At 45.1% G+C, this 288,358-nt stretch overlaps 4 protein-coding genes across 15 annotated transcripts; 2 read left to right on the forward strand and 2 right to left on the reverse strand.

The window, feature by feature from the left end:
* Positions 1-2,360: 2,360 nt before the first annotated feature.
* Positions 2,361-7,454, reverse strand: DBI (diazepam binding inhibitor, acyl-CoA binding protein). Its single transcript, XM_007169270.3, has 4 exons — positions 7,301-7,454; positions 6,145-6,262; positions 4,028-4,090; positions 2,361-2,650 (listed from the first exon to the last, which is right to left on the reverse strand). Exons 1-4 carry the CDS (start codon positions 7,307-7,309, stop codon positions 2,577-2,579), a joined length of 264 nt encoding a protein of 87 aa, XP_007169332.2. The 5' UTR covers positions 7,310-7,454; the 3' UTR covers positions 2,361-2,576.
* Positions 7,455-7,506: 52 nt separating this feature from the next.
* C8H2orf76 (chromosome 8 C2orf76 homolog) lies at positions 7,507-91,508 on the forward strand. 5 transcript variants are annotated; one of them, XM_007169263.2, is made up of 7 exons: positions 7,507-7,575; positions 35,781-35,849; positions 38,731-38,875; positions 64,870-64,920; positions 76,768-76,805; positions 83,709-83,790; positions 91,331-91,508. In XM_007169263.2, the coding sequence occupies exons 3-7, from the start codon at positions 38,743-38,745 to the stop codon at positions 91,405-91,407; spliced, it is 381 nt and encodes a 126-aa protein (XP_007169325.1). In that variant the 5' UTR covers positions 7,507-7,575; positions 35,781-35,849; positions 38,731-38,742; the 3' UTR covers positions 91,408-91,508. The 5 variants fall into 5 exon arrangements, with proteins under 5 accessions (XP_007169325.1, XP_007169331.1, XP_007169329.1 ...); XM_007169269.2 differs by having other exon boundaries at positions 7,571-7,627; XM_007169267.2 differs by lacking the exon at positions 7,507-7,575 and adding an exon at positions 7,833-7,988.
* STEAP3 (STEAP3 metalloreductase) lies at positions 80,470-177,486 on the reverse strand. 7 transcript variants are annotated; one of them, XM_007169261.2, is made up of 6 exons: positions 177,384-177,486; positions 148,619-149,118; positions 146,384-146,911; positions 141,080-141,244; positions 94,509-94,577; positions 80,470-80,570 (listed from the first exon to the last, which is right to left on the reverse strand). In XM_007169261.2, the coding sequence occupies exons 1-5, from the start codon at positions 177,481-177,483 to the stop codon at positions 94,551-94,553; spliced, it is 1,320 nt and encodes a 439-aa protein (XP_007169323.1). In that variant the 5' UTR covers positions 177,484-177,486; the 3' UTR covers positions 80,470-80,570; positions 94,509-94,550. The 7 variants fall into 7 exon arrangements, with proteins under 7 accessions (XP_007169323.1, XP_007169322.1, XP_007169324.1 ...); XM_007169260.2 differs by lacking the exon at positions 80,470-80,570 and having other exon boundaries at positions 94,114-94,577; XM_007169262.2 differs by lacking the exons at positions 80,470-80,570; positions 94,509-94,577 and adding an exon at positions 114,249-114,352.
* A 74,588-nt stretch (positions 177,487-252,074) lies between these two features.
* On the forward strand, positions 252,075-253,992 carry C1QL2 (complement C1q like 2). Of its 2 annotated transcripts, XM_057551629.1 has the most exons (3): positions 252,075-252,471; positions 252,511-252,758; positions 253,362-253,992. In XM_057551629.1, exons 1-3 carry the CDS (start codon positions 252,075-252,077, stop codon positions 253,539-253,541), a joined length of 825 nt encoding a protein of 274 aa, XP_057407612.1. In that variant the 3' UTR covers positions 253,542-253,992. The 2 variants fall into 2 exon arrangements, with proteins under 2 accessions (XP_057407612.1, XP_007169343.2); XM_007169281.2 differs by having other exon boundaries at positions 252,075-252,758.
* The last annotated feature ends 34,366 nt before the right edge of the window (positions 253,993-288,358 follow it).

A 288,358-nucleotide genomic window follows, 5' to 3' on the forward strand; every position in this document is an offset into this window, starting at 1 on the left:
GAGAAAGGCCTTCCCCGGCCAGAGGGCCCTGGGTTTGGATCACCTGAGTCTTCATTTCCTCATTTGAATAATGGACATGGTAACCCCCGTGACACAACTAAGGAGGTGTAGTCCCCACCTCAAGACACCATGGATGAAATTCAGAACTGAAGCAAAGGGACCGAGAGGGAGCCTGGCTCTGCAGGTCCTCCGCAAAGGACGGCCATCGATTAGAGGCCAAGCCAGTGATGGGCAGGGGGGCCTTGGGTCCGCCTTTTCACTCCAGTGTTTCTCTCCAATCGGCATCCGCTGGAGAAGAGATACGAGTCATCACAGTACAGTCTTAGCGCAGTGTAACTAACTGCAGGGGGCCAGGCTGCGCTACCTTCATCAGGGCTTCCTTGAGCTCAGGCCCACTCTTCTGGGATTCATGTTACAGTGAGGCAGTGACATGCAGCCTGAGCACAGGTCCTGGCTGCTTTTCACAAGCTGGAAATAGGGCAGGATACTAGGCAGGTGCTTTTCTTATCCACACCCTCTCCAGCGTTACCAAAGGAGCGGTAATTTGCTCTTGGGCTAGGTCCCTGACTCTGATAGATATTGCAAGGGACGTTGCCAGGGACAAAAATTGGTTTGAAGGAGGGCGAGAGAGAAATTCCTGATAAAGTGCTACACACTGGGGGATAAAGTGCTACACACTGGGGCACCTACTCTATGCCAGGAGCTTCTCACAACCCCTGGGTGGGTGCACTAGGCCCCACCCTGGACCAGGTCTGTTTGGACAAGCACCATACCTTGGCCTCTATTTAGGACTGTTCTTCCTTTGGTTTACTCCTGAAACAGCCAATAACCGAGCAAAGATGATCCAAATATGGGTACAGGCGAGTGGCTCTGACTCCTTACTGCCTCCCTTGGGGCTCATAGATGCCCATGAGTTGGGTGGTCCTGGCAGCCTGGGTGGAGGGGAGCCAGGTGGGAGAGGACTGTGGGCTCCCTGCCTCATATGCCCTCAGTCACATCCACGCCCAAGAACTGGCGCTGCACAAATGGCACTGCTATTCAGGATGTCACCTCACCTGGGCCGCACGTCTGGGTTTTGGACCTTGACCTCACTGCTTTGTTGGAGTGACCTTCCCGTCTACATCTGAGCTGTGGGGCTTAGCTGTCCATGGGCAGCCTGGGCTGGAAGAGGACGATTAGCTACTCTCAATAATTACTGATACAGACTGACCGTCTGAATGCCTTTGACCATGTCGACTCTCCGGCAGCTCCCCATCACCTACGGTCAAATTCTGTACTTTTTAACTTCGTTACCAACTTTCCACTAGCTAGTCCCATTCGGCGTTGATGGCCTGCTGTACACCAGCCCCACCAGACGCCTGTCCTCCCTGCTGCTCCTGTGTCTCCCACCACAGCACTGCTCATACCTGTGAGGCCACCTTGGATGGTACAGGTATCTGGACCAGGGAGAGCTGCACTTGAACGCTGGTTCTGAGTTTCTTTACCAGCTGAGTGACCCTGGCCAAGTTACTGTAATGCTCGGGTCTCACTGTCGAGCAAGGCTGAACTATGTCTAAAACCAGGGTACAGGCTTGGGAGGGGAGAACTAAGAGCTTCCTGGCCTCAGAGAGCCTCTCTTTAATTCCTCTCGGCCTTAGCATGCTCACCTGCAAAATGGAAACATGAGTGCTTCCCCTGGAGGACTGTGGAAGTGACTGACGGGGAACATGGGGCAAGGAGGGTCTGACAGCTGTCTCCTTTTCTTCCTTCTTACTACGCAACCACCTGCATCCTCCAAAGTCAAGCTCCAGCCTTTCTTCTCCGCAACCTTAACCCCTTGCCCTTCCTAGGTCCTGACTGCCCTTCTCCCTGCTAAGCCCTCGCTTTCCCCACTTGTTTTTTTGCCCACCCAGCTGCCTGTGGCCAAGCTTCCACAGGGACTCTGGGAATGCTCCCCGCAGATGCACATTTCACCCTGACCGGGGCTTCCACCCTTGCTTGTTTGCTCTGCAACCATGGACTGTTGGACCTCAGACAGACCTGACACTCATCAACCCTGCCTTCCTCCGAGCTTGCGGCCAGCAATGCTCCTGACAGAGGGCTGGCAGTAGCTGCAAACTGACGTCTCAGCGTGCCTGATCAGCGTGGCTGGAGTTGAGGGAAGGAGGCGGGAAAGGCCACTTCTATAATCCTTTTCCTCCACACGAGAGGTGAGCACATGCCAGGTCTGAACAGGTGGGAGCGCCTGCCCACCCTCCAGCAGAGCATAGCGGAGGGTGAGAAGGGTAAGCGCAAACACTTCCAGATGAAATTGTTGGAAAAAGTGAGGAAGAGAGATCGCAACAGAGTACATCATTTCAAGAACCCAGGTCATCAAAGACTTAAAGTAACAAACATACTTTTAATTGACCTATTGATAAAAATGACTCAGCGGGGATCAGTAACCATTTCAGCCCCTACTCTGTTAGTGTCATATCCTGGGCTATTTTGAGCAACTGGGTTAACTAGTTATTTATTAACTTCATCCACAGTATTAGAAAAACAAGGTATTAGATCAGTTTAGGTGAAATGTGTGGCTGGCAGCCAAACCCAGTCCCTTACATTCCATATTTTTTCTTTAGTTCTTCTACTTTGTCGACATAAGCTTTCATGGCATCTTCCTTGGAAGTCCCTGTAAGGCATCAACAAGATTATTTGTCAGAGAGGCAGCATGGTAGAAAGGCAGCAGACTTTAGAGCCCTGGTTTAATGCTCTGAGGCTCAATTTCTCACCTGTGAAGGGGGTGGTGGTTCTACTACCTGCACCTCACAGACCTGGCCAGGATCTGACTTGAAGTCCTCGAGGAGCCTGGTCCACAGGGAACGCTCCATAAAGCACTGAGCCCATAATGTGTGTGCAGCTGTCCAGGGCCTGTCACTGGCCTGCTGGCCACGTGAGTCCCCCTACTGTCGTGTCAAGCCTAACATGGGGAGCTGCAGTGACTATTGGTCCTGCTGACTCTCACAACTGGCTTTGACCTATCACCTATTTCTCTGCCTGGCTCTTATCTCCCAGAGCTGTTAAGCTGCCAGGGAAAAAACAAAGGCAGGCACCCTCTTCTCCCCAGAGAGAAGCTATGAGAAAAGTCTTGAGAACTCTGAGCACAGCAGCTGGCTCTCGGAGGGGAATATAGAGGACACTGGAGATATCCCTCAGAGACAGTGGTGCCCAGAGTCCTGGATTCTACGCTGAAGGAGAGATACTCACTGGGAATCAGAGTGTGTTCTGGAGCAATGGCAAGTACATGGGGCCTGAGAATGGTATGGAAATGCCCAATGAGAATGGACAGTCAGACGGGCATTCCTCTTCCAGTTACTTGCAAATCCTAGGAGTGTATTTTTTGTATTCTGGCCCCTTTTGAATTCAAGTGTTTCTCATTTGCAGGAAGACAGAGGGCTTATTCAGAAACAAGCTAGCTAGGGCACAAAAGCTGGCAGGCACTTTGGTGCCAACTTTTGGGTCCTACTGCTGTAGGTGGCACGTGATTAAGTCAGAGCTGGGATATTTCTTGGCTGCTGTTGCTTAGCGTATGATAGCTCCATTCACCGAGGCTACAACGTGCCAGCAGCTTGCCGGGCGTTAGTTCATTCCTTTTTGTAGGTGCCTTTCTGGCTGGAAGGGAACCGGGGAGGGCTGCTTGGGCTAGAGGGTCACTGCCTGGCCTTGTGGGGGAGAGGGAGGTTTGGACAGGAAACCACCCCTCATTCTGAATACATATAAAGGCCAAGCCAACTCAGTCACCTCCCAGTCTGTTAGTGGCCTGGTCCCCAGCCCCTCCTCTCTCCAGATGATACCATGACTCAGAGATGGTGTTGTTGGAAAAGGCATAAATGGTTATTAGAAGAGTAAGTAGGTGGCCCAGTTATTTTTCCATTCTGGCCCCGGTCAGACTGGCTCCCCAGCATGTACCTCATCCACTGTGTTCTCTCTCCTCACCCCTTACATTCCTTAATGAAGAGTGTTTCATTACTGGGCTTCCCGAATGAGGGAAACACATTAGAACAATTACCTTTCAGCTCACTCCAGGCATCCCACTTGGCCTTGCCTTTGAGGTCCAACATTCCAGGCCGTTCTTAAACAAGAGAGGGAAAGACATGAGACCTGCTGCAAGTTCTAACAAGGAACTTTATCAATTTTCTTGCCATGAAAGCTATATTTTATTACACTATTCTTTCTAGGCTCTGCTATGGAGCTAAATGGGTCTAGTACGGCAGGTTCTGCCTTCAGAAACCCACATGTACAGAAATCCAAATTTAAAATCTAGACAAAGTAGGAGAAAAACTGTTCTCATTACTAGAGAGTCCTTGTCTTATAAGTTAAATAACTCCAAAATTTCTTTTAAAAACCGTACTTTAATGTTTTGTTTTGTTTTTTAAAACAAGTACTACAATCCATTCATCTGGTTTAAAATTCAAACACCACAAGGGGAATACTATAAAGTTTCCTCCCACCCTTCCCACCCAATTTCTCTCCCACGTTATTATCAGTTCTCTGGGTGTCCTTTTCTGTGAACTGTCTGTTCATATCCTTGCCCCATTTTGCTACCAAACTGTTAGTCTATTTCTCGTTGATTTGTGGGAGTTCTGTTCGTGAGGGCAAGCTTCCTTTAAGTCATACCATGGTTTTACACATACAGACCTGTTATCAGTTGCACTTGGAAAACACACTTACCACTTCCCTGCTGATCTCGTTCACTGCCACACTGAGAAGAAAGCCAAGGGGAGCAATCGCAGTGCCCATAGCCTGGACCACTGTGTCTGAGAAACATCAAGTCTCCCCCCAAGTGCTTGCCAGGAAGCATTCCCAGGGATACCTGAGCAAAACTGCACCTGCAGGATCATCAACAGCATCCTAGAACTGCACATCCTAACAGCCCTTTCGTGATGATGGAAAGGTGGTACATTTGCATTGTCCAACTCAGGGGCCACTTGCCACTTATGGTAGCTGAGCACCTGCAATGTGGCTTGTGTGACTGGGGACTGAACTGTTGATTTTATTTAATTTTAAGTGTTTTCCATTTAAATTTAGATAGCTACATGTGGCTAGTGGCTACTGTAGCGGACAGTGCAGCCCTAGAGTGAGCTGATCAGGAAGTGATAGACTCCCAAGCCAGTCTACCTATAACTTATGTGGAAGCAGGGCAGAGGCCAGTCTCTGTGAAAATCGTGTTTGTCAGAAAAGCTTCTCAGCCATTCTGGTCACCCTCATTTCATCTCTCCTGCCTCCCTAGGAAGATGCAGAATTTATAAACCCAGGGTAAAACTCACTTTCACCGCAAGACCTTTCTTAACTAAGCCCACCCTGTAATCTTTGATTTGGCACTGCCCAGGATCCTTAGCAGCCGGCCCACCAGCTCCACCTTCTACCCCAACTGCAGTGGGATTAGGGGCTACGCTTGCCCTCCTGAACAGGGGCAGGGTGACCTCCTTCTACGCTACTATGGCCACCGCCTCTGAGTCCCTTCATAGACTGCATCGTGCTGTTGCCATATACGCCTGAGTTTCAGGAACTTATGGGCAGAATGAAAACTGTCCAAGGCAGAAGAGACAGGATTACAGAATATGGTGGTCCAAACCAAGGTCTCAAAATCTGTACCAAGATTTTTTGACGGGGGCCAAATGGTCATCTGGAACTGCTATCAGCAAAAACGCTTCTGATCTGCCGCAGGAAGCCAGCTGCTTCTCTGCTCCAGCCATCAGGCTTGGCCTGGCTGCCAAGTGCTCCGACTTTGATCCTGCCCATCTAGGTGGAAGCAGTATGGCTCAACACTGATCTGAGAGTTGGAGCAAATTTCTTCCAAGCTGGGATCTTTGCTTCCTCCCAAATAGATGGAAAACGCTGGAATGAATAAAGTTCTTCCCAAACTAGGATTTGAATACTGCTATATGAGCCAGCAAGAAACCAAGAACAGTGCAGGGTCTGTGAACCCCATCCAGGAACATGATCTCTGGGGAACCTCTCCCAGCTTAAACCTCAGGAACGCCATGAACTGTGTTAAGAGTAGGGCAGTAGGGCTGTGGGTGGTTTTGAGAGTGAGGTTCCCAGGGATTAAGAGTTCCAGCACCAGCCAAGCCTGCTGAGCCTGCTTTGATGAGTCTGGACCCTTCCAGCCTCACCTCAGCATACCTGTATTTATGTCACCCACGGTTGCTTGTTTGTAGCGGCTGTAGATGAACAGCATCTCATCATCTGCTGGCTTGGTCTTGAGGTGCTTAACTTCCTCAGCAGCTTTCTCAAACTCAGCCTAAAGTCGAGGGAGAGAAGAGGGCTGAATAGAGCACAGTAATGGGGATGGAGGGATTGGAAAGGCAGCACTCCTCTTGCAGTGAAGTCTTTCCTCAACTCAACAGGGCAGCTAGAAAGATTCAGCAAAACCAGGAGGAGAAGCACATCGGTTCACTCATTTGATGAACAACTATGCATTGGGCTCTCTCACTATACTAGGTATCAGGTGCTGGAAACAGAGGTGAAGGAGACAGGCTAAGACTGCCTGCAGTGGGCATACACTTCACAGAAAAGGCAGCGTGGCCAACTCCCTGGCCAGAACGGGGTCCCAGGACAGCCCTGACTTGCGGATAGGGCTGGCACTGCGTGATTGAAACAGCTGAGAAAGGAACAGGGCATGAGCGCAGCGGTGTCAGCGGCCAGAGCCCGCTGGCCCCCTCCCCATGAGGGAGGGCATCCAGCGCCGACCTCTGACCCAGTGCCTAACTGGAGGAAGGGTAGAGGAGCCAAAGGTCACCCCACACTGCTAGGTCCCAGAAATGCGTCTACAGTCGAAGGAGGGAAAGACGTCTAGGTCACCCCTCCTCACGCTGGGACCCTCCCCTTGCCTCACGCCTGACACTCGGCCCCTACTTTCCCTGACCTCCAAGCTCTCAACCACGGCCTCCTTGCTTCTCCACTCTGTATGGCGCCCCTACTCCTGCCGTGTCCTTCCGGATGGGGCACACGGTCGCCTTACTCTTTCGATCCATGTAACCCACTACATTCTATCTGTCTTCCTAGGACCCTCGCCTCCGACCCCAATTCCTGCTTCACTGCGAATTCCTCCCCATGGGCAGCCTGCCAGCAGTTGCGGGCTAAGTAGCGGTGTTAGGAGTCCAAACACGGAAAGTTCCGCTTACAGGGCTCTGTCCAAAGAGTTTGCGCTGGGCATGGGTCCAGGAAGAACAGCAGGGCCGGAAGGAAAAGACCTTGCAGGGTTGTGTCTGCGGGATGATCCCCGCACCAGCCTCCCGCCCCGTGGCACCTTCGCAACTAGGCTGGGCACGCGTTATACCTGAGACATGCCGGCGGCGTTGCAACGATTCCAGGAAGCCCGCGAAGACGGCGAGAAACAGAAAGCAGCCGCACAAGAGTCAACTGCCAGCGCCTTTAGAGGCGCAGCCGCAGGTCTCCCCAACAGCGCTCGGGCGAGCAAGAGGCAGCCAATCAGGAGCCAGCTGTACGCTGGGGGCGTGCCCAGCCTCGGAGCACGGCCTGCCTCTTCGGAACGCAGGAGGGTTTGCTCGCGCATGAGCACCAGGGAGGAGCCGCAAGGGACGCCGGGAGCAGGTAGGGACCGCGGAAGTAGGGCGCTCTCCGTTGTGAGGGCTGTGAGGCCGGGGTGAGGATTCGGTCGCGGGCCACTGAAGGGAGTGACCGGCGAGGCAGAGGAGAGGGGGCGGGAGCTGAAGGGCGGAGGTTATAAAATCTGTTTAATTAAATCTTGTGTCCGGCGTGAAAGGCCGGAAGTTGCACCGTTGGACAAGTAACCTCTCGGGCTTGGGGAGGGCGGGACCCCTCTCAGGGGACCAGAAGAGGCCCTCTGGGGATGGTCCCTGGAGAATCTCGCGAGGGTGGGAAGCTGGACTGTGTTCCCGAAGGGCGAAGCCGAGACCTCTTCCTTTGAATTTTTGGCACGTTCTGTGGCTTGCTGGTGGCCGTAGTTTGCAGTCCTGTTTTGTTTGTGTGCAGTAATCCATCCGGTGCGTTAAAGTCAGGGACAGTGTCTTATCTGTCTGGACTTAACAAACTTGGCCCGGACTAGGTGCTCAGCAGACATCTGTTAAGTAAATGACTCCTTCATTCATGAATGCGTACTGAATGGTCGGGTATCTTGCGCCGTTCTAGACCTTGGGAATACAGCAGTGAATAAAACAGATAAATCCCTGCATTCCTGGAACTTACACTGGGGATAGTAGTGAATAAAATCAGTTAAATAGAGAGTTTGCTAGGGGGACAGGGAGTTGGAAGTTTGCAGTTTTACATGGGGGGGGGTGGCGGGTGGAGGGTTAAGGGAAGGTAACATTTGAGAAAGCCCCTCAAGGAGAGGAGGGAGCCTTCCAGGCAGAAAGTTAGTGTAAATGTGTGAGCAGGGAGTGAGGGAAAGATAGGAGATGAAGCTGGAGAGTTAAGGAGGTGGCAGGCTGGCTAAATGATGCAGAACTTTGACTTTTATTCTGAGTGAAATGGGAAGTTAGAGGCTTCTGAGCAGAGGATGAGGAGACTGAGGGGGGCAGCTTTGCAAGGTTGTTACAGAGGCCGATGTTCGCCATGGGAGAACGGAGCATCACAGGTGGATGGGAGAGTTTGAGGGTGATGCCTAAGAGACCCAAAGGGAGAATTTTGTGGCAGCGGTTACAAAGGAGCTGGGTGCAAGGAGGGAATTGATGGAAAATAATTCTCTGGAGATCTTTTAAAAAAGAGAGACCATTCCTCTCCAGTTCCTAATTTGTAACGAGATGAGTGGAGTACAAATCCACGCCCCCAACTCCCCTCCCCCCCGCCCCGTTAATTTATAGCTGTAGGTGTTTAGACTAAAGAAAGTCCAGGTAGAAGCTTTCAGATGTAACTTCCTAACTTAGTAGAGGTCAGGCTTTGTGAAAAGGGAAGAAGTGGAGATGCAATAGCAGGGAACACATCTAGAGTCTTCAGTCTATGAATAATTTTGTTTGAGAAAGCGAAGCCAAACAAACTAACAAAAATTTTGGAATTAACTTTGGGGAAATTACATTTGAATTGTAAGAGATGTGAGTGTCTTCCAAAATGACAGTTCAGAGCTGTCTTTTCACTCCTAGGCTCGGATGAAGCTTGGATTCACTTTTGCTCCATCATCTGGTGCTTACAGCCTTCTTGATGGAAATTCAGATGATTCCCTGTGTGGGTCAGATTTGCAGTCAAATATATCTTCCAGTCAGTAGGTTTTAACACGAGGTTATTGCGTTTGGCACATTTGAAAAGATTAGGTACCTCTGATAATGTAATTTTGTTTATATTCCTCCAAGGTTGGCTGGTGTGATTGAGTTTTGAATGGAGTTAAACATTGCAGAGAGCACGGCTAGTGTTTTAAATTAACTTGGCAGTCTCCAGTTTAAGTGGGGGTGATTTGTTGGTTCCTTTTTTTTTGGAATATACTCCACTTTCCTTAAAAAACCAACCTTGCACATGGTGGTTTTGTGTCCAGGTCAGTCTACAAAAGTTGCTTAAAGCAACTAAAGTATGAAACTAGTAGTGATCTTGACAAGGAGGAGAAGACAGAGTGTTTTTCCTTGTTAGAGGGCCCACCCTAGGCGAAGTTTTGAAATAGCTGAAGGCATGCTTTTTGTCTTACTGCTTCCTTCCCTCACTTGTCAGTGACCTATTTTTTGTAACCTCCACCTGTGGAAATGCTGCCTTATGCCCTGCATTACCACCTCTAGTCTAGGGAATTGAAATGCCATTCAGCTTTTAACATAAAGAGAGGGTAACAAGTCAGCAGCTGGGATTTAATTTTTAAAAGTAAATTTTAGAGTATATTTGGGGTTAATAAATTGTATGAATTTTTTTATTCTACATTTTGACAATACTGGAAAGGAAATTGCTCTTCATATCCCGTGAAAAGACAAGTTCGTTGGCTCTGTTTATATCCTTTTAGCAACAATCACAGTTTGTAATTATTTAATTATTTTTTGTAATTATTTTATTTACATTTATTTTTATTTTAGTTTCCTCTTCTACTGTCTGAGCCCCCTTCCCTACATAAGCCAGGGGGGATGGGGATCACTGTGTATCAATCAATGCTCCGTCTCCAAGTGCCTGACACTTGTTAGGCACTTAAGTGGTGGGTGAATGAACAGAGTGCTTTTTCCTCTATGAAACATATTCCTTCTGATTAGCCATGAACTTAGAAACTAAGTTTATTAGAACTGAATGTGAAACTGTGGGTTAAAGTGGACCGTGTAATCTCTTTGTTATACCCCCAGCCTTGGAAACAGAACACCTGATATGTTAAGGGAAGAAGGGAACCTGATAAGCCAGCTCGTTCGCCTGATGATGGACCGTCCTAGTTAGTGGAAAGGCCATTATCATTATTGCAGCTTGCCCTCACATCCTTGGGTTGCCAGTTTTGACTGCTCACGGGCTTCACTTGCTGGGTCTCAGTGGAAAGCCAGTCGGGCAAGTTATATTAACAGGTGAAAGCAGTTCTTGCCCAGTAGGTGTGAATAATAGTTTAATATTTCTTGGTATAAACTAAACCTCTGATTTCTAAGAGTAACCTAACCATTAAAACGTGAAAATCAATAAAGAGCTTTACAGTAAAGCTTCACTAGAAGGCAAGGGTTAGAGTATTCACAAATGATGGATTATATTCATTTGGTATTTGTTTTCCAGTTTCTTGGAATGTGACTCCTGAGGCATGGCTCCACCAAAGCTGGGAGGAGAACAGTGTGTTTTAAAGGGAAGGAGGTGTTATTGAACCCAACTGGGGTCTGCTCGCCCGATGGGCAGCAAAGCCAGTCTACTAACACGGGCTTGTGGTGAAGGAATGTACAGCGTTTACTGTACAGCAGGGCACCAAGCAAGGGAGTGGGAGAAGCCTCCTAGCCACTCCAACTGGTTTTTGAGTTAGGGGTTTTTTTTTAAAAGGGGAAGAACAAAGAGGCTGGGATTAATCATTGTTTTGTGACATTTCTTAATTGTAGTTTCTAGTTTGGGGAGTCAAGATGTCTCTGGTTTACCATTCTCTGGCCGTGTGGTCCATGGCTTGGGGATCTGTTAGCTCATCTTGCCCTGGAGAAACAACCTGAGTTTGTATGTTAATGATGATGTCTATAAATAGCAATTTTAGTACATTAAAGATGTTATCGACAACAGCAATTGTAGTCATCTGACTCTGGTTGATTAGTGCTCAGTTAGCACAGGATTGGGGTCTGAGGGGACAACAAAGGGAGTAAAATTTTGGATAAAGAGATTAATCATAAACTTGGTAAGGGAACTTGGTTTTAGGGGGACTTGGGTTCAGAGGCACTTGCGAAATGCTTCTGGGACAGGAGTGGAGAGAGCTGGGCAGAGTTGGGCGCCTTTGTTTTGTGAAGGGTGGGGAGGTGACAGCTGAGGGGGTGGCGTAAAAATGTACCATAGCTTTTCTTTCTTCTTCTTCTTTTCTTTTTTTCCTTTTCCCCTCTTATGTCTCTTTTCCTTTTCTGATGATATAACTGGTGAGAGGAGGCCTGGCAGCTGGAGGTCTCAACCAGCCCTTCCCCTTTGCCATTCTTTTCTTCCTTTGGGTGTTCGTATTCAGAGAAGTTGCAGCAAGGTGGGTGAGAGGAGAATGGGTGTGTGTGTGAGACGTAAGCGTGTGTGATTCTCACCTTTCCCCTGTCCTGATTTTGCCCAGCCAACATGGCTCGGGGTCGGGGTTGGTTTGGGCTTAGTTGAGACATGGAGACCAGGGCTTGGATGGGGGTCAGGGTTCCTGGCGGAAAGTGTCCTACACTGGCCGGGAGTAAGGAAGGAAGGAAGGGAAGACTTTCTTTAGAGTTACTTTTATGTAAGTTGGTCATGCAGTGGTCAAGTAGTCTGTTTAGAAATACTTATGACTATGGGCAGGAATAATGAAGTGTTTTATGAAGTTGTCTTGCACTCAGTACTGTAGTTCTTGTTCAGCTTCATTAGAAGTATAAACTCTCTTCTAAATCTACATCGTCTTCCTCATCTTTGCCTATTAACCTAGCTCCTAGTTGCACATGACAAGCACTTGGTAAATGCTTTGGAACTCGGTAGTTAGAGATGATTTTTCTAGTGAGCTCTTCTCTTGCCTGTCGACAAAAAAAATTAGAAATATTAAAATCTGATGACAAATGATTTGGCTGATAATTCTTTTGGAGATAATGCCATTTTAAAAAACTTTGTTTTGAGATAATGCCATTAAAAAAAAACCCTTATTTTTATCTTGAAATAATTGTAGATTTATGTGCTCCCCAGCTCCCCCAGCATGAGGGATCTTAGTTCCCCGACCTCTTCAGTGGAAGTGCAGAGTCTTAAACACTGGACCGCCAGGGAAGTCCCTATGTGCTCTTATTGTTAAATAACACAGAGATCCTTTGTACCCTTTACCCATTTTATCCCAGTGGTAACGGCTTGTACAACTGTAGGACATGCCACGAACAGTACATTGACATTGATATGTTTAGGATACAGAACATTTCCATCATCATCCTTATGTTGCCCTGTGATAGCCACAGCTGCTTCCCTCCTGCCCCTACCCCTCCCCTGCTCCTGGCAGCCAGGAATTTGTTCTCTCTATTGCTATAATTTGTCATTTCAAGAATGCTCTATAAGTGAAAGCATGTAGTTTGTAATCTTTTGGGATTGGCTTTTTTACTCAGCACAATTCTCTGGTGATTCATCCAGATTGTTGTGTGTACCAGTAGTTCTTTCTTATTGCTGAGTGTATTCCATCATATGGATGAACCAGTTTGTTTAACCATTCACCTGTTGAAGGACAAAGCTGCTGCTAGTACAGAATCTGTACTCATGTACAGGGTTTTCTGTGAACATGTTTTCATTTTTCTGGGATAAATGCCCAGGAGTGCAAATCTGGGCCATATGGCCATTCCATGTTTGGTTTTGTAAGAAACTGCCGTTGTGGCTATGCCCTTTTATTATACATTCCTACCAGCAGTGAGTGAGAGATCCAGTTTCTCCATATCCTTGCCAGCATTTGGTGTTATCACTGTTTTTTATTTTAGGCATTCTGATAGGTGTGTAGTGGTATCTCATTATGGTTTAGATTTGCATTCCCTAATGACTAATGATGTTGAACATCTTTTCATGTGTTTATTTGTGCAATCTGTATATCTCTTCTGTGAAATTTCTCTGCGTCTTTTGCATGTGTTTAAATTGGATTTTTTTTTTTAAATTGGATTTTTTTTAATGTTGAATTTTGGGAGTTCTTAATATAGTCCAGATACTATTCCTTTGTTGGATATGTGTTTTGCAAATGTTTTCTTCCAGTTTTTATTTTGTTTTTTCATCCTCTTAACAGAGTCTTTCACAGAGCATAAGTTGAAATCCAGTTTTTCCAATTTTTTTTTTGTGGATTACACTTTTGGTGTCAAGTCTAATAAATCTTTGCCTAGCCCTAGATCCTGAAGATTTTCTCCTATTTTTTGTAAAAGTTTTATAGTTTTGCATTTTAAAGTTAACATAATGAGGTTTGAGTTAATTTTTGTATAAGGTGTAAGAGTTAGGTTGAGGTTCTCCCCCCATCCCCTGCCCCCTTGGATGTCTAATTGCTCAGCACCATTTGTTGAAAAGGTATCTTTCCTCTATTGAACTGGTTTTCCACCTTTGTCAGTAATCTATTGGGCATATTTATGAAGTCTTTTCTGGGTTCTGTCTTCTGTTGATCTATGTATCTATTCCTCCACCAGTACCACAGAGTCCTGATTATTGTAGCTGTATAATAAGTCTTGAAATTGGGTAAACCGATTCTTCCTACTTTATTCTTTTTCAAAATTGTTTTAGCTATTCTAGTTATTTTCCCATTCCATATGAATTTTAGAATAATCTTGTCTGTGTCTACAAAAAAAAAATCTTGCTGTGATTTTGAATAGAAATTGTGTTAAACTTGCATATCAGTTTGGGGAGAATTGATATATTTACCATGTCAAGTCTTCCAGTCTATGAACACAGCATGTTTCTCCATTTATTTTGATCTTTGATTTCTTTCATCAGCAGTTCGTAGTTTTCAGTGTAAGTCATGTGCATGTTTTGGTAGATTTATACCTGAACATTTAATTGTTTTTGAGTGATTGCAAATGGTATTATACTTTTGTGTCCTTGTGTTCATCACTAGTATATAGAAATACGATTGGTTTTTTGTATTTGTACAATTGTTTATCTTGTATCCTGTGACTTTGCTGAATTCACTTATTCTAGAAGTGTTTTTTTTTTGTTTGTTTTTTGGTTTTTTTTTGTTAGATTCCTATTCCTTGGCATTTTCTATGTAGATTCATTTGCAGATAGGGACAGTTTAATTTGTGATGTATGTGCCTTTTATTTCCTTTTCTTGCGTTATTGCACTGACTAGAACTTCCAGCACTATGTTGAATAAGAGTGATGAGAGTGGATATCCTTGCCTTGTTCCTGATCTTCAGGGGAGGGCATTTAGTCTTTTACCATTAAGTGTAATGTTAGCTGTAGGTTATTTTGTAGGTGCCCTTTATCAAGCTGAGGAAGTTCCCCTCTCTATCTGAGAATTCTCATTATGAATGGATGTTGAAATTTGTCAGATACTTTTTCTGCATCAATTGATATGATTTTGTGGTTTTTTTTCTTTAGCTTGTTAATGTGGTAGATTGCATTGCTTGCTTTTCGAATATTGAACTAGACTTGCTTCCCCAGAAGAAATCCCACTTGGTCATGGTGTATAATTCTTTGTGTATATTGTTGAATTCTGTTTGCTAATATTTTAAGGATGTTTATGTCTGTGTTCATAAGGGATATTGGTCTGTGGTTTTCTTTTTTATAATGTCTTTGTCTGGTGTGTTATCCTGGAACTATTAGCTTTGTAAAATGAATTAGGAAGTGTTCCCTCCTCTTCTGTTTTCTAGAAGTGATTGTGTAGAATTGATGTTAATTCTTTAAGTGTTTTGTAGAATTCTCCAGTGAAACTTTCTGGGCCTGGTGATTTCTCTTGTGGGAGTTTCAAAATTATGAATTCAGTTTCCTTAATAGTTCCCATTCAGATTATCTATTTTGTATTGGATTAGTGGTGGTAGTTTGTGTTTTTCAAGAAATTGATCCATTTTATCTAAGTTGTGAAATGCGCATATGTAGATTCGTTCATAGTATTCCCTTATTACCCTCATGGTGTGTGCACTCTTTGATGATATTCTTTGTTTCGTTTCTGATATTGGTCATTTACATCTTTTCTCTTTTTTTGCCAGTCTTGCACAAGATTTGTCAGTTTTTTTTATCTTTCTAAAGAACTAGCTCTTTTTTCATTGACTTTCTCTTTACTGTTTTTCTGTTTTCAACTTTATTGATTTCTGTTCTTTATTATTTCTTTCCTTCTGCCTACTTTGGGTTGTTTTGCTTTTCTTTTTCTAGGTTCTTGAGGTGAGAGCTTCCTGACTCTCCACCGGGCCCCCTCTGGCACTACCTGCTTTGTTAAATTAACATTTGTTAAGTGGAGCACAGATTGTTGGATGGTGAGCTGTGGCCAGCAGAGGACCATAGAGAAATTGAAATAGAGAAGTTTATTACTCACAGGTCCTGGAGGGAGTACACGGCACTCCTCGAGGGGCTACATGGTGAGGTCAAGACTGGGTGCAGAGAGAGAGAGTGAGCAATAGGGCCTGGAGCACATGACTTTATTAGGGTCTATGGGTGGAATGCTTTGGGGGTCCCAGGCTAAGGCCAGATTGGTCAATTCAGACGGGAAGTGCAGGGTTCTGGTAAGCTCCATGGGGGTTTTATCTAAGGGGGGTGTGTAAGGGGCAGGCCCTGGGAGGCAGGGGAAACTGGTGATCACAGGGGCTGTTGGGGAAGTCATATGAGGAGCTTGTATTTGCTTGTGACTCTGAGGGCTGCTATCTAGGGCACATGCTTGCATGAGAGGGCAAGTTTCAGTTTGAGGTCCCTATGGGCCACACAGCCAGCAGAATGGATGCCGAGGCAGCAACACCATGAGGTAGCTTAGCTAAACTCTCCACAGCGCCCCAGTGTGGAAGGGGAGGGCCCTTTTATTACTGTGGAGGTGGAAGTCTGAGCTCTGCAGTTGGGCTCCACTGATTCTGGGATGCAGGGGAGTCAAGCTCATTATTGTCCAGCTCCCTACTCAGCCTTCTCTGATGTGACCCTGGCAGGGGCTGGGGCTCCTCATTAAAGCCTGGGAAGGGTCGGAGTCTAGGCTCTAGCTCTGCCTTTGCTCGTGGCGGTGGGGCTGCAGTTTTTTATGCGATTTCTGGCTGGATTCGAGGGCTCGTTTGTCTAAAAGTTTTCTGTCTTGGCTAGGTTGTCCCTTTCCTGGTCCTTTGGCTAGAGAGAGCAGGCTTTGTTCAAGCTTTTTTTTTTTTTTTTTTTTTTCCTGCACCTGTTCGTGTTTCTGGGTTGCTGACTTCTCCAGCTCCGTGTCTGAGACATACGAAAACCCAGGGACCTCTCCACCGTGTTGTTCCTCAGGTCTATAGGTCCCTGGCCAGTCTGCCGCCATCCCTCCACTTTTTTGATCCTCTTATGTTTGTTCTATAGATAGTGTCCAGGATTTTTAGTTGTACTTTAGCTGGAAGCATAGGGAAAAGTACATCTACTCCATCTTCCCAGAAGAAGATGTATAGAACAGTACCGCTTAAAATTCATTAGTATTATTTTCTCTGTGAATTACACTAGATTCTGAATTTGTAACCTAAGTTGTGGCTATTAAAGTTGAATAAAGACTCATCGTTCTCCATTCTTTTCAGGAGAGCATTAGTTCTGTTTTGGCTATGTGAAAGCTGTTACATGTAGTTAAGCTTAAAACTTACCAAATTTAATAGCAGGAGGTTTTTCTTCTGAAGAAGCCAAGTGGTAGGGGAATATAGCCAATATTTTATAATAACTATAAATGGAGTATAACCTTTAAAAAATGTTGTATACCTGTAACTTATATAATATTGTATAGCAACTATACTTCAATGAAAAAAAAAAGCCATCTGGTCAGATACTTATTGGTTTGCCATTAAAAGTGAGTTTCAGTAAGGCCAAATTCAACTTTAGCTAGTGCTTGTATAATGTACATTTTAAAATATTACCTTAGAAACAGTTTATTTTAAAAAGCATCCTTCCTGGGATGAGTGATACAAAAAGTAAGTTTTGAATTTATCTTAACAGTACTTTCTGATTAAGTGTGAAAGTACTGGGAATGTTGCTCCAGTGAAACTGGTTGTTCTCTATTAGAGTCTGCCAAATACATTATTTGTGTGATATAATAGGTAGCTCTTGATGGAAGTCACAAGACGTTATGTTCTGGTCTTGGCTGTGCTACTGAATTAGCAGCATTATTCTTGACTCACACATCCTTTGTTTCCTCATCTGTAAAATGGGGACAATTGGACCTGCTTTGCTGATAGGTAATTGAGGATTATTAATGATGTTTCTAAAGCATTTAGCACAATGTTTGACACATGCTGAGTAGCTATTATTATCATCATTAATGCCATTTATTAAAGCAGAAACCTTGAAGCAAATTCATAACAAAATTAGAGATTAAATAACTTGCTCCTATCCTCATTATAAGGTCATAGAGTTGAGACTGAGGGGTCTGTGGCTTTTCTTCATTGACTCCATTATAAGTTTTCAGGAACTGTTTGCATTACCATTTAATATGGATTGGTGTAATAATAGACAGTTACATGATTTTTTTTTTTTTTGGCCTGGTTGAGTTGGGTTCCTGGACCCAATTCCAATGTGTGTGTGTGGAGGCTTCCCCACATCAACAATCAATTCTTGGATGCTAGCAGGTATACAGAAGTTCGACTCAATTCTGACACTGTCCGCCCAGAGATAGAATCAGATTCCATAGACAAAGGGCTCAGTCCCGCAAGACCTCCCTCCACTTCAGAGGCCAGTCACAAGTTGTTACCTGTGCTTTTGACCAGCTACAGATTGGAGGTTCTGATGATCCCTCCAATTCTGGATGCCCGTTGCAAGTCCAGGTTGTAACCTATACTTCGGATCAACTGGCTGTAAATCAGAGGTTCCCACGACTCTCTCTTGGGGTTCAATTAGTTTGTTAGAAGGGCTCCCAGAACTCCGGGAAACCTGTTTACTCACTAGATTACTGATTTATTATAAAAGGATATAAATCAACAGCCAGATGAGATACGAAGGTCAAGGTCCTGAACAAAGGGGCTTCTGTCCTCATGGTGGATGGGGCCAAGCATAGGGGCATGTGGAAGTGTTCTGGTTCCCCAACGTGGAAGCTCTTTGAAAAGGTCCAACAAGCTGTCCTTTTGGGTTTTTTATGGAGGCTTTGTTACATAGTCATGATTGACTAAGTCACTGGCCAATGGTGATTGACTCAACTTCCAGCAGGGGGTGGGACTGAAAGTTGGTTCTCCTGACAACCAGCCCCCACCTTTGGGTGGGATCCCGAAAGTCACCTTCCCTGAAGTGTTTTCAGGAACTGAGGACAAGAGACCAAATATCATCCCATTGTTCGGGAAATTCCAGGAGTTTTGGGAGCTGTGAGCCAGGAACTGTGGATGAAGACCAAATATATATTTTTCCTACAAATCACAATAATGCAGTGGTAGTGAGGCTTCACTGTAACTCTAGTTCATGTTTTAATTAGGTTACTTTTGAAAATGAAAGTTTTAGTTTAAGCGAACATAATGTTAAAACAGTCACTTATGCCCCTTTATCCACCACCTCCCTCTGTAAGAACACCTTTCCCTTCTATATATGTCTTTGCAATTTGGCATTTGTATTAGTCTCTTGGGGTTGCTATAACAAAGTATCACAAATAGGGTGGCTTAAGACAACAGATATTTATTGTCCCACAGTTCTGGAGGCTAGAAGTCCAAAATCAATGAGCAGGATTGATTCCTTCTGAGGGCTGTGAGGGTGAATCTGTTCCATGCCTCTCTCTTAGTTAGCTTCCGGTAGCCCCAGGCATTCCTTGGCTTGTAGATGCATCACTTCAGTCCACCATCTTCACATGGTGTTCTCCTGTGTGTCTGTCTTCACAAGGCCCTCTTCTTTCATAAGGGCACTGGTCATATTGGATATGAGGCCCAGCCTACTCCAGTATGACCTCACCTTAACGGGTTACGTCTTCAACAACTGTATTTACAAATAAGGTCACATTCTGAGGTCCTGGGTGGGAGTTAGGACTTCAACATGTTTTTTTAGGGGGGACACAGTACAACCCGCAACAGCATTCATCTAAAAATCAGAAATAAGCGAGTTGGTACTAAAAACACAGCCCTTTTCCTCATGCATTATTGTCTCACAGTGGGGGGAAAACTGAGAGCAAGGAGGAATAAGTGGGGCTGAGTCAGTCAGGAAAGGTCCGTCTGATGAGGTGACATTTACATTGGGAACAGAAGGCTAGGGAGGATCCAGGAAAGCAAGAATGTTTCAAGCTAGGGAGCAACCTGTGTAAAGACCAGAAATAGCTCGATGTATTGGAAGAAATGAAAGAGGGGCCAGTGTCACTGTTGTGTGGTGGCGCAGGGGGAGATGGGGTCTGGGGCCAAATCATGCAGGGACTTGCTGGCCATGATGATGAGTTCACTACTTTAGGGGTTCTGGGGAGCCTTTGAAGAATTTTAAGCAGGGGAGACATACTCAGATTTACATATTTAGAAGATCACTCCCGCTGCTATATGCCACATGGATTGAGGGGACCACACTGGTGGTGGGAAGGCCAGTTGGGAAGCTTTTCTATTTTTCCAATAGAGACAAAGACAGTGGAGGCTGGGACTAGTGTAGCAGTAAGGGAGATGGAGAGAAATGGGGAAATTCAAGGTACGTTTTGGGGAAAGAGCTGAGAAGATTTGCTGATGGGTTAGCTAGAGAGTAGGGAAAGGAGGAATCCTTTGCTGATGGCTTGAGTAACTCAGTGGATGATTGTATAATCGACTGAGATGGGGAAATCAGGGTTGGGGGTAGGTGTCAGATTTAAACTGCCAAGTTCAGTTTGGGGTATGTGAAATGTTAAATGCCTGGTGATATCTAAGTAGAGAAGTTAAGTAGCCAACCCAGTTTCGACCTCAGGGCTGGAAATGTGTTTGAGAGAGTTGTCAGAGGAGCACTAACATTTCAAGTTCTTAAAGAGGAGAGGAGCCTGGAAGCGATCTAGCAAAGGAGCAGTGCAGAAAGAGACAGCTGGAGAAAGTGGTGTCACAGAGGCAGAGAAGGGTGAGCAAGTTCTTCAGCCGTGCTGAGCGCTTCTCAGAAGTTGAGTGTGATCTTCCTTCACTGACATCAGAGTGCTACGAAGATAAGGACAGAGACGTGTTCAGTGGATCTGACCTCGTGCTGTTTTAGCTGAGGGGTGAGTGCAAAGTCTCGTTTAGAATGGATTGAAGGGAGAATGGGAGAGGTGGGGAATTGGATCAGGCATGTGTAGGCAACTCTGTTATTCTGGAGAGCAAACACACTGGCCCTGTGCTGGGGGCAGACACTGTCCCCCAGGGCTGTAGGCTATACAGACATCCTGGGAAAAGATAGCCCAGAACAAAGGCCACTAGTGCCTCTGCTTATAAGACACGCAGAAACTCAGAGACTCCTGGAAAATTGTCTTCCACTAAGAGCCACTCCTCATTTCTACAGCATATTCTGCTGAATTTTCCTATGGGTTTGCCACTTTCTCTGCCACTCTGGTTAATGTGACTGACGGGCTGGGACTAAGTCAATTCCATTAGTCTCAGACAGCATTTCATTAGGGCTACTCTCAGTGAGACTCCAAGCAGCAGGACTAGACCAACCTGCAGAACTGACCTTAGCCATGCCCCCAGGGTCCTGAACAAATCTCAGGAACCACCCATGGGCCTTAGAAAACGAGGGACCTTTCTCTAACTTTCTATATTGACCTTCCCACTTGGTCTGAGGCATCAATCCAGGTGCAGCAGCTTGTGCTAGCCTTGGCACAGACCACCCTGGGCAAAAGGCAGAAGTTTAGAGTCTGCCATCCATAATGACACTGGCAGTGAGGGCGAGGTGGTGTTACTTATCACTTTAGCTAAAGCTGGGGACAGATTTCATACCACCTTTTCTTTTTTTTTTTTTTTTTTTAAATTATTTGCTTTATTTATTTATTTTTAAATTGTATTTATTTATTTATTTATGGCTGTGTTGGGTCTTCGTTTCTGTGCGAGGGCCTTCTCCAGTTGCGGCAAGTGGGGGCCACTCTTCATCGCGGTGCACCGGCCTCTCACTATCGCGACCTCTCTTGTTGCGGAGCACAGGCTCCCGACGCGCAGGCTCAGCAATTGTGGCGCACGGGCCTAGTCGCTCCGCGGCATGTGGGATCTTCCCAGACCAGGGCTCGAACCCGTGTCCCCTGCATTGGCAGGCAGACTCTCAACCACTGCGCCACCAGGGAAGCCCCATACCACCTTTTCTAATTGGATGACTCATTGTGGGGAAAACTGCCCATAGGGTGCACTTAACCCTCCCGGAAGCTTTCCTGAGTAACCAAGGGCTGTTTTGGAGAGATTGCCACCATTGATCTAGTCGTTGGTCATGTGAGAGCTTACTCATGGTGTTTTCTGAAACACCTGCAGGTCTAAGATGCAAATAACAGTATTGTGGGGAGAGAGGCAAGTTAATACTGGAGCCCGCCCTCGCCACACACACACACAGACACAAAATCACAGGCCTGGAGGTGCTGGTGTGACCCTGGAAAGAAATTTCTTTACAATTTACAGTTGGGATCCACATGGTTCAGAGCACACAGGTTGTCAGGGCCTCCAGTGTGACCTTTAGCCTCATAGAAGGCATTGGGGTTTTCACTTGGGTTCACATTATTGCATTTAAACCTTGCTTTTGGGGGAACTGCCTGAGGGCAGGTAGGCAGTCTGTCTTGTTTGACTAGGCTGCCAGCTGAGTGTCATTTGTCTGTAACATGGCATGCTGAGCAGTGGCTGTGGGAATGGGGTGGAGAAGACATCTGGAAGTGTTGATAGGTGTTTTGTATGAGAGGCACAGGAGCTGGGACAGATGTTCTGATACACTTGTTGGTGATGGTTATCATTGTGGTCAGAGCCATCTGTCAGGGGTGGCAAATTCAGAAGTCAGTTAAATTTAAGGTGCTTATACCAGTTTGGGGGAACCTTGTCAGGGTGTTCTGCTTCATGAGAACTGCTCCGGGGCAATTCTGAAAGATAAAAGATAGTTAACGAATGATCCTTCCCACCCCTATCTCCAGGGGCACAAGCTGTTCTCTCCCTGGGTGGTGAGGTTATTTCCCTCCCTCCACCTCCACAAAAATGTGTGTGTCCCATTCCAGAAGCTATAACTTCACCTTTTTTCTAATCAACTCCTATTCCCTGAAGGGAGCTTTTATAAAACTTACAGAGACCCATTAGGTCCCCCACTCTGGCCTGAAGTGTACTCCACCGATGTGATCTAGATCATTGTCAGTCCAACAAGAGAATCCAGGAAGCTGAACCAGAGTTATGTTCAAATCCCCTAAGCCCCCTTTTGGCCACCTTGCCACATGGAAGATGTACCAGTCAGGCTGGCTGGGGGTACCTGAAGGGGAAAGAAAGAAACATTATGCACAGGAACGGTCTGGGTGGAATCCCAGGATTTCACACTGGTCTCTATAGCTGCCCCTGCCCCCTCTTCCTCTTTGTCCTGATCATCTCCCAGGAAACAGCAGAGAAAGGATGATCCCTTTCTGGGGATAGCTGTGTTCAGTGAACAAGCTGCCATTCTAAGATGTGTGTTCCAGGAGGCGATGAGGGAGGTAGAGGGAGAATTCTTTTTTAGTTGATTTTTGAGACGGCGGTTTCAGTGCTTAACAGTACCAAGTAGCTGTGGATGTTAGGGAGGTTTGGGAGGTCTACTGTGTTGGGAAGAAAGAAATTTTCCTCTACTCCTCTGAGGATTGTTTCCACGATTCACAGCCCTTAAGGGAAATGTCTTTAACCTGCCCCTCTGTGGTTTTCTAAGAGGTAGATCAAATAGCTGGGCCTTTGGCAACAGCTCAAGAGTAAGTAAAACATTAAGATTCATCTATGGGAATATTAGCCAGAGCTATGGGAACAGCCTTCAGTTCTGCCACTGAGCAGAGTGAACATGTCTGGTGTTGGTTTTTCACAGCTGGAGCTCGGCTGAACAGTCACAGTAGGCCAGTGGACACTGCTGGGTTTCAGCTTAGCCAAACCATCTGTGAACTAGGCCCAGGCATTTAGGGGAACCTTGCTGTGAACAGAGGGTCCTGTTGAGTCAGTAACTTTGCTTCAGGTGGTAGAGTGAAGAAGAAAGTTTTCCCCAAAGGGAAAGCTGCCACTTTTTCAAATCAAACGGATATGCACATAGGGCTCAACTTGCAAAGTTGTTAAACATATCATTTCCATTTGATAAGGGAACCTGTTTGGTTCTTCCCATCTTATTAGTCATTGAGCTGGAGTTGACTCACTCCCGAATGGGAATATTAGGCTGAAGAATCGCAAGCTGTGTCAGGGAGGTGAGGAGCCCAAGACCAAAAGGGGCCTCTGGGTGGAGGCTGACTTCCCTTTGCTAGAGGCTCCAGCTTGCAAAATCATCAGCCACAGTGACTGGTACCTCAAAGGGGTCGTCGGGTTGTAGGGCCCACAGGTGGAGACGTACCGCAGCTTGCTAGACCACTTTCAATGCAGCTGATTGGTTTGGGCGCCACTCAGGATGCTGCCTTGTAGGTTAAAAGACCAAGTAGAGTGTCCAAGTGAGGACTTCATCAATCAGGGCTCAACTGGAGAAGCAGCAGAACCGGTAGAAGACAAAATACAGAACGCACACACACATACCATACACATATCACACGAGGAACTGGCTTACTCCATGCTGGGGACTGGCTAAGTAGGTTAGACATTCAGAGGCCGGTAGTCAGGAAGGGCCCATGAGGAGCAGACTGGACCCCACAGACACCAGCTGAGGCTCATGGTCTCAAGCAGCGCTCAGGAGGGAGGACCCAAGGGAAGGGAGAGCAAGTGCAGACCCCGCTGTGATTTGGAGTCTCTGAGCTCAGGGACGCCTAAGTCCTCCTAAAGGGCTTCTAACAGATTAAGTCAGGCCCGCCCAGGAGAATCTCCCTTTTGATTAATTTAAGGTCAGCTGATTATGGACTTTAATTACATCTACAAAATGTGTATGCTACAAAGTACATACAAAATATGCTTCTTCCTCTGACATTCGGGAGAAAATATCCTTGTGACTCAGAGTAACCAGAAGCATGCCAGAAAGGGCATTCTGGGCACTCTAGCTCAGCCTGGCCACACTGACACGTCACAGAGCCGCCCCAGGCACACACCGTCTCCAGTCCCCAAAGAGACCAGCAAGGTGCTGGCGTTCTTTTTTGGTGGTAGGAGGCTGAGGAGACAGCTGTTGTTCCTTGATGGCCAAAGGGACTGGGCATTATGAATCCACCCACATAATCCCAAGAAACTTTACTTGTTGAGTAGAGCCCTGGATTTAGCTGGTGGAGGTGTGATAACAGCACAGGACCATTGAGACTGAGGTTTCTGACTTGCCAACCAACAGGACATTTTTTATATGTTGAAAACTTTGAACATCAGTGGGTAGGGCAATTGTGTGACGTCCCAACCCACCCACTGATGACAAACAGCAGGGGAGCTCCTCCCACTAGCATTTCTCTACCTATAGCTCTTCCTGATGGGGGAGAATCTCCTTTGGCACTGTAGACAGGGAAGTATAAGGATATATATGCATCATTTGTACAATCAGATGTAGAAACAACAACAGTACTTTGAATTGGCCTGAAGCATCCCATCTACTTCCTCATGTTAGTTTCCTTTCCCCGCTGTGAATCCTGTCCAGATCCCACTAGCTGAATCTGAGTACCTCCTCCTGCACAGGGCCGGGTAGGACAGTGACGTGGGTGCCTGTATCCACAGAGCCATAGCCATTTGAGTCCCTCCTTTCCCTGAAGTTCCTCAGTATGCTTGGGTGCATAAGGCCTTCAGTCTCTCTTGGGGACAGAGAGACCTCAGGCCACCCCTAATGCTCCTGCTTAAAGCAGATGTCAGGGTAGGGGGCAAGGGGAGGGATCAGGGTTACAGAGGGTTACTGGAGCTCTGTGCCAGTTAGCAGGGCACACATATGTTTAGTTTCATATGACCCGGTGGCTATTCATGGCTCAACTTAATGAATTTTTTTTCAGTTACCCAAAAGCTCTAGATCCCCACTGATGACATAATTTGTTTCAGCTCTGGGGACTCTACTTAACAGCTGCAGCCTCATTGCCTCTCATCTGGGGCCGCAGGGCTTGCCCCTCATTGCCGTGGTTGCACCCCTTCCCCTCCCACCCCGAGGAGAGTGATCAGCAACCAAAGGACGTCGGGCAGCTTGTTTCAATCCTACCTTTTGCTGCTCATCCTCTAAAGGTTAATTAACCCTTACAACCCCACACCCACCACTTGGAGAAGAGCATTTGCTTCTGGATCCCAGGGAATCTTCTTATATGCCCTAAACCCATGGGACCTTCGTCTTTTCTGTTCCAGAAAGCCATGTTTCTGCCAGCGTCCCATCCTTGTCACACACTGTCAAGAACTGTGAAGAGTCTTGAGATTTTATCCTACTCGGAAGCTGACAAATCAGCCTGTCACAGTTTACTGGTCGCTGGCAGAAGACATGGAACTCCTGGGTCTGAGATGAAGGACTGTATTACAGCACAGCCAATAGCATGAGCTCCCTGTTTGTGTCATTTCCTCTTGCCCCGTGAATCCACAGCTGTAGAGCCCTGAGTTTAGCTAATCCAAATGTTTTATAAAGAACTGCAAGCAGAGACTCCCCTGGTGGCCCAGTGGTTAAGACTCCGCGCTTCCATTGCAGGGGGCACGGGTTCGATCCCTGCTCGGGGAACTAAGATCCCGCGTGCCACATGGTGCAGTCAGTAAATAAATAAATAAATAAATAAATGTACTATTGAAAAGATAACGTAGCAACACTTAAAAAAAAAAAAAAAAAGAACTGCAAGCGAACCTGCCCAAACTTAGCCCAGAGAGAGACGTTATTTTTATTACAGTGGACAACAAACCAACCTGCTCTCTATTCTGGAGGGAGAGAATATCTCTGTCTTCCTGGGTTGTTCGCTATACACACATCCTTGAAAAGATATCTGAGAGCTACAGCAGCCAGCGCCTCTGCTCGCAAGACGTGCAGAAGCATGAGCGCGCCGTGGAGAATCGTCTCCCACGCACGCTGTACAAGGATTAACATTCTCACTGATGATTGCATATCAAGAAAAATCGGATTTACATTCAGTGTACCTTGTTTAAAACAAGAAGGAAAGTGCATGAAATATTCTTTCCGAATGGTTAAGTCTCAAACCCTTTGGAAAACTCAACTGCCCAGAATAGTTAGTTCTCTGAGAGTCTTACCTGCCTTGAGCAGAGAAAACAGATTATGATTTTGGGTATTTGCCCCAAATTGAAGGTCACAAAGGCAGGTCTGTGGAATTGTAGGTGTTGATTTGTCAGTGGGTGGTGTACTCAGGGTGAACAGCAAGGGTTCATTTACTAGAATTGATTGACTGACTCTTCCTCAGGAAAGGCCAGCTGCTAATGTCATCTTGCAGTAAAGCAGTTCTAGCATGGAGAAGTATTTGTGTGGTTGTCTGATTTAACTAATATTTGTTTTGCACCTCCTATGTTATCTTAAGCACCTAAGGTGTGAGACTTTATTTTTTTAACCTATCTTAAAAATGGCTGAGGTCAAAGACTTTAAAATCTTTCATAAGTTAATACATTGAAAATCTCTTTCTTAAAAGTTTCACGTCAGTGAAAGATGAATAAACTGATTTTTCTAATATAATAGGGTTTTTTTATAATTAAAAAAAATTTATTTATTTATTTGGCTGCGTTGGGTCTTCGTTGCTGCACGTAGGCTTTCTCTAGTTGCGGCGAGCAGGGGCTACTCTTCGTTGCGGTGCCTGGGCTTCTCACTGCGGTGGCTTCTTTCGTTGCAGAGCATGGGCTCTAGGCACGCGGGCTTCTGTAGCTGTGGTGTGTGGGCTCAGTAGTTGTGGCTCGCGGGCTCTAGAGCGCAGGCTCAGTAGTTGTGGTGCACAGGCTTTGTTGCTCCGCGGCATGTGGGATCCTCCTGGACCGGGGCTCGAACCCATGTCCCCTGCATTGGCAGGCAGATTCTTAACCACTGCACCATGAGGGAAGTCCCTATAGTAGGGTTTTGATTTGAATTATACAACTAAACATTTGGAAAAAAAAGACCAAGAGGTTTTCAAATATTTATTTGATTCTCACGTGGTCCTACTCTATAAATGTATAGTTTCATTTCTTAAAAATTATGCTTTTGAAAATTTTTATAGGAAATTTCTGTTAACTTTTTTCTTTTTATTATAATGACAAGCTTTTGGTATTTCATTGTTACCAAGATCTATTTTTAGAATAAAATTTTGTTTTCCATTTAAAAGTTTAAAAAAAATTATGCTTTTGAAGTAGGCCAGAATAGACTAAAATGGAATTAACATTTTAGGCATATTCTTAAATGTGACTTGATTATAATTTGTCATTCTTATGAACTTTAGTTAAATTGGAATTTTATATAAAGTTACTAATTTACCAAGGTTGTATTCTCTTTAAAAGGTGAACATTTCTCATTCACCTACTTAGCAGTGTGCTAGGTGCTCAGTATTTTTAAGAAGAGTAATAAAGAGAATGTAGGTTTTTTCCCTCTCTCTCTCTGGAGGCTTTTTCCCTCTCCCTTAAACAACTTTTTAAGGGGTAAAATGACATACTTGGATGATATTTAGTAGTATATATGTTTATTTACTACAAAATCATTGTCAGAATCATTTACATATTGAGTAATGATGAATCTTAGTAGAAGTCTTCTTTTTCCTACTTTTATACCTGATCATCTATGCCAGTTTAGTTTCCTCATGTAAAAGAACAATAAACTGTATTTCTTATCTTCTTTTTATTGATTTGTTTCAAAAGGAAGGCAAATAGATTCTTCGCCCTGTAATATTAGTTCCTAAATCTAGAGGAAAATTAAGCATTTAGTGTGAGTAATATACATATATATATTTGTATGTGGTTAGAATGTTAGTTCTTTGAAAGTTGTACCTTTTTCATATGGGTAAGACAAGGTTTAAAGCAAACTTCATATATGACAAATTTGATTTTACAATACTTAAATTTAGGGAGTAGATATAACTTTACAAAATATTGTAGTTTTTCAAAATGATTCACCTTAGGAGTCTGTTAATTTTCAAGTCGCATACACCCCTTGTCCTGCCTGTTGTGGAAAGGAAAGTCAGCCAGTGCACTTTTTGCCTGGTGGTTATAAAATCTTCTCCATGCTAACTGCCCGAGTGCTGAGTGCTTTTTCTACACTTAAAGCTTCTAACTCTTAAGGACATTTTGGATTCTCTTCCATTCTCTTACAAAAAGATCAAGAGCATGCTTTCTTCAAATACTGGAAAGCACTTTTTTTTCTTTTTTCTTTTTGGTAATACAGTCAGTTCTCATTATTCACAGATTGTGTATTTGTGAATTTGCCTACTCACTAAAATTTACTTGTGAGTAAAAGCAATACTCAGGCACTTTCTTGGTCATTCCCGGATGTGCATTCCCCAGTGACACATTTGAATCAACAAAATTCACACTACCAGCTGAGGTCAAACCAGGCAACTTGCTGCTGTCTTGTTTCAGCTCATACTGTAAACAGTTGTCTGCATTGTGCTTTATTTAATGCCATGCTTTTCACATTTTTATGCTTGTTGTTGGTGGTGTCGCTGTTTAAAATGGCCCCCAAACGTAGTGCCATCTAGTGTTCCTAAGTGCAAGAGGGCCGTGTGTGCCTTACAGAGAAAATCCGTGCATTAGGTAAGCTTTGTTCAGGCATGACTTGTAATACTGTTGGCTGTGAGTTCAGCGTTCATGAATCAACAATATATGCCAAATAAGGTGTCTTTCAACAGAAACGCACATAAAACAAGGTTATGTATTTATTGGCTGATGAAAATGTTGTGGCTAGAGGAACCAGAGGCTCCCCAGAACCTGGCCCTGTATTTCCCTAGGAGCAGTGGTTCGGTATTCACGAATTCAGTGTTCACGACCACTTTACAGACATTATCCACTGCGAGTAACCAGAATTGGCTGTAGTTACTTTTTATCCGCTGCGAGTAACCAGAATTGGCTGTAGTTACTTTTTTTTTTTTTAAGCTGAGAGAGAGGTCATCAGTTGAGTATTTTATGCATTTGCATGTTTTGTGCTTATCATAATGCTGGGCTCTGAGCTTTTTGTTCACCTCAGGAGCCAACCCCCACCAAGCTGGTTTACAGCTCTTTAGCTCAGAACTTTGCCTCGGGGAGAGGAGCCAGCTTCGGAATGAGAGCTGTTAGGCTGTTAGGGAACCTGGCTTGCAGCTTGTCTTGACTTTCCCTGACCATTCCATGCTGAATTTCCACCTTCCCTGTTCAGGCCGCTGGGTCCTGGGCCATAAAAAGCAGCTTCAACCTGACCCGTAAGGCTGGTCCAGGAGGGGAGGGTGCTGGGCTACATCCATTCTTGGCTCTGATGATGCAGTGGTTACCTGTCAGGGACGTGGGAGCTCCATGTGAGCTCATTCCTGCATGGGTTTTGTGTTTGCTTTGTTTGTTTGTTTTTAAGAGTTTTGCTTTGCTTTGGATATGGGTTTTTTCTTCATTATCCCAAACCAGCTGGGTAAGGTACCAGCGAGAACAGGTTTTTTTAGGCAGGGAAGTTTAAAGACCTTCCTAAGCCCTAGGCACTGTTAACTTTTCAGATCCCCACCCTACATTGTAAAAAATGGACTTATATCCTGTATTAAATCAAACATATATAAGTCGAGTTGAGTTGCTGTTGAAATGTTACGTGTTGTAGGTAGTTTTACTTAAATGTTAATTTTGATTTTTAAAGGTTTTCATATTCTGGAGCAATGAGGTTTTTCTTTAGGTCTCAAACATTTTCATGGCCCTGGAAGAGCTCACAGACCCTGGGTACTATGTCTGTAGTGCAGGACTGGTGTGTCAGGAGGAATTCGGGCGTCCCTCAGCCCTGCAGTTATCCAGACATCGATGGGGGCTCTGCTGTGCTTCATGACGCACACGCTGCTGGGTTTACAAAAATAAACCATGAACAGATGACTGCAGTATGACACGGTCAGGCGCTGTGGGGGGACAGAGGGGGCTTTCGCTGAGCTGGGGCAGAGGAGGAGCTGACTGATGCTGTCCTGGGGCAGGTGGTCCCGGGCCGGTTTCGGGGGCTGCCTGCCTGTGTGGTGAGGTGAAGAGGCGAGGGGCACAGGGAGTCTGGGGAGAAGCTGGGGGAGGAGAGGTGCGGAGGAGGCTTGGAACAGCCTGCTACGTGTGGAAATCACGGGCAGTTGTTGCTGCCGGCGTGACATGTGCAAAGTGGGCTGTGGTGGGGACGAATACCATCCGAGGGGTAGGGAGGGGCTGAGTATGGAAGGCCTTTCATGCACCTCGGGCAGGTGTAGACTTATCCTGGGCATGTGACCTGCTCCTAGTGCTCTCACTGCTCAATACTTTCCGGATTTAGTTGGCGTCCCTCAATACGTGTCAGTAGTATAACTAAGTTTCCGACCCTCTCTGTTCTGTACAGTGTTTGATAAGTTCTGTTTTGTTTGCTTTGTTCAGTTAGCTCTTTTTTCTTAAAGGAAGTAGAAATACTTTAGCTTTAAAAATAACTTTTTGTTGCTGTATACCACATACATCAGAAAAGTGCAAATGTAAGTATACAGGGAAATTAGCCTAATTCCAAAACACATAGTCATTATTAAAACATCAAGCAATATTAAAGATATATAAACCAAGTAACAGGCAAGAGCTAATATTCACTAATATGTCATAGCCATCTTTTAAAGTTAATATCCCTGGATCCATTTCACCCTTTAATGTCTGCAGGGGATTTTATTTTATGGCGTGACATATTTACTTAACTAGGTCTTCATTGATGAACATTTAGATGGATTCTAATTTTTATAAACTATTAGAAACACATCAATGAAAAAATCTTCCTTGAATGTACATCTTTGTGCACTTATCTTCTCTTAAATCAGTAAAATGATTTTACTATGAAAAATTTTAAGCATATAAAAAAAAAATTGAAAAAAAAAAAAAGAAAAAAAAATTGAGTAGTATGATAAGGTCCCACATACACCCAGCTTCAGCAGTTACCAATGTTCTACAATTTTTAAAATAATCTACACATCCATAATTGTTTTCCCTCTGTCAGAGTATTTGAAAGCAAGTACCAGTCATAATACCATTTCACCTATATACCTCAGTCTTTTAAGTTAAAGACTCAGAAGCATAATAATATTAAATAAACAGAGTTGATATTAATTCCTAATATCATCTAATATTATGCAAATAAGGATCCGTGCAAGGTCTAAACATTGGTTGATATTTCTCTTTTAAGTCTCTTGGTTTATAACCTTCCTCTCCTTCTATATATCTCATGCTAATTATTTGTTGAAGAAAACAAGTCATTTATTCAGTAGAATTTTCCACAGTCTGAACTTGGCTGATGACCTCCTTATGGTGTCATTTAACTTGTTCTTCCAGACACCATCATAGCCCATAAACCAGGAGTTAGATCCGGAGACTTGATTCATTTGTTAAGTTTGATTACTAAGTTCAAGTGTTGTCAGCCCCTGCAGTATTCATTCTAAAGTTTCCCATCAGTCTTTTACCTAATGGTTTTGACACCCCTTTATGATCATTGCCTACATTCATTATTTCATTAGGGTTTTCAAAATGATGGCTTTTAGCAACTTTTGAGATAATTGTAGATTCACATGCAGTTGTAAGAAAGAATACAGAGTGATCCTGTATGCCCTTCATCCAGTTTTCCCCAAGGGTAACGTCCTGCTTCAGTGTAGTCTAGTATCACATCCAGGGAACTGATGTTGATACAATCCATGGACCATATTTAGATTTCACTGGTTTTACATTTTCTTATGTATGCATGTATGCACGTGCATGTGCATTTAGATTTATGCAGTTTTATCACATGTGTAGATAAATGTGGATAACACCATGGTCAGGAATCCGTTCCATCACAAGGATCTCTCATGCTACCCATTTATAGCCACAGCCACCTCCTTCCCTCCCCGCTGACCCTCCGGAACACTGTTCTCCGTTTCTATAATTTTGTCATTACAAGAATGACATACAAATGGGACTACGCAGTATGTAATGTTCTGAGGTTGGTTTTTTTTTTTTCAGTTTAAATTCCCTTAAGATCCATCAAAATTGTTACGTGTATCAACAGTTTATTCCTTTTTATTACTCAGTGTTTCATGATATGAATATACCACAGTTGGTTTAACCATTCACATGTTGAAGGACATTTGGGTTTCCAGTTTTGGGGTATTACACGTGAATATGCTATGATCATTCATGTATAGGTTTTTGTGTGAACATAAGTTTTCATTTCTCTGGCATAAATACTCAAGAGTGTATTTGCTAGGTCTGTGATAAACACATGTTTAGTTGTGTAAGAAACTGCCATTCTTTTCCAGAGTGGCTATACGGTTTTGCATTCCCATCAGCAATGAATGAAAGATCTAGTTTCTCTGCACCCTCACCAACATTTGATGTTATCACTGTTTTGTTTTAGCCATTTTGATAAATATGTAAATCATGATTTTTAAATTCTATCGTTCCTTTAGTGCGTTTTAGCTTTAATTCTTCTATAAAGAAGAACTTTTTCATTAGCCATTTGGTAACCTTGAAATACAGTCTGTATAAGAATTTGATTATTTTTCTTATTTTCAATGCCCACCTCCCCACCTTGGTAAGCCAGTTTTCAGAAAAACAAATAAGTGCCCTTTTAGCTCCAGAGTGACTAATTGGCTTTTAAAACCGTATCGTTATAAACACATGGATTTTTAAAATATTTGATGTGATTATCTTCCAGGTAAATTAGTAGAAGAGAAATTGCCATGTCAAAGGGTAGGCAAATTTAAAATTTTGATATAGATTACCCCACTCCTCTCCAGAAAGGCTGTATCATTTTATGTTCTTAGCAAGAGTATATAAAATATTTATTTTTCTATACCCTTGCCAACACCGGTGTGGCCAGTTTTTAATTTAAAAATATTTTACCAATCTGATGGCAACTTGATATCTTACTATTTCTATTTTCAGTTCTTTAGTTACTAGTAAAGTTGATCATCTTTTCATGTTATTGACTTCTTAACAATTTAGCCAATTGCCTCTCTGTCCCTTCATTTGAGGAATGCCTTTTAAACTTGATCAGATTCATTTTTTTAAAGTAGGTCAAGCCTTCTGGGAAAATGTCACATTTATAATTTGTAATACTGGCTTTCCAAGCTGTCTCTACAGTATGTCTGGCTCTCTAAACTAACAAGCTGTATTTCCAACAGTCCTTGAGGCAAATTAAATAATGGCTTCATTCTGATAGTAGCTAATATGGTTTAGTTACTGAGTATAAATTACAACAAATTTCTGATGAAGATGACCATATGTTGTTGACCAAAATTAGATATTAATGCAAATTTGGAGTTTTAAATTGAAAACTTCAGCTATTTAAGTACAATATATGGGCAGCTTTTTATTAAGTGGATAAAACAAACCTACAATTAGAAAAGTTTCATAAGGCATGCATATGCTAGCTTGCCCAGCCTCCTTGGTTAGACCATTTATATCATTTATTTCATTGTACCTGGGAATCTCTATCTTTATCTGCTGCCTACATGAGCTGTCTTTATGCCCAAACCTATTTAATCCCAAGTAGACTGTTGATAAAAGCAGCTACTATTTATTGAGGTCCAGCTGTGTGAGATCCAACTATGTGTTGGGGCTAAGAGGTAGAGTCAATAATTAAGTTAGATCTGTCCAGCTCTAAACTCTTTGGGAACTTGGACTGCATTACAGGGCTTCCCAGCATGTTTGGATGTATGTGTGTGGTGTGCTTTGGAGGGCTTCTTTGTTGTTTTGGGGGCTTGGTGAGAGGAGGAAGAAGTTGGTCATAATTTTCACAAACCTGTTAACACTGCTTCTAAAATATGGAATCTTTTATAATATCCCTTTCTTGAGAGAGATTCTTTATTAAGTACCTCAGTATATTTTAAATTGTAAATGTCTTGCTGAACTGCCATTATTTGGTAGATTCTATGGTCAGAATTTTTGGGAAGCACTGTAAAACCAGATTTAATAACAAATAGTGTATTTTTTTGGAACTTTTTATGTTCATATTCTTTGTCCACTTTTCTGATATGTTTTACATTTTCATTGTTGGTTTGTAAGGGTTTTTTGGTTTGTTTGTTTTGTTTGTTTTTTGGTCATGTTTAACCACACTAAAGAATGCAAATAAATAAAAAGATATTATTTTACCTATTGATTTGGATAAAAGTAATAATAATTTTTCTATTATAATACCTAGTGTTTGCAAGGAACACACTGTTCATGGGAAAACTGATGTACACCTCTGCAGAGCAATTTGGCAGTATCAAAAAATCTAACAAATATGCTTATTCATCTTGAGCCCAGGTTTTCTACTTCTCATGAGTCATTTCTCATGTATGTATATCAGAGCCTTTCTCATGGGTGATATATTTGAAAATAAGCTAAATGTCCAATAGTAAGATGTTGGAGGTAAGGAGTATGGAATGTTGTACAGACCTTAAAATCATTGAAGAAAAATATTTAATACATGGGAAAATGTGCATAAGAAGTTAATTTAAAAGGCAGATTATAAAGAGCTTGCACTGTATGTTCCTAATTTTAAAACTTTTGTATATATAAGTCAAAGTATGTAGACTTTGGATTCTAAATCAAACAAGCTAACTGTAAAAAAGACATTTTGGAGACAGAAAATCAAACATGGACTAAGTATTAGATGAAATTGAGTATTTGCTATTAGTGTTGTTAGGTATGATAATGACATTTTAGTTTTTTTTTTAAGTGTTCAGTGTTAGAGACACATACTGAAGTGTTATAGGGTGAAATTATATGAAATCTGGAATTTGCTGCACAATACTCAAAAATAAAGGAATTAGATAACAACAACAAAAAATAACAAATAGTATTGTAGCTAATAATGGAATTATCAAAAGATTTAATTTAATAATGGAATTATCAAAAGATTTAATTTAGAGGGAAAATATTATTTTTAGTTCCTTAAAAACCACTTGTTTAATTATAAACAGTATACTAATTATAATTGCAAATTATTTTATGCATTAAAACAGCTGAACCTTTGCTTTTCATGCAGAACATGCTGTATGTTCTCTCAAACTTCATAAAATATTTGTGTAAGCATTCTATGATTCAGAGAGACTTTCTAGGCCAAATTAGTGTGGCTTATTTGTGTATATTATGAAGTATTCCAGACACACTAAAAGGCTTAAAGAATAGTAATTTATACTATTCCTATACCTAACATCCTACTTAAGATATAAAATGCAACCAGTATAATTGAAACGACGGTTTTACTTCTCCCTAATTGCATAATCCTTTCTTTGCCTCAGAAAGAACAATTAATCATCTCCTTTTAAACATAATAAAAGCTACGCTTTTGAACTTTATGTAAATGGTAGTGTAGTCTGATGCTTTTGCGGCTTGATTTTTTTCCATTCACCTTACTGTTCCTGAGATTTCATCTGTGTTGATGTGCATAGTTCAGGTTCATTCATTTTCGCTGCTTGAACTAATTTCACTGTATGAAAATGTCATAATTATCTATCCTCCTGCTGATGGACATTTAGTCATTTCCAGTTTTTGCGATTAACAAATGATGTTACTATTAATGTTCTTTTTCAGTTCTCCTTGTGCCATGTGTGAGAGAGTCCCCAGGACACCTACCTATGAATGAAATTGCTGGATTGAAAGGTATGTGAATCTTCAGCTTTACTAAATATTGCCAAATTGTCTCCAAAAGTAGAACCTGTTTGGATGCCAGCCTTAACTGGTTCTGCACCCTTGTCAACACTAGGTATTGTCAGACTTCTTCGTGTGTCAGTTTGATGAGTAGTATATCTCATGGTTATTTTGAATTTCACTGATTACTGGTGAGGTTGGACATCTTTTTTTATGTTATTAGTATTACAGGTTTTTTTTCTTCTGGAATTTTATTCTTAATATAGCAAGTTCTTATTAGTTATCTATTTTATACATATTAGTGTATATATGTCAGTCCCAATCTCCCAGTTCATCCCACCACCACCACCCACCCCCCCGTCCCCTGCTCCCTGCTTTCCCCTCATTACAGGTATTTTTTTAGTACTTGCATATTATGGCTGTAAGTTGTATGCAAAGTTGAAAGCATGAAGTAGTTGCTACTAGTTAGAAATATACCATAATTTTATTTTTAAAACATTGGCAACGGGGCTTCCCTGGTGGCGCAGTGGTTGAGAATCTGCCTGCCAATGCAGAGGACACGGGTTCGAGCCCTGGTTTGGGAAGATCCCACATGCCTCGGAGCAACTAGGCCCGTGAGCCACAACTACTGAGCCTGCGCGTCTGGAGCCTGTGCTCCGCAACAAGAGAGGCCACGATAGTGAGAGGCCCGCGCACCGTGATGAAGAGTGGCCCCCGCTCGCCGCAGCTAGAGAAAGCCCTCGCACAGAAACGAAGACCCAACACACCCAAAAATAAATAAATAAATAAATAAATTCATAAAAAAAAAAAAAACATTGGCAACTTTGCAGAGTTTTTGGAGGAAATAGTTTGGGATGATTTTTCGAACAGTGCATTAGAGACAGCATTGGATTTGGAATTAAATTGGTGCTTGAATCCTGGCCTCATTTTTTATCAGCTATATGACCTTGGGCAATTAGTGCAATCTCTCTGAGTCTTTCCTCATCCTTACATGAATATAATACCTCCTGGTTTGATGATAGAATTAAATCTGTAACAGTTTTTGCCTGGTCATCAAAGAAACACGTGGTCTTGTGTTATTCTGATGGCAGATTATGTGTTTTTCTGTTGACTAATTCTGGACGCTTTTCATCGAATACTGCTTTCAGTTGGTCTAATTGGGAGCAGTACTTGTTGGAATTAAACGTTTGGTTTTCCAGAAGGAGCTCATAATAGAGGACTCCCTTCCAATCCCACCATATACACAACATCACCTTCTTTGGATGAAGACCGGCCTTTGGTGTGGTCAGTGGTGGTTTATTTTGCCTGCCCCACGATCTCTTCCGTTCCACATTATTGTACAGTATCCATTTTTTCATCACCTGTCACAATTTGTTTTAAAAACGGAACGTTTTCATCATGTTTAAGTAGAGAATCGCATACGGGAATATGGTCAAGAAGGTTTTTTTTACTTAACTTATGTGGAACCCAAACATCAAAGCAATGAACATAACCAAGCTGGTGCAAATGATTTTCAAAGCTTGATTTGGATATTTTGAGTACGTTGGCTATCTCCTGCGTGGTATAATGTTGATTCTTCTCAGTTAATGTCTTGGTTTGATCGCTACCAACTTCAGCTGGTCTACCCGACCATGGAGCATCATCCAGTGAGAAATCTCCAGCACGAAACTTTGCAAACCACTTTTGACATGGTTATGACACTTATGACACTTCAATCAGTCATAGCACCTTCTCCATACACTGCACAAATCTTTTTTTGCATTTTGGTTTCGTTTTTACCTTTCCTGAAATAATAAAGCATAATATGCCAAAAATGTTGCTTTCTTTTTTCCATCTTCAATATTAAAATGGCTACACAAAAATTCACCAATTTTGATAAGTCTCCTTTTAAATGCACTCTGATATGACCGCTGTCACAATACAATCTAGTATAATTGTTTTGAATGAAGTTAAAGACAACCAAGTGCTACTAGAGCCATCTTACAGAAAAAACCGAAAGAACCTTTTGGCCAACCCAGTACATAGTTTTAGGATGAAACAAACATATTCAAATTAAATAATAGTGTGGAAGATGGATGATACCGTGGCACATGATTAAATCCTTCCTGAAATCTGGCAGCATTTGTGAAATTAAAATGCAGCCTGGGGCTTCCCTGGTGGCGCAGTGGTTAAGAATCCACCTGCCAATGCAGGGGACACGGGTTCGAGCCCTGGTCCAGGAAGATCCCACATGCCGCGGAGGAACTAAGCCTGTGCGCCACAACTACTGAGCCTGCGCTCTAGAGCCCGCGAGCCACAACTGCTGAGCCCGCATGCCACAACTACTGAAGTCCGTGTGCCTAGAGCCTGTGCTACGCAACAAGAGAAGCCACCACAGTGAGAAGCCTGCGCACCGCAGCAAAGAGTAGCTCCTGCTCACCACAACTAGAGAAAGCCGGCGCACAGCAACGAAGACCCAACGCAGCCAAAACAAAAAGAACAAAACAAAACAAAATGCAGCCTGATAGTTGACGCTAATATAAGTGTACTTCATCTCAGGGCCAAATGAGGAGATCGCTGGTGTACCAAACCAGAGCGGTCACATGTTTAGTGCAACCCCACTTCTCCCCATACATGCACACCCACACCCTTGAGTCAGTTGTGTTCATCTTCTGTGCCCTGTCAGTTTTCTACCAGTCAGAACATCCGTGACTGTGATAAAGCTGTCCAGGATCGCAGTGGGTAGGTGGGAGTGACCTTGGGACCCTTTGGTTGCCCCAGAATCTGGCCTGGGTGTGGGGGCTGTGTTGTTAACTGTGCAGTGTGGGAGAGATGGGCTGGGTGCCCAAGAGCTGATGGAGGAAGTGCAGCCTTGTAGATAATTATGAGTTGATGTTATTGTCCCTTGCCACAGGAATTTCTTCACATGGCTTCCGAAGATGTGACCGTTACGGTTCGCCTCATTCGTTCATTTGAGCATCGCAATTTCAGACCTGTAGTATATCATGGAGTTCAGATGGACCAAACTGTAAAGGAATTTATAGTATTTCTAAAGCAAGGTATGAGACATCTCAGCCACTTTGTTTTATTAGTGTTTTGAAAAAAATTGTTGACTCTTAGAGTGATAGTAATCTTTAAAAAACACTTGGAAAGATATTAACCTGTGTTCTAAGCCAGGTGTGAGGCTGGCTCCTGCTCTGGGCCTTGGCATCAGCGGCAGTGTTTCCCTGAGGCTTATTTAGCAACATGTTTGCCCTCATCAGAGATTGTCACTATCATGTTTGGCTTCTCCCTTTTTTTTTGTTTTTAATTAAAAAAAAAAAATTAAGGTCTGTGTTTGCTTGTAACAAATGGGTTTACGTATTTGGAGGCCGATTAGTAAGAGAACGTAGTGTTACCCGGCTGAGCACAAGAGGGCCTTCTGGGGAGTGTGACAGGAAGGTGGCAGACCTCTGTACAGCCAGGAGGTCACGAGAGCTGCTGGTCATTGTGGGCACAGAAGTGACAGCCAGCCTCACTGGTGCTACTGTATCATTTCAAGCTTAACATGCAGCAGGCATGAATTTAGTCTTCATTTTGATTGGTGGGTTTCTAACCTCTGTTTTTAATTACTGAAGTGTTCCAATCATCAACATTTGATGAAACATCTAGAATAAGCTTTTATTATTATCTTATGGTATAATGTACAGATCTTAGTGTACTGTTCTATGAGTTTCGACAGATGTAGTACTTTATATCCAACTTAATTTTTTTAAACTGACATAATTTCAGACACAGAAAAGTTGCAGAAACTGCTGGATGCTCTTCACAGATTCCCTAGATGTCAACATTTTGTTACATTTGTTTTTCTCTCTCCTCCTCCTCCCCCCTTCCTCTCTTACTCTCCCACTTCATTTTTTTCTCTGAACCTTTTAGAAGTATGTTGCAGACATGATTTCCCTTTTACCTCTAAATATTTCAGTGTGTATTTTCTAAAAACAAGGAATTCACTTAAGTAAACCTAGTACAATGATGAAAATCAGGAACTTAACGTTGAAACAATGCTATTATCTAATTTACAGACCTTATTGAGATTAATTAATTAATTATTTAATTCCTTTAATCTGAGTTAATTTCTTTATCCTGGAGTCTTTTATTGTATTTCATCACATTGGCAATTTTGAATAGTACAGCCCAGTTATTTTGTAGAATGCCTCCCTCAGGTGGGTTTTTCCAGTGTTTTCTCATTATTAGATTTAGGTTATGCTTTTGGCAGAGAAATCATTGAAACAATGCTGACTTCTCAGTGCATTTACACTAGGACGCGCATGCTGTCGACTGCCCCCATTACTGGCAATGGTGACTTTAATCAGTTGGTTAAGGTGATATCTGCCAGGTTTCTCCACTGTAAATCTTTATTGTAATTGAAAAGTAACTTGTAGGGGTATATTCTGAGACTATGTGAATGTCCTGTTGCTTCTCAAACTTTCATCCACTAGTTCAGCATCCTTTGATGATTCTTGCCTGAATCAGTTATTATGATGATAATTGGCAAATGGTGATTTTTCTTATACCATCATTCCTTTTAGATACATTAGTTGTTTTTCTACAGTAAGGAAGAGCTTTTTACCCTACTCCCCCATTCTCACCCCCCGCCCCATTTATTTCATCTTTTGTTTATATCACTGTGGACTCAAGGATTCTTACTTTATTCAAAGGATTATAATTCTTTACTATTATTATTTTATTTTGATGCTCTACTCATCCCCATTTTGGCTGGTGGTAGCCCCTTCAGTCTGGGTCCATGTCTTTTTAACATGTCCCCAATCCTTCTTTGAGCACTTCCTTACTTTTTGGTCTAAGATATTCCAGACATGTCCTGTTCTTTCTCTGCCCCAGCCCTGGGATCAGCCGTTTCTCAGAGGATCTCTGATTTTGTTACTGGAGAATGCTATTGGGAGACCAAGATCTTGGTTTATGTGTGTGCAATGTAAGTATGTATAGCTAACTTTAAAAAATGTAGTTAATTCTTGACATTTTACTTCCTGATTGACTTTGTAAAATTTCTAAACTCTTCTCCCTTACTTTTTTTTTTGGTCTAATTTTGAGTGGTTTCACTGCTCAGTATTACTTGCTTAAGAAGAAAGTGAGATATATAAACCCATAGGGAAAACAGACTAGTCAGTCTACTTGTTACGGAGAGATTGAGAGTTGGTACTGAGATATTGCCAATTAAAGAGGGTCCTGCTTTTGAAAAGATATCGCCAAAAGCATATTCAGGTTTTGAAATAAAAACAAATCCCTATGTTTTTTATTTCAAAATCTTTGTGTGTGTTATGGGTTACAGTGTTTCTTACTGTTAATACAGTGAGTGCTGTGGTGTTCTTGGTACAGTGCAGAATAGGTTCTCTGAAGTCCTTGAGAATAAGATGTAATCTTCAAGCTGCTCCAGTGCCAGGGGAAGATGTATTCTCCCTGGGGTCTCTGTGTCCTTTCCTTCCCAAGTACCATAGAACGCTCCCCATTAGAGCAGTGGCGTGGATTACAGCTAGACGCTCAGCCCAGCCTACTCACATCTTTCACCTGTGCTACTAATAGTATATCCACTACTTGTTTCTGTTGTGCATGTGGGAAATGTGTTCCACTGATTAAAAGGTAAACTTTGGGGTTCAGACCTTTTTGACTTGTGTGCTCTGTGCCTGTCTTTGTCATCTGATTTGAGGTACTGTGGAACTCTGCAAAGATGGTGAATTTACCCTTTATGAGTTGTGTACATAACAAAGACCAAATAGCTTATTACTGAGAAATTTTTGAACTAATAATAATAATAGCAAGCCTTACTTTGTATCAGATACTGTGCTAAGAACTTTAAGTAGGTTATCTCATTTCATCCTCACAGCATCCTTCTAAATTAGGAACTGTTATTATCTCCATTTTACAGATGAAGAAATTAAGGAACAGAGAGAGAAGTTAAGAAACTTGCCTGAGATTACGAGGCTAATACAAGGCAAAGCTACAGTCCAACCCAGGCTGTTCAGCTGTGCATCATGCACTCCTAAACACTACACTAAGTTGCCTCTTTATTTTTGTCTACTGCCTTGCTTGCTTAAGAGGATCCCTGAAGTAAATGGATTCACTCAGTGTCAAAAGAGTCTTTGAATTTAGTTCATCTTGCTCTAGTGTTTTTTTAAATTGAAATGTAGTTGATTTACAGTGTTTCAGGTATACAGCAAAGTGATTCAGTTATATATATACATATTCTTTTTCAGGTTCTTTTCCATTATAAGTTATTACGAGATATTGAATATAGTTCCCTGTGCTATACAGTAGGTCCTTGTTTACATATTTTATATATAGTAGTGTGTATCTGTTAATCCCAAATTGCCAATTTATCCTTCCCACCCCTTACCCTTTGGTAACCATAAGTTTGTTTTCTATGTCTGTGAGTCTATTTCTGTTTTGTAAATAAGTTCATTTGTATCATTACTTTAGATTCCACAAATAAGTGATATCATATGATATTTGTCTTTATCTGACTTACTTCACTTAGTATGATAATTCTAGGTCCATCCATGTTGCTGCAAATGGCATTATTTCACTCTTTTTTATGGCTGAGTATATATATGTATATGGATTCCATTCTATATGTGTACCACATCTTCTTTATCCATTCATCTGTCAATGGACATTTAGGTTGTTTCCATGTCTTCGCTATTGTAAATAGTGCTGAAATGAACATTGGGGTGCAAATATCTTTTCAAATTAAGAGTTTTCATCTTTTTCAGATATATGCCCAAGAGTGGGAATGCTGGATCATAGGGTAACTCTAGTTTTAGTTCTTTAAGGGACTTCCATACTGTTCTCCATAGTGGCTGCACCAAGTTACATTCCTACCAACAGTGTAGGAGGGTTTCCTTTTCTTTACACCCTCTCCAGCATTTATTATTTGTAGACTTTTTGATGATGGCCATTCTGACTGGTCTGAGGTCTGGTCTGACTGGTCTGACCTCATTATAGTTTTGATTTGCATTTCTCTAACAATTAGTGATGTTGAGCATCATTTCATGTGCCTGTTGGCCTTGCTGTAATGTTTTGAACACTTAAAGCTGGAAGGATGTTTGACATTGTGGCATAGAGAATCTTGCACACAGACGGAAATGTTCATTGTGGTGAATGACCTTTTGGGGTTATTTTAGATGCCTTCTTGCCTTTCTAGCTGTTTTTTTCTTATCATAGTCACTTTTCGCCATCCATAGCTTAACCTTGTCTCTTCCCATAAGTGTCTGTTTTTCCCCCTTAGCCAAGAAACTTTGGTTAAATTTGATCCATTCTGCATTGAGAATCATTGTACTACTACACCATGCCATTAAAATCTAAAGCTGTATAAATATAGTACATAAGTATAGTAAATATAAACTAACACTTACAAATAAGTATAAATATATCAATAATAAATACTTAAGATTATATTTATATGTAAGCATATAAATATAATAAAACAAACAAATCTGTTATTAACATATCTGATGTTAATCAGATATTCTGAACATAGAGGTATCATATATTACCTTATATAGATGACAAATTTTCTAGATTCAGAATAAATAAACCAATTATCTAGATAATATGACATTTTAATTAGTCATTGATTTGGAAGCATTTTAATACTTTGTAATACTTTAGATCTTGATTCTGAATGTAAAATTATTTCATCTATTAAATAGAGGAAAGCTGTGGAGATTTTATCCAACCTTCCAATTCAGAACTCATTCTTCCTACCCCGTTACTCCTGGTGATATGTTACTTTGTAGAGCAGTCTATTCTATTGGGTGACTACTAGAATAGTTAGAAAGATTTTCTTTATCTTTTTAATTTTTATATATTTGTTTATATCTAATTCTCCCCTCCACAGTTTCCCCTATTTTAACATCTTACATTAGTATGCTGCATTTGTCGCAATTAATGAACCAATATTGATGCATTATTAATTACAGTCCATAGTTTATTCAGGTTTCCTTAGTTTTTACTGAGGTCCATTTTCTGCTCCAGGATCCCATCCAGGATACCACATTACATTTAGTTGTCACATCTCCCTAGGCTCTGTGAACTGTGACAATTTCTCAGATTTTCCCAGTTTGATGACTTTGACAGTTTTGGGGAGTACTGGTCAGGCCTATCATAACATGCCCCTCTGTTGGAATGTTCCTGATGCTTTTCTCATGATTAGACTGGGGTTATGGGTTTTTGAGAGGAAAATCACAAAGATAAAGTGTCACTTTCATCACATCGTATCAAGGGCACCTACTTTCTACATGATTTATGACGGTTGATGTTGACCTTGATTGCTTGGCTGAAGTAATGTAGGTTTCCCCACTGTAAGGTTGTCTCCCTGTTCATAATGTACTCTTTGGAAGGAAGTCACTATGCACAGTGCGCAGTTAAGGAGTGGGGAGTTAATTTATTTGGAATTCTTTTGCATGGGAGAGTTTATTTATTTTGTTACTCAAATTACTCTAGATTTGGTCATTGGAAACTCTTATCAGTTGGCTTCTATGCCCCTTTGACATATGCCGTCTGTGTGTAGTTCTGGTACTTTAAGATGTTCCAGGCTCATTTTGTGTATCCTGAGCCAGTCCTAGCATCAGCCATTTCTCTAGGAGCCCTGGTTGTTTTATTGGAGAATGGTGTTAGAAGCCAAGATCTGACAGCTAGGTATGCTCTTCACCCCTGGGGTTTCATTTCTTCTAGGCTCTCTTAACTGACAGAGCAAAGAAATATATGAACCTGTATACTTATACATATGTGTAAATATTTTCATGTTTACCCTCTGAATCTGTATGTTAAACATGAATTCTTACTGATGTTTCCAACTCTAATCCATTATCACGTGGCTCATTCCGGCCTTCTCCCCTTGCTTATCTGTATGTCGCCAATCCAACAGTGAGGAACCTGGCTCCCAACATCTGCCATCCTTTTACTTACTTGTTTAATTCCAGTATGCAGGTATAGCTGTATCAGAGTTGTTAATTGGTACTCTGTGGGAAACAACGTGATGTTAACTAGAGTACAGTGCTTTTGTGCAGTTCCTTTTGCCTTAGTCTTACAAAAATCTATTCATTGCCAAAGTTATTTAGGTCAGCGCCATTTTTTCACCCTCTTCAGTAAGATTATTTCATCTATTTGCAATACAGCTGTATTCTCTTGTCACCCTCTGCATTCTTTCCTGGGATCCCCTGTCCTCCTAAATGTTTTTTTGTTTTTTGCTTTGCATACATTAAGGTTCACTCTTTGTGCTGTTAAGTTCTACGGGTTTTGACAAATGAATTATCATACAGAATAGTTTAACTGCCCTAAAAATTCCTCAGGCTTCACCCATTCATCCTCTCTGCAAGCCCCTGGCATCCACTGATCTTTTTACTGTCTCTAGTTTCGCTTTTTCCAGGATATCATGTACTTGGAATCATACAGTATGTAGCCTTTTCAGACTGGCTTCTTTCCCTTAGGAACATGCATTTAAGGCTCTTTGGAGTCTTTTCATGACGAGTCACATCTTCTTAATCTCCTTCATCTGGAGCAGCCTCCACCTTCATTTATCTGTCATCGCATTGATTTTTTTAAAGGAAAATCCAGGTCTGTGTTTTATAGAATGCCCCACAATTTGGATTTGTCTGATTGTTTTCTTATGATTAGATTCAGGTTAAACATTTTTGGCAGGATTACCGTGTAGCTTGCGGATCTACAAACCACAACCTGTGGGGTCAATCTGACCTGCCACCTGTTTTTTTAAAATTTATTTATTTATTTATTTTTGCCGTGTTGGGTCTTCCTTTCTGTGCGAGGGCTTTCTCTAGTTGCGGCGAGCGGTGGCCACTCTTCATCGCGGCGCGCGGGCCTCTCACTATCGCGGCCTCTCTTGTTGCGGAGCACAGGCTCCAGACGTGCAGGCTCAGTAGTTGTGGCTCACGGGCCCAGTTGCTCCGCGGCATGTGGGATCTTCCCAGACCAGGGCTCGAACCCGTGTCCCCTGCATTGGCAGGCAGATTCTCAACCACTGCGCCACCAGGGAAGCCCTGCCACCTGTTTTTATAAACAAAGTTTATTGAAACACAGCCACACCCATTTGTCTACATGTTATATGTACTGCTTTTGTGTTTCAGCGGCACTTACACAGTTGTGACAGACTGTATGGCTCACAAAAACCTAAAATATTTATTACTGGTCTTTACAGAAATAGTTTGCTGATCCCTGATGTTGGTGATTTCTCCTAGTTGCATCACATCAGGAAGCACTTGGTATTGCTTTGTCCCATTATTAGCGGTATTTATTTACTTATTTAACTTACTGGATCACCAGTTTATTATAAAAGGATAAAACTCAGGAATGGCCAGGTGGAAAATATGCATAGGACAAAGCATGGGGAAAGGGTGCGGAGCTTCCGTGCCCTCTCGGAGTGCGCCATTCTCCCTGGTATCTCCATGTGTTCACCGACCTGGAAGCTCTGGTGATACGTATTTAAGTCATTTGGTTATGGTGCTCTCTACCAGATTTCTCTGTTGTAAAGGTATCTTTCTAACTAATAAATAGTGTGTGGAGCGATAAACATTGAGGCAATATGCATGTGTTGTTTCCAGTATTTTTAGTGTCTATTGATGATCCTTACCTGAATCACTGGTGGTTGCAGAAATTGGGATTTTTTTCTAACTCTGTGACTCCTTCTGCATTTATTATCTGGCGTCCTTCTGTAAAGAAGCACTCCCTTGGTGCCCCTCCTATTTAGAAAGGAACAGGATAAATTTGTAGTAGCAAAGTCATAGCACATTATCACCTTATCACAAAGGGGCCATTCCTTCAATACAGTGTTGAGGTGATGGTCTCTTGTTTGTAGTAGAAAATGTATTGAAGATTCTTTACTTTAAATACTTAACTCTATAAATTTGAAACACAAAATAATACTCTATCTTCTGTGGCCATGACAACAGAATGAAAATATAACAACGAAGAAGATATGCTAACTTAAGGATAGTTAGTGCTTACCTCTGGGAAGGGAGGTTAATGGGACTACAGAAAGAGAAAAGGTTTCAACTGTATCCATAATGTTTTATTTAACAAAAAAATAGTAAAGATCTGAAGCAGTTATGACAATATGTTAACATTTGTTAAATTTGGTTGATAGGTTAAATGAACTTTTGTTCTATTCTCCATACTTGTTAATGTTTAGATTATTTCATGATTAAAGGAAAAAGCATCTTGATATAGCTTAACTTCGAAGTCTTACTATAATATCTGATAGAACCCTTCATCAGGGTAGAATGTTGGCACAGTGTTCTGATTAATGTTACGTCTTTGGTATTCTTGCCTGTACAGATTAGTCATTGAATTAGTCAGTTTCTTTTTTTCCCTTAGGTGTTTGTGCTTTCCTAAAAATCTTTAAATGTAGATCCAGCATCTAATAAAAAATTACAAATTATACCACTTCTATTTTTAGAGCCTTTACTATGAGGTAAAGAATTATTTTGTTGTCCATTGGTACTTTAATAATTTTCCAGACTTTATTGATTTTTATATTGAAACATGTGTTTTAACATCTCAGACTCCTTTGTAGCATCCTAATTGCCAGCAGTTTATTTATTATGTTGCCTTATTTTTCTCATAATTAATTTTTCTGTGGATGCCTTTTATGGGGACCTGAATGAATGAGTAAAATTACTGGTTACCTTCTTGTGAACTTTCCAATAATGAAATACTAAGTGGGTTTTTGCAGAATTCTGCAATCCTGAACTCGTCTGTAAAAGTTCATTAGATTCCAAAGTTAAGTTCAAAGGTGGGAAAACATAAAATGAAAGGAAAACTTAGTACAAAGTAGGAAATAATTTTCAGAATATAATAGATATGTTACAGGCTTTTGCTTTCAGCCAAGGTGGAGTAACAGGGACTGAACTTATTCTTTCAATTGAAACAACTGAAAAACTGTGCAAAATACATGAAACAATGATGTTCAGATATTGGACATCAGAGAGCACAAGATGGGATAGCAGAAACAAACAAGGTGGCCCCTATGATTGTGCCATGTTACTGCGGGAGAGAGCATGTAGGCCACAGAGCAGAGTGGGGGAATCCAGGCAGAGGCTGGAGAATTCCATGAGTTCATGAGTCACAGCTGGCATCCTGGAGTGGAGTCTGGAGAGTTCACAGGGCAAAGTACTGGAATGGAGCGAGCTGTACAAAGAGAGAGCTCTAAAGATTTGCAGAGCCTGCATCTTCAGTTGAATACAATCAGCATGTGTGTGTAAGGAAGCCAGGTAGAGAACCGCCTGACAGTAGCAGAAGGCAGAATGCTCAGAGCTCATGCAGGGCTGGGAACAGTTTGTAGTTACACCAGTCAGGATGGAAAACCTTGTAATTAATAGGTTATTGAGTAGAGTATCTAGAAGGGTATTGCTGCAATTGTAGGGCAAAATTAACCCTTGGCTAAATTCTGCTCTGCTCTTACCTAACAAAGCTCAAAAGTAAGACTCAAAAGGATGTTTCCAAGTAATTTCACTGTGTTCCAGAACAAAGCTCAGGATGTTTATAGGAATACAAGTATATCCAGTACTCAACAAGATAAAACCCACAATGTCCTGCATCAAATCAGAACTTACCAATAATGCAAAGAAACAAGAAAATCAGAACTTACCAATAATGCAAAGAAACAAGAAAATATAAATCATAAGAGAGAAATCTCAAGAAATCTAAATCATAGGAGAGAAATCAGTCAATTGAAACCAAACAGGAAATGCTGTGGATGGTAGAATTAGTAGACAATGACAATTAAAACAGTTATTGTGACTATATTGCAAATGTTCAAGAAGGTAGAGGAAAGATTGAGCATGTGACAGATGGAAGATACGAAAAAAAAAAAGAAAAGACCCAGATTGTCCAGATTGAACTGTAGATGAAAAATACCATGTCTGAGATGTATATGCACTGATTAGGGTTAACATGTAGATCAGATGGGTGGAAGAAAAGGTAAGTAAACTTGAAAACATAGCAACAAAAACTATCTAAAATAAAGCACAAAGAGATAAAAGACTGAGAGAAAAATAAATAGAGCAGTAGAGGGGTATGGGGTAACTTCCAGTAGCCAAATATACATGTAATTGGAGACCATGAGGAGAGGAGTTGGGACAGGGGAGGGAAGACCTATTTGAAGAAATAATGATTGAAATTTTACAAGTGTGATGAAAGCTATAAGCCCACATATCCAAGTAGTTCAACAGATCCCAAGGAAAAGAAACATGAAGAAAGCTGTACCATGGCATAGCATAATCAAATTGCTTACATCTGGTAATAAAGGTAAAACATTAAAAACAGCCAGAGTAAAAAGGACACATTACATAAAAGGAATAAAGATGAAAACAACAACAGCCTTCTCATCAGAATCAATGCATGCCAGGAGACAGTGGAGCATCATCTTTAAAGTATTGAAGGAAAAAAAGTCAACCTAGGATTCTGTTCCCGTTTTTCAGAAATGAAGGCTTGTCAGACATACAGAAGCAGAAAGAGTCTATCACCAGGAGATTGAACTATAAGAAATGCTAAAGGATCTTCTTCCAACTGAAGGAAAATAATACCAGATGGAAATCTGGATGCACACAAAGAAGTAGTACTAAAAAATCGTAAATGAAGGTAAACAGAAAATGCTTTTTTTCCTTATAAATATTTTTTAAAAGATTTGACTAAAGAAAAACAATAATGTGCTGTGGGGTTTATGGAAAATATATGGCAGCAGTAGCACAAAGGCCAACAGGGGAGAATTGGAAACATGAGGATATAAGATTCTTTTACTATATATGAAGTGTTACAGTATCTCTTGGAGGTAGACTGATAAGTTAAAGATATTTACTAAAAACCTTAAAGCAAATACACACACACACGAATTAAAGAATTACAGCTAATAAACCAACAAAAGGGGGATAGAGTAGAATAAAAAAAAACTGTCAAATAGTCAATTTAAAAGAAGGTAAAAGAAGCAACAAGCATATATTGTACAGCACAGAGAAATATAGGCATTATTTTATAATAACTTTAAATGGAGTATAATCTATAAAAATATTGAATCACTATGTTGTACACCTGAAACTAATATAATATTGCAAATCAACTATACTTCAAAAAAGAAAAAAGAAAAGGGAGATGATAGTTCTGTTCTCTTCTAATCTATCATGGAAACAGTTTGGAGAGTCCTCAAAAAACTAAAACTAGAACAACCATATCATCCAGCAGTTCCACTCCTGGGCATTTTTCCAAAGTAGATGAAAACGCTAATTCAGAAAGATACATGCACCTCAGTGCTCATTGCAGCATTATTTACAAAAGCCTAGACGTGGAAGCAACCCAAGTGCCTATCATCTGCCTTTTCTTAAAAATGTAGTTCTGTTCATACAACTTAATTTAAAATTATTCTTGGTTGCTTCATATTGTGTCTATGATCTCTTAAATCCTTAGGTTTTGTTTTTTTATCCTGATTGCTACTGTTAAGCCATGTCTCCCAAATGAAATTTCGGGAGGTAGTTGGGTTTTGGACTTAGGCAAAGGACATTCTCTCCCTCTCCCAGTCACACTGTCTTTCTCTCCCCCTCTTTTTTTTTTTTTTTTTTTTAAACTTATCATTATTATTTTATTTATTTATTTATTTATTTTTTGGCTGTGCTGGGTCTTCGGTTCGTGCGAGGGCTTTCTCTAGTTGCGGCAAGTGGGGGCCACTCTTCATCGCGGTGCGGGGACCGCTCTTCATCGCGGTGCGCGGGCCTTTCACTATCGCGGCCCCTCCCGTTGCGGGGCACAGGCTCCAGACGCGCAGGCTCAGCAGCTGTGGCTCACGGGCCCAGCTGCTCCGTGGCATGTGGGATCTTCCCAGACCAGGGCTCGAACCCGTGTCTCCTGCATTAGCAGGCAGATTCTCAACCACTGCGCCACCAGGGAAGCCCTCTCCCCCTCTTAACTGATTTCTCCTTGGTCTCTCTCCTGTGCTCCAGACTCAATTTCGCCTGCTAAACTAAGAACTTCTTTTGTCATTCTAGTTGGTACCTACAACATCACATTTTGTAATGATTGCTCACCAGCTGTCCATGTGCTCATTTAGATAGAGCTCCTGACCAATATGCTGGAGGAGAAAGTAATAGGTGTCAGTTCTAGGACAGAGCTTCTAAGATCTGGTGTCTGATCCTCCTGCTTTCCCCTACCCAAGAGACCATGGATGCCTTGTCTTTCAGAAGGTGCAGAAGTTTTGAACACTGTTTATGTGGTTAAATTTCTCATCATTTAAATAGTTTTATGTGTCTATAGTCAAATACATTAAAATGCTTTATATTGAAAAAATAAAGGAAAGTAGAAGAGGAAATAAAGAATAGATGGACAAATAAAAAACAAATAGTAAAATGGTAGGTTTAAACCCAACTATATCAATAATCACATTAATTGTAAGTGGTTTAAACACCCCAACTAAAATTCAAACATATAACAGGAAGTCTCAATTACACATTGCTTGCAAAAAATGTATTTTCTTGTATATGAAGATAAAGATCAGTTAAAGGTAAAAGTTATACTATGCTAATACTAATCTAAAGAAAGCTGGAGTGACTGTTAATATCAGATAAAGTAGATTTCAGAATAAAGAATATAGCAGGGATAAAGGCTCTCGATTTATTATGATAAGGTATCAATTAGTCAAGAGAACATAATGATCCTAAATGTTTATGCACCTAACAACAGAGCCTCAAAATACATGAAGTCAAAACTAGTAGACTACGAGGAAAATTAGGTGAAGCTGCAATTATTGTGAGAGATTTCAGCACCCCTCTCTCAGTAATTTATGGAACAAGTAGAAAATTAGTAAGGATATAGAAAACTTGAATACTATCAACCTAAATTGACCAAATTGATATTTTAAAAACACTCTACCCAACAATAGCAGAATATACATTCCTTTCAAGTGCTCAGAGAACATTTACCGAGAGATCATTCTGAGCCATAAAAACAAATCTTGATAAATTTGAAAGGATTTGAGTCATGCAATGTTGTTTTCTTTTCTTTTTTTTTTTTCTGGGTTTATGTTTTAACATGCATGCTTCTGATGTAACTTTTTTTTTTAAATAATGGATTTATTGAGATGTAATTCACATATGATAAAATTCACATGTTTGAAGTGTACAATTCAGTGGTTTATAGTACATTCACAAAGATGTGCGATCATTACCACTGTCTAATTCCAGAACATTTTCATCGTGCCAAAAAGAAACCCTGTACCCACTAGCAGTCATTCCCCATTCTCCCCTTCCCCTAGCCTCTGGCAACCACTAATTTACTCTCTGTCTCTGTAAATTTTCCTATTCTGGACTATGTTTAACTTTTTGAAGTGTAAAAAAGAATTCTTTTTTTTTTTTTTTTTTTTTTTTTTACCACCTGAACCCCGCCGCTTTACCCCCTTGGTGTCCATACATTTGTTCTCTACATCTCTGTCTCAATTTCTGCCCTGCAAACCGGTTCATCTGTACCATTTACTAGGTTCCACATATATGCGTTAATATACGATATTTGTTTTTCTCTTTCTGACTTACTTCACTCTGTATGACAGTCTCTAGGTCCATCCACGTCTCAACAAATGACTCAATTTTGTTCCTATTTATGGCTGAATAATATTCCATTGTATATGTGTACCACATCTTCTTTATCCATTCGTCTGTCGATGGGCATTTAGGTTGCTTCCATGACCTGGCTATTGTAAATAGTGCTGCAATGAACATTGGGGTGTATATGTCTTTTTGAATTATGGTTTTCCCTGGGTATATGCCCAGTAGTGGAATTGCTGGGTCATATGGTAATTCTATTTTTCATTTTTTAAGGAACCTCCATACTGTTCTCCATAGTGGCTGTATCACTTTACATTCCCACTAACAGTGCAAGAGGGTTCCCTTTTCTCCACACCCTCTCCAGCATTTGTTGTTTGTAGATTTTCTGATGATGCCCATTCTAACAGGTGTGAGGTGATACCTCATTGTAGTTTTGATTTGCATTTCTCTAATAATTAGTGATGTTGAGCAGCTTTTCATGTGCTTCTTGGCCATCTGTATGTCTTCTTTGGAGAAATGTCTATTTAGGTCTTCTGCCCATTTTTGGGTTGGGTTGTTTTTTTTTTTAATATTGAGCTGCATGAGCTGTTTATATATCTTGGAGATTAATCCTTTGTCTGATGATTCGTTTGCAAATATTTTCTCCCATTCTGAGGGTTGTCTTTTCGCCTTGTTTATGGTTTCCTTTGCTGTGCAAAAGCTTTGAAGTTTCATTAGGTCCCATTTGTTTATTTTTGTTTTTATTTCCATTACTCTAGGAGGTGGATCAAAAAGATCTTGCTGTGATTTATGTCAAGAGTGTTCTTCCTATGTTTTCCTCTAAGAGTTTTATAGTGTCCGGTCTTACATGTAGTTCTCTAATCCATTTTGAGTTTATTTTTGTGTATGGTGTCAGGGAGTGTTCTAATTTCATTCTTTTACATGTAGCTGTCCAGTTTTCCCAGCACCACTTATTGAAGAGACTGTCTTTTCTCCATTGTATATCCTTGCCTCCTTTGTCACAGATTAATTGACCATAGGTGCGTGGGCTTATCTCTGGGCTTTCTATCTTGTTCCATTGATCTATATTTCTGTTTTTGTGCTGGTACCATACTGTCTTGATTACTGTGTAGTATACTCTGAAGTCAGGGAGTCTGATTCCTCCAGCTCCGTTTTTTTCCCTCAAGACTGCTTTGGCTATTTGGGGTCTTTTGTGTCTCCATACAGATTTTAAGATTTTTTTGTTCTAGTTCTGTAAAAATGCCATTGGTAATTTGATAGGGATTACATTGAACCTGTAGATTGCTTTGCGTAGTATAGTCATTTTCACAATATTGATTCTTCCAATCCAAGAACATGGTATATCTCTCCATCTGTTGGTATCATCTTTAATTTCTTTCATCAGTGTCTTATAGTTTTCTGCATACAGGTCTTTTGTCTCCCTAGGTAGGTTTATTCCTAGGTATTTTATTCTTCTTGTTGCAATGGTAAATGGGAGTGTTTCCTTAATTTCTCTTTCAGATTTATCATCATTAGTGTATAGGAATGCAAGAGATTTCTGTGCATTAATTTTGTATCCTGCAACTTTACCAAGTTCATTGATTAGCTCTAGTGGTTTTCTGGTGGCATCATTACGATTCTCTGTGTATAGTATCATGTCATCTGTAAACAGTGACAGTTTTACTTCTTCTTTTCCAATTTGTATTTCTTTTATTTCTTTTTCTTCTCTGATTGCCGTAGCTAGGACTTCCAAAACTATGTTGAATAATAGTGGCGAGAATGGACATCCTTGCCTTGTTCCTGATCTTAGAGGAAATGCTTTCAGTTTTTCACCACTGAGAATGATGTTTGCTGTGGGTTTGTCATATATGGCCTTTATTATGTTGAGGTAGGTTCCCTCTATGCCCACTTTCTGGAGAGTTTTTATCATAAATGGGTGTTGAATTTTGTCAAAAGCTTTTCTGCATCTACTGAGATGATCATATGGTTTTTCTTCCTCAATTTGTTAATATGGTATATCACATTGATTGATTTTCGTATATTGAAGAATCCTTACATCCCTGGGATAAATCCCACTTGATCATGGTGTATGATCCTTTTAATGTGTTGTTGGATTCTGTTTGCTAGTATTTTGTTGAGGATTTTTGCATCTATGTTCATCAGTGATATTGGTCTGTAATTTTCTTTTTTTGTAGTATCTTTGTCTGGTTATGGTATCAGGGTGATGGTGGCCTCAGAGAATGAGTTTGGGAGTGTTCCTTCCTCTGCAAGTTTTTGGAAGAGTTTGAGAAAGGTGGGTGTTAGCTCTTCTCTAAATGTTTGATAGAATTCACCTGTGAAGCCATCTGGTCCTGGACTTTTGTTTGTTGGAAGATTTTTAATCACAGTTTCAATTTCATTACTTGTGATTGGTCTGTTCATATTTTCTGTTTCTTCCTGGTTCAGTCTTGGAAGGTTATACCTTTCTAAGAATTTGTCTATTTCTTCCAGGTTGTCCATTTTATTGGCATAGAGTTGCTTGTAGTAGTCTCTTAGGATGCTTTGTATTTCTGCGGTGTCTGTTGTAACGTCTCCTTTTTCATTTCTAATTTTATTGTTTTGAGTCCTCTCCCTCTATTTCTTCATGAGTCTGGCTAATGGTTTGTTAACTTTGTTTATCTTCTCAAAGAACTAGCTTTTAGTTTTATTGATCTTTGCTATTGTTTTCTTTGTTTCTCTTTCATTTATTTCTGCTCTGATCTTTATGATTTCTTTCCTTCTGCTAAGTTTGGGTTTTGTTTGTTCTTTCTCTAGTTCCTTTGGGTGTAAGGTTAGATTGTTTATGTGACATTTTTCTTGTTTCTTGAGGTAGGCTTGTAGAGCTATAAACTTCCCTATTAAGACTGCTTTTGCTGCATCGCATAGGTTTTGGATCGTCGTGTTTTTATTGTCATTTGTCTCTAGGTATTTTTTGATTTCCCCTTTGATTTCTTCAGTGATCTCTTGGTTATTTAGTAACATATTCTTTAGCCTCCATGTGTTTGTGTTTTTATGTTTTTTTCTCCCTGTAATTGATTTCTCATCTCATAGCGTTGTGGTCAGAAAAGATGCTTGATATGATTTCAGTTTTCTTCAATTTACTGAGGCTTGATTTGTGACCCTAGATGTGATCTATCCTGGAGCATGTTTTGTGTGCACTTGAGAAAAAAGTGTAATCTGCTCTTTTTGGATGGAATGTCCTATAAATATCAATTAAATCTATCTGGTCTATTGTGTCATTTAATGCTTGTGTTTCCTTATTAATTTTCTGTTTGGATGATCTGTCCATTGGTGTAAGTGAGGTGTTAAAGTCCCCCACTATTATTGTGTTACTGTCAATTTCCTCTTTTATAGCTGTTAGCAGTTGCCTTATGTATTGAGGTGCTCCTATGCTGGGTGCATATATATTTATAATTGTTATATCTTCTTCTTGGATTGATCCCCTGATCATTATGTAGTGTCCTTCCTTGTCTCTTGTAACATTCTTTATTTTAAAGTCTATTTTATCTGATATGAGTATTGCTACTCCAGCTTTCTTTAGATTTCCATTTGCATGGAATATCTTTTTCCATCCCCTCACTTTCAGTCTGTATGTGTCCCTAGGTCTGAAGTGGGTCTCTTTTAGACAGCATATATATGGGTCTTTTTTTGTATCTATTCAGCAAGCCTGTGTCTGTTGGTTGGAGCATTTAATCCATTCACGTTTAAGGTAATTATCGATATGTATGTTCCTATGACCATTTTCTTAATTGTTTTGGGGTTTTTTTGTAGGTCCTTTTCTTCTCTTGTGTTTCCCACTTAGAGAAGTTCCTTTAGCATTTGTTGTAGAGCTGGTTTGGTGGTGCTGATTTCTCTTAGCTTTTGCTTGTCTGTAAAGCTTTTGATTTCTCCATCGAATCTGAATGAGATCCTTGCTGGGTAGAGTAATCTTGGTTGTAGGTTCTTCCCTTTCATCACTTTAAGTATATCATGCCACTGCCTTCTGGCTTGTAGAGTTTCTGCTGAGAAATCAGCTGTTAACCTTATGGGAGTTCCCTTGTATATTATTTGTCTTTTTTCCCTTGATGCTTTCAATAATTTTTCTTTGTCTTTAATTTTTGCCAGTTTGATTACTGTGTGTCTCGGCGTGTTTCTCCTTGGGTTTATCCTGTATGGGACTCTCTGCGCTTCCTGGACTTGGGTGGCTATTTCCTTTCCCACGTTAGGAAAGTTTTCGACTATCATCTCTTGAAATATTTTCTCTGGTCCTTTCTCTCTCTCTTCTCCTTCCGGGACCCCTATAATGTGAATGTTGTTGCATTTAATGTTGTCCCAGAGGTCTCTTAGGCTGTCTTCATTTCTTTTCATTCTTTTTTATTTATTCTGTTCCACAGCCGTGAGTTGCACCATTCTGTCTTCCAGGTCACTTATCCGTTCTTGTGCGCCTCAGTTATTCTGCTGTTAATTCATTCTAGTGTATTTTTCATTTCACTTATTGTATTGTTCATCTCTGTTTGTTTGTTCTTTAATTCTTGTAGATGTTTTTTAAACATTTCTTGCATCTTCTCGATCTTTGCCTCCATTCTTTTTCTGAGGTCCTGGATCATCTTCACTATCATTATTCTGAATTCTTTTTCTGGAAGGTAACCTATCTCCAGTTCATTTAATTGTTTTTCTGCGGTTTTATCTTGTTCCTTCATCTGGTACATAGCCCTCCGCCTTTTCATCTTGTCTATCTTTCTGTGAATGTGGTTTTTGTTCCACAGGCTGCAGGATTGTAGTTCTTCTTGCTTCTGCTGTCTGCCCTCTGGTGGATGAGGCTATTTGAGAGTCTTGTGCAAGTTTCCTGATGGGAGGGACTGGTGGTGGGTAGAGCTGGCTGTGGCTCTGGTGGGCAGAGCTCAGTAAAGCTTTAATCTGCTTGTTTGCTGATGGGTGGGGCTGAGTTCCCTCCCTGTTGGTTGTTTGGCCTGAGGCAACCCAACACTGGAGCCTACTCCGGCTCTTTGGTGGGGCTAATGGCGGACTCTGGGAGGGCTCACGCCAAGGAGTACTTCCCAGAACTTCTGCTGCCACTGTCCTTGTCCTCACGGTGAGACAGAGCCACCCCCGCCTCTGCAGGAGACCCTCCAACACTAGCAGGTAGGTCTGGTTCAGTCTCCTATGGGGTCACTGCTCCTTCCCCTGCGTCCTGATGCACACACTACTTTGTGTGTGCCCTCCAAGAGTGGAGTGTCTGTTTCCCCCTGTCGTGTCAAAATCCTGCAGTCAAATCCCGCTAGCCTTCAAAGTCTGATTCTCTAGGAATTCCTCCTCCTGTTGCCGGATCCCCAGGTTCGGAAGCCTGACGTGGGGCTCAGAACCTTCACTCCAGTGGGTGGAGTTCTGTGGTATAAGTGTTCTCCAGTTTGTGAGTCACCCACCCAGCAGTTATGGGATTTGATTTTATTGTGATTGCGCCCCTCCTACTGTCTCACTGTGGCTTCTCCTTTGTCTTTGGTTGTGGGGTATCTTTTTTGGTGAGTTCCAGTGTCTTCCTCTGTACTGTTGTTTTCTGACCACAATGGAATTAGGTTAGAAAGCAGTAACAGATATATCTCTGTAAAATCCCCAAGTATTTGGAAACTGAATAACACAGTTCTAAATAACCTATGGATAAAAGCAGAGAAAAGGGAAACTTTTGAACTGAATAAAAATGTATACACAATTTTTCAAAATTTGTGGGAAACAGGTGAAACAGTACTTAGGGGAAAATTTATGGTACTAAAAATGCCTAATGTAAAAAAGAGAAGAGGTCTCAAATCAGTGATTTCAGCCCTTATGTTACGAAACTAGAAAAATAAAAGCAAACTAAACCCAAAGTAAGCAGAATAAAAGAAATAAAAAAGATCATAGCAGAAAATAGAAAAACTATTGGGAAAATCAATAACAGCCAAAGCTGGTCTTTGAGATTAATAAAATTGATAAAGTGCTAGCCAGACTAATCAGGAGAAAAGAGAGAGAGAAGACACAGGTTATCAGTATCAGGAGTGAGAGTTGTTATATCACTACAGATTCTCTACAGAGTTTGAAAGAATAATACAGGAATATTTTGAACAACTTTGTGCCATAAATATGTTATCCTAGGTACGTGGAAAAATTCCTTGAAAGACTCAACCCAAACTACCAAATCTCACTAAACAGGAACAAACAACCTGAATAATTCTGTATTTTAAAATGAACAGTAACTGAAATACATTTTCACAAAGAAAACTTCAGTCCCAGATGGCTTCACTGGTAAATTCTACCGTACATTTAAGGAAGAAATAATCTCAATTCTACAGAAACTCTTCCAGAAAATAAAAGAAAAGGAATTATTATTATTATCTCATTCTCTGAGGCCATCCTTATCCTGATACCAAAATCAGAGAAAGCAATTAGAAGGGGGAAAAAAAAAGCTGCCAACCAATAACTTTCATGCATAAAGATGTAAAAATTCTTAATAAAATTTTAGTAAATCAAATCCAACAATATTTAAAAAGGAATAGTACATTATGCCCATGTGGGGTTTATCTTAGGAATGCAAGGATGGTTTACCATTCAAAAATCAGTCAGTGTAACTCATCATATTATAGATTAAGAAAGGAAAACCATGTAATTATTTCAATAGATGAAGACAAAATGCTGCATCCACTTCTGTTAGAAACTTTCAGTAAAGTAGGAATAGAAGGGAACTTTCTCTGCCTGATTAAGGATATTTATGAAAAACTGACACCCTACATCATACTTAATGGTGAAAAACTGAGGGCTTTTCTCCTAATATAAGGAACCAGGCATGGTGTTTTTTAGAAATCACTTCTATTCAACACTGTGTTGGAGGTTCTAGCCAGTTAAGTAAGACAAGAAAGAGAAATAAATGGCATCCAAGTTAGAAAGAAAGAAATTGTCATTATTCACTGGTGACATGATTATCTATGTAAAAAATCCTATGGAGTCTATAAAAACAGTACTGGAACTAGTAAGTTGAGCTTATTAGCAAGGTTGAAGGATATAAATCAATATACAAAAATTAATTGTGTTACTAGCAATATATAGTTGGAAACTGAAAAAGAATAATAGCATCAAAAAATATGAAATACTTAGTATATATTCGATAGAGCGGTAAGAACTTTACACTGGAAACTCCAAAACATCACTGAGAGAAATTTAAAAAGACCTAAGTAAATGGAGAGATAGACTGTGTTCATGGATCAGAAAACTCGATATGGTTAAGACACCATGACTCCTCAAAATAATGTGTGGATTCCAATGCCAATGAAAATCTCAACAGACTTTCTTTTTCCCTTCAGGTAATGTCAAACTTATCCTAGAGTTTATAAACAAGTTATTCTAACTTGTTCAGAAATTATAAGGAAAGTAAAAAAGACCCATTATATATAAATAAATAAATATATAAATAAGTCACAAAAAGTTGGAAGACTTAACACTATCTGGTTTCATGACTTATTACTGTAATGCTATATAAGGCAAGATAGTGTGTGTGGTATTGATATATAGATGACATATATATCAATGAAAAATAGTCCAGAAATAGTCCTACACATATATGTTTAATTGGTTTTTGACCAAGGCATTTTGGGGGGAAGAGGTCATCTTTCTAAAAAGGTTTTGGAACATTTGGATATCCATATGCAAATAAATGAACTCAACTCTTACCTCCTAGCATACACAAAAACAATTTTTGTTCAAGACCTGAATTTGAAAGCTGAAACCATAAAACTTCTGAAAGAAAACATAAGAGAAGATCTTAGGGGCTGATTTTGGTAAAATTTCTTAATACAGCACAATAAGCAAAAAATAAAAAAACTTAGGCTTCATCAAAATTAAAAAGTTTTGCTTTTTAAAATACACTTAAGAAAATGAAGAGGCAAACCACAGACTTGGAAGGACTTTGTAAAACATATATAAACAAGGGATTTGTATCTAGAATAATAATAACTAGAAAAGAAACCAAGCTGTTACCACTCAGTAATAAGACATACAACCCAATTAAAAATGGGCAAAATCGGGCTTCCCTGGTGGCGCAGTGGTTCAGAATCTGCCTGCCAATGCAGGGGACACGGGTTCGAGCCCTGGTCTGGGAAGATCCCACATGCCGCGGAGCAACTAAGCCCTCGAGCCACAACTGCTGAGCCTGCGCGTCTGGAGCCTGTGCTCCGCAACAAGAGAGGCCGCGACAGTGAGAGGCCCGCGCACCGCGATGAAGAGTGGCCCCCGCTTGCCGCAACTGGAGAAAGCCCTTGCACAGAAATGAAGACCCAACACAGCCAAAAATAAATAAATAAATAAATAAAAATAAAGGAATTCCTTTAAAAAAATGGGCAAAATATTTGAACACGCACTTCATCAAAGAAAATGTATGGATGACAAATAAACACATTCAGTGATACTCATCATCACTGGCCTTTAGTGAAATGCAAATTAAAACCATAGTGAGAGCATAACACACCCACTAACATGACTAAAATCAAAAAATTGTAGAAATTAAAAGCTAGTTTTCAGCTAGGATGTGGAAGAACTGGAACTCCTTATATGTTGCTAGTGGGAATGTTAAAAAGATACCACTTTGGAAGATGATTTGGCAAAGTCTTAACAAGTTAAACATACACCTACCATACAATCCAGCCAATTCCACTTGTAGGTGAAATGAAAATGTCTGTGCACGTATGAATACTCATAGCCTTATTCGTAGTGGTGCAAAATGGGAAACACCCTTTTTCATAAGGAAGTGTTTGTTCTTTTTCTCCTCCTCTTCAAGCATTTTTATATGTAAAGCATTTTTCTCACCATAATGTGTTTAACGTCTAATCTTTTCTTTTGCCACCACAGAAGATACCAGCTTTATCCTACCCTTCTTAGTGCAGCAGATGGGAGTTGGGAGGGCTGGATTCTATTCCTGGTTCTTGATGCTTTGTGCTGACCACCTGCCTTCTTGAGACCTCAGGGTTCTTACCTGCTGATTAAAGGGATTAAACGATACATATTCACTCATGTATATTTTTGAGCAGCTGCCATGTGCCAGGCACTCTTTTAGGTACTGGCAACATGATGAAGGAAATAGGCTGTAGTACCTGCCCTCACTGGAACCAGTATTCATTAACCTATAATGTGCCAGGCACTGTCGTAGGTTTTGGGAAGACAGGCCACTGTGTCGTAATCTCCAGGAATTTATGAATTAGTAGGAAAGAGAGACCAAACTAAGTAAACAGACAAAAGTATAATCGTAAAAAATGTTGTGAAGGGAGGAATATGAGAGGAGACCCCTGTGTTAGTAGGGCTGTCGGGGGAGGCCTCTTGGTGGAGGTGACAGTTGAGCTGAGATCTAAAGAGAGAAAGAGAAAAGGGGCTCCCGTTCGCCTGTCATCGTCTCTCCTCTCAGAAGTCTAGACCGAGCGTAAGGCAGTGACTTGGTGTTTTGACTGTCGACATCTCTGAATGAAAATAGTTTCGTTGAGCTCTCTGTTCTGCACCTCAACCCTTTCTTCAGGGGTTTTCACTGTCGAGTTCAGGGAATATAAATGGCAATAAGTTAAACATTTAATTCTCCTTTCCGATGTTTAGTCAATACCTCTTTGGCCCAGAATTCATAAGTAAGTGAGAAACAAAAGATAAAATGAAGGTCTGTGCTCTGCTAAGCCTAAGACAGACGTTTCAGATGGGGGTCAGGCAGGCAAATTTGGACTTCAGACAGGTTTCCTTTGGCCTACAGTATTTTCAAAGTCAGAAAAATTCACCTGACCCCCCAGACTTTAGCGTTTCTATTTAAAACTTTAGGCAACAGATTAGAATGTATGGGCTGCAGCCCCCTTTAACGGGATGCTTGCTCATACCTCACAGCCCCCCCTCCTGTTTGCCCGGCCTCATTTGTTCCTGTCATCTGGTTGGCCTCCTGTGATTTTGTTTGTCAAAGAATCATCTCAACAGGTTTTTGTTTTGTGTTTAAACATGCCTGGGACTGGCCTGCTGTGAGTCTGATCTACTGGTGCAGGGGGCTGGGTGATTCTAACGTCGGCTGGTGAGACCATAGCCCTGGCTATGAACGTACTGGGTTGGCCAAAAAGTGCCTTTGGTTTTTAAGTAAAAATAAAAGACACATTTTTCAGTAACACCAAGAACTTTATTGAACAACGTATTCACCATTTTGTTCCACTACCTTCTTCCATTTTTCAGGCAACTTCATGATTCCACCTTCCCAAAACTTTTTATCTTTCTGAGCAAAGAACTGTTCCTGGTGCCTTTTACAGTCTTCCAGGGAATTGACATTTTTTCCATTAAGTGAATTTTGTAAAGACCGAAATATATGGAAATCCGAAGGTGCAATGTCTAGGTGAATATGGTGGATGAATCAGAACTTCCCAGCCGAGCTGTAACAGTTTTTGCCTGGTCATCAAAGAAAAAATATGCAGTCTTGCGTTATCCTGATGGAAGATTATGCATTTTCTGTTGACTAATTCTGGATGCTTTTCATCGAGTGCTGCTTTCAGTTGGTCTAGTTGGGAGCAGTACTTGTTGGAATTAATCGTTTGGTTTTCTGGAAGGAGTTCTTAATAGAGGGCTCCCTTCTAATCCCACCATATATGCAACATCACCTTCTGTGGATGAAGACCGGCCTTTGGTGTGGTTGGTGGTGGTTCATTTCACTTGCCCCACGATCTCTTCCGTTCCACATTATTGTACAGTATCCACTTTTCATCGCCCGTCACAATTTGTTTTAAAAACGGAACATTTTCATTACGTTTAAGTAGAGAATCGCATGTGGAAATACGGTCAAGAAGGTTTTTTTCGCTTAACTTATGTGGAACCCAAACATCAAAGCAATGAACAAAACCAAGCTGGTGCAAATGATTTTCAGCGCTTGATTTGGATATTTTGAGTATGTCGTCTCTCTCCTGCGTGGTATGACATTGATTGTTCTCAATTAATGTCTCTATTTGATCGCTACCAACCTCAGCTGGTCTACCCGACCATGGAGCATCAGCCAGCCAGAAATCTCCAGCACGAAACTCCGCAGACCACTTTTGACAAGTTCGATCAGTCACAGCAGCTTCTCCATACACTGCACAAATCTTTTTTTTTGCTTTTCAGTTGCATTTTTACCTTTCTTGAAATAGTAAAGCATATTATGCAGAAAATGTTGCTTTTTTTCTTCCATCTTCAATATTAAAATGGTTACACAAAAATTCACCAATTTTGATAAGTTTTTTAAAAAATGCACTCTGATATGACAGCTGTCACAATACAATCTAACATAATTGTTTTGAATGAAGTTAAAGGCAACTAAATGCTACTAGAGCCATCTTACCTTTTGGCCAACTCAGTACCTTTTTACAGGATTCACAGGGAGCATGTGCTCTCAAGAGTGGGGACTTGTCTTGGTAACTTCTTATTTACCCTGTATCTGGAATACTTGGTAGTAGGTAGTTTAAATGCATATAACATAAATGAATAAATTATATTTTAATTTTGGTATGTATTTGACCTTTAAAAGGTAACTGTACTTAAACAGTTTTCCTAATTCAGATGTGTGGGAGTTTTTAGAGTTTTCTTTGATAACACATTCCTGTAGTTTTAAGATCAAAATGTAAAAAGGAATACAGTGAGAAGCCTCCTTGCCACTTCTGTTCTCTATCTGACCAGTGCATCATGCTCCCTCCCATGAAAATATAAGCATGTGCAAACATATATTCGTATTTTCCCCCCCTTTTACTTCAAAGGTGGCTTACTAAAAATAAGGCTCTGCCTTATGCCTCCTTTACTCTTGACATATCTTGAAGATCTTAACATATTAGCAGAGAGCTTCTTCCTCATCCTTTTTTTTTTTTTTACAGTTGAAAAATATGTTTAATGGTTTGGGCATATTATAGTTTATTTAGCAAGTACCCCCATTGAAGGATATTTGGATTTTTCCAGGCATTTACTATTGCAAACAGTGCTACAGTTAGTACCTTTGTATGTATGTCGTTTCATACACACACGCACAAGAGTGTGCAAAGTATATCTCTATGGTAAATTCTCCAAGTGGAATTGCTAGGTCAAAAGGTATATGCATATGTAATTTTGATATATGTTACTTAATTGCCCTCTGTAGGGGTTGTAGTTTAATTATTATTTAAAACTAATTCTAGTATTTGGGACACTGTTTAAAATTTTTTTTTACTCTGTTTTTGTTCTGTTTTCTTTGCTGAGTTAGAGTTGTTACATGGTAGGTTATCTGAAATTTGGTAAGAGTATTAAGATCATTCTAGATCATTGGTTTCCACTACTAACTTAACCCCCCCAAGGGGTTCTCAGATTCATGTGCTAAATGAACATCCACTATATAATAATGTCTCCCACATACATACTGTATATTTCAAATGTATAAGATGCTATTGTATAATAAAATGCTAATTCACTTAATACTATGTCTATTTGAATATTTTATAATAAAAATAATCTTTCTTTTACAGATATCCCTTTGAGGACCAGCCTGCCACCACCATTCAGAAATTATAAATATGGTAACCAATTTTTCTTATTCTTTTAAGATATATATTAATATAATTTCACATTAGTTTTATATTGATGTGAATTTAAATTTGGTTTTCAAAAATGAATTTACTCTCTGTATATAAAAACCACTATGGAAGTTATTTAGAAATATAGGAATTCTAGTATATCGTTAAATTGTAATTATGTAGGGAAGTGTATGAATTGTATATTCCTCCTATTTGTGAGGAATAGCATGTTTGGCAAACTGTTTAAAATGAATTTCTTTGTCAGGTAATCAGAAAAGAAGAAATGATTAAAGACTAGGAATTATAAGAAGAGATTTAACATTTTAGAGGCCAGTAACTTGAGCATGTTACATAGTAATTTTATATGTTGCAATTATTGATTTTAAAATGTAGTAATAAGGCAAGAAGCTGGGTTTCATTATTCATTATAAAGATGGTACAGTTATTAACCTTCAGCGTAGTGACACTCACCAAACTTTGAATTTGAGACTTCACTTGAGAATTACAATGCACCTAATAAATATTTCTGTTAATTGGTGCAGACATTTTTAAAGCATAAATTTTTTATTACCCTAGATCATTTTTGGAGTGGTTTTTAATTCTGCTGCCATTTGGTAGAGCAACTTATGACCTAAAATACTTTGAAATCACAATCTTCACCGTGTGTATGCATCTTAATATCCAGAGACTAATTGTGAGGTCACAAGGGGTAGTCAAGCAGAAGTTAAAGGCACTGAGTGGAAAGTACTTTGATTTATTGGACTTAAAGAATTTACGTACTAAATATTGAATAAGAGAAAGGAATAAAAAGCTTGATTAACTAAATATGAAACTTCTCCAGTTTCGTCTTTCATGGCTTTCAAAGTATCATGCCTTGAAATATAACCTTAAACTTGAATCAGCCTGCAGATGCCACTTAAAGTTAGCATAGCTACATATAGTTTCCCTTTTTGCATGGTGTGGGTGTGTATTCAAACTTGTGTTCCATGTAAGTTATTTTAAAAGACCAGTTTTAGATCATGAAATCATCAAAATATCTGACTGTTAATCATCACGGTGGTAAATAATATATTCCTGTCAATTTCTCCCTTTATGTATGTTAGTATTTGTTTTGTGTTTTTACGTGCTCCTATATTGGGTGCTATATGTTTTTAAAAATTAATTAATTAATTAATTAATTTGGCTGCATTGCCTCTTTGTTGTGGTGCGCCGGCTTCTCTCTCGTTGTGGCGCGTGGGCTCAGTAGTTGGGGTGCAGGCTGTAGAGCACACGGGCTTAGTTGACCCGCAGCATGTGGGATCTTAATTCTCCGACCAGGGATCGAACCCGCGTCCCTTGCATTGGAAGGCAGATTCTTAACCACTGGACCACCAGGGAAGTCCTGGGTGCATATATGTTAATGAGTGTAATCTTCCTCTTGTATTGAGCCTTTTATCATTATATAGTGTCCTTTCTTTCTTTATGGCGTTTGTCATAAAGTCTATTTTGTCTGATATAAGTATTTCCACCCCTGCTTTCTTGTCCTTTTCATTTGCCTGAAATAGCTTTAAAAATTTTTTTTTGTTTTTGTTTTGTTTATTTTTTAATTGAAGTATAGTTGATTTACAATGTTATGTTAATTTCTGCTGCGCAGCAAAGTGATTCAGTTATACATATATATACATTCTTTTTTATATTCTTTTCCATTATGGTTTATCCCAGTACGTTGTGCTGTATCGTAGGACCTTGTTGCCCATCCATTCTGTACATAATAGTTTGCATCGACTAATCCCAAAACTCCCAGTCCGTCCCTCCCCCACACTCCTCCCCCTTGGCAACCACAAGTCTGTTCTCTATGTCTGTGAGTCTGTTTCTGCTTTGTAGATAGGGTTCATTTGTGTCAAATTTTAGATTCAACATATAAGTGATATCATATGGTATTTGTCTTTCTCTTTCTGACTTACTTAGTGTGATACTCTCTAGTTGCATCCATGTTGCTGCAAATGGCATTGTTTCTTTCTTTTTTATGGCTGAGCAGTATCCCACTGTATACATGTACCACGTCTTCTTTATCCATTCCTCTGTCAGTAGACATTTAGGTTGTTTCCATGTCTTGGCTATTGTGAATAGTGCTGCTATGAACATAGGGGTACGTGTATCTTTTTGAATTATAGTTTTGTCCGGATATATGCCCAGGAGTGGGATTGTTGGATCATACGGTAGTTCTATTTTTAGTTTTTTGAGGAACCTCCATACTGTTTTCCATAGTGGCTGCACCAACTTACATTCCCACCAACAGTGTAGGAGGGTTCCCCTTTCTCCACACCCTCTCCAGCATTTGTTATTTATAGACATTTTAATGATGACCATTCTGACCAGTGTGAGGTCTGGTCAGCTACATACAAGCTACATACAAACATATGTCTGTAGCTTAGATGATTTAACAAAGAAAGGGACATTAATACAACACTCCATTAAAAACCACTGTGAGGTGGTACTAGTTGTAGTTTTGATTTACATTTCTCTAATAATTAGTGATGTTGAGCATCTTTTCATGTGCCTATTGGCCATCTGTATGTCTTCTTTGGAGAAACGTCTATTTAGGTCTTCTGCCCATTTTTTGATTGGGTTGTTTGGTTTTTTATTGTTGAGTTGTATGAGCTGTTTGTATATTTTGGAAATTAAGCCCTTGTTGGTCACATCATTTGCAAATATTTTCTCCCATTCTGTAGATTGTCTTTTTGTTTTGTTTATGGTTTCCTTTGCTGTGCAAAAGCTTGTAAGTTTGATTAGGTCCCATTTGTTTATTTTTCTATTGCCTATTGCCTTGGGAGACTGACCTAAGAAAACATTGGTATGATTTATGTCAAAGAATGTTTTCTTCTAGGAGTTTTATAGTGTATTGTCTTATGTTTAAGTCTTTAAGCCATTTTGAGTTTATTTTTGTACATGGTGTGAGGGTGTGTTCTAACTTCTTGAGGGTGTGTTCTAACTTCATTGATTTACATGCAGCTATCCAACTTTCGCAGCACCACTTGCTGAAGAGACTTTTTCCCATTTTGTATTCTTGCCTACTTTGTCAATGATTAATTGAATGTAGGTGTGTGGGTTTATTTCTTGGCTCTCTATTCTGTTCCATTGAAACATATGTCTGTTTTTGTACCAGTATCACACTGTTTTGATTACTGTAGCTTTGTAGTATTGTCTGAAGTCTAGAAGGGTTATGCCTCCTGCTGTGTTCCTTTTCCTCAGGATTGCTTTGGCAATTCTGGGTCTTTTATGGTTCCATGCATGAAATATCTTTTTCCATCCCCTCACTTTCAATCTATGTGTGTCCTTCACCCTAAAGTGGGTCTCTTGTAGGCAGCATATTGTAGGCTCTTGTTTTATTATCCAATCTTTCACTCTGTGTCATTTGATTGGAGCATTTAGTCCATTGACGTTTAAGGTAATTATTGATAGATAGGTATTTATTGCCATTTTAAACGTTGCTTTCCGGTTGATTTTGTATTTCTTCCTTGTTCTTTTTGTTTTTCCATGGTAGTGGATAATGTACCTCTCATGTTATTCTACCTTATTAACATTCTCTTGTCCTATTATTTCTATACTACTCAGATGAATTGACAGGAAAAATGAATACATTTATCTGTGAAGAAATTAGAGAACCACCATGGCTTTGATAGATTTCAAGTGACTGTCTGCATTTGGCTCTTTAACAATCTGCCACTTTGTGTTTGACAAGAAAGGCTGAAGTGTTACTTTCTCACCTGTCCTTGTCCTGCAGTATTGCTACACTCTCTATGGGGTTGAACACACTGGGTGTTGGGGAGTGGAAAGGGCACAGGCTCAAATTTCATTTCTGTTAGTTGCCATTTCTGTGCCCTTGGACAAAGGTCCAGTTCTCTCTGCCAGGCCACCAAGAGTCTGAGATTTCTCAGAGCCCTTCCTCCCATTTAATTGGCATCTACATCTATTACCGATTTACCCTGGCCAGACAGGGTGTTCATAAAGCACGGGGGATGTTGTTTTATTTTTAAATCCTATCGTTTAGGCATGGTGCATGTGTGCAGTAAATGTTGGTTGTTGTGCAGTGTGGGGCTGCTAATCCTGTTTGTTTCTAAGGCTGTGTGAGAGTAGATTAAACAATGCACGTGTGAACACATTAAATACTCTGCAAACATAAGATCTTCTTTTTATTTTTATGAGGTTGCTTTCCTCAAGGAATTTGCATTAAGGAAACAATATCCACAGAAGTTGTTTCTGTTAATAATGAAGATTATTTTTTTAAGAAGGAAAAACAAGTGAAAGAGATGATTTAACAAAGAAAGGGACATTAATACAACATCTTTTGCTAGTTTGTCATTTCTCCTTTCTTACCTTCTTCCCAAGTCTTACCAATTTCTGTTGGAGAGAAAAATCTGGTGAAAATTTCTGTTCAAAGCATTTCTTTTTCTGCTAAAAAATGTGGCCTCCTTCTTGTGGGGTTCTAGAACCTATCAGAACAAAGATATTTCTAATTTAAAGACTTGTTAGCAAAATATATAGAACATGATTAACATTTGGCAAGGTCAAACTACAATTTTGCAAGTTGATTGCAAGGTCCTTTTGTTTAAAAAAGAACTACTCTTGGCTTCTTTAGTCTCCAGTAACAAACTGATATATATCTGCAGTGAGAAAAAGAGTGTAATAGGTAACTCAGTATAATAGATAATTCACAAGTCACATTTGTTTATTTTCTTGTGTACATTGTAAGCTTATTTTTAGCAGTTGTGGCATATTTACATCCTAAGTATGTGTATTTCACTTAGGTTAGATTTATTTTTATTTCTTAACAATACATATAGTCCAGGGATTAGGCTGACCTTATATTAAAAATTGCAATAGGTAATTGAAAGTTGACTATTTAAAATAATGGGTAATTCAGGGTGCTGGTTCTTAACTGAATAGGTACCCTATTCTTCTGTATTATTAGAACATAGTTAAATCAAGGTTTGTTTTTTTAAACAGATCCTTTTTTTTTTTAATTCAAACAGAAAGTCACACAAATTATACTCATCCTCATCAGTTCACTCAGTCCCATGTAATTAATTTTTTTTTCATGTTGGTCTTTTGTTAGCACTTTTATGAATTCATCAGTTTTCCATTAGAGTTCTGAAAATGCTTATTCATTCAGTTCAGCAGTATAGTCAGTTACCAGAAACCTGTGCTTGTCAGAGTCTTTTCCATGAATTCCTTGAAGATGAAACCCTTTTATAGGAACATTTTTTCAAAAGCATCAGAGTACACCCAGAACTGTCTGTAAATGACAAAAAACTTAAAAATGACCAGTTAAAGATTTTTTTTTCACACACACACACTGTATTTTATTTTTACAAGAGATAAATAGACTGACACCAAGCATTGTACATGGATGACCACAGCAAAAGCAACAATGATTGCAATTACCAAACATGAAACACACTCATACTATGTCATAATATTGACATTCAGTCCAGTAATCCTCCACTGTAACAGCTCCTTTACTTTGCAGTGAAAATTGATTTGTATATTCTTTGCCTCTTAGTCCTTGTGGGATTTTTTTTTTTTAATTCAAACAGAAAGTCACAAAAATTATACTCATCCTCATCAGTTCACTCAGTCCCATGTAATTAATTTTTTTTTTCATCTTGATCTTTTGTTAGCACTTTTATGAATTCATCAGTTTTCCATTAGAGTTCTGAAAATGCTTATTCATTAAGTTCAGCAGTATAGTCAGTTACCAGAAACCTGTGCTTGTCAGAGTCTTTTCCATGAATTCCTTGAAGATGAAACCCTTTTATAGGAACATTTTTGCAAAAGCATCAGAGTACACCCAGAACTGTCTGTAAATGACAAAAAACTTAAAAATGACCACGGTTAAAGATTTGATGAAAGTTCGTAATAATGCAATTGACAAGGAAATTTAGTTATTTCTGAGATATACATTTTAAAATAATAACTAGAATTATGACTTATAACATTATACCAGAACATATAAGATTTTTAGGAATTTCATGTAATGTCTGAAACATTTATATTAACATATTTCCAAACAAATAACCCAAAGAAAGTTTAGTATTAGTTGTTTTTTTGTTTTTTAATTTTTTAATTTAATTTTATTTATTTTTTTATACAGCAGGTTCTTATTAGTCATCCATTTTATACACATCAGTGTATACATGTCAATCCCAATCTCCCAATTCATCACACCACCGTCCCCACCCCCCCACGGCTTTCCCCCCTTGGTGTCGATACGTTTGTTCTCTACATCTGTGTCTCAACTTCTGCCCTGCAAACCGGTTCATCTGTACCATTTTTCTAGGTTCCACATACATGCGTTAATATGTGATATTTGTTTTTCTCTTTCTGACTTACTTCACTCTGTATGACGGTCTCTAGGTCCATCCACGTCTCGACAAAGGGCCCACTTTCGTTCCTTTTTATGGCTGAGTAATATTCCATTGTATATATGTACCACAACTTCTTTATCCATTCGTCTGTCGACGGGCATTTAGGTTGCTTCCATGACCTGGCTATTGTAAATAGTGCTGCAATGAACATTGGGGTGCATGTGTCTTTTTGAATTATGGTTTTCTCTGGGTATACGCCCAGTAGTGGGATTGCTGGATCATATGGTAATTCTATTTTTCGTTTTTTAAGGAACCTCCATACTGTTCTCCATAGTGGCTGTATCAATTTACATTCCCACCAACAGTGCAAGAGGGTTCCCTTTTCTCCACATCTCCAGCATTTGTTGTTTGTAGATTTTCTGATGATGCCCATTCTAATGGTGTGAGGTGATATCTCATTGTAGTTTCAATTTGCATTTCTCTAATAATTAGTGATGTTGAGCAGCTATTCATATACCTCTTTGCCATCTGTATGTCTTCTTTGGAGAAATGTCTATTTAGGTCTTCTGCCCATTTTTGGATTGGGGTGTTTGTTTTTTAAATATTGAGCTGCATGAGCTGTTTATATATCTTGGAGATTAATCCTTTGTCCGTTGATTCGTTTGCAAATATTTTCTCCCATTCTGAGAGTTGTCTTTTTGCCTTGTTTATGGTTTCCTTTGCTGTGCAAAAGCTTTTAAGTTTCATTAGGTCTCATTTGTTTATTTTTGTTTTTATTTCCATTACTCTAGGAGGTGGATCAAAAAGATCTTGCTGTGATTTATGTCAAAGAGTGTTCTTCCTATGTTTTCCTCTAAGAGTTTTATAGTGTCCGGTCTTACATTTAGGTCCTTAATCCATTCTGAGTTTATTTTTGTGTATGGTGTTAGGGAGTGTTCTAATTTCATTCTTTTACATGTAATTGTCCAGTTTTCCCAGCACCACTTATTGAAGAGACTGTCTTTTCTCCATTGTATATCCTTTCCTCCTTTGTCATAGATTAGTTGACCATAGGTGTGTGGGTTTATCTCTGGACTTTCTATCTTGTTCCATTGATCTATGTTTCTGTTTTTGTGCCAGTACCATATTGTCTTGATTACTGTAGCTTTGTAGTATAGTCTGAAGTCAGGGGGTCTGATTCCTCCAGCTCCGTTTTTTTCCCTCAAGACTGCTTTGGCTATTCAGGGTCTTTTGAGTCTCCATATAAATTTTAAGATTTTTTGTTCTAGTTCTGTGAAAAATGCCAGTGATCGTTTGATAGGGATTGCATTGAATCTGTAGATTGCTTTGAGTAGTATAGTCATTTTCACAATATTGATTCTTCCAGTCCAAGAACATGGTATATCTCTCCATCTGTTGGTATCATCTTTAATTTCTTTCATCAGTGTCTTATAGTTTTCTGCATACAGGTCTTTTGTCTCCCTAGGTAGGTTTATTCCTAGGTATTTTATTCTTCTTGTTGCAATGGTAAATGGGAGTGTTTCCTTAATTTCTCTTTCATATTTTTCATCATTAGTGTATAGGAATGCAAGAGATTTCTGTGCATTAATTTTGTATCCTGCAACTTTACCAAATTCATTGATTAGCTGTAGTAGTTTTCTGGTGGCATCTTTACGATTCTCTGTGTATAGTATCATATCATCTACAAACAGTGACAGTTTTACTTTTTCTTTTCCAATTTGTATTCCTTTTATTTCTTTTTCTTCTCTGATTGCCATGGCTAGGGCTTCCAAAAACTTTGTTGAATAATAGTGGTGAGAGTGGACATCCTTGTCTTGTTCCTGATCTTAGAGGAAGTGGTTTCAGTTTTTCACCATTGAGAATGATGTTTGCTGTGGGTTTGTTGTATATGGCCTTTATTATGTTGAGGTAGGTTCCCTCTATGTCCACTTTCTGGGGAGTTTTTATCATAAATGGGTGTTGAATTTTGTCAAAAGCTTTTTCTGCATCTATTGAGATGATCATATGGTTTTTATTCTTCAATTTGTTAATATGGTGTATCACACTGATTGATTTGCATATATTGAAGAATCCTTGCATCCCTGGGATAAATCCCACTTGATCATGGTGTATGATCCTTCTAATGTGTTGTTGGATTCTGTTTGCTAGTATTTTGTTGAGGATTTTTGCATCTATATTCATCAGTGATATTGGTCTGTGATTTTCTTTTTTTGTAGTATCTTTGTCTGGTTTTGGTATCAGGGTGATGGTGGCCTCAGATAATGAGTTTGGGAGTGTTCCTTCCTCTGCAAGTTTTTGGAAGAGTTTGAGAAAGGTGGGTGTTAGCTCTTCTCTAAATGTTTGATAGAATTCACCTGTGAAGCCATCTGGTCCTGGACTTTGGTTTGTTGGAAGATTTTTAATCACAGTTTCAATTTCATTACTTGTGATTGGTCTGTTCATATTTTCTGTTTCTTCCTGGTTCAGTCTTGGAAGGTTATACCTTTCTAAGAATTTGTCCATTTCTTCCAGGTTGTCCATTTTATTGGCATAGAGTTGCTTGTAGTAGTCTCTTAGGGTGCTGTGTATTTCTGCGGTGTCTGTTGTAACTTCTCCTTTTTCATTTCTAGTTTTATTGATTTGAGTCCTCTCCCTGTTTTTCTTGATGAGTCTGGCTAATGGTTTATCAATTTTGTTTATCTTCTCAAAGAATCAGCTTTTAGTTTTATTGATCTTTGCTATTTTCTTTGTTTCTATTTCATTTATTTCTGCTGTGATCTTTATAATTTCTTTCCTTCTGCTAACTTTGGGTTTTGTTTTTTCTTCTTTCTCTAGTTCTTTAGGTGTAAGGTTAGATTGTTTATTTGAGATTTTTCTTGTTTCTGAGGTAGGCTTGTATAGCTATAAACTTCCCTCTTAGAACTGCTTTTGCTGCATCCCATAGTTTTGGATTGTCGTGTTTTCATTGTCATTTGTCTCTAGGTATTTTTTGATTTCCTCTTTGATTTCTTCAGTGATCTCTTGGTTATTTAGTAACGTATCGTTTAGCCTCCATGTGTTTGTGTTTTTTACCTTTTTTTTCCCTGTAATTCATTTCTAATCTCATAGCGTTGTGGTCAGAAAAGATGCTTGATATGATTTCAGTTTTCTTAAATTTACTGAGCCTTGATTTGTGACCCAAGATGTGATCTATCCTGGAGAATGTTCTGTGCGCACTTGAGAAGAAAGTGTAACCTGCTGTTTTGGGATGGAATGTCCTATAAATATCAATTAAATCTATCTGGTCTATTCTGTCATTTAAAGCTTCTGTTACCTTATTTATTTTCATTTTGGATGATCTGTCCATTGGTGTAAGTGAGGTGTTAAATTCCCCCACTATTATTGTGTTACTGTTGATTTCCTCTTTTATAGCTGTTAGCAGTTGCCTTATGTATTGAGGTGCTCCTATGCTGGGTGCATATATATTTATAATTGTTATATCTTCTTCTTGGATTGATTCCTTGGTCATTATATAGTGTCCTTCCTTGTCTCTTGTAACATTCTTTATTTTAAAGTCTATTTTATCTGATATGAGTATTGCTACTCCAGCTTTCTTTAGATTTCCATTTGCATGGAATATCTTTTTCCATCCCCTCACTTTCAGTCTGTATGTGTCCCTAGGTCTGAAGTGGGTCTCTTTTAGACAGAATATATATGGGTCTTGTTTTTGTATCCATTCAGTAAGCCTGTGTCTTTTGGTTGGAGCATTTAATCCTTTCACGTTTAAGGTAATTATCGATATGTATGTTCCTATGACCATTTTCTTAATTGTTTTGGGGTTTTTTTTGTAGGTCCTTTTCTTCTCTTGTGTTTCCAACTTAGAGAAGTTCCTTTAGCATTTGTTGTAGAGCTGGTTTGGTGGTGCTGAATTCTCTTAGCTTTTGCTTGTCTGTAAAGCTTTTGATTTCTCCATCAAATCTGAATGAGATCCTTGCCGGGTAGAGTAATCTTGGTTGTAGGTTCTTCCCTTTCATCACTTTAAGTATATCATGCCACTGCCTTCTGGCTTGTAGAGTTTCTGCTGAGAAATCAGCTGTTAACCTTATGGGAGTTCCCTTGTATATTATTTGTCTTTTTTCCCTTGCTGCTTTCAATAAATTTTCTTCGTCTTTAATTTTTGCCAATTTGATTACTCTGTGTCTCGGCGTGTTTCTCCTTGGGTTTATCCTCTATGGGACTCTCTGCGCTTCCTGGACTTGGGTGGATATTTCCTTCCCCATGTTAGGGAAGTTTTCGACTATAATTTATTGAAATATTTTCTCTGGTCCTTTCTCTCTCTCTTCTCCTTCTGGGACCCCTATAATGCGAATGTTGTTGCATTTAATGTTGTCCCAGAGGTCTCTTAGGCTGTCTTCATTTCTTTTCATTCTTTTTTCTTTATTCTGTTCCACAGTAGTGAATTCCACCATTCTGTCTTCCAGGTCACTTATCCATTCTTCTGCCTCAGTTATTCTATTGATTCCTTCTAGTGTAGTTTTCATTTCAGTTATTGTATTGTTCATCTTTGTTTGTTTGTTCTTTAATTCTTCTAGGTCTTTGTTAAACATTTCTTGCATCTTCTCGATCTTTGCCTCCATTCTTTTTCTGAGGTCCTGGATCATCTTCACTATCATTATTCTGAATTCTTTTTCTGGAAGGTTGCCTATCTCCACTTCATTTAGTTGTTTTTCTGGGGTTTTATCTTGTTCCTTTTTTATCTTGTTTCATTTCATTTCACTGGAATTTCTTGTTGAATCAAACAGCATGATGATAGAAATGAATTTTAGTTTAAGGTTAAGAGTTTTTTCAGACATAATAACACATGTAATCATAATACATTAATTAAATGGTTAGATAAAACTGAGTGGAGAATTGGAAACTTTCTGAATTGAGTAAAGCAGATTAGATGGTGTGAGCCTGTGCATTATTTCAAAACCAGAAGACAGTAGTAGTCTTTGGGTATTAGCAGCCTTGGTCAGATTACCAGTGATCCTTGATGGTGTTTGAATTATGAGAGTGGTAACAACTTGTTGGTATGATTTGACCTCCTGTCACTGAATCTATTCTGAGAAATTAATAGATTAGTAATAGTAGTAGTAGTAGACATTAACAAAGTCTGTCTTAATTTAAGACAGACTGTTTTTTTTAAACCTTATTTGTTAATCTTAGCATTTAGCGACTCAAACAGGGTAGAATAATGTCATTCACCTGTCTTCTAAGGGAAACTGTGCTGAGTTGACTTCAGGTTATTGTACAAACACAGTTGTGTGTGTCAAAGGCCAGGGCTTTAAATATCTTTATACAGTGAGCTTTAATTTTAATGATATGCAAATGTAATTTTTATTTTACTATGTACTAGAGGTTTAAGTGAACCTGATCATAAGGGAAAGACTCAGATTTCTCAGTTTCATGGCTGCCACCTTCTCCCCATCTCACTTTAATAGTTTGAAATGAAGTTTTAGAATAGTTTTAGTAAAAAGACAACTTGTTTTTTTTTTTCTTTCAGATAAACTAAAGATTGTTCATCAAGCACATAAATCAAAGGTATGTTTCATATGTACAGTATCTGGCACACACATAGCAAGTAATCAATTTTGGTTGATTTAGTGAATAAATGAATGAACACATGTATTTCTAAAATATTTTCCATTATAATAGAATTTTTAATTTTGTAGCTACCCTTTCTATAGCCTTACTTTTCCATTAAAGGAAAAAAAAAAACCTCTAAGTCATATTCCTGTTAGTAGATCCTTTAAAAAAAAAAGTGTTAATTTAAAAAAAACGTTATATATCAAGCAAATGTGTAACATAAAATAAGCATAAAACTTGGTAAAATAAATTCAGGTTACATATAAAGGAAGTCAAGTATTATCTGTCAGTCCAATTTCTTTGATTTTCTTAATTCTGTACCAGAAGAAGAGACCCAAAAGCAGATGAAAATACTGTGTTTTTTTTCTGATTTGACTGTTCTGGTGTGTAAGAGAAGGCCCCGGACTGTGGCTCTTGGGAACAGACCTATTAGTTCCACAGAAGACATAGCCTTCCCCAAAGAGGACTGATTAGTTATTTGTTTATAGTATATTTCCATTTCTGTTTTCTTACTTTTTTAGAGCGATGTTTTTATGTTTTCTTCTCATACAGATAGACCAGAGTGATCTTTTTTCTTGAATCTCAGTGACCTTGTGTAGACTTCTCATTAAAGTAACCTTCTCTATTATACAGACTACTCAAGGACAAGGGACTGTATCTTATTCTTCATATCTCCAATACCTAGCACAATGCCTCATTCGTAGGAGTGTTTCCATAACAATTTTTGAAGGAAGTATTTTATGAATTCATTTAATTTCATTCTCTTCTCCAGTCATAGATGCCCTCCATAAACTCAATCAGCTTTTAAATAAACGTATAACAAAAGATCATAAAGAAGATGGCCTGAGGGTATGTCTGTTGACTATGAATTAGTAACTCAAAAACATTTTTTTTCTGATGGCTTAAAACAACACACATTTATTCTCTTATAGTTCTGGAGGTCAGAAATCTGAAATCAGTTTCCCTGGGTAAAATCAAGCTGGGTCTTTCCAGTAACTTTATTTTTTTATACCAAGGATTATATATATAAATTTGACAGTATCCATTGTCAAACACTTTAAAATTTAGTGCTTGTGTGTGTCTGGGACTGTGGTGTAGAATCTGTACTTTGTATCGATGCTAGAATTGTATCTGTCCACATTCTCCATCCACTTTCTCTTCTCCAAGGCGGAACCTTTTACAACCTTGTCCCTAAAACGTGGAGAGTAGGAAGCTTGGTCTGATTGTAGAAGGGAAATATATAAAATGAAGTCACAGTGAAACAGTATGCTCTTTGAAAAGGTTGTCATTCTCCATTCAGTGTTGCATTTTTACATCATTGAGCTCATGTTTCCTAAAAGGAATAATAACTAAATTATTCCTTTATCCTTAATGAAGACCTAGTTCATAATATTCAAATAATCAGTATTATTACATTTTTTAAAAATCAGGAAGTTTTCCTGCTATAGGTGGAGATATCTTAGAATTGTTTCTTATATTTAAAACATATGTTCCATCTTGGCATGTTAGAGTTGAAAAATTAGGGCCTATTTTTTAGTTGAACAATGTATTTACTTAAAGAAAGAGTCCCAGAACAAATTAAGTCACTTAGAATGTTTCAGGAATCTGGCTTTATAAACTTTCATCTAAACCATAATGATTCTAGTTAAGTACAGACTATATACCCCAGAGATGGTTCTTCAAATTTCCTCTTTAACTTTTGTAAGGAAGGAGCCAATATATTTTCACAGATATGGTTTTAAGACTTAAAAGTTTTACCCACATGTCCTCATTTGTGCCTTTTCCAACTACCAGACATTTTTGTCATTTTTCATGTGCATTCTACTCCTCATTTGCAGGGCCTATAAGCATCCCTGGCCCAGACTGTCAGTTTTCCAACCCATCTGTAATTTTAATCTCCTTCCTTAGCCAAAGGGAGAGACTTCCAAATAACTCCTGTATCTTAATGAACTTGTTCACGAAAGGCATTTTCCCCATTTCCCGAATTTTCTAGGTCCAAAGACTTTCTTAATTACAATTACCAGGTATACACAGAAATTTCTTGCCATCACAATAAAAAGGTGACTAGATACCTTCCCACCAGGAGCCTCCTGTTTGGATGATGAGTTCAGTGTTTATTGAATGAATCAATAATTACAAATAATTACCATAATATGATTTATTTTTTATCAAGAAAATGTATTTGTGTGTCTGTGTGTGTATTTTGATTATAATCAGTAGGCTACTTGTAAAGTCATAATTCCTATCAAAAAGATTTGAAAGAAAAACCATAATTTCTATCTTTTATTTTGTGAGTTTGGAAACCAGATAGCTATCCTTGTTCAAAGTTTATGAAAGGAAGAAGTCACACTCTTGAATAAACTTTGTAAGAAATATACAAGATCTTTAAGAAGAAGACTTTAAAATGCCAGTGAGGGTATTCAGTTGTCCAAACTCATTGAGCTGAACTCCTCTTAAGATCTATGCATTTTCTTTATGTGAAATTCTACCTCAATTTAACAAAAAAGTAAAGCATGTAAAGAGGGATACAAGATGAGACTTAAGTGCAAGTATTAGGATATTTGGATGGGAAGATGCAACAGCATGAAGATGTCAGTTCTCTCATAGTTAATTTACAAATTTAATGCCACCCAAATAAAATTCTACAGTTGTGTGTATATATGTATTTGTATATATATGTGTGTGTGTGTATGTGTGTGTGTATATGTGTGTGTGTGTATATATATATATGAGCTAAAGAAACTGATTATAAAACTAACATGCAAAAAATAAATAATGAAGAATAGTCAGAAAAAAGAAGAGAAATGAAAGTGACTAACCCTGGCACATGTTAAGACATATTATAAAACTATACTAGTTAAAACGGTGTGGTACTGTCACATGAACTGTTAGTTCAATGGCACAGAATTAGAAGCCCCAAAATAGACCTAATTATATATAGGAATTTAATATATATTAAATATTGCATTTCAAATTTATGGAGAAAATATGGAGGACTCAGTAAATGTTATTGGAACAGCTAGGTAGACATCTAGAAAACAGTTAAATTGAATCCATATCCTTTTCTTATGCCAAAATAAATACACATTGGGTTAATGACATAAATCTAAGATGAAACCCATAGGTGAGGGTAGAAATGAAATAGATTAACATGAGTGGATAATTTGTTCAGGCTGCATGATGGGTACAGGAGGGTTCATTGTACTATTCTGTATACATTGTATGTTTGAAATTCTCTATGATTAAAAGTTTAAAAGATGAAATTAATTAAAATATTTGAAGTAAACATGGAATCTTAAAAGTAATCTTAGACTGAAGGTCAAATATGATAGGAAAATAAAAGATTGATACATTTTACTTTATTCATTAATTTATTCAACAGACATTCAGCACCTTCTTTTTAAAAAAAACACTATAAGAAAAATGAAGGAACAACTGAAAAACTGAGAGAAAATTTTCTAACTTATATTACAGAAAAGGCCTAATTTTACAATTCCATTGAAAAAATTATCCTACAAGTTTATTAAAAAATAGAAAATATTCAAATCTTTACTTAAAATAAATACAAATTATACTTAATTTATATCTGCTGGATTGGCAGAGATCAAAAGATTTTGGTAATACACTGTGTTGGTGAGGGTGTGGGAAACAGGAACTCTCAGTGATGGGTAGCATTGGTATAAATGGGTACTGCTTCTTTGGAGAGTAATTTGGCGATATCTGTCAAAATAAAAATTGCCCTTACTTTCTGACTCAATAGTTCTACTTCTAGGAATTTATCTTACAGATAAAACTTATGCAAAATAATATATGTACAAGGATATTTGTTGCAGGATTGTGTATGGTAGGAAGAGATAGGAAACAACCTGAATGTCCATCAGTAGGGACAGAGAGGGAGAGTTAATACTTTCATTGGAATATGCTGCAACCTTGATAAATTATGAGGCAGCTCTTACACTGATTTTGAATGACTTTAAGATATTTTAAGAGAAAAAAGTAAGGTGTTAGAACACAGCGTATAATATGCCATTATTTGTGTGAAAAAGTTTACATGCACATCTCCACCTGCATGTACACATACAGGGACAGTCTCTGGAAGGATACATAAGAATTAGTACAAATTCTCTGGAGAAGAACTAGTTGGATGGGGTTGGGAGGAGACTACTTCTCACTCTCTGCATATGTACTTGGAGAATTTTGTATTGTGAGTATGTATTACCTATTCTAAAATGATTTTTTTAGGCCTTCCCTGGTGGTCCAGTGGCTAAGACTCCGCGCTCCCAATGCAGGGGGCCCGGGTTCGATCCCTGGTCAGGGAACTAGATCCCACATGCTGCAACTAAAGACCCCGCAGCCTGCAACGAAGATCCCGCATGCAGCATGGAGTGTCGTGTGTGCTGCAACTAAGACCTGGTGCAGCCAAATAAATAAATATTAAATTAATTAATTAGTTAATTAATTAATGATTTCTTTAGTGAAGTTTTTTTTTCCCCCCTTTTAATCTGTGTGCTTTGGAGTGTAAGCCCCTGTGCTCTCTAGTGAGTGAAGCTTTGGAGCATGGCTTCTGGGTCAGCTCTTTTGGCTGCTGAGAGGCCTTATTGTTGAGCCTCCCTCTCAGCCATATTCTAGAAAGAGAATCCGTCGCTAAACGGCTGCGTTCTGGTTGACAGGTGGTGCTGTGTGCCCAACTAGTGCTCACTACTAGGTGCCGTTTAGGGGCAGATATCAATCCTCCTGTATTTATGATGTTCAACTAAATTTGTGAATAGCATTGGAGAGCAATCTCATCTACTCCCACCCCAAATCACACAGAGAAATGTTAGTTAACATGACATGGGACCAAGTGTTTGTTAGCAAGGTGTTTAGATATGTGGACTTTCAGCAGAGGCAAATTTGCTTCTCTCAGAAGTCAGACTGTTTTTGTTTTTGCAAAAACAGAAATATAGATCAATGGAACAGGATAGAAAGCCCAGAGATAAACCCATGCACCTATGGTCAACTAATCTATGACAAAGGAGGCAAGGATATACAATGGAGAAAAGACGGCCTCTTCAATAAGTGGTGCTGGGAAAACTGGACAATTACATGTAAAAGAATGAAATTAGAACACTCCCTAACACCATACACAAAAATAAACTCAGAATGGATTAAGGACCTAAATGTAAGACCGGACACTATAAAACTCTTAGAGGAAAACATAGGAAGAACACTCTTTGACATAAATCACAGCAAGATCTTTTTTGATCCACCTCCTAGAGTAATGGAAATAAAAACAAAAATAAATGGGACCTAATGAAACTTCAAAGCTTTTGCAAAGCAAACTACAAACAAGACGAAAAGACAACCCTCAGAATGGGAAAAAATATTTGCAAACGAATCAACAGACAAAGGATTAATCTCCAAAATATATAAACAGCTCATGCAGCTCAATATTAAAAAAACAAACAACCCAATCAAATAATGGGCAGAAGACCTAAGTAGACATTTCTCCAAAGAGGACGTACAGATGGCCAAGAAGCACATGAAACGCTGCCCAACATCATTAATTATTAGAGAAATGCAAATCAAAACTACAATGAGGTATCACCTCACACACCAGTCAGAATGGCATCTACAAACAACAAATGCTGGAGAGGATGTGGAGAAAAGGGAACCCTCTTGCACTGTTGGTAGGAATGTAAATTGATACAGCCACTATGGAGAACAGTATGGAGGTTCCTTAAAAAACGAAAAATAGAGCTACCATATGATCCAGCAATCCCACTACTGGGCGTATACCCAGAGAAAACCATAATTCAAAAAGACACATGCACCCCAATGTTCATTGCAGCACTATTTACAATAGCCAGGTCATGGAAACAACCTAAATGCCCATCGACAGACGAATGGATAAAGAAGTTGTGGTACATATATACAATGGAATATTACTCAGCCATAAAAAGGAATGAAATTGAGTCATTTGTAGAGACGTGGATGGATCTAGAGACTGTCATACAGAGTGAAGTAAGTCAGAAAGAGAAAAACAAATATCGCATATTAACGCATATATGTGGAACCTAGAAAAATGGTACAGGTGAACCGGTTTGCAGGGCAGAAATTGAGACACAGATGTAGAGAACAAACGTATGGACATCAAGCAGGGAAAGCCGCGGGGGGCGGTGGTGGTGTGATGAATTGGGAGATTGGGATTGACATGTATACACTGATGTGTATAAAATGGATGACTAATAAGAGCCTGCTGTATAAAAAAATAAATAAAATAAAATTCAAAAGAAAAAAAAAAAAAGACTGGCCAAAGCTGGAACCTCAGCCCCCTGGCTGACTAGCCACATACTCTGGGCCTATATCTTAACCTCTCTGATTCCTCCTGGACTGTTGTGAGGATGTGATGATGACGATAATAACAGAACAGGGACAGCCAACGGTACTCCCTGTGTGGCTGACACTGTCCTGAGGGTTTTATGTGCTTCATCTCCTTTCATCCTCTCCACAGGGTAGTGAGAAGATGCATCCCTCCCCCTACTTTTTTTGTTTTTTAACAGATGAGCACATAAGAGCACCTCTAAGAGAGGTTTGTTTGTTGAGACCTCTAAGAGGTGGTTGTTGAGACCACGCAGCTGGATGTTGGTGGAACCTGAACTTGAACCCAGCTCCAGCTCCAAAGCTCAGTGCTTTATGTAGTGTGTGCATGTAGTAGGTACTCACTGTGTATCTGTTCACTTCTCTCCCTACAATGATGGGAGCAGAATGTAAATTATTGCTGTGACCCAGAGTAACAATTCAGTTGTCTTTGAGGAATCTTACCAAGTATGAAGCACATATAAGTACTGGTAAAATGCAGATTTTCTTTCCTTCTAGACAAATGAACTTGTGTTGAGTTTGGAAGATGATGACAGACTCCTGTTAAAAGAAGACAGCACCCTGACAGCAGCTGGAATCGGTGAGGAAGAGTGTGTGTGTCATGTAGAGTTGGAGGGGGCGCTGGCTTTCCTGGCCTGTATGGTGACACCTGCTGATTGTATTTGGATAACATAATGCAATGTAAATGGTACCCTTGGTGCTCTTTACACTACCTTATAATTATTCAGAGGAGGAGGACGAGAATGATGTACATTCAGATCATTTGACTCAGGGAAGTAGATATCTGCTCTCCAAACATTCAGAATGCAAATAGTTCTTTCCAGAAGGTGTGCTCAGAATTCTGCGGAGGGCGATTCTAAGTGATTGACAGGTTATTACTCACTTAATAACCTACTTACTCATATCAGCATCATTTGAACAGATAGTTTAAGAGAATAGGGCCTGGTAGAACTCATGTGGAATAATGAAGTGAGATGTTGTTTGTATAACATGCAGCGTAGTTTCTGATAGTCACCCAGATCACTCTGGGCCGACCAAGTCATGGAATTTCAAACAGGAGCCTAGTGTGTACAGTTGAAAAATTGCCTGATTTAGCCTTTCAGTTTGGAATATGCATGTAGTCTTAGTTTAAAGAAGTGCTGTGTGACATGTTTTATGACCATTAGAGGTCACTATAATTCTACTTACGTGTACACTTACAGATGATGTGGCAGGTGGACGAAGTTTGTGAGAGAGATGTGAGCAGTTGAAGGCATTATGCCTCGGACATGCCTTTGTGGTCCGTGACTCTAATGAAACAGCACAAATCATACTTACTTTCTAGCTTTTTTATATGCACTGGCTAAGGAGCACTCTAAGGGTCACGAAGTCCATGTTAGGAAGCCTTAAATTTTTTTGACAGGTGTTTTATTGAGTTATTTTAGTCACATCTGTCAGGAATTCATTTTTAAATGACACACGTGGCTAAAGTGGGTTCCTGGCATATCTTCCAATTTAAATATGATTTTAAATACCATGTTGTATAACCTCAGACTTGTTTACTGTGTTTAAGTCTACACTGTTGGCTAGATTCAGTGTCTTTCCTTATTGTGAATACATAAGATTGATTGGAAAAACTTATTATTTGGAAAAACAATTTTCAATTTGGCATTTATTTCTTCAATTGCTATTATATTATTATAGCAGGTGGCACTTAACAACTGCTTGTTGTTAAGCATAAAGCTATAATTAGTATAATAGACTGGTATTGATATAGGAATTGACAGATAGCTCCATGGAAAAGACTGGAAAATCCCAAAACCAACTAAAAGAAATTTCACAATATAACAAAATTCTGACATCTCAGATAAGTGGGGAAAAGAATGAATTAGCCAGAAAATGTTGGGCCCATTGCGAAAACATTTGGGAAAATCAAATTTAAATTCTTAGTCTTCATTCCAAAATAAATTCTCTATAGGTTAAATGTGATAATGTAAAAAAATTTTCTTAAATGTAGGTCAGTAATTTCATAATGCTGGGGAGAAGGGCATGCCCTTAGAAAGGGCATGCCTTTGAAGCCAGAAGCCATAAAGCCGGGAGAAATGATAGATTTGACCACATAGAGTTAAACGAGAAGCAATAACTGTGAAAAAATATTTGCAGCATATATGACAAAGAAAAAGTTATTAGCCTGACTTTATAAAGAGGTCTTATAATTAATATAAAAAGGAGAAATAAATTCTACTGAGAGAAGAAATAGCTAACATAAAAAATAGTTCAGCCTTATTAGAAATGAGAGAAATGCACATGAAAATAGATACTATTTTATGTAGTTTTCTACTCTAGTGGTTAAGAATTAGAGGCTGGAGTCAGAGTGCTTGGGTTCACAGCTTGACTCTGCCACTTACTGTCTGGGTGACCTTCAACAAGCAGTGATTATAAGACTAGCAGACGTGAAGAACGGTGGTAGTATCTGAGGGAGTGTTAGGAAATGAATGTTCTCTCGTACTATTGTTCGGAAGCTGTATTACCTCTAACTTTCTGTAGGTCAGTTTGACCAATAAGACTTTCTCAAACTTAATTTTCTGTCATATCTATTACCAAGCCAACAGAAGTGCTTCCTCAACTCTGTGACTCCCCCCAGGTTGTGATATGCCTTCTGAGGTGTTATCTCTCACCTCCTCTGTTTGGGATTCATTGATGTAGAGCTTTATTTACTGAATGGAAATAGACTATATTGTGTGATACCATTATTATTTTAAAATGTATGTGTTTACATGTCTGTATATGTATATGGAGAAAAGATCATATGCTAAAATTATAGAAATGGTTTCTCTGGGTGGTGGCATTGCCAGTAATTAATCTTTTTCCCTTTATTCTCCACATTATCTAATTGTTCTTGTATTGATAATTTAAACTTTTTTCTACTATTTACATGTATTACTTGTAAAGTAAGGACCCAATTTTAAGGAATAAACTCCTAAATTTGGAGAAAATTGGTTTGAATGAAGGCTCCACATTTTGCTTGCTTTGTGACCTGGAAGCCATTTAGCCTCTCTGAACTTCTACTTTGATTTCTGTAAAACAAAACGGAAACAATTAAACCTATTTCCGATGGTTGTCATGGGTTGAGTAAAAGAATGTATATGAAAGCATCCAGAGCAATGCACGTAAAGGCCCTCAAAAATACTTAGTTTATTTGGAAGCCATTTTGGAGAAAGCAATTGGCAAATGTTTTGAATTTGTTAAAACATCAAGTTGTTGGTTTAATTGTTATTAATTTCAGACTTAAGTAACGAACCACCTATAAAGGTGTAAATCAAATCCCTCTTTTTGTCATTCTTGTTTTAAGGCCATAGATCTTAGATCAGCATCAGATCCTTTTTGTGGGTTCTCCACTGGTTTCAGGGTGGTACTTCAAACTGCTCTCCTCCCGTGGCAAGCCTGCAGCCCTGCCTGAGGGTGACTTTGGTCCCTGTGGGGAGTGATCCCCTCTCCTGCATGTTCCCCTTTGTTGCCTAGAGCAGTGCAAAAAATTCTAAGTGCAAGTAGATTGTAAAAGTGATACTTGAAGTGTGTGATTTTTCTAGGGAATTTTCCCTCCCTCGGTGGCGTGCCTGGTTAGGGTTTTAAGAGGTTTAAGAGAAAAATTCTAAGTCATCACTCTCTCCCTTTTTACCACTTGATCTTGCTGTAGAGCTGTCACTCTGCTAGCATAGCCAATTGCCATGGGAATAATGCCAATGTAACAAATGTATCATTAGGACTTTTCTGTAAAAAACCATGAAAGGAAAAGAAAGACTGTGAAGGGGGAAATTAGGGGAACAAACTGGTTTGAAGATTTCTTTTCTCACTGAGAAATTCTCTGGCCTTTTATCTACATTGCAGATCCCAATTGTATATTCTGCCTACGCTTGATGTCAGGGGAAGTTTTTGGTTGTGGATTTAGTTCTAAAATACATAAATAAAAAGATTTGCTTTGTGGAAGGAAGAAGAAGGCCTTACCTAGAATTGTTATTTATAATTTAAAGATTTTCATCTTGTTGTTAACAATTGTGGTTTTATGGACTAATTCCCCTAAGTAATAAATTTGCGTGTTAAATATTTTTGGGGTTATATTTTATCTCTTTCATTTTGCTACATTCTACTGCTGCTATCTTTTGAATCTTCTCTGGTTTAGGAAAGAAACTGGGGTAGGGTAACTCTTCTAAAGTCAGTTACGTTTTATTGGAAATATTTTAAAACAAGATACAGGCGGCCAAACCATAAGTGCTCATCTGTGGGAAGAGTTCGCATCAAGCCAGATCTTGTAATAATTCCCAAACTCCCTTGTGGCTTGTTTTCATCTTGTGTGTCACTCCTGTTGTCTGCCCGCAACCAGAACCCAGCCTTTGTGCCTAGCACCTCTGGGTGATCTTGGATAAGCAGCTCATATGATAGGATTCCTTGGCTCCCACTTCTTTATCAGGATCATATTTGATTTGTGTTTCCTGAAGATTTGGGTCCCTTTCCCATTCTCTTTTGGGTAGTAATATCTTAGGGCATACGTGCTTTTCTCCTTTGACAGCGCGTTAAACTGGCTGTTCACGTTAACATCATAACAGCGATGGTCTGGTACTCGATTAAGTAGGTGGTGGGACCAGGGAATTTGAGATCCCAGAGCAAGGGGGTCAGAAGGAACCTCCCAGACATGTTTCTTCCCTTATTGCCCTCCCCTCGCCGTTGTGGAAATCACAGTGTCCAGTCTATCAAAGGTCAGATTCATTTTACTATTTGTTTTCTTCAAACTAGTTTGAAATCTTCTCTGCCAGCTTGAAAACAGATGCTCAAGCAGCTACGAAATAAAAGACACAGTAGTTTGGAACTATCTGTTGGATTGTTGACCTCCTTTGGTGAAAAGTTAAAAATATAACTCAGCAGAGAGCATGGTTTTCAATGATTTGTAGATTAGGATTTTGTGAAACTTGCAAGGATGGGGTATAGTGCTGGACCAGGGGAGAGGGTGAAACTTTGTCCTTTTGGTCTCAAATTGCTGCAGAAATCACACCTGGCCCTTCATGGTTTTTTTGTTTCTGTTTTTGTTTTTGCCAATAATATGCAGTTATTTTCACATTACAGCCCGCCCGATGATAGTCTGCCCTGATCATTAATTATCTGTACTGCAGTCAGGATGCACGTCTCAGTCTCTTTCCTCAGACGACGGTTGCTGTGCTGCGCACGACTTTGGTACTGACTAGTACAAGCCTAGGGACTTAGAAACTATACACTAAATCCTTGCTGGCAGGCGAGTTTATTGAAATAAGTTCGTTGAGGAGTTTAAGTACATTGCACTTAATTTTTCTTGAGATTTTACATTTAAAATGGGTTTTTCTTATATTTAAAAAATTTGAAGTCATTATTTTCCTGTTCAAGGTGTATATATGTGTATTTTATAATGGAAACTTTATAAAATTCTTAATTATTTATTTCGTATCCAACATGTGATGTCCTAGCTTGCGTTCATTTTATTAAACCTGAAAGTCAGTATTAAAATGAACCACAAATGTATTTGGAGAGTTCTTACTTGATTTCATTTGATAGTAAGACAAAGGGATGAGCTGGAGTGTATTTATTGGATTTGAGAATGCACATTCATTTCAGATTCACACGCCAAAGCACTGTGCACCTGAGTGCACTGCCGCCTGCAGCACATTTAATTTAAAATCAGGTGCCGTAGGGGACCGGCATGTGGTAGACTTCCCGAGGGTTCTTCTGGAGCCATTTTAAATAGAATTTGGGAAGCAGGAATTTAAGGGATAATGGTGGAAAGGGTGGTATGTAGAGGTCTTGAAAATCGTTATTTGTTTTCATTTTAATTGGCAAGTAAATTTGCAGTCTAAATACGTGAAATCATTCAGACATTTTCAACAGAGTTCTATAGATTTAAAAAAAACATTATATTCTATTTCTGTTTGAGGACCACATTACTAAAGTTTAAAATCCATTTTATGTCTTTCTTTTGAATGTTCAGAGCAACTAACTCTTAATTTGTGTGTTATTCTCCAATTTGTTAAGGGTGAGAAATTTTTTCAGCCTGGACCATTTGAGTTTAACCCATTTGTCAATCTAGTTCTCCTGAAAAAATTCATTCATCTGAAAATAGAATCTTTACCTAGATGATCTCATTTTGAGTCTGTATTATATGTATTATGTAGATAATGGATTGCTCTGTAAGTTAATTAGAAAGAAGAGAACCTATGTGTCAAAACAAAAATGCTTTGTCAGTTCTTTCTTTTTATCCGCTTAATTCTAAACCTCTTATTGGTGTCCTGAAGAGCCATACGATATATTAGTTTCTCAGAAGGGGTACAGAGATAAATGTCAACTGCGGTAAGTAAAATTGTAATTACAGTTAGTGTGTATTGAGCAAAGTGCTGTGTGGGCAAAGCATGATGTAAAGTTCTGTATGTAAATAGCACATCATGGATGAAACCTTGCATTGTGATTATTAAGAACAGGGGGCTTTTCTCATTCTCCATTAGGAGGAGGATATTAGAATCACTTGCAAATTATGTAGTCTACCTTTGGGCTTGCTTCTCTTCAAAAAAGGAAACCCCAGGAGCTTTTTATATGAAGGATAGATCTCAAAATATCTTCTCTTTGAATGTTGAATTTTTTGAAGCCCCTTGATTCCAAGTGTAGAGCTCTTAGCCGTTCTTTTAAATGCTATTTTCTTGTAAAATTTCACTGTACATTAACTTACTGTTTGCCCAGGGCGCATTTGTTTACAGCCCCTCTCATTGATTCCCAGCTTCTTTCTTCTGTGTCTCCCCATCCCCTACACCCTCCACGCACATCCAGGCTTATTGTGACAAGAGCTTGTAATCTGATTTTTATCAAGATTAATCTTCATCTAATCTTGAAGATACAGTAGGACTGGAATGAGGATCTGAGACTATGGGTGATCTTATTTTCCTCTTTCAGTATTTCTGTATGTTCTGTAAAGAACACGGTAATTTAGGTTTGAGAAACATTAAATTTGCTATTCTTAAAACCAGCAAAAAACATTTTTAATGAAATGTCATGCTAAGTTCTTTAATTTCATTTTTCTGTGATAAACTCTAATGATGAGATGAGAACTGTAAACTAGGAGACCTGTGCTAATCCTTGGCATCCTTCCTTATTATCCTATTTATTTGGCTTGAAGAATTTTACTTGTCAGTTTTAGGAGGATATGTTAATTGTGTGATCAGTATTCCTTACAAATAATCTTGTCTGTTTTCTTGTCAAGATTCTGAAGGCCCTTTTGCTCTTTCTGTAAAAGCTAAGCAGACTGTATTAACTTCTGGTTTAATTTAAAAAACAAATGTGGAACTTGTTGGCGTGACGCCTTAAAGAATCGCATGTTTAATAATTGGAAGGCTTTCCATCAGATTTGTCTCCAGTCTGAATTAATAATGTTGCTGACTTATTGTTTTAGAAGACAGAGTCCTTGACCTGTTAGGTTGAAAGAATTGTGACTGCTCTGAACCTTTGTGGGTCCTTTAGCTGTGCTATATCCCCTGTGAATAATTAGAGGTATTTGAAGGTATTGCGGTAGAAGCCAATTTGTGTCTTTCACTTTGCATATTGTTGAAGCCTCATGAATTAATCATAAGCAGGCAAAAAATTAACTTCTTCAGACATATTTTGATGGGTCATGAGGGAGAATGTAAAGTGATCTGTAAAATATTCTACTGATCCTCTAAGTATTAAATTATTATACCTACAGGCTAATTTCAGAGGGGAAAAAAAAAAGAGTTTTCCTCCTTCTTCAGGAACTGAGTAGCAAATTTGAAAAAAATAAAGGCTTATTATTTCTAGGACTGTTAAGAGGACTATAAATGAGCAATTTTATGATTTCCTGAAAACCAGATTGAAGTGTTAATTCTTATTTTTAATGTTTTTGGTTATTTTTGTTTTAAATCAGTTGAATTCTAGAGTCTTAAAACTACAACTTATACTTCTTGTTGATTTTGTGAAATGTGAAACCAAACAAGTAACTCATCTTTCTAACTTTAGGCAACTAAAGCACTGAATCAAAGAAATGGATTTCCATACTTGTTTAAAATCTAGTTTTACATTAGATTTTCTTTCCATTTTCTATTTTTCTTTTTTTTCAGCCAATGAAACTGAAATTGCATTCTTCTGTGAAGAGGACTATAAGGGCTACAAAGCTAATCCCCTTTCATCCTGGTGAGAACTTCACAGGGCTTCCTTTTTGCATACTTGTATTAAGCTCTTTATTCCACTAGTGAGTTTTTTAAATTGACAAATAAACTTAAAAAAATGAATCCCAAGCTCTGCCACTTGAGGTAAAATCTGTGGTGTATTCTCTCTTCTGCAGGTCTCATTTTTTTCTTTCTTGTTGTAAAATAATGTATTTATTTATGGGGAAAACCATTTGATTTTTTTAAGTGAAAGAAATAGTTATTCAAAAATCACCATGGAGTGTTGGTTCTTTAGTTATAATTTGTTTTTCTGAAATTAGAGGTCATTTTGGTGACTTGCATGTTGGATTCTTTAAAAAGATTATAAGACTTAAGGTCATTCTGTTTATTTTGTGTTTTCTCCGTAGTTTCTAATTAGACCCCTGTTACTATCTTTGGCTAGCAGGGATTGTAAGAGTCTCTTATGACCATGAATGCCATCTTTTCACTTACCATGTTACACACCACCACACATGAAATAGAATTGGGTATATTTTAGGGAGGTTTTCTTATGTCAGAGGGCTTTTCTTTCTTTTTGTATTAAGCCCACACAAATAACATTGCTGAAATGTGTTTTTCTGAGCTGTGTTTCCTGACTTCAGGGGCAGACTATAATAGAATCAAACTCATTTATTTGGAGAGAGAAGATAGCAGGATGATTGCACTTCTGGAAGAAAATTGTTCATTGAGAACAAGTCTAAGTCATGGATGATACATTCTTTCAAAATAACATAATGCTTTAATGACGGACTACCAGCACCCGAAGAGTAGTGAATTCAAGGGGGCCTTTCAGCCAGCATGCATCTAATCGGAACTCTGAGAGAGGTTAGTTGGCTCTAGAATTACTCCATGAAGCCTTAAAACTGCTAGGAGGGCAAATTGGTTTCATTGTGGTATAGGCTAATTTAAGAAAACCTATTCTGCTTAAAAAATCAAGCTTGAAAGTCTGGTTAACATAACCAGAAGATGCGTTGCTTTGTTTAAAGACAAAGCACTTGGAGTAAAGGAAGATAAAGGCAGAAGGTCTGTTGAGCTAGGCCTTATAAGTTATGCTGAGGAGTTGGAAACTTTATCTAGTAGGTAGTTGGGAGCCAGTGGAAAGATTTAAACAGATAAATTACATGATTAGATTTGTATTTTAGAACGTAAGCTTTGGCAGCAGTATCCAGATGGCAGAAAGACTAGAGGACAGTTGTCATAGACCAGAGGAAGATTGGAAGGACTCACCTAGGACTTGACAGAGGGGAATGGAGAAGAGGAGACCTTGTTGACATAGTGCTAACATTTGGTCATGCATTAGATGGCAGGCATTGTGTTAGGTACCTACATGTGTTATTTAATTTTTACCACAACTCTTTAGTCTTGATAGTATCATATTTATCTATGGCTGAGGAAATTGCGGCCCAGAGAGGTAAGGTAACTTTCCCAAGGCAGTGCAGTAATTTGCACTGGGAGTGGAGCCAGGTCTTTCTTAAATTCCTGACCTTGCCCATTTCATCCTGTGGCCTCCCAGGAGAGGTATGAGGTAGAATCTTTGGGACTAGGTGAATGGCTGGTGTGGAAGGTGTAGGAGGAGGAGTGGAGACTTCCATGATTCTTCCTGGAGTGAATGACTGGATCGATGGTGACAGCATCAACCCAAATAAGGAATTTAGTAAGTAGAAGAACAGGTTAAAACATACTCCGTTTGATTATTTTGCAAACATTCAATTTACACACACTTTGTTTCTTTTTTAAGAAAAATTAAGCATACCTTTACCTGTATGATTTCTTTTTAACAAATAATGCAAAAATATGTACATATGTCTAATCTTTGTTTTGGCATGTATTTATTTTCCTTATTAGAAAGTTACATATAGGCTTTTTTCACTTGTAAACACAGATGTAAAAATCAGAAACTAAAATACATTACGACTAAAAAGGGCTTTTAACCAAGAGTGAAAGATTGGTTCAAAACATAGAAAACTTATCAATGTGTATAATTCTCAAAATATATAAAGAAGAAAGAAATTGTGCTATCTCAGTGTTGCCCCCCAAAAGCGTCTGATGATGGGCAACCCCATGCGTGAATAGAAATAGAATAGAACAGAATCCCCTTAACCTGATGAAGGTTACCCACAGAAAACCTGCTAATGGAGAAGTGCTTAAGCAAACCTATTAGATGAATAGGACAGGGAGGGCACTATTACCAGTACTATTCAGAATTGTTCTGCCTCTTATTGTAGCCAGTGCAATAATTAAAGAAAAGTAGTGAGGACCACAGACATTGGAAAGGAGACTACACATTCATTTGCAGACAATACGATTGCAAGAGAATCAACTGACAAGTTATAAGAACTAATAAGAGACTTTATGAATGCCTGATAATGAACTTAAAATGTGCACAAAAGCTATAAAATGTTAACTAGAGGATATAAAAGACCTAAATAGAGAGATACTACATGTTCATAGATGGAAGCTTTGATGTAGTAAAGATGTTGATTTATACCTAATCTGTACTTCAGTGCAACCTCAATCAAAATCCCAGGATTTATATTGGGATTTGACAAACTGATTTTAAGGTTCATTTGGAAAAGCAAATATATAAGAATAGCCAAGATCAATTTGGAAAAATGAAAAGGAGGGGGGATTGCCTACCAGATGTCAAAATATATTTTAAAGCTGTAGTAATTAAAACATCTTGGTTGTGATACAGAAGTAGACCAAAAAATCAATGAATAGAAACTGACTGCTGTATATGGAAACTTAGTATATAATAAAGGTAGTATTTGTAATCAGTGAAGAAAGATGGATATTTATCCCCTGCCTAGGCATTAAAAAAATGATTAAGGACCCTACCTCCTACCATTCACTAAAATTTCAGACAGATTAAATAAGCATGAAAAACAAGATGATGAATTTATTAGAAAAAAAATGGATTATTCTATGACCTTGGGGGTAGAGATGGCCTTCTTAAAACACAAAATGTGCAAGTGCCATAATTTGCTGAGTTTGATGTATCTATGTGAGAAACTAGATTCCCCCTCCCCCCAGAAAAATTATAAATGGGTTGAAAGGCCAGTAAAGACTGGGAAAAACTACTTGCACTTACAAGGTAGACAGAGGATTAGTTTCCAGAATATATGAAGAACTCTTACAAGTCAATGAGAAAAGGACGAACCTGCAACAGAAAAATGGACACATTTTGTAAAGAAGAAATTTGTAAAAAAATAAAAGGAAACATATATGGCTTATAAAAATGTGAAAAGATGCACATCCTTTTATTCAAGGAAATTAAAACAACAACAGAGTATCATTTCCATTCATCAAGATGGCAAAAAGTAAAGGGTTTGATAACAAGTATTGGCAGTGATGTGTGCCTACGCTGCCAGTGGGAGTATAAAGTCATGTGCAGTCACTTGGTCAAGCAATTTGATGTGCTATCTATTGAAATAACAAATGTATGTCTTCTATTGACCCCGCAGTTCCACTTCTTAAAATTTGTCCCAAAGAAACCCTCTCATGCCTGCAGGAGGAGGCATTTATAAGGGAATTCACTGCACTGTTATTTATAGTAGAAAAACACTGTAAACAACCTAAATGCTGTCAGTAGAGAGTATATAAATGACGTTTGGTATATCTATACTCTGGGTTACTACTTAATCTAAAACAATGGGGGACATTCATATTACTTACTGACATGGGACAATCTTTGAGACATCTTGATGGATAAAATTGCAGAGAGGCTCATAAACTGATGTCGTTTGTTTAAAAAAGGCACAAAATGATAATATATATATATAATGTATATATATAATACATGTGTGTATATGAATATACACATTATATACACATATATACATATACACAAAAGAATATACACCAAATTGATAACATCGATTACCTCTGGGGAGGGGCCTAGAATTGGGAGGTGAAGGTGGTAAAAGCCTGTATCTGTATATTTAAGGAGAATCTATTTGTGTTAAGAATTAGTAAAAACTAATGCTATGTGTAGAAATTAAAAGAAGCAGGAAAAAAACCGATCAGGCAATTGCCATTAATATTTCGGCATATTCCATCTAGGTTATTTTTTCTATGTATTTTTTTAATGTTTCTGATCTTTTGAGTGTGTTTTAAGTTATACAAGTAATATTTCCTTGTTAAAAACAACTCAGGTAAAAAGTAAAAATCCCCTTCAAAGGTCACTTTTTTGCATAACTTGGTGTTTATACTTTAGCAGCTTTGTTTTTCTGCACACGTATCATTATTTAAATGTGCATTTTAAAGCATTATCATTTGATTATTTTAAAATATCATTCTCTTACATATAAAAGTCTCATTTTCTTTTTGAATCATCATTGTATACCAGATACTGCATGTGTTTTATCCATTATTCAAGTCCTCGAGTTGGGTAGAGCTGTGAGTAGCCCCATCTGTGAAGTGGAGATGATGATGCCCACCTCACAGAGTCTTGGGGATCAAGTGAGACACTGCCTACATGGGACTTAGTAGGCAGGGCCTGGCATGAGGTAAGTGCTCATCAGATGTCTTACGATACTCATTATGAGCAGTGCAGCAGCATCAGCGTCAATTTGGAGCCAAAAACCCTGATGCTCTCAGATATTAAGCCACTTGCCCAAGGCCTAAAATCTGGAAAGTCGAAGAACGTTCTGCCACTCACTGAAAACAAGGGGTGTCGGGCACTTGGAGAAACATGGTATGAAGGTTGTCAACCACGGGCCGAGAGACTGTGTCCAATTTTTGTTGATTGTGACCCCTTCTCCAAGCATTTTTGCCATTCTCAGTTGAACTTACTTTCTCTTCTTGTGCCAAAGGAACATACAGGCCCTAGCCCCACTTAATAATCACACCTAGTTTTATGTGAGTCTGAGGAGCTTTTTGCCACAGCAAAGGTGTTTTATTCCCTTCTCTTTCTGCCTGTTCCAGATACATGCGGGAGAGGTGGTGGTGCTCCTGCCTATGCGGGACACTCAGAGAGATGGCCCGGCCTGGGCCCCTTGGGAAAACTGCTGCGCACTGCTGGGGAGGGGAGGGGAGGGGAGAGTGCGGTTTTCCCACTTCCTGCATGTGGCGGCAGGGGCTGGAGGAGTCTGAGGTTGCTGAACTACATCTCTAGAGCACAGAGAAGTCCAAGTATGACAGTGTCCAAGGATCCAGACTCTGGTCCCCTTTTCTTCGCTGTGTGGGCATGTGTGTTGGGTGAGGGGCTCTGATTATTGGTTACAGGTCGCTTCCCTTCATTTTACTCTTACAACGCTCTCATGGTTAATCAGATTAGCAAAGGTAACTGAAGTACGTGGCATAGTTTCTTACTTGGTTTGAGGTGAACATTTTGAACTCCACTGTCATGACGGGGGGGTCTTGGGTGTCTGTGGCCCTGCAAAGTACCCACCTCTCATGTTGAACTCCCAGCATGAAGCTCATGATCACTATCAACCTTTCCCTCCGCACCTCCAGCATTTATGGGAAGTGGGGACGTGGTAGAGGAGAGCACGGCTTTTGTCATTTCTCTCCATCAAAGGAGATGTATTTATTCAATGAATCGGACCTGAGACCAGTTCCGCCATCCCCAAGTGTGCATTTTGGGTTATAATACTAACACTGATTTTGGATAATGGCCTTTGGAGACTCATTTTTTGGTTGTTAGTGAGAGGATCATATAATGTATAATGATTTAAAAGAAACATGGGGCTTCCCTGGTAGTCCAGTGGTTGAGACTCTGCGCTTCCACTGCCAGGGGCACAGGTTCGATCCCTGGTTGGCAAAGTTCCTTTTAAAGGAACTTCTCTAGGCAGGAAACACAAGAGAAGAAAAAGACCTACAAAAACAAACCCAAAACAGGGACTTCCCTGTGGCGGTCCAGTGGTTAAGACTTCACCTTCCAATGCAGGGGGTGGGTTCAATCCCTGGTTGGGGAGCTAATATCCCACATGCCTTGTGGCCCAAAAACATAAAATGGAAGCAATACTGTAAGAAGTTCAATAAAGACTTTAAAAATGGTCCACATAAAAACATGTTAAAAAAAAAAACCCAAAACAATTAAGAAAATGGCAGTAGGAACATACATATCGATAATTACCTTAAATGGAAATAGATTAAATGCTCCAACCAAAAGACACAGACTGGCTGAATGAATACAAAAACAAGATCCGTGTATATGCTGTCTACAAGAGACCACTTCAGACCTAGGGACACATACAGACTAAGAGTGAGGGGATGGAAAAAGATATTCCACACAAATGGAAATCAAAAGAAAGCTAGAGTAGCAATACTCATATCAAACAACAAAAAAAATAGACTTTAAAGACTGTTCCAAGAGACAAGCACACTACATGATCAAGGGATCAATCCAAGAAGAAAACAACAATTGTAAATATATATGCACCCAACATAGGTGCACCTCAATATACAAGGTAAATGTTAACAGCCATAAAAGGGGAAATCAACAGTAACACAATAATAGTGGGGGACTTTAACACCCCACTTACACCAATGGATAGATCATCCAAACAGAAAATTAATAAGGGAACACAAGCCTTAAATAACACATTAGACCAGATAGACTTAATTGATACTTAATGGACATTCCATCCAAAAGCAGCAGAATACACTTTCTTCTCCAATGCACATGGAGCATTCTCCAAGATAGATCACAACTTGGGTCACAAATCAAGCCTAGGTAAATTTAAGAAAATTGAAATCATATCAAGCATCTTTTCCAACCACAATGCTACAAGATTAGAAATCAATTACAGGAAAAAAACTGTAAAAAACAGACACATGGAGGCTAAACAATATGTTACTAAATAATCAATGGATCACTGAAAAAATCAAAGAGGAAATTAAGAAATACCTAGAGAAAACTGACAATGAAAACAACAATCCAAAACCTATGGGACACAGTAAAAGCAGTTCTAAGAGGGAAGTTTATAGCAATACAATCCTACCTCAAGAAACAAGAAACATCTCAAACAGCCTATCCTTACACCTAAAGCAACTAGAGAGAGAAGAACAAACAAAACCCAAAGTTAGTAGAAGGAAAGAAATTGTAAAAATCAGAGCAGAAATAGAGACGAAGAAAATAGCAAACATCAATGAAACTAAAAGCTGGCTCTTTGAGAAGATAAACAAAATTGATAAACCTTTAGCCAGACTCATCAAGAAAAAAAGGGAGAGCATTCAAATCAGTAAAATTAGAAATGAAAAAGGAGAAGTTACAATGGACACCACAGAAATGCAAAGAATCATAAGAGATTACTACAAGCAACTTTACACCAATAAAATGGACAACCTAGAAGAAATGGACAAATTCTTAGAAAGATGCAACCTTCCAAGACTGAGCCAGGAAGAAATAGAAAATATGAACAGCTCAGTCACAAGTACTAAAATTGAAACTGTGATTAAAAATCTTCCAACAGGGACCTCCCTGGTGGTGCAGTGGTTAAGAATCTGCCTGCCAATGCAGGGGACATGGGTTCGATCCCTGGTCCAGGAAGATCCCACATGCCGCCGAGCAGCTAAGCCCATGTGCCACAACTACTGAGCCCGCGTGCCACACTACTGAAGGCCATGTGCCCTAGAGCCCGTGCGCCACAACTACTGAGCCCGCATGCTGCAACTACTGAAGCCCACGTGCATAGAGCCCGTGCTCTGTGGCAAGAGAAGCCACTGCAATGAGAAACCCTGTGCACAGCAATGAAGAGTAGCCCCTACTCGCCGCAACTAGAGAAAGCCCGTGTGCAGCAACGAAGACCCAATGCAGCCAAAAAAATTTTTTTAAATAAATAAAAAATTAAAATCTTCCAATAAACAAAAGTCCAGGGCCAGATGGTTTCACAGGTGAATTCTATCAAACATTTAGAGAAGAGTTAACACCTACCCTTGTGAAACTCTTCCAAAGAATTACAGAGGAATGAACACTCCCAAGCTCATTCTACAAGGCCACCATCGCCCTGATACCAAAACCAGAAAAAACCATGAAAAAAGAAAACTACAGGGCAATATCACTGATAAACGTAGACGCAAAAATCCTCAACAAAATACTAGCAAACCAAATCCAACAATACATTGAAAGGATTGTACACCATGATCAAGTGGGATTTATCCCAGGGATACAAGGATTCTTCAATATATGCAAATCAATCAATGTGATACACCACATTAACAAACTGAAGAAGAAAAACCGTATGATAATCTCAATAGATGCAGAAAAAGCTTTTGACAAAGTTCAACACCCATTTATGATAAAAACTATGTCCAGAAAATGGGCATAGAGGGAACCTACCTCAACATAATAAAGACCATATAGGACAAACCTACAGCAAACATCAAAATAAGCAAATGGGACCTAATTAAACTTAAAAGCTTTTGCACAGCAAAGGAAAACATAAAACGAAAAGACAGCCCTCAGAATGGGAGAAGATATATGCAAATGAAGCAACCAACAAGGGATTAATCTCCAAAATATACAAGCAGCTCATGCAGCTCAATATCAAAAAAACAACAACAAAAAAACCAACCCAATCAAAAAATGGGGGGAAGACCTAAATAGACATTTCTCCAAAGAAGACATACAGATGGCCAACAAACACATGAAAGGATGCTTAATATCACTAATTATTAGAGAAATGCAAATCAAAACTACAGTGAGGTATCACCTCCCACGGGTCAGAATGACCGTCATCAAAAAATCTACAAACAATAAATGCTGGAGAGGGTGTGGAGAAAAGGGAACCCTCTTGCACTGTTGGTGGGAATGTAAATTGATACAGCCACTATGGAGAACAGTATGGAGGTTCCTTAAAAAACGAAAAATAGAGCTACCATATGACCCAGAAATCCCACTCCTAGGCATATATGCAGAGGAAAACATAATTCAAAAAGATGCATGCACCCCAATGTTCATTGCAGCACTATTTACAATAGCCAGGACATTGGAAGCAACCTAAATGTCCATCGACAGAGGAATGGATAAAGAAGATGTGGTACATATATACAATGGAATATTACTCAGCCATAAAAAGGAATAAAATAGTGCCCTTTGCAGACACGTGGATGGACCTAGAGATTGTCATACAGAGTGAAGTAAGAAAGAGAAAAACAAGTATCATATAATATCGCTTATATGTGGAATCTAGAAAAATGGTACAGATGAACTTATTTGCAAAGCAGAAATAGAGTCACAGAGGTAGAGAACAAAGTTATGGTTACTAAGGGGAGAAGAGGGGCTGGGATGAATTGGGAGATTGGGATTGACATATATACACTACTATGTATTGCATAGATAACTAATGAGAACCTACTGTATAGCACAGGGAACTCTACTCAGTGCTCTGTGGTGACCTAAATGGGAAGGAAATTTAAAGAAGAGTGAATATATGTATATGTATAACATTCACTTAGCTGCACAGCAGAAACTAACACAACGTTGTAAAGCAACTATAATCCAATAAAAATTAAGAAATAAAAATAACAGGAATATGCAGGATGTGTGTCATGCTGCTCTACAATGTGGGTTTTTAGAGAGCAGTGACCCAACTCTATTCTGTGCTTCTGGCTCTTCACATGAGTATTCAGTAAGTAATATCATTCATAGGCAGCGAGATTTAAGATGGAGAAGATCCATTTCAGGTCCCAGATGATGTCATACGACTCCTGAAATACGTGAAGGCAAACCTTTTGGAAAATGCTGGGAATGTTGCCTTAGAGATTCAAGGCTTTGGTTTTAGCCTCATTCCTATTAAGTTCAATCCACAGGAAAAATGCCACCCCCAATAATCATATTCTTGTGGTCCATGAGTGAGCAGAGTATGCTTAAGACTCAGATTCTTTAACAGGACTAAGGCAAGTGATAAGGATAAGATTGTGGGTGCTTCTTCCACCCGTTTCTCACTTCTTGGGAAATGAGAGCCAGAAAGATCAAGGGCTGTCATCTTCAATCCTTTTGTTGTTAAATCCCATTTAGTGAAATACAAGAATCCCATTTGATTTCCTGATCATTGCCCCTTCCCCCTCCACGTAACCCCAGTTTTGTGCCTTACGCCGTCAGACTGTACCTCGCCTGCCTCCCCACCTGCTTGTTGTAGGGCCAGTGCCAGTCCCCCTTGTTCCTTGCAAACTCACATCAGCTCCTGGCTCAGGCCAGTAGTACTCCTGTCGTCATTTGCTCTAGGCAAGCCTTCCGGTACCATGGGGCCTCGCGGTCGCTGGCCAGCTCAGCGGTCTCAGCCACCTGCTCCTACAGTCACACTGTAGCCATAGTTACCATCAGTAACCACATCCTCGTCCACAGCTTCGTCTCGGCATCATGCCTCTCATTCATCAACCACTGCCTACTGCCGTTCCCTTTCTCTCCCTCCGGTGCCCTCTCCCACAGCCCTTCAACCTCACAAGACTCCGCCCTCATTGACTCCACTGTCTTCTCACTGCCCCTCCCCTAACCTAATCGAGATTTTCTGGTCCTCCATTATCATGCCTTTGTATGACCCTCACTTACCACCCCCAAGCCCCCAGGTTTAATTCCACGCTCTGCCTTCTCCACACCTGCCCTGAATAGCTGCATGGCTGCTTAAGAACATGTTGACCGACAAAGCTTTAGTTCACGACTACTAAGCTCAAGTGAGTTCCTAACGCTGCCCTGCAGTTCTTTCACTTCCCTGGTTCCTATTTCACTGAGAAAACCGGGGTCATCAGAAGACAGCTTGCTTCTGTTCCGCCACAGTGACGGTGGTGAATGAGCAGTGCCCCTTTCTGCGTCTGTCCTCTAGTCGTGCATCCACCCCGCCTCTCGAGCTCCGCCGTAGCAGTCAGCCTCTCCCTCTCCTGTGTCGTCTCACCTCCCCTCTCCACTGGATCATTCCCAGCAGCATGTAAACGTGCTGTAACGTCTCCCATCTTGACCATCCCACAGCAGTTGTCCCATTTTCCCTTTACAGCAAAGTTCCTTAACAGGATTATACATACCCTCTTTTTTTCCGCTTTCTCTCTTCCCATTTTCCCCTGAACTCTCTCCAGTTGGGTTTCCATCCCCATTATTCTACTGAAATGGGTCTGGTCAGGATCACCAATGGTTTCCCTGTTGCCAAAGGAATATGATTCTCTGTCTTCAAATTACTTAACCTATCAGAAGCATTTGACCCAGAGATTGACTTGGCACTCTCCTACTTGCAAACACGGTCTTCATTTAGCTTCCTCAAGCTCCGCTGGCAACTCATCCTGATTTCCTTTGCTGGTCCTTCCTCATCTTCTTAACCTTTCTACTCCCTCGATGACCTCATGCATCTCACAACTTTAAATGACTACTAGATGCCGTGGACTCCCGACTTTATACAACAGCCCAGATCTCGCCCACGAATCCTGTGTGCGTACATCTAACTGGCTACTCTCCATTAAGATGGTTAATAGGCATCAACTAATAGATATCTCAGACTTTAACATGTCAGAAACCAAGCTTCTGAGCTTTCTCTCCAAACCTGGTCCCTCCTCAGTCTTCCCCAGCAAAGGAAAGAACTCTAGTTGTCCATGTGTTAGGGCCAAAAACTTGGGAGTCATCTCTCTTTTTCCTCTTATACTCCACATCCAGTCCATCAGCCAGCCCTGTTTGTTCCACCTTCAAGGTGTATCCAGTGTCCAGCCTCACAGTCGTAGCCTTTTTTACTACTACCACCTGGTCCGAGGCACCAGCATCCCTCACCTGGATTATTGCAGTAGCCATCTAACTGGGTTCCCTGCTCCCACTCCTACCCCACTACAATTCTCCACCCAGCAGTCACAGTGATTCTTCTAGAACATAAGTCAAATCCCGTCATGCTTCAGCTTAAAACCCTCACTCAGAGAAAAAGCCAGTTTCCTGCTGAGGCATACAAGGCCCTAAGTGATCAGCCCCTGCCACCTCTGTGGCTTTCTCTAACATCTCCCCTCACTCTGCAATAGCCCCCTTGGTCTTGGTTCTCTTCCTGATACGTGCCAAACATAACACCTCAGGGCCTTTGCACTTGCTCTTCCCACTGCTTGCAATGCCTTTTCTCCCAGTTATTTTTATGGGCTGCCCCCTCATTTTGGTCAGATATCTGCTCAAATGCCATTAAAGAAGCCTTCCCTGCTCGCCCTGTATAAAATAGCAAATGCCTGCCCCTGCAGCACTCCCTGTCCCTCGAACTCTACTCTTAAAAAATCTTTTTCTAGTCAGTCTCCTAACAGGCTATCCGCAGTATGTAGCATTGTGCTGCCGCTTAATAGGCCAGCACAAGTATTTCTTGAATGAAAGAATGATTTTAGGATTATATTTGAATCTTAAAGCAAAGCTTTATAGGTTCTTGAAGCTCATCCCTTAGCAAAATAGACCGGATAAATTCTAGACGCTTTTTTACTTGAAGGACAGTCATCTAGATTTGTATACTAATATGGACCTGGCCCTGCGGTAATCGGCCAGCAGTCCTGAATGCAGATGTGCTTCAAATGCAGTTGAGGAAATGAGATTAAAAATCTTGTTACAGTTGGTGTTTATTCGTCTGAAGCTGGTCGCTGCCGCACCTGCCTAGGCATGCAGCTGACAGCTCTCTTCGCTGTGCAGTCCCTGTGTGTGCCTGGAGGCCATCGTGTACCTCGTGCGACAGCTTTTTTACAAGCTGGAAAAAAACCGCGGTGGTGGGTATTCGCAATAGGCAAGATAAGTGTCCTAGACTGTCATCTGTTTCTGTTTGAACTGTCCCTGGAAAGCCGAGTAGAAAACTGCATAGCGAATTCTACAACTGTACAAATTACAGCAGGATTTTTCCCCCACTTGCCTTAAGACAAAGTTACTTGTTTTAAAAGTGATTTAGAAGTGAACTTGTGGTGACATTTAAAATTATACAAATTGAAAAAGGCAAATGGTGCTCTTTTGCCTGCATTGGAATTATTTATCTTTCAGTGTTTGCTTTAGGAAAGCATGAGGAGGAGGAAAGAGCATTGACTCTGAAGTCAGACAGCCCTGGGAAGGAAGGACATACACACTGTCACCGGCGTGGAGGTGTAACCTTGGGCAAGCGGCTCGGCCTCTCCAGGTCTCAGTCTCTTGTCCTGTTAAATGGGGATAATAACACTAACCGCACAGGATTGCTCTGAGCTTCGGTAGGATGGCCTAGCTCTGTGCCTGGCACACACATACTCCATTTTGGGAAGAACTATCGTGTTGCTATTTTCACAAAGGAGACTATTCATCCCAATTAGGGACAATCTAGACAGATGAGATTATCCTGCATCAAATGCTGGGCAGTAGAGCCAAGCCTTTACAAGACAGCTATTTCCTGCTGCTTGCCAATTCTCTCTGCTTGACCTGTTGGTTCCAACAGCACAGCTCAGCAATGTTCTTGGACCCAGGGAAGAATTCATTTTGCTTTTTCCAAGAAATCTTCTCACACCATTTCCTTTCCTGAGAAGCGTTGTCCTCGGATGCAGCTCACCCTTCGCACATTACCTGTCAAATGTTTCGTGTGCATGTCCCCTTTCTTCTGGTTGGCATTGTTCCCAATTAGGACCGAGTTAATTAACAACAGCAGAACAATTTTAATTCCCTTTTTAAAAAAATAAGGCCAGCCCTTTCTCTATTCTCTGGGTATAACTTGCTTAAAATGGGGAGGAGATTGGGGGTGATAGAATGAATGGGTTCCACAGAGGTGGATATGGATTTTTTTTTAAAGAATTTTATAGTAATCTTTTTTTTTTAATTTTATTTATTTATTTATTTTTATATTTATTTTTGGCTGTGTTGGGTCTTCATTTCTGTGTGAGGGCTTTCTTTAGTTGCGGCAAGTGGGGGCCACTTTTCATTGCGATGCGCGGGCCTCTCACTGTTGCGGCCTCTCTTGTTGCGGAGCACAGGCTCCAGACGCGCAGGCTCAGTAGTTGTGGCTCACGGGCCCAGTTGCTCCGCGGCATGTGGGATCTTCCCAGACCAGGGCTGGAACCCGTGTCCCCTGCATTAGCAGGCAGATTCTCAACCACTGCACCACCAGGGAAGCCCGGATGTTTTTCAAACAAATATCGTCTTTGGGAAGAGCAATCTTGCAAAAGCCGGTTTTACCATTTGAATTTTCCAGATACCTGCCCGGGCTTCATTACGGGTGCTGATTAATGCCTGGCCATTAATATGAAGATCTTACAGAGCAGCTGTTCCTCTAATATAACGCCTTTCCTGCTGTTCTAGCCAATATCCACTACACAGACCGGAAATCCAGGCAGCAGGTCAGGAGGAGGAAACTCCGCTATGGACTCAGCTCCATCTGCCTGCTATCTGCCAGCAGGTGTCAGCAGAGGCTGCTGGGCCTCAGAGCCACGGGGGCAGAGAGGGCTGAGGCGTCCGTCAATGACTGTGCTTAGTGGGGAGGTTTGCACACCTCTTGAGTCGGCCCTGCAGTCCATCAGCTGAAAGTCAAAGCCTTCGACCAGTAAATGGTATGTTGTACTCACGGACAAAGCGATTGTGTGGTTTCTACTGCCTAAAATTTTGATTTGTTTCAAAAACCAGTACCTAATTATTTCAAAGCCAATGCCTTACTTTTAGTCGGCTATACCTTTATAATCTTGTTTATTTCTACAACGAATACCAATAATGTGTTAACGCTTCAGAAAATGCTCCTACTTATTTGTTGAGGAGGATTATTTTTTAAAGCTAAGGACTGAAAGGCGGCAAGCAAGTTTTAATAGAGGCTTTGTTAAAAGCTTCCAAGTACGGCAAGTCCCTCACATGCGAACGAGTTCCATTCCGAGAGCACGTTCAAGTCCAATTTGTTCTTAAGTCCAACAAAGTTAGCCTAGGTACCCAACTAACACAATCGGCTATATAGTACTGTACTGTAATAGGTTTATAATACTTTTCACACAAATAATACATGAAAAACAAACACAAAAAATAAAAACATTTTTCATCTTACAGTACAGTACCTTGAAAAGTACAGTAGTACAGTAGGACAGCTGGCATCCAGGGGCTGGCATCCAGTGAACAGGCCAGAAAAGTTACTGACTGGAGGAGGGAGAGGAGGTGGGAGATGGTAGAGCTGAAGGATCGTCAGCAATAGGAGACAGAGGGCAAGCTGCAATGTCACTCACGCCTGAGGTTGATGGCACAGGTTCTGGTTCCTTGCTGGATTTAATTCTATCTACCCTCTTGAACAAACAATCCAGTGACGTCTGGGTAGAAGCTCTTTTTCTCTTGGCATAGATGACACGGTAGCACTGGATTGCATTCTGAATGGCTGCTGCATCCTTCATGTACCGTTCTACGTTCCGGTCCTGTGCCTCAAAAACTAACAGTGCCCCCTCAAATAAGGAAAATCCCCTTGCCATTTCCTGCATCGTGAGTCTCTTCGGTTCTTCAGTTACTTCTTCCTCTTGTCTCTGTTTGTCCTTTCTCTGGGCCTCCAATCCCTGGCACTTCAGCAGTACCAGCTCCATCACTGCTGCTTTTACGCTTGCTTCAGGACATCCTGGGCTTGAAATAAAGATACTGTACTACTGTACTCTATACAGTACTGTACAGTAAAGTACACAAAAGCACAACCACTTGTAGAGGATGCACGCACGTGACAATGTACGCCAGACATGTTATCTAACTTACGTGATTGGACAAGCGAACGCACGTTCGCATCTTTGAAAGTTTGCAACTTGAAGGTTCATATGTAGGGGACTTACTGTATACGGCATTATATACAACTTCCTTTGTTTGGCTGAGGTGAGGTACTTGAACCAATTCCTTCCCAAACCAGTGATGTTTGTGCATACATTGCACTTGGTGGAAGGCCTTGGAAGCTCTCTTTTTGCGAGCTTTAAAGCAGTGCCCACAGCTCTGGGAGCAAAGACTCCCACCTCAAGGACACAGGAATTACTTTGCACAAGGGAGGTGGTGTCTCTCTTCCCTTCTGAAGGCTGGATGTTCTCACATGTGATTAGGCAATGCCATTAACCCTGAATAGTTTACAAAAAACCCTGTGGTTTTTTTCTGAATTATTTTAAAAACTTTAAAATATCACTTTAAGTTAGTGAACAGAATTAAAATCCAGTCTGCCGTGGTGCAGAATTGCCTCCGTGGGTTCTCTTCATGGTTTAGCTTCAGTCTGGCTATTAGAAGAAAACTTTTTGGGCAGACAGAGGGCTGAGGTGGTGCTAGGAGTGGGGCCTGAGAGTAGGTTTGAGGTAGCAGGGTCTCTTTACAGCTTTGGGGACTCTGTTGATGTCTAATTTCAGCCCCAGTGCTGTCAATGCCACTCAGCTCTTTAATGCATGTACCACAGCTGGTAGATGCTTCCAGACTAAGATGCTGATGAAAGACTTGGTCAAGTGTAAGATGAAGCACAGAGGCTGGAAAGGAGGAGAAGATTTGATGTAGGAGCTAGTCTAACCCTTCCCCAGCTCTCCCTTTTCCAAATTCTTACAGCCCTGGGCTGAATGGGACTCCCCTGACCCAGTGAGCATTCTGTGGTCTTAGGTCTCCCATATTTGATGGAAATGTGTTGGGACCTGTTGTGCAAAGGCATGGTGACTAGCCTTCCTCAGAGTCTCCAGCTCAAGAGGACAGAGTAGTATAGAGACAGGGATTTGTGTGTGGTCCTCTGCATTCTCCCCTCCGCTCATTCCAAGGTCGTCAGACTCTTTGGTGTCCTAGCCCAGGGTGCTTGAAGGGTTGAGAGCAGAAGCAACTTGAAGATAAATTCTTTGAGTCTTTCCTGAAAGCCTTAGCTGGTCAGGCAGATTTTGGAAGGGAGGGTGGGTGAGACTGGGGAGCTGGAGTGATTCCCCAAGGCAGGCGAGGATGGAGGCCTGTGGGTTCTACCATAAGCGGGTGTCTGCATTCTCGCAGGGGTCTGGCCTCAGGCAAAGAGCTAGCCCTAAGCAGGGGGAGCACTCCACCTCCACCCAAGACCCCGGGCCTCCACTCTTCCTGTGAGCAGCCAAGTTGCTCAGCCTCTCAGAACCACAGGGATTGAGACAACAGGCATTTCTGGGAAAGCCACTGTGAACTGAAGACTAAGAGTCTCTGGAATGCATTGCCCCAGGATCTTTGCATACCCTCAGGCAGAGAATAAGGAAGCTCAATAATGACTGAGGTTGAATTTCAAGCCAGATAGGGACTTGGAATCAGACTTCAGAAAATCAAAAAAAACATGAAATTTCTTTTACACATATGTTTGCAATTGCAGATTCATACCCACTATACCAAGTTGACCCAACCTAATATTTAAGGAAGGGCAATGTAGCCTCTTCGTTACCAACCAAAATGATAATTTAATAAAAAATGGAGAACAGAATTAAATTCTACTCCTAAATTAACAAAAGAAACATCTCTTTTTTGGAGAATTAAAAAGTATATTTATTTTATTTTTACCAATTTAAAAAGATGTCCAATGGTACTGAAAGCATTATACTAGCTTCCTGACCTAACTCCTCTCCCTAGTCTCAAAACCCAAGAGCAACTATTTTAAACTCTTATATTAGTTCCTTCTGCTATCTATCTCCACAGTTCATCTTATATGCTCCTGTTCCTTTCCTTGATTTGTCGATTTGTGGAAGAATCTATTGACTTCCTATTATAGAAGGGAATTGACTCACCTATTATAGGTAGGTGAGGATTTAACTCTTTTATGCTACTTTCACATTTCTGCCCCCTGTTTTCACACTGTATTTGAACAGTTTTTAGTTAGATCAACATTCAGTGTTTACACTGTTATGGTTGTTTACCATGATTGTGCCTTTTCTTGGGAATTTGTAAATGCTTTCCACCTTCACATGTGTGGTTGTCTATATACATATACATATGTTTCCCCATCAGATTGGTCTAAGCCTCTTGTAGTTTTTCCAAACTATTGAAGCACATCAGATAACCTCTTCTCCCTGGCCTGCTGCTTTCTGAGACCTCTGTCCTGCTCCAACCAGGATGGGCTGCTCCTTGGGTCTGCTGTAAAAATATTACAGGGGGCTTCCCACTGTCATCATCTGGGACTCCCCTCCCTTGCTTTCCTGTCCTCTTTGTTCCCCGAATACTTTACTGTTTTCTTGTCTCACTTGTTGTGCTGTAGCACAGCTTCTAGTAGTTTCCTAAAAATGAGCACACAGAAGGTCCATGTTTTGAAATGTTTGAAAATGTCTTTGTTTTTCTCTCAGACACTGTTGGTGGGTATTGAAATCTAGGCTGAAACACCGATGCTCAGAATTTTGAAGGCACCGTCCCATCGCTTTTAGCTTATAGGAAGCCGTTGAGAGGACCCGTGCCATTCTAAGCCTTATTTTTTTGTAGGTAAACCATTTTTTTCTCTCTAAAAGCTTTTAGAGCATTCTCTTTATCCCAGGTGTGATAAAATCTCACAACCTGGTGCTTGTGTTTTAAGGCTTTGGGTTGGGCATTTGGTGGACCATTTTAATCTAGAAACTTGTGTCTTTCAGTTTGGGGAAGTTTTCTTGTATAGGTTGATGATTTCTTTTTTTCCTCTGTTTTCTCTGCTTCCTGGATTTCTCCTCTAAAGCCTTTATCTTTTGTCTTCTGGTTTGCCTTTCTGGGAAATTTATGAAGTTTTATCTTCCTACTTTTCTATTGATTTTTAAAGATTTCTGCTCTCATATTTTTGAATTTCAATTTTTAGTTCTCTATTTCCTTTCTATAGTGTCCTTTTCTTATTTTATGGGTGCAATATCTTCTCTTTTCTCTCTAAAGATATTAGGTGTAGTTTTTTTTTTTTTTTTTAATTTATTTATTTATTTTTGGCTGTGTTGGGTCTTCGTTTCTGTGCAAGGGCTTTCTCCAGTTGTGGCGAGCGGGGGCCACTCTTCATCGCGGTGCGCGGGCCTCTCACCATCGCGGCCTTTCTTGTTGCAGAGCACAGGCTCCAGACGTGCAGGCTCAGCAGCTGTGGCTCACAGGCCCAGCTGCTCCACGGCATGTGGGATCTTCCCAGACCAGGGCTCGAACCCGTGTCCCCTGCATTGGCAGGCAGACTCTCAACCACTGCACCACCAGGGAAGCCCTAGGTGTAGTTTTATTGAAATGTTTTATTCTGTTCCTTACATTGTTTCTGTTTCCTCTGGGTTCCTTTTCCCAGTTTGCTTTAGTTTCTTTCTTGTGTGGTAGAAGTATTCCTCAAATGTCTGTCCATTTATATTAAGCCTGAGGTGCTAAACAGCTTCTTAAAAGCGCTCTGTGGGTGGATGGGACCTGCTGAATGGTGCTGCAGGTCCCAGAGTCCAGAGGATAAATGTCCAGTCTCCTGCCTGGGAACAGCCCGAGGTTCCCAGGGTCCAGAAGCGTGAGTCAGCCAGCTTCTTAGCACGTTCTGTGAGCACTTTACTCGGAGCTTCTTCATTCTGGCAATTCCTACTCCTCTATTAACTGTCCATCTTCAAAAATTGGATGAACTCTCTTAATCTCTTTGTCTTCATGGGCTTATACCTATGCTATTCCTTTATCCTCATTTTATTGGAGTTTCCAGAGGAGATGATATAATGAATATGGTCGGTCTATCATGTTGAACTGGAAATCTGCTTGCATGCTCTTTCCCTGTTTCCTTTTTAAAAATGGAAGTATAATTTACATATAGTAAAATGCAAAGACCTTAAGTGTACAGTTCCATGAGGTGTGACAAATGTGCAATCTACATCCCTACCTGTATCTTTACAGAACGTGCCCATGTCCCAGCAATTTCCTTCATGCCCCTTTTCAGTTCCCTCCCTGCCTTTCCACCATCAAAAGCCACTGTTCTGATTTCTGTCACTATAGATAAGTTTGGGATCCTCATTTTTGAATGTTTGAGCGAAGTATTTATATGGTACAAATCACTCTCCCAACTTATCTAACTGAAGAACAACTCTATTATTATAAGAAATCGAAATTTAAGTGAGAGCAATTCTGTTTTATTAAAAAAAAAAAAAAGGCACAGAATTTTGTCCAAATCTTACGTCCTTCTTCGGGAGTGAAGAGAGATTTATTGTTACCTAGAAAGGCTTTTGAGGAAATCAGTTTCCTCCATAACCATCAGAACTTCATATCACATATTTAGTTTAAAACTCAAGTAATCAAAAACCATCCTTAATATCTTTGAACAAACATCACGCCCTCTTTCCGGATCTTCAAGGTCACACTCCTCTTTGTTCTTCTAAACAAAAACCAAGATTCCCCTTGTTTTCAAATGGATATCTGACCTCTTATCAAAACATATATGATTAGCCATCCTTTCAAATACCTTCTGAAGTGTGTGCACTTGTGGCACAAGGCCCTCAAGGCAGGGGTGGCAGGGAGGGTGGATCCTGCGTGGTGCTGTGTGTGTAGAGGGGACCTGTGATAAGGACTGGGGCGTTCTAATTGCCTGGCTTCTGCCTGGGGCTTGTTCGCTTCATGTAGACCTTCCATGAATGACAAAAGCCATATTTTATTTTATTTTATTTATTTATTTATTTTTTTAATTTATTTATTTATTTTATTTTTGGCAGTGTTGGGTCTTCGGTTCGTGCGAGGGCTTTCTCCAGTTGCGGCAAGCGGGGGCCACTCTTCATTGCGGTGCGGGGACCGCTCTTCATCGCGGTGCGCGGGCCTTTCTCTATCGCGGCCCCTCCCGTTGCGGGGCACAGGCTCCAGACGCGCAGGCTCAGCAATTGTGGCTCACGGGCCCAGCTGCTCCGTGGCATGTGGGATCTTCCCAGACCAGGGCTCGAACCCGTGTCCCCTGCATTAGCAGGCAGATTCTCAACCACTGCGCCACCAGGGAAGCCCCAAAAGCCATATTTTAAAATGCTAAGTCTGAGTGTCTTTCCCACAACAAGAGTCAGAGACCTCTGAAGGACAAGCTAGGCCATCAGAAGAGAGACCCAGCAGGTCCAAGAGCAGCTAGCATTTAGTGAGTGCTACTAGATTTATGCACTTAGTTACCCTGCTAGTAAGTGATGTAGCTGGGGTTTAGAGCCTGCTCACGAGCAGCTATCACACTGTCTTTGTAAAGAAGCCAGGAGGGACTCTAAGGGTAAAAGAGAGGTTCCTTAGACTCACCAGCTGTACTGGAAAAAATTTCCTAATTGTAGCTGGAGTGAATGATATCCTTCTTTGCCTTTAACTGCTTTCTGATACCTCCTCAAGATGAGTCAGCTCAGAACTCCTGGAATTAATATTTCACGAGACCGCCCTCCCCTTCTCTTTCCACTTCCACTGCCCTGCTTTGGGCCCTGGTCATTTTTATCTTGACCATAGAGACACTCCTGTCTGGTGTCCCTACCTGCAGACTCTTGTGCATCGAGTCCATCTGTCATGTGTGCTACCAGAGTAATCTCTTAAAAATGTAAGTCTGGGGCTTCCCTGGTGGCGCAGTGGTTGAGAATCTGCCTGCTAATGCAGGGGACACGGGTTCGAGCCCTGGTCCGGGAAGATCCCACATGCCACGGAGCAACTAGGCCCGTGAGCCACAACTACTGAGCCTGCGCGTCTGGAGCCCGTGCTCCGCAACAAGAGAGGCCGCGATAGTGAGAGGCCCGCGCACCGTGACGAAGAGTGGACCCCGCTCGCCGCAACTAGAGAAAGCCCACGCGCAGCAACGCAGACCCAACACAGCCAAAAATAAATAAAAAAATAAATACATTTATTTAAAAAAATAAAAATAAAAAAAAGGGAGACAGGACAGAGCCTGTGGGGAAAAAGCCCCATTAAAGCCAATTACTAAGACGTTCCTCCAAAGTCCCCAAAGATGTCTGCACATAGCCACAAAGAATCCATTCTGAGTTGCATGCCCCTGATGAGGGTCTTCCCTCATCATATGATTTGTTGCAATAAGGATAAGGAAGGAACTCTGAAGCAGTTAAGGTCACTTTGTACTGAGACTATGGCACTCTATCATGTTAAATCAAACGTCATTTGATAGTTATTGTGTCATTCTTTTCAAATGATTTTATGCCCAGTAGATGGTTTTGTTATATATGTATATATAGGTGAATTGGATTTGACTATTGATTTTTAAGAATTTCATAAGAATATGCAAACAAATGTGTATATCTTATTTAAAGAAACCCAAGAAGGAAATTACAAGAGTACTGATGTTTAGTGAAGACTGTGATGGGTATTTTGGATATGAATAACCTTACTTGATCTTCTCCACAATCCTGGGACAATGATATTAAATCCCTTCCTTACAGAATAAAAAACCGAAGGTCATTAATTTGCTGGAGGTCTCTACAGCCACTAACACATACCACCTATAGATAGTTAAATCTAAATTCATTCATGTGAAATTCTGGGTTAAATTCTTTAGAAAATTGTCAGCCATAAGATTCTGTTGGCAAATACAGTATATTTATTTTTATTTTTTATCCATGTATATGTTTTCTAAATTTAATTTAAAAAAATTTTATACGATTTTTACAGGTCACTTTCCATTTACAGTTATTACAAAACATTGGCTATCTGCCCTGTGTTGTACAATACATCCTTTCCATGTATATGTTTTTAAGTTTCAAACATGAAAAATATTTTAGCCATTAGGCTTCAAAAAAAATGCATAGTATAGAAAATGAATGTGGGCTGATGTACATCAGTATTTCCATATGGTAAAAGCCTGAGAAAACCTGGAGCAGTATTTTTGGGGTGGAGGTAATTTGACAATATATACCTAAATCAATGTTACACAAACCCAATGACCCATTGAGGACTCTTTGGCGATTCTATGTGACACAGTGACACAATAGTTAAGATCAGAGGCTCTGGGGTCCATATGACTCTGGGAAATTTACTTTGAGCCCCATTTTCCTCATCTGTAAAATTAGGCTAATGGTGCCTACTGCATGGGGTGTCATCAAGATTAAATACCAGATGTCTGTCCAGTGCTTAGCACGGCGTCTCTTAGTGGTGTGGCTCGGCAAGCGGTAGGTAGCTCTTGTCATTGGCAGGAGATGCACTCTCCTTCACATCAGTTAGCAAGGTGCACTCTTCTGGCTCTGCAGATTGAGAGGGTATGCAGAAACTGAGGTTGCTGCTGGGTAAGTATGGAAGGCTTCTAGGAACTCCAGGAGGGAGCAAAGATGTCACTTAGAGGAGGGGTGAGCATGAAGTCTGAAACCATTTTCATATTATGGGTGAGCAGAAAGGCCAGATTCTACCAAGAAGCCAATACTGGATGTCTTAGTTGTGCTCCCAAATGTCTGTGGTCATTTCACTGTGTAAATAGGGCTTGTATTCTGGACTTCCTGGGAAGTCTCAGTTTCCAAGATTCAGTCCTATTGTCAAAGCCCAATTTCTGAATTTTTGGTTTTGATAATATGGAACCTAGAAGTGGAAAAATCCTCCAATGTCAGTCTTTCAACACTGTAAATTAGATTTGGGACATGGCAAAGAGAAAGGGGAGCAGGTGGGAGGGGTACAGGAAGGACAGAGGGAGGAGAAAGGCAGGACCAGGGCAAATCCTGGGCTGGACACCCAGGAATGTTGGGAGAGGGGCTTGCTGCACTGGGGTCGGGTGAGCACATTACATAAACCAGAGACTGGGAGGGCAGTGTGATGCCAGCAGAGACTGCTGAGTGCTGACCCTTGTACCCTCCACTTGCCCCTGCTGCCCCTTGGTGCCTCCAGGGGCATCCAGCCTACAGCCTCGAGGGAGGAGGTCACCAGCAGCTCTCTGGAGCCCTGGCCTCCTGCCAAGGGCCCTGTGGAGAGATTTCCCAGGTTGGGAGGTGGGCCTATTAGGGCCTCACTCAACTGTGAATGCCCCGTTAATTATTGGAGACACTCACCTAAGGTGGCCAGCTTTCTACCCTTTCCTGTGCTCATTCACAAAGAGAGAACCTCCGAAGTGGACACTCTTTCCGAGGGACTTGGAAGAATTCTCCCAAGGGCAGGAATGCCATCTCCTACCTCAGCCTTGATGTTTTAAAAGAGTGAAAGGAGAGCATTTTGTGATTCTGGGCTTCACGCTTTTACCCTATTCCCCATTTCATCACACCGCTCAGTGCTATGAAATTTGGATTATTTTTTAATCTTCCTTTCCCATTTTTGCTGTTTTGGTGTTAAACTGATTATGCAGAGCTGCGTGTGGATGTCTCTTAGCACCTTGCCTCCAGGGATGGAGCTCTACTTTCTAAACATCACCTTTAATCCTTTTATGAAGGGAGCCTGTCCAAGGTGCTCCTCGCCCCATCCATCAGGGCCCATTGAGACTGACACTTCACAGGCCTTTGTAACCTGGGCCACACAGAACAGGAGGTTCGGAGGTGCCAAGATCCCAAATCTATTGCTGCCCCTCTAGCCATCCATCTCAGGTGACACTGGTGCTTAAAAGAATAAATACATGGAAATTAAGCCCACTGTGCCTGCAAAAGAGACGAGAAGGCAAGTTGGCTGTAGGCTGTCACCTGGCATCACCTACTGAGAAGTGCTGAGTCACCTCAAGACTAAGGATGGAGAGGAGGCTTGAGTGACAGTCCCACTGGTGGCACCTTGTACAACGAAGCTTCAGTTCAAAGTGAAAACAGATTCTCTGCACTGGAGCCAACCTACCAGTGTAAAATGTTTTACTCTCAATACGGGGATGTTTGTGATAAATAGATCGACACAGGAATGCCTGCTTTCATTTTTCATTTATATGTTCTCCTCAGGGCACCTCTCACTTTCCATCTTAACGGCCTTTCCAGAACTTTCCAGAGCATATACAGCCTATTCCTGGTGCGTCTGGGGATGATTTCTGGTCATGGCACAGTGAGAAAGTTACTCTTGTTTCACTTCCCCTCCTGGTCGTCTGCTGGAGTGGAGAGGAGGCCTCACTCTGGTGCTGGGATGTCCTTAAGATTTCCCTCGCCTCATCCCCTCCTGTCTGTTTTATATTTTTAAAGATACGAAGGCCACCCCACTAAGCATTGTAGCAGGTAGATATCTAGCTAGACTTTAGTAAACCTATTTTGTTTTTAAGGTTTTATTTGTTTTAAGATTTTATGGTGGGTAATACTGGTTTTCCGTTTACATTAGAGGCGTTTATTTAGCAGACACTCATATAGCACTTACTGTGTGGAAGGCCTTTTTCAAACACTTTACAAAGAGACAATCTTATGATTCTCACAACTTGATTGTAAACCTCTGTGATAAGAACTGTAATCACCCTCATCTTACAGATGGGGAAACCGAGGAACAAGAGGGTTCAATCAGGTTAGGCAGTGGGGGAAGCAGTGTTGAAACCAGGGCAGACTTTGTGTTCGGCTGACTAAGCACTGGACCTCAGACACAGACACTGCACACTGACCCAAAGGATCCCTGGAGCTGCAGATAAAACTTCTTGCACGTTGATTCTGTACTAGAGATGTCCTGCTGCGGCAGAGGATGTATTTGTAATAATACGTATATACATCCACAGATACACGCCCATACGCATGCACACGTACACACAGATGCACGCTGCTGCTTTCACTGCCGTTATGTACCAGGAATGGGGCCCCACAGCTTTATCAGCACCATTCTTTCTTTTCTTTTCTAATTGAAGTATAGTTGATTTACAGTGTTGTGTTACAAAGACAAACAAAACAAAACAAACAAAAAATACAGTGTTGTGTTAGTTTCTGGTATACAGCAAAGTGATTCAGTTATATATATATAGATAGATAGATAGATATACACATATATATGTATATATATATTCTTTTTCAGATTCTTTTCCATTACAGGTTATTACAAGACATTGAATATAGCTCCCTGTGCTATACAGTAGGTCCTTGTTGTTTATTTTATATATAGTAGTGTGTATATGTTAATCCGAAACTCCCAATTTATCCCTCCCCACCCCTTTCCCCTTTGGTAACCAGAAGTTTGTTTTCTTTGTGACTCTGTTTCTGTTTTATAAATAAGTTCATTTGTATCATTTTTTAGATTCCACATATAAGTGGTATCATATGATATTTGTCTTTCACTGTCTGAGTTACTTCACTTAGTATGATAATCTCTATTATCCATGTTGCTGCAAATGGCAAAATTTCATTCTTTTTAATGGCTGAGTAGTATTCCATTGTATATGTACCACATCTCCTTTATCCCTTCATCTCCTTGTTTTCTTTAAAGGGTGAAGAATTATCCCTTTAAATTTTCACGACAGCCTCTGTGGTGGAATTATCCCTTTAAATTTTCACGACAGTCTCTGTGGTGATTTTCATGCTCACCCCAGGATGAGGAAGCTGAGCCTGGGATATGCTGTGGAACTTGTCCAGGCCACTCTGCCAACAGGAGTGGAGCTGGCCTGGGAGGCCAGGCCAGGCCACTTCTGACACCCAGCAAGGTCTCAGCCACGGCATTACACTCTCAGTTACTTGTTAGTGAAAGCTGAGCTCAGTCTTCCTACATTCTCTTTCAAAAAAAGTTGGGTCCGAACATAACTCTTGACCACAAGTCTCAGACTCTGGCATTTAAATAATAAATAACTTACATCTTAGAGGTTGATTTGGCTTTGCCAGCTCTTTATTTCACCAAGTAAACATATTACTTCCCTAAGTAGTAGCAAAATCCAACAATCATTCTTTATCATTGTCAATAAATGATAAAGAATGAAAGGAGATCCTGACCCAGAAACATAGGGAGGACATAAGCTCAGAATAATCTGTGTGTATGTGTGTGTGTGTGTGTGTGTGTGTGTGTGTGTGCAAGTGCATGTGCATATATGTGTGTGTATGAAAGCATGTATACATATGTATAGTGTATTTTTAAGACAAATGAAAACTTCTTCATGGAAGCAAATTGGCAGTGTTGAGGAACCACTGTCTTGGAGTGCCTCTCTGCTCTTTCTGCTGGCTTCTGTGGGCTGCTTAATTAGAAAAAAATTTTTTTTTAATTGAAGTATAGTTGATTTACAATGTTGTGTTGGTTTCAGGTATACAGCAAAGTGATTGGGTTATACATATGTATGTATATCTATTCTTTTTCAGATTCTTTTCCATTAGAGGTTATTACAATATATTAAATATAGTCCCCTATACAGTAGGACCTTGTTGTTTATTTTATATACAGTAGTGTGTATATGTTAATCCCATACTCCCAATTTATCCCTCCCCACCCCTTTCCCCTTTGGTAACCATAAGTTTGTTTTCTATGTCTGTGAGTCTATTTCTGTTTATAAGTAAGTTCATTTGTATCATTTTTTTAGATTCCACAAATAAGTGATATCATATGATATTTGTCTTTGTCTGACTTACTTCACTCAGTATGATAATCTCTAGGTCCATCCATGTTACTGCAAAAGGCATTATTTCATTCCTTTTTATGGCTGAGTAATATTCCATGTATATGTATATCACATATTCTTTATCCATTCATCTGTTGATGGACACTTAGGTTGCTTCCATGTCTTGGCTATTGTAAATAGTGCTGCTATGAACACTGGGGTGCATGTATCTTTTCGAATTAGAGTTTTCATCTTTTCCAGATATATTGGCAGCTTAATTTTAAAATGACCTCCTTCAAGTGATGCTAAGAAAGTATCTCCCAGTTATCCTGAAATTGATTGTTCTGAGATTGTCCTGGCTGTTAGTTCTGTAGATTTTTAAAAAGCTGCTTCACACTCAGCACCATCTCCAGTGACGTGATAAGTCCTAGGAAGTTGTGAGCTGCAAGAGGAGAACAGCAGTATCTGTTTTGTTCACTGCACTGTCCTAGAACTTAGCACAGTGCCTGGCATAGAGTAGGTGCACAGGAACCGTTTGTTGAGTAACTGAGTGAATGAACAAATGGTGGATGAAAGGGAGAATTACATTTTTAATTTTTTATTCTTTGTGTGCAGATCTGATAAACACTTCATATAAACATATTTGTAAATTACGAAACAGTAATGGGAAGTACACTGTTAACCCACTACATAGCTTCGGAAAAAAGCTTGTGGATACCTTCCCATCACTTCCCTCTAAATAAAAACCACCCTGAATTTTGTGTTTCTCATTCCCTTGCTTTTTAAAAGAGTAGTTTAAAAAAATCACATATGTATGTATTCCATCCTAAATCTTATGTTTACCACCCTTACTTCCTTAAAATAGTTTTTCAAATCACATATGTATGTATCCCTAAACAGTGTATTGTTTAGTTTTTGCTTGGTTTCTGAAGTTTATAAAAATGATATCATACAGCTTATTGTTTTTTGCTACTTGCTTTTTCACTCCACATTATGTTTCTAAGTTTCACTGGAGCAATAGGTGGTTTATTTTCATTGCTGAATAATAAATAGGACATCATCTGAATAGTACAATTTTTTCATGCGGTCCCCCGTCAATGGAATTTAGGTTGTTTCTAGTTTGGGGCAATTATGAACAATACAGCTATGAACATTCTTAAAAAATTTTTTTGAACTGTTAAAATAACATTATACACACATACATATAGCATAAAAAATGAAAAGTTCATGAATTAAAAAGCAAGCCCCTCTAAATACCACATGGCAAGGAGACTTGACTCTGACTGCAAAGCCAGCAGTGCTCACATGCCCTCCCTCCTCCAGCCTGACTTTTGTGCTAATCAGCGCTTCACTTTTCTCTGTTGTACTGTCGCCATTCCTAAACACTACAATTTAGCTTTGCTTGTTTTGTTTTTCTTTCTGCAGATGTCTTTTTTAGATCTCCTTTAATCTGTAGGCCCCCCCTTCCATCTCCTCTTCTTCCTCTTGCCATTTTGAAATATTAGGCTATTGTTTTCATCTGTGCATTTCATCTGGCATGCTTTTATTATCTGCTGGGATGTTATTCTGCTCCTTATTTTTTCTTTAAATAACTGCATGGGATTTGACTTCAATCCTTTTCTGTCACTTATGCGTACATAACATTAGATTTCCCTAACTTATAGAAAGGAGGTATAATTTAAGAGTTGTTCTACTTTTACAGCTTTAGAATATCCTCTTCCGTGGTTGTTGTTAAGTATTAAAGAACTAGGGCACCTCACTTCCTGAGATCTCCTGACTACTTTTAACAGGATCCACTTTACTTTCCCCCCTTTTCTCTAGTTTCCTGACCTGCTCCCTTTGTATTCTATTCCTGGCAGTCCCTCCTCAGTTGGGATTTGTCCTGATGGGAGCCTGAGCTGGTCAGCTCTGAGTGTTTCTCAGGTCCAGTCTCCACTGGCCCCTTGAGACTCCGCCCTTGTACCACTGCTCTGGGGGTAAGCAGACCCCCTCCCTGCATCCAGTGCCCTTCTACAGTTGGCCTGCTGGATTACTCATTCGAGGTTCTTAGGTCTGTCACATGCTCTGTTGTTTCCTCTGACACAGCTGCTGTGATGTGCAGGTCTTGTAGGTGTGTCTCCACCCAGTCAGGTTTTAGGGTTTGTGGCTTCTGTGTCATTTAGTTTGTAGTAGTGATTGCCCTTGGGTTTTCAGTTTTGCCAATCCTGGCTGCTCTGTGTATCTTTATGGAGAATTTGAAGAGATTAAACAGTTACACTACCAAGGTTACTGCCTTCCCAGAATCCCCATGAATATTTTTATAGAGTTTATTGTTGTATACCTATAAGAATTTTTCTGAGTGTACTTATGGGAGAAATTACAGGTTCTTAGGGCAAATATTTGATATTACAAGGTAATTGTAAATTGTTTTCTAACGATGTTGTATCAATTTATGCTGTCATTGTCGGAATACAAAAGTCCCTGTTGATCCACATGCTTGCCAATACTTGGTATTGTCAGACTTCTTGATTTTCCATATCTGCTAGATGGAAATGGTTCATCTTCATTTGCATTTCCCTGAATCATAATGAGGTCAGACATCTTTTCATATGTTTATTTATCCTGCATTCATTCTTTTCAATGAATTGCCTTTCATGTCTTTTGTCCAGTTTTCTTTTGGGTAGTCATGTTTTTAAATTAATTTTAGTTCTTAGAGAATATACTTTTCTCCGTTTATATTTCACATATTTATGGTGCCTTTTTGATAAGAGTTCTTGATATTTTACTCGGGTAAAATTCATATAACATAAAATTCACCATTTTAACATGTGCAATGCAGTGACTTTAAAAATTTTACTATAGTTGAATATATCACTATTTTATATTATGCTTAGTGCCTTTTGTGTCTTGTTAAAGAATCTTTCTCTGCCGCTTTGTCATAAAGATGTTCTGTACTTTCTCCTTTGAAACTTGAGTCTTTATCTGGAATTGTTTTTAGTAAGTAGTGTGAGGTGGGATTCGATTTTTCCCTATATGTGTAACCAATTATCCCAGCACCATTTATTGATAATTACCTTCTTTTTTCCAGTAACCTGTGATGCTACTTCTGTCATACCATATTTCACTGACTCTAAGAAGCTATCCGTGTAAGCTGTAACATTATTTTGGTGAAGCTAAAAAAGAAAAATTGCTGTCAATTAAAAGATGACATAATGCTTTCTTATCACTTAACATGGTTTATTTTATACTTTTTTGAAAAGCATTTTTATCATCTATCACTCTTTTGAATCCACATAAGTAAAATATATGTGAATTAAATTGGTTAAAGTAGTCCTAAAATTTATTCACATTTACTTCTGAATCACTTTCTTTTAATTGGGACATAATTCACACACCATAAAATTTACCCCTTAAAGGGAACAATCCAGTGGTCTTTCAGCACATCATAAGGTTGTATGACCATCACTAACATCCAATTCTAGAACATTTTCATCACCCTGAAAAGAAACCTTGTACCTATTTGCAGTCATTCCCCATTCCCACTCCCTTCAGCCTAGATTTCCATTCTGGACACATAATATAAAAGGAATCATGTGGTATGTGGCATTTTGTGTCTGGCTTCTTTCACTCAGTATAATGTTTTTTAAGGTTCATCCATGTTGTAGCATGTACCAGTACTTCATTCTTTCTTATGGTTGAATAATATTCCATTGTATGGTTATACCACATTTTTGTTTATTTAGTCCATTTGATGGACATTTTGGGTGATTTCCACTTTTTTGCTATTATAATGCTGCTATGAGCATTCATATACAAATTTTTGTATAAACGTGATTTCAATTTTGGGGGGTGTATACCTAGGAGTGCAATTGCTGGGTCATATGGTAACTCTGTGTTTAACTTTTTGAAGTACTGCCAAACCGTTTTCTAGATGTCTAGGTCTTTTACCTATTCAGATCCAAAAAATTGGGTTATTTGTCTTTTTATTGGTCAGTTGTAAGAGCTCTCTATAGGGGACTTCCCTCGTGGTCCAGTGGGTAAGACACCACACTCCCAATGCAGGGGCCTGGGTTCGATCCCTGGTCGGGGAACTAGATCCCGCATGCATGCCTCAACTAAGAGTTCGCATGCCGTAACTAAGAGTCCGCATGCTGCACCTAAGAAACCTGTATGCCACAACTAAAGATCCTGCGTGCCGCCACTATGACCCAGGGCAGCCAAAATAAATATAAATAAATAAGTATTAAAAAAAAAAGAGTTCTTTATATATTCTGGATATAAGTTCCACATCAGTTAAATTATTTGCAAATATTATCGCCCATACTGTGGATTGTTTTTTCACTTCTTGGTGATGTCCTTTGAAGTACAGAAGTTTTTAATTTCAATTCATCTATTGTCTTGTCTTGCTGTGCTTTACATGCCATATCAAAGAAACCATTGCCTAATCCATGGTCATGAAGATTCACATGTATGTTTTGTTCTAAGAGTTTTATCATTTAGCTCTTTTCTTTAGGTCTTTGATCCATTTGAGTTCATTTTTATCTGTGATGTGAGGTAAAGGTCTAATTTCTTTCTTTTGTGTGTGACTATCCAGTTGTCCCAGCACCATTTGTTGAAAAGACTATTCTTTCACCATTCAATAGGCACCCTTATTTCAAATCAATTGACCATAGGTGTATGGGTTTATTTCTGGATTCTAAATTCTATTTCACTGATCTATATGCCTATCTTTATGCTAGTCTTGTTTACTGTAGCTTTGTAGTAAGTTTTTGAAAGTCCTCTGACTTTGTTCTTTTCAAAATTGTTTTGGCTATTCTGTGCTCTTTGCATTTGCATATGAATTTTAGGATCTGCTTGTCAATTTCTGCAAAAAAAAAAGCTGGATGGAACTTTGATAGGGATTGCATTGAATCTGTAGATCAATTTGGGGAATATTGTCATCTTAAAAACGTCAAGTCTTCTAATCCATGAAGATGGGGCGTCTTTCTGCTTATTTAGGTCTTCTTTAATTTCTTTCAATAATGTTTTATAGTTTTCAGTGTACTTAAGTGTACTCACACCTTTTCGCTAAATTTATTCTTAAGTATTTTAGTCTTTTTGGTGGTATTATTAATGGAATTGCTTAATTTTTGTATTGTTCATTGCTAGGACATAGAAGTACAACTGATTTTCACATATTGATCTTATATCCTGTAACTTTGCTGAATTCATTTATTAGCTCTAATTTTTTAGTGGATTCCTTAGGATTTCCTATATACAAGATCATGTCATCTGTAAACAGAAGTAGTTTTACTTCTTCCTTTCTAATCTGGATGCCTTCTATTTCTCTTCTTGCCTAATTGCCCTGGAGAGAACTCCAGTACAATGTTGGTAAGAGTGAACATCCTTGTTTTCTCTTCTTTTCTTTTTTTTTATAAAGGATTTTTTTTCCCAAAGGAATTCCTTTATTTTTATTATTTATTTATTTGTTTTTGGCTGTTTTGGGTCTTCGTTTCTGTGAGAGGGCTTTCTCTAGTTGTGGCAAGTGGGGGCCACTCTTCATCGCGGTGCGTGGGCCTCTCACTATCACGGCCTCTCTTGTTGCGGAGCACAGGCTCCAGACGCGCAGGCTCAGTAGTTGTGGCTCACGGGCCTAGTTGCTCCGCAGCATGTGGGATCTTCCCAGACCAGGGCTCGAACCCATGTCCCCTGCATCGGCAGGCAGACTCTCAACCACTGCGCCACCAGGGAAGCCCACTATAAGTTTTTAATAGATTACATTTATCAGGTTAAGAAAGTTCCCTTCTATTCCTATTTTGCTAAGAAATTAAAAAAAAAAAAAATTAAATCATGGGGCTTCCCTGGTGGCGCAGTGGTTGAGAATCTGCCTGCTAATGCAGACACGGGTTCAAGCCCTGGTCTGGGAAGATCCCACGTGCCGCAGAGCAACTAGGCCTGTGAGCCACAACTACTAAGCCTGCGCGTCTGGAGCCTTTGCTCCGCAACAAGAGAGGCCACGATAGTGAGAGGTCCGCGCACCGTGATGAAGAGTGGCCCCCGCTTGCCGCAACTAGAGAAAGCCCTCGCACAGAAACGAAGACCCAACATAGCCAAAAATAAATAAATAAATTAATTAATTAAAAAAAATTAAATCATGAAGAGGTATTGAATTTTATCTTTTTCTGTATCTATTGAGATGATAGAAATTTTAATGCAGTGAATGATATTTATAGAATTTATATTAAACTATACGTGTATTCCTGGAAAAAGTCAAACTTAGTCATGATGTATGACCTTTTTATATATCACAAGGTTAAGTTTGCTAATATTTTCATTTAGGAGTTTTGCATTTATGTTTAGGAGTGATACTGACCTATAATTTTTCTTTCTTATATAATTCTTGTCTATTTTTATTATTACTCATTCCCTCTTAGAATAAGTTGGGGAGTAGTTTATCTTTTTATAATATTTGGGAGGCTTTATATAAGATGGAATTATTTGTTCCTTGAAAGTTTAGTAGAATTTTGCTGATAGATCATCTGGGCCTTGGGTTTTTTGAGGGGGTTTTTTGGTGGGAAAATTTTAAACTACTGATATGAATTCTTTAATGACTTTAGGAATATTCAGACTTTCTTCTTTTGGTAAGTTATATTTTGTCCATTCTAAGTTGTCCAATTTAATCACATAAACTCTGTAGTATTCTCTTATCATCTCTTAAATTTCTGTTTCATCTATAGTTTTGTCTTTTTATACGTAAAATTATTCTTTTGAGGCTTTTCTGTTTTTTTTTTTTCCATGACCAGCCTTATCAAAGATTTATCTGTTTGATTAGTTTTATCAAAAAATCAACGTTTGGCTTTGTCAGTCCTCTTTAATGATCTCTGTTTTCTATTTCACCAGTTTCAGCTCTTATATGTAGTATATTTTTCTTTTTACTTTTTCTGGGTTGGAGTCTTAGTGCATTATTTCCTACTGAGATTATTGATTTCCTTCTAAGTAATATTTTTTGCTGCATCCTCAAATTTTTGGTATGGAGATATTTAATTACCATTTAGTTTTAAATTTTTGAAAAATTTCCATTATAATCTCCTCTTTGATTAATGATTTATTTAGAAATGTAATTTCAAAATGTGTGGGTATTTAAAATATAGCCTTTATTCTTGATTTCTAACTTTTTTGCACAATGTTTAGAGAATGTAGTCTATATGATATTTATTCTTTGAAATTTATTGAGATTTGCTCAGGTCTAATATGTTTTCAATTTGTCTTCTTGAGGGGAATATAAGTTCCCTATTTTTTATATGAAGCTTGTTGTGTTGTACACACATGTACACACATAATTTTTTGTATGATGATGGATTTGTCCACAGTGTTTTTCTTCTTTATGATTTTGAAGGTATATTATTAAATGCATACAATTATAAAATATTTAATTCTTCCTTTTATCATTCCATAGTGACTCTTTCTATCCTTAATAATGTCCTTTGTCATAAAGTATACTTTATGTGATAATAACCTAGCTACCTCAACTTTCATTTAATTTGCTTTTGCCTAACATCTCTTTTATTATACCTTTATCTTTACCTAAAGATAAAAATAAATAGCATATAACTATATTGAAAATCCAATCTAGTCATCTCTATCTTTTAATTCAAGGGTTTAATTCATTTATATTTGTTGTGATTATTGATATATATGTGGATTTGTTTCTAACATCTACTTTTTGATTTCAACATGTCCTGCCTTTTCTATGCTATTTTTCTCTTTTCTTGATTTTCAAGAATTGTTTGTTTGCTTTCTTATTTCATTTTTCCCCTCTTAAGGTTTTGGATGTTATATTTTTAGTTTTTTAGTGATTTCCCCTGACGTTTTTCCAGGCTTATTGAACAAAATCTAAATTAGTCCATAATTTGCCCCTGCTCCCAAATACAAGGGTCTCAGAACATTTTAAGTCAATCCTTTACTCAATCAACTTACACGTCATTTTTATCTGTCTTTTAGTGTGCCCTTAAAAAAAAACTACATAAATAAACATTATATAATTTAAATAGATAAGGCTTATTTATATTTACCTTCACAGTCACCATGTCTTTACTCACCATACCTTCTTGCTTTTCAGATTCTCCCTTTGGGATCATTTTCCTTCTACATGAAGTGTACTTTTTAGAAGTTCTTTAGATAAGAACTATTGGTAAACTCTCTAAATTTTTGTATTTTTCCTTCTTTCTTGAAAATCAGTTTTTCTAGATTTACAATTTTAAGTTGACAATTATTTCTTCTCTGGACTTTCAAGATATTAGATTGCTATTTTCTGATTTCCATTAATTTGTTAAGAAGTCTGTTATAATTTCACAATTTTAAATGATCTGTCATTCTTCTCTGGCTGCTTTTAAGGGCTTCTTAGTGTGTCTAAGTGTGGTTTTATTTTTAAAGTTTGCTTTCCTGCTTGGTGGTATGCATTGTTTTTTCTGGTTTTTTGGATTTCAGTCTGTATTACTTTTGGAAAATCCTTAGCCTTTATTTTTTAAAATTTGCCTCTCCTCCATTCTTTCTTTCTGGAGCTCCAGTTATTTTCATGTTAGTCTTTTTTATTTTAACCTCTGTCTTTTAACCTTTTATATTTTTTAATCCATTTGTCTCTTCTTTTGCAATCTGGGTAATTTCTTCAGCTCCATTTTAGAATTCATTAATTTTCTTCAGTCTGTTGTTAAATCTCTCAAATTAGGTTTGTTTCCAACAGTTTTTCATTTCTGAAGGTTCTATTTTTCATCATGCCTGGTCCTTTCATAGTGTCTCATTGCTTACTTATTTTCATGACTCTACTTTTTAATTCCTTAGATATTTAGTATATCATTATTCTATTTTGATAATTCTATTCCTTGGAGTTGTGTTTCTGCTGATTCTCCCCTGTGGTTTGTTGATCTTAGATATTGAGTTCCTATTTGGTTAATCTGAACTGAGTTTGCTTTTCTCCAGGACTTAAATTTGCTTCTGGCAGGAGCCATGGAGAGCATTGTTTTGTTCATTTATTTGCATGTGCATGTGTATTCCCATTTATTTTCTGCCTGGTGATTTCCCTTACCTACTGAGAGTTCAGCAGTGTATTAAAAAGTATGGTTTTTTTTTTTTTTTTTTTTGTCCAGGAACTAGTTGCTTTGTAACAGATAGACTCTTCAGGAAGTTAAGCCCTAATAAATTCTTTAGTTGGGGAAAAGTTTCAACTGTTGGGTAAAATTAGATTTTCAAGAGTAGGCTCTGCATATGATGGATATTATAGAAATAAGCTAGGTTTCTGATCCAAAAAATACAATCAACACTCAATAAACAAGGGGTTGATTATTCACTTTATGGGAGGATTGGCAGTGGAAGCTTTTGGTTGCCAGGTGCATCAAAGGTTCCATTTATGACTGTTCATTTCTGAACAGAGAAAACAAAAATGAAGCCAAAGCATTTTGAGTAACTATTGGAGATCAAAGTGAACTAAGATAAACTGTCTGAAACTATTACAGAAATTGGTGGGGGAAAATAGAATTTAACTGAACAAAAATTCTACTTTGCACACTCTCCAGGAAACACAATTAGTATGTTTCATCTTAGACAAAAACTGTTCTAAACAAGGTGTTTTGTTTTAGGTTAATCCTACCACGTTTCTCTGGTCAGGTCCTCTTTCACTTTTTCCAACAACTACTTTTAAACTTCTCCTCCCTCTTCAACCCTCAGGGCCAAAACAACTTCCTTCCCTGTCACTCTCAACAGATGGCATTGACTACTTTTCTACGAAGGGTATAGACTCATCAGAAGAGAACTTCCACACCTTACATCACCAGGAGTAAATCTTCCCCTCATTGGCCCCTATTCTTTTCTCCTAATTTTAAAAGACAAGTTGGCACTCCTCCTCGCTAAAGCCACCTGTTCTCTGGACCTCATCTCTTCCCATACCTTCTAGGACTTCAATCTTTCTCTCTCTCTCTCATCTTCAACCACTCCAGGTCATCTTGTTCTTTTCCAGAAACATTTAAAACAGGTTCAGGTCAGAACCATGGGAAAAAAATAACCAGCTCTCCTTCTAACCCCCTATATCTACAATCCTCTCTTCCCCCACTTCACAGCCAAATCTCAAAAGAGTATCTAGAACTAGCCTCCATTTCCTTACTTCTCACTCATTCCCAATCTTGATTTTATGCCCAACATTCCACTGAAATTCTTACCCTAAAGTTTCCGTATTTCCAAATTCTGTGGACTTTTACAGGTCTTCACCCTACTTGACTTCTCCATAGGATCCAACACTGTTTCACACACTCACGTGAGCACACACACAATCTCTTACACTTCTTTAGCCTTTATTTGAAAATGTCAATTATAAAGAGGGTCAACAGTGTTTAGTTGAATATCGTTGTATTTCTCTCAATACCAACTTATTTACTGTAAGATTATTACTTATAATAATTACTACTCATTATTAGTATTATATGCATGTTAGTGTAAATTAGACTTTGGATTTATTTATACTTTATATTTGAATCAAGACTTTATATTGATTAAAAGAACTACACACATAAGTAGGTTATATTATTTCTGAACTTCATCTTAGGTTAGTAGAAAGGAATTTTCAACATATTTGTTAGAAAAAGTTGGTGCTAGTCTGGTGGGATTGAGAGTTTCTGCTCTAGTGAAGCCAACTTCTTCTTTCTAAAGAGATCCAGGGCAAGTGGGCTTCTGTACTTCCAAGGGTCCCCCTTCATCGCTTTTGAAACAGATTCAGCTTTTCAAGTAGCTGAATGATCATTCTTCTCTTTAACTAATATGAGTTATTTTGGTTGCTCTTAGTTCTTATGTGAACTACCAAAATAATGGATACTTTGTCATTGATTTTAGCACTTCTTTTTAAACTTAACTCTCCCAGCATTATGCGTGGGAGGATGCAGAGTAGAAAAACCAGCATTATGCGTGGGAGGATGCAGAGTAGAAAAACAAACCTTCAAGCACAAGATTTTTTTTTTTCTTTTTGAAAACTATTTGTTGTGAAGTTTTTTTTCTGGCCATGTTTCTTATTTTGGAAAACTCCTTTCATGGGCTCAGAATGGTTATTGTTCCCAAGAAATGGTTTTTAGTCACTAGACTGCTTTCTGCATGGAGGTTTCCTTTTTATCTCCCAGTACAGTAAGACATTTCTGGTTGCTTCAGTAGAAAAGCTTGACTGCATGACAGGGGGGTGTTCTGTGAAGAGTTCCTGTTTTCCTGATGGACCCAGGGCTGATGTGTGGGACTACCTGGAGGCGTCCTGCACGGAGCACGCAGAGTGCAAGGCTGTGGCCCTGGTGGAGTGTCTTCTCCCTCTGCCTTTAAGAGAACAAGGCGCTTGCAGCAGCACCAGCAGTATACAGAGGCATATCTCACCAGGGCAGCCAGGGCACCAGAGTCCAGAGGAAGCTCAATGCGGCAGAGATGCACTGGTCTGTGGGCCACAGACTATAGCACAGTAGAGACAAAGGAAGCTGTCTAAGCCCTTGTTACTCTGTCTGAGGATCAATACCATGTGTGTAACCTGGGAACTTTATTAGAGATGCACAGTCTCGGGCCTCATCCCTGACCCATGAATCCAAACCTGTGTTTGAACAAGACCCTTATGCAACTCCTGTGCGCGTGATAGTTTGAGAGGCACTGCTGCTCTAACCTACATTAAAGCCACAGCCTTCAGACCACAGCACAGGCACTGCTCCCTCCAGGAAGCCTTCCTGGTACTCCTTTCACATACCCTGGCACTTTGTCACCTGGATCTCGTCCATATCCTTACTGGCCTTGCCACTGCAGGTCTGCAGGTCCCTTCCTCAGAGGTGAGCTCTAGCCCAGATCATTCTGTGCTCACTTTGCACGCTGCCTGACTCAGAGCAAACTCCAATCGGAAGGCTCACCAGGCCAATGAACGAATGAATGGGCAGGTGATCAGTGCAACAGAAATAAAAGCCTGAAATTCACGGGAAGTTAGGTGTTTATTTTTGCTGCTTCTCAGACAAGCTCTACAAGGTAAAAACAAAATACACACACAGTTCCAATAGCATAGATTTTAAACATTCAACCTCAGACCATGGCATTTAGGGTTTCCAGAGCACTTTGGTTCAGGCACTTTTGTACCCAGAGGCACATAGAATTTCCCAGGCTGTAAGGGAGAGACTTGCTCTCATGGGGGGTGCTGTTGCCAGCTGCCTGATGAGGTAGGGAAGGGCAGCAGCAGACACCAGGTCAAGGCCAAGCACACAGCCCACCCTGCCTCTCATGAGCTGATTGTCCAGTTTGGGGGTGGCCAGGTCCTCTGCTGCGCCTGTCCCCTCCTGGGCGGGGAAGGGGAGGGAGCACATTAAACTTGGCTCCGGGTCAGCATCTTTGGTATAAGGAAACATCCTGGGCCTGGGGAGGGCCAGAGAAAAAGGGCAGCCAATACTGACCAGGGTTGATCATCCTTGGTGGGTCCCAGCTGCCCATGTTCTCCCTGCTTCCTGTCAGCAGGAAACTGATGGGTCCTCATTTTGTCAAGCAAACGCTGACATGTCTGCTTTGCCTGCCTCCTTTCCAGCAAGCCTCTCTGAGGCCAAGGTTGCCACTCCATCAGGGCCCACCTGGGAGGCAAGCTTGTGCTGCTCAGCCTTTGAGCTGCAGATGGAAAACATCTGCTGGAAGCAGGCAGCTTTGCCTGCCCTGCCTTGCCTCCATCAGTCACTGGCCCAATGAGCTATGCTTGCACTTGGCTCTTTTGTCCCTTTTCGCTAAAGGACCCTAATGTGCTTCACAGCCATGAGCCAGTGCAGTCTCTGTGGGGAGGCGGGACCATCCGCTCCTGTGGCGCTCTTGGGTCAGCTTTTGCCAGCTGACTCTGTTCCATCCTAAGATGCCCTCTGGCCCAGGAGACCTAAGAATATGAGCGGGACCACCACCCCCATCCTGGGTGCGTCTCACTGGTGTCCTCCATCAGGACCGCACCCCTCTGTGTTCAAAGATGACACATCGATCATCCTGATTCTGCCCTGCGTTGGGGCTCAGCCGAGAACAGCTGATTCTCTCTACAGGGGAAATGAAAACAGTTTCAGTATGAATCAGTGAGGGATGGCGTGTGATTCAAGGATACACGCCCTGCAGCCTCTTGTGCTTTGGAGCAGCAGTGTTTCAAATTTGTGGCTTTGGAGGAAAAGACCCTTCCAGCTATTTTGAAACATAACCCTGCATTAGGAGGAAGCTGGAGCCAGTGTGGTTTTCGGGGTGCTTGGAAGGCAGGTTCTCTGCCCGGTAGCAGCAGAAGATATTTGAAGAGGTCCCCGGTGTCCTTCCACAGAACCAGTTCAGTGAGGACAAGCCATCCTTCAGCCCGCTGGATGGGGTCCCAAGAAAGGCGGGGCTGTCACGCTGAGCGCTCTGAGTCTTGTGTTCCCTTCCCCCTGAACCAACTTTTACAGGGTCTGCTCTAGGCCTTCCTGGGAGACATTCAAACTAATGATTTACAAGGTGAGAAGGCACAGCGGTTTAAAGAACGGTCATCACCAACTTAAAGGAAGGAAAGAAATTACACTTGTTCTCAAGACAGGGTTCATTAGTGGTTCTGGCAAGGAGATGACTTCACACTCCCACAGGAGGATCAATTTGCAGCTGCCGTGGTGACTTCTGACTTTCAGGAAAAGATCTCCCAGCTCAGGGAGAATTAGGGGGAGCAAGCTTAGCTCCAGTCCCTCCCCCTTCCCACCCCCCAACCTGGCAAAGGACGGACCTTCAGGTGGCACCCAGGACAGACACAAGCTCACCCCCAGTGCCCTCAATCCCGCCTGGCCTCCTGCTGCAGCCAAAGACGGAGCTGCACGCCCTGCTCACTGGAGACTTGTCAGCCCTGTGCACCCAAACTGGGCTCCAGGCAGAGCTCTTGTCTGTCCTGCCACCTTGGAGCCCCAGTTCTGCAAAAGCCTTGGGGAAGTAGCAAAAAGGGGCGGGCGGGGAGGTGCACAAATGGATGGAATCCACCAAAGTGCAAGCCTTTCACTGCCTTTTCTGTGCAAAAAGTCTGTGCATCTCTCTGTAAATGTCACAATAGGGTGAGCTGCTGTTCTCCTAACATCTGACACTTGCTTTTAAATCTACAGGTTGAAATCTCAGGGACTCAACTTTTTAGCTAAGTAAGTATAATTGCAAATCCTGTTATATATATGAAATACACATGGACATACATATCACACACAGGTGTGTCATTCTGAATATTACCACACACGTCCCAGGAATTCAGACCTCAACCCACCAATCTGTGTGTAATTCTGTTGTCCTGCCTGATCAAGGCGAGAAGTCCCGAGAGACTCTGGGCACTGTCCTGCCTGTGTCTGGCTTCCGGAGCCGGGTGCAGGCACCTCACACGTGGCTTGTCTTCTGGGCCAGGGCGCGGTCCACTGGCAGCGTGAACTTGACGGCTCCATCCTTCTCCCAGCCCCTCCGGATCTTGGAGAGTCTGCGGCTGAAGCAGGGCAGGAGAAAGAGGCCTTTGGCCAGGATGACCACACAGGGCACCAGCAGGGTGAGTGTGAAGGTGGGGGGCAGGTAGAACTTGTAGCGACTCTCCTCGAAGGCGCGGGTCCAGCCGTAGGTGAGGGTATGCACGGTGCTCAGCACCAGGCCCACAAAGCCCAGAGTGGACTGCCGGAGAGAAGAAGGCTAGAATGAGGGTCAGGGTGAGGATGGACACAGCGGTCCTACCAATGGCTTGTCTGCTTACTTGGCAGAGGGGAAGGAAGGAGGGCAGCTTTAGCAGGGCTCTGGGTTCAAATCCCAGCCCCGTCACTCTCTGTGCGATCTTATTACTATCTAAACTCTTCTGAGCCTCAGTTTCCCCAAGAGAACAATGCTCGTACGTCAAAGTATATAAGGATTCGTTGATTCATAAGGATTCTATAAAATAACAATGCTTGGGGACTTCCCTGGTGGTGCAGAATCCGCCTGCCAATGCAGGGAACACGGGTTCGAGTCCTGGTCCGGGAGGATCCCACATGCCACAGAGCAACTGAGCCTGTGCACCACAACTACTGAGCCTGTGAGCCACAACTACTGAAGCCCGCGTGTCTAGAGCCTGTGCTCCGCAACAAGAGAAGCCACCGCAACGAGAAGCCCACACACCACGATGAAGAGTAGCCCCCACTCGCCGCAACTAGAGAAAGCCCGCGCGCAGCAACGAAGACCCAACGCAGCCAAAAATAAATAAATAAATTTATTAAAAAACAAAAACAAAGAAACCCAATGCTTTTCCCCAAACTGTATTATTCTTACCTCTGGTGGCTGCCAGAGGACTTAAGATGGAATTAAATTTAAAGAAGTTTAAAAACATGTTACTAGTTTTGTGTATCTTTTCATGTGTACAGAGTAATGTGTCTGCTAGCATATCAAAATCATAATTTCACAGATAATATTTGGCATTAGATACGGCCAGGTAAAAAGTGAGTGGATTTTAAGTTGATTTAAGGATACACACAAAGGAAAAATTTACTTGGCACATGGATTTGGCACCAGTAGTGAAGGGGACTCACAGGGGCTTGCAGGCTAGTTGTCCTGACACTGTATAGAAAGCCCATAACATCACATAGATGCTTTCTGTGGGTGCTGGTCCCTCACCTCCTGCCCATGCTCTGAGCTATGAACACCCCAGGTACAAACCCCGCCAGGATTACTCTCCTGCCTGCAAGGAGATTACTGATGCTGGGGAGATCAAGACCATCACAGATGCAAATGGAAATGGTCCGAGCCGTCGCACAGCAGAGCATCTTGCCCCTTGAGCCAGGTGTGGGCTTTCGTGGGTCACTTCCAGCCGTGAGCAGTTCCTCGTCACCCCAAGTGCTATACCATCATGACTTTCTATGGGAAGTGTGATGTGAAAATAGCCAGGAAGTGACGATCTGTACCTCTAGCCTCTGGGAATCTTTTGCATGTAGGGTTTCTTGCAAACTACAAATGATGCCTTCCGGATTCTACTGTCGGTGCTAGCCTCAACTGACACTGTGACCCTCGGCAAGTTGCTTAATTAGCCTCAGTGAGAAGGAGGTGATTACAAAAGTGAAGTCAGAACTGTAGGGAAAGTGCTGTATAGCTGCAGCATTCTCCAGCCCCAGGCCTGTCAGGCAGTGATGCAGAGCAGAGGGCCCCCGGGGTTAGGACTTCGTGGAGGTTCGGGAGGAGGGGCACAGACCACCAAGAGGTTCCGGGCGGGAGAGACCCGTGTTAATTACACAAGGAATGAAGACAGCAGTGACCCATCGAGCAGTGAACACATTTGCCTTTTCTCCAACGAGACGCTGCAAGGGTTTAATTGAAATGTGGCAGCATGACGATACCTCAGGGTACCCTTTACAGGTTGGTTTTGAGCTTTCCACAGAGAAAGTGTAATCAGGCCTCCTGGATTTCCTTCCGGCCCAGCCTGTCAGCATCAATCCAGGGGCTTGGCTGAGGGACACTGTCTTGTTTGCACTCCCCCCAGACACGGCGCTAAGTGGGTCTGATTCTGCTACCGTGCCTCATTCTCGCTCCTCCCTAGCATGGGGGGCGCTTTGCTTATACCTTCTCCAGTATAAACACCAGGATGGTGAACCTCAGTAAGTGGAAGAACATGCTTCAGAAGAATTGTTTGTAACGCTTTTACTAATAGTAAAACTAATAAACTAATAGTAAATAGTAATACTAATAGTAAATAGTAATAATAGCAATAGTAAATAATAGTAATAATAAATAATAGTAATAATAAATAATAGTAATAATAATAATAAATAGTACTATTAATAATAGTAAATAGTAATAATAGTAATAGTAAATAATAGTAATAATAATAGTAATAATAAATAATAGTAATAATAAATAATAGTAATAGTAAATAATAGTAAACTAATAGTAAATAGTAAAACTAATAGTAATAATAAATATTTTCTAATGGCTATACATACAAGTTCATAGGTTCACAAGTGTAACATTTTTAACCCTAAACAAAATACTAGCTGCCAGAAGATCCCCAGTCTCTATCCTTCCTAGCCATCTCTGGTTCTCTTTGGCTTTGTGACCACTTCAAGGATCTTTTTATTACATCCTTAACAACTTCCTGGCTCAGCACAGCCTGTAGGGAAAGGCCATGGTTGGCTCTATGCTACTACCCACAGCTACTTCACGTGTCATGTGCAAACGGTCAGCCCCCAAATGAAAACCTCTTTGACTGTGAGTCACGTGTAACCAAATCTTTGTCACCTTCAGACGTGTCTACCAAGATTCCAAATCTCGTAGCAACTTCTGAACCACACCAACTTTTTCCAAGTTCTGATCTATTGATAATGAAGACAGGGGTTAAAAAAGTCCCCAGCATTGAGAAAATATTTGAGATTAATATCCAGACTATATAGAGAACTCTTCAACTCAACAACAACAAAAACAAACAACCCAATTAAAAAATAGGCAAAGGACTTGAATAGAAATTTCTCCAAAGAAGATACATGAATGGCCAATAAACACATGAAGAGATGCTCAACATCGCTCATCATCAGGGAAATGCAAGTCAAAATCACTTCACACCCATTAGGATGGCTACTATTAAGAAAAAAAGAAAACAAGAAAACAAGTGTTGGCGCAGAGGTGGAGAAATTAAAACCCTTATGCACTGCTAGTGGGAAGGTAAAAGGGTGCAGCTACTGTGGAAAATGGTATGGAGGATCCTCAGTGAATTAAAAATACAATCACCATGTGCTCCAGCAATTCCACTTCTGGTATATACCCAAAATAACTAAAAGTAGGGTCTTGAAGAGTTATTTATACACCTATGTTCACAGCAGCATTATTCATAATAGCTCAAATGTAGAAGCAACCCCAGTGTCCACTGACAGACAGATAAGCAAAATGTAGTATCTCTGTACAATGGAATACTATTCAGCCTTAAATAAGAATAAAATTCTGTCACATGCTACAATATGGATGAACCTTGAGGACATCATGCTAAGTGAAATAAGCCGGTCACAAAAAGACAAGTACTGGATAATTCCACTTATATAAGGTGCCTGTATGAGGTAGTAAAAATCACTGGGCCAGAATGTAGAACGGTAATTGCCAGAGGCTGGGAGAAGAGAGGAATGGGGAGTTAGTGTTTAAAGGGGACAGAGTTTCAGTTCTGCAAGATGAAAAGAGCTCTGGAGATAGATGGTGGTGATGACTGCACAACGATGTGAATATACTTAATATTACTGAACTGCACACTTCAAAACGGTTGAGGTGATAACTTTTGTTATGTTACTTTACCACAGTAAAAAAAAAATTGGGGGAGGAAAGGCCCCAGCACTGACCGTCAGGAATAAATCTTGAACTAGCCTGACAACCACCTTGTTATTCCCCAACCAGCGTCCAGTTCGCAAGCTGTTGCTCCGCTTACTCAGGAGAATTTACTGGGCTTTGCTGAGATGGCTGGGACGTGCCTTTTCACCCCTGAGACTTTAGCGGCCTGAGGCGTGGGTTTCAAATCTGGCTACACGGTCAATGGGGAAAATCTTAATGCCCAAGCGCCAGTCCCAGAAAATCGGATTAAATTGGATAGGGGTGGAGCTCAGGCATGGTAGCTTTTATAAGCTCAGAGATTATGCTGACATGCAGACAGGACTAAGAACCACTAACTTAGGAGACTCTTATCACCTGAGCCTTTCTAACTTCAGGCTGAGAAGTCTTCAAGGTCCCTCTGCCCAGACTCTTTGATTGGGGTGGACCCGGTTCTTTCTGTTCCTTAGACAAAGACCCATCAAGGGCCTGAATGGGCTCACACGCTGCATCGTGAAGCTCTCCCAGATGCTGCAGCAGCGAGAAGCCACCCAGGCCTGGGGACTGAGTCCTGGTGGCCCCAGAAAGGCCTCAGCACCTCCCTCAGTGACATGCCCTGGGGCTCCAGTGTTTGGCCCGTGTTCACCACTGTCCCCTGCCCTAATCTGGAGAGTGATGGGCTGTGCTGGGCAAACAAGACATGCCCTGGGAGAGTATGAAGACCCGCTTCTGCTCATATATCCTCTTCCCTTTGCCATCCAGAATCCCACGGTGACAGATGGCAGGAGGCCCCAAAGACCAGCCAGTAACAAAGGGCCTTTTGACTTTCCAATCCCAATGGGAAGCCTGGATGATTCCAGCAAGTTTGTTTCCCTAAAACTCTCTCTCCTTGGGAACAATTTTAAAAATCCCAGAACAGTCAAAGGAAGCCAAAAGAAAGGGAGGCATCATCACGGGGCAATTAATAACACCCACCACAAGCTAGGGCCATTTTTATTCTACGTAAGCTTGTTAGCAGACAAGAAACAGCTAGGTTGCTGGTGGCTTCTGCTGGCGCTCAATCACGGTGGCGGGAGGACCTTTGGACAATTGCTCACAAAGCTGGGGTCAGGACGGGGCTCTGTTATTATCTCAGGCAGGTGGCTGGAGTGGGCAAGGCCACAGGGAGCTCCCCTAACGATGGGGCAGAGCCAAGGTGCTAAGAGCCGAACACTCATTTCTCTGTCCAGGGGCAGCTGCCCCGACCTGGGTATTTGGCAATCTAACAATGCTTACCTGGCTTAATTCGGAGCGGTTAGCACAGCCCAAACCAAACCAAAACAATAGCAACAAAAACACCCAGACAAACAAAACCCCAAATTAAAAACTTCGAAAACAGCCTCAGGAACAAAAGGATACACGTAAGCACGAGTCACCTCTGTGGAATCCACACCCTGTTTTGATGGCTTTCTAGCTCAATAAATCATTACAGACCCAGGGGTCAGGCCAGGCCCACTGAGAACCACGGTGTCTCCACAGCCACTTTCTAAGCCCTGGTGACCTGTTGCAGTCGTTTGTGGCTGGGAAAGGAAATGGGGTCCGGGTAGCTCCTCGTTGTAAAGCACCGCTCACCTTACAGGAGGAGGTTGCAGCTGACCTCAAAAACTGCACAGCCACTGTTGGGTGCATGCATCATGCGCTCTACATGTCCTCAACACAAATCCTCCCAATGACTACAGGAGGTGGACGCAGACAGGTCAGGACGCAGACGCTTGAGAGGCTAAGGAACTGTCTAGTGGTGCAGGGCTGCTAAGTGGTGGTCTTGGGACTGAAACCCAGGTCTGCTGGCTCCACAGCCTGTGTCTCCCACCCCGGAGACTGTCACACACTGCATCACGTGCACTTAAGTCACCCAAGGAGCCTATAAAAACAGACTCCAGAGCCAACCCCGGGCATCTGAGTCCACAGGTCAAGGGTCGTCCTGGGTATCTGCATTGCTCCAAGAGCTCCGTGACTTCAAACTTTTTGATGGCGGCTCACATTAAGAATCACATTTTCATTACTGCCCGGTACACAATGACGTATGCCCACATATGTGTATATAACTACTGAATTGATACCACTGAAAAAATGTCTGTGCTTAGAACATGTAAAAAGAACTCTGACATTTTGGGAGACGTTCTACTCTATTTCATGTTTAAAAAGCTTGCTGTGGTCCACAAAATTGATTTCATGACCCACCGACAAGTGTCAACTGCAGTTTGCAAACACTGCCCCAGACCATTCTGCGGCTCTGGGTGGGAGTCTCTTGCCTGTCTCTTGCTGCCTCCTACTGAACTCAGAAATGGGTGGCTTAGTCAGAGATCATGGAAATGTGGTTACAGGCCCCGAGAATCACAGCAAATTGCTTTGTATTTTTCTTTTACACGTAATCTTGCACAGTGGCTCACAACACGTCTGTAGGGAACTAACTAACTCCATTTTACAAGAGTGTAAAGTGAGGCTCGGGGAGCGCACGTGATCTGCTAATGGTTACAGAGCTGCGATGTGCAGGTCCCTCCTCTGTATCAGCACTCCGGGGAGATAGAGCATTTGTGGACAGAATGTGGGCATTTGATTTCCTCACGTAAAACCCTGTCCTTCTACCCGTCTCTCGGCTTTCCACCCTCCTCTTCTTGCAGCAGCATAAGGACTTTCCTGTTTGTATTTCGACTCTTCAGTATGTAAAGTAGAACAACTGCTGAGTCCCAGCCAGCTTTTGCTAACAAAACCAAATCCCCCGGCTTTCCCGGGCAGCTGGAGCTGGGCCTTGTAATCTACAGGTGCTTAAGGGAGCAACTTTCCGGTGAGGGGAGTGAACTGCAGTCTGTTTTAATTGTGAATAAACTATGCACCCCAGCATACTCCAGGCAGGAACACGAAAATCCCAGATTTGGGTGTGCGACACGTGAGGATTAGTGGCAGATAAATAAAATTCTTTCTTCCCCCTTTTGCTGGCATGTGTCAGGCCTGAGCACGCCTCCAGAGACCTTCCGAGATGAGCAGAGCCAGTGAGATTCAGAAACAGACACACTTAAAAAACCCCCAAAAAACCCACAACTCTGTTTTGTTCTAGGGTATGCATGCATCCCCAATGAGGGATAATTAATTTGGATTACATAAGAGCACTGCCCTGTTGGTGTCCCTCTTGGAATCCCGTACTGTGTCCTCGCTGCACAGAGAAGATATGGGACAGATTCTTTGTTGACATCGGGGGTGGGTGTGATGTCTGTTCCCTGCCCTGATACCATATCGGTGGCAGAACCCAGTCTTAGTCAGCGCCCATCACTGGAGGGGATGAGTTAATCTGCCAGCACTTGGGGGCTGACCACATGCTCTGTATGGAGAACAGTGGGAGATGCCAAAGGAACGTAAAAAATATCCCTGTCCCAGTGGTCCTTAGAATTAAAACGTGGCTATACCTGTCTCGTTCCCTCTTGCATCCCAGGTCTAGCATGACGCTGGGCGTGCAGTAGGTGTTCAATAAACATTGAGTGAATAAATGCATAAAGAACCTTTGCCGCTAGTAGCATCTTCCAAAGTGTGTTCTGTGGAGTGTAGACAGTGAAAGAAAAATGGGGGAGGGGGGAGGAGGGAGGACGCTGATACTGAAATAAGTCTGCTTCACAAGGGTTGCTTGCTGTAGACAGTACTTGACGTGCCAAAGTGCATTGTGACTCGCTGAGCGGGAAGCAAATCTCTTCCCAGATTTATTTGACTCTGCGTGTCCTTTTTCATAGGAATGGTGTCCCTTGGGAAATGCTGTGTTTTATTTCCTATAAACTGAAGGTCCTACTCTCACCTGCCATCCACCCTGCATGAATCAAGAGGTTAAAGGAAACAACAGGGCCGGGTTCAGCTGAGGGTGCTGGCTGGGCAGTTCGGCTCACCCAAGGGCTCACTGACGACCCAGCCAGATCAGTGACACGTCCAGTGACTGCGTATTATGGGATTTTGTTTGGGAAGCCCAAGAACTGTAGATACTGAGAATGTGTAGTCCAGGGTTCAGCATTCTGCTGTCTGATTTTTACACATGCCTAAATCTGGCATCCCCAGGTGCCACGAGGCTGAGCTCGTCCCAGGCAGCCCCTTTATCAGGAGACTTGGATGAGCCTGCCAGGCTTGGGGAGGCCCGGGCATCTGACTGAGAGGTTCTGTAGCACAGATTACGAAAGCCCAGGCAGCGCGTGGATGGCAAGGTGCTTGCACAGGAGAGGCAGGGCCAGGGCCACGCCGAGGCTCACCAGCAGAGGCAGAACTACTTTACCTGAACAAAGCTGAACTCCCTCCAGTTGAGGGAGTTTGCGATGGATGGCAGTGAGGTGACAGCCAGCAGGGACAGCGTGCCCAGGGCCAGCACTCCCAGGGACAGGTAGATCTCCATCCGCCAGACTTCCTCCTCGATCCAGAGGTGACTTTTATTGGTCAAGACCTGGTGTGGATGGAAAGGAAACCATGAACACCGTGGCCAAGGTCGATGCCCTGGGATTTGGGCGAGCAAGGAATTTAGGACGGGAAGAACGCAGTAACGACCAACATTCCCACTTTCCACTCCACGTCACATGTGTCTGGCTCTGTTTTAAGTGCTTCTCAGGTATCAGCTCACCTGATCCTTACAGCAACCCCGTGAGGCAGAGGTCACTATTGTCCCCATTTTCCAGATGAGGGAAATGAGGCACAGAGATCAAGTGACCTTTCCATGGTCACACACAGCTTAGCAGATGGCAGAGCTGAGATCAGGACCCAGGCAGCTGGCTCGGATGAGGGAAATGAGGCACAGAGATCAAGTGACCTTTCCATGGTCACACACAGCTTAGGAGATGGCAGAGCTGAGATCAGGACCCAGGCAGCTGGCTCGGAAGGCATGGCTCCTCCTTCCCCAGGGCTTTCACAAATCTGTCTGGGGCCGGCTGACCAGAAAGTCACATAAGCCAAGAGTAAGGAGCCAGAGAATTTGACAGGACATAAAGAACCTTCAAATACGACCATCTCACAAGGTTTTCCGGTGCCCAAATCCCCAGCAGGAAGGAGGCGCTCTCTTAACTCAGAATCCCTTCAGCCAGACAGGCTGCGGCCTCTGCTGACTACCTTCCTTCCCAGCCTGTCTCACCCTGGATCCTTGGCCCCCCAAGCTGCCCCTGTCACTGGCTCATATTCCAGACACACACACACACCAAACCCCTCAACATTTCCTATCTAGCCCCCAGCTCCCATCTTCCCACCCAGCTCCCCATTTCTGTCTGAGGAATGTAGCTTTGAGTCAACCACTGCCAGGCAACAGAGGCCGACATCCATTCACCAAGCGGGCCCATGAGCACTTATGAAGCACCTAGCACACAGTAGGTGCTTATGAAGCACCTACTGTGTGCTAGGCCCTGGGCTGCAGAGAGCAAAGATACCTGCCCTCACAGAGTTCTGGGATCCCCCAATGAGCCCCAGGCATGCACCAGTGGGGGACCCCCTGTAGGCCCAGAGGTTTCTACCCCCTCCCTCCCCACTCAGAGACCCCTTGCACCTCAGCCCCACCCTTCCCCCCCAGCCTGGCTGACGCTCACTCGTACCGTGCACACGAGGAAGAGCTTTTATCAAGATCCTTCTATCAGAACCATCATTTCCGAACTAGACCGCGTTGCAGAGTTCCTGGAAGTCAAGATGTTTTCTGAGAAACACCAGGAAACGCTGCTGCTTCAATGCTACCCGCACAACAAGGAACAACATTTCCATTAGGAAATGTGACTAGGCTTTAGTAGGTAGGTCTCTGCTTCGCAAAACAGAGTGACTCATACAGGTTTTTGAGAAACTATTTCAGCAGGAAAGAAAATAACCCAAGTGCAGTTAGAAGATATAATATTAAACATGAATCTAGTGGTCTGAGCAAAAATGCTTGAAAAGCTTACGAGAGAACGTTGAAAGAAACTGAGAAAAGGCCATCCACTGGGTACTTCTCCTGCAATTTGAGAGAAGCGAGGCCCTCTGTTCTATTTCAGGGCAGGCTGGCTCTCCCTGGTGCCTTTAAGCCACAAAAGGACCAGGAGTCTGGGGACCCAGGTTCTCACCCTGACCATGAGTCCTGTGAGACTCTGGGCAACTCCATCTCTGGGCCTCCGTTTCTCCACTGACAGAGCTGGAAGAGGTCACGTCTAAAATCCTGTGATTTTGCTGTGTGCCAAACGAACGTCAGCGCTAGCGAGAAAGGCGGGGCCAACGGTCCCCTGCAGAGGGCAGGGAGGTCTCCCACGTAACTGAGCCCAGAGAAGGCTAACTCAGACCTTCCCTGCACTGAGGACGGCCGCTCAGCGGGTCATCCCCGAGTTGTAAGTTGTTTGTTCTTCAAATATACTTTATTAGTCACTCCTTTCTGCACTTTGGTAAGATCGGGCAGTTCATGTCACAAGTCAGAGCTTGGATGATTACACACACCACATCTGCTTGCAAAAGGTCTTGTTTTTTCCTCTAATAGTCCCACTCAGCCGCGACACTGGGAAGGGGTGGGGTGACGCACCTGCATAGGTATCTGGCTCCCGGCCTCCTTCAGCAGCCTGTGGGCGCCTCATCCAGCTGACTGAACTACAGTGCTGTTCCCAGGGCTCCCCAGCGGCCAGTGTCACAGACGGCAAACTGGGACATAGGTTACACGCTCTCCACTCCCCTAGTGATTCTCTCATGTTCGGAGCTAATCAAGCTGGCCACCTTGAGCACGACCAGGATAGCGTCCGTCAACAAGACATGGAACGCTGCCATCCACGTGTGGGGTTTCCTTTCCCCGCAGGTTGCAAGTTAGAAGCTGAAGGGCCCAGGGGCAAGGGACTCAGATGTGAGATTTAGACAGTTCTCTCTGACAGCCTGGACTAGATTTGGGGTGATAGGGCGGAGAAAACAGTGTGTGGGTAAAACATTTTCTTCGATCTTTATCTTGATTTTGGATTTCGATCTTGACATGCGTTTCTAAGGCACCACTGATTTACTTTTTGGCTGCCCACCCCTCTTCTGGGCTGCTCTGCTCTGTTAATCCCTTCCCCCCATTTCCACTCCCCTCCCTGATCAGCCCTGGCTCTGCCCTCCAGAACTCTGCAGAACAAGGTTCAGCCCCTTTGCCTGACAGGCCTTGCTGTCTGTCTCTGATCCTGTCCTGTGGGAGTGATGGTTGCCTGGCAACCTCCATGGGGGCCTGCAGCCTTAAAGGGCTTTGGAACTCAGGGAAAATTACCTCACACGGGCCCCTCTGCGCCCTGGTATTTGCATCATGGCAATACTATATGAACGCAATATCAAGGAGAGCCTTGGCAGGGTGGAGAATTTGGAGAATGGCAGTCAGAGGGTGGGCAGGGGAAGGAGCGGGCAGGGGTTTTGCCTTGTGCTCTAGTGGGGAGGGGGCGTTACCTTCTTCCCCATCCACTGCCTGGAACACCTGCCACCTCCTGGGCAGCAAACATTGTTCCACTCTCTGAGGAGCCACGCAGAGCTTCCTGCCCAGCGGGCTGACTCTTCTTAGAAGTAAGAAAATATCATCAAAGAGCATCAAAAACGTTAGCACTGGGTGAGACCTCCATCTGCATCAGGGCCCTGAGGACCAAAGAGGGGCTGTGACTTGCTCAAGGTCAAGATCTTTGTTCCAGTCAGTGATGCTGGAGGACAAGAGTCTAGGGCTCTGGCCTGCAGACCTCCATGCCACCCCACGCCAGCTAAGGTTGGGGACGAGACTGTCTTATTTCATCCTGTGGCCTCAGGGCCCGGTAGAGTAGAACTCAGCGAATGGATGAGTTCTGGGATCATTTATTCAACTGTTAATTTGGACTTGTTTTCCCTGTAGAAGGCAGTATGGGCATGAACACGGATCTGGAGGAGATTGGCTGGATCTGGATCCCAGCTCAGCCACTTACTGGCTGAGTGACTTTGACCAAGTTACTTAAACTCTCTGTGCCTCAGTTTTATCATCTGTAAAATAAGGGTAGTACAGCACCCGCCTTATAGGGATAAGAGTTCAATGAATTCACACTGGGTATGTAAAGCTCTTAGATGGTACCTGGAACACAGTAAGCTCTTTTTAAGCGTTAGTGACTATTATTTTTTCCCTTCCTCTCTCATTTCCAGCAGGTGTCCTGCTTCTTTGCCTGAAGTCTGGGGTTCCTCCTTTCTCTTATGAAAGCCCAAGCCTACAGATGAAATGGTGCCAGGTGTCCGTGGGTGAGGAATGACGAGGGCATTTGAGAAGCTGCCAGCAGGGAAGCAGGAACTAGAGTGAATAGGGGCTGAGGTCTGTGGTTCCCAGGGAGCGGCCCAGCCTTGCCTCCTGGTCCTGCTCTGGGAAGTGGTCAGGCCTCCGAGGGGACGGCCGCATGGTGGGTGAACCTGGGGAGGGCCCAGCCTCAGTAAGATCCCTGCTTCCCAAGCAAGAACAAAACTGCAGCTGGAACCAGGGGTAGAAGAGAAGTGTCTCATTGGGTGACTAAGGGTCCTGGAGTGGGTAGGACCCACGCTCCAGGCCAGAGGCTGAGGACTAGAGGTGGAATTAAGCAGGTTGGGGACAATAAAGAAAGGCAGCGTTGCTTGCAGACCTGAGCCTGGGACTCAGGATCAGGCCCCGTGAGCTTGGAAACCCGGAGGAAGCATCTGGGGGGGACTATTTCTGTGGGTACAGGTGCTAGGGGATGCTGCCTGTGATACCACCTGACTTGGCCCAAAGGCCCTCCATTCCCAGGAATCCTGCTGGCAAAAGATCACCGTACGGCTTTCCTAAATGAATAATTACTGTGCCCTTCTCCCCCCTCGGAAAACACATGCTCCTGCAGCCTTTCCCGTCTCCGGTGATGGTGACTCCAGCCCTCCAGGTGCTCAGGCTGAAAACCCAGAGCCGTCCTCAAACACCTCATGAATCCCATGTCTGTTACAGCAGTTCTGTGTACTGTGGCTTCAGAACATGCCTTCAGCACCTTCTCGCCTCTCTGCCGCTCCCACCCCACTCCGAGCCCCCACCGCCTCTCCTCTGGGTTCCTGCACAGCCTAACTGGTTTCCCAGCATGTGCGTTTGCTCTCTGATTGTCTATTCTCCACCTGGCAGCAGAGTGAGCCAGTTAAAACCCCAGACGGATCATCACTCCTCTACTCAACACCTTTCCTTGGCTTCAAGTCTAAGGCCACAGCCCTTCCTCAGCCTTTAAGGCCGCTCCGGTGTGGCTTCCGCCTCCCAGGCCCCGTCCCTTGGCTCCACCAAGAGGGCCTCCTTGCCGATCCTCAAAGGTGCCAGGCAGCTCCTGCCCTTCCGACCGGGGCTCACATGTCCCCCGCTCAGCCAGGCCTCCCTCACCGCCCCTTAATACTGCACCCCACCCCCTCCCCTGCTTGACTTCCCTCCTGAGCACCTCACTACCCTCTGTAACTCACAGCTGCGCTTTACGTCTCCCTGGCTTGGGAGCATAGGGCTTTCCATGTTTTGTTCACTGATACGCCCAACCTCGGACAGCAGGATGTGGGCGGGACCCAGTCCGGGCAGGATTGGCCGATGACAACCGGCGGGCTGCACCCACGGGCACCCCCGGCCCTGTGATTGGCGGGAGGCAGGCGAGCGCCGTACCTGCTTGACGGCCAGGTTGACCAGCTCGTAGCGGTGCGAGCGGCGCAGCGGCAGGCAGAAGCTGTAGAGCGCGTGCAGGGCGGCGCAGAAGAAGCTGAGCAGGCCGATCTGCTTGCGGTGCTGCAGCCAGTGGCCCAGCCAGTCGGGGAAGCGGCGGTACTTGGTGCCGCGGCGCAGCTGCAGGGCCGCCGCCACCACGCCGGGCAGGTACACCAGCGACAGCAGCACGTAGGCCACGCAGGGCAGCGTGGTGTTGACCACGGACACAGGCAGCTGGTAGAACTTGTTCTTGCCCTCCTGCAGGTAGGGCTGCAGCACATCGCGGATGAAGTTGTAGGTGTAGAAGAAGACGAAGAGCCCCAGGGCCAGGAGAGCAGGCACTTTCCAGCCTGGGAGGAGGCGCAGGGGCATGGCCTCCACCTCCCGGGCCGAGGCCAGGGACCCCATGTCCACGGGGGTGAAGCCCATGGCCTGCGCCAGCTCCAAGACGGTGCGTTTGGCTTCTGGCTGGTCACTGCAGATAGGCACCTGTGGGGAGGAAGGTGGGGGGGATCAGGTGGGGTCCCCGGAGGGTTGAGCGGGGCCTCGGACAGCATCTTGGCCAAGCTCCTCACGGAGCAGCGGAGGAAACTGAGGCCCAGCGATCTGCCGGGTAAGGGTACGGCTGGAGCGGAAGGGGGCCCTGAATCCCGGCCCGGGGCCTTTCCTCGGCTCCCTGTGGGCTCCTAGCCTCTGGTCCAGCAATGCCCACTACTCGAGGAAAACGGCCAACGCTCATCCAACAGTGAGCATGTCGCCCAGTTCATTGCCATCAGCATCCACAAGCAAAATGCCCATCTAGGCAGCCCCCGGGGGCCCTTGGAGTAGGTGCCTCAAAGGACTGTGGCCCGCCCTGGGGGTCGTTCAGCACCTGGGCTTTGCAATATGGCCCAGAAAGTGCAACTGTGGCTTCAGCTCCATCCCTCAGTCCAGAAGTGTCCCCTTTGACCACGTCCTCTGGCCCCTTACAGCCCTCAGCCAACACACAAGGCCTTCCACAAGCCAGCCCCAGCCTCGTAGCCCACTGTTCCCCTCCATGAGCCCCAGCGCCGGCCCACTGGTGTCCTCTGATCCCTGAACACTCCGTGGGTCTTCCTGACACCGCTGTGGTCAGGTGGTCTACCAACACTGACTCAGCACCCGCTATGTGCCAGGCGTTTCACATGTGATCCCTCAGCCTCGTCACAAGCCTGCAAGTAGGTACTGTCGTCCCCATCTGGGAACATCGTTTGGAACACTGTTCCTCACCTCTGTGCCTCTGTGGGTTGTCCCCTCAGCTTGGAACGCCCTTCCTGTTCCCTGTGCCTGACGACGTGAGGTAGGGCAAAGGCCAAGGCCGATCTCGAAGTCTTCCCCAGCCAGCCTCTAGCTCTGCTCCCTCCCAGGCCCTGCTACCCTACACTCCCCCGCTGTTCCTTGCCTGTCCAAATATAGGAGTCCCAAGATGCAGGCTGCATGGAGGGCCCTCCAGTCAGGGGTGGCTGGGTACCTGTGGGCTCCCCACAGCCTGGCATGGAGCTGGGCAGAGAAGGCATCTGAGCTGGACTCATGGGTGGAAGTTCTCATACACATGTGGAGCCTGGCATGCTTCCCTGAGGCAAGTACAGGTTGCCTCTCGGCATTAAAAACCACCTTGTCTTGGTTAGGGGTCCACTTGCCAACAACAGTATGCAGCAATGGCTGTTTTCTGGAGCCATTTTCCACCCTCAGAAAAACCTGCTGTTGACTATTCTGAGAAATCCACGCAGTTTTTGGAAGCCCTTGGAATAAATGAGATCAAGTTTGGGACATGCCTGCTTCCTTAGGACCTGGCACATGAGTGTGTTACCTTCTTCTGTCTAAGTCCAATCCTAAAAGCAAAATCTTTCCTCTTCTTGACTCCAAATAGTAAAAAGAAAGCCATCAACCTTTTCCTCCTTGTCTTCTTGGAAATCAAATCACCATAGAAGAAAGAACATGATTTCAGGTTCCTATGAACTGGGTTCAAATCCCAGCTCACCAAGCTGTGGGACCTAGTGTAAGTAAGTTCATTAACATCTCTGGGCCTCAGTTTCCTGCTCTGTAAAATGGAACTTTGCAGTGCTGTGAGATGAGCTGAGATAATGTACATAGAGAGCCTGGTACACCAAGGGCCCTCAATGAAAGTTAGCCGTTTACATTTATTGTTATGATGACTGGCATTCCTCCAGCACCTACCTGCCGGTTTCCATCCCTTGGGCCAGACTGCAGGGTCCAGGCAGAGATGACATTGAAGGCCTTGACCACTGCGCAGGCGGGGAAGAGGGAGGCCAGGTACTCAGCATTGGACTCATGGTGCCGAAGGTGCTCCTGCTCTGTGGGGTTGCTCACGTCCACCAGGATCTTGCCGGCCAGCTGGTCACTGAGACCACATAGTGTGGAGTAGTGTTCCCGGAACATAGCCACGAAGATGACCTCTGGGGACCCCACTGCCTCCTCCTGGAAAGTCACTTGTGCTGCTGAGGGGAACAGCCCAGCCGTGCGTTTGGGGTTGCGGCTCCCCACCACCACGCTGAAGCCGGAGCCCACCAGGCGTGTGGCCAGGGAGCGGGCAAAGTCCCCGCTGCCCAGGATGCCCACTTTGGGAACCTCACTGGGGGTCTCAGCAAGGCTGCCGTCACTGTCCACCAGGTGGCAGCTGATGAGTGGCTTGTCCATCTCTCCTGATGTTCTGGTGGCTAGAAGAGAAAACAGGAACTTGATGAGTGGAGGGCTTTTGGACTGCCCCTCCTACCAGCTCCCTCTCTTGTGCACTGGAGCTGCACGGGGGTCCAACATTCACCCAGCAGGGCTTTATGAGTATTAACATGTGCCAGCACCGGGGCACAAGCTGAACAAGACCCAGCCCCTTCCTGAGGAGGACACAGCCTCCAGAAAAGGAGAGGAAAGGACCTCTGCCCTCCACACTCTGTCCTTCGTCCTGAGTTATTTCCTTGGTACAAATTTGCAAGAGTGAGAGTGCTGAGAAAGAAGGGTATGGAATTTCTATGATCAATGCTAGTGACCCAACCTCAGCATCACCGGGTTTATCTGATTACCAGGAAGGGTATACATGTTCCTGTGCTTGTTTACAGTTTGCATTTTGGGATGGTATCTCTGAAGCTCTTCCTTAAGTAGATGATGAGCAGCTTAAAGGCAGGGACCTCATCTTATTTGACTTTGGATCTCACCATTTGTCCCAAGGCCTGGCACGGAGCTGGTGTTCAATGTTTGCTGAATGAATGAACACTGAAATCCTACTCTCTGAGGGTGGGATTGGAGTGGGACATGACAGTGAATGGGACCCTAAGATTGGGTGGGTGCCCTGGGGGCTCCTTTACTAAGTCTGAGATATGAGGGGACATGGAGGAAACCCTGGACTTGGGCCACGAATTTATAGTAAACTTGGGTGGGAAAATTATTTGTTTTAATGGTCACCAACTTCTAACTGAAAGTTGCTATTTTCTTCAAGTATGAATGTAAGCAGCAACACAGTAGTATTAGCCTACCTGTGAGTTTGTCACCAATAATGACCAATGTCACATCACAAATTTAATTGTGAAAGAACTCTCCAAATACAATTTAAACTCATCATTAATTTAAAATTATGGTAGGTAGAACACTTAAATACAGAAAGCAAATATTAACATATCTGAAGGGAAAATAGACAACATTATAAATAACAGTAGGGGACTTCACTACCCCACTTTCAACCATGGATGGATCAGACAAAAAAAATCAGTATGGAAACATTGAACTTGAACTATACTTTAGACCAAATGAACCTAACAGACATATAGAGAACGTTCTATCCAATAGCAGCACAATACACATTCTCCTCATGTGTCACAGAATATTCTCCAGGACAGAGCATATGTTAGGTCATAAAACACATCTTAACAATTTTAAAAAGACTGAAATCATATCAGGTATTTTTTCTGACCACAATGGTATGAAACCAGAAATCAATAACAGGAGGAAAATTAGATAATTCACAAATATGTGGAAATTAGTACACTCCTGAACAACGAATGAGCCAAAGAAGAAATCAAAAGGGAAATAAAAAAAACTATCTGAAACAAAAATTGAAGTACAACATACCAAAAAGTATGGGATGAAGCAAAAGTAGCTCTAAAAGGAAAGTTTATAGCTTAATGCCAAAATGAAGAAAAAAGAAAGATCTCAAACAACTTAACTTTACACCTCAAGGAACTAGGAAAAGAACAACAAACTAAGTCCAAAGTTAACAGAAGGAAGGATATAACAAAGATCAGAGTGGAAACAATTGAAATAAAGGCTAGGAACACAACAGAAAAAAAAAATCAATAAAACTAAGACCTAGTTTTTTGAAAAGATAAAACTGACAAACCTTTAGCTAGATTCACAAAGAAAAAAAAAGACTCAAATAAGATTAAAAAAGGAGACATTACAACTGATAACACCAGAAATACAAAAGATCATGAGACTGTTATGAACAATTATATGACAACAAACTGGAAAACCCAGAAGAAATGGATACATTCCTAAAAACATACAATCTACCAAGACTGACTCATGAAGAAATAAAAAATCTGAACAGGCCAGTAATGAGTAAGGAGATTGAATCAGTGATGTAAAAAACTCCCCCAACAAAGAAAGGCCTAGGACTGGGGGGCTTCCCTGGTGAATTCTTCCAAACATTTCATGAAGAGTTAATGCTAATCCTTCTCCCACTCTTCCAAAAAACTGAAGAGGAGGGAACACTTCCAAGCTCATTTTATGAAGCCATCATCACTCTGATACCAAAGACAGATAAGGACACTACAAGAAAAGCAAATTACAGGCCAATATCCCTGATGAACATAGATGCAAAAATCCTCAATGAAACACTAGCAAACTGAATTCAACAGCACATTAAAAGGATCCCACACAATGATCAAAGTGGGGTTTATCTCTGAGATGCAAGGATGGTTCAACATAAGCAAACCATTAAATGTGATACATCACATTAACAGAAGAGGGACAAAAATAATATGATCATCTCAATAGATGCAGAAAAAAACATTTACCAGAACTGAACATTCTTTCACGATAAAAACTCTCAACAAATCAAATACAGAACTAGGAATGTACTTCAGTATAATAAAGGCCCTATATGACAAGCTCATACCTAACATCATACTCAGTGATGAGAAGCTGAAAGCTTTTTCCTCTAAGATCAGGAGCAACACAAGGATGCCCACTCTTGCCGCTTCTATTCAACATAGTACTGGAAGTCCTAGCTTGAGCAATCAGACAAGAAAAAGAACAAAGGCATCCAAATTGGTAAGGAAGAAATAAAATTATCTTTGTTTGCAGTTGACGTGATCTTACATATAGAAAACTCTAAAGACTCCACCAAAAAACTGTTACAACTAAGAAAGTAATCCAGTAAAGTTGCAGGATACAAAATCAACATACAGGGCTTCCCTGGTGGTGCAGTGGTTAAGAATCTGCCTGCCAATGCAGGGGACACGGGTTCGAGCCCTGGTCCGGGAAGATCCCACATGCCGCAGAGCTCCGAAGCCCTTGTGCCACAACTACTGAGCCTGTGATCTAGAGCCTGCGAGCCACAACTACTGAAGCCCTCACGCCTAGAGCCCGTGCTCCGCAACAAGAGAAGCCACCGCAATGAGAATCCCGCGCACCGCAACGAAGAGTAGCCCCTGCTCACCGCAGCTAGAGAAAGCCCGTGCCCAGCAACAAAGACCCAATGCAGCCAAAAAAAAAAAAAAAAATCAACATACAAAAATCAGCTGTGTTTCTATATACCAACAATTAACTATCTGAAAAAGAAATTAATAAAACAATCCCATTTACGATACCACCAAAAAGAATAAAATACTTAGGAATAAACTTAACCAAGGAGGTGAAAGAGCTGTACACTTAAAACTACGGAACACTGATGAAAGAAATTGAAGAAGACACAAATAAATGGAAAGACGTTCAGATTCAAAGCAATCTATATAAAAATTCCAATGGCATTTTTCACAGATATAGAAAAAAAATCCTAAGATTTGTATAGAACCACAAAAGACCCCAAAGAGCTGAAGCAATCTTGAGCAAGAAGAACAAAGCTGGAAGCATCACACTTCCTAATTTCAAATTGTATTACAAAGCTTTAGTAATCAAAGCAATATGGTACTGACATAAAAACAGACATAAACCAATGGAACAGAATAGAGAGCCCAGAAATAAACCCATGCATGTATGGTCAATTAATCTTCAGCACAGGTGCCAACAATACACAATGGGGAAATGACAGTCTCTTCAATAAATGGCATTGGGAAAACTGGACATCCTCATGGAAAAGAATGAAACTGGACCCACATCTCATACCACACACAAAAATCAACTCAAAATGGATTCAAGACTTAAACTCAAAAAAAAAAAAAAAAAAAAAGTAAGACCTGAAACTGTATTACTGTCTTAGAAGAAAACACTGGTCTTGTCAATGACTGTTTTTGGATTTGACACCAAAAGTACAGGCAACAAAAGTAAAAGCAAACAAGTCTAGACTGACTAAGTCAAACTAAAACATTTTTGCACAGCAAAGGAAATAATCAACAACATGAAAAGGTAACCTATGGAATGGGAGAAAATATTTGTAAACCATATATCCAATAAGGGGTTAATTTCCAAAATATATAAGGAAATCATACAACTCAATAGTTAAAAACCCAAATAATCCAATTAAAAATGCAAAGGAACTGAACAGACATTTTTCTAAGGAAGACATACAAATGGTCAACAAGTATTATAAAAAGATGCTTAACATCAGTAATCATTAGGAAAATGTAAATCAAAACCTCACACCTTTTAGGATGACTAGTGTCAAAAAGTCAAAAGATAATAAGTGTTGGCACACAATTAGAGAAAAGGGAACCCTTGTACACTGCTGGTGGGAATGTCAATTTGTACAGCCATTATGGAAAAGAGCATGGCAGCTCCTCAAAATATTAAAAATAGAACTACCATATGATCCAGCAATCCACTACTGGGTATTTACCCAAGGGAGATAAAATCACTATCTTGAAGAGATCTGCGCCGCATGTTTATTGCAGCATAATTCATAGTAGACAAGATATGGAAACAACCTCAGTGTCTGTCGATGGATGACTGGGTAATGAAAATGTGGTGCATACGTACAATGAAATATTATTCAACCTTAAAGAAGAAGGAAATCCTGACATTTGCATCAACATAATGAACCTGGAGGACATTACACTAAGTGGAATAAGCCAAACACAGAGAGACAAATACTGCATGATCCCACTTACATGTGGTTCTGAAAAAGTCAAACTTAGAAGCAGAGAGTAGAAAGAATGGTGACCAGGAGACATGGGGAGATGTTGGTCAAAGGGTACAAACTTTCAGTTATAAGATGAGAGATCTAATGAATATTATGGTGACTACAGTTGATAATACTGTATTACATACTTGAAATTTTCTAAGAGAGTAGTTCTCAAGTGTTCCCAACACACACAAAAATGGAAACTATGTGAGGTGACGGATATGCTAATTAGCTTTATTGTGGTAGTGATTTCACAATGTATATGTATATCAAAATATCACATTGTATACCTTAAATATACACAATTTTATTTGTCTTTCATAACTCAATAAGGGTGGGGGGAAATTAAAAACTAAAATTATAGTAAGTATTAGATTTTGTCACTAGATCTTGTTGCTTAACATAAAGAATCATGCATGTTACTATTATGCGTCTTTTAAAAGTATATTTTAGGGACTGTGTTTCAATATAGTAGGTATTCTTTGTAACCCTATGTAATTTTATGTATGTAAGAAGAGCATTATTCTGAGCAGAAGTTTAGGGGCTTCACCAGCCTATGAGTTCATGGGGGTCCTCGGCATACGAGGGTTGTTAAGAACCCCTGACTGGAACCAGTGGAGCTGCAGGGATGGCTTTTTAACACCCTCTTCCCACTTTCTACAGAAGCCTCCTGGCACACGCTACACACCGGGTGAGGTGGGAGGCACAAGATCTAACACAAGGGGGAGTAGGGGAACCAGGAGGCTGCGTCCTGGCTCTCCCACGAACCAGCTGTGTGTCCTTGGACAAGCCCCTGTGCCTCTCTGGGCCTCAGCTTCCACCTTTGTAAATGGAGGTCACAATCTCTGCTCCGAGACGGCAGACAATGCAACCTGAAAAGGCTTTGAAAACTGACCAGGACATTTTACAAGGGGGCAGCAGCAGCTCCTAGCTATGGGACGGCCGCCATGTGCCAGACGCTGCTCTAAGGTGATGTGTGATGCGTGACGAGTTCAGGTGGCACAGAGGGGAAGCGAGGGAAGGAAGAATGGGACGCAGGTCTGTTGGCCTCTGTAGTCTGAACTTCCCCAAGAGTCTTACTTCCCAGATGAAGGACAGTGACCTGTCCAGCAAGTGGCATAGTTGGGACCACGCTGGTTGAGAAGAGAGGGTCAGCATGGAAGCAGACGCAGTGACCGAGAGTCAGGGACACGTGTTGCTGGCCTGCGTCCGCCAAATACAGGCAACTCCCCTAGCCTCTCGCGCCTCTGGAGTGGTTTCAGAGCATCGCCCTGTCTCTATCACAGACACCAGGGACCGGCTGAGCTAAGCCCCTTCAGGGTCATTTTTTGGGGGACGCACAAATGGAGGGGCCATGACCACACAGGCATACAAGCCCCAGCCGGGGCCTCCACGCTGCTCGGGCCAGGCTGACTGTGGGCTCAGACGGGGATTGCCACTCCCTGAAAAATGGGAAAGAGCGTTTTCTGCCTGGCCTGGGTACTGGATATTTTTCCAAGTGGTGATGATCTGTGCTTTGTAGATGCAAATGGGCCTCCCGAGGATCCCCAGAGCCCAGGCTTAGTGTCATGTGTCCGTGGGCTGCTTTAGCACCCGACTTACAGTTGCCTGGGTGGAGAGCCAGCTCCAGAGTCCGTCTGCCTGGGTTCTAATTCTCACTCTGCCACCTTGGGCCTGTCAGTGCCTCAGTTCCCCAGCTATAAACGGGAGAGATCACAGTTCCTTCCTGACGGGGAGGTTGTAGGAATGAAGCCAATGTGGGTAAAGCACTCAGAGGGACAGTGCTCTCTCAGTACGTAGTAAGTACTGGGTGGGCGGCTAGCGGTGACGAAGCAGACACTGGCTGCCAGCACTGTCCCAGCAGCGGGGATGCGGCAAAGGAAGGATGGAGAGACCCTGTCAGCACCTCTGCAGCCCCGGGGGAAGAGGGGCGAGCGGTGACAGGGGCTTTGCAGGTGGCCTCAGACTCCCAGGCCAGCGCTGGGGGGGATTTGGGCCAAGGTAACTGTAAATCCCTCCCTGGGGACTCCCGCCTTCCCTATGGGTCAGTCATGCCTGGGACAGATACACCCCAGGGCTTTCCCCAGTCCCTGCTTCAGCCACCTGGAGACACCAATCCTGGGGCAGGTTTTGTCCCTACGGGGAGGGAGAGTCACCACGCTGAGGCCTTCAGGTCGTCTTCACATTTGCTAGCAATTTGGAGGATCCCAGGCAGATCCCCTCCTGGACGGAAGCCTCTCCTCCGGCTTTGCTGTCTCTCTCCTCCCTCCCATCTCCTGGGCAACTACCACTCTTAGGAGCATACGGGTGAGCAAGATGTGCTCCCCACTTCCGGATGGCTTATAATCGTGTGCGTGTCGGGTGGCGTGTCCACCGTGAGTGGATGCAGGGGAGGAAGGGATGGGGCTGCCAAAGCGGCGGCCAAGGAGGGCTTCACAGCACACCCAGCATCTGCTGGTCCTTGCAGAGCCCCGAATGATTTACAGCCTCCCAGCAAACCTGAACCAGCCCAACGAGAAAGTCAGTGAGACCTGGGCTTCGCATCCTGTCCTTGTTTATCTCGAGACTTAGCATCACGACACGGGGAGGAAGTGTTCGGGGCTGGCACTCAAGGCTCACTGCTGAGAACCTCATTCGGTCCCCTTTGGGGGACCCCAGACGAGGCAGCTGCAGCAGAGGGAAGCCAAGGGCACGGGCCTGGTGGCCTGGGGCTGGTCCCAGCTTTGCCCCAAAATGGCCCTGGGACATGGGAGCATCTGGGGACCTATTAAACATCCCAGACTTACGGTCCTAAGGGGCCCTGCTTTTAGCCGCAGGGTAAATGGAAATTAAATGTAAAGTACCTCTAAAGTGCTCTTGCCACCAAAATTCGATCCTTGGGACAGGAAAGCGCCAGGTTGTAACACCTCCTTCCCCTCCAGCTCTGACACAGGGACACAGCCCCCTGGGCAGAGGTGCTGGGTTCTAATCATAGCCACGCCCATCACTCACTACCCAGGTGCCTCTGCACCTTAGTCCCCTCACGTTTAAAATGGGGACACGAATTGCACCTCTTCCATGCCCTGTTGTGAGGATGAAACTAGTTAACGAGAGCTCAGAGCCACCTTTTCTGGCTGGTGCTCTGTGTACACGTGCACGCGTGTGTGTGTGTGTGTGCGCGCGCGTGCGTGTGAGTGTGTGTGTGTGTGTGTGTGTGTGTGTGTGTGTATTCTCTGAAGTGCTTCACGGGCCTTTCAGAATTCCTCCACCCTCCCGGTGCCCAGCACAAGGCCTGCTGCTGGCGTGATGCTGGCGAGGGTAGGACAGGTGGTAGAGTCCTGGAGGCCCCAAAGGTGCAGCAGAGCCCCTGTTGCCTGTCTATGTGGCCCAAAGGTGAGAGTGCCTAATCCTGGCCGGGCCCTGGCTCGCTGGCTGTTCTATTTATAGATCTGGGGGTGGGGGGAGGGATCCAACAGCCGCTGGGCCGGGGGGGCCTGCGGCCTGCACACACAGACCTGCCCGTTGCCCCCTCCCAGGTTGCGGACGGAGCAGCACGGAGGCCCGGTGTGCAGGCACCGGCTACGGTTCGCAGCCCCTCTGGGTCTCTGCCCGGCCTGCCCGGTCTCGCCTCCTTCCCGGCAGGGCCCCCGACATGGGCTGTTTGGGGCTGGGAGCCACGCCTGGCCCACAGGCCTACCTGCCAGCTCCCGTCCGCTCTTGGGCAGGCCGGCGGGCCAGGCGTGGCCCCCAGGCACGTGGCAGGCAGGGCGTGGACAAGCCCGCAGCCTGTTCTGCACGGGCAGCGCGCAGCCCCTCAGACCCCAGTGGCCGGAGCAGGCCGCGGCCGGGAAGGGGTCACCGTGGAGGTGGGTGTGGGTGGGTGGCGGCGGGGTGACCAACTGGGCTCCCGGCGGCCGGATGGTCTACAAGCCAGCTGGGGTGCTGCCCACGCACCCCCAGCCGGAGGCTGACTTCGCACTTCTGGCCTCGGGGACTGAGAGGGGAATATAGCACAGTTCCTGTCTCACGCAGCCCACAGTCACCTTCAAACTTTAGTCTTAGATTGTAACATTAAATCTGGGGGGACACATTCCTACTACTGCCCTATTTACTTATAAATATATTTAAATATGACTGGTGCACTATAATGTTATATACAGAATAAATCATATATAAACAAATACAAATGTAAAGAGATAAGGCTAAAATTTAAACACAGATAGAAGCTCTGAGTTTTCTTCCTGCTCCCAGGGATGATCCCTTACGATCCCTGGGGAGGTCCACACCCTCCTAGACACCTGGGTCCCCGCGCGGAGTGGCAGGCGCAAGACGCAATTGAACAAGGTCTCCTGAGAGAGGACGCTGCCTTCAGGCAGGGCAGCTGGGCGGCTTCCTGCAGGAGGTGGGCCTGAGCTGAGCCTTGAAGGATGTGAGAGTGAGCCTGGAAAAGCCTTCTAGAAAGAAGAGCCTGTGTGAGCAAAGGCCCAGGGGCGAAAAAAGCAGGTGTCCACGGACAGCTTGCGGCCCCGGGGGCAAACTGGAGTACGCCTACAGCCAGCACCCAGGAGTTGGCAAGCCATAAATGAAAACACAAATTCTTGCCCAGAATTCTTTTTTAAACCTAAAAATTATAGGGATGAAAAGAGTATGGATCCAAGAGGCTGAAACTCTGGGTTCTGTCCCGACGATTTCCTCACCAGTAGACACGGGACAAGTTACATCTTCCCTCTAGCTTCATCTGTAAAATGACCGAGGGCTGCCCAGCTTCGCTCAGTGGGCAGTTAAGGGTCTGGGGCTTTGCCTGTGGTTGGGGGCTTCCCCGGGTCCTTTGCCTGTTGGCTTCTCTGTGCACCCCTGCGCCGCCCCACTCCCAGTCAGCTTTGGGAGGGTAGATAGAGATCACCATGCTTGTTCCATAGCCCGACACGAAAACCCAGCTCTGTGCCTGGCACATTGCAGAAGTTCCATGCATATTTGTGACCAGAGATACACATCACGGGAGCTTACAGCTTCAAAACTTACTCTATTTTGTCCTTTGGGGGCAGAAATCCTTCCAAAATGCAGTGCATATTTCAAGAGAAGGCAGTCAGGTCCTCACCCAGAACCCAGAGATCAACCCGAGCTGCAAGAAGGGATGTTCTTGAGTCTCGTCTTGTTTTTATAGGACTGTTTTATAGCCTTATATCCTCCCTCATTGTCAGGATATTTATCACAGCTGTCAGCCTGCTTGCCTCTTAATTAAAGCCCTCCCAGGTCCTGCTCATCTGCTGGGGACAAGAAATACAGATAACACACTATCAAGAGAGCGAAAAGACAACCCACCGAATGAGAGACCGATTTTGCAAATCATACATCTGATAAGGGACTTGTTTCTAAATATATAAAGAACTCTTACAACTCAATATTAAAAAGAGAACCTATATAAAAATGGGCAAAGGATTTGAGTAGACATTTCTCCAAAGATATACTAGCTGTCAATAAGCACATAAAAAGATGTGCAACATAATAGCCCCCAGGGAAATGCAAATTAAAACCATGAGATACCTCTTCACACCCACTAGGATGGCTTAATCAAAACAAGACAGAGAAAATAAGTGTTGGTGAGGATGTAGAGAAATCAGAACCCTCATCCACTGCTAGTGGGAAAGTAAAATGGTGTAGCCACTAGGGAAAAAGTCTGGAAGTTCCTCAAAAAGTTAAACACAGAGTTTCTATATGCCCCAGCAATCCCACTCCTAGGAACATATTTAAACCTAGAGAAATGAAAGCATATGTACACACAAAAATATGTGCACCAATGTTCCTAGTAGCACATTCACAATACCCAAAGAGTGGAAAGAACACGATGACCATCAACGGACGGATGCCTAAACAAAATGTGGTTTATGCACACAATAGAATAATATTCAGTAATGAAAAGGAATGAGGTATTGATACATGCTACAACATGATGAACCCTGAAAATATTATGTTAAATGAAAGGAGCCAGTCACAAAAGGTCACATATTGTATGATTCCATTTATATGAAATGCCTAGAAATAGGCAAATCTATAGAGACAGAAAGTAGATGAGAGGCTGCCAGGGCCTAAGGGGAGAAGGGGGTGGGGAAAATGGTACAGGGTTTCTTTTTTGGCGTGATGAAAATGTTCTAAAATTGACTGTAGTGATGGTTGTACAGCTCTGTGCATACACTAAAAACCACTGGTTGTTTCCTTTAAATGGATGAATTATATAGTATGTGAATTATAGCTCAATAATGTTGTTACAAAAAAGCTGAGATACCACACAGCCTGTTATGACTGTGTGTAAACTAAGAATAAACGTGCTTTGGTGAGAGTTTAAGGACTCTTCAATGAACTTCATGCGTGACTTTTGTGACATCAATGCTGGTGATTCTGCAACCTTCCAAAGTTATTTCCTAGCTGTTTTCCAAAATCTGAGGTTTCTAAGCCCCAGGACCTCTAGCAAAGTGAGGCTTATGTTGGTGTAGGGGAGATGGTACCATGGGCTAAACAGCCCTCTTGGCTACTGAGTGGGCCCTGCAGCAGCTTTTGCCCACACAGCTACTTCTCTGCACTCCACCCCAGGCCAGCAGACAACTGTTCCAGAGCCACACTGCACGGCATGCGAGGAAGGGTACTGAGGCCTGAGGCCCACCCTCCCAGCTCCCAGGGTGGGTCAGTGAAGAGGACAGATGTGTTCCGGTGACAGAGGACTGGGAGGAATCATCTGCTACTCATCCAAGTGGCTGAGGGTTTATATAAAGACGTACGGCTGGAAACTGGCACACAACGGCAAATCTGCTTGCATTAGGTCCAATCCATTCGTCTTCCCCCACCAAACTCATTCCCTCCTTAATTAGGCAGAAGATCAGCCGCCGAGAGCCATCATTGGTCATTGGGAGCTTGCCCAGCAGAATGTGGTCTCAGGAAAACATCTGGATGTTGTGGATTTACTCAGGATCAGACGCCTTCGTAAACTGCGAGATAGGCCAGCAAGCACACAGGCAGCTGTGGGGTCATGTTTCAGCTGCGCCACGTATTAGCTGGGTGGCTTTGGCAAGTCACTTTACCTCTCTGAGCCTCAGTTTCCTCATCTGTACAATGGAGTGATGTTTGTTACCTGAATGAAATGTAGTAAGGATTATATGAGATAAGCCAAGTGCCACGGTCTGAGCCTGTTAAAGTCACACGATTTTCATGATGTTCCTTTCTGCCTAGGATTTTTAAAAACCTTTGGTCTGTGTAAAGCATAAATAGAAGCACCTGAATCAATACAGGGTGTTCTCTGCTGAATGGAAAAACTTACTCTAAAATTTTCTAAAAATAAGCTCTGAGATAATGGTCTGGAGATCTGCACACATTTCTCACCAAGACTCTTTGGGACTCAGGAAGAGGTAAGAAGAAGGGGGCAGTAGAGCAGGGAGGGGTAGAGTAGGGAGAGGCTGGCGGTCAGGGGCAGGGCACAGGGCAGTCTGGGACCGGGCAGTGAGCCCTCTAGGGGTTGCTCGTCCCAACATCGGGCCCCCTGCCAGGGATGGCCCTCATGCCATGGCGGTCCCCAGGCCACCCTACCTCACCAGCACCCCCAGCTCCTGGATCAAACCCTACTAGCTGCCTCTCTGCCTTCACACCGCTTGAGAACAGCCCTTTCCCACTGACGGTACTTCTCTCTTTCCTGCCTGTCTCCTGCCCGGACTCCAAGTTCCTTGAGGGCGAGAACAGAGTGAAACTCGCTTCTGTAAGCCCAGCACTTAGTCCAGTGCCATTAGGTCAAGCCTGAGCGACACTGGAGGCAGCTGGCGGGCCTGTTAAAACATGCTGCTGGACTGCATCTCCAGGATTTCTGATGCTGCCGGTCACAGGACCCCCGGCTGAAAATCACTGCAGTAGACGCTCACAAAAGGCCTATGTGAGGGGTGAGTGAGTTAACGAATCACTTGCATGTAAGAACCACTCCAGATCTGACTTTTCCCTTGAATTCTTAGAGTCGGGCCCAGCTCTCCATAAAGCCCTCCCTGACCCACAGGGCCCCTGCTATCTCTCCTCATGTTCCTCTTGGTCTTGAGGGTCAGGTGTGTGTGCCCCATTCCTGCACGCCCCTTGGCCTCCCAAAGCTGGCTCCTTCTGGTAAGGAGAAGGTGGTCCAGGCCATGGCGGCATTGCCCACTCAGCCAATGAGGCAAACCCTCCAGGAGAACCGCTCCCACGGTCCCCCCCGCCTCCTGTACGTGGGTCACCAGGCCCACTGCAGGCTGAGGGTGAAGAGAGTAGTGGAACTGGGAGACCACACAGATCCTGGGGACCCAGGAGCCCCCAACACAACAACTGGGGTGATCTTCCCAGAGTACGAGTTTCCTGGATGACCTAGAATTCAGACGGCCTGACACCATATTCATGACTTTCTTTCACTAAGATTGAATAGCCAGGCCTGGAGCAAGTCTCACCGGCACAGTTCGTTACTACCCACCGTCAGCACAGAGGCAGGAGGGTGGTCAGCGCCCAGACCAGGGGCGCAAAGCGGGAAGATGCTAGGGTCCCCAGGCTGCACAACCCCAGGGGTGTGATTTACATCGTGATCTGTGTGTGAACAGGGCCCTCTGGAGTGGTACAGTGCACAGCCTGCACGGTTTTATGCAAAGCTTGGTCCTGCCAATTCTCCTCTGAAAAATGTCCTCATTTGTTATTCCCTGAGTCCCCACTGTGTACCCAGCAGGTGTTCTGGCAGGCGGCTAGAAGACGGCTTGTCCTCTTGGGGCTCTTTGGGGAAAGGCCAGCTACACCCCGCAGCCAAGAGAAAAGTGCTTGAAAGAGGGCGTGCCCAGCTCTGCGGCAGCCAGGGAGGAACGCCTGTCTCTGCCCAGGGAGGTCAGGGCGCTGGCATGTGGAGGCACCCAGCTCCCTGTGGACCCCTTAATCCCGCCAGGCTAGAGGCTATCGGCAGTGGCAGCTGAATCTGCAGCCTCAGCACCTGGGCTTGGGTGGCTTCTTGCTTTCCAGGGACACCTGCTGCTGCAACCCATGGGGCCAGATGGGTCTCGTGGGCTGTTGGCCGTCCCCACCTTCCCCCTTGCCGCGGTGTAAATCTGCGGATTCAGCAAGGGGCCCCCTGCTCCTGGGGAGGCTGGAGGATGGGAAAGGGGCAGAGGCAGGCGGCCAAGCCAGAGAGAGGCAGCTCCCGGGGCTCCTGCCAAGGAGCTCAGCCCGCCTCACGCGGCCAGTTTCTTGGGTTGGGGTGCATGCTTCCCCAGCTTTGCCCCGCTGATGGGCCACCTCGGGGGCACCCTCCCCTGACCCTCCGTGGCCTCTTCCTCCGCACTCCTGTCACATTACCATCGACTGCACACACCGGTTCACTCATCTGTCACCCCACCAGGCTGGGGGCCACTTCCGACTCATTTCTGTGTCTCTAGCATCCAGCCCGGGGCCTGGAACCATGTAGGTGCTCAATCAATGCTTGTGGCTTGAATGACTTAACTGCTAGATTCCGTGCCTGAGGGCAGAGTGCGCTTGAGTGCGTCTGTCTGTTCTCCCCAGAACCTAGCGGGAGCCCTCCTGCACCCGGTGGGGATTCAATCATACAGTGCGTTTCGAACCCCTCCGGTAGCCCGGCCATACTGTTAGAACTGGCCAGACATTTCGCTATTTGATGAACTTTGTAACACAGAAGACCAATGCGCAGCTGTGCTTAAACACTGCAAGTAAACAGAATAACACAGATGCAGCTTAGTTCGTGCAACTCTGGCAAAAGTAGGAAATCAAACCCCATATCTGAGGTACATCAGGAGGCAGCCTGGTAGGTGCATACCCGGGGAAGGAGGCTTCAGGTATGCTCGGTCGATGGCTCCAGGGCCCATGAGCCTCTGAGCCAGGGGGTACAGCGGTCTGCCCAGTCTCCACCAGGGAGAAGCGTCTGGGGCAGGTGAGGCCCAGCTGCGGCTTCTGGCAGATGGCCTCCGTGGCTTTTCCCTATCAAGCCCCACCTGATCTATAGTCTCGACTCTGGCTCTCCCGCCTTATGCTTTTTTCCGGCTCAAGTCATAGATTTAATCTCTGTGCCTGGAAAGCCCTTTTCCTCCGAAGGACAAAATTCAAGGTGCAGCAGAAAGGCCACTCCTCTGTGAAGTCCTTACCCTACCTCCTCTTCGAGGCAGGATGAACGTCCCTCCCCTAGTCCCCTTGGCTCTCTGCAGCACAGGTAATAGGATGAAACCAGCACACAATGGTAGGTACTTTCCTTAGTACCTACTTGGACTTGGAGGTCCAAGGGGTGGATGGCGGTGAGGTCCCTAGCCCCCTTTAATCTCCCTCACCCCTCCCCATGTGCTAATGTTAGTATGAAAACTAATACCCTTGGTATGAATAATTCACATTTCCCAGTCAGGTAAAGTGAATAACACCTCCTACAAAATCGTTCCCATTTTACAGATCTGAAACAAACAATCCAAGTAAAAAGCCGGCTACTTGCTATGCAAATAGAAGCAGCTTTCAGGGAAGTCCCCTAGTTCCCCCTTCCCTCCACATGACGGCCCCTGAAGCCACATCATGTAGAAATCCCGGGCCTCCCCGGGGCTGTGAGGTCCGTCCGCCCTCCCCTACCGGGATGCAGCCGGGAGGTCACATCCCAGCACCCAACAAGTGCCTGGCACCTGCCACATCAACAACGATCAAGAGTCAAAGAAGAGAACTTACTGTGAGGTGAGGCCCGGCTCAAATGGTGGGGAGACTGACTGTGGACTTGTACACTCAGGGTATTATTACTTCCATTTTACAGATGAGAAAACTGAGGTTGAGGCCCCACAGTTGGCTCTTGCCCTAGTCCAGTCCCTGCATTCAAGCTGCCTCCAGGGCAGTGAGGCTGGGCAGCTCGTGGCCATGGGCATGAGTCATAGTCGGTTACCTGGTCTACATGGGTCTCTGAGGTGGTCTTGGCTTCCTCTCGGCTCTCCCTCTGCCCTGCTGAGCTGCCCAAACTCATACTTTCCAGCCTCTCGTTCTCAGGCTGTTTCTGCAAATCTGGGGCTGCCCTCTTCTCCTAGATTCTAAACCACGGCAGCGCAGGCCCTCCCTCGCAGATCTCAGGTTAATGGGTCCAGGGGGCAAGAAGGAGGTGCTACCTGAGTCCAGGTGCCCCTCACACCCCCCGCCCCGACAGTTCACTTGAGGGGAGACAGCATAGAAGATGCCAGCCTCAAATCCAGGTTTAAAAGCTGGGTCATAGCCACACACATCTTAATTGGTGCATTTCTATTTTCTCTGTGGGCATTTTGCCTTTCTGACGGACTCTTACAAACATTTTACTGTTACATTTCTTGTAATACTGCCTGGAATCGTTATTCAGACATCATTAAAAAATCATTATCGTTTTAAAAGGAAGGCTGACAAGCTCCTACAAAAGAGAATACAAAAAGCACGGGTGCGTGCACACACACTCATACAAGCCTGTACACACACAAATAACACACATGTGCAAGTTTGGTTGGACAGAAAAGAGAGGTTTATCACCACACCGCTTGCAAAATAGAAGTGGATGAATAATTTATAGGGCTTTTTACAGACATTTAGAGTTTTGAAACATTCTAGAAAAATCCGGTTTGATTACTTAACACCAGTCGTTCTCTGATAAACCAACCCAGAAGTGGTTACCAATAAGTAAAATTTACAGTTCCCAAATGGACCTGCCTTCCACAGAAAACACATCATAAACATTAACCCTTTTTTTTTTTTGTAACACACCAGAACCCGCAAAGCTGTTGCTCTCATTAACTGAAGGCACTGTGTGTGATAAATCCTTAAACCCCTTATTTTGAAAAGGTTCCTGACAATGTGCAGATGAGAAGATTCCCCATTTTGGCAAGAGCTTCACCAGACTGTGCTCTTTGGTGCCAGTTGCCAAACGAGGGCTCCCTGCAGTGCCGGGGTACACTTCAGCAGGCCAGGGGTTCGTGGGGCTGGAGGGAGGCGCCCACACCCTGCCCAGGACACCTTGGCTCTAACCAGACTCACCAACGACAGGCTGATGTGAGGGGCTGAAGCACGGGTCCCTTGACAGCCCCACTGTCATCTGGCCACCCGTTCTTGCTGGGGTCTCCCCCTGACCTGCGAGCAGCCTGACTTTGGTTTTGAAGACAGGCAGATGCTCAGAACCAGATGCGTGGGACCTGCCACGGGCGTGGGACCTGCCACGGGCCAGGCCGCCGGCCCCCTCAGCCTGCACTCCAGTTCCTGGCTGCGGGGAGTGGACGGGGTCATGACTGATGCCCGGTTTCAGAGTGCACTGCGGGAGAGTGGCTCTGTCTTGATACTTCCTGTTTAGGGAGGAAACCTCACTGGTGGTAATTAGTGGCTCAGAGTCAAGTCTCTTTGCTACAGGAACTGAGGCAGGACGGCCAGCAGAGCCCAGGACACAGAAAATGAATAAACGTCATCCATCGCAGGGCAGATTGCCTCACCACAGGGCTGTGTGTATGTGTGTGTGTGAGAGAGAGAAAGACGGAAGGAGAAAGAGAAAGAGAGGGGCACCTTTACTTCTCGGATACAAAGCCGAACGTAATGGCTGCAGAAAATGGCAATTTACCAGTTGCTGGGTGGGTAATGCATTGCAATCACTGTGGCTGTCATTGGCTTAGTGATAATTCTCGTTACATTTTGTGCCAACAAAGGCTTCACAGTCGTCTTTACTTGCTAGTCAGTGCCCGTGGTGGGGAGAAAGACAGACAGACAGAAGGACCCACAGAAAGACAACCCTGTTGGGAGGGCAAAGCACGGATGGGGCGGGCCTGCCTGTGCCGGTGACCCTGCTCTGCCAGCGACCCTGGAGGCCACACCAACAGCACAGAGGGAGGCCAGAGGTTTGGAGGCTTTCGTATCACTGAAGTAAATCATGCCAAGCTCAGTCTTACGACAGGTGTATTTGATTGTTTTCAACTTGTTGGAAAACTGGCGATCTTGGGAAACTAGCTCTGAGTAACCCTGGGCATCTGGGCCTTTGGTGACCAGAATACATCACCCTGGGCTCCTGACAGGTTTACTCTTTTTTTTTTTTTTTTTTAAAATTTTATTTATTTATTTATTTATTTATGGCTGTGTTGGGTCTTCGTTTCTGAGCGAGGGCTTTCTCTAGTTGCGGCAAGCGGGGGCCACTCTTCATCGCGGTGCGCGGGCCTCTCACTATCGCGACCTCTCTTGTTGCGGAGCACAGGCTCCAGATGCGCAGGCTCAGTAATTGTGGCTCACGGGCCCAGCCGCTCCGCGGCATGTGGGATCTTCCTGGACCAGGGCCCGAACCCGTGTCCCCCTGCATTGGCGGGCACACTCTCAACCACTGCGCCACCAGGGAAGCCCAGGTTTACTCTTATCACCAGCAACAGATCAGGGCCTGCACGGCTCTCTGCCGTGGCTCCTATGCCTTGTCACTTCTACTCGCGCGCACCCGCCTGCGGGCAGGGGCATTCTGGCATCTTCTGTAGTCCAGCCTAGGCCAGCACGCGCGGACTGACCTTCCCCTACTCAGCCCACCTGCCTCCTTTCAGTCCCCGCTGCTCCCCACTTCGGCCGGTGCTGCCACCTCCACCTGAAGTCTTGACAGCCTCCTGGCCATCCAAACGCCCCTCCCTAAAGACCCAGCCTGAGCGCTTGGGCCTGCCAGGTGCCTCCCAGCCCCCCAGAGCCCTGCAGCCACCTCCCCCGCTCTGAATACAGAGGCAGCTGTTCAGGTGGGCGATCTAGTTAGACAGACCTAGGTGTGAATTCAGGTTTGGCCACGTACCAGCAGTGTGACCTTGGGCAGGCTGTTTTCCTTCTCTGTTCTGATGGTTAAGTGAAACAGTGAACATGAAAGCCCCGAACCCACATCTTAGCATTGCTCTTACTTACGCATGTCCTGCGTTCCACCGTGGGCCACCGGCCACAGGCAGCCCTGGCCTCTTCTCCCTCTGCCGCCTGGTAGCATTTTGTACCCTCACTCAGCTTCCCAATTGACTACAAGCTCCCTGAGGGCTCTCCACTCCTGTGTACCTACCCAGCCCCATGCATCGTGCTCTGCTCAGTGAGGCTGGTGGATGCCTGGGGGCTGGGGGCGCTCAGGCAGTGCTCCCGAACAGTGAACACCAAATCGCCCAGGAGTTTCGGCAGTGGGCTTCTCGGCTTCTGGGCAGCTCCACGCGTGGAGCCGCTGCCTGATGCAGTAGTTGGGGTGGGCTCAGCACGCTCTGTTCCCATCAGGGCTACCGGGTGGTCTCCTATCCCCCTGGAGAAGCTGCACGGTCAGGAAACCGCACTTCCTTCTGAAAGCAAACCCGCCAGGTATGAGCAGACAGGAGGTCCAGGCACTCCCCCATGGCTCCAGCTGTGATGCCCTGTCCCCGGGGGTTCTCCCTGAGCTCCCCCCAATCTTGGGATGCCCCCTCTCCCCTCGCTTGCCACACACAGCCACGCCAGATCAGAGTGTTCAAGAAGAGTTGTAGCCAAAGTTACGGGAGGACAGAAGGCAGCCAAGCCAGAACTCACAGAGCAGTCAGGTCTCCAGCCTCCAGCCTTCCAATCCAGCAACACCAGGAGGGCAGGGCTTTCCCGGATGGAGTGCCCTGAACCCCCATCACAACCCTTGGCCACCCGGCCCGGCACGTCTGGCTTTCTTCCCTTCCAGTTCCAGGCGCCACCTGACTTCCGGCCAGAGCGGGGCCATCTCCGCAGACCAGCCGCAAAGGGCGTGCTCTGACCTCCAGCGGCGGCGGCTCAGGCCCACACCCACTTCGGGGCTGGTTCACAGGACCCTGCCGCACTGCATCCAGTGCATTACCGACCCGTGTACACGTCCGACTGGGCGCCCGGGCTCAGCACAGGCCCCTTGGATCCCAAAAGGCCCGTCTGGGTGGCCCCACAGGCTCTGTGTTTGGCCATCCTGTCTTTGCGCAGTCTCCCCCTGGAGGGCCCGCCTCACAGGGCCACCCAAAGCCCCCTAACATCCTCAGTTGTGAGCCCTGAGTCATTCAGCTTCAGAGAGACCTTCACCCCGACTACAGGGCATGCTGTCGCCCTCCCAAGCCCGCCAGTCAAATCACAGGCCTACCCTTCCCACAGCCTGACGGCCACCATAAGCATCGGATGCTAGAGTAACGGGAATGGTCTTCCCGTCACAGACCCGGCACGGCGGCTCCGGGAAGCCAGCTGTCTACACATGAACCAAGAAAGCTTAGGCCCACTCCCCGTGGAAAGCTTAGGAAGCCCACTCACCAGTCCCTAAATTCCTCTACATTTACCTGTGACTGATTTAATAGTCTTGGGGCTGCATTTTTCACAGTTTAATCTCCTAATCGGAGAGCTCCAAAAGGCTTAAAAATGTGCTGTGCTCCGACCCCACCTGGCTCTCATTAAGCAGAAGAGGGAGCAAGGAGTAAGTTACTGCCTGATTGCAGGACAATTAGCGCTCACCCGCTGCACGTTCCGCCCGGTGACTACAGTGACTGATGAGGACAGACTGATTGGAAAGAGTAATTCTCTAGTGACAGTTTTCCACACCTGAGGAGGACGGAAACAGTTTGCTCTGGGTTGAAGTGACAAGGCAGGGGTTTAGGATCCTGCATAAATTAGCAGCCGCCGATCCCACCCTGACAGCAGGCACAGTGGTCAATACCTCCAAGCTAGGCGGGAGCCGTCTCCGCTTTGGAATCCTGACTTGCATTAGCTGTGGGACCTGGGCCTCAGCCGCCCCACTTGTATTCAGAAATAAGCGGAGGGTGTGGGTTTTCGTGGGATGATAAATGACAACCGACACTCATCCTGCCAGAGGCGGGACTCAGCCAGGTCCTGAGTGCCCGGCACCAAGTTAGTGCTCAGTAAATGTTGAAGGAATAAACGATGAGGCCGAATTTGGACAAGCATAGAGTTCGTGGTTAGGAGCACAGATTTGGGCTCAAAAGAATGGAGTCTCCTGTGCTCTTGGGAGAGTTACGTGGCTGGGAGAACAGCACTGTCTACTTCATAAGAGAGCCGGAAGGTTTGAGTGTGCTCACACACGTAACACGCTTGGCACGTGGGAAGCTGGACATTCAGTGATGACGACAATTGCCATCTGAGGTGTGAAGGAAGAGGTGCTTGTGGCACGCCAAGGATGTGAAGGGCTGACATGCGGAGGTCTGGGAACAGCGGGTCAGGCTGGACGGGAAGGTGGGTCCAGCTGCAGGGAGCAGACAGGAGGAAGTGACACTTGCAAATCACCTAGAGTGCCCTGTCCCCCCAACCCTTGCCTCCCCACCTCCAAGTTCTGTAATCTCCACAGCTCCTAAATTGAGGCCTGGGCCCCGAGGTCAGGCCCGCAACAGAGAAGGGGAGCATGGAGGCCACGCTCTCGTGAGCCGAGGGATTCAGAGTGGAAGAGCGATGAGCCTGGAAGGTCCCCAGCTGACTTTAACACAAACTCTGGGGGGAGGGGGAGGGACTTGATATTTACTGCACTCCTAAAACCCAGTTCTTTACACAGTCACATCCACCCCCACCCCCGGCAGGCATTATGGTTCCTGTTTTACAGGAAGATTATGTCCCAAGCCCTTAGCAAGCTTTTATAGACGAAGCAGGTTCAGAGAACTGAGGACTTGGCCAAGGCCACATGGTAAAGAGCTGTGATTCAGACTTGGGGGTCCACCTGACTGCAGAGCCAGGCGCCCTCCCCTGCAGTCAGCCGCTCCACTGCTCAGGTGTGCAGCTTGGGCTTCAGTCCTTAAATTTCCCTTTTTAACTACCTGAAGCCCTGCCCAATACTCTGAGACGTCCAGCGAGGGAAGGGCCCTGAGTTAAGGCCAGGAAACATGAAGGGGAGAGGAATTTACCCGTCTGGCATCTCTAGGCTGGAGAGGGCACACCTATGGTCCCAGTGTGGCCAGGCCTGGTCCTGGGGAGCTCAGCAGGCTTGGGGCTGGCTGTCCAACCCTCTAGTGAACAGGTGGCCTGGCCTGAGCTCCCTGCGAGCTCTGAGGCCAGGGTCGCCCCGTGCCAACTCCAGGCCTTCCTCCCCCAGGCCTGGCTGAGGCTACCTGTCTACCATTCAAGGCTTCCTTCGGGAAAACCTTTCTACCCCAGTGATAGCCCCTGCCCCACTATGTCCATTCATCCATCAGACATTGATTAAACATCTGCTCCCAGGTGACCCCTCTGCCGGCCACTGGGGATAGAGTGGGAATAGAGATGAGTTAGATACAGTCCCAGCCCTCCAGGCACTCCTGACTGGATGCAGGAGGGGTTCACTCTGCAGAACTGGATTCAGCCAGCTGTGGGTAGGACCTAGGCATCTGTTTTTTTTTTTTGTTTTTTTTGTTTTTTTTTTTAAGAAACCATGCGGGGCTTCCCTGGTGGCCCAGTGGTTGAGAATCTGCCTGCCAATGCAGGGGACATGGGTTCGAGCCCTGGTCTGGGAAGATCCCACATGCCGCGGAGCAACTAGGCCCGTGAGCCACAGCTGCTGAGCCTGCGCGTCTGGAGCCTGTGCTCCGCAACAAGAGAGGCCGCGATAGTGAGAGGCCCGCGCACCGCGATGAAGAGTGGCCCCCGCTTGCCGCAACTAGAGAAAGCCCTCGCACAGAAACGAAGACCCAACACAGCCAAAAATGAATAAATCAATAAAAAAAAAAAAAAGAAACCATGCGGGTGACTGAAGGGGCACACCCAGGTGAGCCTCTTTGGTCCTGTGGGTATTCTGGCCCCCAGTACTGCATTCTTCAGGCTGCCACAATCCTCTGAGAACACGGCCTGTCTCTTCTCCCACTAGTAGGCTCCTCTGGGCTCTCAAGTCAGGTAAATCTGTGTACAAATCCTACTTTTGCAACCTGCTACCCGTGTATCCTTGCAAAATACCCATGCTCTCTGAGGCTCAGTTTCCCCGTCTTAAATGAGATAATTGGTGCCTTCCTATGCTGAGGATTAACTGGGATATTGTGCGCAAAGCAAGATGTCTGGCACAGATAAATGCACAATAAATGTCTGCTATTAATTATATCATCACTGCACTCTGATGGACAGAAATATTTCCCTGTGGGTATTTCCAGAATCCCTACTCCTGGAGCCTGAGAGGCGGCCCTGGAAACCTGCGAGGCCTCTCCGCGGAGTCCTCTGCCAGGGCTCCCAACGAGACCTGTCTGCATTTTCCCCGCGGACCCAGCCTCCTGGCCCTCAAAGGAAATATTAGCTTGTCGTACCCTCCCCTTCATCTATCCAGAGTGAACAAAGTTCCAACCACACCTCTCTGGGCAGCCTGCCCCCAATTTCGGGGAAACGGGCAAGGGAAATGGGTTAAGTTTGCCAGGCGGGAGCTCCGCGGGCAGAGGACACTGGTGAGCCCAGCCTCCTCCCGATCAAGGTCGGGAGCCCCCGCCCCTGCCGCCTGCCTCGCCCGGGCTGCGACGGGCTGCGAGAAGAGCCCGCCCACCGCTCCCGCCCTGCCCGGAGACCGCGGGCCCGGAGCTGCGGGGAACCGGGGGCCGGAGGACTCGGCGGGCGCGCGGGGTGGGGCGCGAGAGGCAGCAGCCCCGGGGCTTAGCGCGGCCCCTGCAGTCCCGCCCCCGGCGCAGGGCGCGTCCGGCCTGCCCGGCCGGAGTGGCGCCTGAGGTTTGCGTCCCTGGGGAAGGAAGGCGCCCACGGCGTGGGGGACCCAGCTCCCAGGGTCGCTGCCGCCGGGCACACGTGGCTCGGTCCCAGCGGCGCAGGCCTCCAGCACGCGTGCGGCGGCGCGCGGCGAGGGCGCGCTCGGGGGCGGGCTCCGGGGCGGGGGGCGAGCGGGCGGGGGGTCACTCACCTCTCAGGCCCGCCGCGCGGAGCAGCGGCGGCGGCAGACGGTCCGCGGCGGAGGCGGCGGCCCGGCCCGGAGGCTCCTCCTCTCCCCCCGCCCCGCCTGCCCGCGGGGCCGGACCTGCGGGGGGAGGTGGCCGCCCGCCAGCGCGCTGCTGCTTATCCGGCTCGGCCGCCTCCCCCGGGGCCACAATCGGAGAGCCGCAGGGTCCTCGGGCGGCAGGCACCAACGATCCTCCGCCCCTCAGCCCCTGGCCTGAGCTTCGGACACGTGTTGATCGGCGCCCCCTTCCCCGATTTAAAGGGTGCAGAACTCCGGGACCAACTCTTAACCGGGACAAGGGGGGGCGTGTGGAGGCCGGGGTAACTTCTGGGACCCACTCGCTCCCTTCACCTGAGGGACATCTCAAATCCACGTCCATTTTATAACCGAGGTTGAGTGGCAGGTCAAGTTCACACAGGTGGAAAGAGGCCAGGGCACCAGATTCAACCGGGCTTCCTTCCTGCCTGCCTGCCAGGGGAGCAGGCAGTACAGGCCCTTCCTGGACGCGGCTGCATCCCGGCCTTTGGTTCCTTGTTTCTCCTCTGTCGCTTGTCTACCCTTAGGGCAGACCTCTGACCCTCTAAATAGTCCTCAGTTTCAGGTTTTGGGAGCTGGTGGAGGGCCCTTGGGAGCTTGTCTGTCTGTCTAGACTTCCTGGGCTTCAAACCACCCCTCTGCCCCCGAGAAAGATGGCCTCCAGCCCTGGGCACTGTCCTCCCCTCCCCCACGCTAGTGGCGTCCCACACAGCAGGGAGTCAGGTGTAAGTTAAGGATATCCTTTGGGTACCTTTCTAGAGGTGTGTGCCTTCACCGGAAGCCCTTTCTCACCTACAGCCTCACATCATGTGCTGCTGACAGCTATACCTCCCCCTTTTACAGGTGAGGACATGGGGACGCTGATGGTTGTCGGGCACCAATGTCACTCATCTTCTGGGAGGCTGACTGGGGGTCACCTGACCCCTGGGACTCTTTCTGGATTATTCCTGTAGTACATATTCTGCCAGCCCTTGATAAAGAGCTTCAAATTACTCCAGGATAACAACCTGTTCTGGAGAGATAAGTCCTAGGGAGGGGTTATCTGATCCCTGAGACCAGAGAGGCAGGGGGCTGGGCCTCAGGAATGGCCCCAGAGCTAGACCCCAGTGAGCACTATGGGGGGAGGGGCAGACCTGGCAGGGTGGTGGGGTGAGGGGCCTCTCCTCCATCCTCCAACCCTGTCAAGACCCACCCATGAGCGTCTTGTGCTTCCTCACTTCCGTAGGTTTCCTCGTGCCTGAAATACCCTCGTTCCCCAGCTCGCTGCTCCGCCAGGCCCCAAGGCCCAGGTCCTCTCCCACCTCCTTCGGTGACCCTCCTGCCCCACCCTGCCCCAGGACCTCTCTGAGCTCCTGTGGCAGTTCTCATAGGTCTTCATGCATTCCACACTCAGGGAACCCCACCATACCAGTGTTCCAGGTGCCAGGGACACAGATGCCCCATGCCTGGTCCTGGCCCTTGGATAGCAAGTTGCCTCTGCAGTGGGTTGTAGACTTTGGGGAGACAAGAATGAGCACCTAGCCCTCTTTGGTGCCCCTAGCATGGTGCCCTGCGCATAGTAGGTACTCTTTAAGGATCTGCTCTGGCTGATGGGGGGTCTCTGAGCACCCTTCCTGCAACTCCGAAGGGAGGCACAAGGAGAGGAAGCTTGGGAAATGGAGACACTGAGAGGTCTTCCAGCCTTCTCAAAGGATCTGTCCAGAATCCTTCCAAAGAGACCTGGTGGGCCGCTGAGGGGCTCCCAATGGGTTGGGGAGCGAGCTGAAGGCTGGAGTGGCAGAGATGCACAGAGGAATGTCCTAGTAGAGCATGAACTTCTGCAAGAGAACAATCAGGGGCCTGAAAAGCACAGGGAGGGAGGGAGGTGAACACCCTGCTGAGGCCAAGCACCTTGGTGGACATAGCACCACCCACGCCGTCGGGCTGTGGTGCTTTGCCCGTCTGTCTCCCTATCTCGCCTGGCATGGGGCCTGGTGAGGGTGAGAGCTCAATACACGTTTCCTGGGGCCAAACTCCTGGAAGCAGACGAGCCCTCCCCTGAGCAGGGAGGGAGCGTGGCACTGACATTGGTTGAGCACTTCCTCTGTGCCAGAGTCCTTGGCCAGGCCAAGGGCAGAGCAGTTGGAGCCATCTTTTTGAGACATTTGTCAGATCATGTTACTCCTCGGCTCAAAACCTGCCCCGGCTCCCTGGTCTCTCGGAGTCAAAGCAAAGTCCTTGTAATGGTGACCAGGCCCAGTGGGACCTTGTCTCCGGTTCCCCTCTCTCTGCTCTCTCAGCCCTGCCAAGCTGGCCTTCTCCCTCCCTCCTCTGGAGCCTGGCAGAATAATATCACCTCCATGAGACACCCCCCGCCATCATCCCCATCCCTCATCTGTGTACCCTGCCCTATTTCTTTTCTTTTCACTTAGACTTTTTTCCTTCTAACACACTATAAAACACACCTTCTCTGTTTGCTGTTTATTAACTGTCTGCTCCCACAGAAATGTGAGCTCCCCCAGGGAAGGGAGTTTTATCTGCCTCCTTCACTTCTGTGTTCCCAGCGCGTGGATCAGAGCCTGGCACATAGCCGGTGCTCTGTAAATAGTTGTTGAATGAATGCACTGCCCTTCTCAACCTTCTGCATCTCCCAGCATCTCTGGGAAGTTTCCCCAGGGCTCCTGCCGACCTCTGGTCTCCCCGCCTTGCTTGCCCCAGAGCTAGCACACTGCAGGCACACAGGAGGCATTCAATACACGCACTGGTGGATATCTGCACCTGGAGCCCCTGGGTGTCAGTCTCCTGAGATTGCCCTTCTTCCTGAAGACAAGGCTACTCCTTTGGCTAAGAGAATGAGAGTATTCAGGAAGAGAATCTAGATTCATCTCCTACTCGGGCCAGAGAGAAGGACGTAGTTCACGCTCTGCTTCTTGGATTGATCCCACACTTATAAGCTCAGACAGAGCACATCCATTTCACAAAATAAATACTCTAAATGACTACTCAGTCAAGATGGTCACAAGAACCTGCGTGCCGGATGTATTCTGACAGGTTGGCTGGGAGCCAGGCCACCTCTGCCCAGCCCGGGCTGTGTCCCCAGGGAAGGTGCCCTGGCCTCCATTGCCCAGCCCTGGCCTCCACTGCCCAGCCCAGGCCAGGTAAGACTCCTCCAACCAAGCCTCTGGGCACGGGGAGCTGCTTCTTCCTGTGAAGGATGGAGAGGGGCTGCGGCTTGGGGTAGGGATTCTGAGGGAAAATGGAGGGGTTGTCTCTTGCTCCATGAAGACCCAGTGGATGAAGCCATGTCTAAACCCCCCAGAGGTGAGGCAGGGCAGCGGGCGATGGGCATGTTCTGTGAGGGGCAGGCACCGGATGCGGAGGCAAGCTGCAAAAGTGTGCTCAGGGCCTGGCGTTTAAGCTTAGACTCTTTCACGTGGCAGTTCATTTCGAGCCAATATTGTTAAGGCGTTATAAGGCATGGCTAACAGAGCACGGGGCACCGCCGCTGTCCCTGCGCCCCAGGGCTTGGTACTCTGCTTTTGCATAAGGCTCTCCCTCCTTCTAGTTCTCTATTGAAACATGAGCTCTCTCCAGAAGAAAAGCTCTCTGAGCTCAGTGGGATGAGAAACTGCGTATCCACAAGAGATTTAACTGTGGCAGCACAAGAGTGTGGACAAGGTTAGAAAGGCAGATGCTTTCAGGGGGAGGGGTGGGCAGATAAAGGACTAGGGGAGGGGTGGGCTGGAGCAACCGTTTTGCTAAGGAAGCTCCGGCGCATGGCATGTACTTGATCTCTGCGTGAGACCAGGCATCTTAGCTTGTGACTGGACATCCGTGGCCAGCGGGAACTACGGTAGCACTGCGTTGCCTTCAGTTGGGGGAGATTGCACAGGTGCACAGCTAGAGAAGTCTGGGCTTTAGCCCCTTGCTCCAAGGGTGGTGCACGTGGTGGCCTGGGAGGTTTTTAGAATGGCAGAGTCTCAGACCCACCCCACATCCGAATCAGAAATGAATTTTCACAAGACCTGCTGGAGATGTTATGCACATGAAGGTTTGAGAAATGCTGGTCTACAGCACAGATGAGAAAATGGACAACTCCCTGAACACCTGGGCCAGGGCAGATCATCAGAAACCTGTACTGGGCTGCCTTCACCCTCACTGGGTGGTTCTTTAATACCGTCCCCTTTGCTTTCTCAAAGGTCCTTGTGCACCAAATAACCTGATTTCATACGCTTCTGAAGTTTTATAAATATGAAGTAAATGACCTGTCCTTCGCAATACTCAATGCCTATTATACAAAGCTCTGAGAAAAAAATATAACACTAGTATGCTTATTCCTTTCCAATTGCTGATCTTATTTCCCTTTTTACCGTGGCGACTAGGATACTCAGACCCATATTCATGACTATATGATCCTTACTAAATGTATTTAAGTTCTACTTTATTTTCCCCCAGCCCATGATTTTCTGTGTCTAGTTAGCTATTAACTGTATCGTGAAGCTTTTCGTTATAAGGTGTTCTAAGTTGCTTTTGGAAAAAGCCAATTGTTTAAGCAAAATAAATAGGTAACATCTGTGTGCTACAGTGGCAAATTCTTTTTCCCCTGGGTGGCCGTTCCCCTTTCATGGCAAGAACAGGGTCATTCCCATCCTCTGCTGGATTTTTGAGAAGAGGACGGAGGGCTTGGGAGAAGGATGAGTCCGTGGACTTCTGCCCAAAGTTACCGAGAAAAGAAAGCCCAGAAAGCTGGGCGACACTGGGGAGGTGGCGGTGGGGTATCGTGACACTCACCCTGTGCATCTCCCTGCTCTCTCCCTGCCAGTCGGTTCCCAGCTCACCTGATTGGGGGTGCAAGGTGCTGTCCTCCATGTCAGGCGACTTTTCCCAGCCTGGGGCAGGGGCCCTGCTCACCAGGGACCCCAGCGGCAGGCTCTCCATGTGCTGCTCTTCTGCTGCTAGGTCCCCTACTGGGTGGCCAGCGCCCACTCAGCATGGCGTGGGTGGGGCGTGGGGAGAGTCAGCTGAGGCTGCTCAAGGGCAGGAGGGTCAGAGCCTGGCCCAGCCCAGATGGGCGTCACTGACCTCAGGGTTATCTGCAAACACACTGTGGTCAGCAGCCGAGATAAGCCCTCCCTCCAGCCCTGGGGATGTTTTCAACCCGCTTAATTCTCCACTTCCTGGATCCTGGCTCCCAAGGGGAGGAGGGAAGTGACATTTTTGAAGACCCACCTTGAGACAAGGACTGTGCCACGTTTAAATCACCTGCTTTAAGCCCCATCCAGATGTTGTGAGGTGCATGGAATCAGCCCCATTTTCAGATGAGGAAAGCATCCTGCAGTGGGGAGATGGTAGAGCTGGGACTCGAAACAGGTCTGCCTCACGAGGCGGACGGCTCCTGTGGGCAGTGGCCAGCACACCTTGTGCCAAGGACTGGGGTCAGCTCAGTGCGGGGGAAGATCAGGGGCGGTCCATGCAGCGGGACCAAAGGGGAGACGAACCTGGGTCACTCCCAAACGCTTGCAGCCCTGCCCCACCTAGGTGAGAGCCTATGAGCCACCCCCCGGCCTCTCAGAGGTGACGGCTCCACCAGTGTGTCTACCTGAGATTTGCACAGCCTGGAAGCAGGTCTGTGGAATGTGAGGTAGGATTTCAAGAGTCTGGTTCTTTCCAGTGTACTGCCTGATTTCATTGACGTGCACAAGCGGGCCATCATCCTCCGAGTCATGTGTAGATGTTTGCTGGCCCCTGGCAGCATGTGAGAAGCCAGGTCCCTGCAGGACAAATAAGGGAGATAGTGGGCCAAATCTGGTACATGTGCCAAGGGCCACGGCCACAGTCAGCCAGGTACTGGGGCCTCCAGGGAGGAGAGGGACCAGGCCTTGGTCTTTGGAGGTATCTGCAGGGCAAAGCAGCACATTGACCTGGGTCCAAACGTGGTCTCTCCACTGAACCTTGGTTTCCTCAGCTGCAAGAGGAGAGTATATACCTCCTCAGGTGGTTGTGAGAATGAGGAGATAAATTGCCAGGAAAGTGCCTAGCGCTTAGCAGGTGCTCAATAAAAGTAGTCAGCCATTAAGAGGAAGAGGAAGAGTGAGAAGGGCAGACGGCTGAAAGAGCCATTTCCGTAAGAACCGCACTTACTGTCAGGCCCCTCTCTTCCCCCTTCGAAAAGTCTTCTTCTTTCTGTGTCCTGATCTAAACTCTCCCTGCCTCTAAGAAGCCCTCAGGGAACTGGCTCTCCTCTGACCCCATGTCAAGGACCCCCAGGGGGGCAATGAATGCCAGCTACCCCTCTACTCTCTGCCCGCCCCGTCCCCATGGTCAGCGGGCACTATGGGCCCCCTAGTCAGCCTCCGGGCCGACTGTAGGATCTTCTTCCTGGGTCTTCCTCTCCTGCCAGCTCGAGGTGTCTGAAAACTTAGTGTCTGAAAGTTCCCCCACTGCCTTGAGAGTCCTGTGAACAGGCCCTGCCCTGTGCATGATCTGGGGGTCTCTGAAAGGTGCTGCAGCACATGGGGCTGGGGACGAAGGGGACAGATGAAGAGAGGCCTGGTTTGCCTTTGGGTGAAAATCGAGGCTTTATCCTGCTGGCCCTGGGGGACCAGGAAGATTTGAAGAGACATGAGTGTGTGTGATAATAATAGCTAACAGTTTTTGAGGCATGCTGTATACCAGGCACTGTTCTAAGCATGTTATCTGTATTAGCTCATTTAATCCCTGTATGGTCAGGCCATTCAAGATGGCTGTTCTCTTGTTCTCTGTATATCCCCTCCTCAATCAGGCCCTGATCCACTCACATGACTACCTAATCCTTTTAATTATGGGGCTTAATTAGTCCCTGGTAACTGATAAGCCCACCTGACTTCAATTCCCCTATAAATGGTAGCCTCCTTCTCCCCTGAGTAGCAAAGACTGCCGTCATGTCCCACCCACCATCTGCCACATGTGGTGGGGTGTCACTCCAGGACCCTTTGTGTAAGATCCCCCTGTCCAATAAACTATTTTATTTTATTTATTTATTTAATGTATTTATTTTTTTGGCTGCATCGGGTCTTAGTTGCAGCACGTGGGGTCTTCGTTGAGGCGTGCGGTTTCTTTCATTGTGGCATGGGCTCTTCCTTGTGGCGCGTAGGCTTCTCTCTAGTTGTGGCATGTGGGTTTCCTCTCTCTAGTTGTGGCACGTGGGCTCCAGGGCGCGTGGGCTCTGTAGTTGAGGCGCTCGAGCTCAGTAGTTGTGGCACGCGGTCTTAGTTGCCCCGTGGCATGTGGGATCTTAGTTCCCCGACCAGGGATCGAACCTGCGTCCCCTTCAATGGAAGGCGGATTCTTTACCACCGGACCGCCACGGAAGTCCCTGTCCAATAAGCTATTGATATCTCTGTTGCTGTCTCTGGGCTCTTTCTTTGGTCTCGAGGCTGGGCAGCTGCAAGGCTTGCAGGCCCGCAGGGTGCAGCCCAACAATCTTCATGGTACATTTTCCCCATTTTCAAATGAGGAAACAGGTATGGGGAGCTTAAAAGTCACCTGCTTAATGGGAAGTAGATAGTGGTAGAGCTGGGATTGAAATGCCTGTGGATGTGTTTTGGTGCCCACCCCCTACCACTACCTTCCTGTTGTCCGGAAGCTGTTCATTTCCAAAGCTCCTCTCTCTCTGGCAGCCATGGGGCTGGATCATAAAAGGCACATGAGAGGCTGGGAGGGGCTGTGTTTTGAAGTCTACTTAGGGGATACAATAAGTCTAGTAAATCTTGTGTGTTGGGAGCTCCTCATCCAGGCATAAGGGCTGCACATTTAATCAGAGTTCAGAGCAACTCCCAAGTAGGCCTCTGGCCGGAGGTAAAAAGGGGGTTCAGAAAGGTCATTTAGCCAAGGTCAAATCTCTTGCCTTCAGGAGTCCAGGAAGGGAAGTGACTGCAGGACCCATGGCCCACCTGCTGACTTTGATACCTGGTGAGAACAAGGCTTTTGAAGTGACAAGGATCTAGGTGTGACTCCTGAGCCTCAGTTTTCTTATCTGTAAAATGGAGATGATGACAGCAGGGGAGTAAACCAAGTGCAGGTGGTACAATTAGGCTTGAACACAGGTTAATTCCCCACCTCCCCTCACCTATACTCCTTGGTTCCTTATTCTCCTCTGCCTCAATCAATCCCCTGGATTCCAGTGCCTGAGGGGATGGAAGGAGGATGCTAGGACCCAGGGTACACTCTGTCCCTTGGCCCTGGCCCAGTCCTGGCTGGAAGGCCTGAACTGGGTGGCTGCAAGGCCCAGTCTTCCCTCAGCTCTCCCCTCGCAATCTTTCCTGAAGTTCCAGGAACCCTCATTTTCCAAGGGTGGGAAGTAGGGAGGGACCCGTCTTTCCCCTTTCTGCTCCAGGCTCATCTGGCTACTCTGTTTCTGGAACTGGTCTGTGAAGCCTGGAGCCTCCTGGGCATGTTCTCCAGCTCTGCTGGAGTTGTTGAACCCAAGTTCATGTGCCCGACACACAGTGAGGCCAAGCAAATCAAAACGTTGGAGTTTGGAGCAGAGAGAGGTTTATTGCAGGGCCGAGCAAGGAGAACGGGCAGCTCATGCTCAAAAGACCTGAACTCCTTGATTGTTTTCAGGGAATAGTTTTTATAGGCAACACTGGGGTGAGGGCTGCAGGGTGCATGACTTTCTTCTGATTGATTGGCGGTGAGGTAGCAGGGTGGTGTTCCAGAATCTTGTGCTCAGCAAGCAGTCACCATCCTCCACATGGAGGCGGTGAGGGCTTAGTTCCTGTAGAACACTCAAAGATGTGTATCAGATTGTTATCCCTTGAGGAGGAACTAGGGCTCTGCTTTATCACTGCACTGTTGTTTCTTGACTGCTTTTCCTCTGATTCTGCATTCCCTTACTTCCCTAATTAGTAACTGTTTGAACCTGCCCTTTGGAACTCACAGAAGGTCTAGAAGGCTGAAGCCTTTTTCTACAAATAAGAAATGGAGGACATGGAAAAGCTTTTGTACGCGGGACGGCCCTGCAGGGTCCTGCTCAGTTTCAATCCTCCCTTTTCTTTGATACTCCTCCATCTTGAGGAGAACATGTGCAAGACAAGAAAGGGAATAAAGTCTTGGATCGAGAGGTTAATCGTGAACTTGGTAGAGGAACTGGGCTTTAGGGGGACTCAGTTTCAATGGGACCACAGGCACGCCAGCTCCTCTGGTTCTGGTTCCAGCTCTGCTGCAGCCACTGTGACCTTGGCTGAGACCCTTCCCCTCCTTGGGCCTCTGTTTGCCCAGATATAAAATGAGGGTGGGTTTCAAATGCTCTGAGGAGACTGAAGTCCCTGCAGATGCCTCTGCGGGGTGAGAGACTAGTCCAAGGGTGGGACTCCAGGCTGCACCCACCCCTCTTCTAGAGCAGGGCTACCATTACCTGTCTCTGTGTGAAATCAAGTTGAATGCCCTTGGATTAGACATCTGGAAAGTCCCCTCCACATTTAAGCTTCTAATCTGGTTAAATTAGGGCTGCTGAGGAGTGGGGAATGATTGGAGTTGCCAAGACCTGCCTTTCCCAGGTACTGGGAACTTCCGGTGGTCACAGCTAAAGGCAGTGGATAGTAGGCCCTGATGGGGGTTCGGGGCAGCAGGTAGGTGAGGGGGAGGAGGGGTAGTGCAGGCCCGTGGGAGACATTTTCTGCTGGAGGTGGGGCAGAGGCTCTGGGTGCCCTCTTGACACGAAGCCCAGGGGGGCCACACCTCTGCTGGTGCCCTTTCCCGGAAAGCAGAGATGCAGGAATGAAATAATTGGCTACAAGGCACAGGATATGGTGCTTATGCAAATTTATGCAAATAACACGCATATGAAGCTGGCCTTAGGATGGCTTCCCTGGGATGGCAGCTGGTCCGGGATGGGATGCCTCCCCTTTACTTCTGACTTTGCCTTAGGCCTCTGAGGACTTCACAGGGAGAGGCCCATAGCCTTCCCTTTGCACAATCCCTCTTCTCAGTGGGCTTACGCCAAAGACAAACAACTATGGAGTGCCTACCATGAGTAGGTCCCATTGTGTAGGAAGGCACAAGGGCCACCGAGGGGGCACCAGAGAGGAAGATTCCAGACAGTCTGATTCGGGACAATGTCTTCATTCCATAGAAAAGGACAGTGAGGCTTGGAGAGGTGAGGTGAATTTCCCCATCACCCAGCTAGAAGTGACAGAACTGGAATTCAGTCCAAGGCTGCCTGATTCTGATTCCATGCCCCTTCACCGTGACCGCAGTCTACAGTGCTGTGCTACCTGACAACTAAATACTGTTCCATGTGTGCATACATGTGGGAATGGGGTCACATAGAGCCTCCAGATCCCTGTACTGGGACCCAGGCCCGCCTAACGTGGTAGCCCTGGGCCACGTCCCCATTCCCAGACTCAGTGCCTAGAGCTTGGTAGGTGCTCTGTTAATGTTTTCAGCAATGTCTGAAAGCTCATCTTTAATGTAGGTACTTAAAGTCTATTTCAGCTACTCAAGGTATTTGTTGCTCTTAAGTCAGCCTGGTCCAGGCCTGGCCATACTATGAGGATAGCTGGGGGTGGGGTTTTCTAGCTGCAGAGAATGGATTTCTATTAGCTGGTCAGGTCATGGGCAAAGCAGCTGTGGGAAAGTAGGGGGCTTTAGAATTGGGCAAAGGAGGTCCGCCCCGGGGGCTGGAGAGTGTTGACCTGAATGCTCAGAGAAGGTGGGGCAAGAGTTCCAGCCAGTGGGCGTTGAGTGGCAACTTCCCTCATCCCCTCTCCAGCCCCTCCCCATTCCAACTTCAGTTCTAGGGGATCACACGGACATGGGCAAGAATTGAGTGGAGTTATAAGGTCAGTAAATCGTAAGGTTATGAACTGAGTGTGAGTTGTAAGATCCGTGTGAGCTAAGAGTGCCAGACTTGGGTTAACTCCAAACTTTGAGGGATGCTTTGCTCAGAGTCATGGCTGGGCCTAGTTGTGCTGTGGGCAATCAGGGATCCCATTCCTTCTCCCAAGCCAGTGGGGTCGTCCGTGGTCCCCAGTGAGACAGCTGCGCCCACACAAGTGCACACATGGCCACCTCATATGGTCATTTGCAACGTGGTGGTCAGACCAGAGGCTGGAGGAAGGGCTTCATGCAGGAGCCCTTGGAGGCAGCTTTCTGGGAAATACTCAGAAATAATGGGGGACGACGGCAGGTGTACTTTGAGAGAGGATAACTTTCTGGGTAGATGATGGTAGGGACTTGTGGTACAAAGACTTCAGCCTAAAAAGCAAGGGTATTTTCTTTTTGGGATCACAGGCTGATGGGCTCAGAAACCCTGTGGACTGGTCAGGCACAGCATGGAAAAACACCCACGGGGGCCAGTGTGATGATGGCAGAAGGAGTGGCCAGAGCTGGCAGGGGCTGGGGAGTCCAGGCAGAACTGGTGGCAGGTGTGGGGTCCCTGGGCCCAGCATCCAGCCCCCTTTTACTGCCAACCTCTGAGTACTGGGATCTCCTCCCAAGCAGCATTTACTTCAGAATTTGACTGGCTCCCAAAGTGAAATAAGACACAGCTTTTCACTTTCCCAGGGACCAGGTAAATTACTGGTAAAATAAGATGCCAAACCCCAAAGCAGGGGCTCAAGTCCTTGGCAGAGGGCAAACGGCAGTGGCTGGCAGTGTGGTGAGCCTGGCTTGGGGACAGCGCTGGGCTTCTTGCCCAGGCAGGGCAGAGGTGGGGTGCCTGAGCACTTAGGTAGGGTTGGAGGCCCAGCCCGTTTCCCAGACCATTAGCAAGGCGAGCAACTGTTGAAAAATTAACCACAGGCCTAGGTAATGCACTTTGGAGAGGAACATCCCCTTAGGGGCTCAAATGCACCATGTGGGCCCGAGAGGCGGGCCGGTGATGGGCAGGGCTTTTGGAAAAGAAGAGACCGTGGAAAGACATGGAGCTTGCCATGTGGAGCCTTCCCCAGGAGTGTGGTTGAGGCAGTGACCCTGAGGGCTGGGGCATCTCTTTCATGGTCCCCGCTTAAGACTCAGGTCTGGGAAGCCATCCTCCACCCTCCAAGGCTCTGCTCTCTCACCTCGAGGGCGTTCCCCCGCGGTACACACTCTTAAGCGGGCCCACATTCCCCAGTCAGCCCCCAAAGGTGCTTTCTTAAGGCGGAAGTCCAGTCAGTTGGAGACACTCCCGGGCAGAGATCCTACCTGAGCGGGGGCAGGAGAGCGCCTGGGGGAAAGGCCAGGAGGCCCTGGAGCTCCCTCTGCCCGGTGCTGGGTCCTCTCACCCGCCAGCCAGCTCTCCGGTGCGTGCGCTGGCCGCTCCACTTCCATTATCTCTAACGTCTTCAGCACGCTTCTAGGCCGGCCCGCAGCATCTGCCCATTTCTCAGGCAAGAACACTGATCCTCCAGCAGGGAGAGCTGAAGAAGCCACGTGGCGGATGGTGCTACAAACACGCAAGCTCAGGGCAGCACTGAGCGCGAATCTGGCCTCAACCCTCTCCTTGCCGAGGGAGACAGCACCTGAGACCCGGGGTTTCTCCCAGGCTCAAGCTCTCCCCTTTCAGTTGGCAGATTTCATACTGGAAAGCTTTTGATGGGTGGTTGGTTTGTCAAATGGGTACAAGGCGATGACTTTCAGGCTCTTTCACAGGGTCGTAGAATCCACCCAGTACATATATACTCAAATATAGGTTATAGATCCACACCTGAAGCAAAAGTGTTAGCAGACAGGGCTTCCCTGGTGGCGCAGTGGTTGGGAGTCTGCCTGCCAGGGCGGGGGACGCGGGTTCGATCCCTGGTCCGGGAGGATCCCACGTGCTTCGGAGCAGCTGGGCCCCGCGCGCCGCAGCTGCTGAGCCTGCGCTCTGGCGCCCGCCTGCGGCAACTGCCGAAGCCCGCACGCCTAGATGCCCGCACTCCGCACACAGGGGAGGCCACTGCAGGGAGAAGAGCGTGCACCCCGGCGAGGAGTGCCCCCGGCTCGCTGCAACTGGAGAGGGCCCGCGCGCAGCAGCAGAGACCCCACGCAGCCAAAATGAATAAACAGATAATTTAATTAGTTAATTTTTTAAAAAGTGTTAGGAGGCAAAACTTAGCCTCACCACGTGCGATAAGATCTGATATTTAAACTTTTATTCTCTTCCACTTCATTAAAGAAAAAGCTTGTTGTGCTCTGTGACCACCTAGAGGGGTGGGGCAGGGAGGGTGGGAGGGAGATGCAAGAGGGAGGAGATATGGGGATGTATGTCTATGTAGAGCTGAGTCACTTTGTTACACAGCAGAAACTAACACACCATTGTAAAGCAATTATACTCCAATAAAGATGTTAAAAAAATTTTTTTTTAAATAAAAAATAAATAAAAAGCTTGTTGACCCAACCCTCTAATAAAGATGTAGACTGAGATCTGCAAACACCGGCAGGCAGACACACGCCCCTGGTCAGGAAGTGGTGCCGCCAGCACGCTGTGGTCACTGTGGTGGCGGGTTGTGGCATTTCGGGATCCGAACGCTGGGGCCTGTGTAAGTGAGAAACAGGTGGAAGGCTGTCCTAGCCACGTGACGCTCGAGCCTGTACCCCAGGGGGTGCCTGGGATCTGAGGCATCTACTCTGCATCTTGCAGGGACCCAGCTTCCCTAACCTGCCTGGGTGCCTTTGACTTAGTCACTCTCTCTGTTCTCAGTTTCTTATCAGGGCACTGAGACAGCTGTAGCTGATAACACCCATGGGCTGTTCCAACTTGGATGTTCTGGGATTGCTCCAACTTGAACTTGACTTTCTAGGCTGTAAAGTCCTACCTAGTTAGAGGCTGGAGGCACTGAGGGAAGAGCCACCAGGGGCCGAGTGGGGCTGGCAGCACTGCAGGGGCAGTTGGGCAAAGGTGGAGGATGTGGAAGGGGGTAGGCCTGGGGTGGGGGCGGTGCTGGCAGCCAGGTCTGAGGCCTCCTGTTGTTGTTCTGGGCACTCAGGAAGCATCGCAGGTAGGGAGTCAGGCTGCCTGATATGCCCCTCTTTTCTGGGCCTCCTCCAGCCCTTCAGATGTCAGCATCCAGAATGCAGGGACGTAGTCACGCTTACACACCCAGACGCCACAGCCAAGCTTCAGACCCGCTCCCCCTGTCCTCAGAGCTCTTCACCACTTAGTGGGCAATTGCATCTCTTTTGTATTGGAACAGGTGGATGTTTCTTTAATATGGAGAAAAAGTATATTATTTTTAAAGACAGGCTACAATTTGAGTGCCCTGGGCTAGGAGGAAGGCAGAATTCCTCTCAGGGAGGGAAAGAGAGAGAGGTCCGCTCCTTTGGGATGCCACCTTTGCCATGAAAGGCAAACTCCACTCTAACCCTTCACCTCGCACCTGGGCACAGAGGGACCAGACTCATGGGAGATACATTTTCTTGTATTTTAAATAACAGGAATTTTGCCTTTCGGGCAACCTGGGAGAGAGGGCGAGGAGTCAGAGCTCAAAGTCAGCCAGAAGGAAGACCTAGAGAGAAAAGGGTCCCTGAAACAGGGTGGTATCTAGGAGCTTCTTTCTAGAAACTGTGCTGTGGGGCATTCCGCTCAAAGTTTTCCACGGCCTGTGTTCTGAGACTTCGGCGAGCGCCTGTCTTGAACACCTGCGTGTAGTTAGCAAGCTCTGGGGACTGAGGAAAGGGGAGCAGGCTATGTCCCTGCCAGGCGCCTGGGGCATGGAGCTGGAGCTGTGGAAGCCCCGCTGATGGCTGGGAGCATGCCGCTGTGCCGACTGGCCAGGACACCATGCACCCCTGAACATTCGAGATGCTCTGGTCCCGGAACGTTTGGGTTTCATGGCCGTCTCTCCAGCCGGCCCTGCAGAATGGTCATGCCTCGTGCAGCCCCCCACAGACTAGCCTGCCACTGTCCTTTGCTGAGTGTTTGCTAACTCTGACTACATATTTTTCTTTAAGCTGGGAAATCAGTAAGGAAAAGCCAAGATCCCCTAAAGGAATCACTTACTGTCCTATTTTGCCTTTAGGGTCACTTCTTCTTAAGAGACAAGTAATGAGAGGTCACATTCACACAACCCTTACAGGTGCCAGACTCTGTCATATGTACGTCCTGACATACATTATTTCACCAAGTCTTATGGGCAACCCACGAACTGGGCTCCATGACCATCACCCTCATTTTGCAGATGAGGAAACTGAGGCACTCCCCAGTGCCACAGACGTAACCACTCTCTCTAGTGAATAGCTCTCAGACTGGAGTACGTTTCTTGAATCATTTCTGATTAACTCAGTGGTTCTCATCTGGGCCAAGTTTACTCCCTCCCCCTCCTCCCCCAGGGAACACTTGGCAATGTCTGGAGACATCTTTGGCTGTCATGGCTGGGAGGGTGCTACTGGCATCTAGTGGATAGAGGCCAGAGAGAGGCTGCGGTGCATAGGGAAGCCACTCTGCAGCAAAACACTGTCTAGCCCAAGAAGTCAAGAAATTGAAAAACCCTGGATTAACCAAAGGCCCTCTGAATCTGTCTGAGGAATCCTCTTGTTTGGTTGTTTTTGTCTTGGTGTTTCTCCTCCTTCCTCGTGTCCCATCCCCTCTCTCCTGCCCAAGATCCTACGCCACATCCAGGAAGCCCTCACTGGCTGCAGCCCACAGCCCTCCTGCTCTCTGGCTCTGGCTCAGATCCCTGGGGCATGTCTCAGCCTGGAGTGCCACCCAGGGCAGAGCCTCAGGCCAGTGTGCACGTGGTGTATTTGGGGGCAGAGCTCAGGGAGCAGAGTGAGGGGCTGAAATGGAGAAGGAGGAAAAGCCAAGTCAAGGGTACGTTGTTGGACACGCTCTCCATCCTGCTGGAAGCTTCTGGGGAGTTTATGTTCTTCTGCAGACGCCCCAGCCTCATGGCCACTGAGAGCTGTTCCAAGGATCCTTAGCTGTCCTGCACTTCTGAGCTGGGGGCAGACTGGGCACCGTTGTGGTCAGAGGGGAGGTTAAGGGAGTGTGAGATGGGGTACTAGAGGTACAGCAAGGGACAGACGCAGTGGGCCAGCACTGAGACCCCCATCACACCACCCACAGACACTGACACACATACCTGGTGAGTGTTGGCATAAGCCCTGCCTTCAGGCTCATCATTGTCCGGCTGGGGACGAAAGACAGGATCCTTCCAAACAGCTGGTGAGGCCAGGACTTTACATAATCCAGTTGCACAACGAGTGAGCGACAGATGACAAGGTCAGAACTGGAAAGAGCTTCAAAGAGCCCCTTGTTAATTCTAGTTCAACCTTCTCACTTACAGGGAAAATTGAGGTTCATGTATTCGTTTGTTCAACAACTATGCCCATTTTATTACAGTAAAACGAGAGCGAAGTTAACGTGTCTTCAGAAGGCAGCCTATGCGTTGAGGGATTCACCATGAAGTCCTAGAGAGCTGGGCGGGGTGGGGGGTAGGGGCTGAGGGTGGGCAGGCCCAGCTCGGAGTGTCTCTACTGACTTACTACACCACCCGGAGGGTGAGTCCCCGTTATTTTGGACACATCAAGGGGAAGACCTGGCCTTTGCTGGAGTCTTGGCCCATCTCCCCCAGTTGTTAATGGGTATTGATCTGCAAACAAAGTCTTAAGTGCAAGAGATGAGGGCGGGCATCTGTTTAAAGAGCGAGCATCAGTTATAGAATTTGGAGTCCTACAGTCATATGCATTCTCCTTTCTGTGTCTGTACTTCTGGTTCTGTTTAACCTTGGGCAATTCATCTTTCCTCTCTCTGAGCCTAAATTTCCCCATGTTTTTAACCCAGTAGAGCTTTTCCAGAAAGGCATGCTTTGTTGAATGCATGAACCAACCCATAAAACAATCAGTGGAAGCAGCCTTGGAGATAAACTTACCCCATTTCTTGTTTAAAGATAGGGAAACTAAGGAGACCTTCAAGATGGCAGAGGAGTAAGATGCAGAGATCACCTTCCTCCCCACAAATACATCAAAAATACATCTACACGTGGAACAACTCTTACAGAACACCTACTGAATGCTGGCAGAGACCTCAGACTTCCCAAAAGGCAAGAAACTCCCCACATACCTGGGTAGTTCTAAAGAAAAAAAAAGAGACAAAGGAATAAGCATGGGTCCTGCACCTCTGGGAGGGAGCTGTGAAGGAGGAAAATTTCCACACACTAGGAAACCCCTTCACTGGCAGAGACAGGGGGTGGGGAGCTTCGGAGCCACGGAGGAGAGCACAGCAACAGGGGAGTGGAGGGCAAAGTGGAGAGATTCCTGCACAGAGGATCGGTGCCAACCAGCACTCACCAGCCCGAGAGGCTTGTCTGCTCACCCGCTGGGGCGGGTGGGGGCTGGGAGCTGAGGCTCGGGCTTTGGAGATCAGACCCCAGGGAGAGGACCGGAGTTGGCTGTTTGAAGACAGCCTGAAGGGGGCTAGTGTGCCACAGCTAGCTGGGAGGGAGTCTGGGGAAAAGTCTGGAGCTGCTGGAGAGACAAGAGGCCATTGTTTCAGGGTACACGAGGAGAAGGGCTTCCTGTTCCATGTGCCCACAGACGGCAGAGCACCACCTAAGCAAGCTCCAGAGATGGCCGCGAGCCATGACTATCGTCTCGGACACCAGAGGCGGGCACAGACTGCTGCTGGTGCCACCGCTGCCAAAAAGAGTCCTGTGTGCAAATGCAGGTCGCTACCCACACCCTCCCGGGAGCCTGTGCCACTCACCACTGCCAGGGTCCCATCATCCAGGGCCAACTTCCCCCGGAGTACACACGGCGCGTCTCAGGCTGTGGCAACACTGACCTCTGCTGATGCAGGCATTCCCCCCCACAGCCCAATTATGACTACTCTACCCCTCCCTCCCCCCGGCCTGAGTGAGCAAGAGAGCCCTAATCAGCCGCTGCTTTAACCCCCTCCTGTCTGGGTGGGGAACAGATGCCTGAGGGCAGCCTACAAGCAGAGGCGGGGCCAAAACCAAAGCTGAACCCCAGGAGCCCTGCGAGCAAAGAAGAGAAAGGGAAATCTCTCCATGCAGCCTCAGGAGCAGTGGATTAAATCCCCGCAACGGGCTAGGCAAACCCTGCATCTGTGAAATACCTGAATAGAAAACAAGTGTTCCCAAAACACTTTGAGGTGTTGGACTCAAAGGTGGTGGACTTTGGGGGCAACTTTGGACTTGGGGTTTGCTTTCTGCATTTGATTTGGTTTTGGTTTTATTTTAATCTTAGTTCAGTTGTTTTATTTAAAATTTATTTATTTTTGGCTGTGTTGGGTCTTCGTTGCTGCACGCGGGCTTTCTCTAGTTGCGGTGAGTGGGGCTACTCTTCATTACGGTGTGCGGGCTTCTCATTGCGGTGGCTTCTCTTGTTGTGGAGCATGGGCTCTAAGTATGTGGGCTTCAGTAGTTGTGGCACATGTGCTCAGCAGTTGTGGCTTGTGGGCTCCAGAGCGCAGGCTCAGTAGTTGTGGTGCATGGGCTTAGTTGCTCCGCGGCATGTGGGATCTTCCCAGACCAGGGATCGAACCCGTGTCCCCTGCACTGGCAGGCGGATTCTTAACCACTGTGCCACCAGGGAAGTCCTTAGTTTAGTTTTTAGTGTTTGTTTTCATTTGTGGGTTTGTTTATTGGTATGGTTACTCTCTTCCTTTTTTTCCCCCTCTTTTTGTGAGTGTGTGTATGTTTCTTTGTGTGACTTTGTCTGTTTAGTTTTGCTTTTATCATTTGTCTTGCGGTTCTGTCGGTTTTGTTTGTTTTGTTTGGTGTTTTTTTGTTTGTTTGTTTGTTTTTCCTTTTCTTCCATGCCACACTGATGGGAGGATCTTGGTGTTCCAGCCGGGTGTCGGGCCTGAGCCTCCGAGGTGGGAAAGCTGAGTTCAGGACGCTGGACCACCAGAGACCTCCTGACCCCATGTAATATTAATCAGCAAGAGCTCTGCCAGAGATCTTGGTCTCAACACTAAGACCCAGCTCCACCCAACGGCCAGCAAGCTCCAGTGCTAGACACCCCATGTCAAACAACTAGCAAGACAGGAACACAACCCCACACATTAGCAGACAGGCTGCCTAAAGTCATACTAAGTTCACAGACACCCCAAAACACACCACTGGACACAGCCCTGCCCACCAGAGGGACAAGATCCAGCCCCACCCACAAGAACACAGGCACCAGTCCCCCCAACCAGGAAGCCTACACAAGCCACTGAACCAACATCATCCACTGGGGGCAGACACCAGAACTAAGAGGAACTACGAACCTGCAGTCTGCGAAAGGAGACCCCAAACACAGTTAAGTTCAATAAGATGAGAAGACAGAGAAATATGCAGCAGATGAAGGAGCAAGGTAAAAACCCACCAGACCAAACAAATGAAGAGGAAATAAGCAGTTCACCTGGAAAAGAATTCAGAGTAATGATAGTAAAGATGATCCAAAATCTTGGAAATAGAATGGAGAAAATACAAGAAATGTGCAACAAGGACCTAGAAGAATTAAAGAGCAAACAAACAATGATGAACAACACAATAAATGAAATTAAAAATACTCTAGAAGGAATCAATAGCACAATAACTGAGGCAGAAGAACGGATAAGTGACCTGGAAGATAAAATAGTGGAAATAACTACCACAGAGCAGAATAAAGAAAAAAGAAGGAAAAGGACTGAGGAGGTCTCAGAGACCTCTGGGACAACATTAAATGCACCAGTATTCGAATTATAGGGGTCCCAGAAGAAGAAGAGAAAAAGAAAGGGACTGAGAAAATATTTGAGGAGATTATAGTCAAAAACTTCCCTAACATGGGAAAGGAAATTGTCAATCAAGTCCAGGAAATGCAGAGAGTCCCATACAGGATAAATCCAAGGAGAAACACATCAAGACATGTATTAATCAAACTATCAAAAATTAAATACAAAGAAAAAATGTTAAAAGCAGCAAGGGAAAAGCAAAAAATATCATGAAAGAGAATCCCCATAAGGTTAACAGCTGATTTTCAACAGAAACTCTGCAAGCCAGAAGGGAGTGGCAGGACATATTTAAAGTGATGAAAGGGAAAAACCTACAACCAATATTACCCAGCAAGGATCTCATTCAGATTTGATGGAGAAATTAAAACCTTTACAAACAAGCAAAAGTTAAGAGAATTCAACACCACCAAACCAGCTTTACAACAAATGCTAAAGGAACTTCTCAAGGCAGGAAACGCAAGAGTAGGAAAAGACCTACAAAAACAAGCCCAAAACAATTAAGAAAATTGTTATAGGAACATATATATTGATAATTACCTTAAGTGTAAATGGATTAAATGCTCCAACCAAAAGACACAGACTGGCTGAATGGATACAAAACCAAGATCCATATATATGCTGTCTACAAGAGACCCATTTCAGACCTAGGGACATACAGAGACTGAAAGTGAGGGGATGGAAAAAGATATGCCATGCAAATGGAAATCAAAAGAAAGCTGGAGTAGCAATACTCATATAAGACAAGATAGACTTTAAAATAAAGACTATTACAAGAGACAAAGAAAGGCACTACATAGTGATCAATGGATCAATCTAAGAAGAAGATATAACAATTGTAAATATTTATGCACCCAACATAGGAGCACCTCAATACATAAGGCAAATGCTAACAGCCATAAAAGGGGAAATTGACAGTAACACAATCATATTAGGAGACTTTAACACTCCACTTACACCAATGGACAGATCATCCAAAATGAAAATAAATAAGGAAACACAAGCTTGAAATGACACATTAAACAAGATGGACTTAACTGATACTTATAGGACATTCCATCCAAAAACAAGAGAGTACACTTTCTTCTCAAGTGCTCATGGAACATTCTCCAGGATACATCATATCTTGGGTCAGAAATCAAGCCTCGGTAAATTTAAGAATATTGAAATCGTACCAAGTATCTTTTCCTAACACTATGAGACTAGGTATCAATTACAGGAAAAAAACTGTAAAAAATACAAACACATGGAGGCTAAACAATACACTACTTAATAACCAAGATATCACTGAAGAAATCAAAGAGGAAATAAAAAAACACCTAGAAACAAATGACAATGAAAACACGACAACCCAAAACCTATGGGATGCAGCAAAATCAGTTCTAAGAGGGAAGTTTATAGCAGTACAATCCTACCTCAAGAAACAAGAAAAATCTCAAATAAAAAACCTGGCCTTACACCTAAAGCAATTAGAGAAAGAAGAACAAAAAAACCCCAAAGTTAGCAGAAGGAAAGAAATCATAAAGATCAGAGCAGAAATAAATGAAAAAGAAATGAAGGAAACGATAGCAAAGATCAATAAAACTAAAAGCTGGTTCTTTGAGAAGATAAACAAAATTGATAAACCATTAGCCAGACTCATCAAGAAAAAAAAAGGAGAAGACTCAAATCAATAGAATGAGGAATGAAAAAGAAGTAACAACTGACACTGCAGAAATACAAAGGATCATGAGAGATTACTACAAGCAACTATATGCCAATAAAATGGACAGACAACCTGGAAGAAATGAACAAATTCTTAGAAAAGCACAATACTCTGAAACTGAACCAGGAAGAAATAGAAAATATAAACAGACCAATCACAAGCACTGAAATTGAGACTGTGATTAAAAATCTTCCAACAAACAAAAGCCCAGGACCAGATGTCTTCACAGGCAAATTCTATCAAACATTTAGAGAAGAGATAACACCTATCCTTCTGAAACTCTTCCAAAATATAACAGAGGGAGGAACACTCTCAAACTCATTCTACGAGGCCACCATTACCCTGATACCAAAACCAGACAAAGATGTCACAAAAAGAGAAAACTACAGGCCAATATCATAGATGCAAAAATCCTCAACAAAATACTAGCAAACAGAATCCAACAGCACATTAAAATGATCATACACAATGATCAAGTGGGGTTTATCCCAGGAATGCAAGCATTCTTCAATATACGCAAATCAATCAATGTGATAAACCATATTAACAAACTGAAGGAGAAAAACCATATGATCATCTCAATAGATGCAGAAAAAGCTTTTGACAAAATTCAGCACCCATTTATGATAAAAACCCTCCATAAAGTAGGCATAGAGGGAACTTACCTCAACATAATAAAGGCCATATATGACAAACCCACAACCAATATCATTCTCAATGGTGAAAAACTGAAACCATTTCCACTAAGATCAGGGACAAGACAAGTTTGCCCACTCTCAGCACTATTATTCAACATATTTTGGAAGTTTTAGCCACAGCAATCAGAGAAGAAAAAGAAATAAAAGGAATCCAAATTGGAAAAGAAGAAGTAAAATTGTCACTGTTTGCAGATGACATCCTAAAGATGTTACCAGAAAACTACTAGAGCTCATCAATAAATTTGGTAAAGTAGCAGTATCCAAAATTAATACACAGAAATCTCTTGCATCCTTATAAACTAACAATGAAAAATCTGAAAGAGAAATTAAGGAAACACTCCCATTTACCATTGCAACAAAAAGAATAAAATACCTAGGGATAAACCTACCTAAGGAGACAAAAGACCTGTATGTAGAAAACTATAAGACACCGATGAAAGAAATTAAAGGTGATACAAACAGATGGAGAGATATACCATGTTCTTGGATTGGAAGAATCAACATTGTGAAAATGACTATACTACCCAAAGCAATCTACATAGTCAGTACAATCCCTATCAAACTACCAATGGCATTTTTCACAGAACTAGAACAAGAAATTGCACAATTTGTATGGAAACACAAAAGACCCCAAATAGCCAAAGCAATCTTGAGAAAGAAAAACAGAGCTGGAGGAATCAGGCTCGCTGACTTCAGACTATACTCCAAAGCTACAGTCATCAAGACAGTATGGTACTGGCACAAAAACAGAAATATAGATCAATGAAACAGGATAGAAAGCCCAGAGATAAAGCTGTGCACATATGTTCACCTCATCTTTGATAAAGGAAGCAAGAATATACAATGGAGAAAAGACAGCCTCTTCAAGAAGTGGTGCTGGGAAAACTGGACAGCTACATGTAAAAGAATGAAATTAGAGCACTGCCTAACACTATACACAAAAATAAACTCAAAATGGATTAAAGACCTAAATGTAAGTCCAGACACTATAAAACTCTGAGAGGAAAATGTAGGTAGAACACTCTATGACATAAATCACAGCAAGATCCTTTTTGACCTACCTGCTAGAGAAATGAAAATAAAAACAAAAATTAACAAATGGGATCTAATGAAACTTAAAAGCTTTTGCATAGCAAAGGAAACCATAAACAAGATGAAAAGACAACCCTCAGCATGAGAGAAAATATTTGCAAATGAAGCAACTGACAAAGGATTAATCTCCAAAATATACAAGTAGCTCATGCAGCCCAATATCAAAAAACCAAACAACCCAATCCACAAATGGGCAGAAGACCTAAATAGACATTTCTCCAAAGAAGATATACAGATTGTCAACAAACATAAGAAAGGATGCTCAACTTCACAAATCATTAGAGAAATGCAAATCAAAACTGCAGTGAGGTATCACCTCAAACCGGTCAGAATGGCCATCATCAAAAGATCTACAAACAGTAAATGCTGGCAAGGGTGTGGAGAAAAGGGAACCCTCCTACACTGTTGGTGGGAATGTAAATTGATACAGCCACTATGGAGAACAGTGTGGAGGTTCCTTAAAAAACTAAAAATAGAAGTACCATATGACCCAGCAATCCCACTACTAGGCGTATACTTTGAGAAAACCATAATTCAAAAAGAGGCATGTACCACAATGTTCTTTGCAGCTCTGTTTACAATAGCCAGGACATGGAAACAACCTAATTGCCCATCGACAGATGAATGGATAAAGAAGATGTGGTACACGTATACAATGGAATATTACTCAGCCATAAAAAGAAACGAAATTGAGTTATTCGTAGTGAGGTGGATGGACCTAGAGTCCGTCATATGGAGTGAAGTAAGTCAGAAAGAGAGAAACAAATACCGTATGCTAACACATATATATGGATTCTAAAAAAACCCCACAAATGGTTCTTAAGAACCTATGGGCAGGACAGGAGTAAAGACACAAACGTAGAGAATGGACTTAAGGACACAGGGAAGGGGAAGGGTAAGCTGGGACGAAGTGAGAGAGTGGCATGGACATACATACACTACCAAATGTAAAATAGATAGCTAGTGGGAAGCAACCACATAGCACAGGGAGATCAGCTCGGTGCTTTGTGTCCACCAAGAAGGGTGGGATAGGGAGGGAGACACAAAAGGGAGGAGATATGGGGATATATGTATATGTATAGCTGATTCACTGTATTATACAGCAGAAAGTAACACAACATTGTAAAGCAATTATACTCCAATAAGGATGTAAAAATAAATAAATAAATAAATAAATAAATAGATAGATAGATAGATAGATAAATAGATAAATAAATAGATAGATAGAAACTGAGTCCCAGGGAGAGAAAGTTTCAATTGCCCTCCAAACACCTCTAAGCAAATGAAGGAGGCAGATGTGTAACTAGTACAAGGTGACAAGCATTAGAGCAGGGGTATGTGCCGGGAACCCACGCACAGTGAGAGGGCTGATGAAGTCTCTTTAGGCTTCTGGGGGATGGGCTGGACAAAGCCTTAAATTCCCCCAGATGCCACAGAGGGGTCTGCTAGCATCATATTCTTTCTTCCCTCCCTCTCTGTCTATGTCCCTCCCTCCCCTTCTGTGACCATGAGGGCTCCGGGTTGCCCACAACAGACCTGGGCTCTGACTCTCTGGAGGAAGACGTGGGCCCTCACAGAATCCAGGGAGGCACAAGGGAAGTGAGCTGGAACCATGGCTGCCAGAAAGACAGCTGAGGTCATGTGACAGGACACTGTGGCCATCAGTGTGGACACCAGTTGTCACTACTGGCCCTGCTTCTTCTGCAGCTGGGGGCGGCACTGCCATCCTGGCCAGCAGTACTTCTTTTTTAAAAAAATTTATTTATTTTATTTATTTTATTTTTGTCTGCAGTGGGTCTTCTCTGCTGCGTGCGGGCTTTCTCTAGTTGCGGCGAGTGGGGGCTACTCTTTGTTGCGGTGCACGGGCTTCTCATTGTGGTGGCTTCTCTTGTTGCAGAGCACAGGCTCTAGGTGCACAGGCTCAGTAGTTGTGGTGCACGGGCTTAGTTGCTCCACAGCATGTGGGATCTTCCAGGACCAGGGCTCGAACCCGTGTCCCCTGCATTGGCATACAGATTCTTAACCACTGTGCCACCAGCGAAGCCCCAGCCATACCTGTGACCTGCCCTGCTTCTAGGTGTCACTCACTCTAGCCTAAATCCCTGATGCGGGCATCCCATCGTCTGAACTTCAGGCACCTGCTGTCGTTGGCTGCCCAGGCTAAAGAGAGCCAGTCAGGGCCTTTTAAGCTTTCCTGGAGCAGGCAGGGTTAACCTTCTCCAAGACTCACTCAACGACCCATTCCTGAAACATGGAGAAGTGGTCCAGTAGGTCCCTCCTACTCTGTGTTCTGTACTCTCCTGGCCTCCCTGTACGCGCCCTGTGTAGGATGTGGTCCAGGCCTCAAAGAGCTCATGGTCCATGAGAAGGCAGCTTGAGACTGAGTCTCCACAACACCCCAGCCTGGGCCCAGGGCTGGCCTCTTGCATTCCAGGAGTGCCGGAAAGGTGAGCCTGGCTCAGTACAGCCCAACATCTCCAGAGACCGTCTTAGTGGGCATTCTGACCTTTGTGCTCTGAGGCATCCCGCAGATGTCAGGACCAAAAAGATCTTGATCAGGAGAGAAGGGCATTTCTGCAAAGTGACAGGTGCTCTCTCCACCCCCAGACTCTGCAGTGAGCAGCTAAGGATCCCAAGGCTACAAGAGGACCTGAATTAGTGCATTCTCCCCCCTTTCCTCTCCCTCCATAAGCTGTACTCAAGAAGTGACAACACAAGGCATCCCCTCCCTTCCCTCTGTCCTAGATAAGACCATCACACAAAAATAGTGATGCACACAGAACTGCACTTTGCCTTTCCCTCCTTCACAATATACCCTGGAGCTTGCTCCATAGCAGAGCATGTAGAAGTCTCATTGTGATGGCTGCAGAATATGCCTTATTTATTTACCCAGTCCCCATTGGATGGAGACTTTGATGGTTTCCAAGCTTTGCTTTTGCAGTGTTTTGTTTGTTTGTTTGTTTTTGTGTGTGTGTGTATGTGACTGTATTTACAGGACAAATTCCTAGGAGTAGAATGCCTAGATTAAATAGTATGCACATTTAAAATGTTATCAGATATTGCCAAATTGCTGTTGAGTAGAGGCTGTATCAAAGTGCATTCCCAAGAGCAATGTATGAAAATGGGTGCTGGTTCCACACCTTGGGGTATCTGGAATGTGGGGAGGTAGGAAATGCCACGTGAGTTTGCCAGTGTTCCTCAGAACCCAAGATGGCATTGCCCAGTTCTTGCTGGGAAGATATTTTCGTAGTTCTCTGGCTGTGTTATAAATGTTAATTTTCTGAATGCAAAGCGTTTTGTCAGGGCTTTTCCTTTCTGACGGTGGAATTGGTCTCAAGGACCTCTGTTAACCCTCAGGGCGATGGCTGTCAGGGTGAAGGAGAGACAGCAGAACTTTCCTCTGGCCATGCACTCCCTTGCATTTCAAGATGATTGGCCCTGTGGCATGTTCATTGCTCAGCCAAGAGGAAATGGCAGTGTCCCGAATAGATCACTCTGCAGCAAGCATTCCTTCACATTCTCACTAGCCCCATCTGTCAGTCCTTCCATCTGCCCATCCACCCATCTATTCATCCATCCATCCGTCCATCCGTCCATCCATCCCTTCTTTAGGCAGAGCAGGCACTCATTTATGAGTACAGGCACTTAGTTAGTGCCTACTCTGTTCTATGTGCTTGGAGAGCTATGAGGTGATGGGAAGGGGGAAGGGATGTAGAAATGGAAACGACCGACAATACTGTGATGTCTTCTGTGCTGACGTAGAGGAAGGTTGGTTACAATAGATCCCACTTATGGCAGAGCTATACTGTGCTGGGCCCTTGTACCTGGGATGCAGAAATGGTGGGGGAAACCATCAACTCTCCCCTAAGGAAATTAGGGTCTCCTAGGGAGGAGGAAGGACAGTCACACAAAGAAGTATCATGGAAATGCATGCCATGTGTAGGAGCATTGAAGAAGGGATTTGTTCTTGCTGGGGGTGAAAGAATGTCACATTATTTTATTTGCTTCAAATCAAGTTAAACTGGCTGCAAGCCCCCATTTGTCAAGATAGATGAGAAATCCATATCTGTCATGTTCTGGGCAGGCCTCACCCAGGGTGAACATTCAGGGAAACCCCCTGGTCTTCTGCTGTCGCTGGTCACCCAAAGTTCCCACCCCAGCAGGTGTGGCTTCTCTGCCTCTATGTGGGCTGAAGCTGGAGATCTTTACTAGGTGGGAATCTCAGGATTTAAGGTCAGCTTCCCTAGGCACCTCTTCTGTGAGGTCTGCTATCTGCTTGGGAAGGTGTTCAGGTGAAGGCATGGGTTCCTGCCGTCTCAGAGACCCCGCTTCCAGAGTTTCTAAATTTCGATTCCGAGGTCTTGGGGAAGACTAAATCCTTCTTTCTCCCTGGATTCCAACCTTGCCAAACTTTGGTGTCCCTTCCTCCTAGGAAAATCAGTTCTATCAACTTTCTGAGCACAGACTTTGAAAACAAAAGCCTACTGGGCATTGTCTCCCTGGGTGCCTGGGCGGCTTCTGATCTCAGCTGGCTGAGCAACACAGAACAGGGAATGACCCAGGGAATCAGAGGCCTGGTCCCTGCTCTGCGTGGGGAGGCGAACGTCCCTATAACAGTGTAGAGGCCGCTGCTCTGATCCTCTTGGGTCTGTTTACTTGTGTCTGTGCGCCCATCCCCCAGGATCTGAGGGCATGTCGTCTAATACCCTGCACCTGTGACTCTCTTTAGCCTTTGGGCTGCTGGAGCTGCCTCGCCTGCACATGTGCACAGACGCCTGGGTGCCAGGCTAATGCTGGGCCGTGGAAACCCAGCCACCCTGCCTCAGGTGGTATAATTGACCTTGAGCTGAGGCTAGGATTCTGCCCAAAGCACAATCTTCTTCCCTTTTTCTCTTCTGCTTCCCCCATTCCCTTACTGGTTTCTCTCTTCACCAGTTGCATGAACCCCCATCTCAGGGTCTTCTTCTGAAGAACGGACCCATGACAACCAGTGAGGACAAAACACAAATATGGTCTGTTCCTGATGCCCCCCTCATGAACGCAGTGAAGGTGTTCGCTCAAAGCAGAGTTTCACAGCAGAAGGGACCCCTGAACCCACTCAGTCTCCCTTGTCTCAGTTGGGTGGACCGAATGACCAGCACAGGCTGAGGAGAGGTGGCTTTCTAGGGCACAGGTAAGAACAACCTCATGCTTTATTGCTGACCACAGGCTCAGGTCCCAGTGCAGCTCAGCTGCCCTGGATTCATGAGCCATCCTGGGGGTGGGGTGTCCGCAAAGCCAGGGTCCAGAATAAAGGAAGTGAAATCCCACTTAAACCGGCAAGGCCACAGGGCTGGATGGAACCTCCTAGATGACTCGTCCTTGATGGTGAAGGGGCTGGAAACCGAGGTGTGTGGCTCAAGAGCAGCTTACACTCTGCAGGCTGGGTTCAAGGACCTGATCTTCCTAAGAGGAATGAAGAAGGCTTGATGGAGCAAGTGGGGATTGAGCTTTGAAGGATGAAAGAAGGTCACTAGTGAGAAAGGCAGAGGGAGGTCTCTTACTTACTGTGTGACCTTGGGCAAGTCATTTTACCTCTCTAAGCCTGGCTTTCCTTTTGTGTAGGATGAGGGCGGCAGCAGTTCTTAATTTGCAGAGTACTGTAAAGATTAACTAAGCTGTGCAGGTGAAGAGCTTAGCACAGGGCCTGACACATAGCAAATGCAGAGAAAGCATTAGCCATTATTGTCACGTTTATATGAGGAAGAGCTGTTGGAACTGAAGATGTTTGGATTGTCTGCTTGACAAAGACTTATATGTCTATTTCAAGACCCAGACCAAATAGGAAGATCTCCTACTGTCCTCTTATTCCTTCTCCTTTCAACTTAGAATTGGCCACCCCCTCCTTAGGCATCCTTGTGTGTGCCCTGGAGTGAATGCTGTGCTGTGTTACCCAGACCTCACTTCTGGACAAGGCACTTGTTTTCCCAGATACCTGGAGCATTGGCTGCAATGGCAGGATGGCTGCAGCCCTTTCTGGGAATTGTCTTCAGCTGGAGGCAGATGCCCTGTCCAAGCCCACGCCCTTGCTGGGAGCAGCCTACACTCCAGGGGATGGGAGCAGGGTAAAGGCCAGTCTTCTTGCCTCAATTTGAGACCACTCTGAAGGGCCATCCAGCTCAGAGTTCCTCATAGGATTGGCTGAGGACTATTGTGACTGCAGCTCAGTATGTCTGCCCTCTGTCCAGTCTTGCTTCTGTCATTCCCTCACAAGTGTTGACCTCCTGCACGCAAACCTAAGACACACCTTGTGCATTTTCTTTATGTCTGTTTGTTTCCTCCAATAATACTGGGGCCATTTGTTCTCCTTACCAGGGTCCCCAGCACCTAGCACAGAAAAACCATGTATTAAGGTTTGCCCAGGTGCTATCAGAGTCCAGAGGAGAAACTGCCCAGTTAAGCGGGGTGGCTTCCAGGTGGAGGTGACTTCTGAGCCAAGTCCAGTGCTAGCCCTGTGTGTGCCAACTTGACTGGCAAGAAAGGCACAGAGGTCTCGGCTCAGAGGATGGGTTCCAGGACTGGTACCCATCAGTAGACAGCAGGATCCTGAAGAGGGTGGAGATTACAAGCTCCCCATGGCTTCCAAGGGACCCCTAAGCTGCAGGATGAAGGATGAGAATTCACAGGGAGAGAAATGTGGGCAGCCAATTTCATTAGTGCAGAGTACGGCAAGATGGAGGGAGGCAAAGCTGACCCTGGAGTCTCAAGCCCACGTGGGCAGGAAGAAGGGGGCCCAGGTATCTCTGGCACAGCTTCTGGCAAAGAGAGTATGGGGAGGAAGGGTGAATCCTTTGCAAACACACGTATAGAGCTGAGAAGTTTGGGGAGAGCTCTTCACACAGATTGGACAGGCGTTTGGTAGAGATAAGAGTTGGAACTCGGAGCCAGCTGGGTAAAGTAGAGAGAGAAGAGAAGAAGGCTAAAGATCTGACCTGGGGGGAGGGAAGGGATGGGGCACTGATGGCCAAGAGGGGAGGGTCGAGGGGAAGAGACACAGAGGAGGACAGCAGAGGAGATCTCAGAAGTCAGAGGAGTCAAATGTTACTTGAATGTCAAGGAGGCTGAGGCCAAGGGGAGCCACAGGTTGGTTTGGGGGGGCCCCTGGTGACCTTTGGGGGCCCGGTTAGGGCACTGGTTGAGAGTACAGGTTTTAGAATCAGAGATGGGTTCAGGTTGTAGCTCTTTTCCTTCCTGCCTGTGTGACCTTGGGCAAATCGCTTAACATCTCTGGTCTCTGTATCTGGATCCGTAAAATGTGGTTGTCACAGGGACGAATGGACACAGTAGTTAGAAAAGAACTTGGCACAGTGCCTTGCCGTGGATAATGCCAGTCACCGGCAGCTTCTGTGGAAGGTGAGGGCAAGGAGGTGAGGATGCTTAAGAGAGAACCAGGGTGAGAAGGGCTTTGTAAGGCTGGGGGTGGGGTTTGCTGCTTCGTGGACAGACCCAGGAATGGACAGAGCTGAAGCTTCAAATGTGGGCAGGGGTAGCTGATCCTGGAGGTGTGGCAGGTGCACAGGTGCAGAGAAGGAGGAGAAGCAACCTTGCGTCCCTCCAGGCTCTGAGGAGGCAGGCCCCTCATTGGCAGTGACATGAAGCCATTTCCCCTTATCATGGGTCTGCTCATGGCCATAAAAATATGAGATGACACTAGATTTGGTCATCAAGTAAACGGGATAAAGAAATAATTGGAAACTGGATCCCTGCCCAGAAGGAGTGGAATTTTTCCCTGCGCTATTGTTGTCTGTGCCCTGCTCTCTGAGTGATCTGCAGAGCCAGGCAAGTAAGTCTGTCAGGCTTAGGTGTGATGAGAAACTCTGCCTTGAAGAGAGCCTGAAATTACCTGTGACAGTGGAAGAGCCTTTGTCTCCTGAAGGGAAGGAGGAAGAAAGACCCTGAGTGTTCCCTGGTGGTGGGAGGGGAGGGAAGGAAGGAGCCCCTGAACGTTAAACGGGCGCCATAGTGCCTTCCCTGGTCAGGCAAGGCTCACAGCCCCACCTGGGGAGGGGCCAGGGGGCTGGGATGGGGGGACGCTCAGGCTTGGCAGGGGAAGTGGAAGAGGTGGCCGCTATGAGGTGCACACACTTTTGCTTGCAGGTCAGTTCATCCGTCTCTCGGCCCCTGCAACTTACGTCCTCATACTGGACCCTTGGTGCACGCCGCAACCCAAAGCTCTTCCTTGGGCTCTTGGGAGGTTAGAGAGGTGGGGTGACGATTATCCAAGACAGCCCTGGGAGGAAGAGCTGGTTTTCTAGTGGGCGGGGTATGCGGAGGATAGGTGGGAACCCTCCCTTCCCATATCCCCAAATCTTTTACAAAGAACCCAAAGTGTTGTATGGAAATGCCACTCTGACGTGCCTCTCTGTGGCTTCAGACCTGGTCTCCAGCCGTCCCTCATCCCGCCACACCCAGGGGCTCACAGCCCAGACTCCCACTCACCCCTCCCACGGTCCATTGTTAAAGGCACCCAAGTAGAAACCAGGCTTTCTTCTTCTGTTGTGCCTTCTGGGCAGCAAGCGCTGTATTAGGCACCGCTGGTGTTTAAACCATTTTCTCTTCCTGCCTCCAAAAACGAGTCAGGAGCAGCCCCACACAGAGCGTCCCAACTTCAGTCAAACACACGGGACAGGACCTCAGTTTTTCCATCTCTAGATGGGAACAGTGTGCCCCACAGGCTGGTGGACGTCGATAGCATCAGTCTCACTTCCGGCCCTTGTTCAAAATACAGAGTCCTGGGCCTCGCTCCAGAGCCACAGAGCCAGAACCTCAGAATCAGAAAACCCAGATACTTGACATGAAGGAAAAAGTCTCTACTTAGAGTGTCATATTCCCAGCTAAAGATAGATTGCCTTACATGAAATGGTCACATGCCAAAAAGTTACAAAACAGTCCTTGGCTTTACAAAAAATGGAAAACATTGAAATTCTCCAAATAAGATACGCAAGGATTTGTTGCTGCTAAACATGCAGAGCAAAAAAACTTACTAGAAGATGAAGATAAAAGTAGAATGAGCAATTCGGTAATGAAGCAAGGAGGGATTTTTACGAAATCCATTTTTCATCTCCATTTGATGCCCATGAAAACGAATCATTGGCCGTGTAGCAAAAAATAAAAAAATAAAAATGCAATACGCTTGTGCACATGCATTAGTGGCTTTATGTGCAATAAAGGAAATGGAAGGGGAGAGAAAACTGGGTTAGAGTCATCGGGACGTGGTAGATCCCTCCTGCCTGCTGCTAGAGCACGTAATTCTATGTCCATCCTCCCTCGACAATTGTGCGAGCTAGGTCTCTTTTGCTGGCATTGCCTATCGAGTTTGCATCCGTGCTCATGAAAGGTTTTACTGAGTAACACGTGCCTCTTCATTGAAAATCTCACCATAGGAGCATCCCATCCTGCCCTCGTCACATTAATGTGAAAGTTGTTCTCAGCCCTGACCCCATCCTTTGGCTTCTCAGGGCGCATGGCCAGTTTGGGGACCTCCTCAACTGCCCTCACAAAAGAGGTACCCACTTTGCACCTGGGAGCACGTGGGCAGTACTGGCAGGGATCTGTCTGTCTAATGCATTCTCCAAATGATTCCCATACACATCGAGTGGGGGAAGGCATGGACGAGGTGTCTGAGATCTGTGGCAGTCTTTCAGTTCCCATTGCCTTGCTGGCTGGAGCCCTTATGGGTCCTGCCACCTGTTCCTTGCCCATCCCTAGCCCTCTCCCCAGTGCACCTGCAAGGGTTACTCCATCACCTTATCTCTAACCACCCCTCTAACCCCAGTTGGAAATCCAGCTACAGCCGTGACCCAGCCCCTGCCCCACTGCAGCCAGGTTCCATTTTCCCGTTTTGAAATTACAGGAAAATGCACACTTTATTGGTGTCTGAATTTTAACAAATGCATGTAGTCATGTAAGCATCCCATAATCAAGATACGGAACAGTTCCAATTCACCCCAGGATGACCTCGTGCTGTCCCTTTGTAGTCATTTTCTCCCTTAGCCTCTAGCCCCTGACAACTGCTGATTTGTACCTATAATGTGGTCTTTTCAGAATGTCATAAATGTCTATGACATTTTCCAAACTGTCATAGCATCATACAATGTATACCCCTTTGAGTCTGGCTTCTTTTCCTCAGCATAAGGCATTGAATTTCATCATGCTGTTGAATCTATCAGTTGTTCATTTCTCTTTATCGCTGAGTAGTATTTCTCTGTGTGGATGCACCCCAAGGTGCTCATTCCTTCATCAGACGAAAGACATGTTGGGTTGTTTCCAGTTTGGGGTGATTATATATAAAGCCACTATAAACAATTGTATGTAAGGTTTTGTGTTCCATTTCATATGTTACCCAGGAGTGGGATTGCTGAGTCATGTGATAAGTTTGTGTTTAATTTTATAACAAACTGCCAATTTCTTTTCCAAAGTGGCTGTACCGTTTTGTATGTATGTACACATAAGCAACATGTGAGAGTTTGTATGCATGTATGTATGTATACATACACATATAGGTTTGTATTTGTATATATACACACACACAAAGCAATGAGAGAATCATTTTGTTTGCATGTGTGTGTGTATACACAAGTATTTATGTATATAACACATATGTTTGTACTCATGTGTTTGTACACACAGCAATGTACCAGAGTTGCAGTTCCTCCCTGGCAGCTGTATTTTTTTTTTTAAGTTATTCTATTAGGGCACAGTCATCTTTCATTGTGGTTTTGGTCTTGCATATACCTAAGGACTAATGATGTTAAGCATCTTTTCATATACTTACTTGCCATCCATATATTTTCTTTCACGAAGTATCCAAATCTCTTGCCTATATAAAATTGGATTGTTTGCTTTCTTACACTGAGTTTTGAGTTCTTTTTATATTCTGAAACAAAAGGTTTTTCAGAAATGTGTTTTGCAACCATTTTCTCATATTCTAGATTTGTTCTTTCATTCTCTGAACAATGTCTTTCACTAAGCAGAGGTTCTTAATTTTAATGATGTCCAATTTATCAAAAACAAATTTTTTTTGATGAATCATGTTTTGGTTGTCATATTAAGAAATCTTCGCTAACCCAGGGTCGCGAATATTTTCTCTTGTGTTTTCTTCTAGAAATTTTATAGTTTTAGTTATATTTAGGCCTCTGTTCCATTTTCCTTGAGATTTTCTATGTAGACAGTCACGTCATCTGACAATAAGACTGTAAGACAATAAGTTCTCTTTCAACTTTTCCAATCTCTATGCCTTTTATCTCTTTATCTCACCTTATTGCACTGGCTAGGAACTCCAAACAATGTTAAATAAGAGTGGTGAGAGTGGACATCTTTTCCTTGTTATTAATCTCAGAGGAAAGTTCCCATTTTTCACCTTTAAGCAAGATGTTTGTTTTTTGTAGATGTCCTTAATCAGGTTAAGGATGTCCCTTTCTGTTCCTAGTTTGCTGAGAGTTTTCTTTTTATTATGAATGGATATTGAAATTTGTTACACGCTTGTCCTGCATCTATTTTGATTATCATACTTGCTTTCTTCTTTAGTCTCTTGATTTAGTGAATCACTTTGATTGATTTTTTGAATATTGAACAAACCTTGCATTCCTGGGATAAATCCCAAATGGTTATAATATAGTATCCTTTTAATATTGTGTTGAATTCACTTTGTTATTGGAGGATTTTTGCATCTATGCTCATTTTTTCATTCCTGATATTGGAAATTTCTGTCTTTTATTCTCTTGGTCAGTTTGGCTAGAGATTTATCAATTTTATTGATCTTCTCAAAGAAATAGCTTTTGGTTTAATCAATTCCATTATATTCAATTTATTGTTTCAGTGAAACAATTTGATTGTTTTCTGATTTTATCTTTATTATTTTCTTCCTTCTACTTGCTATGGGTTTAATTTGCTCCAATTTTTCTAGGTTCTTAAGGTGGAAGCTTAGATTATTTATTTGAGACATTTTTTTTCTAATATAACCATTTAATGCTATAAATTTCCCTAGAAAGGTTACTTTTGCTGCATCTCATAAGTTTTGATATATTATGTTTTCATGAAATTAAAAATATTTTCAAATTTCCTTAGTGATATCATCTATGACCTATAAATTGCTTTAGAAGTACATTGTTTAATTTCCAAATATTTGGGGTTTTCCTAGATATTTTTCTGTTATTGATTTCTAATTTAATTTTGTTAGGACAGAGAAGTTACTTTGTATAATTTCAATTCTTTTAAAAATCTTAAGCTTTTTTCGTCCCAAATAGTCCAGAATATGTTTTATTGTGATAAGTGTTCCACGTGCAAACAAAAAGAATGTATATTATGCTGTTGTTGGGTCAATTAAGTCAAGCTTTTTAATAGTGTTATTCAGGTCTTCCATGTCCTTACTAATTTTCTATCCACTTTTTCTATTAATTACTGTGAGAGCAGTGTGAAGTCTTCAAGTATAATTGTGTATTTCTCTGTTCAGTCCAATCAGTTTTCCTTGCATGTGTTTTGAAGCTTTGCTGTTAGGTACCTACATATTTAAGGTTTAATTGATCCTTTTGTCATTATATTATGTCATGCTTTATGCATGATAATATTCCTTGTTCTGAAGACTACTTTGATATTAATGTAATCATTCCAGTTTTCTTTTGATTAATATTTGCATGGCATATCTTTTTCCATTCTTTTACTTTCAACATACTTATGTCTTTTACCTAAAGTATTTTTTTTCTTGAAAACAGTATATGGTTGGGTCTTTAAAAAAAATTCAATCTGACAACCTCTGCTATTTAATTGGGATTTAGATCATTCATATTTAGTGTCACTCTTGACATGGTCAGATTTAGTTCTACCATTTTATTATTTGTTTTCTGTTTGTTTCTCTTTGTCCCTTCCCTACTTTCTGCTTTATGCATTCATTTGATTATTTGAATATTTTTTAGTATTCGATTTTAACATATTGGCTTTTTACCTATATCTGTATTTTTTTCCTCTTCTTTTGGTGGTTGCTCTAGAGAATATAATGCACATAACTCTATTAGTTTCTTGGGACTTCTGTAACAAAGTACCACAATCTGGGTAGCTTTAACAACAGAGATTTATTTTCCCACAGTTCTGAAGGCTTGAAGTCCAAGATTAAGGCGTTGGCAGGGCCATGTTCCCTCTGAAAGCAGTATGGAAAGATCTGTTCCGCCTCTCTCTTAGCTTGGTGGTTCCTGGGCTCTAGGCAGCACAACTCTGACCTTTACATGGCATTCTCCCTGTGTCTGTCTTTGTGTCCAAATTTCTACTTTTTTTTTTAAGGACACAGTCATATCAGATTAGGGCCCACCCTAATGCCCTCATTTTAACTTGATTACCTCTATAAAGATCTTATCTTTTTTTTTTTTTTTTGGGAATGCTTTTTTTTTTTTTTTTTTTTTTTTAAAGGATTTTCTTATTTATTTATTTATTTATTTATTTTTGGCTGTGTTGGGTCTTCGGTTCGTGCGAGGGCTTTCTCCAGTTGCGGCAAGCGGGGGCCACTCTTCATCGCGGTGCGGGGACCGCCCTTCATCGCGGTGCGCGGGCCTTTCTCTATCGCGGCCCCTCCCGTCGCGGGGCACAGGCTCCAGACGCGCAGGCTCAGCAATTGTGGCTCACGGGCCCAGCTGCTCCGTGGCATGTGGGATCTTCCCAGACCAGGGCTCGAACCCGTGTCCCCTGCATTAGCAGGCAGATTCTCAACCACTGCGCCACCAGGGAAGCCAAGATCTTATCTTTAAATAGGGTCACATCTGAGGACTTCATACAAATTCTAGGGAGACACAGTTCAACCCACAACAATCACTAACCTTTTGTAGTTTATTGAGAGTTAATATTTTACCACTTCAAACAAAATGTAGAAGCAACTATACAGGTCATTTACCCTCCCCCACTGGCCTTCATGTTATAGTTGTCATATGTTTTACATGTCTTACATGAAAACTACTCCAGATACCATTGTATTTTTTGCTTTGAGCAGTCATAAATATTTTAAAGAACTTAAGAGGGGAAAATATTTTATATTTATACAGATATTTGCATTTGTTTTGCTCTTCCTTCATTCCTGAAGTCCCCAGTCTCTCTTTGGTATCATCTCCCTTCAGCCCAAAGAACTTCCTTTATCATTTCCTTTAAAGCAGGGCTGCTGGTGATAAATTCTCTTAGTTTTCCATTATCTGAGAATATCTTTATTTTGCCTTCATTCCTTAAGGGTATTTTCAGTGACTATAGAATTCTGGATTGGAAGGTCTTTGCACTTTAAAGATGCTGTCTTACTGTCCTTTGACTTCTGTGATCATTCACATCATTGTTCTCCTGTAAATAATGTGTAATTTTTTTCTGACTACTTTCAAGATTTTTTCTTAGTCTTTGACTTTTAGTAGTTTTAGTTTGATGTGTCTGGGATGGTTTTCTTTGAGTTTATCCAGTTTATGTGCTTCTTTTCATTTATGTCTTTTCCCAATTTGAGACATTTTGACCATTATTCCTTTAAATTTGTTGTGCACTAATATGTTTCTCCTCTTCTTCTGGGACTTCAATGACACAAACATTAGATCTTTAATATTGTTCCTCAGGTCCTTAAGGTTCTGTTTATCTTTTCAATCTTTTTTCCCCCTTTCTGTTCTTCAGATAGTATAATTTTTATTGACATTTTCAAGTTCATTAACTTCTTCCTGTCTCACTTCCATCTTGCTTATTGAAATTTGTCCAGTGAATGTTTTACGTCTGATATCACATTTTAATTTTTTATAGTCTCTATTTCTCTGATGAGCATTTTCCCATTAATTTTAAGTGTGTTTACCGCTCAGTGTTGTTATTATACTTGCTTTAATATCTTTGCCTGATAATCCAATATGTGCATCATCTGTTGCCTCACTCCAGATAGGGCAGCATGGAACTCACCTCATTATCCTCACCATCCCCAATTCCAGAAGTTTTCCGTCTTTAGAAAAGGTTTTAGCAGCCCAAGTCTCAGCCCCAGTCAAAGAGGTCCTATCAACAGCTTCCCACAGAGCTGACCCAATGCCCCTTACAGTCATCGTCTGGCCCTTAGGTCTGTAAATACCGTTGTCCAGGAAGGCTCTGTTCTTGTTCTGAAGTTCCTGTTCTAACTTCTCCATATTCTGGGCCTTCCTCAAGGTCTGAGAGAGTCTTACCAAGACGGCCAGTGGCTAGGTGGAGAACGGTTCTGCCTGGCATCAGGGCACACGAGAGACTTCTCCTGGCAGTGTGGGCCGGACGACCTCAGGCAGCCGCATGCTGTGCAGCCGTGGCCTGTCACCCCTTCGCTTTCTGAGAGCCCAGCCTCCCAAGTTCAGGCCCCACTTCAGCCAGATCCGTTCCTTTTTTTCCACATCATCCTCAGCCTCTTTCCTGGCAACTTCTGTTTTTCTCACAACAGTCAGGGAGGCTGCCGCCTCCCATTGTAACTTGCAGAGAGACCACAGCCCTTGCCCTCAATCCTGCGAAGCCAGGAGATCCGGCTCTCTGCCCTCTCTGGAACTCAGTCCCAGCTTGGTTAGACCGTATCTCAGCGGCCGAGGAGACTGTGAAACTTTCTTCCCTTCTTTCTATGCCTGTGAGAGCCCAGCAGAGAGGAAAGGGGCTGCTGAGGAGCCAGGTGAGAGAGGGATCTAGGTCTAGTGGTCTTGGCTCTGGGAAATCTGCTCACCCCCTTCTTCAATGGCAACTGCGCTCTTGTGAGCAGAGAGCCATATGCTGGTACATCCACGAGGAAAGCCAAGCGGGTCATGCGGACTTATCCACAACACCCTGACTCTCTGAGGACCCCAGGACCCTCACCTTCTGAGTCACCCTTCTGCTGCTGTTTATCTTCTGTTTTCCAGGGTAAGGCAGGAGGTAGCAGGGGGCATCTTCCTTGAGCTGCTTTCTGACACCTGAGATATTTGTCAGAGATTTTTTGGGGAGTCAAAGCAATGTCTTGTGGTGAGCTCTGTGTAAAGGCCACCCACCTGGGACCCTCTCCCTCCTGGCAGCCCGTTCCCAACCTTTTCAATGCCCGGTTGCTGCTTACTTCCCATGCCAATTCAGTCCCGTACTCACACGGCAGCTTCAGGGCCAGGCCCTCGGTGCAGAGGGCAATCAGTCTTGGTCCCTGCCCTCAGGGAGCACACACCCTGACTCACTTTGGTGATGGTCCTCAGGTGGTTCTGTGCTTCCAGCTTTCTGTCTGGAGCAGTGGTTCTCAGAGTGTTCTCCCAGGACCAGCGGTATCAGCTTCATCTGGACGCTTGTCAGAAATGCAAATTCTGGGGTCCAACCCCAGACCTAGGAATAAGGAAGTCAGGGGGCAGAGCCCAGCAAGCTGTGTTTTAACAAGCCCTCCAGGTGAAGCACTGCTCAAGGACTGAAGAGAAGGTGAAGGGACAGAACTAGGAGATGGCTGGGGCAGAGGCATCAGGGCAAAGTGTGTCAATGGAAGGACTCCATCTCATAATGCCATCCTGTGTCTCTGCACATGAACTGCTGCACAGTTAAGGTACATTCACTACAGGTCCCCTCTGGAGCCTCGTCTCCCTGCCTATAGCCTGGGTCTAGGGGCAAATCAGGACTTCTATGCTCCATGTACTGCACTTCTCACCTCTGAAGCCCAGATCTGTTCCCCATGGCCTGTCAGGTATGAGAGACCTAGATCTTCTGGTCCAAACATCCAGAGAAGGAAAGGCAGTTAGTCCTGGCCTCACAGCTGTTCCATGATTCAGCTGCCCAGAGAGTTCTAATCTTCTCTCTTGTCTCGAACTCACACCCTTAGGTGAGGACATCCTGGAGCCTCTGGATCCAAGTCCTTCTGCATAATCTGGGTGTTGAGAATCTAGGCAAGGAGAGTGAATGGGGGTGGGGAGGGATGGTGAGAAGGAAGACAGGGGAGGTGACATGGGGGGAACTTATAATCACTTGGCCAGCCCCCCCCGGGACCATCTCAGTCTGTGTGGATAGTCCAGCCTCGAGGCTCAGAGAGCAGGTTAAGGTAAAATCTGATGCAACCTGGAGTCCAAAGCCTGCCAGGGAGTCTCAGTGGCTTAGGTCGTGATTGGATGATGTCTTGGAGAAACCTGGGCAGACTGAAGACAGCTTGAGAGGTTAGAACCTACAAAGGATTGGGAGAATCACCAGATCTGAGCACAGAGAACTGAAGGGCAGATCCCACAGAGCAGAAATGTGGGGGGTCAGAGAGGAAGAACTCCTGGGTCCTGAGTCCCAGAGCTCCTCTGCTAGAAGTTGAGCAGCTTGCTGAGGCTGTTGAGCTGGAAGTTGGCCATCCTGTCTCGTCCCGGATCCACGGCACCCTGTGTCCATCAGGAGCGTAGCCACCTGCACAGACAGCTAGGAACTACGCTTGAACTCTGACTCAGATACAGCCAATCAGGGGCTCTGATCATCCTTACATAGCTGTATTATTTCCCAGAATTGATACATTATCAGACAACAATAAAGAACTTGAACTTTGGTTAACTTTCAGAACTTATTGTGGACACGGTCTCCATTTAGCTTCCTGAAATGTTGAAAATAACCTGTGGACATTCCCTCACTGGCATCTCAGAGCTCTAAGTACTGGAAACTATTACAGTAAGGGAGAAGTCAGGAATGACTCTAAGATTCCTAGTCTGGAAGACAGACTCGTGCCCTGAGAGACGGGTGTAGGGCACAAACAGGACTGGGGAAGTGTTGAGTTTAGCTTTAGACATGGAAAAGTAGAGATGAAGGAGGAACCTTCAGAAGGAAGCCTACAGGAGGCAATTGGGAAAGATTTTTATCTTCTAAAATCTAAGTGGCTAGGTTTGCGCGATGATATCAGGCCGGGAAATAGAGATTATGGAGTCATTGCGTGCAGGAGGAGCCCTTAAAAATGGGTGAATTCCCCAGGGCAGTTTGGGAAGCCTTCTAGGAACTGGTGGTGGTGGTGGCAGGGGGATGCCAATGTTGAAAATGAAAGAGTTGTTCATTTTCTCAGTCTAGGCCTCCATCCAAATTCACCTGGTGGTAGCAATCTGGGTGCCAAGAAGATGAATATTTAAAAATTTGGAGAGTGTTATGGGTTGAATCGTATTCCCTCAAAAGATACATTAAAGTCATAAACACTGGTACCTGTTAATGTGACCTTATTTGAAAATAGGATCTTTTGTAGATGAAATCAAGTTCAGATGACATCATTAGAATGGGTCCTAATCCAACATTACTGGTGTCCTTGAAAGAAGAGAGAAATTTGGGGAGTCCCCTGGTGGTCCAGTGGGTAAGACGCGGAGCTCCCAATGCAGGGGGCCTGGGTTGGGGAACTAGATCCTACATGCATGCCACAGCTAAGAGTTTGCATGCTGCAACTAAGAGTCCACATGCCACAACTAAGCAGCCTGCACGCTGCAACGAAAGATCCCGCATGCTGCAACTAAGACCAGGCGCAGCCAAAATAAATAAATAAATAAATATTTTAAAAAAAAAGGAAGAAGAGAGCAACTTGGACAGAGATACACAGGGAAAATGCCATGTAACGATGGAGGCAGAGATTGAAGTGATGCCGCAAGCCAAGAAACGACAACCAGCAAGAACTAGGAAGAAGCAAAGAAGAATTCTCCCCTACAGGTTTCAGATGGAGTATGTCCTTGCCAACACTTTGATTTTGGACTTCTAGCCTCCAGAACTGTGAGATAATAAATTTCTGTTGGTTTAAGCCACCCAGTTTGTGGTACTTGGTTATGATAGCCTTAAAAATCTAATATAGAAGGAGGGACTTCCTTTTTCTGAAAAGTGCTCTAGTCTGCCCCCGTGCAGAGTGAAATAACAATGGCTAACATTTATTGATCAGTTAGAATGTACTAGGCACTGTCCTGAGCATTTCACATGATTAACTCAATCCTATGATGAGACTATTCTTATTATCCCCACTTTACAGATGTTAAATGTAAGTGGCTTGCCTAAGATCACCCAGCTAGTACCTGGAAGAGCTGGAGTTTGAACTTAGTTCCCTGTGGTTCCAAAACCCTTGTTGTTTCTAGACCAGACTGGCTTTCCATTAGGCCCAGCCTGCCTCTAATCCCTGGACATTATGCTTGACCCCGTATCAGCTCAGTTCCAGCAAGCAGGATAGTAAAAGCCAGAGGAAAGATGCAAGATAGAAGTAAAGGGAAGATGAAGGAGGAAGGAGAGGGAAGAAAGAGAGGGGGAAACAGAACCTCTCACCCGGCTTCCTCAGAATCAGAAAAAAACCATCAGGGAGTGGTTGGAGACTGACTCGGAAAACAAAACCAAGGGGGCATGGTGGAGCACACCTGTGAATCCTGAAGCAGGGATAGGGAGAAGAGCTGAGCAGAGAAGGACCAGCTCAGCAGGAGAGGGCACAGGAAGAAGAAAGGCCTTAGGTGATGCAGAGAAGGGCGAGAACTGTCCCCAAGCCATCATTCTCTCTAGATAGTTTGAAGTCTATCTCAGTCTTTACAGGCGGCAAGCTATCTTCTCTACAAAGTCCAATAAACATTCATTGATTTATTCAACAAACACCTGCATTTGTTGTTCCTGAGACCTGGCTGATGAGGTAAGAACAGATCTCACATTGGTCCCTTCAGGTTTCTCTAGAGTAGGAGTCTCCAAGGGGTAGACTGTGTCTGGCACAGCTCCCTATATGCCTGTTACTTCTTTCCTCTTTTTTTTTTTTTTAAATTTTATTTATTTATTTTTGGCTGTGTTGGGTCTTCGTTTCTGTGCGAGGGCTTTCTCCAGTTGCGGCGAGTGGGGGCCACTCTTCATCGTGGCGCGCGAGCCTCTCACTATCGCGGCCTCTCTTGTTGAGGAGCACAGGCTCCAGACGCGCAGGCTCAGTAGTTGTGGCTCACGGGCCCAGTTGCTCCGCGGCATGTGGGATCTTCCCAGACCAGGGCTCGAACCCGTGTCCCCTGAATTGGCAGGCAGATTCTCAACCACTGCGCCACCAGGGAAGCCCACTTCTTTCCTCTTTAGTTCCAGGCTGCTGCGGCAATGGTCCCAGTGTTGCTCAGAATAAATCTCTGCTTCTCGATCTACTGAAGCCACCTCTTGCTGGAAGTGTGCTGTTGGCACTAGGAACTCCAGTGGCCAAGTTAAAGGCATTCAGTTCTCCACTGCCTGGACCACCATTGCTTCCAGTCAGGGTAATAATATCCTCTATCACTGCTATGAATGAATATTGTTCAAATAATGCAATAAGACACAGAATAAAGGAATACAAGAATAAAGAAATAAAAAAAGACAAAGAATTATAATCTATAGGTGATATTATCATCTTCACAAAATTCACAACAAATATAGGGTTTAAGACTAACAGAATGACCAGATATAAAGTCAACATACAAAAACCAATAGCGTTTCTATATACCAGCAATAATCAGTTAATAATACAATAGGAAAGAAGACAATCAAAACTATAGTAAAAAAAAAAAAAAAGCAAACAGAAAATAACAAACAAAACTATAATGTATCTTGGAGTTAACCTAGCCAAAAATGTATAATAAACTTATGTAAAAAATTTCAAAAATTTATTGAAGAAATTGAAAGGAGATTCAAATAAATGAATTAGCCCAATATTGTAAAAAATAATTATTATTCCCAAATTAATATATAAATTTAATGTAATCCTAATGAGATTGCCAACAAAATTTTTAATGCAACTTGGCAAACTGATATTAAAATTAATCTGGAAGGCTAAGTGGGCAAGAAGCATTAAGATAATTCTGAAAAATAAGAATAATGAGGAAAAATAACTGTATCAGATAAGAAGACATGTTACAAAGTTATTTCACTCTAAAAGTACAGTATTGAGCAGATTTTGGTAAATGGATAAATGGAATAAGATAGAGAACATATGTATACATGGGAATTTATTATATGTTGGAGCTTGGCATCATAAATCAATGAGGTAAAGATAGACTCCTAATAAATGATATTGGGATAATTGACTAGCCATATGGAAAAAAATTAAATTAGATTTTAACTTCATACTGTAAACAAACAAAACATTCCAAGTAGATTAAGGACTTAGTTGTAAAATAATAATATTAATTAGAAATGGTGGAATGGGTAAAGGGAGTCAAAAGGTATAAACTTCTAGTTATAAAATAAATAAGTCATGGGGATGTAATGTGCAGCATGGCAAATATATAATAATACTGTATTGCATATTTGATAGTTGCTAATAGAGTAGATCTTGAAAGTTCTCATCACAATAAAAAAATTCTGTAACTATGTATGGTGATGGTGATGGATGTTTACTAGACATTATGGTAATCATTTTGCAATATATGCAAATACCAAATCATTATATTATACACTTGAAACTAATATAATGTTATATGTCAATTATACTGCAATAAAAAATATTCGAAAATAATACAGGAAAATATTTTTATGGTTTAGGGCAGGGGTCCCCAACCCCCAGCCCACAGACTGGTACTGGTCCGTAGCCTGTTAGGAACCGGGCCGCACAGCAGGATGTGAGCGACACGTGAAGGAGAGAAGCTTCCTCTGTATTTACAGCCGCTCCCCATCGCTCACATTACCGTCTGAGCTCCGTCTCCTGTCAGATCAGTGGCGGCATTAGATTCTCAGAGGAGCACAAACCCTACTGTGAACTGCGCATGTGAGGGATCTATGTTGCGTGCTCCTTATGAGAATCTAATGCCTGATGATCTGAGGTGGAGCTGAGGCAGTGATGCTAGTGCTGGGGGGCGGCTGCAAATACAGATTATCATTAGCAGAGAGGTTTGACTGCACAGAGACCATAATAAATCAGTTGCTTGCAGACTCATATCAACACCCCCTATCAGTGAGCGGCAAGTGACAATTAAGCTGCATCTTACAGAGTAGACTGGACATAAGCCACACACTTTGGATGCCACTGTCTCCCATCACCCCTGGATGGGACCATCTAGCTGCAGGGAAACAAGTTCAGGGCTCCCACTGATTCTTCATTATGGTGAGTTGTATAATTATTTCATTATAAATTACAACGTAATAATAATAGAAATAAAGTGCACAATAAATGTAATGTTCTTGAATCATCCTGAAACCATCCCCCCAGCCCCGGTCTGTGGAAAAATTGTCTTCCACAGAACAGGTCCCTGGTCCCAAAAAGGTTGGGGACCGCTGGTTTAGGGGTGGGAAAGACTTTTAAACAAAACACATGAAGAAAAATTTATAGGAATAAACTGATAAATTTGACATGAAAACGAACAACTTTGCCATGCCAAAAGAAAACATAAAGTTAAAAGACGTGTAACAAAATGCAAAAGCATATTGGAAACAGGTATAACAAATATTTAATACACAAAATATATGGAGGACTCCCACAAACCAAGAAGAAAAAGGGCACAATTCAATAGAAAAATGAGCATTGGATACAAACAAGCAATAATAAAATAGAAAGTACAAATGGCCAATCATCATATAAAAAGATGATCAATCTCACTAGCAGTCAGGGAAATCCAAAGAAAAATAATGGTGAGAGAAATTTTCAACCACTGTATTGGTTAAAATCAAAGTTGGACAGTATAAGTGTTAGTGAGAGAGGGTATGAAGAAATGTGTTCTTTGTGTACTGATACAGGAAACAAATTGTACAGGCAAGTACAGAAGACAATTTCACTTTTATAACTAAAAATGCTCATATCTGTGACTCTGCAGTCTATTTCTAGGGCTCTACCATAGAGGAACATGCACAAGGAATACCCATGCACAAGGAGCAGCTCCAGAGGTGTTTATACAGCATTCTTGGTGACAGAAGAAAACTGAAGTAGCCTAACTGTTCATCAGGAAGAGAATGGATAAAGTCAATAGGGCACATACACTAGTAGAATGCATTCATTGGACTTAGAAGTTAAAAGCAGTGAAGTAGATCAGTGGGTCTCAAACTTTTGGGCCCAGGACTCCTTTGCCATTTTAAAAATTATTGAGAACCTCAAAAAACTTTTGTTTATGTGGGTTATATCTACTAATATTTACAACATTAGAAATTCAAGGCTGAGAAATTTAAAAAATATTTATATATCAATTCATTAAAAAATAAACCCATTACATGTTAACATAATACTTATAATAATATAAACAACATTTTAATGAAAAATAGTTAGATTTTCCAAAACAAAAAAACTTAGTGAAAAGAATGAAATGGAGAAGCAGGAAAGCCAATACAGGGGTGTGTTATTAAGCCAATGACTGCTTTGGGCAATTGGGGCTCAGGTTGATCGGGGACCCCCTGAGAAACCACGTAGAATATACCATAAAATCGTGTGCTGGAGACCTGCAAGTGTGCAATATTGATCCACTGGCTCCCATCTCCCATTGGTCAAGGATTGCCCCGGGGAGGGTTAACTCCTTGGCACTTCCGGGTTTACCAGCACACCAGAATGCCTGGGGCAGAAAGGAAGACATGTGAGGTGCAACTGAGGCAAAGCTGTCAGGCTACACCTGGGAGCTGCTGGTTGCCACAGCAACTGTTGTGCAGAATGCTGGCCAAGACCATGTGAGATGGGGCCTCAAAGACTCAAAGACTCAAAGACGTCCAACACATCGTGTGGGAAAACCAGGCTGCAGAATAATGTATGCAGCAAGATACCATTTATGTAAATAACAAAACCACCAAAATAATTGTATATATTTTCTGGGGATATAATATATTCTTTAAAATAGATTTACACATATATGTGTGTATGTGCATATGTGTGTATAAGTATGTGTTACATACATATATATAAGTGTAAGACTACTAAAAAGTGTTGGATTTATATGTACCTGCTTCCGAGGGAAGAGATCTGGATCGGAGATGGGGTTGTCTAAGAGAATGTTACTTTTTTCTGTAATTTGCTAACCTTTCTTTCTCCCCCAAGCTTTAAACACAGAAGATTAGAAGCTTAAAAAGAGTTAATGCATAGAATTTGTCTGCCACTTTTCTCCCTGTGGGACAAGATTAGGGGTTCACGTCCAAGCCAAACAAAGGGGCTCCAAGAGGACAGTTCATGGAGTTTGGGGTGCTTACAAGGAGAGAATGGCATTTATCCTTTAGCTGAATACTCATCATCTCAGAGCACCAGAGTGACTGGCCAATGAGAAATTTCCGGGAAGGCATGGCAAGGGTCCCTGAAAGTTTGGGATGAAAGCTGAGTAGAGGACTCTTGCTTCCTTTGTGGAGAATTCTTAAGGTGGGAGACTGCCTTGGAGGAGCTGTGGTGGCAGGTGAGCAGAGACAGCCAGTGTTTGGAAGCTACACTTCTACTCTCGGGCAAGGCAAAGACTTGCTGTTTCTCAGGAACTAAATGGGTAACCTGGAAGCTGGGCTAAGCTTCCTTCAAAGAAGCCCACTTGTGAGTAAGGGCTGCTGGGTGGAAGGGTTCCCCAGGAAAAGGCTGTGAGAGTAAACCGAAGATCAGCCAGAGAGCACATCACTCACGTCGATGAACTTCTTCTGGAGGGCTCACAACCCATGGGGAAGGGGCTCCTCCAAACCAGCTTGGAGGCCCAAGACTGAGTTGATAGGGGGACAGATCACCCACCACCAGTCCTTCAAGACTGCCCCCTCCCTCTCACCTCCCTCTCCCTGACCCTGAACTTGGAAGAGTGAGACTCAGGAAGGGAGGGAGATAGAGAGGGTGTGAGAGAGCAGGTCCACCCCTCCTCCTGCACCACAGGGGTGGTCTGAGCTGGGGGAGGGAAGAAACTGATGCCAGACTGAGTCCTAATGTAGACAAGGCTGTGCTTTCCATGCTTCAAAACACTACACCAGTTATGATAGCTTGACATGACTGAAAAGCCTTGGAACTGCCCGAGCTGTCATCCTGGGACTAGGAAAGTCGTGCTGACAGAGCAGAAAAATAGCAACGGGAGAAAAAATAAAGTCGTTTCTTGTCTATGCCCATTGAGCTCTGCCAATTCAGTAAATCAGATATTCTTCTTTGTATTAAAAAAATATGTATATATGGTCAATGCTGGAAGCAATTATGTCCAAATATTACCTGTGATTAGCAGACTATTGATTACCTGCTCAACCTGCAGTCACTTTCTGTTTCCTACAGATCCCCAATTTTGTTCTGGTATCGCCCAGCTCTGTGAAGTCACATGGATCCGGAGAGTTGGTTGGTCTAAGCCAAGGAGGCGGTACCATTCCCTAAGTGTGTTCTCGAAATTGGTGTTGGCTTTTATGTTGGGGAGGAGGGCCCTGCTGTAGACATTGAATGAGTGGGGTCTAGGAATGCCAAATATCCTAGTGTATGGGACAGTCCTTCTGGAGAGAATGGCCCCATAGCCCATGGGACACTTTGATGTCCCATGAGACATTCACGCAGGTGAAAAACCCATTTCCAAGCCTAAAACTTCATCCATTTGACATATACACACTCCAAACATTTTTTGCATGTTTTTAAACATAACCTGACTTCCTTAGGAATGGAACTACTGTATAAATCAAGGGATGATTGCACTGTGTTTTGTTTGAAACGTTATCAAGTGTTGTTCACCATTTTAGAAATCGTTCTGTCAATGGCAGTGGCCTTGTGCTTGTTGAGTCATTTCCTGCATCTGTCTGCATTTGTGGCTGTCCCAGCCTTGGCATTTCCATGTGTAGCTGCAAGCATCTCATGGCTTCATCACGTCCTGTTTGATAGAACTGCTGCCTGCACATTTGCTTATTAAAAGACATATTCATTTATTATAAATTATTGTACTTTTAATGTCTCTTTTACATTACAAGCATTGTTTTGAATCCCTTTTAAAATATATATTTAGGGGGAGTTCCCTGGTGGCCTAGTGGTTAGGATTCTGGGCTTTCACTGTGGTGGCCCTGGTTCAATCCTTGGTTGGGAAACTGAGATCCTGCAAGCTGGGCGGTGTGGCAAAAAATATATATATATGTGTGTGTGTGTGTAAATTATATTATCTACTACTTTTGTTTCTGGATTGAAGGACGGCTATTAAAAGAATAATTGTTTTCATGAGGGCTAGTTGAGTCTAAGATGTTTGAGGTGGTCCCTTTTCCTCACCAATGACATGGAACACTTTGTTAATGTGGGCCTCCAGTGCTTTGGCCAAAAGCTTTACAAGTTGAAGGAAAAGCCCTCAATCAAAGAGGGAAGAGGGGTTGATGAACTCATATGTAAAGAAGTTGATGGAGGACACCAATAAGCTGGTCAACAGTCCATTTGATGAAATGAGATGTCTTTTGAATATCCTTTGATCAAAGCGATTCCTGGCGTAGAGCTCTCAAACCCCTGCGGTACTCTGAATTTTGTATGATCACTAGGACTCAGGGTGGAGGAGCTTAGGTAGCTTCACATGAAGAATTTGTATCACCTATGTAGTATGTTAAAAACAAAACAAAATAAAACCAGTGACTGGTTTTGAAACAGGAGGGAAGGGAGCAGGGCACAACCTTTAAAAGAATGACATAAACGTAGGACACGACAAAAACTAGTTAGAACCAACTAGGTCCAAGATGGTGGAAGATTTGACTTCCAGTGGACCTTGAGCCTCATTATACGCTCATTGTAATACATTAGCATAAGCGAAGTGACACACCCACCAGCACCATGACAGTTATGAGGCCGACCATCAAAGATCAAAAAGTGGGTGGTGGCCCAATTCCTGGAAATCCTTCCTGCCAATTCCTGCCCCTTCCCCAAAATAGTTGGACTAATCCTCCTGCTTATTAGCCTATGAAATTCCCCAGCCCATAAAAACTAAGCACACCATATTTCAGAGCTCTCCTGCCTTCTGAGACGGCCCACAATCTGTCTATGGAGTGTTTCTCTCTAAATAAATCCACTTCTTACCTATCACTTTGTCTCTCACTGAATTCTTTCTGGGACAAGACATCAAGAACCTGAGCTTCATTAAGTCTTGAGACCAGGTGTGTGATCTCAGTTAAAAGACCGTGGGTTCAAGTCTTAGTCTGGGTTTTGACTGGGTTCAAGTCCCGGCACGTGGGTTCAAGTCCCAACCTGAGTTGCACGGTTTCAGTTTGGGTGTGGACATGTGACGTAATTTGGCCAGTGAGATATGTGGGTACGTCTGCTGGGGAGTTTTAGGGAAAGGTTCCTTTACTCCTAAAAAGAGAACCAAGGAAGAGATGGCCTCTTTTCTACCTTGGGGAATTGTCCTCTTTTATCATACGCCTGGCTCTCGCAGCCATGAGGTTAGAAAGTCTGAGGACTAAGTCTACACACTTAGGGAGCAGAGTAGTAGGACGGAAAGGACCTGGTCTTTGGTTATATAGTTGAGCCATTAACTAGCCAAGCCTAGGCATTTAATCGCCCAGTAGATCTGTTGATATGAAGTGGGGCTATGACTAAATTTCATTGCTATTTTTTTGTTGTTGTTGATAACATTTGCCTCCCCAGACAAAACAAAACAAACAAAACCAAAATCTCTTCCAAAGGGAAAAAGTAGTAATGCACATGATAGAAAACCCAAACACCACGGAAGTGTTTGTAGTGAAAAGTCAGCCTCATTCTACCAGTCTTCCCGCTCCCTCCACCTGCCTGCCCACCTCTGTTGCAGAGGCAACAAATGTCATGTTTCTTGTGCATTCTCCTAGAAATATTCTATGCGTATATGAGTGTATATGTGTACGTTCACACACACACACACACACACACACACTTCCTTTTCAAATGCATCATCATATGTTGTAAATTCTTTCCTTTTCCTTTTTTCTTGTCACATGGTTATAGAATTAGGACAGTAATTTATCTTTGATATTTCCCTACTCGGAGGCTAATTAGAGAAGTCATTTTCTTGGCATGGAAAAGTGGAAAACTCTGTGTAAATAATTTTTTCAACCCATTTTGACTTTTAAAAGTTTTCTTAGGCTGTCATTTTACTTTCAAAATTTCAGTGTGTAATGCCCTTTATAGAAATAGTTCAGGTCTTTTAATAATCTGAAGTAAAGTTTCTTGGTAGAGGGGGAAGTGGGCAATGTTGTTGCTGGAAGCACAAGGCAGCATTGCCCACTTCCCCCATGTCTGCCTCCACCCTGACCTGAGGCACCCAGAGGGTCTGCAGGGGTGGGGGATGAGCCCTGGTATGGAGCTGCTTCACCCCTCAGAGCCTCAGTTTCCTCTTCTAGAGATCTATATGGCCTCCTGCCTCCCTCCCCTACTCTCCATTTTAAATAAAATCAAACAAAACATGGGGGGGGCAGGATAAATCAGGAGCTTGGGATGAGCACACACACACACTACTATGTATAAAATAGGTAACCAACAAGGACCTACTGTATAGCACAGGGAACTCTGCTCAGTATTCTGGGATAACCTATATGAGAAAAGTATCTAAAAAAGAATGAATATATGTATATGTATAACTGAATCACTTTGCTGTACACCTGAAACTAATACAACATTGTTAATCAGCTATACTCCAATAAAATTTTAAACAAAGAAAGTAAATAAATAAAATCAAACAACACATTTTGCTTTGGTTACTGAAATTACTCTCATTCCTTCCTTAACCAGCCAAGTTTCTTAAAACATTCCATCTCCATTATATCTCTTCCCTTAAGTAATATTCCATTATGTGTATACACCACATCTTGTTTATCCACTTATCTGTTGATGTGCACTTAGATTGCTTCCATATCTTGGCTCTTGTAAATAATGCTGCAATGAACATAGGGGTACATATATCTTTTCAAATTAGCATTTCAATTTCTTTGGCTAACCATCCAGAAGTGGAATTGCTGGATCATATGGGAGTTCTATTTTTAAATTTTCAAGGACCCTCCATATCATTTTCCATAGTGGCTGTACCAATTTACATTTCCCACTAACAGTGAATGAAAGTTCCCTTTTCTTTACAACCTCTTCAACACTTGTTATTTCTTTCTGGAAATAGCCCTTCTGACAGGTGTGAGGGGGTATCTCATTGTGGTTTTGATTAGCATTTTCCTGATAGTTAGTGATGTTGAGCACATTTTCATGTGCCTGTTGGCCATCTGTATGTCTTCTTTGGAAAAATGCCCATTGAGGTACTTTGCCCATTTTTTTTTTTTTTTAAATAGAATTTACTCTTTTATTTATTTATTTATTTATTTATTTATTTATTTATTTATTTATTTATTTTTGGCTGTGCTGGGTCTTCGGTTCGTGCGAGGGCTTTCTCTAGTTGCGGCAAGTGGGGGCCACTCTTCATCGCGGTGCGGGGACCGCTCTTCATCGCGGTGCGCGGGCCTTTCACTATCGCGGCCCCTCCCGTTGCGGGGCACAGGCTCCAGACGCGCAGGCTCAGCAGCTGTGGCTCACGGGCCCAGCCGCTCCGTGGCATGTGGGATCTTCCCAGACCAGGGCTCGAACCCGTGTCTCCTGCATTAGCAGGCAGATTCTCAACCACTGCGCCACCAGGGAAGCCCCTGCCCATTTTTTAATCAGGTTGTTTGGGGTTTTTTTGCTGCTAAGTTGCATGAGTTGATATTAACTCCTTATTAGATATATGGTTTGCAAATATTTTCTCCCAATCTGTAGGTTGCTTCTTCTTTTTGTTGACTGTTTCCTTTGTTGTTAGAAACTTTTTTTAAAAAATATTTATTTATTTATTTATTTGGCTGCGCCGGGTCTTAGTTGTGGCATGTGGGATCTTCATTGCGGTGTGCGAGATCTTCCTTGCAGCATGTGAGATCTTCGTTGAAGCATGCAGGATCTTTAGTTGTGGCATGAGGGAATCTTTTAGTTGTGGCATGCAGGATCTTTTTAGTTGAGGCATGCAGGATCTAGTTCCCTGACCACCAGGGATCAAACCCTGGTCCCCTGCATTGGGAGCACAGAGTCTTAACCACTGGACAACCAGGGAAGTCCCTGCTGTTAGAACCTTTTAACTTTAATGTGGTCTTCACTTGTCTACTTTTGCTTTTTTTTTTTTTTTTTGCCTGTGCTTTTGTTGCTGTATCCAAGAAATTGCCAAACCTAATCTCCTGGAATTTCCCCCTGTGTTTTTCTTTTAAGAGTTTTGTAGTTTTAGGTCTTACATTTAGGTCTTTAATCCATTTTGAGTTAACTTTTGTATATGGCATAAGGTAAGGGTCTGACTTCATTCTTTTGCATGTGGATATTCAGTTTTCCCAACATCATTTATTGAAGAGACTGTCCTTTCCCCATTGTGTGGTCTTGATCCCCTTGTTGAAGATGATTTGACCATGTATGCAAGGGTTTATCTCTGGGCTCTCTATTTTGTTCCATTGGTCAACATGTCTCTCTTTATGCCAGTACCATACCATTTTGATTATTGTTGCTTTGTAGTATAGGAAGTGTGAGATCTCCAACTTTGTTCTTTTTAGGATTGTTTTGACCATTTGGTATCCCTTGAGATTCCATATGAATTTTAGGATTTTTTTTTCCCTAAAAAGTGCCATTGGGATTTTAGGTATGGGCTATGGGCATTTTAACAATATTAAGTCTTCTAATCCTGGAGAGAGCATTCAGCTTTTTAGTCTAATCTTTCAAGTGTGGCTTGATGGGTGGTGTTGTGGGTCACTGGTCCTGCAGCATGAGTGCCTGTGATGATGTGTCTTTTCTTGAAAGGAATCTTGGGGGGCAGTATGCAATGGGTCTGGATTCACAGAGCTGCCTGCAGCCTCCAAATGGTCCAAGAATGGGGCAGAGGGTGGGTATGGGGACAATTTTATGGAGTGCCAGGGAACGACCCTGACAGTGGGTGCTTGCCTCCATACAACATGGCTTAGCCTCCCTGCGTGAAGTTGTTCTTATGTTTCAGGAGCTGGTGAAGAGCAAGGATATGCTGCCATCTCTATGGGTCACCTCCTCCCCCTATTGCCCAGCGGTGTACCTAGCACAGAGCAGAGTGCCTGAGACATGCTAGGCACCCAGTCACACAGATGGCCTGGGAGAGGGCAGCCCAGCACCTAGTCAGTAAGTGACGGTACCTCTTGTCCTTTGCCCTCTCTCTGGAGTTCAACCCCTGGGGGACAGAAGAACTTAGCATAGAGAAGGCAGGGGAGTGAAATGCAGAGCCCATGTGCCCACCTTTCTGCAGGGCCCAGAGGCCTGGCCTGGGCTGGCCAAGGGCAGAGGAAATAGTGATTCAGTGAACTAAAGCTTTTAACAGAACTGGACTGGCCACCTGCCTGAGATGTCCTTCAGGGACAGAGCCTGAGTGAAGGCAGAGCAGGGAAAATGAAGCCATTTCATGCTTTACCCGGTGAAGTTTAGTCTGTTTAAGAAACTAGTTCCTGGACAGCCCTCATTTTAGAGGGACCAGGAAAACAAGGCACAGAGCTGTGGGGACACCTCCCTGAGCCCATGAGGCTAGTAAGTGCTGCCTCAGAGCCGACTCCAGCGACCCTCGCCCCGGCATTCACCCGCGTGATGTCTCTTCACACAGACCAGAAGTGGCCTGCAGGCCAACAGAACGTGGCAAAAGGGACGGCGTGTGACTTCCCAGACTGTGTCAGGAAAGGCCTTGTTGGCTCTGCCTTGGCCCTTTTCATCCTTCGCTCTAGAGGAAACCACCACCAGGCCCTGAGGTCTCTCAAAGAGCCTGTGGTGAGGAAGCGAGACCCCGAGGCGACCAGCTTGCCAGCCATGAGTGCGAGGGAGGCACGGGGCAGGCAGAGACCCCACCCCTGGCCCAGCCCCTGATGAGTTAAGTCCCAGCTGACATCTGGCCACACCTCACAGCAGACCCTGAGTCAGAAATGCCTGGCCCAGCCACTCCCAAATCCCTGCCCCACAGAAACTGGGAGATAATCCAGGATTATGGTTGTTCTAAGACAGTTTTGGGATAATGGGTTACACAGCATTGGAAAACTAATACAGTGGTGGAGCTGGGATTTGAACCCAGCTAATCCAATTCTAGAGTCTGAGCTCTTAGTTACTTCACCAGTGGGGCGCACGATCCAGGGGGTGTGTGTGAAAAAACTCCTTGGAGCATACGAAGATAATATTAGGCCTTTTATTTCTATGTATTTAAAAAAAACTGAAATAAGAATAGTTTCTTGAGTATTTCCTGTACAGATTGACCAGGCATCGCTGGCCAGAGTGCTGGGTGTTGTGTGGCGTGTACAGCTCTCCTCGCCAGGTGGCCCCGGGGAAGGGGGCTCCCCAGGCTGGGGGCAGAGCGGAGCGCTCACTGGCACTCACGCCGTTTACACACGCACGTGCCCAGATGGGCAAGTTCACCCAACAAACCTCCCAAAGTGAACACGAGCTTCGAAAGGTGCCCATCCAGTCACCAAGGGCGGCCAGGGCACTGATGAGGACGGCACAGGTGAACAAAGGGAAAGAGGCAGAGGTGATGCCCAACTCCTACGAGGAGCTCCTCATCAGACACAGGAGGGGAAGAGAAGTGACTCCCTAGTCAGACCCTACATGACCCTACATTCAATCACCTTGCTGTCACTAACAGTACTGTTGTTATTAATGTCATTTAGTGAGAACATGCGAAAGGTTTTTCCTGGGTACCATTAACGAGTGAAATTAAAACATTACCTTAAACTATTGATTTTATCGTTGTACCTTCCTCTTTAATATATAATTTTTGCAGGTGCTTTATAATGTCTAAACTTTATTAATCCCCTAGTGCATATATAGAAAAGTAAGTGGGGTGCTGCGGAGTGTGCCTAAGTATGAAAGGCTAGGACTCAGGACCTCATTCTGGCTCTGCCTCCTGCAGGAAGGCGCGGGGTCCCACCGCCCTCTGGGAGAGAAGCGCTTTCTTTTTTTTTTTTTAGTGGATTAAAACAACACATCTTTATTATCTTACAGTCACCCCTATTACTTTACATCATAATCTTACTACATCCTTCTTAGATTACTGAATAGATGTTCTTCCAACTACTCTTTTTGCCTCTGCATTTTTTTAACATATTTATTGGAGTATAATTGCTTTACAATGGTGTGTTAGTTTCTGTTTTATAACAAAGTGAATCAGTTATACATATACATATGTTCCCATATCTCTTCCCTCTTGCATCTCCCTCCCTCCCACCCTCCCTATCCCACCCCTCTAGGTGGTCACAAAGCACCGAGCTGATGAGCTGATCTCCCTGTGCTCTGCGGCTGCTTCCCACTAGCTATCTGTTTTACGTTTGGTAGTGTATATATGAACATGCCACTCTCTCACTTCATCCCAGCTTACCCTTCCCCCTCCCCATATCCTCAAGTCCATTCTCTAGTAGGTCTGTTTGTCTCTATTCCCGTCTTACCCCTAGCTTCTTCATGACCTTTTTTTTTCTTAGATTCCACATATATGTGTTAGTATATGGTATTTGTTTTTCTCTTTCTGACTTACTTCACTCTGTATGACAGACTCTAGGTCCATCCACCTCACTACAGATAACTCAATTTCGTTTCTTTTTATGGCTGAGTAATATTCCATTGTATATGTGTGCTACATCTCCTTTATCCATTCATCTGTCGATGGACACTTAGGTTGCTTCCATGTCCTGGGTATTGAAAATAGAGCTGCAATGAACATTGTGGTACATGACTCTTTTTGAATTATGGTTTTCTCAGGGTATATGCCCAGTAGTGGGATTGCTGGGTCGTATGGCCATATGCTAACACATATATATGGAATCTAAGAAAAAAAAAAGAAAAAAGGTCATGAAGAAGCTGGGGGCAAGATGGGAATAAAGACACAGACCTACTAGAGAATGGACTTGAGGACACGGGAAAGGGGAAGGGTAAGCTGTGACAAAGTGAGAGAGTGGCATGGACATATATACACTACCAAACGTAAAATAGATAGCTAGTGGGAAGCAGCTGCATAGCACAGGGAGACCAGCTCGGTGCTTTGTGACCACCTAGAGGGGTGAGATAGGGAGGGTGGGAGGGAGGGAGACGCAAGAGGGAAGAGATATGGGAACATATGTATATGTATAACTCATTCACTTTGTTATAAAGCAGAAACTAACACACCATTGGAAAGCAATTATACTCCAATAAAGACGTTAAAAATAAATAAATAAATAAATAAATAAATAAATAAATAAATAAAAGAAGAAGGTGTTCTGTTACAGGTGTGGAAACTGAGGCTGGAGAAGTCAACCTCTGCTCCTTGGTGGTGAACCCCAGGCTGCTGAAATCCAAAGCCCCTCCCTGTACTTCCTAGTTAATGAGCATTCCCAAAGGATGGTGTCCAAGCCACTGGTGGTAAGTGAGAAGATTACGGGAGAATGTTTTTTTCTTTTAATAGTTATGCATTAGTTTCCCATTTATGATAGGTATTTTTGAAAAAGTGAAAGTATTTAATTAAAAGGGAGTTGATATAAACATTAAGTGAACACTAGTACAAGTGCTCTAAGGACATGGCAAAAACTGGGATACTTCTAGAAGAACCCTGCACTGCTCTCCTGTCACCTTTCCTTTCCAGGACATCTGGCCTGGTGTTAGCCCGCCCCCATCATTTCAGGATTTACCCTCCAGTCACTGGATTTCCTTGCTCCCCTCACAGTGAAGGGAGCCCCCATCACCTGGGAGTTGGGAGGGAGGTGGTCCATTCATGGAGGACATATCCTAGCTGCCCAGATCTGTCCTCTGACAGCCCAGATAGGTTAGATGTCCCCTTCCCCGATGACAAAGACGACCTCAGAGACAGGAGGGTTTTCCTCTGCTCCTCATCCCAGTCCTTGGCCTGGGCTCTGAAAACACAGCAGAGAGATTCGCCTGGGCTGGGGGAGGTGGTTACAGGTCCTGGGCCAGACTTCACAGGGCTGAGGGCATGTAAAGATGCCTTATCACAGCAGAAAAGGAAACTCTGGTGGAGCAAAGACCATACCCATCTAAGACCATCACTCTAAAACAACTGCTTTCATTTCCCACGTCTTTCCTGCTCTTGTTCACGTGCATGTCTTTAAAGATTTTTAATTCCGTTATATACCATTTTGTATTCTGCTCGTTCCCGCGACCCCCGCAGACCACACCCTAGCCCTTTTCCCTGTTGCTTTGTCATTTTCGTGATGACCATTGGGCTCCTGTACAGGGCTCCCTCCCGTGGGTCTTCAGTCATGGACTAAATCTCCCCTGGATGACTAGACACTTAGATGGATACAAGTTTTCATAATTATATGCAAAGTTGCAAGGAACTGCTTTAACAAATGTTGCTTTTAAGAATTTTTTAACCTGTTTTTACCGTAACTATTTGCTGCCCCTCTTACTGCCTCATCCTCAGCCCCTCTTGATTTTCTGTGCCTCTTTTCTGGAACCTTCTTTCTCCCCTCTCCGACAGCCCTCTCTCTTCTCTGCGCCTGTCCTGTCTCCTTCCCCACCATCCACACGGCTTGATGAAAAAAACACTGGATGTAGAGTCAGAAGAGATGAATTCAAGGTAGGATTTGCCACTTTCTAGGTGTGTAATCCCCAGGCAAGTCACTTGATCTTCCTAGCTCTTGTTTTATTTCTATCTATCTCTAAAAATAAGAAAAACATAGGCAGAGCACAGAGAATTTTTAGGGCAGTGAAAATACTGTCTGCTACCCTAATGGTGGATAACCGTCATTATCCATTTGTCCAAACTCATAAAATATACAACACCAAGAGTGGACCTTCATGTAAACTGTGGATGTTGGATGACAATGATGTGTCAGTGTAGGCTCGTCAGTTGTAAGAAGCACGTAACTCTGGGGGAGGATGTTAATAATGTGGGAGGCTGTGCACATGTGGGGCAGGGGCACATGAGAAATCTCTGTACCTTCCTCTCAATTTTACTGGGAACCTAAAACTGCTCTAAAAATAAAGTCTTTAAAAAATATGTAAGAAAAATAATACCAGCCCGAAATATCTCCACAGCATTATTTATAAAAGTAAGCTTAGAAATGAACCAAAAACCCATCAGTAGACGACTACATGAATTAAGTGGTAAATATAACTAAAACATATACAAATGGTTTCATATGTCGGATGCTGTGAATTCACTAAAACGAGTAAGATGGAACTGTGTACACACGATATGGTACAGGTAACTGTGAATTAGCACGTAAGTTTGCAAACCACATGCACAGCACAATCTCCCTTTTTAGTAATGATTTCTCCAAATATTCATGTACTGAGGAAGGATACACAATAAAAGGATAAATTATTATAAAAGGATAAAATCCCTGGGGATTGAGAGTAACGGGGAGAAATATTTGGGGGTTCTTTTTTACTCTTATTGAAATGTTTTTTAAACAAACACATATGATTTCGTAATATCAATAATGTGTGGAAGAAACAAACCCATTTGCCCTTTTCCCGGAGTGCTGACTATCCCGTGGCACGCATAGGAGAAAGCCCTCCGTATCACACGACACGTGTGGTTATCAACTCTACTCCTCCTGTCGGGACTCCTTTCTCCTCTCCAGTTCCTGTTCTCCTTTCCAGCCTTTCTCTTCTTGTAGATGGTTTGTGACAGAGGTGACAGGATGGAGGAGGCAGGTGAGTCTTAGACCCAGTCCAGTTCTCTGCTCCCCTCGCCCCTGCTGCACGTTCTTCCCAGACAAGGGCACAGCTGGACGATGCGGAGACAAGTTCCCTGGGGCTGCCCTCTCCACCCCTTGCCGTCTCCCAGGGCCACATCTGCAGGTCCCTGGATGCTATCTGGTTGCCCTGGCTCCCAGCCACAGCCCTTCACTCACTGGGATGCTGTGTCCAGAGCCCCTAGCTCCCTACAGGTACCACAAAGACCCCACTTCCCCAGAGCAGGGCAGGAGCAGCGCTGGACCAAAGCCCTCAGGATCTGCTACGTGGTGTTACCTCCGAGCTGACAGATTGAGTCATATGGGCAAACTAATTATATTTTTCATTTTTTCCCTGAGCATTTGTGAGTCTGCGGGACTTTAATTTATGTATTAATTACACCTCAGAGTCAAATGCGGGGGCTGGAGTGCCTCAGACAGCCTTCGCATTTTATTAGGAAATATTGCATACACATTCGGCTCCATAGGGAAACAGCCACTAAAGCTTCCTTCTGGGGAGTGTGGAGGTTTGGGGGAGCAGAACCCTCTGGGCAATGCAGGTGGAGGCTCAGTGGAGCAGTTTGGGCCAGCCTTCCATTTGGCCTGCAGCTGACTTTGAACCATGTGATTAGCCCGCCCGCCTTCTCCGCTGCAGGGAAACAGCCCCTCACTGCACCCCGCAGCCCCAGTGGCTGCTGCGTGGGTCCCTCCTCATCAGGTGTGGGGCCCTTGTACTGCGCTGAGCTGCTGTCTCCTTGCTGTGGTCCAGCAGGGAGGCCATCAGCCTGTTGCTAGAGGCTGGGGCTTCCAGAAGAAAGTTACCCCAGCAGAGTCCTCACCAGTGAGCCATATATGTGAGGCTGGGTTTGCGTAGGTAGAAGGAGAGAGTGGCTGGCTTTCTCATCTTGAATCTGGACTTGGGGGAGGGGGGTCTGGTAGTCTTGGTGTGGGAGCTCAGCCAGTGCCCTTGCGATGGCCAAAAAGTTGGCAGGAAAGATTTGGAAGCCAACCTAAGTGTCCATCAATAGATGAATGCATAAAGAAGATGTGGTACATATACACAATGGAATACTACTCAACCGCAAGAAAGAATGAAGTAATGCCATTTGCAGCAACATGGATGGACTTGGAGGGCATTATGCTAAGAAAATAAGTCAGACAGAGAAAGACAAATACTGTATGACATCACTTATATGTGGAATCTAAAAAATACAACAAACTAGTGAATATAACAAAAAAGAAGCAGACTCACAGATATAGAGAACAAATTAGTGGTTACTAGTGGGTGGGGAGGTGGCAATATAGGGGTAGGGGATTAAGAGGTACAAACTGTTGGTGTAACACAGGCTACAAGGATGCATTGTACAACACTGGGAATATAGCCAATATTTTGTAGTAACTGTTAAAAAAAAAGAAACTGGCAGGAAGAAAGCTATGTTTTTGTAGCAAGACCATCAGGGCTCCCAGCTCCTTAATCCCCCTTTCTTATCTTCAGGTTCTTTCCCAGGTCTTGCCAGAAGCTGCTAGTGTTGCTATCCTGTGTTATGGGGGTGGGAGTTTGGGGAGAAGGTCCTGAGTGTACCCTTTGGCCAGTTTTCACAGGGGAAGCAGCACTAAGGTCTCGTGGTGGGGGGATTGTTAATATCAAAGTGATCACCAAGGGAAAGAATAGAAGTAAAGCCTCTCTTACCTCAAAGCTGCCGGCAGGGTCAACCTTGGAGTTTCTACAGCTGAGGAAAGCACTTCTTAAAAGAGCTAAAGGAAGGCCCTAAGGCTCTCTAGGGACTAAGGCTGACAGGCAGGTGCGGGCCCTGAACACTGAGTTAAGTGACCTAACTGTTGTGTCCTGCCACTAACCTGGTGGTAGGCCTGCCATCTGCACCCATCTCGCACCCCCTCCTGTTGCTCTGGCTCCTTTATAAGTCAGCAGAGGGCAGACCTACTTCATGCAGGATGTGGAGGCTTGTTGTCAGACTGAGAGGTGACCCTCAATGGTAAGTTTGGAGGAGTTTTGGTATTCGTGAGTACCTTATGAAGAGGAAGGAGCGGTTTGGGGCACTCACACCCACTCTGATGTGAGCCCTCTGAGGGCAGGAATTGTTGTCTGCTTTGTTCACTATATTCCAAGAAACTAGAAAAATACCAGGCACAGAGCAGTCAGTGGTCATTAAAAGAACATCTAGGAAGTGGTGTTAGGAAGGTTGGCTACAGCTGCTCCCAAATCATCTTTTGGACAAAGGAGATGAACAGGAGGCAGATGAGTCTCAGAGAAGCTCTGGCACCTGCCCAAAGTCACACAGCTAATTAGAGGCCAGGCCAGGCCAGGAATCATGGCCAGGAGTGATTCTAATGATAGCCTAATTTTCATTCTCTAACCTGTTTCTTAGTCAGCTTGAGCCGCAATAACAAAATACTGTAAACTGGGTGGTTATAAACAACAGAATGCATTTTTTCAGAGTTCTAGAGGCTGGGAAGTCCGAGATCAAGGTGATGGTAGATCCGGTGTTTGGTGAGAACTCTTCTAGGTTGCAGATGGCCAAGTTCTTATATCCGCACATGGCACAGCAGAGAGAAGAAGCAAGCTCTCCCGTGACTCTTATAAGGGCACTAATCTCATTCATGAGGGCTCCACCCTTATGACCTCACCCAATCCCAACCACCTCCCCAAGTTCCCACATCCTAACACCATCACATTGGGGGATAGGGTTCCAACACATGAGTTTTTGGGGGGGACACAAACATTCAGTCCATAAGGACCCACCTGTTATTCAGACCCTGTGGCTACCACATTCATGGCTGCAGCCTCTAGCTGTCTGAGCTAACAACAAATCTGCTTTGCCTGATGCGTGAGTGATGCTCAGATTTTTTGTGCCTCCAAGATGGTCCAATGCATGGAAATTCTTGTTAGTGGGATTCCATCACCTCAGTGAAGTGTTTGATTCTTGCATTTATCAGGGGAAGGCTGGGGAAGACCGGGATGAGGGAATGACCGCTCACAGGGGTGCTGACAGGTGGAGGGCTGGTGAGAGGCTCAGCTTTGTGGAATTGCCCACTGCAAGCTCACCCTGGGGAGGGGCTCAGAGGCTTGTGGGTTTCATTCCTGCTTACTCCATCCAGTGTACCCGCTACCTGCTGCCATGCCAGCTGGTCTGTGCAGGGAGTGTGTGGGGTCTGAGGCGGGTGGGGAGGGTCGTAGCCTCCGCAGGAAGCAAGCTAGAGCCCTCACAGCGAGGGGTGTGTTCACCTAGTCCTCAGCCCTCCTCCATCCACCCAACTGGTGGCGTCTCAGGCAGGGACAAAGCCAGGCTGGGGCTTGTGCTGTAATCATCTCAGAGTCAGGTACCTGATCAGCCTTCACCTGGGGCAGAACGTGCTGTCTGGGTGTCTCCACAAGGGCCTGGATGTAGCACCTCTCCCCCAAGGGCCCTCAGCTTGCAGTCACCTGCTTCCTCTGTCTCCTTTCTGGAGCCTCAGGCTGGGATGCCAGCTTTCACAAGACAGGATGGAGGGAGCCTGCATGATCTTTCCAGGGAGGGCACTGCCGGAGAGGTGGACAGCACGTCTGACAGATAGCGCTCTGGATTTGGGCTGTCTGAACGCATTTGTCTCGTCCCCCCGAATCCAGCCAGCCTGGGAGACAAGTCTAACCTTTCCTGACAGAATCAGTTCAGGCCTGTCCTCTGAGCAGGGCCCAGGGTGGTCAGGGGGCTGGCTGGGGCCAGCTGGGCTCTCTGACCATAGCTGCCAGGGGCCTGCTGGCCAGGGGAGGACACATGGGGAGCCCTGATGGGCCCACTGGACAGGCTCCAGCCCAGTTCACGGAGCAAGAGCCGGGAGAAGGGGAGAGAGATCCCTGCCTCTGCGTCTTCTCCCAACCCCAGGGCAAAAGTAACGACGGGGGCAGGGAGAGAGGCCTGTTTTTTTTTTTTTTTTTTCCTCCATCCTGCCCCTGTTCCTATTCTGAGGCCCAACTCTTATAAAAAGTCCATGTTTGGGGGCATCAGACTAGCCTGGATCTGAATCTTGGGGTAAAGGCTGGAGGAGAGGGGCTGTCTGGGCCCCTTTGAGAGCACAGGTGCGGCATCTCCACAGCAAGTCAGACTTGCCCACACCAAAGAGGCCTGACCTTGGGCAGAATACTGTCTCTTCTGCATTCGAGTGACACCCTGTGTGTCCTGCTGCCTGAAACCCACGTTTGTGGTCCACCCCCTTGGTGTAAGCTCCGCTGTCTCCAGCCTCTTTAAGAAATTGCAAAGTCACTATATTTGTGAAATTTTATCTTTTCTTGGAAGGGCAGAGGCAGGGACCCCAGACTGTGGATGTCGCTTGGGAGTGACTGGGAGTCTGGGGTGGGAGTCGGAGGTGGGCTTGCACGGTTAACGAGAAGGAGGCCGTTCAGGAAAGGAGGGCAGCCCTGCGCCCAGCACTGTCAGCCTCTCTGGTTTCTAGACTGTGGAAAGGGGGACATGGGGCTGTGGAAGGACTCACCTCTAGTCTTTCTGGATGTCAGAGGGCAGGGACAGGGGGCTGAGAAGTGCAGAGTCCTAGCCAGGAGCCAGGGCCAGTGATTTTTCCTGCTCCAACCCCACTTCGGCACAGGGGCCAAATGACAGACCAGGGAGCTGGGTGAGGGTGCAGAATTCCACTTCTGGTCGTCAGAAGAAGGGACACTGAGAGCTTGAGACATTTCAGGGGACTCAAAGAGAGGCAGGCGGAAGCCGGGGACCTGCCACACTCTTGGGGGATAGAGAAGAGGAGATGCAAATTTCCAACCTAAAAATATCATAAAATACAATTCCCTCCCAACTACCCACAAAATAGCAAGCTGTGGATGTACAGGTGTGAACTCATGTAGCTCTCCTCCACTGCGAGGAAGCAGAGGCAGAGACAGGAACACATGTACGAGCGCTCATTTGGGAGGTGAAGCCAGGAGACACCAGGAGGGGTGTGTGGAGGCACGATGGGGATGGGAGAGGCGGGCAGTATGCGTCTTGGAGCTGCCCTCTTCAAAGGCGTGCTTACACACAGCTCCCACTGGCTGCTCATTAAGGGCTTCTCCAGTGAGTCTGGTGGCAGAGTTCACCCCGCCGCCTGGGCCAAGAATCCGAGTGCAGCGTTCTGGCAGCCAGTCAGCCCTTTCGGCACCTCAGGCACAGAGATGCAGGTGCTGGCAGTTGGGAGGGTGGCCCGCGTGTGCTGAGGTGGCCTGGGCTCCGGATGTCTGCTACAGCGCTGTCAGTCCCACTGTCCGGATGATGAAACTTGAGGCCCACAGGTGTCTGTTGTCCAAGCTCTCCCGGCTGGTGATAGCTATGCTGGGATCTGACTCTTTTCCAGGCCCCAGTCTTATGTGTCAAACGGAGCTCATGATACCTACGATCATAGCCAAGATGGCAAGCCTCTCCATCTACTAGGGGGCTTGTGAGGACAGACTGTGATGGCAATTGCAAACTTGCCTCTGAATATCCAAACCCTGGTGGAAGGCAGCAAAGAGATGTGAAGACTAATCAACTATGATAAAAATGTAAAAAAAAAAAGATGTGAAGATTATTATGTAGAGCTGGGTTCAAATACCACTGGGGCTACTTAACTGCAGTGTGATCTTGGGGAAGTTGCCTAACCTCTGAGCTTTAGGTTCCTCAGCTGTAAAATGGGGCTGATGACATATTTCTGGAGTTGTTATGAGAATTACATAAAAAAACAGGTGACGTGGCTGGTGTCCCCATAGGGTTGTGTACATGCCTTGTACCCTCCTCACCTGTTCCCCTTTGCACCTTTAACTCTGTTATGATCTTGCAGAAAGGTGTGGAGTTTAAATCCTCTGATCCCCCTCTGGGTGGTAATGTTATGGGGGTGGAGGTCTCCTCATCACTGGGAATAGGCCACGCTTCCCTGCCCACTTCCTTTTTGGTCCCAGGAGGCCTTCTGTTACTGGTGAGCTGGGTTCTTTCTGCCTGAGGCCACTTTATGAGTCATATGAACAAGGACCCCACGGGGGTTATTTAGAACGAAGGTTTTCACGGCCTTTAGAGGACCTGACTCTGCAGTTTCCACATTAACGAGGGCCCGGATTGACCCAGGATTTGGCAAAGGCTGGTTCCCGCTTTCAGCATTGTCACCAGTCTCCCTCATGCTCTTCGTTCCCACTTTATTTCTACCAACCAGAAGTAACCCCTTCCTCCGTCTGCCTTTCCATATTTCACCAGGCTGCAGGGTTCAAGATCCCCTCTCCTTAATGCCCCCATGCCTTTGCATGTGGTTTTCTGAGGCCCCGATTTGATGTCCCGTTTTCTCCCATAAACCTTCCTTGGCCTCCCCAGACAGAAGCATCCCTTCCTGCTGCTGAGGCTTAAAAATCTAGGTGAACCTGGGCAAGAAGGGATTAGGTCAATAACCACCCTCTGCCACCAGGGGGCAGCCTTGCAGGAAGAGTCGAGGGCTGCACAACTTCCGACCTCAAGCAGGATGTGAGCCTTGCTTCGGTGTGCATAGAACACGGGACCGTGGGGACAGCAGTCAGAATGTCGGTAGGCACTGTCCTCAGGTAAAGGGGCATCTGCAGCAGTTCACAGAGTATCAGATAGACTGGGGGCTTCCTGCTTCCCTTCCCTGAAGAGGGGCTGAGGCAGAAATGGGCCCACTCAGGAGCTTGTCCAACATTCTCAGCAGTGATGTTTCAATCACACTTTGGGTTATTCATAAAGTCCCCAGCTAAGGGGCTGAGGGGAAGGTCTACCTGGTACTTAGAATCAAGGTTCCGGTCCAGAGTGGGCTAAACCAGCCCAGCAGCCCCCTCCCCCAATTCCACCCTGAAGAGGCTCTTGTCTGTCTGAGTGAAGACTGCACCTGCTGGGTACTTCCGAGGGGCTCTTCTTCCCTGGTTGTCTGTCACCCTCACCAGGAGGGGGCACTCAAGGGATGACTTGCTTTGCTCACCTTGGTGTCCCAGGTGAGGCCTGGACCAAGTTTTCCTCCTATAAATGCTGCACTGAGCTGCTCAGAGGTCACTGCCTTTTCTGTGGGCACCTGGAGGGATCCAGACGTCCCACACAAGAGAGGTGAGGGGGCAGCACCGGGGCGAGTCTCTGAATGAGAGATGGAGAGGCCTCGTGGAGCACTGTTCCATATTGACCCCCTCCCTCCAGGTGAAACTCTCTGGGACCTCCCCGTCCTCTTCTTGGGTGGTGTGTGGGCAGTCTTACGTAACAACCTGGCTTGGCTGTGGTCCCCAGTTATTCAATCAAACATTAATCTAGGTGTTGCTGTGAAGGCGTTTTCTAAAGTTAAAAAAATTTTTTAAAAGATGTGATTAATGTCTACAGTCAGTTGGCTTTAAATAGAGTGAGCCCGACTCAATCAGGTGAAATACCTTACGAACAGAGCCAAGGCTTCTCTGAGAAGAAGAAACTCCTCCTGTGGATAGACAGCAACTTCAACCCGTGCCAGAGAGCTCCAGCCTGCCCTTCCTGGTGGCCTGCCCCGTGGATTTCGGATTTGCCTATCCGGCCCTCACAGTTAGATAAGCCAATTCCTTGCAACAAATCCCTTAATATATATCCCCTATTGGTTCTGTTTCTCTGGTGGAATTCTACAGGTGGGCTGGGTAAGCTCCCTGTGCCAGGGGAGGAGAGGATGAATCAGGGTGATGATAGAACCATTTTGGTATCAGGGTACTCACTGTATAGCAGTCAGTGTGCTAAGACTTTGATCACATTTAACCCTCTAAGCATCATATGTCATAAGTACTATTATTATCCTTATTTTATAGATGAGGCAACTGAGGCACAGAAGAGTTAAGTGCTCAAGGTCACACAGGATGCTGCAGGCCAGGATCAGAAACTCCTGACCCTAGAGCACAAGTTCCTAACCTTTTTGTACCAGCAACCCCTTTTCCAGCCTGGTGAGGCCGTGGATTTCTCCTGTGAAATATTCTTTCATGTGCATAAAATAAAATGCACGAGGTTACAAAGGAAGTCATTCAAAATAATTATCAAAGTAATTTACAGCACAAATTTATGATGTGGTAAGACACGTGCTTTCCTATGAATGCATTCCGTTAACTAGACTAGTGAGGGTCTACATGTCACGTGACTGCATCCTAATATCTGTGATCGCTGTGCTATGCCGTGAGAATACATGTGACGCTTCTTGGTGACAAGTATGGCTAACACTACTTGTGGCTCCTTGTTTGCTTTCCTAATGGAAGGAAATGCTAAATTTCAATTAGGGTGACACTTAAGCTGTGTTTTTTCCCCATGCAAGTTCACAGATCCCCAGAATGCTCCCTGATTGGAGGGTAGACTTCACCACCCCACTGGGTGCCTGCTCTGCAGAGATGGTAGTGCAACAGGTTCATGGACACGAGTGAAGCCCTGTTACACGGCAGGCACACAACAGACATGCCTCCCCTCTCTCCACTCCAAGAGTCAGATGGGCAAGAGGAGCCAGGGTCCCAGGGGAGGACGCAGTCAGCGGGAACGGCTTCTGTGCCAAGCTCAGCCCGTACAACCCCTGAGGGCTGGTGTGCCCTCGCACTGGCACTGGTGGTCCCCAGGCCCAGGCCCACTCCCATTCCCCTCACATCCGTGGTGTCATGGGGACGCCCAGCCCTGAAGCTCCCTCACCACTCCTCTTGGAGACAGAGGCCACGGCCACCTGTGCTTCCCGCAGACCCTTCTCGTGTTTGTGTCAACATGGCCGCCCTCAGCCAGCTGACTCACCCTCCTGCATGTAGAGTAGCTTTGCCAATCTGTGGCGGAGGAGGCCCAGGCAGAGCTTTTCCGGGTGGAGAGCCAGGAAGGGAGTAAGGGCGAGAGGCAGGCTACCCACCTCCCTCGCATCTCCAGAGAGGGGAGCCTGATGGACCGTGGCCGGAGAGGTCCTCCCCCCCAATGTCTACCTCCCCGCTTTGACCACCAGGCCAGCCCTGATGAAACTAACCTCCCATCATGACAGCCGGTTTCAGCCTGAGCCTCATTCCCACCTCTACCCCTTTCCCTCTTCATGTCACTTCTCTCACTGTGAGAAGGCAATAGAGAGGGACCTAAAATGCCCTAGTGTTCATCAAGTGTCAGGCACTTTGAATACACCATCTCATTTGTTCTCTCCAGCACCCTGTGAAGTGCTGCTGAGACACCAATTTGATGGGTGGGGAAGCCCAGGCTCAGAGGGGCGTTGCCCAACAGTAAGAGGCTGGGATCTGAACCCAGCTCTGGCACCAAGATTCACTCTCGTTCCACTTCCCAGGCTGCTTTCCCCTGGTCAACCTCTACCGATTCCTGGCACCCAGCTCCCAGGCTGCACAGGCATCTTCTATTGTTCAGAAAGCCTCTACCGTAGAAATTCAGACTAAAGTGTTAGAGACTCAATAGGTTACCCTCCCTTAGGGTATCTGCATTTTCAGAGGGCTTCAAGGAGGTAGCTGTGCTCAGTTCTCAGAGAATGCTGTTTTGTGTAGCACAGGGGCTGACTAGGATTTGGGGGTTAAGGGGATCAAGAAAGGTGTGTAAGGCCTGGGTTGGAGTGGGATGGAGCTGAGATCTTGGAGATATGTGTGTGCATGTGGGCAGAGTTGACATTTACCTCTAATCCTCAAACCCCAAGGGGTAAGGAGTATTGCTAACTTTTTAAGAAGAGGAACAGGTTTAGGGAAGAGAAGTGACTTGCTCAAGATCACACAGCTGAGAAGTGGACGAGGCATGAGCCATTCATGCTTTTCATGTTATTGTGCTAGTAAGCAGTAGAGGACTTCATGTGTCACCTTTTGCAGGCAACACGCAAGCATTCACAATTAATTAATTATGCCTATGATGAACATCAAGTGTGTCCCAGGCATTGTGCTATGCAATGGAGCCCTAAAGATAAATGGAATGTAGTTCTTGCCCTTGAAGAACTTATGGTCCATTGGGGGAGAAAGACACAAAAAGTAATCATTGCAATTTACTGTGACAAATTCTCTGACCAAAGGCAACTCCAAGCCAAAATGTTGCTTTAAGATTTTAGAAAGTGACTAGCTTTCTTACTAGATTCACAGAAGGCTTCTCCTAGAAGGAGACTCTTGATTTAGGTTTTGAAGGCTAAAAAGAATTCATCATAAGTTTGAAGAAGTGAGGACATTCCAGGTGGAGAAAATGAAACAGCTTGTGCAAAAGTCTGTGTGCCACTTCTGTGGGAACCTTCCATAGACAGTGCCTTTACCTAGCATTTCCCAGATTGGGTTTCACAAATATCAGTGCCCCTGGTAATAATAATGTCAGGCAATGGTTTTCTAGGGCTTACTGCATGCCAGGTACTCTTCTAAGAGCTCTCCATGTGTTAACTCATTTAACTTTCACAACAACCCTCTGAGGTAAGTGTTATTATCTCCATTTCACAGATGAGGAGACAGTGACACAGAGAGATTAAGGAACTTGCTCAAGGTAACACAGTCAATGGCAGAGCCAAGATTGGAACTCAAGCAAGAATGTTCTAGAATCTATGCTCCAGTGAGTACATAAAATCTGGTCAAGGGAAAATAGCAATAATGAATATTGACCTAGAAAGTGCATCAGCTAAACAAACATACACATGCAAATTTTTCCACTCAGAGTTTTCCGAATCAATTTCATACAGGAATACTTTTTTTTTTTCTTTCAAGAATGAGCTCATGGAAAACCCTTGGAGAGTTGTTGCCTTATCCCTAAGAGTGACTCCAATAGAGGCTGAACCCTTTGGCAGGGGGCTGGGGGCTGGTGGATTTTTCTGGTTCCTGATGATCCCTCATCAGGCCTGCCAGGTGACCATCTTCTCACAATGCTGCAGCTCTCCCTGAATGAACCTTCCAAGACCGTGTGCTTCTTCCACATACTTTACAATGCAAGAAAAGAAAAACTACTAGAGTCTGGAGGAAGCTCTTTTGGTATTGTCACAGCTGCATTTTTAATCTTATGCTTGATTTCTCTCTCTCCTGGCTGAGAGGAAAAGTGACTGTTGGAGAGGGTTAGTGGTTGCCTCATTTACTGCCATGCTTCATGGTGTGTGTGTGTGTGTGTGTGTGTGTGTGTGTGTGTGTGTCAGCGTGGGCACACAGAGTGAATAACCAAGAGGAAGGAAAGTAGGGAACCAGAGAGGAAAAAACAGTTCCTCTCAGCTACCCAACCTCTTTCCCAGCCAGAGGGGAAGTCTCCTGTGCAGAGGGGAGGCTTGGAGAGAGAGGGCGTGTGTGGAGTGTCTAATATTTCCACACAGAGCTATGGCTTCCTATCCAAGTCTGGGAACATGAGTTAATTCTTGGATTTCTGAAACCTGATCCCTTCCTGACAAGGGAAGTCTGGCAGCTGCAGCCATTAGCACCACGGACAGCGGCAGGCCTGCCACGTGCACCCTGGGGAAGGGCTGGACTTCCCTTGCTCAAGAAGCAGATAGGCACGGGTGGGACTGAGTTTTAATAGGATCACAGCGTAGTTTAGCGCTGTGAGATGGGGTCTTAGCTGGACTTGCTGTCATGCACACACCCCGCTCCCACCCCCATGTCAAATCAATGAACACAGGGTCCTAGAGAAAAGAAATGCTTGCCAGGGACTCAGAAGATGGTGATAAGGGAAGTCACTGGAAGATGGTACTGGAAGATACATCCACGTCCTCCAGGAGTTCACAGAGATGGCTGAGGTCCCAGGAACACTGTGGCAGTGTATTGTTTGATGCCCTGCCTTGTCTGTGTTTTCAGGGCCAGGAAGTATTTTCAGTGCTGAGCTTGGGGTAGCTGCCCCGTTAATGTCGGCGCAGAGGGGGGAGAGCCCTGCACTATGGCCAGGTTCTACATCTGCATAAACAAAGCACTGAGTCTCCCTCTAGGGGAAACCCTTATGGTCTCAGATGAACTTCTGAATCAAAAGCCTGCTTCCGTCGGCAATCCATAGGCATGTTTTCAGGACATGGAAACTTGCTTTATTAACAGCACAAGGTACACACAAGCTTGCAAAAAAAAAAAACAACACACAAACAAGACAGCACGCTTCTCTGGTGGCCTCTGGGGCTGTTGGTGGCTTGCTGTGCTGCCCAGAGATAAACACACCCAACCTCGGATTTCCTGTCTCACTCTGCTCCATCCCACAAATGCGTGTTGAGTGGTCAGTCCCAGGGCCAGCCGTGTGGGGATGGGGAGACTAAATGGCGGGGTCTCTGCCTGAAGAACATACAGGCTCCCAGAGGGGAAAAGTCACTCAGAGAAGCAGGATACTGCAAAGGCCATCCGAGATTGTCACTTGTCACATGTGTTACCCCAGCCCCAGGCACAGACGGCTTGAGTGAGGCGAGGTCCATATTAGTGGATGTTATCAGGACGGCAAGAGAGCAGGTTGGAAAAGTAATCTGCGAAAGTGTGCTCAGTCAGCAAGGGCGGGATGGTTCTGCTTTCAGCTGTATCCCCCATATCTTGCACATAGTAAGCGCTCAACAAATACTTGCTGCGTGGATGAATAATTGGAGTGCCTGCTAGAGGACTGAGAGAAGAAGGGTGGGCAGTGGGGCTTGAATGGCTGGTACGTTGTTGCTAAGTGGGGGCGTCCCAGATAAAATCACTATCCCCTGGGGTTTTGGAGAGAGCTGTCTTTGGCAGTTGGGCGTGTTGCAGGGGACTTGGGCCCTGGAGAAGGCAGGCGAGGGATAGCTACAGACCCACAGCTCTGTGAAGACACAGCCAAGACCAGCTCCTCAAAGCAGGGATAATCTGGGCTCCAGCCGCAGCCTCTGAGAGATCCAGGCGAGGGCTTTCAGGGGCTGGCTGACCCTCTTGACTCAAATGTGTTGCTGCTGCTTCTAGGTTAATGGGCCTGGCGGGCACTTCCTCATTGGTCCCCGAGTAGGGTTGTCGGAATATCTTCAGAGGCTGAGGCTGGAGTGCTCTTCCTCCCCCCCGTTCAACATCTCAGGAGCTGGAAATGGAAACAGCCCTCAGGTCACAGTGGCCCAGCCTCTCAGAACAGCGGGAACCTGTGTGTTCAGCCTCACCCACCCTCTGGCCTTCGACTGTGGGCATCTGTTCCTGCCTGAAAGGAGTGGGAGAGGCTGTGGTACCCATACCTGAGAGAACACCTAGCCCAGGGACCAGCAGAGAGTAGAAAATGTTATTTCCCTTATCTTTCTTTCGAAGCCATCACTCAATAAACACAGTGAAAGACTGGGGTTGGGGGGTGGGGCTGGGAACTAGATATATAAAGAGAGGCACAGGGCAATGCCTACAATAATATCCCCAGAAAGTCCATAAAGAAAATGGAGCTAGAGGGCAGAGTAATCGATATTTGTGGGGAGTGGGGGCTTGCTGGGAAAGGTAGCACGTGCAGCTTACTGTCTACATCAGCCCTGCCCAGTCCCCTCTGCTCTGTATAGACCAGCCTCTTCACTGCTCCCCAAACACCCCTTAGAAGGCTCGACCTCCATTATCCACCCAGATCACTGATCAGTTCAAATCTCACCTGTCCTTTAAGGTTATTCTCTGTCTCTTCTTCCTGGGACAGACTTCCTCAAGGGCCGTGGCCACAGTGCCTTGATTTTAGCAGCCTTTTTCTGTCTATACCCTTGTCTACACCACCTAAATGATGTCTTACATGACTGCTTGGGTGCTTTCTATCTGTTAGTCCCTCCAACTAGTCTGTAAGCTCTTTAACAAGGACCTCATCTTGAATCCTCCCTTCCATGCTTTCACCCACTCCACTCCACTCCAGCACAGTGCAGCATTCTGCATATAGTAGGTGCTCAATAAAATTCTTACTGAGAGAATGAATGAGCAAATAAATGAATGAATAAGGAAAGAAGAAAGGAAGAAAGGGAGAGAGGGAGGAAGGTAAGGAGAGAGGAAGGAAGGAAGGAAGGAAGGGAGGGAGGGAGGAAGGAAGGAAGGGAGAAAAACCACTCCGGTTTTTGCAGAGGCTAACGGGAACTTGTGTGGCCGACAAAGTTGGTGCTCTTTCTTTGCCCTCCTTTCTTACTCTTCCAACATAAAGAGTATCTTTTTAAAATTTTTACTCCTTTTGCAAATCATGACATGAACTAACATAAGTGACATTTTCAAGCAATATAAAATAATCAAAAATTATGAATGTTTACTGAACACTTACTATGTCCTCATGATAGTTCCTGCCCTTGAGAGGCTTACAGTTTAGTTGGGAGGTAAAAGTAACACACATGAATTCTTTAGCCAGAGTGACCTATGGTTGGTGCTCCAGATCTGGAGATACATGTCTTGGATTCCAACATGACCTGGAGCAATTGTTGGGAAAATTACATACCCTAATGATATTTGTCAATATATAGATTCACACCCCCCCCCCCATTTCCTCAGCTGTAAAACAGGGGCACGTATCTCACAGAACATTACAAGAATTAATATACCTAAAATTCTTGACAGAGAGCCTGGCCATAGTGTTCAATCAATATTACCTATTATTATTATCGTTAAAGATATAAAATTTTTATTGAACTCCTCTAATGAGTCAGTTACTAAGAACTTCAGCCATTGGATTATCCCAGCTTTCTCTTGATTGTTGGTTTCCCCCTTCATACTGTACCATTTTCATTAGCAAATAAACATGCTCAAGTGTCTCCCATCTTTAACCTTAAGATCTTGTGTGATGTGGGCCCAGCCTACCTCTCTGAATTCATGTCATAATGCCCTTCCCATTGGGGATGGAGACAAAGGATTGGCCAATGTATTCAAGATGATGTCTCTAAAGAGCTAACAGTCCAATAGGCTCACAAGTCTAATTCAAAGAAAGCATGCCAACACACAGCCATGCCAGATAGCAGCTCTTTAGATGCAAACTCAAATGACACAAGTAGAAAGAGGTAGAGGGGGTTAAGGAAGTCTTGCAGGACAGCAGGAATGGAAGGGACCACACCTGTATAGTTCTCCACTGCACGCTCAGCACACAGCACCTTGCCTGGTATACAATAGGGGTCAATAAATATTTGTGAGACTAATGAATGACACAATGCATGAATTAATAAATGGTGTGATTTCTGCCCTACTGGAGCACACACCCTGGTTGGGGAGACGAACAAGTAAACACATGTCTGATTGCATGATACGTGATGGCAGGAGTATATACATTCAAGGTAATTTAAGGGTACATGGGCAAGAATTGTCAGTTCTGCTTGGGGAGAGGTTAGGGGAGACTTCAGACAAGGGACTTAGCTGGGACTTGAGTCCAGGGATGAGTCTAGAGGGATGAGGGGGGACAGGCATCCCAGGTTGATGACACTGTAGTGCAGATGAATGAAGAGTGGGGCTCATTGCCGGTGGGAGTCATTAAAGTAGCAGATAAGACAGTGCGTGATCAAGTGTCAAACTCTGTGTCACAGGCCACAAGGGCTTTGTGACGTGAGAAGGTGGAGGTGGCTGGCTGGCACATGGTAAACTGTCAATGGATGTTGGTGGAAGGAACGCAGACTGGCTCACTAAGGGCAATTCGGGGCAGATTTGAGTCATTACTGGACCTTGAAATGTAAAACTACAGTCTAAATGGAAGGCAATATGCTAATAAAGGTCATAATTAATATTAATGAGAAGACAGTCACCGACGATGACGTGCATCACTGGGGCGGGGGGATGCAGAAGCCAGGCAGATGAGGAGGTGTGTCCAGCTACTCTCTCTGGCTCTGCCACGTGGGAGGGAGGGAGGGAGGGCAGGGGAAGGACTTCATCGTGACTCATGCGACTGGCGGGGAGGGAAGCTGCCAGCTCTCCACCCGCTCGAGCTGCTGCTGCCCCTGCCCTTGGTGGAGCGCTGGCCTGGGGAAGTAGCCCTCCTCCCTGCAAGCCTATAGTTGCTCCCAGGAATGCGGATCCCCTGGAAAGGTTGCTTTGCCTGAGGTCTGTGAAAGTAAAAGCCTGAGTAGCAAACTTTGCCCCTCCTTGCTTTTCCCCTGCCCAGACCCTGCAGGGGCAAAAGCACTGGAATTGGGGGAATTGGTGGTCTGCAGGGCTGAGGAATTCAAAGTGAATGCATGCCTGGAAAATATTTGTCCAGGTGGAGCTGGTGACTGAAAGCCCTGGGCAATCTTGATAGGGGGCAGGAAGCCAGAGCAGGGCAGTCTGAGGGGAACGTGGGATGGATGCTGCGGTCCCCCTTCTCCGCTCCTGAGAAGGATAGGATACGTGGATGATCTTTGGGTGTCTCTGTTTTTTAAATAAATCCACTTTCCCCACCCCACATGTGCTTACTGCCTACATGTCTCACTTTAGTGGTGGTCTTAGGCATGATGGTGGAGGTCCAAAGTATCACTAGTTAATAATAATAGCGAACCTTTACTGAGCCAGCTATTGTTCTAAGGCCTTTGTATTAATTAACTCATTTAATCTCTCAATAACTTGGAAGTGACATTTGTCATTCCCATTCTACACACATGGAGACTGAGGCTCAGGGAGGTGAGCCATTTGCCCAAGGTCACACAGACATGAAGTTGCAGAGCCAAGACTGGAACCCGGCAGTGTGTCTCCTGGAATCACTGTGGCTCCTAGTTCTAGAGGTGGCCCTAGGGAAAGGAAGGGAGGGCTCCCAGGACCCAGCAAACAAGTGAAGAATGTGGCCAGGAGCTAGTGGCCAGTGCTATGTTCATTGCCAGGTTCTCAGAGCCCCTGGTCTGGGTGGGAGGAGGAGTCCTGCTCTGTTATACGGTGGAGGACGCTGGGCAGGCACCTCACACTTTCAAAGCCTTTGTCTTCTCATCTGAGCAATGGGAGAATGATTGCCAATCCATAGGACTGTTGGGAGAAGTATGTGAAGTAGCACATACAAAGTGCCTGATGCATCGTAGTAGGTGCCCAATAAATGAGTCCCTTCTCCCCCTTACCTCCTGGGTCAAGTTTGCTTCAAGCTAGGTTTTGTCACCTTTTCCAGGAATCTGTACTGAGGGCTTACCAGGTGCCAGATATTCTGCTATGCCCTGGGAGAGACACCAACAAAGGAAGAGGCTGGACCAATGCGTAGTGGGGAGGGGAAATGACCCAGAGTAACTAGAGAGAAACAAGATGAATTTTTAAGTAACCCATGAGAACACAATACCTGATAAATGAAATGTTCTCTTCAAAGCAATAGCCTCAGGAAGGAGCACAGTTGTTCCAGAGACACTGATGCTCTGCCAAACACTGACATCAGCCACTGACTCTCCTCCCAGGCCCGGCCTGGTGCATTCCCCTGTCAGGGAGGGCTGGGACAAGAGCTTGCCTTTTAGGAAAACGGAGTCTTGGAAAAGGGAACGACCCACCCAAAGTCACAGACAGGGCAAGAGCAGAACCAGAAGACAGGGCTTTTTTTTTTTTTGCTGGATCATATGGCAATTTAATTTTTAATTTTTTGAACATCTTTATTTGGGTATAATTGCTTTACAATGGCGTGTTAGTTTCTGCTGTATAACAAAGTGAATCAGTTATACATATACATATATCCCCTTATCTCCTCCCTCTTGCGTCTCCCTCCCACCCTCCCTATCCCACCCCTCTAGGTGGTCACGAAGCACCGAGCTGATCTCCCTGTGCTATGTGGCTGCTTCCCACCAGCTATCCACTTCACACACTTAGTAGTGTATATATTTCCATGCCACTCTCTCACTTCGTCCCAGCTTACCCTTCCCCCTCCCCGGGTCCTCAAGTCCATTCTCTACATCTGTGTCTTTATTCCTATCCTGCCCCTAGGTTCTTCAGAACCTCACTTTCGTTTCTTTTTATGGCTGAGTAATATTCTGTTGTATATATATGCTGCATCTTCTTTATCCATTCATCGTCAATGGACACTTAGGTTGCTTCCGTGTCCTGGCTATTGTAAATAGAGCTGCAATGAACATTGTGGTACATGACTCTTTTTGAATTATGGTTTTCTCAGGGTATATGCCCAGTAGTGGGATAGCTGGGTCATATGGTAGTTCTGTTTTTAGTTTTTTAAGGAACCTCCATACTGTTCTCCATAGTGGCTGTATCAATTTACATTCCCACCAACAGAGCAAGAGGGTTCCCTTTTCTCCATACCCTTGCCAGCATTTATTGTTTGTAGATATTTTGATGATGGCCATTCTGACCGGTGTGAGGTGATACCTCATTGTAGTTTTGATTTGCATTTCTCTAATGATTAGTGATGTTGAGCATCCTTTCATGTGTTTGTTGGCAATTTGTACATCTTCTTTGGAGAAATGTCTATTTAGGTCTTCTGCCCATTTTTGGATTGGATTGTTTGTTTTTTTGATATTGAGCTGCTTGTAAATTTTGGAGATTAATCCTTTGTCAGTTTCTTCATTTGCAAATATTTTCTCCCATTCTGAGGGTTGTCTTTTCGTCTTGTTTATGGTTTCCTTTGCTGTGTTAAAGCTTTTCAGTTTCATTAGGTCCCATCTGTTTATTTTTGTTTTTACTTCCATTTCTGTAGGAGGTGGGTCAAAAAGGATCTTCCTGTGATTTATGTCATAGAGTGTTCTGCCTATGTTTCCCTCTAAGAGTTTTATAGTGTCTGGCCTTACATTTAGGGAAGACAGGGCTTTTGATGTCTGAGGTTTTACCAATACACAGAAACACCTCCCATCCTTGCTTTATTTTCACAAGCTGCATTAGAGATGGATAATTCTTCTCTGAATCAGGTGCCACAGCTTTGGCTCGGAATGGCTTTGGACTATTTTTTAAATAACTAAACCCACTTCAGTAGGAGGGAGCTGGGGATGTCCAAAGGAACCTGTCTGTGGATCTGCTGGTAGTGGCTGGCTGGGAGTGGGAGCTGAGTGCACCAAGGTTACCGCCAAGTGCTGGGTGTCAGGGATCTGGATTTAAATGAACTTTGCAAGGGCCACACTTTCTTTGGGTAGAAGAAAGGGGCTAAGGCTAGTAGACTCTTGTTTTTGGGGCTTTGGGCTTTTCAAAGAGTCATTCAAAGAGTTGGTGGGCTGCTCTTCTGGAGCCTATTTGATAGCTTGGAGTCCTCAGGCTAGGTGTGTGAAAGACCTTCCAGAAGCGAGATTTATTCCATTCTGAAGAGGTAACTCAGAAGGGCTTTCAGAAAGTTCTTCTCTCCTGGGGCTTATGGGACTGAGGTTCTCCTTGACTGGGGGGTTTAAGTCTAGTCCTGCTTGCGGGCAGGGGGTGGATTAGGTGACCCCGAAGGACCTTGCTGGCGTCGGGATTCCGGGTGCCTTCGTGGCCATGTAGAGGTGCCTGTGTGCGCCGGTGAGTGTGCCGTGGGTGAGGGCGCGTGAGTGTGGCCGCCAGTGGGTGTGCCCGAGGAGCTGGGCCCGGGCTGCGCCCGCTGCGCCCACTTGTGGCTCCCAGGCGCCGCCGGAGAGGAGGAGGCCCGAAGACTGATGACACGAGGGCGCCGTCTCCCAAGTGATGGCAGCGCGCGCTGCTTGCTCGCCGCCTCCGCAGCTCAGCCCCGGACTCCTTACGTCAGGGTAGCTGGGTCCCCCCTCCGCGCGAGAGCCAGCGAGCAGCTGGAGAGCAGAGCAGAGCAGAGCGCGCCGCGGAGCCCGAGCGCCCTCCCTGCGCGCGGATCCCCGCCGAGCCCAGGCGAGCCGGGCGGGAGGCAGCGCGGCCGAGCCCTCGCGGGACGCCGCCTTCGCACCCGGCTCTCCCCGGCCGCAGCCGCCGGGACCCGTGGGGCGCCGGGCTCGTCCCGTGAGCCCCCGGCCATGCGCGCCGGGCTCCGCGGTTCTCCAGAGCAGCCACGGCGCGGTGCGCACCCGCGCCTGGGCCAGGGCGCCTCTTGCTGAAGTAGTTGGGCGCCCAGAGCAGGGGGTCGCCACGTCGGGGGCGCGGCCGGGACCCGCGGAGTCCGCCCCCGAGCGCGGGGAGCGGGGCCGCCCGAGCCGCCCGACCATTCCCTCCCCGGGCGGCAAGGAGGAGCTGGTGGCGGTCGCCTCCCGGCTGTGGCAGCGGCGGCGGCGCGCCTGCCTGGCGGCCGTCGGCGTGCTCCTGGCCATGGCGCTGGGGCTGCTTATCGCCGTGCCGTTGCTGCTGCAGGCGGCGCCCCCCGGGGCGGCGCACTACGAGATGATGGGCACCTGCCGCATGATCTGCGACCCGTACAGCGCGGCACCCGGCGGGGGCCCCGCGGGCGCCAAGGCTCCACCGCCCGGACCCAGCACTACCGCCCTGGAAGTCATGCAGGACCTGAGCGTCAACCCTCCGCCCCCTTTCATCCAGGGACCCAAGGGCGACCCGGGGCGACCCGGCAAGCCGGGGCCGCGGGGCCCCCCGGGAGAGCCGGGCCCACCTGGACCCAGGGGTCCCCCGGGGGAGAAGGGCGACTCGGGGCGGCCCGGGTTGCCTGGGCTGCAGCTGACGGCGGGCGCGGCCGGCGGTGTCGGGGTGGTGGGTGGCGGAACCGGGGGCGGCGGCGACTCTGAGGGCGAAGTGACCGGCGCGCTGAGCGCCGCCTTCAGCGGTCCCAAGATCGCCTTCTATGTGGGTCTGAAGAGCCCCCACGAGGGCTACGAGGTGCTCAGATTCGACGACGTGGTCACCAATCTCGGCAATCACTACGACCCCACTACTGGCAAGTTCAGCTGCCAGGTGCGGGGCATCTACTTCTTCACCTACCACATCCTCATGCGCGGCGGCGACGGCACTAGCATGTGGGCGGACCTCTGCAAGAACGGGCAGGTCAGTGACCCCCCTACTCCCACCTCCTCCCCCGCAGATCCCCGCGGACCCTCGTTCCCACCCTGAGCCCCGAACCGCCTGGGAACCCAGCCTCCCTTCTCCCCACTCGCCGGCGCCCGAGCTCGCCCCGGCAGGGAGCGCAGGATAACATCTCGTTTCCCGGTGCGCCCTGGTCCCATAGCTCCCGAGGTTGCGTTCCCAGAGCTCCGAGACCAAATTGCACTCTCCCGGCTATTTGCATACCCGCCTGAAGCCCCGTGGGGTTCTCGGAAACCTCACTCTTCTTTAGCTCTCTGTGCGCCCCATTCTCCCCTGTGCCCTCCCGTCTCCTTTCTTCTCGGCCCGGCCCCTGCTTCCCGCCCGTCCCCGCTGGGTCAGTGCCCACGAAGCCCTCTCTCTCCCTCCCTCCCGGACTTGGAAACTGCGGAGCATAGGGGACCGGGAAGGAGTTGGCTAAGTTGGAGAGAGAGCGTGGAGCCTGGGTGGGAGCGTGGACCCTGGAGCTGCAGGCGGAAGGCCGGCCAGGGGACGCGCCACGTGGGGGACAGGCGAGGGCCCAAGCAGAGGTGCCCGGGCCCACCCGCTGTGGCCGCTCGCCCCCAGGTCCGGGCCAGCGCCATCGCGCAGGACGCCGACCAGAACTACGACTACGCCAGTAACAGCGCGGTGCTGCACCTTGATTCAGGGGACGAGGTGTACGTGAAGCTGGACGGAGGGAAGGCTCACGGAGGCAACAACAACAAGTACAGCACGTTCTCGGGCTTTCTTCTGTACCCGGATTAGAGGCGCCGGGAGCGCGAGGTGGGGTGGCTTCCGGCCGCCCTGTGCCGGTGGGAACGCTCTGATCCCTGGCGAGGACCACTCTCGCTTCCTGACGCTTCCTGACATCGTTGGAAAAGACACTTCCCTGCTGTCCTTCCCGCCCCGCTTCCGACCTCAGTGTGTCTGCGACTCGCCACGCTCTGAACTGTGCTCCTGGTCCCTCTCCCCAACCCAGGGCGGGAGAGGGGGACGCCAGAGTGGAGAAATGAGCGTGAATCTGAACCCCAGTGAGGCGGCAGCGCAGACTTTGCAAGCCTGATCGGACTGGACAGGCCCGGAGGGACGCCTGCCCTCTTCCAGCCCCCCTCCTCCTAGGAGTGCCCTGAGACTGAGGGCTCCCAGCCCGGGCCACCCGAGGTAGGCCAAAGTGAGCACGAGCTCCCTGGGGCGTCCTTCTCTGTGACCTGAAATATTCGTGCAAATGTCCCTGTCTATACGCCAAAATCCCACCCTCAGCAGAATCCCAGCAAACGGAAACTCCATCCTGCCTCAGACCCACCGCAATGCATTAAATTATGTTTTTAGACTATGGATTCCAATGTCTCTATCAGCGTGGCCCCAGGACCAGGCCTCCAGATGTTCACCTTGACATAAAGACCTAAACTAGGCCCTGAATAGCTCCATCTATACCCTGGTTGCCAGCCACTGCCTTGTCCCTGCCCCTTGGGATGGGTGAAAAGATGTGGGGAGATGGGAGGGCAACATCTCACCCTTTGCGGGGGTTCTCCCCTGGGCTGGGCTGCTGCCTTGAATTGGAGGGGCCCAGAGGAGGGGGGGGGGAGGGAGATTCTGAGGGGGACAGGAGAGGGAGGTTTGGATCTTCAGGCTCCCAGCCTTGTGGGAGGAGGTCAAAGGCCAGGAGCTTCTGGAGAAGGAAAGGGGAGAGGAGGCATTTCTGCAAAATGAGAGGCATGAATGAGGTATTTGCCATCTAGTGATGTCTGAGATCTCCTAAAAGGAAGTACAGAAATCCCTGAGGAAACACACCCACTCAGGCATGCAGTACACTCAGCACTACAATTAATGCCCATTAACTTACACCAGCTGGGTCCATAACTCTCCAAGGAACTGGTAAACTGAGGCAATTCTGTGGACTATCTGGCTTGCTGAATTCACCCAGAGCTGTGTGGTAACTGAGATAGACTCTATCCCTTGCAGTGGGACACCCCCTTTCGCGGGTCTTCCCGTGAGCACAGTGGTGTGGGACACCTGCCCTGAACCTGACCGTGTTTGTTTGGTCCCCCTCTTTCCTTCCCTTCACCATTCCGCACACACACTCCACATAGTGTTGATTTTTTTCTTTTCACTTTTTTACTCTGTCTTTAGGTTGAGTTCCGATAAACAGTACGTTATCTACAAAATAACTAGTTAGCAAACTGTTAGTATTTACGGAGCTCATTTTGACCAGTTGTTTGAAGAGAAATGTGAATGTGTACACAGAGGCAACCCCAGAGTGCGCTACCTATGTAAAACTGGACACACACACACACACACACACACACACACACAAACAACCCATGTGGGTATAATGTTGTGGTTGTCATCGCTAATCCATGTCACACACATGCACACACATACGTATTCATAGAGTCATGTCGATGTGGTGTGTGACATGTTCATGGTTACATGTCTGCCCCCAAATTGCATTGTGCTCAACTTTAATTCCTGGAGGATGCTGAAAACCGTGATTCCCATTTAAAAGACAGTTATACCCCCTGCCTCGAGTCCTGTGTCTGTCGCTCTTTCCTTTTATGCTCTTATTTTATTTGCTCTTATGTTATTTGTTTTATCGTCATTCACTTGAATATTAGCAATGATTGCATCTGCTTCGAATCCAGGGATAAATTGCTCTAAGAGAGCGAGGGGAAAAACAACATCCATGTGCAAACCACCGTCTCTCCAGTTTCAGACCCAAATGAGTCCCAATTCCCCACCCACCCCACCCCCAATGATTGTGGAGCCCAAACCCAGCTGAGCCCAGGAACTGGAGAGGGCAGAGCCAACCCCGTCTACCGTTGCATACGTATCAATTTCTGATGCCTTGTCGATTGTATCATCCAGAAATGCGATTAAAACCAAATATCTGAGACTCAAATGAAGTCTAATTGCTATGGATCTGCAATCCCCAGCGGGCCCCTAATCCTTTTTGACTTATTCCTCCCCTTCCTCCGATGAGATGGAGCTTAGACACAAAGCCCTCAGTTTAAATTTCAAAAATGAAAATTGACATGCAGCGGTGGCTTTCCTGGGAGCGGGAGGAATTTCTAAGGAGCCCAGCTTTATCCTCTGCATTAAGAAGCAATTTGTACTTCTAACAAAACCCCCATCACTCCCCTTTGGTGGAAGGGCAGTAGAAACGTCTTGCCTGGGTCCGGCTGTTCACAATACTTGGACAAATTTGAATCTGAGGTTCCTCCATCTGTATTCCCCGGGGCAACCGGGCTTCTTGCAATTCTAATGCCCAGCTTGCTGGGAGGTGCTGCCAGAGGTGTCAGCTACTAAGAGGATGAAAGATTGATGAGGCAGCGGGTGGGAGGCGCGGCCCACGGCAGGAGCTCGCCAGCGCAGGAGCAACCGTCCCTGTGTCAACACGCTCTCTGTGTACCAGGCAGGCCCCTCATGACCCACTGATCTACAATCCCATGATCTTCCTGGAGGACTCCCTGAGATGGGGCAGGTAGGGATGGGGAGACCTCTGTCACCTCTGTGTGCCGTCAGTCTCGGGGTGCATGTGAAATGAAAGAAACTGTTTGCTCCAGAAACTTATCCTTTTTTTTTTTTTTTTTTAATTTTCATTTATTTATTTATTTATTTATGGCTGTGTTGGGTCTTCATTTCTGTGCGAGGGCTTTCTCTAGTTGCGGCAAGTGGGGGCCACTCTTCATCGCAGTGCGCGGGCCTCTCACTATCGCGGCCTCTCCTGTTGCGGAGCACAGGCTCCAGACGCGCAGGCTCAGTAGTTGTGGCTCACGGGCCCAGTTACCCCGGGGCATGTGGGATCTTCCCAGACCAGGGCTCGAACCCGTGTCCCCTGCATTGGCAGGCACATTCTCAACCACTGCGCCACCAGGGAAGCCCCACTTATCCTTTTTGTCTCTAGTTGGGTTGAGAATTATTATCAATCAGTTGTGAAGTATCATTTTAAGTTCCTAATTACTTTTGGGTCCATCTTCTACCTGTGTTTTTAGGTTGGGATGGATTATCATACTTGCATCTTCCCAGAAGTAGAGAAGGTATTATTCTGTCCATTTGGGAGGTGGAGAAATTAGGGCTCAGAGAGGCCTAGTGACTTGCCTGTGTTCACAAGGCTTATAAGAGACTGAGTGTGGACTTGAACTCAGACCTCCAGGCCGTGCCTCTGCCTGGCTGCACAGATGGAGTGCATTCACCTCTCAGAGCTCCCAGGTGTTTGAGGGGAGGGCAAGCGGGTGGGACACACTTCCCACTCCTTTCTCTGAATTAGGGAGTCTCAGCACCCTTCAAAGGGTCAGACGAGGTGAACGACCTGCTTCTTTGACCCAGGCTGCCCCCAGAGATCACCCCAGACTCCTGAGGCACTTGGCTGAACTTCCTGGCTTGAGTTCAGTGTTGATGGCGGGACCCTTTGGTCACCAACTCCAAATGCTCCATGTTTACCTGTGTATCTCCACCAGCAACCCCCACCACCACCCTTCTCCTTAGGGGCCACTGACCACCTTCTCCTATAATAGCTCTCCCTTCTTCCTCTTGCTGGGGGGGAGGGTTTAGCTGAAGTGAGCATGGCTGTCCCTGATTGCAGAAAGGGTCCTTGTTTCATTCCCAGAGTCCACATCTGGGCGAGTAATTATTTTCAGGACTGCCTGTGAGCATGAGATATACATCTGGCCCTGGAAATTCGCACAGAAGTTATGCCGTCTGCTACGTGAACCTCCTATCTGTGTGACAGGTGGCTTTCTTGGGCACCCAAGACAAAACATCTAGGCTGCCCTCTGCATGGAGCTATGACGACACCATGGAGAGGTCATATGGTGGAGACCGCTTGCTTAAACTTCACTGACCATGCAGTCCTACTGGACAAACATTTTTTTGAGCACTCATCCCCAATATACGTATTTGACTTATGAATAATTTATGTATACCATTGTCAATCCATACTTTCAAAATTCTATCTTTTTGTGTTTATATTCACCAAAGGATCTCCACATTCAAGTCCGTATCTATATTCCAGCCGGCTAACCAAGTTTGGACACAAGTCTCCTCTCATTGCAACAAAAAGAAACAAGGGCTAATCCAAGTGTTTCCCTTCAACTTGCCATTTTTCCGGAATCTTAGGCAAAAATATGTTCCTTTATGAGTCCCAGGTAAGTCTGTGCACTTTAGCGCTTTGAGTGCACAGTTTCAATCCATATTTTAAGTATTAGTAATGCTTGATTTTCTCTCTCCTTTTTAGATCAAAAGTAAATAGAACTAAAGTTTCAATATTTCCTTCTCTTATCTGATTTTGAAGACTGATGTTGGCATTGGAACCAGATCCTGGAATCAGGACGGGCCGGGCTGGGGGCAAGGCCTCTCCTAGGGCCCTGCTGGACGTTGTGAAGGATGGAGCTGGCAAGTGGAAATGTGGAATTCTAGAAGCATGTTTTGGTCGCCTGTTATTGCCATACCCTCGTTTCCTTCAACCAATGAGGGTGTTACACAAAGGAGCACGGGTCCCAGCAGTAGTGGAAGTAAATGATAGGAGCAGTCATTTTTAAAAATAAATTTTGTCATAAGAATTTCAAAAATACTCAAAAGGAAACAGAATAATGCAACAACCCCCATGTGCCTGTCTTCTAGCTTTCACACTCACTGCACCATGGCCAGGGCCAACCAGGCAGAGCTACAGTTTTTATGGATTAAGCCCTCACAATGTGCCAAGAATTGGTGCTAGGGCACAATTGTTTCCTCACAACGCCCCCGTGAAGTAAGTACTGCTATTCTCCCACTTTACAGATGAGGAAACTGAGGCACAAAGAGGTGCAGTGATTTGCCCAAGATGAGGGGCAAGGGACTGGTGCTGAAGTCTGTCGGAGCCTGGAAACCAAATCTTTTGGGAATATAGGCAGGGCAGGGTGGTGAGGCCTCAAACGCAAACCACAACAAAGGCACACTGATACAAGCAAGGCTCCCCATCAAGGACTCCAGAGGTGAAGCCACACCTCTTGTAGAGGCTCCTAAGTGTCTGTTCTCTCCCAATAGTGTAATCAGTTGATTTCCAGACTCCTCACTCTCTTCCTTCTTACTGTTCCATACACCGGTCATGCTGTTTCCTATACTTGGAATCCTCTTCTCCGGTTTGGCTCCCACCCCTCCTCTAGCACATCTCTCTTCCAGTAGCCTTCTAGCCCTCACCCTGGTGCCCCTTCCCCTAAGGACCACAGAACCCTGATCTTCCTTACCATGGTGCTTGCCACAAGGCTGTAATCCCATGTTCAGCTGTCTGTCTTCCCCATGGACGGCAGGCTTCACAAGGCAGACCCAGCATCTGTGTGAGTCACCACCGAGACCCACATGCCCAACTCCAGCACTTAGAATGGTGCCTGGTAAACGGTAGGTACTCAGTAAACATTTGTGAAATGGATGGGTGGACAGATGGATGGATGGATGTGGGAATCCTGGGGGATCCTGACAGGGTAGATTTTGGAAAGACCTCTAGTATCTGACTTTACAGCAGGATCAGAGGGGGTCTTCCCAGCAAGCTGCATACTGCTCTTAACCAATGGGTCCCCATCCGCCTCCATCCCTGACCCTGAGTTGTTAAGGTTTGGGTGAGTGGTGAAGACTGCAAAAGAGCATTTATTGCAAGCTTCAAGGCCCCGGTTACATGTCTAGAAAGCAGGAGAACTGTCCAGTTGACGTGAAATTATGACTACTGCTCACCTTGGCTTCCGGGCTGATTTGGGTCTCCTCCCCCCAGGGCCTCCAGGATGTCCCTCAACCTTCTGAGGGTGCTTGGACAGTAGCCTCAGTTCCAGCGGGGCCCCTCAGTTGGTGCTTTTGCAGTCAGGATGCTTTTATTTTCTCCAAATGGAAAACATCTTTTGAAAAATTGTTGATGCAATCTGCACTTGCAAAAAATGTAAACAATATACAGAAATATAAGACAGAAAATAAAAATTCCCTCTCTCCTTATGCAGTCTCCTTCCCCAGAGGTAATTTCTGTTAACGGCTTGATTTGTATTCTTCCATACTTTTCAAATGTACATATGTGTGGATTTGTTCGGGAAAAATTTAAAACTCTAAACACCGGCAGGTCCTGCACCTGCTCTTTCTCCTAATGATCGCCCTTGAACAATGCTAAGGGGCAGTTAGTGCTGAGCCCTTTTCCCTTTCCACCGAGGTGCAAGCCATTGACCATAGACGATGGACCTAGGTAGGTTAAACAGATGGAAGATTGGATCTTCCATCACTAGACCTGGAAGCTGTTTCTTACATCCCTGCTCTAGCGGAGGAACAGCCTCTGCTAACAAGATTGCTCTTCCATTTAGATACAGACTCTGCCCTTATGTGGGAAAATCCTGCCTTATTTTCAAAGCAATGTAAACAATGTCTTCCATCTAATTTTCAGATTATTCAAGTGTGTCCCCTCCTCCTGTTCTCACTATCTACCTCTTGGTATGTTACCTACACCCAGCAGCCCTTCCCCTGGGACTGAGTAAATGAAAGAAAGAAAGAGATCAACTCCCACCAGCCAAGTTTTGCTCCTGCTGGTACAGGGAAGAGGAGGGGAATTCCTTCCATTTGCCAGTTTGTACAGTTGTGTACCCAGGTCCCCAGCCTAAGGTTTGGAGAATGGCCCCCTTCTCTCCTCCCTTCCTCTCTTGCAGTTCCCGTGTCCAGGGCTGGGTGCTGCTGTTTCTCCCCGATGCACTGCACCTTGGGGTGGGGGAAGGCGGCGGGGGAGGGCGGGACATTCTGCACTGATGCCTGGTGACTCCAGGCCAGCTGAAGAGACTGACACAGGCGCAAGGATGCCAGGCCACAGTGGGCATCTGACGTGAGCCCTGGAACCAGACTGAGCAGGGGGCAGCAGCTGAGTGCACCAAAATAGCTCAGCCCTTTCAAAGCAACCAGGTCATGACACAGAGTGGAAAGAGAAAAAAATGTTGTAGAGTCTGTCATACAGAGTGAAGTAAGTCAGAAAGCGAAAAACAAATACTGTATGCTAACACATATATATGGAATCTAAAAAAAAAAAAAAAAATGGTTCTGATGAACCTAGGGCCAGGACAGGAATAAAGACACAGATGTAGAGAATGAACTTGAGGACACGTGGAGGGGGAAGGGTAAGCTGGGACGAAGTGAGAGAGTAGAATTGACATATATACACTACCAAATATAAAATAGATAGCTAGTGGGAAGCAGCTGCATAGCACAGGGAGACCAGCTCGGTGCTTTGTGACCGCCTGGAGGGGTGGGATAAGGAGGATGGGAGGGAGACGCAAGAGGGAGGGGAGATGGGGATATACGTATGCCTATAGCTGATTCACTTTGTTATACAGCAGAAACTAACACAACACTGTAAAGCAATTATACTCCAATAAAGATGTTAAAAAAAAATTGAGCTGAGCCCTTTATCTCTGTATTATCTTGCTTAATATCAACAAGGAAGGAAAGTGAGGCGCAACAAGTTAAATAGCTCAAAAATTCTAACAACTCTGGGAGAGGGGCAAAATTTAGGCACAGAGAGGTCTGGTGATTTGCCCAAGATCACACAGCAAGGAAATGCCCAAGTTTGAAGCTCAGGTCTGTCTGACTCAAAGGCCCTGCTTCTCGTAATCTAATGCCCTGTCTCTCATTCTGATGCTCGTCATATAACCTCTCTGAGCTATGGTTTCCTCTTCCATAAAATGCCACCTATTCCATAAGACTACTGGGAGGAGTGAATGAGTTAATGGATGTCAGCTATGTTAATGGGAAATACTCAATAAAAGTTGGTTATTATCAGCATTTAAATATTTGTTTTTAAAAAGTCACTTTTCCACCTATACCATCTGGCAACTTTTCTAAGCTACTGTTATTCAGTGGGACTCAACAATCCTCTTTGAACTTGGATTCAAATCCACCTTTACCATAAACTGCCTCTGCAATACTTTGACAGATATTTAACTTGCTGAGCCTCACATTACCCATCTGTAAAATGGGGCCAGTGTGCCTACCACATGGGTGGTTGGGAGGATTTAATGAGATGATATAATACAGTATGGGGCACAGAGTAAGTGCTTCAGTCCTGGGGATGGTAGACAGTGTTGAAATATTTAATTATTAGGGGCTGCTCTGTTTTCTGCTGAGCTGACACATCTCAGGAAGCATCAAACCAAGGCTGCTTAGAATGAGAAACGGCAGGATTTCAGTGACAACGGCTGGCATTTACAAGCATGCCATTGGCGTAGGAGCCACCAAGGGCATTTCCCAACATATCTACAGTCCTTTCAGTGAGTCTGTGAGGTAAACATAATTGCACCCATTTCACAGATGAGGAGGCGACTGGCCATTTTCAACGGTTGTATGTCAGAGCCAGAATTCAGACTAGTGCCTTTCTCACTGTTCAAGCTTTGAACCTCCCAGAGAGGATGAGCCCCACGCCCTAAACCTAACCCTAACCCTAACCCAGGCCCTACCCGGTCCCTGTTCACTGGTGTGCATGCAACGGTCCTGTGCAGATCCTGGTGGGGCTCCCTTGTTGACTTCAGGCTAATAAGTCCCTGCACAATTGGGCCTGGAGCCGTGACTAAGTCTCAGGGCTCTGCTGCATGAATATGCAAACTCCCATTGACGGCCCAGCTCCATCACAGCCTGATTTCAAATTGATGGGCACATTCCAGTGGCTCAGGGCCTCTCGCCATGCATAGTAAGAACGCCCACTAATCCCCGCCAAAGCTCCTGGGGCTGAGTGGGAGGAGGCTGGGCACGGCCCATGCAAAAGGGTACACTGAGGGCACGCCGTCCAGGCCGTGGCCTCTTTCAAGGCCTGCCCTGCCTCTGTGAGATCCACATGGACCTCACAAGTCTTTGGAAGGCTGGTTTCTTCTTTCTTTCCCCAGGACCAGCATGCACGCCCGGGAGACCCAGACCCTGCTTGAGGGTGCAGAGTCCGATGGGAGAAGTATGCTGGTCTCTGGACTTTGAAAACCAGCTTTGCCATGTGTTCCATTCACAATCTGCTTACGGGGTGTCCACCATGCACCCAGCACTGCAGCAGGGGATCTGGTCGCTACCCTCTTTCAGTCTGGCTGGTGACAGGAATGATAAAGACACAGACCTACTAGAGAATGGACTTGAGGATACGGGGAAGGGGAAGGGTAAGCTGGGACAAAGTGAGAGAGTGGCATGGACATATATACACTACCAAATGTAAAATAGATAGCTAGTGGGAAGTAGCCGCATAGCACAGGGAGATCAGCTGGGTGGTTTGTGACCACCTAGAAGGGTGGGATAGGGAGGGTGGGAGGGAGGGAGACGCAAGAGGGAAGAGATATGGGAACATATGTATATGTATAACTGATTCACTTTGTTATAAAGCAGAAACTAACACACCATTGTAAAGCAATTATACTCCAATAAAGATGTTAAAAAAAAATTATCAGTGATAACAGCAATAGCGCTCCCTCCTGTTGTTGAGTACCTGCTGGGAGGCGCATGAGGCTCGTGTGACCTCATTTAAAAGTCTTTGCAGCCCTGCAAGATGGGCGTTTTTCTTTCTATCTCACAGCCGAGGGTGCTGAGACTTGAGATGTTAAGTGAACTGTGCTACAGCCCTGCATCTAAGAAGTGTTGGATTCCGAGGTCAAGCCCGGATCTGTCTGGCCACTGTCTACTTGCCCCTTCCCCCTGTTCCACACAACAGAGGTGCTGCAGGGTGTGGTGAGACCAGGCACACATGGGGAAAGCTGCCCAGATGGCTGCTCTGGGCATGGGGATCTCCACCTAAAACTGAGAGGGCCCGGGAAGGGCTGGAACCATCAGGAGGGCTTCCCAGAGGTGGTGACCTCTGAGTCAGAGTTTGCCCTGTAAGTTTTAGGCCTCATCCTCATGGGGCTTGCAATGAGACTGTGCAGGAAAGACTCACACACTGAAAATTTGCTGGTTATTTATTCATTCTCCAAAGAGTTATTGATTGCTACCCTATCTATATGGAGCTCCATGCTGGGTCTGGGATTCAGGATGTCCTGAGATGCGTCCCAGTCCCACGGGAACTCTCAGTGGAGGGGAGGGGCCACAGCAGGGATCAGGGCTGGAAACTTGTCACCTGCAGCAGGAAGGAGGCTGCACCAAGGACGGAGTCGCTGAGCCTCGTGTGGAGGCAGGAGAGGAGCAACGCAGAGGCATGGAAGCTTCCCTCTCCTGGAAAGCCGCATCCAGGTGGGGATCGGCAGGGAGTTGAGGTGCGATTCTCGTGGGAAGGGACCAGCATAGGCAAAGGCATGGGGTGGGGCTTGCCTCTGGGAGGGGGGTCTCCTGGAGCCTCCGTGTGCTTGTGTGTGTGTGTGTGTGTGTGTGTGTGTGTGTGTGTGTGGTGTGTACGTAGGTTTACTGTGGCCGGGACATTTGTATGTAGGATGTGGTGTGCCTGTAGGTGGGTGCTTGAACATATCAGGGGTGACTGTGTCAGTTTGGTGCTGTCTGTGGCCCAGAAGACCCCATTACTTAGGCCTTTCTTACCCCACACTGGAGAGGTGGAATGATTTTACCCCATTAGTTCACTCCCTTTGCCCTCGACACACTCAGTACACGTGGTGGCTGACTGTCCTTGAAATGTGTTTGGAGTTTGTTTTGGGGCGGGTCAGGGGTGGGCTGGGGTCCTGGGCTCAGGGCTAGATGAGGGGGAAGTGCGGAGCTGGAGGTTAGGAGGGTCCTGGAGTTGCCGAAAGGACCCAAATCAAGATGCCTTGGAAACACAGATGCAGATGCCTGACATGTAGCAGCAGCAACTTAACATTCTGATTGATTTGATTGATACTTTCTAAAGCACATTGGCAGCTATTTGCTCTCTAATTTGTAGTGATGCTCGAGCCCCACAGTCCCCAGCAAGCTGAGATTACAGAGAGCTCCTTCCCATTTGATTTCTGTATGACCTTCGTCACTGAGTGGGTCAGCGATTACACATCCAATTACCTGTAGGGGAGACTTAGGCTAAGATAAGTGAGGTGATTGGGCCAAGGCCACATAGCTGGTTAACTGTCCTGCTGGGAATGGCCTCCTGGTCAGATTCTCAGGGTTTTTGTTGGCTCAAAGTGTGGGGTGTGGATATGTAAACATGAGGGGGCTGGGAGAAAGCAGATAGATTCCTACCCCTATTCTAGGCTACATGGAGCAGACCACTCTCCTGCATGTACCCTGGCCCTCTAATAACTCCTGTATATATCAACTAAAGCCTCTATCCATCCACCCTCCATCCATCCACCCATCCATCCATCCACCCTCCATCCATCGACTATCCATCCATCCACCCATCCTTCCATCCACCCTCCATCCATCCACACATCCATCCATCCATCCATCCACCATCCATCCATCCACCATCCATCCACCATCCATCCATCCATCCATCCACCCTCCATCCACCCACCCATCCATCCATCCACCCTCCATCCATCCACCATCCATCCATCCACCCTCCATACATCCACACATCCATCCACCATCCATCCACCATCCATCCATCCACCCATCCATCCATCCACCCTCCATCCATCCACACATCCATCCATCCATCCATCCACCATCCATCCATCCACCATCCATCCATCCACCATCCATCTATCCATCCATCCACCATCCATCCATCCACACATCCATCCATCCACATATCCACCATCCATCCATCCATCCATCCACACATCCATCCATCCATCCATCCACACATCCATCCATCCACCATCCATCCATCCTTCCACACATCCATCCATCCATCTATCCATCCACCATCCATCCATCCACCATCCATCCATCCATCCATCCATCCACCATCCATCCATCCACACATCCATCCATCCATCTATCCACCATCCATCCATCCACCATCCATCCATCCACACATCCATCCATCCACACATCTATCCATCCACCATCCATCCATCCACCATCCATCCATCCATCCATCCATCCACCATCCATCCACCATCCATCCACCATCCATCCATCCATCTATCCATCCACCATCCATCCATCCACACATCCATCCATCCACACATCCATCCATCCATCCGTCCACCATCCATCCATCCACCATCCATCCATCCATCCATCCTTCCACCATCCATCCATCCACCATCCATCCATCCATCCATCCATCCACCATCCATCCACCATCCATCCACCATCCATCCATCCATCTATCCATCCACCATCCATCCATCCACACATCCATCCATCCACACATCCATCCATCCATCCATCCACCATCCATCCATCCACCATCCATCCATCCATCCATCCACCATCCATCCACCATCCATCCATCCACCATCCATCCATCCACACATCCATCCATCCACACATCCATCCATCCATCCATCCACCATCCATCCATCCACCATCCATCCATCCATCCATCCACCATCCATCCACCATCCATCCATCCACCATCCATCCATCCACACATCCATCCATCCACACATCCATCCATCCATCCATCCACCATCCATCCACCATCCATCCATCCACACATCCATCCATCCACACATCCATCCATCCATCCACCATCCATCCATCCACACATCCATCCATCCATCCATCCATCCACCATCCATCCACACATCCATCCATCCACACATCCATCCATCCACACATCCATCCATCCATCCACCATCCATCCATCCATCCATCCATCCACCATCCATCCATCCACCATCCATCCATCCATCCATCCATCCACCATCCATCCATCCACACATCCATCCATCCACATATCCACCATCCATCCATCCATCCATCCACACATCCATCCATCCATCCACACATCCATCCATCCATCCACCATCCATCCATCCACACATCCATCCATCCATTCATCCATCCACACATCCATCCATCCGTCCACCTATCCATCCATTGTCCATGAATTCAATGCATACCTGCACACCAGGCCCCGTGTAGGTGCTGGGAAGACAGTCTTCACACAAAGAACTCCCAGTCCGGTGACAGAGCTTCCAGAAACCCCCATCTGCCCCTTCCTCACTTTCTCCAAACAGCTCTTTACTGACAGAAATGGGGGTAGGGCTCTCACCTATCAGTGAGTTCGTCCAGCAAGGAGCATGACAGTCTACTCCTAAGTGACTGGCGTTTGAGAACAAGACACTCCTCACAGATGAGGCTGAAACTGTGAGGCCACACTCAAGACCTGCCTTATAAATATGTGAGGTAGCCGGGGATCTGGCCCCTCTCCTGAGGCAAAGCCCACGGCACTTCCTGCCCCCTCTGCAGGACCGTGACAGTCTGGGGCACTGCACGCTCCTTGCCTTGAGTTTGGTTGTGCCGTGTGCCCTGTGTGGGGTTTGTCTGAGCCCTTGCTTGGCCCGTGGCCACGGGCTGCACCCTCCACTTGGCTGGCCATCTTCGCTGGGGTGTGCAGAGGGTACCCCGCGCACGTGTCCCTGTATCTGGAGGGCCCTTCACAACTCCTACACTGTCGTCTGTGTTCAGAGGTCTGGCTGCAGAGGGAGAAACTTAGGCTTGTGTCTTACATCCACTAAGTTAGTAATTGGAGGGGAGGACTTCTTGTGGAAGTAAAGCAGGAGCAAGGCCACCACCTAGCCTGGTGCACATGTGGCTGGGGGACAGGGGGAGGCGCTTTCACCATGGAGCTCCGGGACCTGAAGGCCATGAGAGCTTGTCTCTAAGATGTGTGTTCTGGGGAGCTGGCCAACTAGCCCTCACTGCCCACTGCCAGCTGCCCCCTTTCACATTGCTGGACTGACGGGGCTGCCAAGTTAGGGATCCCGTGGCCCCAGCCCTCAAACAGCAAGTAATTGTTTTCTCTGTGTGAGCTGACAATGATCCAGTGTTTGCGGGCAGCTGCTAGGGGCCAGGGGCCCAGCCAGGGTTTTCCTAATTAACTCCCCATGACTCCCATCCCAGGAGGATGGGGCAGACGAAGTTTGGACACCATCAAAGGGCAGACATTACCCTCAGCTCCTTGCTTGGTAAACCTCCCGTGATGCCCGGCACCTACAGGGTACCCTCCAAGTCCCAGAGCTAGTGGACTGGGGAATGGTGATCCGGTCCTACTGCCTCCCCGCCTACCTCTCTCCCTCCATCTCACTCCCCAGCCAAATGCAGCTTCTTGCTTCCCCACAGGGAGGTTTTAAGCAGGGCCAGGACTAGGATGAGGCACAAAAGTTAAGGGGGTGCCAAAACTCCTCAGTCATCAAGACGGATAATTTTAATGCTACATTTAAAACATCAAAATCAACGCAATCCATGATAAACAAAATATCAACATTTTAAATAAAGATGCCATCAGTTCAGTAAATTGAGCATATCTTTCTCCTTCGGGGTGGATTCCTGATTCTCATTTTATCCCAGATAAGCACCAGGTTGTGGGAGGGGAGGGAAAGAAGAGGGAAAAAAGAGTGCCGAGAATGCAGCGAAGGAATTAGTGACCGCATTTATTTTAGTACAAGTAACTCTCTTGTTACTAACTATCCATTGTTTATTGAGCACTTAGCGCCAGGTACCACGTTGTACACTTTACATTTATGATCTCATTTTTTGCCTCCGATGTAGGTGTGATTACGCTCACTTCATGGACTTGGAATCTGAGGAACAGAAAGGTCAAGTAGCTTTCCCAGAGTCACACAGCTGGGTGGGGTGGAGCTGGCACTGGAATCCAGGTCGGACTTCAAGGCCTGTCCTCCTCCAAGTTATCACATGGCCCACCTGAGGGATGCTTGTGTCTTTGCCTTTTTCCCTGTCCCAACAATGACGACTATAGCAAGAAGTAAAATTTCTTAGGCTCTTGCTGTGTGCCAAGCACTCTTCTAAGCATTTTAATCATGTTATCTCATTAAGTCCTCCCAACAACCCAATAATGAGGTGGTATTATCCCCATTTTATATATGAGGAAACTGAGGCACAGAAAGGGTAAGTAACTCTCTCAATGTCCCAGAGATCAAAAGTGGCAGAACCACCACAAGCTAGTAGCAGAGCCTGAGCTTTGCCATCTCAGGGATGGTTGGGATGTTCTAGGTGCTGAGCTGGACCACGTGCCAGAGGCGGGGAAGATGTCACCAATCCCACCAGCCCTGGCCCAGGCCTGGAGCCCCAGGCTTCCCAGGCTGGTACATTTCCCACCCATTCTCAGACCGGTGCCTTGCAGGGTGGCCCCTTCCAGGGTCGCTGCCAGGCTCAGCAGAAGCCGTCATCTTCGTGGAAACCTGCCGGGGGTGGGGGGGGGGGGACAATGAAGGCATTCAGGGGTTGTTATTTATTTATTTCTCAATAAAGACACTTCATGAATAGATGGATATTTATTCACCTAATTCACTTTTGCAAACGCAGTGTCCTTCAAAGGATGATTTGTTTGCCGATTGGGGCTGAGGCGGGAGGTTAAAAATAGCTCCAGGCAGTACCGTATTTCTCAGTAAATCAGTGTTGATAATTTAATAATAAAATTAGTCTTACATCAGGTACCAGATATTGCTCCTCTGACATACAAATCGAGTTCAGCTTCCTTCCCAATGTGGGCTGTTTGTGAGGCTACAAATTCACCAGCCTCTGTTTTGGGGGCACTAAATTTAGAGCCTTTCTTACGTGGGTCAGTATGAAATTGCCTAAAATGCCTGTCTCACTAATGTGGTCATTTGTAATATTCACCAAGTTGAGAATGTAGACAGCTGGCCTTCCTTTCACTTCAGAGCTGCCACATACAATAGGATGGAAAAGACGACCAGGTACACACTTGTCCAATTTGGGAAGATCACTACAAATTGCTTTAAGCTTCAGGGCAAAGGGGCTGTCTGCCCCAAAGTACATTTCATTTCCTCTCAGTAAAAGTTTCACGGCCACCTACTATGCGCCAGGTCCTGTAGCAGGTGCTGGGTTAACAGAGATAACCTAGGTGCTCTCCTTCAGAAGCTCATTCATGGGCTGGTGGAGGGAGAGCATGGACACATCAAGGGGCATCATGGTATAAGGACAACGGGAGAAGCATATATAAAATCTAGGGGAGCATAGCAGAAGGGAGGGCTGACATCATCTGTGAAGGAAAGAGCACATGATCCAGGAAGGCTTGCCCTCAAAAGAGACATCTACATTGGGTTTGCAGGATGAATAGGAGTTCTCCAGGCAGTTGGGTAGGAATTGGCGGCCCTTGAGAGGACAATCCAGGCAAAGGAAATGGTACAAAGGTGTGGATGCATGAGACTGGATACTGTCTAGAGCAATTAAAATTGGTTCATTGTAGCCAAAGACTAGCCAGAAGGAGGCTCGACAGTTTAGCAGGGGCCGTATGGCCTTGTGTGACATGAGAGAGAGATGAGATGCTTGTCTGAGGGCCTGGGGAACCAGGGGAGGGTTGGAAGCAAGGTGACGTGGGGTCAGATGTCCATGTTGAAAGACACAGTGTAGAGGGAGGGTGGATTGAGGAGGGCGAGATGGTTCCCTTTTCCCCTGAGGAATCAGCACCCCACTTTCTATAGGGCAAATGGAGTACTCTCTGAATGATGCAGGACACAGGGGCTGAGGAACAGACAGGAACTGAAGAACACTGAGGGCAAGACCAGAAGAGGAAGAGCTGCCCCAGCAGGAGCTGAGGGGCAAGTGAGAGCTTCTGCCCTGGGAACCTCATGGCCCACCCGCCCTCAAGTATTCAAAAAGCCCCTCTACTTGTCTGACATGCGAAATGTACAAGCCATTCCCATGTGGACCATGGAATCTGATCCAGACCATAACCCTCTGAGACTGTCAGGGTAGGCCCCATGCTTCCCACTTTACAGATGAGAAAACTGAGGCTCAGAGAAGTGAAATGACCTGCCTAAGGCAGAAATGGGACTCCTGATCAAGACTCCTCTTAATTCCTAGTCTGGGCTTTTGCGGGGCATAATTCTCATTTCAATCAGTTGGGCACCGATGATGATTCTCTTTCTGTAGGTGGGAGATGGAGACAGAGAGTTAGAGTGCCTTGTGCAGGATCGTGTAGGTGGGCTTCCCTGGTGGCGCAGTGGTTGAGAATCTGCCTGCTAATGTAGGGGACACGGGTTCGAGCCCTGGTCTGGGAAGATCCCACATGCCGCGGAGCAACTAGGCCCGTGAGCCACAACTACTGAGCCTGCGCGTCTGGAGCCTGTGCTCCCAAGAGAGGCCGCGATAGTGAGAGGCCCGTGCACCACGATGAAGAGTGGCCCCCACTTGCCACAACTAGAGAAAGCCCTTGCACAGAAACGAAGACCCAACACAGCCAAAAATAAATAAATAAAAAATAAAAAAAAATCATGTAGGTGACCCAAGGCCCAAATTTAGATTCTGTTCTCCTGAGCTTCATTCATTCATTCATTCTGTTATCATTGTCATCCCTACCTGTGGTCCCCTGTCCTCATTTACTGCTCCGGGGATCACCGGCCTCCCTGACATTTTGTAGTTCGCCAAGCATTCTCCTGTTCATGGCCTTTGCCCTTGCTGGCCCTCTGTCTGGACTGTGTTTTCCCCGGGTGTTATCACAGCTCCCTCCCTTACTTTGTTGCGGTCTCCACTGAAATGTCACTTCCTTAGAGAGCCCTTCTCTGACCTCCCCACCTACCAGAGCACATCCCACGCCTTTGCCCACTCTCTGGCTTTAGTTTTCTTTATAGCACTTGCCCCTTCACTGCTGTTTCTTCACTTGTTTATGGCCGCCTTCCTCACTAAAAAGTTAAGTTCCAGGACGGCAGAGACTTCGTGTGCTTCTGCTTTTCATTTGCTGTCTCGTGGCAAGGAGGCGCTTGATAAATGTTTGCTGTGTGCCCCCAACGCAAGGCACTGTCCTTGGATCCAAGGTGAGCCCTGCCCGTGGGAGCTAGTGCACAATGTGCTGGAAGACAGGTTTTCAGGCCCTCACCATGAGCCAGTGTGACAAAGGCTGTGTCGACGTGTGCTTCCCTCATATATCAGGAACCGTCTGGGGCTCCTTTCACTGAAACGGTAGTTGGGATGATGGAAGGAAAGTGTGTGGAGAAACTGGGCCATGTGGCGGGCTGACTTGCACACGCTGAGAAGTATTTCAGGACGAATGTAGAGAGGACGTCAGATTGCACCTAAAATGGCCCAGGAGATCAATGTCCATTATCAACACTCTGGTATTTGGTCACGTCCACAGCTCTGGGTCTCAGTGTACCAAGCAACAAAATGGGTGGAACTTCCTGCTTTTACTTAGCTCACCAAGCTTGCCATTTCTGTCACTCCTTCCAGGGGAAGTCAGCTGGAATTCCCATTTCTTTCTTTTCTCTGTATCTTTATCACCTACTGAACATTCAGCTTGGTGCTAGAACGGGAGATGCTGGAAACCTCCCCCTCCCCCTCTGCCCAGAGTGGCTGGGGCCTGAGGCTCGAGGTCTACTCGTACTCCGGCCCCGGAGAATCTCAGTGAAGGAACAAAGGAACCAGCCCAGGAGCGGGCAGATCTGGAGCCCTGTAAGCCGGCTCCAGCAAATGTAGTTAGGTGATGGGTACATTGTATCCTATAATAAGAGGGCTTTTAAGAAAAACACAGAATCGCTTAGGGGAAAGTTAAGGGGAAAAAGGAAGGTGGTGGAACTGTTCACGCTCCATCAGCGCCTAAGAAGAGCCAGTTTCGATGACGCACTCTTCCAGGTATTAGGATGGTGGGGATGGGACGCCAGCCTCCCCACAGCGCACACACACACCCTTCCCTGGTGCTGGAAACCTCTGTTCCCAGCCCCCTGCCCAGCTCCACTCAGCTGTTCAACTGCCACATCAATTTCAACAAGTTTGAAACAAACTCCTGAATGTCCCCTCCCAGAGTAGAGAACCAGCTGGTAGACACCAGGAAGGACATATTAGTGGGTTAAGATATTTACATATTTTATTTAAATATTTAAATATTTAAATATTTCCCTACTGGTTAATGGATAGCCACTGGCCTGAGCCGCCCCGGCTGCTCTGGCCTCTCCCCCGGACCCCTGGACCACCCCAGGCTGCAGCAACTGAAGGGTTAACCTCTGGCACATTTGGGGTCTTTGAGGACCCTATTCCAGCCCCAGGTTTCTTCTGACTGGCCAGTGTCAATGCCACAGCCATTTCTAAGTATGTTGAATATCCCCTCTACGCCCAGCCCATCACTCCCACCTGCTCTTCCTCTCCATGTGAATGCCCTGCCATCGACTCAGGTGCCCAGGGGAACATCTGGAGGCGGTCATGGACATCCCCCAGCTCCACACACACAAGGCAGACCCAGGGCCCTGCATCAGCTCCAAGACTCCATGAGGGCAGGTACTGTGTTTGCCTGTCCCCCACCGAATCCCCATCCTGGAGCCTGGCACTCAGTTGGTGATTTGTTTTTCATTTTAAAAATTTATTTATTTATTTATTTTTGGCTGCGTTGGGTCTTCATTGATGTGCGCGGGCTTTCTCTAGTTGCGGCGAGCGGGGGCTACTCTTCGTTGTGGCGCGCGGGCTTCTCATTGCGGTGGCTTCTCTTGTTGCAGAGCATGGGCTCTAGGTGCGCAGGCTTCAGTAGTTGTGGCACGTGGGCTCAGTAGTTGTGGCTCACGGGCTGTAGAGCACAGGCTCAGTAGTTGTGGCACGTGGGCTCAGTAGTTGTGGCTCACAGGCTGTAGAGCGCAGGCTCAGTAGTTGTGGCGCACGGGCTTAGCTGCTCCGTGGTGTGTGGGATCTTCCCGGACCAGGGCTCGAACCCGTGTCCCCTGCCTTGGCAGGGGGATTTTTAACCACTGCGCCACCAGGGAAGTCCCTCAGTTGGTGATTGGTAAATGGTACACTATGGTTGGAGGAATAATCCACCAGAGATATCTGTGTCCTAATCTCTGGAGATGTAGAACCTGTGAATGCTACTTTATACCAAACAAGGGACTGGGTAGGTGTGATTAAGTTAAGGACTTTAAGAAGGGGTGATTACCTTGGATTATCTGGGTGGGTCCCATGTAATTATAAGTGTCCTTAAAAGAGAGAGGCAGAAGGAGATCTGTACCAGAAGAGGAGTCGTCCATGTGACCATGGAAACAGATTAGAGTGATGAAGCCATAAGCTGAGGAATGCAGGCAGCTGCCAGAAGATGGGGAGGCAAAGAACAGATACTCCCCTGGAGATTCTAGAAGAATAAACCCTGTGGAAACGTTGATTTTAGCCCCAGCTCCTGTCAGACTCCGTTCAGATGTCTGGCCTCCAGAACTGTAAGAAAACGAGTTTCTGGTATTTTAAGCCACTGATTTTGTGGTAATTTGCCGCAGTAGCCACAGAAAACTAGTACACACACCCAACTCATTTCGACCTCCTGGTAAGTCCTGGTAGGTCATGGCACGTGGCTTAGAAAACTGCTCAGGCCTGTGGCCCATGACCTCTTGGAAATGCAAAAGGAACCATGGTAGTCCCACGCCATCATTGCCCATCGGTCAAGGGCTCCCTATTACCTTGGTAGCCCAAGGTCTCTTGCCAGCACACAGGTCCTTGTGATGTCCCCTCCTGGCCCTTTCGGTCATTTTCTCCCATGTCCCCACATACCCCATGTGCCAGTCAAACCAAACCACTGACGTTTTCATCCTCTTTAAGTCTCACGTCACACACTCTCACGCCTCAGCGCCTTTGTCGCAAACCAGTCACTATTGCCTGGAAAGCTCCACCTTCTTCACCGGGTCACCGTGCACTTGTCCTTCAAGCCAGCCTGGGAGTCCCCTCTTCCAGAAAGCCGCCTCCGCCAGCCTCGGGGCTGGTTTCCTTCCTGTTCCCACAGCCCCTGGGTGTCGCCCTGGCCTCCCTACATAGTCTGTGTCTCCTGCTCTCTGGGAAGGGAGCCCCTGATGGCGAGGCAGAGTAAGGCCATGACCGCTCCCACCCGCCGTCTCTGGCCACCTCTGCCGGCTCGGCCCAGCTGGCCACGCTGGGACTCACGACTCACGTTCCGTGAAGCACAGCTCGGTGGCTTCCTCCAGGGCAGCAGAGCAGGTGTGGGCACCTGAGGCCTGTCTGACCCTTCTGGGGGAACCACCATGTGGGAGGGAGAGGCCTGGTCCCCCAACTCTGCTTTCCATCCCCTCCAGGTGTTTACACTTTGGTTACAAATTAGCTAGAACACTTTTTCATCTTTCCTTTTTCTTCTGTAATCCTATGCAGGTGTTTTTTTTGTTTTTTGTTTTTTTGTAAGAATCAGATATCCCGTAGATAATATATATGTAAACAAAAGGCAAGGATGTTGCTTTTACTTTTCTTTACTAGAAACGACTTTGGTGATTTTTCTTTCTGCTCATAAAAGTCCTACACGTTCACCAGAGACAATTCGGACTCTATGGAACTGGTGCTGCTTTGGAGGTTAGGGAGCCCAGCACTACTTACCTCCTCTCTCCAAACCAGCCTCTCTCCTCCCCCACCGGGGGCTCCCGCTCCCCATCCCCCTGCCCCCCAGTGCCCAGCCACTGCAGCTTTGAGCCTTTCCCTCCAACGTCCTCAGTGCTGGGTCTTCTTGCGGACTCTGCGCGCCTCTCCATCCCCACAGCCATTGCCGTCTGCCAGGCCCCAGGCTCCTCTCACTCAAACGTCTACGGTGGTTCCCACTTCCCTTCCCCTCTAGTTTCTCCCCCTCTCTGGTATGGCTCATGGAGATCATCTGAAGGCCCTACCTTGAGGCCGCCCCTCTCTCTCCTCCCGTGGCCTCCCGTCACCTACTTCGCACAGCCATGTCCACGGGCCCATCTCACGTACGTCCCCCCCCGCCGCCACTGGCCTAGCTCTCTGACCACCAGCCTGGAGCTCACCCTCCTCTAACCACGCTGGCTTCCCTGGCCCCTGCCGTGGCCCACTTGGGCTCTACTGTACCTGAGCTCTACTTCCCTCGATGCCTTTTGGATTTAAGAAACTATATTCACCCCCTTTCTAGAGGGGGAGGTCATTCTGAGATTGGGAAGCAGGGGAGGAATGGGGTCAAAGGGTTAGGGAAGGGCAGGGGAGGGGGCTGAGAAGTTGAGGAGGGAGGAGGGCCTGCCGTGGAGAAGAGCGAAGGCCCTCCCACATCTCCTGGTGATTGGTGAGGACCGGACCGAGAATGGGCAGGGATGGAGCTGACCCCTGCAGACCAAAATCTGACCAGTGAGGAGACTGCATGCTCCACCAGGCTGCCAGAGGCCCAGAGGAGAGGTGATGCCCTCACTGACCATCCCCGGGGGCTCTGGAGGGCTGGGGCTGTCCTGGAAGTGTCTGTCTGAAGCCTGCTGGAGGCTCCTCCACCAGCCAGCCTATCCTGGGCTGGTGGCCGCTCAGTGACACCTGCTGTGTGCCCGAGCCTACGGAGGACCTGTGGGCCACCTTCGGGAGGCAAGGAAAGAACTCACTCAACCCGAGCACTTGGTGTGTACCAGACCTGTGCTAAGGGCTTTCCATGGATTATGTCGTCTAATGCCCACAGCGGCCCTATGAAGCAAGTAACCACTATCTCATTTTCTGGGGCACAGAGAAAATCAGGGCAGAGCAGAGTTCAAATGCACGTCTTTCTTTCTCCTCTCCCACAGAAAGGCCTAAGTCCCAGAGGCTGATGGAGCTGACGGCCGACCCAGAGGCAGGCCCTGGGTGCTCGTGTCACGAATCCCGTCTGGGCTGTAGCTGTCGCCCTGAGCCACCAGCAAAGGCAGCCAGCTCAGCGAGAAGCACCGACTGCGAGGAGCTTACGCCTGGATGGGTGGAAGACGTTGACAGTTTCAGCCAAGACCACAGAGAAACTACTTTGGGCGGGGGGAGAGTGGGAGGCTGGGGAGTGGGGGACCCCAGGGGATAAGGGCAGGTTGCCTGGTGCTGTCACTCACTCTGTGAGGCTGGGGGAAGGGGTTCTGGTCCAGGCCCTGGGTGGGTGGTCTCTAGTTATGGGACAGCTGCTGGGGGTGCAGGTGGGGAGCAGCCTTGCTCTGTAACCTCTGTAAAGTGAGGGTGGAACTGGGTCAGTGGAAGGTCTCACCCAGTTCTGGCAGCTGAGGTCCTGGGACGCTGAGCCAGCACAGTCGCAGAGCAGAGCCGGGAGCTCCTTGATGGCCGGGCCAGGCCTGTCCAGCTCACCAATGCCTTCACGGGGCCTGGCATCTCAACAGTCGGGACTCACGGAGAGAATGAATGACTGAAGGAAGTGAGGGTCACCCCACAGGCTGGAAGCTCCACGCTTTGGACAGGAAGCGGGAGAGGTGAGAAGAGCTGTGGGTCACACGTGGGACCTTGGCATCCCTGCCCAGAGGACCAAGGCCAATGTCAATGCTTGGGGTGATTGAAAGGGAGGAGGAACTGTTTCACCTCTAAGTCTTAATCCTGTAAATTCAGGCAGGGAGGTTTTATTTTATTTTATTTATTTTTTATTTTTAAAAATATTTTTATTTATTTATTTATTTATTTGGCTGCATCGGGCCTTAGTTGTGGCACGTGGGATCTTCATTGTGGCATGCAGGATCTTTTTTTTTTCTTATAAATTCATCTATTTTATTTATTTTTGGCTGCGTTGAGTCTTCGTTGTTGTGGATGGTCCTTCTCTAGTTGCAGCGAGCAGGGGCTACTCTTCGTTGTGGTGTGCGGGCTTCTCATTGCGGTGGCTTCTCTTGTTGCAGAGCACGGGCTCTAGGCATGCGGACTTCCGTAGTTGTGGCACGTGGGCTCAGTAGTTGTGGCTTGTGGGCTCTAGAGCACAGGCTCAGTAGTTGTGGTGCACCAGCTTAGTTGCTCTGTGGCATGTGGGATCTTCCCGGACCAGGGCTCAAACCCATGACCGCTGCATTGGCAGGCGGATTCTTAACCACTGCGCCACCAGGGAAGTCTCCATGCAGGAGCTTTTGTTGTGGTGTGCGGACTCTTCGTTGCAGCTCGCAGGCTTCTCTCTAGTTGTGGCGTACGGGCTCTAGCGCGTGGGCTTAGTTGCCCCGTGGCATGTGGGATCTTAGTTCCCTGACCAGAGATTGAACCCGCATCCCCTGCATTGGAAGGCAGATTCTTAACCACCGGACCACCAGGGAAGTCCCAGGGAGGTTTTAATTACTTAGCTTTGAATGGTTTTACTTTTCAATTAAAGTCATCAAGTAAACATTCAGAAATCAGTGCCCTTGTTAGGAAATAACAGCATTGTGGACCCTCCTCAAGATGCTGAATTGGAGCTGGCCAGGAAGGGAGGGTGGGAGGGTGACCAGCACCCAGCCCATCACCTCCACCCATAGACTGAGTTGATGCTCCAAGCCCTGGCAGTAGGACAGGAGTTGGGGGCCTCTGGGAATATGGTGGGTGTGCCCCAAAGCATCTACCTCCTCTCACTTCCCCAGCAAGAGAGTCTCTCCAGGCTCAGGTGGGGAGGGACATCAGCTCAGACCACGGCCAGGGACCAGGAATGATGGGGCCCATGGCAGGTCTGTGCATACAGCAGGTGCTCAGCCAGCACTTGTTACAGTGGAATGTGGGTGGAGAGGGGCACCCCAGGACTCAGGACCAGGGTTGAGGGCTGTAGTCTAGGCTGTGACCCAGGCAAGAGTGCTCTGGGTGGGGGGGACTCTGGCTTGTCCCATGCTGGCCTTCAGGGACTAAGCTGGGAGGGAAAGCGGTGGGGCAGAAGGGAACTAGGGATGCCAATCTGCTCTATGGCCATGAGGCAACCACTTCTGGGCAAATCTTAGCCAGAGAACTAGAGAACTCAGGAAGCCACTGGCTACTTCTGGAAAAAGATGCTGTCCTCCTGGAGACTGAGATGTCAGAGGAGTCCTCAGGGTTCTTTCATCAGTGCTATGGACTGAAATGTGACCCCTCAAGATTCACAAATTGAAGCCCTAACCTCAATGTGACTGTATTTGGAGTAGGGCCCATACAGAGGTAACTGAGATTAAATGAAGTCCTAAGGGTGGGGCCCTGATCCTATAAGATTAGTGTCCTTATAAGAAGAGACACAAGAGAACTCACTGTTTTCCCCCTGCCGTGTGAGCACGTGGTAAGAAGGTGGCAGTCAGCAAGCCGGGAGGAGAACTCTCATCAGAAACTCAATCGGCTGGCATGCTCTTCTTGGGCTTCTAGCCTCCAAAACTGTGAGAAATGAATTTCTGTTGTTTAAGCCACCTAGCCTGGGGTATTTTGTTCTGGCAGTCTGAGATGACTAATACAATGACTGACATTTTGTACAGTACTCTAGCTTCCAACAGCCCTGGGAGGAGGCTGAGCGATAATGTGAAAGGGTCAAGGGTACAGTCAGGAAGTGGCGGTCAGGGCCAGAGCCAGGCCAGGCCTTGCAGTTTCTAAGGCCAGTGCCTTTAACGACTGTGCTGCTGCTGGAGATGCTGGTGATGTTGACAATGGCAGCGGAATTCACATGGAACAGAATAGAACAAAAAAAATGGAGCTGGCTATCGAATAAGGAGGTAACCAAGGGTCAAAACCAAAACAGGTTCAAAAGAGTTCAGAGGCATTTGAGGATGGCAGTGTCTCAGAGGTTCCCAGGGGGTTAGTCCACCCTTTCCAACCAGGACTTACCTGGGGACCCACCCTGCTTCCTTACACTCTCTCCAGGGCCTGATTCCAGAGTTTAGAATCAGTGTTTGTGATTGGATACTGGAGGAAGAGCATCCAAATTCAAAGTGGGGACCCCAGGATGTTACGCATTCTGGACTCTGCTTCAGCCGGGGATCTGAGCTGTCCTGGGGACACTTCATCCTACCAGTACGTAAAATATACACCCAAGTGGGCCCTGTCCTCCCAGGCTGGCTGCCTTCTTGTGGACAGAGCAGCCCCATGGACTCTTCCATTATTCTACAGATACCCAGTGTGGCCACAGGGTCCTATCTCTGTCCCAGAGACGGGCGTCTCACCCTGGCTATGGGAGGGGGTTTTGAGGAGGCCAAGGTGAATGGAAGTATGTCCACGTGGTTCTGGGGTTCATGCCAGCATATAAATAGTGCAGCGCTAGGATAATTTTTTCAAAGACATCATCTGAAAAAGTTTATATTAATGCAACATGTCATCTTTTCTGGGAGCCATCTTTGAGATCAGAAGCCTCGGCTGGGCACCCGCTCAACACCATGAGAATGATTAAGCAAAATGTCAAACACTGAAATGATGTTATTAGGCCAGCAGGGACTCCAAACTTGGGCTAATGAGGGGAAATCTGGCCATGGGAAGAGGGGGCCCCCTACTGCTTCCAGGCAGTCTGGTGGTAGGCAAGCATCCCTCAGAGGTCTGGAGGCTTGGCTCCAGTGTTAGGTCTGCTACTTGCTTGCTGTGTGGCTTGAATTAAACAATTGCCCTTTCTGAGCCCAATCGCCTCACCTACAAGGGTGGTGGATGTCTCTTAGGTGTCTCCAAGCTTTGTGCTTCTTTGAATAATATTTAACACAATTATGCTGCATGGAGGTTTGCGGCATGCTTTTTCTTAAATTACGTTTTTTGAAGTACATATCTCTGCTTTCCACACACGCTCATGACCAATTATTTGTTGGTCTCTGGGGAGGATTTGGGACTTTGTTCTTGTTCTTTTAATTATCCTACTGACAGCTGGTGATCCATCTATCGAGGGGGGACAGCCCTTGTCTTCCAGGCTGTGTGTACTGACCAGCTACTAGTTAAGGGTCTCAGAATAATCTTTGTAAAGTGAATGGGCTTTGGCCTCACACAGAGCTGGTCTGAATCCAGGTCCCTCTGTGTGGCCATGGGCAGGATACTCAAACTTACTGAGCCCTGATTTCCTCATGTATAAAATAGAATGAATATGTTACCTCGTGGGATTGCAAATGACCTGGAGTAAATGACCTGGCACAGGAGAAGCACCTGTCTGAGAGCACCCTAGGTAAGTGGTGACCAGAGTTTCGAAGTGCACTTGCCACTTTCGTCATTCGCAGTCTTCTGTTAGTAATTCTTACTTCATCTTGTCTTCCTAAATAGACTCTCAGCTCCAAGCAGGCAGGCATGGCACGTGGACCTCTTATAGCCTCCCGGAGCCCATCACAACTTGCAGATAGTGTTTACTGGTTCTTTACTTTAAAAATGGTGCAAGGGGACCCTCTTGGGATACCTGCCTACCTGTGAGCCAGCATTCCCATCATTCCCGGTCCACGGGACCCCTTCTCAGCAGCCGCCTTTATATTGACAAATACTATATATCCTGAGTTCTAAGACTCATTAAAAAAAAATTAAACAATGTGTGCCTACTTGTACTTTTTCTCCATTATTTGTTTGTTTCTTTGTTTGTTTACTTAATGAGAGTAACACCAGGCCAATTAAAATAATTCAGATAGAGATGTATATAGAATAAAAGATAAAAGTCCTTCTTTACCCCTTCCAGTACTTTTCTAGCCCCAGAGGTAACCACAGTCAATACAAAGGCTTTAATTTTACCTGACATTTTCTCTCTATATTACAAACTATCTACATAATGTATGTAAACATACACAACATAAAAGTTTTCTAAAAACATAAATGGGTCATTCTGAGACTTTGTTTTTTACTTAATGAAATGCTTTCTGTGTCAGGCATCTTGCTCTTTTAAAAACTAACCATATTCTTTAAATGATCACACAGTAAAATTGACTTTTGGGTGTACAGTCTGTGAATTTTAGCACATCCACAGATTTGTGTAACCACCACCATCACAATCAGGATATAAAACAGCTCCATTACACCCTAAAATTCCCTGGTGCTGTCCTTTCATAGTCAGCCCCTACCCCTATCCCTAATCTCTGGAAACCACTGACCTTTTTCTCCATCACACACTTCTGTCTTTTCAAAAATGTTACATAAGTGGACTCATACAGTTTGTAATCTTTTGAGACTGGTTTCTTTCACTTAGCATAATGCCTTTGAGAGCCATCTAAGTTGTTGTATCAGTTTTTATTGTTGAGCAGCATTTCATTGTGTGGATGGATCACATTTTATTTATCCATTCATCAGCTGATGGACATTTGGGTTTCCAGTTGCTGGTGATTATAAACAAACATTGAACATTATATGAACATTCATGTACAGATCTTTGTGTGGACATGTTTTCATTTCTTTGGGATACATTCTTTAGTTTAATCAATATGTATTTTTAGTTTGCTGTTGTTAACTGAGGCTGAGTCCAGCACTTTGCAGGAATAAGGAACTGAGGTGCTGTTGATCTGTCTTGGCCCGGGGCTGGTCCTTCTCGCACAGATTTTTGCCTCCAGAGCAGGAACTGACGTTTGGCCAACATGAGGACACCACTAACTGAAAGAGAGAGTCTCATGGTAATTAGTTCTCATTCCCGGTTGGGCATATTACAGGGATTCTTGCATATGCTGAGAATTTCCTGCTGCCAATTGTGGTTTAGTTGGGCCTTCTTACTTTCTCATCAATAAGAAAAGAAACAATAAGATAAAAACACAAAAATATTTTCAGTTGTTTGATGTTTGGAAATGGGCTGACCGACATCCAGACACTTGACTCCATGGCTTTACTCCATGTGTCCAATTTGATGTCACTTAGACACAGCTTAAACCACTCAGATCTTTATTTAAGTATTAAGCATAACTGTCATCACAGATGGATAGATTCCTCAACTTGAAATGAGCTTTCAGGGGTCATTCTCCATCCTGATTCAGAAATTGCTTTTCAGCTTCCTCTATGAGAGTCATCTATCTGGTTTAGGTGGTGTCAAAATCAGTACAGTCCATCCCTGGGTGACTTAATTGTTAGAGTTTCTTTTTTCATGAGCTGAAAATTACTTCACCTGACTTCCTTCCATTGGTCTCTGGTTTGTCCCCAGGAGCCAATAGAGTTTCTAAGTTTCCTCCCTCTTCCTTTTCACAACACTGGATATAGTTTAAAAGAGCTCTCATGTCTTCCTTTTGCTCCCTTAGCTTTCTCATCCCCAAGCCAACAGCCCCAGTGTCCTTCCTCGTGTCCCACAGTTTAGAGTTTCCACCCCTGGTCCTCTCCTCTGGGCATGCGTCACTGACCTGCCTGCAGAAGAAGCTCTTCATCCCTGTCACCCCAGCTTGCTCACTTTCCATATATGAGTTAGGGAACGAGAGCTGCTGATGCTAATGGTGCTTCCCTCCCTGCTCCAGGAAGGCAGGAGAGGATGGTGGATGCTATGAAACCAGGGCTTGAGTCGGAATCCAGCTTTGACCCTTACTAGTTGTGTGACCTCGGGCAAGTTTTAACCTCTCCATGCCTCAGTTTTTCCATCCATCAAAGGGGTGTAACAAGCTGCTAGCCGGCAAGAGGTGGCCACCTATCCAAAGGCACATGATGGTTTGTAGCCCAGGGTGGGGGGCACGTCCTGTGTATACCCTCTACCGAAGGCAGAACCTCCCCTGGAACCGCTGCTCATCGTAAAGGAGAGCCTCAGAAGGACAGGCTCAGGGTGCGGGGACGAAGCACTGGCCTGGGCTATCAGGAGGCATGGGTTCCCACCTCGCCCTGACCCGGGACAACCCACAGTGTCTGTAGGTCTCAGCTTCCTCTCATCAGTAAAGTTAGCACTGCCCATAGCCCTCGCCTCATTTTTCAGGATGGCCCTGAGTCTCAGATGCTGTGTCATGCTGATGTGGAGGCCAGAGCCCCTGCTTTGGGGCCATACAGACCTTGACTTGAATTCTGTCTCTGGCACGTATGAGCTGAGGGACACAGGCAAGTGTCTGACCTCTTCGAGGCTCTGGGTTTTCTCTTGGACAACGGACATGGTATTATGTACCTTGAAGGGCTGTGGGAAGATTAGACATGCCACATGCAAAGCGCTTAGCATAGCACCTGACACACGGTGGGACTTAACATACGGTCGACATCACTGTGAAATCTGAGCAGAGCGTTTGGTGCACAGCAAAAGTTCTGGAAATAGTAACAACATTGGTTAGAGTGGAGGTAGCTGGAGTCCCCGTACAACCTGAGTCCCAGGGATTCTGGGGGCAGAGCCCTGACCAGTGTTTCCCGGAAGCCCCTGCATTCGGCCTCAGCCAGTGAGCTCAAGCATGGACCTGAGGCCGAGACCTACAACAGCTGGAGCCAAGGGACCTGGATTGCAGAGACCTTGGTGTCTCTCCTTCTCACCCCTAGGCCATCACCAGGCAGTGTCCCAGGGCTCCGATACGGAAACATGAGGCATCCAGGGCTTTCGGATTACAGCTGACTGCACCCTCTGAGCCAGTCGAGCAGCTAACCTGTTCCGCCTTCTGAGCCTCTGGTTGCCTGGATTTTGGGCATGGTGGCAGGTGTGGCCTCTTAAATATTGAATCGCCCCTCCCTGGCCCCATTCCTACTGATTTTACTGAGGGTTCCAAGCCTTAAGTTTGTTTAATAACCTCCTGACACTAAACAAACAAACTTGCAAAAGGAGTAATTTGCGAGGCAGAAAGAAAACAAATAAGTTGCAAGGACACAGCACAGCCATAACCGGGCTGATTACATTCCAGGGGCCACCTAAGTCCGACATCAACTGAGAGCATATAGATCTTGGCTCTTTTCCACTCTGGGAAGTCTTCAAAAACATGGGCAGGGGAAACTTTGCATTAGGCCTCTGGTGACGGTGCATCATTAGAATTCTGGGGGCATATTAAATGCCATCTAGTTGCTAACACGATGCATCATTTTCTGTTAAATAATTGATCACAGTGCAGAGATTGTGTTTGTGGAGTTTAAAAAAGTGATTAGAGCAGGGAACATTTCTGGGAGGCAAGTTGCATCTGTAACCCGGAGCCTGTTCTGCATACCTTCCCCGGGGGCCATTGGGCTTTGGGGATTCTTGCCACACGGGAGCTGGGAGCTGGGGTGCAGCATAGGAGCGCTGACACAGCAGGACTAGAGGTGACGGTTGGTGGCGTGGGTGGTGTTATATAAGACTGACAAGGAGGGGGGTGGTAGCAGAGTCCTTGCAAGGGCCTCAGAGACTGTGCCAACCTCTGACCCTGCCCAGGGAGAAAGCAATTGCTGCACCCCCTTCCCCCAGATCCACACCCAAATGGCATCGCCCAAGGCCATGAAGGCAGGTGTGGTCCTGAAAAGAGCTTGTCCCAGGACTCCCCAGTGTTTCTTTCCTTTTTCTGCCCTACTCCTCCTCAAAGATAATCTCTTTCTCCTTCCCTTCCTCTTAGGAAAGAGTTTGAGACCCTCCAGCTTGACCTCTGAGTAAGGGGTGAGTTGTCGGGTTGAGGATGTGCATGGAAGACTTTGGTCTGGGTAGAGGGGAAGGCATTTCAGAGCCGGTTGGGGGAGAGAGACTGTGGGCTTGTGGGTGTATTTGGAAGGTGAGCTGGTGAGATTTCAGCGGGTATTAAAATAGCTGGAAAGTAGAAAGATCTGGTACACAGAAAACCACAATGGTATTTTTCAAATGAATGACACAGACCTGAACAAGGAGTCGAGATTTGTACATTCCTGACGGGCTGTGTGCCCTTGGACAAACCACTGAGCCTCAGTTCCCACATCTGAAAAACACACGTGTGTGGATGTTTGTGTGTGGTGATTTTGAAGGGCCCTCTGACCCTGACATTCTGTGTTTGAAATCAGCTGTTTTTATCCCTGGCTTCACACTAGAATCTCCTGGGGACCTTTAAAAAAGGCAGACGCTGGGGCACAACCCCCAGAGGTTCGGGCACAATTGATCCAGGGCAGAATCTGGGCATTTGGACTCTTGGGATCTTCCCCAGTGGGTCTGACGTGCAGCCAGGAATAAGAACTCTTACCTCGGGAGGGGTGGGTGGAATGGGAAAGGCAGGCACAGATCTGGGCCAGCTTGCTCTGGCCATGTGTGAAAGCCCCCAACTCTGGAGCAAGAAGGAAAGAGGCCCGGTCGAGGCTCTGGGAAGAAACCATTTTTGTGCCTCAGTCCTGCATGTTCTTAGAATGAGTCTTTCTCTTTCTTAATGGCCTGGGACGGATGCAGAGGCTTTGAGATGGTCCCACAGTCAGGTGTTTGCCCCTGGCTCTGCTCCCTCCTCTCTAGTGACCCCTCCTCTCCCAAGCAGCCCAAGATTGCTCCAGCCCTCCGGTCCCAAATACCCACTGAGCTGAGTCCTCAGTCCAGGGGAGGTGGATCTGTCCGCAGGTCCCCTCCCCAGCAGCTGGAAAGCTAGCTCCCTGAGGGTCCAGACCAGTTCTCCCATCTTCCTGGCAAAGTAAAGTGTTAGACGCTCTTGTTGGTTCATTCAGACTTACATCGCACTGCACAGGCCACCTCCCCTGCTATGTATTCCGGCCAGGTCCCCTTTCCTGTTTCCAACCCCCATTTCCTCACCTGAAAAGAGTGGGTCAGGCCCCTACAGACTGATGGCAGTGGGTTCTGTGACTCTGAGGGGTAGACAGAGATGACCACTACTCCTTCCATTTTACAGATGGCATAACTGAGGCTCAGAGATGACCTGACTTTACCAAAGTCATTCAGGGAGAAGGAGGGAGAGCCAGAAGCAGAACCCAGTGTCCCTGGTTCCCAGTCCAAGACAGCCGGCCACTGAAGAACGCAGTCCAAGGTCATGGGGACTTTGTCAAACCCCCAGTCCCAGGAGAAACCCAGTTTCTCTTAGGAGTCAAGCATCTACTTTGAAATAAACCTTCTCACTTTCTCTCTCTCTCTCTGGGCAGGACCTAACTGATTCATTCCCTGCCGCCATGTGGATATCTCTGGGCCTTCAGCCTGTCTGCTACCTCGTCCCCCTGAGGGGCGATGGCCTGAGCCACATCTCCAGGCCCACTTTGCCTTGTCATCTGCTGCCCTTGTCAGCCTGGCTGGGCCACCCACGTAGTGTCTGAGGGAGATTGGTTTTAGCTAAAGGTCACAGGCATATTGCCCAGGGATCCCTGGGGAGGCTTCCTGTGGATGCTTATGCCAGCTCTGGCCAGCAGGGGGTGTGCGAGGTCCTGAGTCCTGGGCCACAAGGTCAGGATGGGAAGCAGAGATTGCAGGCTGGGGGTTGTGGGGGGGAGTGGGGTAGTGGGGAGGCAGGGTCAGAGTTCGAGCCTAGGCTGCCCGCTGAGTGTGCTTCTGATGACTTCCAGCTGCTGTCCTAATTTGCTCCCGTAGGATGGGGTGTTGGATAACCATCAAACACCAGGCCCTCAAGTCCTGCAGAGCACAGCTGGGTGACTTTGGAAATTATCCTCTGAGTTCTTTCAGTTTGAGATGCCGAATTTGGAACTGAATTTCCTCCCTTCTGCCCACAGGAGCTGAAGTGGTCTAAACTGGTCTTTTCTATATCTCTTATATTCTAGTCTCTTCCTCAAAGACAATGTGGTCCTGCCCAATACTCCTCCAACTTCAGGGAGCATCAGAATCATTGGGGACTTGCCGAAACACAGATTCTTGGGTCCCACCCCCAGGGTTTTGGTTCAGGAGCTCGGGGACCACACTTTAAGAACCACGGGTCTAGTCTCCCACCTCGGTTCCCAGACTAGCTGGAGGGTTTCCTGGAAGTAAGGGCATCAGCTATAAATTCAGACAGACTTGGATTCTCGGCTCTGCTCTGGTCTAGCTGTGACCCTGGGCAAGTCTCTCACCCTCACTGAGCCAAGGTTCCCGGAAATGTAGGGAAGGCAGTGCCCAACTCACAGGCTCCAGGTGAGCTTGGAACAAGATGACTAAACATTTGTGAGGGCTCTTGTGTATTGCAGGCAGGCGCTCTAAAAGATTCCTTTCTAGAAGGGGCACTGTGGCGGAGGTGGGAAGGGCAGAGGCCATCTGGTCAACCTTCATCCTTGTGCAAATAGAGAAAGTGAGGGCAGGAGCCCGGCCCAGGTCCTACTTGGGGGGCTGGCAGAGCTGGGCAATTCTTGTTAGCCATCCCCCAAGCTGAGAGACTGTAGCCCACAGCCCAGAGGGCAGCACTTCTCCTCAGCTGTCTGAGCAAACATGGGTGTTGAAAGCAGCCCCAGAACCTGTGCAGGCTGTCACTCAGCGAGGCCGCTGAGTCACTACCTCACTGAGAGGCCGCCTCCTCCCCCTCCCTCCAGCCACCTCCCAGCCTCCTTGGGCTCTGCCAGGGCCGGGAGCAGGTAGGTGAGCGGGGCTCACTCCCACTTCCTGCAGGGCCACAGGAGCCGGGCAGGGGAGCTCAGCCAGGGTGGGCCAGCCCGTGACTCTACTGCCACAGGTCTACAGCGCTCTCTGGCCCGTGTTGCATTGCCCGCATGTATTAGACCTGGGTCTTTCCCTCCTGCTGCCCTCATCCTCCAACATCTAAAGGAACCCTGTCTGGGATCATCTCAGGGCGCCCCAGGACCAGCCCACCAGCGGCTTCTCTGTCTCTGTTTCCCACAGCTCCCCATCAGGCCCTAGTCTCAAGCTGAGTTCTGGTCCCTTGGAGAAGCCATTGTCTGTCTCCTAACCTCAATTTGCTCCTCTGTGAAATGGGAGCCCAGGGCAGCACTTACCTACCTCTCTTCCGCGGAAATCTTGTCCTGATGCTGCCCGCATACGCAGGGGCGGGGCTTGCAGTCTAGGACCCCCACTTGGAGAAAAGGGAAGTGGCTTCTTGAAGGGCCATTTTTACATCTCTGGTGCCAGGGCAGGTGCCCTGAACAGGCAGGTAGTGAGTCTGGAGCTGCCTTTTCTCCTTCTAGGGCTGCCGATCTCAAAGATGTATCAGTGGGGTGTCTACGTGTGCTCAGTGGAGTGGGGTCTCTGTCCCAGGGTCCTCTTGCATTTTTACCTC

The sequence above is a fragment of the Balaenoptera acutorostrata genome, chromosome 8 (assembly GCF_949987535.1).
Source record: "Balaenoptera acutorostrata chromosome 8, mBalAcu1.1, whole genome shotgun sequence".
NCBI classification, from domain to species: domain Eukaryota; kingdom Metazoa; phylum Chordata; class Mammalia; order Artiodactyla; family Balaenopteridae; genus Balaenoptera; species Balaenoptera acutorostrata.

Bases quoted from the DNA above. Each gene is read 5' to 3' on its own strand.
- DBI (XM_007169270.3), bottom strand. The intron at 4,091-6,144 runs GTATGCTGAGGT...CTCTTGTTTAAG, and splicing joins CGTGGGTGACATAAATACAG to AACGGCCTGGAATGTTGGAC. The intron at 2,651-4,027 runs GTAATTGTTCTA...GATGCCTTACAG, and splicing joins TGCCTGGAGTGAGCTGAAAG to GGACTTCCAAGGAAGATGCC.
- C8H2orf76 (XM_007169263.2), top strand. From the start codon at position 38,743: ATGGCTTCCGAAGATGTGACCGTTACGGTTCGCCTCATTCGTTCATTT. The intron at 76,806-83,708 runs GTATGTTTCATA...CTTTCCTTCTAG, and splicing joins ATCAAGCACATAAATCAAAG to ACAAATGAACTTGTGTTGAG. The intron at 83,791-91,330 runs GTGAGGAAGAGT...CTTTTTTTTCAG, and splicing joins CCTGACAGCAGCTGGAATCG to CCAATGAAACTGAAATTGCA.
- STEAP3 (XM_007169258.3), bottom strand. From the start codon at position 177,483: ATGGAGAGCCTGCCGCTGGGGTCCCTGGTGAGCAGGGCCCCTGCCCCA. The intron at 146,912-148,618 runs GTAGGTGCTGGA...TCCTCCCCACAG, and splicing joins CAAGGGATGGAAACCGGCAG to GTGCCTATCTGCAGTGACCA. The intron at 141,245-146,383 runs GTACGGCGCTCG...CATCCACACCAG, and splicing joins TCAACCTGGCCGTCAAGCAG to GTCTTGACCAATAAAAGTCA.
- C1QL2 (XM_007169281.2), top strand. From the start codon at position 252,075: ATGGCGCTGGGGCTGCTTATCGCCGTGCCGTTGCTGCTGCAGGCGGCG. The intron at 252,759-253,361 runs GTCAGTGACCCC...GCTCGCCCCCAG, and splicing joins ACCTCTGCAAGAACGGGCAG to GTCCGGGCCAGCGCCATCGC.